The sequence below is a fragment of the Tasmannia lanceolata genome, unplaced genomic scaffold, assembly GCF_043159265.1.
Source record: "Tasmannia lanceolata isolate RefF3 unplaced genomic scaffold, GAP_Taslan_0.1 ptg000024l, whole genome shotgun sequence".
Lineage (NCBI taxonomy): Eukaryota > Viridiplantae > Streptophyta > Magnoliopsida > Canellales > Winteraceae > Tasmannia > Tasmannia lanceolata.
The window spans coordinates 4,189,439-4,418,809 of NW_027518701.1; the positions used below are offsets into that span (position 1 = coordinate 4,189,439).

At 38.9% G+C, this 229,371-nt stretch overlaps 7 protein-coding genes and 1 pseudogene across 9 annotated transcripts; 5 read left to right on the forward strand and 3 right to left on the reverse strand.

Annotated features, from left to right (window-relative positions):
* Positions 1–4,987: 4,987 nt before the first annotated feature.
* LOC143856895 (K(+) efflux antiporter 2, chloroplastic-like) lies at positions 4,988–99,382 on the forward strand. The gene is made up of 20 exons (XM_077367152.1): positions 4,988–7,444; positions 28,538–28,709; positions 28,874–28,964; positions 30,699–30,835; positions 31,151–31,210; positions 31,324–31,443; positions 43,509–43,577; positions 44,327–44,392; positions 56,479–56,568; positions 57,244–57,348; positions 57,426–57,554; positions 68,306–68,515; positions 77,469–77,618; positions 79,281–79,334; positions 79,450–79,508; positions 91,902–91,968; positions 92,054–92,230; positions 92,716–92,772; positions 98,308–98,382; positions 99,112–99,382. Exons 1-20 carry the CDS (start codon positions 5,739–5,741, stop codon positions 99,229–99,231), a joined length of 3,714 nt encoding a protein of 1,237 aa, XP_077223267.1. The 5' UTR covers positions 4,988–5,738; the 3' UTR covers positions 99,232–99,382.
* A 21,741-nt stretch (positions 99,383–121,123) lies between these two features.
* Positions 121,124–170,446, reverse strand: LOC143857155 (eIF-2-alpha kinase GCN2-like). Its single transcript, XM_077367481.1, has 7 exons — positions 170,291–170,446; positions 170,161–170,212; positions 167,095–167,209; positions 156,834–156,888; positions 137,167–137,315; positions 124,593–124,780; positions 121,124–121,843 (listed from the first exon to the last, which is right to left on the reverse strand). Exons 1-7 carry the CDS (start codon positions 170,291–170,293, stop codon positions 121,476–121,478), a joined length of 930 nt encoding a protein of 309 aa, XP_077223596.1. The 5' UTR covers positions 170,294–170,446; the 3' UTR covers positions 121,124–121,475.
* A 3,235-nt stretch (positions 170,447–173,681) lies between these two features.
* LOC143856935 (uncharacterized) lies at positions 173,682–179,996 on the forward strand. Its single transcript, XM_077367217.1, has 2 exons — positions 173,682–174,086; positions 179,892–179,996. The coding sequence occupies exons 1-2, from the start codon at positions 173,682–173,684 to the stop codon at positions 179,994–179,996; spliced, it is 510 nt and encodes a 169-aa protein (XP_077223332.1).
* Positions 179,997–185,081: 5,085 nt separating this feature from the next.
* On the reverse strand, positions 185,082–185,817 carry LOC143856936 (pentatricopeptide repeat-containing protein At2g34400 pseudogene; annotated as a pseudogene).
* Positions 185,818–187,381: 1,564 nt separating this feature from the next.
* On the reverse strand, positions 187,382–189,406 carry LOC143856937 (protein FAR1-RELATED SEQUENCE 5-like). The gene has a single exon (XM_077367219.1). The coding sequence runs from the start codon at positions 189,404–189,406 to the stop codon at positions 187,382–187,384; it is 2,025 nt and encodes a 674-aa protein (XP_077223334.1).
* A 2,964-nt stretch (positions 189,407–192,370) lies between these two features.
* On the forward strand, positions 192,371–194,185 carry LOC143857315 (F-box protein At2g26160-like). Of its 2 annotated transcripts, XM_077367737.1 has the most exons (2): positions 192,371–192,569; positions 192,802–194,185. In XM_077367737.1, the coding sequence occupies exon 2, from the start codon at positions 192,842–192,844 to the stop codon at positions 193,973–193,975; it is 1,134 nt and encodes a 377-aa protein (XP_077223852.1). In that variant the 5' UTR covers positions 192,371–192,569; positions 192,802–192,841; the 3' UTR covers positions 193,976–194,185. The 2 variants fall into 2 exon arrangements, with proteins under 2 accessions (XP_077223852.1, XP_077223851.1); XM_077367736.1 differs by having other exon boundaries at positions 192,371–194,133.
* Positions 194,186–201,817: 7,632 nt separating this feature from the next.
* Positions 201,818–203,633, forward strand: LOC143857153 (putative F-box protein At4g17565). Its single transcript, XM_077367479.1, has 2 exons — positions 201,818–202,016; positions 202,250–203,633. Exon 2 carries the CDS (start codon positions 202,290–202,292, stop codon positions 203,421–203,423), a length of 1,134 nt encoding a protein of 377 aa, XP_077223594.1. The 5' UTR covers positions 201,818–202,016; positions 202,250–202,289; the 3' UTR covers positions 203,424–203,633.
* A 7,581-nt stretch (positions 203,634–211,214) lies between these two features.
* Positions 211,215–216,573, forward strand: LOC143857154 (putative F-box protein At4g17565). Of its 2 annotated transcripts, none has more exons than XR_013238479.1 (2): positions 211,215–211,455; positions 215,807–216,573. XR_013238479.1 is itself a non-coding variant. In XM_077367480.1 (2 exons), exon 2 carries the CDS (start codon positions 211,729–211,731, stop codon positions 212,860–212,862), a length of 1,134 nt encoding a protein of 377 aa, XP_077223595.1. In that variant the 5' UTR covers positions 211,238–211,455; positions 211,689–211,728; the 3' UTR covers positions 212,863–213,072. The 2 variants fall into 2 exon arrangements, 1 of the variants encoding a protein (XP_077223595.1); XM_077367480.1 differs by lacking the exon at positions 215,807–216,573 and adding an exon at positions 211,689–213,072 and having other exon boundaries at positions 211,238–211,455.
* The last annotated feature ends 12,798 nt before the right edge of the window (positions 216,574–229,371 follow it).

Below are 229,371 nucleotides of genomic sequence, written 5' to 3' on the forward strand. Positions count from 1 at the left end.
TTCGAAAGAATCTGGTGTCCGGGTCACTTCTGATCAAGAAAGGGTTTAAACTTGTATTTGAGGTAGATAAGTTTGCAATCACTAAAGTTGATGACTTTGTGGGAAAAGGTTACTCGAGTGAGGGACTCTTCAAACTGAATGTAACTGAAAATATCATGAATAAAGCTTCATCTTCTTTTGCTTATATTACTGATTCTACATGTTTATGGCATGGTAGACTAGGTCATGTTAACTATACCTCTTTAAAGAAAATGATGGTCATAGGCCTAATTCCTAATAGTAATCAATTAACAGATAAATGTGAAAGATGTGTGCAATCAAAGTATTCAAAGAAACATTTTCACAAAATAGAAGAAAGGAAAACTGAACTCTTATGTTTAATTCACAGTGATGTGTGTGATTTAAACAATGTGATTACTAGAGGTGGAAAAAGGTACTTCATCACATTTATAGATGATTTTTCTAGGTATTGTACTGCATATCTTATTAGAAATAAAGATGAGTCACTTGATAAATTTATCACCTATAAATCTGAAGTAGAAAACTAACTAGAAAAGAGAATTAAAATCTTGAGATCTAATAGAGGAGGTGAATACACCTTTAATGAATTCAGTAATTTTTGTGAAAATCATGGAATTATTCATTAAGTAACTGCACCTTACTCTCCTCAACAAAATGGAGTTGCTGAACGTAAAAATCAAACTTTAGTAAACATTGTAAACTATATGTTAGGAAGTTCAGGCTTACCTCAGAACTTATGGGGAGAAGCTCTTCTCTCAGCTTAATATATCTTAAATAAAATACCCTTTGAGGATTCTGACAAAACTCCTTATGAGTTATGGAAGAATAGGAAACCACACTTTAAATATTTTAAAGTGTGAGGGTGCTTAGCAAAGGTTAGGATTCTAGATTCTAAGAGTTCTAAGTTAGGTCCTAAGACTGTAGATTGTGCATTCATTGGAAATGCACAAAACGGTAGTGCATATAGGTTCTTGATACATAGATCTGAACATACAGATATGCAACCTAATACTATAATTGAATCTAGAGATGTTGAATTCTTTGAAACTATTTTTTCTTATAAGACTAGTCTAAATGAGAACACACTTAAAAAAACCATTGAATTTATAAATAAAGACAATCAAGTGACTGATGATTTAATAGAGCCTAGAAGAAGTAAAAGGACAAGAATAGAGAAAAACTTTGGTTCAGAGTTCATTGCATATCTTATAGAAGGAGATGCAAAGATATATAAAGAGGCAATGTCTTTTCCAGATACTTCATTCTAGAAAGAAGCCGTCAAGAGTGAAATAGAGTCAATCTTGAGTACTGGGACATGGATCTTGACAGATCTGCCTCCTGGTTGCAAACCTATTGATTGCAAGCAGATCTTTAGGAAGAAACTAAAAACTGGTGGAACTATAGATAAGTATAAAGCTATACTAGTAGCTAAATGCTTTAAACAAAAGGAATGAATGGATTTCTTTGATACATATTAACCTGTAACCAGAATAATTACTATAAGAATCTAAATTGCCATAGCAGCAATCTATAACCTGGAAATCCATCAAATGGATGTGAAAACAATATTTTTAAATAGTGAATTAGATGGGGAGATCTATATGGATCAGCCTGAGGTCTTTGTAATCCAAAGCCAAGAACATAAAGTATGTAAATTAATAAAGTCTTTATATGGTCTTAAACAAGCACCAAAACAATGGCATGAGAAGTTTGATAGTGTGATGCTATCAAATGGATTCATAATTAATGAATAAGATAAGTGTGTATACAGTAGATTTAATGGGGATACTGGGGTTATTGTTTGTCTATATGTAGATGATATGCTGATCATCGTAACAGACATAAATGTAATCAAAGAGACTAAGAAATTTCTTTCAAATAACTTTGATATGAAAGACTTAGGAAAGGCAATTTTGGCACATATAAGCTAGTTCTAAGGCATCCGGCCTACGTGAGTGCACACCCCTGGAGAGAGAGTGTTGTTGTATTATGGAAGTATACGCCGAGACGCCCATCTGCACCGTTGATTCGTCATAGTGGGGGCGAGATTTGCCTTAAGGACAACGAAGATTCTTCGTGTCTCAACTTGATAAGTCATCTCTTTCTCTGTTATGTATACAGATTTATTCTTGCCGGTCTCTTGCATCTGTTGATATCTGTTCATCCTCTGTGGAGCTCTAATTCGCAGTATATTTCGGATCCCAAAATTACAGATTATCGTACCAATTTTTCTAATAAAAGGTTGGGGCCGACATGACCAAAGTTTTCTCGACTCCTCCCAGACTTTTTTCAAACACGACCTAAAGTTTTCTTAAAACGACCTAAACTTTACTAGCATGACCCAAAGTTTTCCCGATATGACCCGAACTTTTCCTACTTGACCCTAACTTTTTCTAGTTGACCTGAACTTTTTCTACTTGATCCAAACTTTTCCTTGTCGACCCAACTTGTGTTCCTCGACTGAACCTTTCCTACCTAACCCAATTTTTTCCTAACATGAACCACACTTTTCTTGACACAACCCCAACTTTCCTCTCTTCTTCACCATTTTTTTTTCATTTTTTCCGGCACCTTCTATTTTTCCGGCGTCGATTTTTCTTCTTACCTACCTCTTCTTCTTCTTTTTCCAAGTTTCCATTTTTATGATGACTTCCATTTTTCCGGTGTTGAAGAGGAGCCAAGTGTGACGGGCTGTGAGAGACGGTGGTAGTCATGACAGTAATAGTCTCTGCTAAGGATGGTGTAGAATAGCTATGGGCAATGCTGCAGATGAACTTGGCACCAACAAAGGAGGAAGAGACATTCAAAGAAGAAGAAGAAGAAGAAGATGTATAAACCCTATTTTTTTGGTTGGTAAGCTGGGGTTTGGCAGCACCCCTACCGGTGCCTGGGGGTTTAGGACTAGGACCCCGTGCCCACGCCTCATAGCATATCCTTTTTCTGAGGTTACGAATCCATTGTTAACTTATCTTGCTTATATTGCTCCATCAACTATAAGTTGTTCACCTTAGAGACTTGATACAGTTACGAGTATGACTGAACGTGAAAGGCATTTAGTCCTTTGGATTTTCAAGGGCCTCCGGGATGCATTGGACACCACACGAAGTGCGATGCTCGAGTTGGTATAGACAAGGGGAATCTGACTGTTTAATTAAAACATAGCATTATCGCTAGTCCGTACGTATACAGCCTATTTGTATGCTTTATTATAGAGAAAAGTACGAAATGCGGGCTGATGTTTGGGGAAATTACGGATTACGGGCACATTTTAAAACAAAGAACGAAACACAGGCTAATCTTCAAAATATGGTGGTCAAAAGACCCTGATACCCTTCTGACATCGACAGAGTCCTCCTTTTTAATTACTGCCTATTAAATTGGCACGCTTCACAAGGATTCTTTTGGTTCGTTTGAATGAGTATTTGAACTGAAAGAACCTTGGTTCGTTTCTATCTTGGCCAAGATGGATGGATGCTTGACATGTGTTTGAAAACTTAAACTTTTTGGAACGCTAATGTTATTGAATACTTTAGTGAGCAGCATTATCTTTTCTCACTTCTCTTTTGGCTTAGAACGGTAACGTTATTGAATACATCTCTTTTGGCTTAGAATCTTTTTCCGTCTCTGTTGGTCTCCATTATTTACGCCGGCGTACCCATTATTTCTCTTTTGGCTTAGAATATTTTCCGTTCTCTGTTGGTCTCTATTATTTCCGCCTGCGTACCCCATTATTTAAACCGGCGTACCTATTATTTCTCTTTTGGCTTAGAATCTTTTCCCTTCTCTTTTGGTCCTCATTATTTATGCCGGCTTACCCCATTATTTACGCTTTCCGCTTGCGTACCCCTTTATTTCCTCTGGCGTACACCCTATTTCCGCTTACACCATATTTCCGTCGGCGTCCCCCTCAATATTCCTGCATCGTACTCCTGAATCCGACGGCGTTCTCAGCCAAAAGAGACGTGAGAAATAATAAAATATTCAATAACGTCGCCGTTCTAATCCAAAAGAGGCGTATTCAATAACGTTACCGTTATAAACCAAAACAGAAGTGAGGACCAAAAGAGAAGTGAAAAGATAGAAACGAACCCATAGCCAAAAGAGACGTATTTAATAACGTTACCGTTCTAAGCCAAAAGAGAAGTGAGAAAAGATAGTGATTGACTTTGGGTTGTCTGTGTTCCAAAAAGTTTTTCAACACGTGTCAAGCATCCATCTCTCTCTAGTTATTTCCGACGGCCGAGATAGAAACGAACCCAATGTTCTTTCGGTTCAAATACACATTCAAACGAACCAAAAGAGCCTCGTGAAGCGCGCCAATTTAATAGGCAGTAATAAAAAAGGAAGTTGAATGACGTTTCTGTTGATGTCAGAAGGGTATCAGGGTCTTTTTCCAACCCGATTTTGAAGATTAGCCTGTTTTTTGTTCTTATATTAAAAGGTGCCCGCAATCTTTAATTACTCCAAACATCAGCCCGCATTCCGTACTTTTCTCTTTATTATATCTATTTCAAGGCAAAAACGTCTTTTGGACCATACCCTGATAATTTCAAAACTTAAAGCACAATTTTCGAGAAAATTTCGCCATAAATTATTCGAGGAATGATAGATACAAGGGAGCCCTTGCATAAAGAGACAAAAAAATGGCTCTTCATTGGATCCACGTTATCAAATGTAACTGATTTTACTTTTTCAACCGATTTTAAACTTTAACTGAAAATTACGTGGATCCAATGAAGAGCCCTTCTGCGGCTCTTTATGCAAGGGCTCCCTTGTATCTATTATTGCTCAAATTATTCATAGATCCGGCCCGAAAAGGTATAATAAATAGTCACGTTTCTCCCGGGCAAAAGCCCATTCGCCGGATGGCCCACGTTACGCCACATAGCCCTACTGCGCACGTTAGCAGCACCGTCTCGAAACAATACCTCTTTTTTTCTCGTCATCAAAACTAAAAATTACTTCAACAGCATCTTCCCTCACACTCATTCGAATCTTCTCTTAAAAAAAATAAAAAATCTCTGTATTTCTTCTTTTGGCCCTTTTCCAAAGTCCAAACACAGGCAAAAAAAACCGTGCTCTTTTTTTTTTTAGGGCTTTTCATTTCCCCCTACATTTTCTTGATCTAATTTGTATTTCTACAACTGGAGCTTCAAATACGCTCTTCTCAATCTGTCAGTATAGCTCTTTTGTTTACTACAGCTTAAAATTTCGCTGTTCTTTCTTCCTCTTTCGTAATTTCTAGGGTTTTGTACTTGACAGCTTGAGTAGCCATAAATCGATAACTCTCAATACGATCTTTAAAAAATAGGTTGAGATTCTTTGATTGGAGAGGACTGTAATTTCTGAAGTATCATAAATCGGACGATTTGTTCGGTGATTATTGACAGAACTTAGGGTTTCTGATTTCAATTCCTTCATATAGTAATTTCTGCATCCTTAATTTGTTTGAAATATGAGTGTAGAAATGCAGAGAATCAGTGGTTTCATTTGGTATTTTTGATGGAAATTAGGGTTTTGGGTTACAATTTGTCTAGGTAGGTAGTGGCACGTACGTAATTTCTTTGAAAGAGTGAAGAGAGATGGATTTTGTGTGTAGAAATGCTGAGAATCAGTTACTTCATTTGGTAGTTTTTGATGGAAATTAGGGGTTTGGCTTACAATCTGTACGGGTAGCTAGTGGCGCTTTTGTAATTTGTTTGAAAGATTGCAGAGAGATGGATTTTGCGTGTAGTTTTCGACCGATGGATGCATTTAATTATGCTGCAGCTTCGAATTCTAGGGTATCGGTTTCTCTGGGCGCGAATTTAGGGTTTAGACAGAGACGGTATGGCGGTAATCTTCTTGGGGAATCCAGGGTTTTTTATAAAGCATGTTTGTCAAAGAAGGTAAAGAGGGAGATATCTGTTGGGGTTTGTATTGGTTTGGGTAAACATCGTGTAGGGGAATCGAGTAGTTTTTTATGTTCAATGTTTTCATCGAAAAGATCTTTGAATCTTTACCATACTTCAAAGGATTTGTTGCGGGTTCAGTCTCAAACTAATGACTCTTTACCATACTTAAATGGCAATGGCCGGGATTTTGAATTTGTAGAAAGCCCACCTTTAGAGGAAATGGGAAGTTCTTCAACCGAGGGCTCAACGTTGGAGCTGGTTTCGGGCACTGGGTTAAATGGTTCTAGAGAGGAAGAAGCTGATGCCCCTAAGTTGGAGGACTTAAGAGAATTGCTCCAAAAGGCTCTCAAGGAATTGGAAGTTGCACGGCTTAACAGTACCATGTTTGAAGAAAAAGCTCAGAAGATATCCGAATCGGCAATTGCAATAAATGATGAATCAGCAAATGCTTGGAACGATGTGACTTCTGCAGTTGCTGCCATTCAAAATATTATCAGTGAAGAGTTTGTTGCCAAAGAAGCCGTTCAGAAAGCCACAATGGCTCTTTCTATGGCTGAAGCGAGGCTGCAATTGGCGGAGAAAGCTTTAGATACTGCCAAGGAAACAGTGGGTTCTTCGAAAGCGTCTGTGGAAAATGACATGGATAATGGAACAGTGGTGGAAGAATCCAATGTCATAGGGGAGGAGGAAGAGGCAATTTTATCTGCTCAGGAGGAGATTAGGGATTGTAGAGCTACATTGGCAAATTATGAGGCAGAGTTGAGACGGGTTCAGAGCAGAAAAGTGGAGCTGCAGAATGAAGTAGATAGATTAAACGAGGTTGCGGACAAAGGGCAGTTGAATGCTTTGAAAGCCGAGGAGGATGTGGCGAATATAATGCTTCTCGCAGAGCAGGCCGTTGCTTTTGAACTCGAAGCCGCTCAACGTGTGAATGATGCAGAGATTGCCTTGCACAGAGCGGAGAAATTTGTTGTCTCCAATGTTGATATGTTGGATGCTGTAGCATACCCGTTGATACCATCTACCCAGGTGGATATTTTGAGTGATGAGTCCTTTTCTGATGAGGAGAAGGTGGGTGAAGGAGATACTACTGATATCATTATTGGAAGAGATGAAGATCAGTTGGTTGGAGATGTTTTGTTGGGTGGTGGACTTTTATCAGATAGGCTCTCTAATGTAATTGAGCCAAATATTGAAGAGTTGAAGCTCTCTGATGACTCCCAAGATCATGAGAATGGAAAGTTAACTGTAGAATCTCATAAAGAAGCTGAAGTTGAAGCTGAGAAGTCAAAGACCACGTTTCAAACAAAGAAGCAGGAAATGCAGAAGGAGCTGACCAAAGAAAGTTTACCTCTCAACACCCCAAAAGCATTGTTGAAGAAATCTTCCCGTTTCTTTTCTGCATCATTCTTTTCCTTCAAGGTAGAGGGGGCGCAGTTTACACCGGGCTCACTTTTCCATGGGTTCATTTACACTGCAAGGAAGCAAGTGCCCAAGCTGGTTCTTGGGATATTACTACTTGGGATGGGGTGAGTTTGTGTCACTACCAGCTTCTACCTTTGCTTTATTATGCATTGTTTTATGTTACTTTTCCTCTCATTGTCATGATCATGTATGTGGAATTGTTTTCTGTTGCTTATTCTTGACTATTTGTATATTTTTTGAATGATACTTGTCTGTTTTTTTCACACATGATGCAGTTATAACAAAAAATGTAATACTATGTTTTACTCGTAGCAGGGAGAATTAGGCATATGTTGCCCAGAAAACAACAGGACAACAACTTTCTGTTGGATTTTTTTTCACCATTTCGGGAAAAAAAAACTGTATCATGTGTCAAATATGCAGTTGAAAGTTGTAACTGTTAGAAATATTGTAGCAGCATCAAGAAAGTAGGTGAAGGAGGAGATAGGAGAGAAAACATGCGAAGCTAAAGCCTGATGAAATTTTGACGAACTTGAAAATATGTCAAATGTCCTATTTAAAGGAGAATACAACTCAACATGGGTAAAATGTTTAAACTTTAGACCACTTCTGTATTTACAATCTCCCTCCCCCCAACCAATGTTTTATTGAAGCATAGATAGCTTGTCTACTAAAAAGCTGATGTAGATTTACCGCAGCTGCTTTTATGAAAATGCTAGCCACTCGATCACGAGCATGGTTTTAAATTTCCATTGAATTGGTTCGAAACGATCGAAACGTTTATGCTTCCATCCTACCGAAACGCATATCGAAACCAAAACCACAATTATATTAGTGGTATACTATACTAGTATGTGTTACATAATTATATTTATATGAATTCTAAGTGAAATGTGGTGTATGTATATGTATTTTATATAAATGAGATGTGAAATGTGATATGTAATGAGAGAGATGTTTTGTGTTAATTGTTGCAAAACAACTTCTCCTTTGTTTTCTTATGTATTAGCAGTACCACTATGGGGTAAATACACCTTATAACACTTCTCCTTAAGCTACAGCATACGCATCATAGAAACCCAACTTGTTCGAAATAAGGTCAATCTTGACCTTTTCAAGGACTTAGTGAAGCCATCATCTAACTGATTCTCTGAGCATACGAATATATTACAATTATCTTTACTTTCAATCTTCTCTATGACAGTACGGCAGTTAATCTCGACGTGCTTGGTCCTTATGAAAGAATAAATTCATGGCAATTGAATGACAACTTTATTATCATAAAATAACTTCATTGGTAACCCAGCCTTGAACCCAATCTCTGATAACACATGTTTTATCCAATTAGGCTCACATCTAGTGTGTTCCATTGCTCCGTCTGTACTCAACCTCAACACTAGATCAAGCAATAACACTTTGTTCTTATATTTCCATGATACCAAGTTACCCCCAATGAATAAGCAATATTCCGCAGTAGACCTATGATGGAGAACCTGCCCAATCTGCATCACTATTTCCTACCACATTCAAACAGTCATACATCACACGACTTTGTGTTCCCTTCAAATACCTCACTATCTAAACAATTGCTTCCAACGAGGGTACCTCGGTGAGTTCATGCACTGACTCTCTCTACTCGCAGCATAGGAGATATTAGGTCTAGTCACCATTAAGTAATTCAGTTTTCCAGCAAGTCTTCTGTACCTTCATGGTTCTTCCAATAGATCACCTTGATCCAAACACAACTTTGTCTTACGAATTACGATCCATAGGAATTTCAATAGGCCAGGATCCCAACATACTTGTCTCTTTATGCAAATCAAGTATGCTTGATTTGAGAGGGAGGGAGGGAGGGAGGGTCATGCTACTTCAGTTCCCAGAAAGTACCTCAATTTACCTACTTCCCTGGTTTTAAATTTCTAGAAACGATCGAAATGTTTCCGTTTCCATCCCCACCGAAACAAAATCTCAATGAATTCCTTCCACATCATTATTTCCAACTGAAATTCATGAAATTTGACTGAAATTCCTGAATTTCGATCCAAAATCCCTAAATTCGACCGAAATGGTCAGAACGACAAAAAAATAAATAAATGGAAATATTTTATGATTTGCATTTCATTTTATTTCATTAATGCTGAGAATGATATTTGGTAGACAACATCATTGAACTACACATCAAAGTGACCGTATCTTATTCATGAGATGTCAGATCGGCATGGGAACAATAATACCTCATAACATAGACTTGGGGTCTTTGGGGGGGAGTCTGATCACTATACTTTCTTATACTTCATTACATTGTACTTTACTAACTTTTCTCTTCCAGACATGTGCGAAAACGCATATCACTAGGTGTTCAATGTGATTAAGCCATTATGGATGGCTTTCTTGCTTATGTGATGGTTTCTAAGTATGTCAACTCAACTCAACTCAACTCAACTAAGCCTTTGTCCCAAACTAGTTGGGTCGGCATGGTTTCTAAGTATATATTTGTTCTTATTCTAGCATTTCCTAAAGTTTCATATTAAAATTTCATCATTTGCATATGTTTCCTTACGTTGTCGTGATTTTACAAGATTTCCACCGAAATCAAAATGTTTCTGTTTCCGTGTGGATCAAAACCGATACCGAAACCAAAATTTAAAACCGTGCCTAGATCCTTGGTCCGAAATCGTTGTTGCAAGAGCTCCTTTAATTGCTGAATGCCATAGCAATCATCACCTATGACAACTACATCGTCAACATTGACTACCAGCACAATAAATCATGTCTTCGATTGACGGACGAACACTTAGTGATCAACTGCGCATCTTTTATTTTTATTTTTTGAAATGGAATGATCATCGGCACATCTTTTCAACCCAAATTGCACTACTGCTGCACTGCATTTTTTGAACCATGCATGAGGAGATTGTTTCAGTCCATAGAGTGACTTCTTTAAACGAAATACCTTTCGATAATCTTCTTCAGCAACATATTTCAGTCCATAAAGTGACTTTTTTAAGCGACATTCCTTTTGATAATCTCCTTGAGCAACAAACTCAGGTGGTTGCTCCATATAGACGTCTTCTTGCAAGTCTCCGTACGAAAAGGCATTTTTTGTGTCTAATTGACATAGTGGCCAGTTGAGATTGACAACGAGAGATAATAAGGCAAACATAGGAGATCTTTGTCATGGAAGAAAATGTCTCTGAATAATTGACACCATAAATCTAAGTAAGTGTATTCCAGAAGAGATCTTTTTCACGGAGAGTTCTTTTATCAACTGTATTTTATATTTTTCTTATCTTCTTTGTGTTTGACTATCTCGGTCTTTGATTAATGCTATTTTGCAAATAAAAAAGAGAGTCAAGTGTATCCCTCCGCAACCAAACGTGTCTTGAATCTTTCAACTAATCCATCAGGCACATATTTGATGGTAAAGAACCATTGGCAACCTACTACCATTTTATTTGACAGAAGAGATACCGGTTCCCAAGTACCAGGACTGAAGTGTAGCCATCTCTTCTTCCAATGCAATCCTCCATCATGGATGAGATAGTGTTTCTGTAACAGATTTAGAAATAGACAATGTTGACAAAAGGCAAGAAAGCAATGACATGGTTTGGAAAATTGAGAATAGGGTGATGAGTGCAAGCACGTTTACCCTTACGAAGTGCAACTGGAAGATTTAAATCAGAAGGATGGTTAGCAGGAATGGACCCTGAAGGTGGGGTTGAATCTTTAGACGTTGAACATGATGTTCGAGGAGCAGGTGATGGATTTGTATGCTTGGATGCACCAGATGGCAATGCAGTGAGAACATTAGTTGGCACCTGAGATGAAATAAGAGTGCAATAAAAAGTTTCAAGATGCGAGCCAACATTAGAGATATAAGGCGTTAACTCAAAGAATGTAACATTAGCAGAGACAAAAAATTACGAAGTGTAGGATCCTAACACTTAAAACCCTTTTGCATATGAGAGTAACCAAGGAAAACACATTTAATATCATGAAGTTCTAGCTTGTCATGACCAGGCGACAACTTGTGAACAAACCAATATACGAGTTTTTTTGAGCTCTAAAATGGTGAAGAACGGGAAAAACTTCGCATCAGGTGCGAATCTGGTACCGCTCGGTGTTGGAGGTGATGCAAATCGGGAAAGGATAAAATTTTTTTGGGGATTTCGTGGCAGTACCAACAGGTGGGGAAGGAACTATGAGAACCGATGGATCTATGTGAAGAGCAAGAAGGAAAAAAGGATTGAAAGAGTATCCCAGAGGCGAAAGGAAGGTGATTTTGGGGATTGGAGGTGTTGCCGGTGCGGCTTCAAAATTTTCCGGAGAAGATCGGAGTGCTGGAAGTGTAACAAGATATGGTCGCGCCAGGACTTCAATTTCCCGTCTTCTCTTGAAGTGGGTTCGAGGAGTAGGAAGGGTAATGTAACCTCGGAAACGGAGGTATCAGATCTGTGTGAAATCATTGCATATCAGACAATATCGGAAGGAATAGCCTACAACATTGAATCGGTACCCCTTAAATCAATAAGCAACGCTGATATTGGCATTTGGGGGAGAATCAAACCAGGATGGACTGGTGATATCATGGCTTTTGAGCGATGGCTTAATCGAAGAAGTGGATTCAATTGTTATGTTGCGGTATTCAAAATTTCTGCATTGGACGTGTTAATTTCCCCTCGAATGGGTATTGACAGCACTCAGCTTATATCAAACTGGTTGAAGGCCAGAAACTCTCCGTTTGTTGAGCTCCTTCTATGGGCTAACAGATTTCCTAAGGAAGGTAAGAACCAGTGTTGGTGTATTTTTGGTGTACCTCCTGAGGCATGGTGTGAGGATAACTTTAGAAGGATTGGTGAGAAAATTGGGAAAGTGGTAGAGTCTGATCCATCTTGCCAAGCTGGTGGGGGGTATTCTTGTGCTAGACTCTTAATTTCTACAGCTGGGGAAATTAGCAAAGAGATAACCATCCAAGTGTCGATAGATGGCTCTGTTAGATGGATCCTAGTGAAAATGGAGTTCATAGAGGTCTCAGACTCAGACTGGGAATCAGAGCAGATCTCTGAAAATGAAGAGGGTGGCGTCGGTGGAGATGAGGGCACATCGTTATATGAGAGCTCTTTCTCGATGGATCCGTTTTTGGGGGAGAAGAGGATGCTTACAGCGGAGGAGAATGATGTTGTTGATCTTGGGTTGCAGATAGCAGAGACGGTGGGTTCGGCTCACGATAGCCTCCATGGCTATCGAACGCTGAATGGAGCGCAAGAAAGCCCGGGTCCACATGGAGCGGTGTTTGAAATTCAAAGAGATGTGTCGCCAGCTGGGTACAGATGGAGGAGCTTGTGTGGTGCCGAAATTTGTGCCGAGACTATGGTGGACCCTCCTGCTGCAATTAATAGTTATGATGACATTCTAAAAGCTCTCTCTACATTACATCATTTTTATTTTTTTGAAGATTCTGATGTGGGCCAGCCTTATCGCTCTCCTGTTAATAAAGAAGGAGAAAGGTGGACCCATATTTCGTCTCCTCAAGGAGAAGTAGTGCTGGACCTTGGTCCACTCACTTTCGGAGCTTGGACCGGGCCTTCTCGGGCTCAAAAGAGGACTCGGATGAAGGCGTCTATCTGGAACTGCAATCTACACCTGATAAGAATATTTTCTATACCCCTCAAAGTGGAGGATTGGGAGACAGGGAATTGAGTTTGGAAATTCACTGGGAGATCTCAGTGGAGCGAAGCCAATTTGGAGGTCGGATGAGTGTCAGACACTCGTCCACGTGCAAGAAAATTTCTCGGATTCTTAGGGGCGTAAATTTAAAGGAAGTTGTAACTACCCTGAATTTCGATTCATCGGAGTTTGTGGATGCATCATTTGGACATCGAAAAGTAATGTGTGGTCTGCGGAACAAATCCAAAGAGTCCTATCTTGGGTCGTCACCTGGGTTTAATTCCTTTAAGCTGCCAGATTGGGGGAATCCAGAAGTGTTCTGGGGAGGAGACGGTTTAAAGATCTTCTTGAGAAGGTCTCAAAACCTCCATTTTTACGGGATCTCAGATCTTTGGCTCCAGACGCTGTTCGGTGGGGAGATATGTTATCATATAGGGTGAACCATAATTTCCCATCTTTTGCAGTGGAGAATCATCCTAACATGGTCTACAGCAGATTGCCACAACTGGAGTTGGGGGTTAGCGGCCTCTGCGTCAAGCCCAGAGAAGGTACTTCAATTTTAAATTCTGTTTTGGGTAATGTTTATTCCTATTCTGATGTTGATGTGTGTAACGACCCGATTCTGTCAAGTCGCTACGAGCAAAAGAACAACGCAAAAATCATGAAATTTTTTTTATTTTTTTTATTTTTTATAATCAACAATCACGACAAAAATCTTATTTCAAATTAAATAAGTCTACCATAACAAGAGGTCCTTTCAATACTCATACTCCAAATGAAAGGTAAAGTTTTAATTACTAAAGTTCAAACTAAAGAAAGTCTCGACAAAAATAAAAATAGAAAATGACGCAAGACGTCATAGCGCAAGAATCCATGAAGCGAACTCTCCGATCACACGATCCCTTATCCCATGGTTTCTTCGTTTGCAAATGCTCCGCCATCTAACGCCTCAACCCCTGTGGTGGAGGAAACAACGTTAGGGCAGGGTCCTCCAGAGACCGAGCGGAGTAAGAGAGACAATATAAAAAGTGCATACAATTTAATCCAAATCCTTAGCAATATCTAGAAACAATAATAACGACTGAAAATGAATTACACTATCCATGGCAATATAATAAAAATGAGTGACCATGATTCAAGTTTATACTACGTATGTAACGATTATGTAAATTGAGACAGCACATTCCCCAGGTACATCCAGCTTTTCCCTGGTTTACTTTGCTGTCAGTTCTTTTCTGACTTTCTCCTTTTTGCCGGTGTCCTTGCCGCACGACTACCCACTACCCCTGTCCAAAGGTAGTGGCGTTATGGACTCGGATTTCGGTCTCGCATTTAATGCCGAGCCGTTTCGGGGATACTATCCCTTTGGATGGTTTGCCAACGAAAGGCTGTACACGCTTCTCGCGTTGGCCTTTGGACCTTAGGTTCTAGGATGATACCACTACACCCTTAGTTTCTCCTTCACTCTCCCCCATGTATGACATGCAATTAGGGATTTTAAGGTACATTACCTTTGTCTTCTTTCCTGCATTCTTTCGCATAAGGTTTAGAACAATTTATTTTTCATTTCATTTCATTCCAGGTAAGCAAGTATAATTAAGCTAAGCAGGTATCAATAAGACAAAATTTTATAAATAGAACTACATTGCATATGACAGTTATATTGGAAACCATTACAAAGCAAGGTCTAGCTGTCACCTGCCTTAACTTACGAATGGGGAAGAATGGACGGTTGCTGATAGGTAGTGGAGTGTGATAGTCCTGGAGTCAAGTGATAGAACATAACAATGTCAATTTTTTTTTTATGTTTAAGTTTTCAAAAATACGTACAGGTACTACGTTGAGGCCCTATCTTAGGTGAAACTCATGCACATAGACATACCATTGCTGTCTTCTCTTTGGACAGGAAGGAGATATACCCGGAGAAGACTCTTGCTGCCCTGTTTGAGGGCATAAAACACGCACACAAAAACACATGACTGCTGCCCTGTTTTGAGGGCATAAAACTCACACACAGAAAAACATCATTGCTGCCCTGTTTGAGGGCATAAAACACGCACACAAAAATAGAACACTGCTGTCCCGTTTTTAGAATATAAACTACGCATATGAATGTCGTAGAACCTGTCCAGTTTTAACACATGAAAACATGCATATATCTGACTCTAAATCTTTTCAGTTTTGATACATAGAAACACACATATAACGGTCTTTAAATCTGTCCAATTTTAATATATAATAAAAATGCATATAACTGATCTTAAATCTGTCTAGTTTTGATACGTAAAAATACCTATCAACCGTACACAAATCTGGTCCGTTTTGGGACCAAGGAAACACGTGTCAACAGGGTACAAATCTGGACCGTTTTGGGACCTATAGAACATACATTAACAGGGTATAAATCTGGACCGTTTTGGGACCTATAGAACATACATTAACAGGGTATAAATCTGGACTGTTTTGGGACCTATAGAACATACATTAACAGGGTATAAATCTGGTCCGTTTTTGGACCAAGGAAACACTATAAGACAAGGAAAGTAATAAGGGTACTTACTTGGATGGATCTAGGGTATAAGGAGAATCAAGTGTAAAGCTCTTCTTCTTCTTTCTTTTCTTTCTTTCTTCCTCTCTCTCTCACTTGGGCGTCCAGAAATTTGGATGTGGGAGAGAGTCCAAGTTTCTTATATTCTTCTCTTCTTTGTTGTAGTTTTGGTTGCTTTCCTAAATTTGAATTGCAGGATCCCTTGAATCTTTCTACTAATCTATTCAATATAGTTACTTAGCCTTTAAGTAACTCAATCACATCCTTGATTTCTCAATGGACCACAAAATATAGACAATATATAAAAGATAATGAAGGAGATATGACAGTTGCTCACAATCAAATCCCTTGATTTCCCAATGAGTTGGGCGTCCCATTATTGTTGGGATTTGATTGCTCATATTCCAAAATCACAAGATCTTATCTTTTAAGAAATCTGATATAATTTAGAGATTTTGAATTTCACATAAGTAAATCTACCATACCAAAAGAGGCGTATAAGATTCCTTTCAAAGTGGATATCAAATCTCCAAAAAGAAAAAGAATCTTTCCTTTCCCAACATTCCTAACTTATTTATCATACAATCATTGTTACTTACCCTATTTATAATTAGTAGTTTTGCAATGCTATTACTTATTAAAAGCAAATTATACAAATTCAATGGATTATTGAGAAGATTTTAGGTGGACCCACACCATATGCACGTTTTCCCATACAAGGGAAAACGTGGGTTTCTTCCCATCACTTTTAATACAAAATTTTTTTTGACGTTTTAAATGATATTTTTCCACGGAAATTATTTTTACAACAAGACTTATTTTCTTCTCTCAATTAGAGAATTTAGATATAACTTTCAATAGCCATAGATTCTAAGATCTATGGATCAAAACAAATTAAAGGGAAAAGAGTGATTATAACTAAGATCTAGGGTTGATCATTGATGGATCGTTGATCCCCACCCTTGAAAATAGATTCACTGATCCAATGGTCTAAATCTTAGAGTTTTGAAAGAAGAAGAATCGCAGTCATTACATAATTTTTTTACTAACCCTCTTACTTGTGCCCCCTTTTTTCCATAGTACCCAACCCATTTACATTCCCAAGATAAAATCTTCATAGGGAAACAAGTTTAAAAGACTTCCTCCCCTTCCTTGCACTCTTTTTTCTTCCAGACGTAGAGCTGATTGGTTCTATGCCGACATCAACCTCACCATAATTCACCTCGGATTTCAACCTGGCCAATTCCCTCATCTTTTTCTTACATGACATATTAGGATGACTCTTTATATTACTTGATACCTCTGCATCCCTAATTTCCGCTGCTCTAATCATATCCCTATACTCATCCATAGGACCAGCATAAATCAATCCAAGTTTGTGGCTAATTTCAACCGTATGCTCCACCGACACATCTAGGACCTCCTTTCTAGAATTATCCCCCACTAAATTTGAAGTCGCAGCCTCAGCATTTTGAACCTCTTGAAAAGTGGAATAAGAAATCGAATCCAACGGCATACGATTTAGTTTGTTTACTATATCAGGAAGCCACGATGCATGATCATGAGAATAAGGACTGGGATCTATATTGCTTTCAGTGCCAACCAAACTATCAGAGACAATATTGCACAAGGGTGTACGCTGCATATTGTAATGACTGCGATTCTTCTTCTTTCAAAACTCTAAGATTTAGACCATTGGATCAGTGAATGTATTTTCAAGGGTGGGGATCAACGATCCATCAATGATCAACCCTAGATCTTAGTTATAATCACTCTTTTCCCTTTAATTTGTTTTGATCCATAGATCTTAGAATCTATGGCTATTGAAAGTTATATCTAAATTCTCTAATTGAGAAAAGAAAATAAGTCTTGTTGTAAAAATAATTTCTGTGAAAAATATCACTTAAAACGTGGAAATTTTTTTTGTATTAAAAGTGATGGGAAGAAACCCACGTTTTCCCTTGTATAAGAAAACGTGCATATGGTGTGGGTCCACCTAAAATCTTTTCAATATTCCATTGAATTTGTATACTTTGCTTTTAATTAGTAATAGCATTGCAAAACTACTAATTATATATATATATATATATATATATATATATATATATAATTAGGGTAAGTAACAATGATTGTATGATAAATAAGTTAGGAATGTTGGGAAGGGAAAGATTCTTTTTCTTTTTGGAGATTTGATATCCACTTTGAAAGGAATCTTATACGCCTCTTTTGGTATGGTAGATTTACTTATGTGAAATTCAAAATCTCTAAATTATAGCAGATTTCTTAAAAGATAAGATCTTGTGATTTTGGAATATGAGCAATCAAATCCCAATAATAGTGGGACGCCCAACTCATTGGGAAATCAAGGGATTTGATTGTGAGCAACTGCCATATCTCCTTCATTCTCTTTTATATATTGTCTATATTTTGTGGTCCATTGGGAAATCAAGGATGTGATTGAGTTACTTAAAGGCTAAGTAACTATATTGAATAGATTAGTAGAAAGATTCAAGAGATCCTGCAATTCAAATTTAGAAAGGCAACCAAAACTACAACAAAGAAGAGAAGAATATAAGAAACTTGGACTCTCTCCCACGTCCAAATTTCTGGACGCCCAAGTGAGGGAGAGAGGAAGAAACAAAGAAAAGAAAGAAGAAGAAGAAGAAGAAGAAGAAGAAGAAGAAGAGCTTTACACTTGATTCTCCTTATACCCTAGATCCATCCAAGTACGTACCCTTATTACTTTCCTTATCTTATAGTGTTTCCTTGGTCCAAAAATGGACCAGATTTATACCCTGTTAATGTATGTTCTATAGGTCCCAAAACGATCCAGATTTATACCCTGTTAATGTATGTTCTATAGGTCCCAAAACGGTCCAGATTTATACCCTGTTAATGTATGTTCTATAGGTCCCAAAACGGGCCAGATTTGTACCCTGTTGACACGTGTTTCCTTGGTCCCAAAACGGACCAGATTTGTGTACAGTTGATAGGTGTTTTTACGTATCAAAACTAGACAGATTTAAGATCAGTTATATGCATTTTTATTATATATTAAAATTGGATAGATTTAAAGACCGTTATATGTGTGTTTCTATGTATCAAAACTGAAAAGATTTAGAGTCAGATATATGCATGTTTTCGTGTGTTAAAACTGGACAGGTTCTACGTCATTCATATGCGTAGTTTATATTCTAAAAACGGGACAACAATGTTCTATTTTTGTGTGCGTGTTTTATGCCCTCAAACAGGGCAGCGATGATGTTTTTCTGTGTGTGAGTTTTATGCCCTCAAAACAGGGCAGCAGTCATGTGTTTTTGTGTGCGTGTTTTATGCCCTCAAACAGGGCAGCAAGAGTCTTCTCCGGGTCTATCTCCTTCCTGTCCAAAGATAAGACAGCAATGGTATGTCTATGTGCATGAGTTTCACCTAAGATAGGGCCTCAACGTAGTACCTGTACGTATTTTTGAAAACTTAAACATAAAAAAAAAATTGACACTGTTATGTTCTATCACTTGACTCCAGGACTATCACACTCCACTACCTATCAGCAACCGTCCATTCTTCCCCATTCGTAAGTTAAGGCAGGTGACAGCTAGACCTTGCTTTGTAATGGTTTCCAATATAACTGTCATATGCAATGTAGTTCTATTTATAAAATTTTGTCTTATTGATACCTGCTTAGCTTAATTATACTTGCTTACCTGGAATGAAATGAAATGAAAAATAAATTGTTCTAAACCTTATGCGAAAGAATGCAGGAAAGAAGACAAAGGTAATGTACCTTAAAATTTCTAATTGCATGTCATACATGGGGGAGAGTGAAGGGGAAACTAAGGGTGTGGTGGTATCATCCTGAGACCTAAGGTCCAAAGGCCAACGCGAGAAGCGTGTACAGCCTTTCGTTGGCAAACCATCCAAAATGGATAGTATCCCCGAAACGGCTCGGCATTAAATGCGAGACCGAAATCCGAGTCCATAACGCCACTACCTTTGGACAGGGGTAGTGGGTAGTCGTGCGGCAAGGACACCGGCAAAAAGGAGAAAGTCAGAAAAGAACTGACAGCAAAGTAAACTGGGGAAATGCCGGATGTACCTGGGGAATGTGCTGTCTCAATTTACATAATCGTTGCATACGTAGTATAAACTTGAATCATTGTCACTCATTTTTATTATATTGCCATGGATAGTGTAATTCATTTTCAGTCGTTATTATTGTTTCTAGATATTGCTAAGGATTTGGATTAAATTGTATGCACTTTTTATATTGTTTCTCTTACTCCGCTCAGTCTCTGGAGGAAGCTGTTCTAACGTTGTTTCCTCCACCACAGGGGTTGAGGCTTTAGATGACGGAGCATTTGCAAACGAAGAAACCATGGGATAAGGGATCGTGTGATCGGAGATTTCGCTTCATGGATTATTGCGCTATGACGTCTTGCGTTATTTTCTATTTTTATTTTTGTTGGGACTTTCTTTAGTTTGAACTTTAGTGATTAAAACTTTATCTTTCATTTGAAGTATGAGTATTGAAAGGACCTCTTGTTATGGTAGACTAATTTAATTTGAAATAAGATTTTTGTCGTGATTGTTGATTATAAAAAAAAAAAGAAGAAAAATTTCCATGATTTTTGCGTTGTTCTTTTGCTCGTAGCGACTTGACGGAATCGGGTCGTTACAAATTAAAACAAGATCTTATTTGTATTCAAGAAACAAAGATGGAGGTTATTGACAAGAATATTATTAGAAGCCTAGGTGTGAGGTTGGAGTGGGGTTTCTCATTTGTTGGAGCCATTGGGGTGTCGGGGGGAATCTTAATAGCTTGGGATGAATCTATTTGGGTTTTGTCTGACGATTGGAATGGAAGGTTCTCATTATCTATTGCTCTTCGTAGGGTGGAAGTTGAGACTTTGTGTTTGTTTTTGGGGTGTATGGTCCTACATTATGGGCGGACAAGGGTTTGTTGTGGGAGGAACTTAACTATGTGAGAGCTAGGTGGCCCCTCCCATGGTGTATTGGGGGCGACTTTAATGAAATTAGGCAGGTGTGTGAGAGGTTAGGATGTCGGAGAGTTAATCAGAATATGGCTGCCTTTGCAGAATTCGTTTCAAACCATGGTTTAATTGATTTACCATTATCAAGAGCTATTTATACTTGGAGTAGAGCAGGCAGCCATAGTAGGATTGATAGGTTCCTTATATGCCCTGATTGGATGAATTTGGTTCCGGAGGTATACCAAAAGGCTCTTGTTCATTCGGTATCTGACCATTGTCCCCTTTTATTGGACCCCAGATTGGAGTCTTGGGGTCCTCCTCCTTTCAGGTTTGAGATAGCGTGGCTACAATCCCTCAATATGAAGGAAATATTGGGTGGTTGGTGGGAATCATATAAGTGTGAGGGCCCAGCTGATGTGGTTATTGGTAGGAAGCTTAGACATGTAAAGAAAAAGCTAAAGGAATGGGTGGCGGAAAGGAGACTAGCTGACTCGAGTGGAAAAGTTTGGTTGGAAAACAGAATTGGGGAATTATCGTTGTTGGAAGAATCTGGTTTAGGAAGTGTTTTTTCAAGGGAGGGATTGGGAAGATTGAAGGAAGAGCACAAAGGAATTATGCTTCATGAGGAAATTACCTGGAGGCAAAAGTCGAGAGTGAGGTGGTTAAAGGAAGGGGATAAAAATACGGCTTATTTTCATGCTATGGCCAGTGCTCGGAGAAGGCGAAACAGGATTGAGTCTTTGGTTGATAATGGAAATTCAGTATCGGCGAAGGATGAGGTTACTGAAGTGATCTTGGATTTTTACTCTTCATTGTATTCGTCTGATGGTATCATTAGACCCTCTCTGGAGGGTTTGGAGTTTGACCAGTTGAGTTAGGCCCAGAGAGCCTTGTTGGAGAAGCCATTCGAAGAGGAGGAGATTGAAAAAGGAGTGTTCTCTATCAGTAAGGATAAGGCCCCTGGTCCTGATGGTTTTTGTTTAGCATTCTTCCAATCATGTTGGTCGTTTGTGAAAGGGGATATCCTGAAATTCTTTGATGAATTCTATTATGGATTGGTATTGGATAGATGCACTAGGGCCAGATGCTGTAGATGACATACGATAACAAGGATACCATTATTAGCAGAACAAGATTGGAATGGCGAAAAGATACCTGAAGTGCCTGTCATGTGGTTGGAAACTCTCGAGTCAATGACTCAAGGTCTAGATATAGAAGGAAGACACACCGAAGCATTACCTGTATGGACTCGCAATGGACTAATGTTGCAAGGTGTCATGAAGACGAGTTAACTTAGTGTAAATTCTACCTTAACCAAAGTAGTAGTGCCCTGAGTAGTAGCCTGTCCAGAACCAGAAGTGGATACGTGTGATCCATCACCACCATCACCAAATGAAGCATGATTGGCAAATCTGGGAGGTTTCTTGTATAGATCCCAACAATATTCAACCGTGCGGCTCTCAACGCCACAATGTGAGCACTCCCTTTGACTACGGCCAGCACTTCTACCACCTCGGCCAATGCACTTATACCTCCTCCTATCTCATGGCTTGCACCACAGCCAAACCGATCACCACCTCCATGGCCATGACCAGCCCTCCCTTGCATCGCTAGTGCAGATCTATCACCAATCGATCCACCATTGGGATCAGAAGATGTAGAGCATTGAATCCGAGAAAAGGCTTCCGGTTAGGAAGTGCACTACCTCCAAGAATCTGTCAATGAACAGGTCCATATTTTGGTCAAAGACCCATAAGAAATTTAACAACACTCATATCTTTGCGGTGTTTTCTCATAGCTTTAATATCTGTGGACGAGGGTTGATAGATATCCAACTCCTTGTTCCCAAAAACACCCTCAGTCAGTGATGGACTTAATTGGACCACCACCTTTTAAATGAGGGACTGAGCCTCTAGCTCAATGGTTAAGGCTTTGTTCGTCAACCTGGAGGTTGATGGTTCAATCGCAGCTTTACTTATAAAAATATAGATATCCAGCTCCTCACACAGGTTCATTAAGGATCCGTTCACTTGTTTTTTATGCGAAAGAAAAGAAAAGAAAAGAAAATAATCTGATGTGGAAAATGGAAAAGAAAGGAAAAGAAACTGTGATGGGAAACCTGTCATGTGGCCGTTCAGTTGCCTATAATCCCAGAGAAACAGAAAACTGGAAAATCAAAATCCTAACCCTAAAAAACAGAAATTAAAACCCAAACCCTAAAAAATCTGACGAAGATGCAGACCCATTTCAAAATGTAGAAGCGAGGTTCACATTTCAGATGGAGTTCCCTTTCATAAATCAAAAACCTAACCCTAGCACTAAAAATCCCAAAATCAAAACCCTAACCCTAACCCTAAAAAAGCGAAGAAGATGAAGATGGAGAAGATGGAGTACCATTTCCGATAGAAACCCCATGAAAAAACCAAAACCCCATAACAGGAAATCAAAAAGGAAACAAAATGAAAAAATAGATGAGAGAGAGAGAGAGAGAGAGAGAGAGAGAGAGAGAGAGAGAGAGAGAGAGAGGATTGGCATACCTGATAGGGTTTCACGCGAAGACCTACTGTCTTCGAGCGAGGAAGAGTCGAGGCGGAGCCCGATAGGGTTTTTTGCATAAGAAAGAAACCGATTTCCTCTCGTTTTTGGAGGAATCGTGTTTCTCACTTATGAAAGAAAAGGCATTTTCCACGTCATTAGTTTTGATTTCCACGTCTGAAAAAACCATTTCTCAAGAAAGCGACAGAACACCACTAAATTAGGTTTCCTGGGAAAAAAAGTGGCAATTTCTTTTCTTTTCCACCCAAACGAAAGCAAGTAAACAGAGCCTAATGGATGTCATTTGAATGACCAAATCATTTGTTTACTTTAGTTCCTGTTAACGTATAAAATATTTAATAACACCATCTCCTACACCTTAAGCTTTGGGAGTAACTGGTTGTTTCACATGGTATCAGAGCAAAGGTTCTGAGTTCAAACCTCCGTGATAGAGAAAATCCACATTCAATGGCCAAACCCAAAAGAGGGGCCACTTGTAGACCAACCTTAAAAAGGAGGGGCCACACGTGAAGGGGAGTGTTAAAGTATAAAAGATTTAATAACACCATCTCCAACAGATTAAGCTTTTGGAGTAACTTGTTGTTTCACAGTTCCCATAGCAAAGAAAAGTATAGATTTCACTAACCACTTCAACTAGGGAAAATAGAGGTAGCACTAAAACACGAAAGTTAGAGTGGCTAGGGATTGAGCCCTCTAGCTCAATGGTAAAGGCTTAGTTCTTTTACCTAGAGGTCGGAGGTTCAATCCCAGCTTACCAATCAAATATATATATATATATATATATATATATATATATATATATATAGAGAGAGAGAGAGAGAGAGAGAGAGAGAGAGAGAGAGAGAGAGAGAGGAAATAGTTTGTGTGCAGCTGCACAGATAGCTTATCTGTGCATGGCTGCCACAAACCATGGGGGGGGCACATTTTTGGAGGGATCCAAAGCATTCATTTGGAAGGCCCTTCCATGGATAGGGTGTGTACCAAAAATCAGCCCTATAGGATCATCCTAACCCAATCGAAGTTGGAGGGGAAAATGCACAGACACTGTCTCTACCCATTTTTTCCCTCCACAAATGGCAGGGTTAGGATGATCCTATAGGGCTGATTTTTGGTACACACCCTATCCATGGAAGGGCCTTCCAAATGATTGCTTTGGATCCCTCCAAAAATTTGGCCCCCCCATGGTTTGTGGCAGCCATGCACAGATAAGCTATCTGTGCAGCTGCACACAAACCATTTCCTCATATATATATATATATATATATATATATATATATATATATATATATATATAGCAGAAGAGAAAATGAGAGAATTTTGTCCATTTAACACGTCAATGTGGATGATTTTTACCGTTTTTTGCCCTCCCCACATATTTGTACATACTATCTATGTGAGGGTAAAAAAGGTATGAATGTTCAGAATTATTTGCAAAATCTGTGGCATTAACACCTCGCTGGTAATTTCGAATCTTTATTTGCTAGCCACCTTCTCCAAACGCTATGTCTCGCCCATCCTTTGCAATTGTATGTATTCAGAGATTTGTCTTATTAGATGTGATGAAAAACTGCACGAAAATACTATTTCTTGAAAGGTTGCCAGCAGTAATACGTAAAGAAAGAAGCTAGCAATAATAATCATTACGTAGTAAAGTTTGGAGGGAAATTACGGACAACGGGTACCTGGATATGACAATTACGGAAAAAACTACAAAGAAGAGGTACAAAATATGATAATTACGAAAAAATTACTTTTCCTTATTAATTTTTTGAGGATATTACGAATTCCGCACACCTGTTAAAATATTTACAAATTCCGGGCTCCTTCAGATGAACAACAGATTATGGAAACCTCTATAGATTGGAGGGCTAGGATCAGCCTATGGAAATGATTTTACGGGCACAACCTATTGATGTTGTGTTCCATCACATGGACGGTTTGGATCAACCTATGATGTGGTCCGTACTGTTCTTTGTCGGTCCGTGCATCACACGGGTTTTTTTTACTAGTACTACAATATAGCGGGAGGAAAAAGAAATTTCTTTTCTTTTTATTTGGGATTTACACGTCAGCATTACTCTTTTACCATTAACCCCTTTGCTGATATTTAACATCTATCTCTATGAGAAATTATTTGAGGGTAAAATCGTAATCTACATACTAAAAGTACCGACACAAGGTACCTATCTATGACAATTACGGAAAAAAACTACCAAGAAGTGGTAAAGACTTATGACAATGACGAAAGAACTACTTTATATTCCTCATGCAGGACACTTGCAAAATATTTGACGGATTTGAGGCACCTGAAGAGGAACAACAATTATGGAAACCTCTATCGATTGGAGGGCTAGGATCAGCCTATATCGATTGGAGGGCTAGGATCAACCTATGGAAATGATTTTACGAGCACAACCGATTGATGTTGTGTTCCATCACATGGACGGCTTGGATCAACCTATAACCCTCTATAGATCGGAGGGTTCAGATCAACCTATGAAGGCAGTGGGGCATAACCTATGTAGGCAGTGGCCCATCTAATGGACGGTTTGGATCATCCTATGGTACGGGCCATACCATGCATTTTAATAAAGTGAGGAGCGCGATCATCAAAATACGGTGAGTAGTGCCATTATAAAATATGGTAGTGAGGACATTAGCACTATATATAATTTGAAACCATCGTTGTTACTTGGATGTTCCCACGCGGGTCGGGTTCAACCCAAACCCGACGGGTTCAACCCGAATTTGGGCTGGGTCGGGTTAAGCTTTTCACAAATCGGGTTGGGTTGGGTTGGGAAAAATCAACCCGAATTGGAAATCGGGTCGGGTCGGGTCGGGTTGGGCTGTCGGGCAACCCGACTCGACCCGAAACCCGAATTTGGGTTCCATCTGAAGAAGTTATGTATATGTGTTTTTCTTTTTCAACATTGAAATAGTCTCCATAGTCCACAATGGACGGTTTGGATAATCCTATGGTGCGGGCCATACCGTACTTTAATAAAGTGAGGAGTGTGATCATCAAAATATAGTAGTGCGGATAACATTTCCCTTGTTAATTGTTAGTCCTTGTTTGGTTTGGATTTTATGAACCGATTGTGAGTTAAAAACTGATTATTGGTGACTCACTATTGGTTCTCAAAATCCAAAACAACCCCGGCTTGAGTTGAGGTGGTCAACAATTGGTACCATATCAAATTGGGTCAACCCGACCCAACCCAACCCGAATTGGAAATCGGGTTGGGTCGGGTTGGGTTGGAAAATATGGGTTCCTCGGGTTGGGTCGGGTTGAGACCCAAGTTGCACCCCTAACGATGATGAAAAAACTACTTTTCCTTATTCACTATGTTCGGGTCAAATTACGGAAAGTTTGATATTGCGAATGCAGGACACCTGTAAAAATATTGACAAATTCTGGGCACCTTAAGAGGAACAACAATTATGGAAACCTCTATAGATTGGAGGGCTAGGATCAGCCGATGAAAATTATTTTACGGGCACAACCTATTTATGTTGTGTTCCATCACATGGACGGTTTAGATCAACCTATGATGTGGTCTGTACAATTCTTTGTCGGCCCGTGCATCGCACGGGGCTTTTTTACTAGTATTGTATATAGCAGAAGAGAAAAGGAGAATTATTTGAATTTCTCCCAAAATTCTATGAGAATTACACATCACTTTTTTTGACTTTTTTTAACAAAGGCACCCATTCAACCCACATATTTTCAATCCTACCCCCTCCTTTATGCTTTTTAACAATGGCACCCATTAAAGCCACATAATTCCAATCCTGCCCCCCTCCTTTATGCTTTTTTAATTATGGAAACCTCTATAGATTGGAGGGCTAGGATCAGCCTATGGAAATGATTTTACGGGCACAACCTATTGATGTTGTGTTCCATCACATGGACGATTTGGATCTGATGGGTGGCTCTGATGCCATGTAAATATTTACATGAGAGAGAGAGAGAGAGAGAGAGAGAGAGAGAGAGAGAGAGAGAGAGGTTTTGAGTTAATTTTCACAAAACATGAAACATCTTCTCCCCTCTTTTCCTTCTTGATTATTTTGGGTAATGACCAAGATATCCCTATGGGGTAAATACACCTTGGTTCTTCAACCTTGAGGTCGGAGGTTCAATCTCAGCTTACCTATTAAAAAATGGTGTAACTGTTCTGGAAGCTTCATTTTCATGCATTAGCTGATAAATTCATGTCAATAGACAGTAGTGGAATCCATTAAGTCGTATTCATCATCTTTACAAGACCTTGCTGGTGTTCTTTGTTTGTTAAATGCTTCTTAGAGACTGAAGATAAGTAGATTAGATTTATGAATGTCGTATTTAGTTTGTTGGTCTCTTAAACCCAACACAAACAATAAATTCTAATATTATATTCATTGTATCATATTGGTCTCTCTTTGTTGATGTATATTAGAGATGGAAGGTAAGTAGATTAGATTTATGAAGGCTCTGTTATTTGATTATCCCATGTTTCTTTATGACTTATAAGTGCTTAACCCTAAGATTGATTAGTTTGTTAAATGAATACCATATTTAGTTTGTTGCAAATTATGATTAGTAATCAGTAATTTTATATGCAACTACGCGTATGGGCGTGTCTCTGTTTGTAGATTTTTAGTGGTTGGTTAGACACCTCGTATCTGTGTCGAGACTTGACACACAAATTCGTGTCCACAGATCATATAGCTAAATTAAAAAAAATAAAATTAATTGAAAATCAAAGTGTAAACTGGACCACTAGAAATTGACTAATGTAGATTAGGTTCTTTTAGGTAGCTCAAGAAAATAAAGAGCATTTTGAAATGCTAAAGATAGAAAGCATGCCATCATGGTGTCCATTCTCTGTCTCTCTTTCTCCTGTGAGGGTTGTGAGCTAGCAGACGTTTTAGGTAGGAAAGGGGTTGGCCCATTATTTCTCAAGAAAAAAACAGGAAGAAAGGGAAAAAAGGTGTTGGTTGCTTGGTTTTATGCAATGTTTGAAACTTATTCTTGGGAAAGAGCTTGCTCAAGGTATCATACAACTTTACTACGGCAAGTTAAAAGACTTTTTATTACTCGCTAGGGCTATAACCAAGTCGACTTGGCGTAGTGATTGATTTGTGGACTTCTTTCTCAGTGTTTATATGCATGTTCAATATCTAGTATTATTTTAATTGTCCTCCTATGATTTTTATCCATGGAAAGGAAACAAGTTGTTCTATGTAGGCAGGTCTACCTATCCAGTTGGTAAAACATCTTCTTTCAAAACTGATTGGTATTCAATTATTCATGCATCATTCTTAACACGTGCTTCATTTGCTGAATTATTTTTTCTTCCTCTCTCTCTGTCCCTTTGTTATAATTTTTTTTTCACTTATGACTTTTGGCCATAAAAGAACTGTCTTCTAATCATAAGGATAACAATTTATAACAGTGCCATCTTTCTTAATAACCGGCTGGAGAGGAGTTCTCAGTTGCTTCAACAGCCAGATATCATTACGACTGGTATCGAGGAAGTAACTTCAACTGCGAAGCCTCTGGTCAGAGAGATACGGAGATTTCCTAGGAAAGTGAAGAAACTGATTGAGATGTTACCCCATCAAGAGGTACATGCTTATTTCACATCTGAAATTTTGATGTCGCTTAGGACTGACATCTCTTTTATGAGTCCTTCACCCTTAGCTGGTTGTTTCTTTTTCTTCCTGGTTCCAAGTTGATTATCTTTGGATGTTTCATGAGACCAATGAGTAATGCTCTCATTTCTTCCCAGATAAATGAAGAGGAAGCTTCCCTATTTGACATGCTATGGTTATTGCTAGCGAGTGTTATATTTGTACCTATATTTCAGAAAATTCCCGGAGGTAAGTTAGTTTCTGTACTGATTATTTCTCTTTAAACAAAATACTCTGTAAGTTATTTTTTAATAAGTATATATGTTTGAATAATTTTATCAAATAATATTATATTTACATCTTTCATGATGGACGCTAGTTTTCCTCTCTTTTACTTCCCCTATAATTTGTTGTGACTTCTTAAAACAAGATGAATGCTTTATGTCTCATCTCTCAAAGTTTCAGATTTTCTTTTAGAAAATTCTGAATTTTGCTGTTAGTTTGTCGTTTGGCATTAGAAGACATTGTTTAGAGGTTTAAAATTGGAGCCTTTGACTCAGACTTTGATCAAGTTATCAGTCAAGTCAATAGTTTTTCCTAAAAGGAATGTTAAATCTAAAAAAAAAAAACGAAAGTACTAAAAGAGGGAGGGGTGGGGGGGATATTTTAAATCCCCACTTTCAAGGCTTCTTGAAAAAAAATCAACTGACTCAGTGACTCATTTTTACTTATTTTCTGAAAAAGATAAAATGAAGTGGCCAAAACACAAGGGATTCTTGTTCTAAAATGACAATATTACTCTAGCCACAACTAGGAATCACTCTTTGGATTTATGAAATATAGACGGCTGTTTGTGTATTTAAGTAAAATGACAATATTACCCCAGCCTTTTTTATACAAATTACAACTGCAAATCACTATTTGAATTTCTTTTTTCAATGATAGTTAGCAGGGTAGTGTTTCAGGGAAGAGGCTTAGGGCATCACATGATCTCTGTGTTCTGTTTGGGGAGCTGTAACCTGTACAACTGCAAAATTCCCTTATCTTTATTTAACATTAGTAGATACACTCAACTCAACTCAAATATGCCTTTTTTTTTTTGAAGGATAACTCAACTAAGCCTTTGTCCCAAACTAGTTGGGGTCGGCATTTAACATTGGTAGATAACCAATGTTAATTTGAAAGGGTTCTTTCATATGCATAAAAATAAGCTAATGGAAATTTTGTGGATGAGATGAACAAGGAACTACATTAGATTTGATAACTTTGTGTAATATTAGAATGCCAAATGCACTGGCTTGTTCAATGAGTCTTTCCATTCGTCCTAGGGAAATTTTCTTTTTTTCTTTTTCTCCATCTCTTTTAATTGTAGTGAACTTGCAGAACCCATGAGTTTCTTCAAATTGGTTTTTCTACCAACTTAGAACTGCTTTTTGTCGTATAGTGGCTGAGATTCATGTTCAGTTCTTTGATACTGAGACATTGATACAGAGATGGATACGGATGCAGAAATGCTGTTAAGATCCACAATCTAAGAAAAAAAAAATCAAAGACCTGGATATGGCCAATATAATATTAATACTAATAAGTTTGTTTGATGGAAAGATATTTTACAAAATATAAATGCTTCAATTTTTATCATGTTATGGTTTTTAATTGCCTTGGAATAGTAGATAAATGATGGTGACATAGAGTTGTCTAGTTTGATGAATTGACTAGTCAAATACAAGCTTCTTTCTCATGGTCATAAAAGCTTCTAAGCATGTAATCTGCTCTGCTGGTTGGATTCCTTAAACATACTCCATGCCTATTTTTTGATTTCTGCTATCCTCCTGCTTCTCTTTAGCTCTATACATTTTGCTTATAAAAATGTTCTCTGCTGTTTCTAGCATTTGCCTTAACTGTCTGAAATGGATATCTTGTTTGTCCAAATTTTGTTTCATTTTATGAATGGCTTGCTTTATATTTCCCGGTATGTTTTAGGTAGTCCTGTTCTTGGGTATTTGGCTGCTGGTATCTTGATTGGACCCTATGGTCTCTCTATCATTCGTCATGTTCATGGGACAAAGGCTATTGCTGAATTTGGAGTAGTTTTCTTGCTATTCAATATTGGGCTAGAGGTGAAGTCCTGAAATTATTAGACATTGTAACTTCCCAACTTCCAAGCATTGAAGTTCGCTATTTCTGTTTTGATGCAAGGAATTTTTTCTTGGAATAATATTTCCCTGAAAAATGATTTTTCCAGCACGTGGTCAATTAATTTTTCTTGTTTTCTAGGAAAATTTCAACCCTACTTGACCTTGAATTTCTTTTGCATGTGAAAAATTTTTTCATAATTTTTTTTTTGCTAGATTCAACTCAACTGGCCCCTTTTAGCTTGTGTATATGTTCCAGTTGTAGAAAGAATTAAATAAACTGAGATCTACATCTTGCAGCTCTCTGTGGAAAGACTAAGCTCCATGAAGAAATATGTATTTGGATTAGGTTCAGCTCAGGTAATCGATGGTTTATGTTGCTTCTCTATATCCACTACTACCTTTGATTCCTTTTTCTTGGCATGTGTCTAATTCTTAGTTTATTTTGCTGAAGTTTTCGTAATCCAATGCAGGTTCTAGCGACTGCAGTGGCAATTGGCTTGGTTGCTCATTTTGTTTCTGGGCAGCCTGGTCCTGCAGCTATTGTTATTGGGAATGGCCTTGCATTATCTTCAACTGCTGTTGTTTTACAGGTAACAATCAACAACGCTTCTTTATGATATGTTTTGGAGAATAATAATTGTAATAAGACACTGCCAAATATTTGTTATTTCGAAAAGCTGAGGTACTCTTATAAGGTTGTGATGTAGATCTTTCGCAGATCTACTTTGAAATGTGAAAATTAATGAAAGAAGCATTCAAGTACTCCTTTGAACAGTCATTTGAATGAAGGATTTGCTTGAAAACAAGTCACAAAACGGTCCAAAAACAGTAATTTGCTGTAATTAATAGTATAAACAGAAATGTGCAGGGATTATTCATGAAATGAAGACAAAAATGTGTGAAGATGAACTAGAATAGAAAAGAATGGATAGAAGCTTGGGCGAGATTAGGAGCTTGCTCTCCCATATATAATGGTGAAAAATTAATTTTGGGAACATAATTACAATACCTCAATTGAATTTGGAAGTGATTAGAAGTTTCCGTGTAGTAATTCTGGCCAACAACTGATGGAGAAAAACCGAAGAAACCAGCCGTGGAGAATGCAGCAGTCGTCGGAATCGTAGGGTTAATCTCATGATGGAGAAACGAAGAAATGCAAACTATGGGGATTGGAGGTGTTGCCTTTGTGGTTTCCATAATTTCCGTAGATGGGTCGAGTGTTGGGGTTGTGGAAAAATCTGGTCTTCTATGGATACTAATCTGTTGAACGATGTGGCAGTATCAACCCTACCCCACGAGAGATTGATATCTCAAGAGAAGGCTCAATCAGTGACTGCAAATAGACCCCAGAATATTGTTTTTGCCAATCCAGATTGCAGTGATATTGTGCCATTAGCCTCAATCAACAGGGCTCAACAAAGTCTTTGGGGCAAAATCAAATCAGGTTGGTCGGGCAATGTTCCTGCTTTAGAAGAATGGCTGAGCAGAAGAAGTGGATCGAAGGAGAGACTGAAGGTGTACAAAATTGATTTACTTGAGGTTATGATCATCCCTCCGCTGGAGTTAAGTTTGCATGACCTTCAACATTCCTGGACAATTGCCACAAATTCGCCTTTCTGGAACTTCACCCATGGTCTGAAAAATTCTCAGATTTGGAATCGGTGGATTGGTGGCTTATCTCCGGCATTCCAGCCCAAGCATGGTGTCCGGAGAGCTTTGTTAAAATCGGGAGTAAGATCCGGAGAGTGGTTACAACAGATGCTTCTTGTAAATCAGGAAGGGGGTACAAATCTGCTAAAATCCAGTTAGCAACGAGCAGTAGCTGTCCCATGGTGGTCTCGATTCCGGTCTGTGTTGACGGAATAACAATGTGGGCCAAAATGGAGAGGTTCCATCTAGCAACATTGGAGTTATCTGATGGAGGCCAGATAAGGCTCCCCGGCAATGTCTGGGGGGTCTCTGATGAGCTTTCAAACCAAGATCGAGCTACATCCAAGGAGCTTTGTAATGAAGACTCTGCGTCGGAGGAGGATTATCTGAGTACGGAGGATACAGAGCTTGCAGAGGAGTTCCCAGCGAGTGTGCCGGAGAAGACGCATGCGCACGATAGCAATCTCGCGCATGCGTATGATAGTAATCTGGGGGATGCGCAAGATAACAGTCAATTCAATTTTCAAATTTGTAATGCACGTGTCACTTCCGCAATGGCTATCTCTGGGAATGCTTATCCGCCTCTACCACAAGTGGGAAACATGATGTCATGCATTCGAACACGTGTATCAGAAACTGAAGTAGAAAATGGTTTACCGGATACTCCCCGTGTATCGTATTTAGTTGGACACAGCTGTCGCCAACTCCCTATTGAGGGCCTTGTTAATGGACTATCCTTTCCTACTGGTGGGCCCTGGTCTTTAGAGGATTGTGGATTAAGAGGTTTGTGCTACTGGATGAGCCATATTTTGAACTTGTTTGCGGGCCTTATTGATGAAGCCCAGACTTCCCAAAATGGGCCTGCTATTCAAAAGCAAATTGATAGTATCCACCCAGGTCCACTCGTTCACTGACCCATCCATTTCTTTCCCCCAGCCTTGTAACATGGCTTGCCAATATGTGGAAAACAGTAATACCATGGAGAATCGTTGTTCTGGTATCCTAACTCTCCCTAACAATTCTGCTCCTGGAGCAAGAGAGTTGGAGTCGCCGCGGGTTACACCTGGAAATCCTGTGCCTACGGATGTTTTGAACCTCTCTCAGTTGGTGGAGATTAGTCCTAGGTCATCCCCGGAAATTCCTGTCGAGCTCATCTTTCGCAGAATTGAGGCAGCAATAAATCCGGAAGATAATAATTGATAGCCCCGCTCGGAGGCTCCGGAGGAGATGATGGTTGGGCAAGGAGATTTTGCGAAGGACCGTGTTTTTCATTGTGATGCTCAAAGCGACAAACCATCCATGCAACAAGTTTTAAGGAACAGTGTTCCTTCAGGTACCCATAAGCCTTCCTCTGATTCTTTTTCTTTTGGGTTGTGTCCACTCTGCAGGATGCAGCACCCTTGACACTAGGTGAAATCACTCCCCCTTGTCCCATTTCTGCCGTGCCCCCAGTAATCCCACAAGTTGAAGATTCAGAACTAGTACAGGCTGAATTACAAATGATTGTGCATCAACCTGTAAGTGAACAGCATGCAGGGAGAGTTGAATCAGAGAGTGATATAATAGAATCTTTTGTCAGTCATGTTATGGAAACCAGTATTGAATTAGGCCTATCATATGTGGGATTAGTGAGTAAGTTAAAGAAAATGTATTGGGAGGTTGACCAGAGAGAAATGTCATTGCGCTGTGAATCAGATTCGGCAGCTAAAGAAACATCCAAGAAAATGATGAGAGAATTGGCCAGGTTGAAATCTGATGTAAACTACGAGGGGATGGGGTCAAGTTTGAGCTCATTGATTCATGGTGTGGTAATTTTTCAGCATCTATGGTAGTTAGAGATGTCAATAGTGGTTTTGTTGGGCTTTTCTCTGGCATTTATGGACCGGTCTTGAGGGCGGAAAAAATATATTCTGGGGGGAGTTGGATGAGATTAGAGGTAAATGCTCTCACCCTTGGTGCCTCGGTGGGGACTTTAATGAGATTAGGTTGGTGGAGGAACGTGTAGGAAATACAAGATCTAACCAAAATATGAGAATTTTTTCTGATTTCATAGCAAGGCATGAACTTATCGATTTACCCTTGATGGGCGCTCAATTCACTTGGTGCAGAAATAGTAGCAAAAGCAAAATCGACAGGATCCTATTGTCCCCTTGTTGGCTTGATAGTTTCCTAGAAACCTGTCAGATAGCACTCCAGCATTCTGTTTCTGATCATTGCCCGATTCTGCTGGATCCGAGGCTTGAGTCATGGGCCCCCTCTCCGTTCAGATTTGATTTGGCTTGCTTGGAAAATACTAAGATGGAGGAAAGATTGGGTGGTTGGCCAGAATGGAGTTGAAGTGTCGCATCTTCAATTTGCGGATGATACTCTATTATTTAGTTCCCCCCAGATATCGAAAATTTTGAATCTTAAAGCGGTGCTGAGGTGCTATGAAATCGTCACTGGTCAAAGATCGAATTTTTCAAAGTCTCGAATGTATACTGTGAATGTGGGAGAGGAGGAAGCAAAGAATTTGGCTAATCTAATGGGGTGCCTTTTGGATAGTTTTCCTTCTTCTTATCTTGGGCTCCCTTTGGGAGGTGGTAGACCAAAAATAGGTTCGTGGGCGCCCATTGTGGAAAGAATCGAAAGGAGACTAGATACCTGGAAAAGAAATTTGGTATCAAAAGGGGGAAGATTGACTTTGATTAAGGCTGTGTTGTCTAATATTCCTATTTACCAATTATCATTCATGTGCCCTATTAGCATTGCAAAGCGTATCGAATTGATTCAGAGGAGGTTTTTGTGGGGAGGATCGAAGGAAAAGAGGAGCCTCTCTTTGGTCTCTTGGGAAGATGTATGCAAGCCTGTACTTGGCGGAGGTTTGGGGATCAGAAAGATCAAACAGGTAAATGCTGCTCTCTTGGGGAAATGGTTATGGAGGTTTGGCGAAGAACAGTCACAGTTGTGGGCGAAAGTTATTTGCGGTAAATATGGCGCAGATGTGGGAAATTGGAGATCCTTAAATCATTTCAACAAAACAGGGGTGACTTTGTGTAGGGATATTTTGCATTTGAGTTCAAGGTTCGACCGCGGCATAAGATATAGAGTTTACTCAGGGGATAGAATTTCTTTTTGGAATATGGTATGGTGTTCCGTCATTCCTTTAAAAGATTTGTTCCCTGATCTATATGTTGTGGCCGTAGTCAAGCAAGCTTTAGTTAAAGATTGCTTCGAGTTTCGAGACAATAAGGTGATCTGGAAGCCGCTGTTTCGCAGAAATTTCTTTGACAGGGAATTGCTCTCGATGGTCTCGTTACTTCAGGTCTTGGAAGGTAACTACATTAGTTCTTCAGGGGTGGATAAAAGGATATGGGTTTGGGATTCTACGGGTTATTTTTCGGTAAAATCTTTCTACAAAGGACTGAATCCTTTTGAGGAAAATCTTTCTGTTGCAAAATTGTGGAAGTTAAGGTTCCCCCAAGAATTTGTTTCTTTGGATGGTCGGCGATTCAAGGCCGTATTCAAACGGTAGACTTTTTGAGGGCAAGGAATATGATCATAGTCAATCATTGCGCTTTGTATATAGAGCGGGGGAGTCTGTGGAGCATTTATTTATTCATTGCAAAGTAGCTCGAGAGGTTTGGGGAGGGGTACTGTCGAGATTCGGTATCGCGTGGGTATTCCCTTCTAATGTGAAGGATCTTTTTGAAGGGTGGTCTTTTATTCCATGGAGGAAAAAAGGGAAAGTTTTGTGGTCGATTTCGTTATTGGCCACGATGTGGGTTCTGTGGTCGGAAAGAAACAATAGGATTTTCGTTGGGCGTGCTAATTCTTTTTATTATCTATATATCAAGGTAGTTGCGTTATCGATTTCCTGGGCGAGGGCGCTGCCAATGTTCAAATTTGTCTCGGCTTTCGACCTGTGGGCGGGATGGAAAGTGGTTTGCAACAGTCAAGTCCCCGTTCCTAGAATTTCTCAGAAATGGGTCAATCATCCTGTTAGATTTTCCAAGTTGAACTTTGACGGATCAAGCTTGGGCAACCCCGGTCTAGCCGGGAACGGGGGTGTCTTAAGGAATTCAGATGGGGAAGTTGTACAGGCTTATTCCGGGCCTATCGGTGTTGCAGATTCAAACGAAGCTTAAGTTAGAGCCGCATATCAAGGCATTCTGTTGTTAGGGAGCGAGAGGGTAGCGAACACTTCGTGGAAGGAGACTCGTTAAATGTCATTAGGTGGCTTAAGGGTTCGGTGGTTCCTCCTTGGAGATTTCTTCGTTTTTTCGATGAAATAAAGGATATAACAGTTGGGTGCTCTGTCGCGTTCCAAAATGTTAGGAGATCAGCTAATGCAGTCGCTGACAAGTTGGCTAACGCGGGTGCGGTCAAGCTGTCTCTGGAGCTATACGACTTTCTGCCCCCTTAATGTCTTTTTGTATTGTTTTCCTTTTTCCTTTCCTCCTTTTGTAATACTGTCATAGTGGGGTGTGTGGGGGGACTTTTACGGTCTCTCCCTTTTTAATATATTCAGTTACCATTCAAAAAAAAAAGGGATAAATACATTTACCTCCCCTCTAGTTTCTGACACATCAACTTCAACCCCTATGGTTTAAAAATTGACAAAGACATCCCCTCTAGTTTCGTTGGGTTTTTTTCACTGACGGTGCAAACAGCGCGCTTGAAATGACCCATTTGCCCTCTGTTTTAAGTTGACTGGAAATGAAGAAAATAACAGTTGGGTTTTTTATCTTTGGGTTTTATTCGACGGAACTGGATTTGGTGCGGGTGGTGGAGTCGGTGGTGGTGCTGGCGGTGGTTTGGGAGGTGGTGGTGGTGGTGGAGTTGGTGGTGGGTCAGGACACGGTGGTGGATTCGGTGCGGGTGGTGGTGTAGGAGGTGGCGTCGGGGGTGGTGTGGGTGGTGGTGGAGGAGGTGGTGTTGGTGGTGGCGGATTCGGTGCGGGTGGTGGTGTAGGAGGTGGTGCCGGGGGTGGTGGTGGTGGTGGTGGAGGATTTGGAGGGGGTGGTGTTTCAGAGAACACAGATACAGGGGTATTTTGGTCCATAAAATATTAACCCTGGTTACTTTCTACGGTTCCGTCGGGTTAACGTAACGGCCAGTTGACGGAAGGGGTATACTTATAACAAAACGAAACTAAAGGGGATGTCTTTGTCAATTTTTAAACCACAGGGGTTGAAGTGGATGTGTCAGAAACTAGAGGGGAGGTAAATGTATTTATCCCAAAAAAAAAACATATGGTCTTTGGAAAGGCAGATATGGTAATCGGTTCAAAACTCAGATATGTGAAACAAAAGTTGAAAGAAGAGTGGAACAAGGAAAGCAAGAGAGAAAAATGAAAGGAAGTTATGGTTATCTCTTCGCATCAAGGAAATTTCTGATAAGGATGAAACGGGTCAGGCCGGTGCAGATGAAATGAAGGAAGTAAGAAAGTTAAAGGAAGAACATAACCGAATCATTTTGCAAGAGGAAATATCATGGTGCCAAAAATCAAGAGTCATTTGGCTTAAAGAAGGTGATAAAAATACGGCTTATTTCCATGTTATGGCTAGTGTGTGTAGAAGGGGTATTCGGATAGAAGTTTTGAAGGTGAACGGTCTATTAGTGGAGGACAGGGAAACCATTATCAAAGAAGTTGTGGAATTTTACCAAAATCTATATACAGCGGAAGAAGTATTACATCTGCTCCCGGATGGGGTGGAGTTTGGGTGTCTTGAGCAAGAGGATAGTGAAGCTTTGGAAGTCCCTTTCTCCGAGGAGGAAATCAAGATGGGAGTTTTTTTGTGTGGAAAGGATAAGGCGCTGGGACCTGATGGCTTTTGTTTGGCTTTCTTTGAACATTGTTGGACTGGGAGTATGTCAAGGGGGATATCATTAATTTTTTCAGCCAGTTCCATTCGGGGATGGAGTTAGACAAAGGGACGTGAGCCACCTTCATAGCCCCCATTCCTAAAATTAGGGGAGGTATAAGGGTGCAAGATTTCCGGCCTATCAGCTTGGTCGGATGCCTTTATAAAGTCCTTGCAAAAGTTTTAGCCGATCGTATCAAAAGGGTACTACATAAGATCATCTCTCCTAACCAGTGTGCTTTTGTTCAGGAGAGACAGTTCCTTGATTGTTCCCTTATTGCGAATGAAATGATTGACTATTACACAAAGATGGGGAAACAGGGTATAGTTTGCAAGTTGGATATGGAGAAAGCGTATGATAGGGTGGAATGGAATTGTCTTGACTATTTGCTTTGGGATGGGGTTTGGCATTAAGTGGAGATCCTGGATTAGTAAATGTGTTTCATTGGCATGGTTCTCTATTCTCATTAATGGATCCCCCCCAGGGTTTTTTCAAATCATCCAAAGGTCTTAGGCAGGGAGACCCTTTATCCCCATTTCTCTTTGTTGTAGTGGCGGAGACACTTAGTAGGTTATTGAATAAAGGAGGAGAGAAAGGATTGCTCAAAGGTTTCTTTGTGGGTGACAGGAATGTGGAAATTCACATCTTCAGTTTGCCGATGACACACTTTTATTTAGCTCTCCTGAAATCTTGAAGATTGCAAATCTCAAAGCCACTCGTCAATGTTATGAAGCAATTACGGGTCAGAGATCAAATTTTTACAAATCAAAGGTATTCGGGATTAATATGCACCAAGAAGAAGTTTTGGGATTGGCAGGCATTTTGGGTTGCTCGGTTGATTCTTTTCCTGCTTCTTACCTTGGCCTCCCCCTTGGAGCGGGAAAACCTAAAAAGGAATGCTGGGATCATATCGTTGAAAGAGTAGAGAGGAGATTGGACACTTGGAAGAGAAACCTTGTATCCAAAGGTGGCAGAATTACCCTTATAAAAGCGGTCTTAGCTAATATTCCCATCTACCATCTTTCATTGGCCAAATGTCCTGTCAGTGTGGCGCTAAGGTTGGAAAAAATCCAAAGGAGGGGGGGGGGGGGCGGCGCTCAAAGGAAAAGAAAGCGATTCTGTTGCTTAGTTGGAAGAAGGTATGTAAATCCATTAAGGCGGGTGGTTTGGCTATTCGCAGAATCAGGGAGACTAATCAAGCTTTATTGGGAAAGTGGTTATGGAGATTTGGGGAAGAAGGCTCGCAGCTTTGCGTAAAAGTGATTGAAAGTGAGTATGGTTCCTCGGCAGGTAGATGGGAATCAATTGATATTTATAAAAAGAAAAGTGCTACTATATGGCGAGATGTGATGAAATTGAAATTGAAATTTGGTAAAGGCATAAGATTCAGGGTATACAAAGGGAATCGGGTCAGATTCTGGCTAGATGCATGGTGTGACTTTAGACCGTTATCAGATATATTTCCGGATTTGTTTCTGGTTGCAGCATATAAAGATGATATGGTCAGGGACTATTTTTTCCGCAGTGAGAATGGAGTGGTTTGGGTACCATTGTTTAGAAGGGACTTTTTTGACAGAGAGCTTGAGTTAGTGGACAGGTTGCTGGTTATTTTGGAAAAGATCTACATCAGGCGTTCTGGCACGGATAAAAGAATCTGAATTTGGGACTTGGGGGGGGACTTCTCGGTTAAATCTTTCTATCATCACCTAGCGCCTCTTGCTTCATCTTCCAAAGTAGCCAAGGTATGGAGCATCCAAGTACCACCCAGGGTTCAAACTTTTGCATGGACGGCTATTATGGAGAGAATTTAGACAGTGAATTTCCTTCGAAGGAGGAATATCATTATTGTTGATCACTGTGCTCTCTGTATAGAAGAGGGGGAATCGGTAGACCATCTGCTCCTTCATTGCAAGGTAGCTACAGAGTTATGGAACATGTTGTTATCTAGATTTGGTGTTACATGGGTTCTCCCAGCAGAGTTATCATACCTGTTTGATCATTGGGAATGGTGTCCATGGAATGGTAAAGGAAAAATTCTGTGGAGAGTCTCCTTTCTAGCTATAATATGGGTGATATGGAGGAAAGAAATGCTAGATTCTTCAAAGGATTTTCCAGGCGCCCCTCTTTCCTCTTCAATAAAGTGGTAGCGCTTATCATATACTGGGTGAGACTCATACCCAGCTTTGCTTTTGTATCGGCCTTTGACCTCTGGCATGGTTGGAGGGTGATATGCAATGGAGTTATGGGAAATCCTAAGGTGGATCAAGTATGGGAACCACCTGTAAAAGGCTTTTTGAAATTAATTTTGATGGGTCTAGCATGGGAAATCCGGGTCCATCTGGTATTGGAGGGGTGTTAAGAGATGATCAAGGGAGGGTTGTTTGGGCTTTTTCAGGTCCAATTGGGATCTCGGATTCGAATGAGGCGGAGGTTTGAGCAGTACACCATGGTATCAAAATTCTTAACAATGACTTAAATAGGGTGGAGATTGAAGGTGATTCAAAAAATGTCATACGTTGGATTAATGGATCACACTCACCTCCTTGGAGATTTGCGGATTTCTTTGATGAGATTCAAGGCATGATTGGAGGGTTTCATCTTCAAGCATATCATGTGAAAAGATCAGCAAACGGGACTGCAGATAAATTAGCCAAAGATAGTCTTTAGGGTGGTTTTAGAACAGTTTGACTATCTCCCCCCTCAAGATTCCGGTTTCTTGATATATGTACAGTTTATGTTTATGTTTATTTTTGTTGCTTTCTTGTAATCCCTTCGGGACTTCCTCGGTCTCGTTTATTAATATATTATTTATTTGCCCTTTCAAAAAAAAAGAAGCTTGAATTTTTATTCTAATGATAATGGAAAATTGCAAAGAGGTACTTAGCTCTGCTGAAACCTCAAACTGAGTGGATAAGGAGATGGAAGGCCTTCAATCTACATGAATTCCTCTCCAACATCACACAAAGTTCCCTTTATTCAAATGAGATCTTGGGTGCATATTGATGGGGATTGAATTAGGGTTTTGGGATTGGACCCAAGATCCAATCATCCAAGGCAGTAACTCTACCGGCTGTTGAAGAAGAGAACAATAGGGAATGGATAACTGGGGTTTTGGTACCTCTTGAATCTTGTTCAAGATCAACCTGGCTTTGCTACCATAGTGAACTTTTAATAACCCATCCAAAAGCACTTTGTATCGAAGAAGAGGAAGGAAGAAACAGAGAGAACATGATGAAAAGTAAGAATGAGAGTGTAGAATTATTGGGAGGTGTGGAGATTCTAACTTCAACCCCACAGAATAATAATTGTAATAAGACACTGCCAAATATTTGTTATTTCGAAAAGCTGAGGTACTCTTATAAGGTTGTGATGTAGATCTTTCGCAGATCTACTTTGAAATGTGAAAATTACAGAAAGAAGCATTCAAGTACTGCTTTGAACAGTCATTTGAACTAAGGATTTGCTTGAAAACAGTCACAAAACGGTCCAAAAACAGTAATTTGCTGTAATTAATAGTAAATAAGCAGAAATGTGCAGGGATTATTCAAGAAATGAAGACAAAAATGTGTGAAGATGAACTAGAATAGAAAAAAATGGATAGAACGATGAATTTCTATTCTAATGATAATGGAAAATTGCGAAGAGGTACATAGCTCAGCTGAAACCTCAAGCCGAGTGGATAAGGAGATGGAAGGCTTTCAATCTACAGGAATTCCTCTCCAACATCACACAAAGTTCCCTTTATTCAAATGAGAACTTGGGTGCATATTGATGAGGATTGAATTAGGGTTTTGGGATTGGGTCTTGGACACAAGATCCAATCATCCAAGGCAGTAACTCTACCGGCTGTTGAAGAAGAGAACAATAGGGAATGGATAACCGGGGCTCTTGAATCTTCTTCAAGATCAACCTGGCTTTGCTACCATGGTAAACTATTAATAACCCATCCAAAAGCACTTTGTATCGAAGTAGAGGAAGGAAGAAACAGAGAGAACATGATGAAAAGTAGGAATGAGAGGAGAGAATTATTGGGAGGTGTGGAGATTCTAACTCCAATCCCACAAGCGCTTGTATATATGGATGCAAATTCACTAATTATATAAAATGCCATTAAGGAGCCAATTAGTGATGGGCCCCATTCTACTAATGTAAATAAACATAAAATTAAGGGATAGAATTACACTAAATTATAAATATAGATCAGCCTAAACTAACTTTTCTCTTAACACTACATTTTTCTTGCGTACTTTAGAAAAGTTAATATAGATAAGCCCCATTCTACTCGTATTTGTCTTTATCATCTAAATAATGTTTTGGCAACATCATTGCTCCCAAGGTTTCCAGGTGTTGGATTTATGAACAATGTTAGTTTAATTTCATGCTATTTATTCTTAGTCAGGGTTGTGAAGGTACAATTCAACTATGTGATATTCTATTAAAAACGGTTGACGAATTATGTGGTAATAAAATAGTCATGAACTTGGGCACCATAAAATTCCTGAAAAGAGTACAGTGAATCAACAATCAACAGTTAATCATTTATTGGAACTTGTATTTTTTTTTTTTTTTTTGCATTCTCTACGTGCAATTGATGAATATTTTGTGATTACCTGATTTAGAGAACGAGCATAGTCTTACCTGCATGAAACTGGCTGTTCTGCTTTCTCGTGCTCTCAAGATTTGTTTTCACTCTCTTCAGTCATCTCATGTTTATTTTATTTCCTTAAATCTTTGCACATATATTTTTCAGCTCCAGTCATCTGTTTTTGAGTACTACTTAAGTCCTCTACGGGATGACAATCCCACCTCGTCATATCACATTCTCATTAGTAGTTTCGATTGGAGCAACAACAAATACAAGGTTTGGGGGCTGTATTTGATGTGAAGTTGATCTTCTCATTCCACCAATGGAAAGGGTGAAGAACTTGGCTTCTTTCTTTTTTCCTTCTTAAATGCTGGTTGTTTCTTTTCTGTATTCATCCATATTGTGTCAAATGTGCTGGTTTTTTCTTTGATATATTCATCTATATTGCTAGGCTGCACTCCACCTTGTTAACAGCTCTGTTATGACTTGATATGTTACTTAGTTATTCAGTGGTCAAGAATTTCAAGTTTTCAACTGATGGTTAATTGATATCCATCCAATTTTTTTCTGCAGGTGCTGCAGGAACGAGGGGAGAGCACATCACGCCATGGCCGTGCTACTTTTTCGGTTTTGCTTTTTCAGGTTCATCTCCTTTGTTGAAATGAAAGTTAAACTGGTAACTTTGACTTCATATCAGATTATCATGAAGTGAAAGATGGGACCAAATTAAGGCTTTATGGTTAATTATGTAGTCATCTGGTTTGAAAGAAAAACGCGTGACATTTGCACCTTTTGCTGTAAGAAAAGGCATAGCCATCCACCAGCTGTACTAGCTGACTTTTACATTTCTGTTTATATCTTTGCACACACACAGACACACTCCACACATATATTTAACATGATTTTATGCATATGTATGTATGCGTCTATGCACGTACAATCTACAATATATTTGGTTCAGTGTTGTCTTTCATGTATATCTGCTTTTCCTTCTCTTGATTCTCTAATGAAGTCTTCATTTGGCAGAAACCATAAGTCGCTTTTGTTAATCGTCGGTATACCTTTCTATTCTTTGGGCATGCTGTTATGCACCTTGACAATGTTACCTGTAAATAGGTTGTAATTACATTGCTGTTGAAGTGGGTAGCTTTGGTAGTTGAGGGTTTATTGAGGGTTCTTCTTAATAAACATTGTATACCTTTTACAATTTCACATTTTTCTTCCATTTCAAAAAAAAAGAAAAAAAAATATTTTCCATTTTTCTTTAGTTGAGGGTATATTATGTTTCTTTTTTTTTTTCTTTCTGAAATGTCTGTTTTGTCTTCTTAATGAACATTGTTATATGTTTTCACATTGTTATATGTTTTCACATTTTTCTTTTTACTTTCCAGGACTTGGCTGTGGTGGTTCTACTAATATTGATACCTCTTATTTCACCTAATTCTTCTAAAGGAGGGGTAATGTTTTGATCTGATTCCTTATGGGCTTACTCAGCCACATATATGATAACTCTTTTGATGTTCTGCTTTCAATATTATGCTCATGTTTGCTAGCTTTCGACTTTACTATATTCACAGTTACATACACAATAATGCTGATGCAAGAGCTTAAAGCAGGTTGAGAACATGCTGCTCAAACCGTCACTCGCTTTTAAGTTTTAATGTGCTGATATTAGAATCTGTTTTTATTTGTTTATTTTATGTTTTAGTGATTATTTTTATGGGTTATGACGTGGGCTATAATATGGGTAATGATAGAGCACAAATTCATTAATGGCATTATTGTAATTTTGTAGGTAAGTTTAATCACACCCTAATAAATTCTTCCTTCTCTTTTTTCCCTTATTTTCTTCTTCGCTGCCTTTTGACTTTTAAGATGGTATTAGATCAATTCTGAGCTTTATTTCATGTTTTGGGGATTATTTATATGGGTTATGACGTGGGCTATATAATATGGGTTATAAACTTATAATGGAGTGCAATTTCATTAATGGCATTATTGCAATCCCCTTAAAGTTGTGAATTTCGTGGGTAAGTTTAACCAAACCATAACTAATTCTTTCATCTCTCTTATCCCTTATTTCTTGTTATTCTTTGCTTCCTTTCAACTTGTAAGATTGTGTTAGAGCAATTCTAATCATGTTCTAAGCTTCTTCCCTTTCTCCTTACTCCTCCTATTTCCCCCTTTTTTGAATTTGTGAAACCAGAGGCAAGAGTTTTCTAATTTTACAACCCTAATCTAGGGTTTCCATTGATGAATCAAAATGTAAGAGTTGGAGTTCGATGAATCAAAATATAAGATTCAGAAGTTGTGTCTATCATCGAATCTCTTTCATTCGGCGTTTTGTTTTGATTACCGGGGACAAGACGTAACAATCTTTCGTCTATTTTGGTGTGTCACGTTCTATGTCACAAATGTCATTCTCGCGAAGGGAAAATCTCGGGATATATTAATTTTTATTAATTTTTTCGGGTTTATATCGGGAAATAAACGTTAAAATTAAAATTATTTAAAAAATATATAAAAATATTAAATTTAAGAAAAACTATAAAATAAAAATATCGTAAAAAAATCGGGATAATATCGGGATATTTTATGATAAAAACGAAAATATCGCTATGTTTTTTAAATCTCAGGATTAGTTCGGGATTTTGTCGTTTTATCAAAATCTCGCAATAAAAACGCTATATTTTGAAAATATCGGAGATATTTGTGACATAGGTCCCGTTTTGAAATAGGCACTACCACTAGAGATTTTTTTTTTAAATTGTTGAATTTTTTTTTAAAATTAAGAATAAAATTTGTTAGAACAATATAGGAAACCAATATGTCAACCAAATTTAACCAAAAGACACTTTTGTCTACTTGAATCTGATACATTATTGCAAAACATCATTGAAACTAAGAACCCTTCATCTTACTAAGTACAATTATTACAAATAATAATGAAGTCTGCCTTGTTCAGGTCTCTCATTTCTCATTTCATCTCTTGTAAGTCATCTCTTAACCTAGGGGCTTCCATAAGTCCGGTCATCATAATCAATTGAATGATACATCAAAGTTGAATTGGGAAAAACCCTTCTCTTGAAACTTTTGAAAGGATACGAGGAAGATAAATTTTTTGAAGAAGTGATGAAAACATAGGGCATTTGATCAGTATTTTACAGCCCCCATTTTTTTTTCTTTTTGCTCTGTTGGGGGGGGGGGGGGGTGTTTGTTTAAAAGACATAAGATTCTCTTCAAACTGCTAGAAAGACGGGGAAAAAGGCCAAAAATGTAAAGAATAAAAATAGCTATCCGGGGAGGGGTGGGGGACAACTTTCAAAAGCAAAAGCTTTTTTGACCAAAATAGGGCCCATTATGAATGAAACTTTGACGAAACTGTACAAAATGGACTGGATGATAACCTAATTTCGACCTGAATATTTTGGCCTCCTGTTTTGTATTGCTACGAGATGTTTGGTCCATTATAACTAAGGGGTATAAGTTGAACAAGAAAATCACTGCAGAGGGTGATTCTACAATTCTTGTTAAGTTGGACGCCTTGATGCAAGCACACACTGAGAATCACAGAAAGCTTCAAGAAGATTTGACAGATGGGATGGTTTGTGTAACGACCCAATTCCGACATCGGGTCGCTGTGGAAAAGAACCTGCTTAAAACCACAGATTTTTTTTTATAGATGACAATCAAACCTGTACCTGTTTAACCTGTTCATTCACAATCTTGTTCCAAAAATAAAGTTAAACCCAATCACAAATATTTAAACCTCAAGTCTGAATTAAAGTGCATAAAACACAAGTCCAAACTATCTAAATGTCTTCTTTAACTAGAAATACAATCGAAGAGATCGGCGAGGTTTGTCATCTCCATCATTTTATTCACTATCCGACCCATCCTACGAACTTAAATATCTTCATTTGTGAAAGCTCCTTCGTTCACGTCCTCTAAACCTGGTGGGGAAAAAATAGGTTAACAACAGACTTTATAGAGACTATGAAAAGTATTGAAAGCCAATAAAAACAACAGATCTAGATAAATAGCTATAGATTGATCAGTAAAACAAGAGATAGATTATAGAAAGTGAAATAAGAAATATATGGTGTGCAATAAAATCCATGGAATGTTAAAACAAACCTATCAGAAGTCAATCGCTTAAATCCTTACTTATCATGATTATAACAGTTTTTTTAGCCCAAGACACTCTGGCTCCCTTTAGCTTGTTGTCTTTGCCCACACGGTCCGTTCCGTGGAGACGTTTTCCGATAGATCATACCGCCTAGAGACTTATAGTCTTCATAGGATTCCAACATCAACAAGGGGCTGCAAGTTAGTCCCAAGTTATATATTTATTATTATCTTTTCTTATTATCCGGGGATAGCTCTATGGCCTCTCATCACCCTTCCCCATTTTAGACTTCATTCCTTTTTTTCTTGTATTTCTTCCTCTCTTTTCTTAGTGTTTCAATATACTTAAATAGTGATGAGTATTCTGTCTATTTCTGAGCAGAAATACAAATCTCTATCTTGAAATATGCTTGCAACAATTAAAACAAGATTAATAGAAATTTAAATAAAATAGATTTGAGGAAACAAAACTTGCATTTGACAAAAGATAGCACATTTTCTATCGCGATCACTTTCATTGAATATCGATACAAGTCAAGTCTAGCTATCATCTGCCTTATCAAACCTGAGGTGCGAGAACTTTAAGCGGCCTCTAAGTGAGAGTGGGGAGCAATAGTCCTGGAATCAAGGAATCATACGCACTCTAAGTGATTAATTTATTTCACAACTTTAAGTCCACTTGTAAGGGGGTTTTACACGCCATCTGTTCATAGTCATCTTATCTCATCCCCCCTCTTATACCTCTCAATTATATATATATGAGGAAAGTGAAGCTACACCGCCGGTGTAGCTAACTTAGCTACACCGCCGGCTTAAAATACAATGGGCCCACATTGTTTTGGTGATCCAAAGAATTCATTTGATTGGCCCTCACATAGATAGGGTGTCCACCAAAAATCAGCTCCATAGGATCATCCCAACCCTACGATTTGTGGAGGCAAAAAGAAACGTGTAAAAACCTTCACAAATTTGTCTATTTTTGCCTCCACAGTTTGAAGGGTTGGGGTGATCGTATGGAGCTGATTTTTGGTGGACACCCTATCTATGTGAGGGCCAATCAAATGAATGGCTCCACAAATCGTAGGGTTGGGATGATCCTATGGAGCTGATTTTTGGTGGACACCCTATCTATGTGAGGGCCAATCAAATGAATGGTTTGGATCACCAAAACAATGTGGGCCCATTGTATTTTAAGCCGGCGGTGTAGCTAAGTTAGCTACACCGGCGGTGTAGCTTCACTTTCCTCTTCACTTTCCTCTCTCTCTCTCTCTCTCTCTCTATATATATATATATATATATATATATATATATATATATATAGAGAGAGAGAGAGAGAGAGAGAGAGAGAGAGAGAGAGAGAGAGAGAGAGAGAATAGTGTTCCTGCGCAGCTGCTCATGAGCAGCTGCTTCAAAAACTCATGTGGCCCACATTTTTGGGAAGATCCAAAGCATTCATTTGAAAGGCCCTTCCATGGATAGGGTGTATACCAAAAATCAGCCCAATAGGATCATCCTAACCCAATCAAAGGTGGAGGGGAAAATGGACAGACACTGTTTCTGACCATTTTTTCCCTCCACAAATGGCAGGATTAGGATGATTCTAAAGGGCTCATTTTTGGTACACACCCTATCCATGGAAGGGCCCTCCAAATGAATGCTTTGGATCACCCCAAAAATGTGGGGCCACATGAGTTTTTGAGCGCAGGAACACTTTTCTCATATATATATATATAACATCCACGTAAGCCGCATTGATCAAATTCCATATATATATATATATATATAAATTTTCAGATTTACATACTTATATGCATATATACATGTACTGATTAAAATTTCTGGTTTATATACTTATGTACATATGTATACAGGTACTCATTTGTTTTAGGTTTTCCAATTACGCATTTTGTCCCAAATCTTAGCATATTTTATAGTTTTAAAAACACACACGAAATGTCTCGAAATCTGAACTGTTTCGCGCCCCAAAGTCGGGCACTCAAACCCTTAGGTCTGGATTATTCAGTGTCCGAAAATGAGGCACACAAGCAGCCTTAGATATGGACTGTTTAGTGCCCCAAAATGAAGCACCAAACCCCAATGAATCATTTAACAAAAATGGCTTTGTACATGCACTGACGATGTAAGATTACATACAAACAAATCATTTTTCTCTTCTTGTTATATGGTATTGATGTATCATATATTTTTAAGGGAAAAATCATTATTTCCTATGTACTAAGGGTACAGAATTTCATCCGGAAGTCAGTTTTTTCTCCCTTTATTACAAGGTACTGATGTACCTTATGTTTATAAGTGGAAAGCATGTTACTTCACACATACTGATACTGTAGAATGGCCTACAAGAGAATTATTTTTCTCTCTTTACTACAAGGTGCTGATGTATTATATTTTTACAAGTGAAATTACTTTCTTTCCCATATACTGATGGTACGAGATTTACATACAAAACCAGTTTCCTTTCCTCCTTATCACATAGTACTGATGCACCATATTTTACAAGTGAAAATGATTTTCTTCCTACGTACTGATGGTATATGATTTCTATACCATAATCATTTTCTTCTTTATTTTACGTTTTTTAGTTTTACACAACCATGAGCAGAAACCCGAATGAGATCTAACTGGAAGGGTTGGTGCATTTACTGGCTTACTTGCTTTACGACGAAGGTTGAAGAAGACCAACTTGACTTTGTCCCCCCTTCACACACACACACACACACACACACTCTCTCTCTCTCTCTCTCTCTCTCTCTAAATCTCTCCCTCTCCCTCTCTCTCACTCGCACTCTCTAAATCTCTGTTTTTCTATTTCTTTATCTCTCTCTATCACTATCATTCATCATGGAATCCTTGGGAGCTTTAATACCAAGATGTTTGCTAATGTGTTTCAGAATAACTCTCATCCCGGCCAACAAGTTTGAGTGTTTATCCATTGTAGACTGAGTGTGTCGTTCCCCGGCTCCTCGAGGTTCGACTCGGCTCTGCCCATGATGTGAATCATTGGCCCTATAAGCCATGAGAAAACGCAACGGAAGTGCAGGAACTAGGTGAATCTGAACTGATACGAAATGAAATTCTAGACACTGGATGATTATGAAACTGACGTAGATTGACGCTATGATCTAATGATGCCCTATAAGACAAGACTGACTAATCTAGACTCTATCAGGAATTTAACCGAACACTTCATGTGCACTAGATAAACTAACTATGACTCACAATGAAGGAAGGTTTCTTTCAGGACTTTTAATGAGCACTTGGTGTGCTAAAGATGACAGACTTGAGCCCTGTGCTCTAATACCACTTTGGTGCAAGCCCGGAGGCTCACGACTTCTACAGGAACTTTTAGGAGCTCAATGGAACCAACTTTTCACAATTCGCAGTCATATCCACACCAAAAAAAAGAAGAGAACAAGTAATAAGTGATTTAATAACAGCATAAAGAATCATAAAACTAACTGTAAAAGGAAACCTTCAATGATAAATGTTCTATACTAAGCATGAGTGCATTTAACAACTTAAATAATATAAAAAAATGGAGATGCAAGGCTCAAATAATGAACTTTATTCACTGATTTATTGCTGTCCATGGCATAAAATAAAGATTTAGGGCTCCTAAGATTACTAAAAGGTGGTAAAAGGCTTAAAAAAGGCTAGGGTAATCTACTAGTGAGGTTTGTAAGGGTTTCAAAGTAGCAAAAAGGCAAAAAAAAGGGCTGAAAAATATGGAAGAATCTCACCGATAAACGCAGCAGTCCCTTCACTTTAAATCTTGCTAGCAAAGCGGCGAAGAGAATGGGGGAGAAGCCCGTTGAAGCGTTCCAAAACTTTGGACAGCAGTGCTGCCACAAATAAATTTCGAAATAGGGTTGAAGAAGGAAAATAAGAGAAGGAAATCAAAAAGAGAGGAAGATAACGAGATTAGAGTCAAGAAAGTGTGTGAAATAGAGGGAGCAATAGAAATAGAGATATTAAGAGGGAAGAGACAGAGAGAGTGCAGGAGGGAGAGAGAAGGGGGATTGCAAGAGAGAGAGAGAGAGAGAGAGAGAGTTAACAGCGGGAGAGAGAGATTGAGAGGGAGTTAGGGGTGAGAAAAGAGAAACGAGAGAGGTAGAAGAGAGGGTATGAGAAAGATAGAGAAAGAGGGAGAACTCACCTTGTAGAGGGGAGGAAGGAGAGAGATAGTGATGCCCTAGGGCGTGTAGGAGAAGGGAGGTCATCGGCTCCTTTTTTCTTCTTTTCTTTCACAATGTTTCAAAACTAGGGCTTTTTGTCCCCATAACTCTTATTTATATGCTTTTAGTACCCTCTTTGCTAGCTCTTATCTCCAAGTGAAAAGACTGCCTTGCCCCTAAAACAAAGAAAGACAAATAAACTCATAAGGGCATAATAGGAAAAATTAGCTAAACAAATTAAATAAGGGTAAAGTGGGGTGCGCAATGGTGGGCCCTAGATGATGTGGACTTCCTCCACATCTAGGATAATCCAATAATGTCAAATAAGTCCAAATAAACCAAAATAAATAAGTACGAATATAATAAAATGGTGATCCAACGGTCGGATCACATCAAGAATTAAGAATTGGGAATGTTGAGTTTACATGTCGAGATTAGGGTTTGGGGAGAGTAGGATTTGATGGAATTAGGTTTTGTCCCCATTACTCTTATTTATATGCTTTTGGTACCCTCTTTGCTAGCTCTTATCTCCAAGTGAAAAGATTGCCTTGCCCCTAAAACAAAGAAAGACAAATAAACTCATCAGGCCATAATAGGAAAAATTAGCTAAACAAATTAAATAAGGGTAAAGTGGGGTGCGCAATGGTGGGCCCTAGATGATGTGGACTTCCTCCACATCTAGGATAATCCAATAATGTCAAATAAGTCCAAATAAACCAAAAAAATAAGTACGAACATAATAAAATGGTGATCCAACGGTCGGATCACATCAAGAATTAAGAATTGGGAATGTTGAGTTTACATGTCGAGATTAGGGTTTGGGGAGAGTAGGATTTGATGGAATTAGGTTTTAGAAATTGGTGAGGTGCAAGTTAGGGTGTCAAATTGGAATGGTAGTTGGATTCGGGAGTTACTATTTCCAAGAGGTGGGATTAGGGATCTAGGGTCGAGATATAAAGTAGGAAAGTGGTGTAGATCTAGGTTACAAGGTTGAAAGGATTTGTAGGGTTTGAAGTTATAGATCTCGGGCTCCACGGTGTAGACCTAGGGGTAGGAAAATTTGACGACCTTCTGTTTTGGGTCACAAATGAAAGGGATTGGGCTTTAGAATTTCAAACAGGGAAGATAAGAGGATTAGGGTATCAAATAGGATGATGAAATCCTGACAATGGAGGAGGTAGAAAAAGGAAGTAAACAATCCCCAATAGCGGAGAAGGCAAGGGAAAAAGAAATATGCAATCGTTCGATACTGGAATGAGGCAAAAGAAAAAAGAAAAGAAAAGAAAAATTAGATCTTAGTCTTCATCTTTGACTCCATGATTGCCATGCTTTGATACCATATCAATGTATATTGCGAACTTAAATCTTACATTTTGTGAAGATGTAAAGGAAGAAGAAGAAAGAAATGGGAGAAGAGAGAAGGGAAAATATGCACGTGGGTTAGTCTTTCACCCCGCGAATCTATCATATACATAAACCTTCACTTAACAATATTCCAAGTGTGCCATTTAGGTTGCAACTCGGGCCGGGTTGGGTCGGATTGAGGCCAACCCGACCCCAACCCGACCCCAACCCGAGGGTCCATTTCTCCAACCCTAACCCGACCCAACCCGAATTTCAACCCAGAGAAGGCGAACCTGACCCAATCCGCCTCGAATTTTACTCAACCCGAACCCAACACGACTCGACCCGAGTTGAAGAAAACAAAAAGAATTCAGTAAAAAAATAGAAAAAAGGAGGAAGAAGAAAGGAAAGATCCATGGTTGTTGCTTCTATTATGGGCTTACTACTCCCACGAAAAGCCAAGGTCGCCGTCGTCTTCAGGAACTAGCCATTGTCGCTCCTCTTCCGCCATGAAGCTTGCCTCTACTGATAAGGATTAGGTACCGTACTGGGGAAAATCCTGAAAGCTTGCATCTCAAGATGAAGAAGAAATGCAATAGGAAGGAGGAAATGGAATTGGAAGGGAGAAAAGGACTAGGGTTGTATAGAGTAGAGCCTATGAGATATAATCGTACAGAGAAGTAATGAAAGGTTATTATTACACTGGTTGCTTCTTCCTCAAGAAAACTAATAATAAATACAAAAGACTGACACAACAGTTATTTCTTCAAGAAAAAATAGATGTCATTAATGCTAGGAATATAAAATATTAGATGGGAATCTGGCATTAAGCATTCATCTGCTCACATGGAAAAAAAAGTAATAGAGCGTCGGGTTTTTGGTCGGGTCGGATTGCTGATGCATCAACCCTAACCTGCCCCGAAAATCCGTCGGGTTGCATTTTTCCAACCCAAACCCAACCCTACCCGCGGAAATGCCAACCCAACCCAGAAAAAAATTGGGTTGAACCCGACCCAAGTTGCACCCCTAGTGCCATTAGGGCCATCTAAATGATGGGTACTATCAAGTAAACACAAATTACTTGATAGTCCTCTTATAGTGAAAGGGGACTCCTCAAATGTAGTGGCCTGGGCTTCAGAATCATCAAAGGGTCCTTGGAGATTGCAGGATATTGTAGCAGAAATATTGGATCTCATGCGAGTACTCAATTCGAGGTTTGAACATCGAAGGCGATTGGCAAATGAGATGGCTGATACTCTGGCCAAAGCGGGAGCAGAACGGGAGGAGTTTGAAATAGTTTCATATTTGTAACGAGCGTACTTCATTACGCAAGGATAGCACTATCCTTTCCTTTGGAAGGATGCTATCTATCTTTTATGAGACACTGGATATGTCCGGTGTACTACTAATATTTGTACTAGCAGGCTGTGACCACCGGTCCCGATTGCGTTTCAAATATTAATGAAGTTTGTCAACTTTCAAAAGAAAAAGTAAACACAAATTACTTTAATGAATATAAAAGCGTGCAATATGTGTAGTGGGCCCTATCTAACTTAATATGTTTCATATTATGGAACCTCCCATTCATGCTTGTACTATTGAAATGATGATGCCATGCTTAATAATTGGATAAACGGGCACCATGGAAGTACATACTACTCAGCCAAAGAAAGATGATGGAGAGTTGACCGAAATGAGTTTACAACCATCTATTTAACCTTCCTAGAGTCCACATGAGCTATATATATAGCAGAAGAGAAATTGGAGAATTATTGTCCATTTAACACGTTAGTGTGGATGATTTTTACCCTTTTTTGCCCTCTCCACATATCTGTACATACTATCTATGAGGGTAAAATAGACATTTTATTTCACCCAAAATATAGCACGTAAGCATTACTCTTTTACCATTAACCCCTTTTGCTGATATCTAACATCTAACTCTATGAGAAATTATTTTAGGGTAAAATCGCAATCTACACACGAAAAGTACCGACACAGGGTAACTGTCTATGACAATTACGAGGAAAAACTACCAAGAAGAGGTAAAGACATATGACAATGACGGAAGAACTACTTTCTATTACTCATGCAGGACACTTGCAAAATATTAACGGATTCCGGGCACCTGAAGAGGAGCAAAAATTATGGAAACCTCTATCGATTGGAGGGCTAGGATCAGCCTATATCGATTGGAGGGCTACTATCAACCTATGGAAATGATTTTACAGGCACAGCCGATTGATGTTGTGTTCCATCACATGGACGGTTTGGATCAACCTATATTTTTTGACTTTTTTTAACAAAGGCACCCATTCAACCCACATATTTTCAATCCTAACCCCTCTTTTATGCTTTTTAACAAAGGCACCCATTAAAGCCACATAATTTCAATCCTACCCCCCTCCTTTATGCTTTTTTAATTATGGAAACTTCTATAGATTGAAGGGCTAGGATCAGCCTATGAAAATGATTTTATTGGCACAACCTATTGATGTTGTCTTCCATCACATGGACGGTTTGGATCAACCTATGATGTGGTCCGTACAGTTCTTTGTCCGCCCGTGCATCGCACGGGGTTTTTTACTAGTGTGTGTGTGTGTGTGTGTGTGTGTGTGTGTGTGTGTGTGTGTGTATTGTGGACAATCCCCAAGCATGATTTTTTTTTTGAAAATGCCCAAGCATGATTTCTTGGAAGACTAAAGATCCATGATAGTTTCTGGTGTTCAGCTAGTCTGGATCGAATTATATTTGCATGGAAAGCTGGCCTTCTATCTGTGCAACTTTTTTTTTGAAAGATAAGTTTCATTAATATTCAAATAGCAATCGGGACCAGGGGTCCCATCCCGCAATTACAAAATATTAAGGTGAATTAACACGGGCATACCCGAAGCCTATTCAAAAGCAATCATAAGATATTACAAAACTCAACTATTCCTTTCATCTATTATAATGTCCGTATCCCTGTACCTATACATGATTCTATGGTATACGTAATCCTTTCCTTTATACGTTGTTCATTCCTTTCCTTAATTCTTTCACCTGTACCCTTTTGGACTGCATAAAATTCTAGTTTTCCTAAGTACTTCTGCACAGAATTCAATCTGTGCAACTTTTCTGAAGGCCATTGTGCTGGGGGCGGGGGGGTGGGGGGGGGGGTGGGGGGGGGGGGGTGGGTGGTGGGGGTGGGGTTAGCAAGCAAGTTTGACAGAAGAGCTTTATTCTCTGTGATGATATTGAACGGGAGGCATTTGATCTCATTGCTGTATAGGCATGGGGGAGATCCCTGCTACTCTGCTATGGGACAATCTTTTTTCAAAGAGAGAAGAGGGTTCCTCTAAGGGCTCATCTGGGTTACAAACTATGCAGAGAAAGGAATATTACAGTTTGCAGTTAGTGCCCTTAACCTGGGATGATTAGCTTGTTTCTGTCATTTAATCATGGGCCACACACTAATTTTCGGTTGTGATATAATAGATCGTAACTATTGAGCACATTTTACAATTTTAATACTTCAAGGCTGCATTTTGGAAATCTCTTTTTTTCTTGTGTGTTTACTTGCATTAAGATGTAAATCCAGATTTTAATCGTCTGATAGGCTTTGTATGTTGGAGTCTTGGCTTAAGTTATAGCCTTTTGTTTTTCATTTTTCCATGGATGCTGTCTTCCAAAATATAGGTGAATCATGGGCCTATTGAATTCCACCTGTTTTTTTTATACATTCTTATTCCCGTGATGCACAATTGCAAACCAGGCTAAACTCTGTTTGGGACCAATATTTGGCATTATCTAAAGCCTCTTTAGATGGTTATTTCTTTGTTATTTTGAACTTGTTGTCATAGTTTTAAGTGGCTAACCTTCTCTGCTGTATTCAGGTTGGCTTTCAAGCCATAGCAGAAGCTCTTGGACTGGCTGCCGTAAAAGCCATAGTTGCAATCACTGCCATAATTGCTGGAGGGCGCTTGGTAACATTTAAATTTCAAGATGTTCATTTTTTTGACATTTGCACTGGTAGAACCAGATATCCATGTGATAGTTGTTAACAAATTCTTTCACTTTACCATTCAAAAAAATAATAATAAAAAAAATAAAAACAAATTCTTTCACTTTATGATTTGCATCTAATATCACTTCGACATGAATTCCAAACACACTAACATCTTTATTATGCTCATATATACTTGTATGTAAAGAAGACAAAATTATTACGTGCGATCTTAACACTTATTCGACTTTTTGAGTTGTCAAAAAATGAGAAAGAATCTCCTTTTGTTTTTGCAAGAGAAGAATAGCGTATACATGCTCCTGTTTCAAGGAGTTTTAAGTTCATTGTTTTGAAAAAGAAGAACCATGCCTTTTTTTTTTTCGTTCATCACATGTTTGCTACTGCCTTTCTGAGTTTTTTCCCTAGGCTCTTGTTCATTTTCCGTACTTGTTTCCTTGAAATTCATTTTTTCCTGTTGAACTGGTTCAACTGCCGGTCTAACTTGAAAATACCAAACCACACTTCTCATATTCAACATCCACTGTGTTTTTTAAAGCATTGCACAGGCTACCTTATTCCTTATTGTTTTAGCTATCATCAATTGAATCTACATTTTGTACTACAGTAATTGTTTTCTTATGTTTCAATCTGGCAGTTGCTTCGGCCAATTTATAAGCAAATTGCGGAGAACCAAAATGCCGAGATATTTTCGGCAAATACCCTCCTCGTTATTTTGGGCACTAGTCTCCTTACCGCTAGGGTATGTGGACCCATGATGTAAACTCTTCCTATATTCTTTTTTTTTTCTAAATGCTTGAAGTCGTTTTGCCTGAACAGGCAGGGCTTTCTATGGCATTGGGGGCATTTTTGGCTGGTTTGCTCCTAGCAGAAACTGAGTTTTCCCTACAAGTTGAATCAGATATTGCTCCATATCGTGGCCTCTTGTTGGGTCTCTTTTTCATGACGGTATGTGCTTTATATCGGCAATCTCTGTTTGATCTGTTCATTGATAGTATGTGTAATCTACTGGCCTTGTACATGGCAAGCTGTTAAAAATTCAAAGTATGGTAACCAAAATTCCTTTGACTGTCAATATCAACATCTCCACGTTATTTATATGCTACTGGTTATTTTGTTTTATGTACAAAGCACATGTTAAGAATTCAAACGGAAGCATTATTTTTTAAGCTTTCTAACCGATTTTTGCAAAAAAAAATTTATTGCTGTTGTCCAAGGGTTTTTAATAATGAAAAAAGTCACCAATGCTGGGTTAAAATTAACCCAGCTTTCTATGATTGCGATGCAGCTTCTCTAAAAGTGACAAAATGAGACGTTATATTTTTTAAGGATCTCAATCGTTATACACAGCGCTGCCAGAATTCCCTATATGGTCAAATATGGGTCCTCATTAAGACAAACTTTCTGAGAGTCTTATTGACACTGCATTCACATAGAGCACAATTTGATTGTGAATCATGGATTTGGTGAGAAGAGAGCTAATGTCTTCCATGAGCCTGTTATGAACAAAAATTTAGTTCTAATATCAGTAAACTTTGAATGGTGTTGTTGATAACTCCAAAGTTCAATCGTCTGATGAGAGTGATGTTTGACTGGTACCCAGGTTGGGAAATAGGCCTAAAGCCAGAGTCTCACGGTGGATAGCAAACATAGCACAATAATTTTTCTTAGTGATACGTATTAGGACTATTGAATGTAAATTTTATGACATGAAATACGAGTGATCCCTTTGAAAATCAAGTAGTAGGGCACATATCATCAGAAGCCCTTACATGGACATAATAGTTATTATCATTCAGGTTTATCTTGTCATGGCTATGCCTATAGAAGACATTACATGTTGATTAGCTACAAGAGGATTTTTTTTTCCAAATAAAGGATTACACTTCTGTAGATAACTATAAAAGTTAGCTGATGTTGGCTCTTGTGGTGTATGCTTTATTCTTGCTATAGTGTTTGAGCCAGCAAGCAATTTGAGTATTTTTGCATGATACAGCTGTGTGTTGGATTCCTTCTCAGAAAGATATTTCCTTTTAGTGGTTGTGCACACAATTATTATGTTTCTATGGTGGAGTTTGGATTTCTGCACGGCAAAATTCCTTGCCTCCTGGCAAAGTAAGCAATTGAACATTTATTTGTACCTAGTTTTCTCATTTCAGCATCTGCCCACTCATGCTTATTGTGATTTTTCTCGTAAATGTGTTGGGAGAATATTGACAGACTTTCAATGAAAGTATAGGGTCATTAGGATGCATGCAATTTGATTGCAGGCTTATATCAATTTCACCTGAAATAGATTTCAGCTAACATATATTTACTGTTAAATAGTTTTACGCTATTAACACCATCATTTTTGCAAAAATAGAAATACACTTTTTGGATGACATCCTTTTAATTTCCCTGAAAATTGAATAAGTTGTGTTTGCCATTAATTTCATTAACAGTATTTGTTATCTAAGTGATTTGGCTAATCCAATGGATATTCTATATTAAATTTAACTTTTTAGAAATTATGTACGATCTAATAGGCCCAGGTATTATCATATATTATAGAGGACTCGAGAAAGATGCAATCCCATTTTCATTATCATCATGCTCTATAGACATTCGTGACATGTATAGGAGAAGAGGAAAGTAAGCGGCCTAAGTGCCTAACCATTGATAAAAAAACCATTTTAATTATGTGACGAAAATAACTTTCACAAGGTTATTTTGAAAAGAGTGGAGTCTTATTTGGCATTCAGACAACACCAATGTCGAGCATCTCACCCAGCTAATACAATGCCTGAGGAAAATTCTGATGGAGAAAGGATGGCCACCTCCTTAGTTGTAAATTCCGTTTCGGTCGCCATTTCGTTTTGGCCACCGAAACGGAATATCGGTCATTTCGGTGCATTTCGGTCGAAATTTTTCGTTCACACAAAAATATATTAAAAAATATGAGAAAAAGCCAAAAAAATAAAAAATCAATAGAATAAGATGAAAAACTAATAAATAGTCCAAAATATGTGTCCCAAAAGGCATATTCATTACTTAAACACATAAAGTCTTGCACAAGTGCAACTGATAGTCTGATGCATAAAAAAACATAAAAAAAAAAGATACATGAAAGTGAAACATAGACAATAGCTAGTAGCAACAACTCTTAGTCATCATAACCCGGATGATCATACTCAATGTCTTCTTCGTCGTCGTCGTCGCCGCCGCCGTCGTCATCACCACCTGGACCACCAGTAGGGACATCTTCTTCAAGAGGCATGAGAAAGTCGTCGTCGTCGTCCCCGGCCCCAACCACAACAGTAGGTGCTTCAAGATTTTCCCACCCAATGTCTTCCGGCGTGAATATGACATCTTCTTCTTCTGCAACCCAATCCATCATGACATCCAGATGGTCTATGCTCAAAGGGTCATTAGTGGTAGATGATTTCCTCAACAAGTCCCTGAAAAGGAAAACATTAAGTTTAATCAATGTCAAAGGTTAAACTCAAAAGCTTAAAGTGATGAGGTGAGAGTTGAAAACATTATATTACGTTGTATACCTTTCTTGAAACTTAAGATTGTAATGGACAAACACCAAGTCATCTAATCTCTGTTGCTCCAACCTATTTCTCTTTGCAAAGTGAATGTGTTCGAAGGTGCTCCAATTCCTTTCACACCCAGTCGCACTGCAGGTCTGAATGAGGATTCTGATCGCAAAGGTCTGTAATTCTTCCATGTCACCTCCGAATTGATTCCACCATGCAACTGTAAAGTAACAAATAGTAAAGCATTATTTGTTGAGAAATTAAAAGTTAAAATGAATTATACTTAATTAAACAAAAAACTCAAATATACCTGGTCCCAACTTCGTTCGGTTGCGGATTGCAAGCTTCATTCCAAACATACCCTTAGCCTCTCGATAATCCTCAATCTGATTGGTGATGAGGTCTTGTGTACCTTCATTAGGTACCAGTCGAGTGATGCATGCCAACAAGCCTCTGGTTACTTCACTGTGCCTAGAGAAGGTAAGAGTGAAAAAGAGAGCAGGGTTAAGAAAATATCCTGCTGCATGGAGGGGACTGTAGAGTTGCCTATCCCATCTTTGGTCGATGATCCTCCAGATGGGATTGTAATCTGATTTTCTCTTCAACCTCTCCTTGATGTTCTCTTTGGCCTTATCCATAGCCTCATATAGGTAACCAATCGCCGGTTTGTCCTGCCGATCTACCAAGCACAGCACTCTCACTAAAGGCTCGCTGATGTTTAGAATGTACTTGCATTGGTCCCAAAAAGATTTATCCAACACAGTACTAACTACCCCTTCACTCAGTGGGTGTTGGACAAACCTACTAGTACTATACTCATCAGACACAAACATCTGCTGAAGTGCTTTCCGATTCAACACCAGACTTTGTATGCTAATGAAACTTGTAGCAAATCTGGTTGCAGCAGGGCGGCACCACTCCTTCCCACCTGTGAACTTCTTCCTCATCAAATTCAAGAGGCTTCCATGGTTGTAGATGAACTTTGTAATCGTTCGAGCCCTCTCAATTGTGGTTGCTATGTGAGGAAATACAGTCGGTTTGCACAGATGCTCCAAGATGAGATCTAAGCAATGAGCTGCGCACGGAGTCCAGAAGAATGTACCAAACGCGGCTTCTAGTCTTTTCCCAGCAGCTTTGTAACTTGGCTCACTGTCAGTTACAAATTGCACCACATATTCCGGATTCACCTCTCCGACAATCTTTGCAAAGATATTGTATAATTCATCGGCATTCTTCACTATGCCAGATGCGTCAACGGATTTGAGGAATATGACTCCTTTAGGGCAGTACACCAAAAAGTTGATTAGGGAACGTTGTTTGGTGTCTGTCCATCCATTTGCCATAATGCTACAGCCAGTGTATCTCCACGACATCTTAATTTCCTCCAAGTAGTTGTTTACCTCATCCACTGTATTCTTCAAAATGGGACCCCTTAAAGCATGATAAGTAGGTGCCTTATAACCCGAACCCACGGCATTCACAGCGTCAAACATAGGTTGCCAGAAAGGTGAATTGGCAACGTTGAAAGGGAGATTGGCATCGTAGCAAAGCATGCTAACCGCCATGTCTGCTTTATCCATTGTTTCTTTAGTAGCCAAAGCACTTTTAATGCTTGGCTGGGCTCCAGGGGTTGTTCGTGGTGCAAAGAAATTCCTGATCCCTCCTGTGATTCCCTTCTTCTTCCTTTTTGTACCACTCGGTTCTACAAGAACTTCCTTACCTCTTCGTTGAGGGACTTGAGGCAATTGTGTCAATGTCTTCTTCATCCTGCTCTTCTTCTTCGTCTGGTGTGCCATAAAAACCTCCAACCTCTGCTTTGGATATGCTCATCCTAGCCATTTCTTTTCTCTTTGCATCTAAAAGTTGCTTCATTCGATATTTTACATCTTCAGTCACTTTTTTGCATGATGCTACTTCACCAGGAACAGCCGCTAAATGTTCTTTCAAGTGGGTTATACCTCCACCCGATATGACTTTGCCACAGAATATGCAAGTTATTTTATTTCTTTGACCCGGAACCAATGTACCGTAAGACCATGCCGGGTCATCCGATCTAGCGGGTGCCGAACCAATAGAGGATGCTCCTGCAGAAGGTCCCGAACCCGACCCACTCATTCTGAAATGAAGTAGAAGAAGGGGAAAAATGAATTAGAAGAAAGAAAATTGAAACAAATTACAAAAAAATGAAGTAGAAGGGGACAAATGAAGTAAGAAATAAAGAGAACCTTGGGGTTGAACTTGAGTTGAAGAGAAGAAGAAAAAATTAGCCTTCACTCACTTGAAATAAGCCTTTGGAAATAGTTCTTGACTTCTTGTAGTGGTAAGTTGAATGTATGCCTTCCCTTTGCTCCAAAATAGACTTGGATTGAGTTGAAGAAGAGGGTAGACTTGTAGGAAATTTAGTAGAATAGATAGTGTAAGTGAAAGTAGAGAAGAGAAGGAGAATGACTTATGTGAAGGTGGAGGAGAAGAAGGTAGGGAAAATGCTATTTATAGAGTTTTTTATTGATTGTGCATTTAAAAATGACTAAAATACCCTTCCCAACAGCTATAAACGGTCACATTTTGAGGTTAAAATGGTCAAAAACCAAAAAGAGCCGTTGCAGGGGCATTGTCGTAAATTCTGCAAAATCCAATCAAACTAGCCGTTATGGACGATTTCGGCCGGAATGGAGAATTTCGTCCATTCCGGACGAAATTCCGGATTTCAGAAAATTTCGTCCGGAATGGACGAAATGGAACGAAATTTCGGACAAAACGAAATTTTGTCAATTTCATTCCGGAATTTGAACGAAACCGGTTCGTTTCGTCCATTCCGGACGAAACGAAACGGTATTTACAACTATGGCCACCTCCCATCGAAGAATCAATCTAAAATCTACTTTTGAATTTTAAATTGATTTTCTGATAGTTGATGGCAAGCCTCTTTGGACATGACTCTCCTCCAATGTCGTATTAGTCGTGCATGAGATTCCGATCAGCATTGGAGTTGTCCGACCATTGAAGATGGCTACAAAGACGGTGGTATTGTTTTGAATTTTTTTTGCGTGGCCAACAATTTTATTAAGGGAGCAAAGCTGAGGAACCCGCGACCGAGAAGGTCAATACAAATACAAAAAGGAGACAAATAAGCTATGAGGTACTGGAAAAAGGACCCGAAAAATCCTAAAGCTGCATCAGAGTCAAGGGGGGATATAATCAAACAATTCTAGGCTCTCCTTAGAGACCCCTACCCTGGCAAGCCTATCAACATCACTATTTGCCGATATCCTAGCATGATTAAAAGAAATATAAGAACCTGCAACCTGGTCCTGAATCTCATCCAAGTAAGAGGCAAATCTCCAAGGGGAGGCTTGAGACCCCTTGAGCCACCTGCTGACACGTTGAGAGAGTAGCCCTCAACCAACAAGTGGTCCATAAGGCTCCTCTCCAACAGTCCAATGCCATGCACTGCTCTAACCTCTGCCTCATTGGAGTCGGAGATCCCGATGGGCCCCGAGAACACGCATGATACCGCAGCATTCTCATCTCTAAGAACACCCCAACTCCAACTGGCCCGTGTTCCCCAAGCTAGATCCATCAAAGTCGAGCTTAAGGTGACCTCGATTTGGAGGAACCCATTCCTGAGAGATCGTGGTCCCCTGCTTTGCACTATTACATATCTCCTTCAATCGATTCCATAGATCATATACATATACAAAGGTGAAGCTTGGGTGGATCCTTACGCATGAAATGGTTCACTTCCAAGAAAATGAAATGGTAACTTTTTATCCTGCCTCTGAAAATCCTTGCGTTCCTCTCCTTCCATAAGATTCACAGTGTGGCTATCAGAATCACATTCAAGAGAATCTTCCCTTTCTTACGCCATGGGACCAAAGACCAACATTCCAATAGGTCACCAAGCTTACATTCAAGAGAATCTTCCCTTATGACATGGGACCAAGGACCAACATTCCAATAGGTCACCAAGATTGGAGGGAAATGCCCAAGCTAATGCAAATCTGGCCAAGATTATACTCCACACTTCCCTGTCTAAGCTGCAATGGATAGACATGTGTTCCACTATTTCCCTTGCCCCTACGTAGAGCGCACAATGGTCTATGTCATCATATGAAAATCTCGCAAGTGATCCACTGTCTAAATTCTGTCAAGGATCGCAGTCTACCCTAAACCCCAAACCCTGGGCGGTGTTAGGATTTTTCACACTTTGGCTAGACACGAGGGCCTAGGAGCTGGTGCAAGCTGATGGTAGAACAATTTGACAGTAAATTCCCCTGAGGAGTTCCAGATTCAAATGCTTTTGTCTTGTCCCATCTTCTTGATGTAGCAAGAAGCCAAGCCACCCTAGAGATCTCTCTATCAATGGAGTTTCTTCCGAATGGTATCTTCTAGGATATCGATTCCTCAACCCACTTAAAAAAAATAAAAATCATATACATATGCTTCCTTATTAGATGTCACAGAGAACAAATCCGGAAAAGCTCCCTTTAGAGGACTGTCTTCGCACCATTTATCATACCAAAACCTAATTCTTTCCATGCATATACCATGAATCTGATCCCTTTTAAGAATTTTTGTCTTTGCTTCATAATATCCCTCCAAACTGTCACGCCAATATGACTATACCAGTTGGCTGATAATCACTAACTCAGCAACAATCTATACTTCTTGTCATCATTTTGACCCAAAATTGGTCCAAACTGTCATGCCAATATGAGTATACCGGTTGGCTGATAACCACTAACTTGGCAACAATCTATACTTCTTGTCTATCACTTTGACCCATAGTTGGTCGGTCTCTTCTCCAAATATCCAAAGCCACTTACCCAGAAGGGCGGTGTTCACCTCTCTTGACCTTATGATACCCAGGCCTCCTGATTTTGTAGGCCTGCAAATCTCCTCCCAGTTGACCAGGTGCAATCTCCGCCTCTCTCTCTCTCTCTCTCTCTCTCTCTCTCTCAACCACACAACCCCCCACCCACCCACCCACACACACACACACAAATATTCTCTGTTTTGTTTTGAAAACCAAGCAACCCCCGTCTTTCTTAAAACACAATATTGAAAAGTCTTTAATAGTAGGAATCTTAGGTATTGTGTTGAAAATCAACCCCTAAGATTCCTACTATTAAAGACTTTTCAATATTGTGTTTTATGAAAGAAGGGGTGATTGGTTAGAGAGGGAGGGAGGAGGCAGCTTACTGATTTGATTTCTGCTGAAATCAAATTCAGGCTCTGGAACCAAATTCAGGCTGCCACGAGTAGAATCTATTTCACCCGAGAAGACTTCTACATGCGTCCAACCACTTCCTAAGGGGGGAAAAAATACTTCCATCATGTTATGCATCCAGTGAGAATACTATTTTGTGTCTCCCCAGAGTACTTCATAGTTTGGGCTTACTATTGTGTGTTTATGGGACACCCTATAGTACATAACTTCATCTGTGATTTGTGTGCTTTACTCTTAGAGAAGGTTATATTTCGTTATTTTTTTTATAATATTCACATGGTGGAAAAATACATTGGATGGTATTTTAAAAAACCATGGGTGAAGTCTCTCATTATCAAGGGTTCTTTGCCTAAGATGTTTCTATTTTATGCAAGCGGAACATTTAGCATCTCTGTGAAAAATATTTCGGTTTATTGGTTAATTACTCCTATTTCAAGGGGAAATTCAGTCATTTGGTTGTTATCTTTTTGTCCATCTTTTTATTTCTTCAGTACGAAAATGGCTCCTGGATTCTAGGTAATCATGTTAGATGCCTCGCATCCATCTTTAGCACCACTTTTTGTGCTTTCTCATGATAGTGCATGGCTTTTTACCTTCTGGTATTTTTTAATAAGCAGGTCTTAAAATGCCTTGTATCGTATAGAGGACTACCTAAAACAGATATGGTTCGTATTTAACTTTGGCCTTAACACCCAAAGTAACATTTCTAAAGACAGATTCTCCTGCAATTCTTTCTTGAAAGAAAAAACATAATATGTATACTTACGTGAGCGTGAGCTGCATGACAACTTTCCGATACCAAGTAAATTTTTTTTTTTTTGAAAAGTGACTAAAATATATATTGATATTTCATATTAAGGTTACATGAAGCAGGGACCAGGAGTCCCCCATGGAATACATTGTATGATGGCCGGGGAGAGATCTCCAGAGCCCTAAATGATAAAAAAATATCGAGAACTACCCCCCTTTACATTCCCCTTCCAAAACAAGAATGCATACAACTTCATAACAAATTTTATGATCTTCCTCGAAGATCTTGATTAGGAGGTGTGGGGGCATTAAATGTGCCTTGCTTGATAGCCTCAAAACTCGTCATCCTTGGTCTTAGAGCACCGGCCAGGGAAGTCTCAAGTACCGTCAGACTAGTGGGAAATTTGAATTTGGGTCCCAAAGGCTCTTGCTGGCCCTCCAGTAATTGCCATTTTCACCTTTTTTGGCCTCCTTCTCCACCATTCTCTCTTCCGGCGCCGGTGGGAAAAAACCCATGATGTTTTTTCTAGTCTGGGTAGCCAACTGGGATGAACCTTCCTCATTTTCAGCTTCATGCATATATCTAACTTGAACTAAATAAACTTTACTATCCACTTTTAAATTAATGAATGGTGTCACCGATTTCCAATGTTGAGTTAAGACCTTTTACTGAGGCAAAGGCCACACAATAGTCATGAGTCCTTGATAGTTGGATCTGTAGCACTTGTCCAAAGAGCTTTCCCAAGGCTTCTATTGTTGATAATGACCATGCATGGAGAGGAATATCATAAAATCTTATACACACGTCTTTGCCCCAGTATGTATGGCCGGATCCCAGGAATGCAGGGAGGCAATATACTTACCCAGAACATCTCCCCCTTTTCGAAGAATCCATAGGGCTTGCTGCTCCGAATTGAACCTGAATAGAACTTCCAATCTATTAATTACGAGGGGCTTTGGTAGCAATGGTATATTCCAAGCTTTAATGGCCCACTGCCATATCTCCTCCAGGTCCCATGAAGGATTTTTCATGCACCCCACCAAGCATTTTTTCAGTTCCTTACGATCTTCCACCTCTTTTCCTGCTACGGAGATTTTAGGGAATCTCGCATTAGCATGTAGAGAGTGACCCCCGTCTTCTCCATTTGGCCCTCCTTCTCTAGCACGCACACACTTTCTACATTTGTTCCGAGTGCCGAAGTTGTAGTATCCGCAAGCTACACACTTCCAATCATCGATTTGATTCGAGGTCGATGGTAGTCCCAGATCCTCTGCTCATCTTCCTGAGTTTATTCTGCGACTAGAGAGATTTCCTCTAGAATCAAATGTTCTCTCTCCCCCATTTCCAGAGATTGGATCATACTCTCGGGGCCTCCCCGGCAATGATCGAGGTGATGGATTTAAGCTCCGTCCATTTCCTAAGAGAATCAGGTTTTTCCTGCAACAGTTCTTGTCAATCTCCAACCATTGAGCTACAAGCCCAACCTCTATCATGTCAAGATACATGTCTTTGAGGCTTTCTATTCTGTTTCCACAACTGCAAGTACCGTTGGCTTTGTTTCTTCCTAGGTAAAGAATCCCCTGGGAGTTCTCCCGACGCTGACCAAAGAACTCCTGAACTCCCATCACAACCTCACCCCTCAGATTTTTTTTTCCCCCGATGAAAATATATATGGTATTATTTTTTCCAATACTAAGTAAACAATCTAAGGGCCCATATTAATTGTATTAAGATCAACAGCGTGAAAAGCTCCTGTTTATTCTGGGTGCTAAGGGCCCCCCACCCCGCCAAACCCATGGCATGGAACTATAAATATTCCTTAACCAATTAATGGGAAAGTTATTTTTAGATTGGCAACTTTTATAAAGGCACTCCTTGTGCCAACTTCTTTAAGTGTTTCTTGTATTTACATTAGGTGTAGTTTGATGAATCCAATCTTTTTTACTGTTATTCCATTTCATTTGCTTAATGTTGTTTTTGCTGAATGTATCTACATTCTCGTGTTTCTTGTATTTACATTAGATGTAATTTTACTGTTATTCCATTTCATTTGCTTAATGTAGTTTTTGCTGAATGTATCTACATTCTCATGACCTTTACCAGAATGACATTACCGTTGTACTATTTATTAAGGGAGTCACATCATGTATGCCAGTGAAATATTTTATTTCCTTTTTTTGCCATGTATTTTCAGGTTGGAATGTCCATTGATCCTAAACTCCTCATTTCAAACTTTCCGGTTATTCTTGGGACTTTAAGCCTCTTGATTGGTGGAAAAACTATATTGGTTGCTTTAGTTGGTAGGCTTTTCGGTATTTCAATCATAGCAGCAATAAGAGTTGGCCTTCTTCTTGCACCTGGTGGAGAATTTGCATTTGTAGCTTTTGGGGACGCTGTAAATCAGGTTTGCCTTCCTATTAACTAAATATATTATTTGCAAGCATTAGTGCTTCTCATGCTTTTGAAAATCCATATCACATCATACTGGTTTTGATACTTAGATTAAAGCTTGATACTCTGTACTGTAAAAATTCCTATCATCCCATATTATCTGCCTCTTTTTCTAAATTGGAGAACTAACATAATTTCCATCTTTTCAAATTATGGATTCAGTTTTTATGCGGTTCTTGTTTCTTGTATGAACAATGCGCCTTGCGACTAATACATCAATGCATCTGTACCAAAATATTATGATATAGGTATGAACAAAGTGAAATTGTATTAGCTACAAAGCATACATACCTGTAAGTGTATGCCAATGTATACATACTATATATAAGCAGCCACTGTATGCCACTGTATACATAGCTGTAAGTGTATGCCACCTGTAAGTGAGGTAATATTAATTGAAATTTGTTTTGTGTTTCGTACTCTTAATAAGTAGCCCTTCTTGTGAAATGGTGGTGGTGGTTGTTCCACTACACGAGCTTATGTACATGCACTGAAATATGCGATCAAGGATGAGCACACATATGCTAGTTAGATTCAAGAGGACTACACTATGTAAATCTTAGTTTTCTTGCTTTGTGTGTTTGTGTTTCTTGCATCTCATCTTGTCGTTGGTTGCACTTTGTGTTTGATCATGTTTTAACAGATTAGTGATCTCTAGATTTTCAACAATATTGTTCCAAACATGGGTGATGACACATGCCGCTTGATGTTCAATATTGTTAAACTATTATGGATAGTTGTCTTTCTTTTGTGATGGTTTCTAAGTGTGTATTTGTACTTATTCTATACAGAAATCGACAATTGAATTTATGTGTATAATTGAGAATCGCTGATACGCTGGTTTGTTACTCCCACAACAAGAGGAACCCGTATGAGCGAGATGTGGCTAATCAAACATATGTGGTAAGCCGCCTTGATTTCCCAAAAGATTAGGATGTATATGCAGTCTTCTTATATATCAGGATAAGATGCCTGATATGAGATAAATGACTCTAGTCAATAAGGACTTTTCCTGTGTGGTGTAATTTGGCAAAGGTAAACCTGATTTGAGTAAATGACTCAACTTCCTAATAAGAACACATTTAAGCCTTCTAGAGTTCCGCGTGTTGGAGACTATTACCTTTAGGACATGATTGAACCCTATATTTGTTAGTTTGTTATAGGCCGGTCTCATAGGTGACCCTTGTGTATGCCCTCAACAATCCTTCACCTTGTTTTTGGTAGGTAAGCTGGGATCGAACTTGCGACCTCAAGGTTGAGAAACAAAGCCTCAACCATTGAGCTACAAGCCCAACCTCAACAATCCTGCACTTTGTTAGGAAGTTGATGCTTAGTGATTGCTACTTCAACATAGTTACCTATGGCCATCATTGATGAGTGTTGGAATATGTAACTTGCCTAAGGACATTTAGGACTTTGTATATTCCTTTATGTTTTAGTATAAAGATATGATTCAGGGGGAGATTACCCTAACTCATTCAATTCTCTCTCTAAACTCTCGGTTAACATGGTATCAGAGCCTTAGGCTTTTCTGATCCCTAGGGTTCTCTATCAGCCTCCACCTTCTCCGCCACCCTCACATAGTCGAACCCCCCCTCCCTCTCGTCGCGAAACCCTATCCCAAACTCCGGCCAAACTGTCATCAGAGGCACAACGGTACGCTGCCTTTTTCCTGTTGAGACGGAGTCGTCTCCATCGACCCGACGGTATCAGCCCTCCCTCGCCACTATCTTTTCCTTCCCCGCGCATACCCCCCTGGTTCTCCCTTTACTCGCCCTGTTGTAGTCACCCGCACCTCCTTGTCCGGAAAAGTTTTTCCAGGAATGAGGATTTGCACCCCCCCAAAAGTTTTTCCAAGAACGAGGATTTGTACCCCCCAAATTCTGACGTGTGCTCTTGTCTCTTGCTGTTAATCATAGCTGGCCCCTTCATCAGCTGGATGTGAAGAATGCCTTCCTCCATGGCGACCTGACTGAGGAGGTGTATATGGAGCAACTACCAGGGTTTGTTGCTCAGGGGGAGACTTCCTCCTACGTGTGTCGCCTACGCAAGTCACTCTATGGCCTCAAACAATCTCCGCGTGCGTGGTTTGGGAGATTCAGTGAGGCAGTCATGCGCTTTGGCATGAAACAATGCGCAATGGATCACTCAGTCTTCAGTTATCACTCTTCAGCTGGGTGTATTTTGTTGATAGTTTACGTGGATGACATAATCATCACAGGGAGCAATTCACAAGGTATACAGCGTTTGAAAACCTTCTTGCAAAAGGAATTCTCTACTAAGGATTTGGGTTAGCTCAGGTATTTCTTGGGGATAGAGGTTGCTCGTTCTTCTAGAGGCTTGCTCCTATCACAGAGAAAGTATGTCTTGGACTTGCTAAAAGAAACAGGCAATCTTGGAGCTAAACCAGCTTCTGCACCCATGGATCCTAATGTGAAACTCGTTCCAGAAGAAGGAGAGTTATTGGAGGATCCTGGTAGGTATCGCAGGCTTGTCGGTAAACTTATATATCTCACGGTTACTCGGCCAGATATTTCATATGCTGTTGGAGTTGTCAGTCAGTATATGAGCTCTCCACGTACTTCTCACTGGGCTGCGGTGATACAGCTTCTCAAGTATTTGAAAGGGGCTCCAGGGAAGGGATTGATGTTCAAAAGACATGGCCATATGAAAGTTGAAGGCTTCTCTAATGCAGATTGGGCTGGATCCCCAGCAGATAGACGGTCCACCACTGGGTATTGTACATTTGTAGGTGTCAATCTTCTTTCATGGAAGGGTAAGAAGCAGGATGTTATAGCTAAGTCCAGTGCAGAGGCTGAATACAGGACAATGGCACAGACAAGCACGGAACTTATTTGACTACGTTCACTTCTCTCTGAAATTGGCTTCATTTCATCTTCTCCTTCGCAGCTTTATTGTGACAACAAAGCTGCAATATACATTGCCAACAATCCAGTCTTCCATGAGCGCACCAAACATATTGAAGTGGATTGTCATTTTATCCGTCAAAGAATCCAGAAAAGAGAGATTTGTACTGTGTTTACTCGGTCAGGGGACTAATTAGCTGATATGTTTACAAAGTCTTTAAATAAGTCAAAATTGAGTGATATATGTAACAAGCTAGGAATGTATGATATCTACATTCCAGCTTGAGGGGGAGTGTTGGAATATGTAACTTTCCTAAGGACATTTAGGACTTTGTACATTCCCTTATGTTTTAGTATAAAGATCATGTCAGGGGGAGATTACCCTAACTCATTCAATTCTCTTTCTAAACTCTCGGTTAATAATGAGGACAATTGAGACATTAAAAGGAAACCCACTAGGCTGACACCGAATAAGATGCATGCAGAAGAAAGATCTCGTGATAATTGAAATTTGATCCTTATTGATCTAATTGTTGATTAAATTCTTGATTATGATGAAATGGTCATGGCACAAACTTAGATTGATTATCCATCAACGATTTGTTATCTAGTATTTGATCGGAAGATTTACAAACCGTTTTCTACATGTATTTAAATAGTTAATATACTTCATAAAAGAGATTGGAATATCTGTACTCTACAAGTTGATAAGTCATAAGTGTGTTAGAATGAAAAAAGCTCTGACCTATAAGTTTGCCTCGGATTTGAGCTAATTCACTTTAACGCATGTCATTTGGGTCTAGGGCACGCTAGACGGAGTTAAGTTGTTGACGTGGATGGAGATTTGGTACAATGCTGTTGAAAAGGTGATTCAATATCGAAGTTCTGACCTATTAGTATTAGTATTAGAGATCATAATTAGACACTTTATTGGAAAAAATTCAACATTAGTTCAGTGTTGTTTGATTAACCACTATTCTTATAAATACATGGAATATTATATCCATTAATAACATAAATGTAACTATGTGAATAAGATGAATTCTTCAATAATTTTCCTGCTGTATATAATTTAGGGGTAGATTTGGGATTATCCCCAATTATAATTAAGTTAGATTGGATAGAGCTTACGCTATCAAATCTCATTCTTACTAGAATTTGGAAACGTAGATGGAATATATGAAAACTCATCCAGGTTTTACTTATTGTTAGGAACCAAAAACCATAATTCTCTTTTTCATCTCCTCTTTCCATGAAATCACTTGTATCTCTCTCTCTCTCTCTCTCTCTCTCTCTGATCTCGGCCATTCATTTTCATTTGGCCTATGATTTAACTATTGTAAAGCTACAAACCAAGGAAGCAGGATTCTTCCCTGGGAGCGGGGAACCTCGATTCCCGGGTTCTCGAATTCAAAACGAGAATCTTCTCGAATCCCAAAAAACTGGGAATCCCGGTTCGGATTCGCCGGAAACCCGATTCCCACTTTTGGGAATCGCGGTTTATGATTCCTCGGAAACCTGATTCCTACTTTTGGGAACTGCGGTTTAATGTTATGTGAAACGTGATTTCCTGGCGATTCCCTAGCGACGCCCAACTCCCCAGTGATTCCCCGACAATTCTCCGGCGACTCTCGCTTCCGACCATCCCGGGAGCCATCGATTCCCGCCCTAGCAACCTTGCTACAAACACTATAGAGGTGGCTTCCTCAAATTCAATTTTAATGGTTACTCCTGGGCAAATGGTCCGACGATAATTGTAGGTTGTAACACATCATAATGGAAAAATTAGGTTGGTTTTATTAGGCTACATTGTTGTTAAGGATTAGAATGAGGTCAATGCCCTTCCCCTTCTTCAGGGTGTGGAAGCGCTCTCCAAATTTTATGGACCTATGGAGATTGTAGATGTTCTCTTAATGGCTTTACGTAGGTGAGCAAATGTGGGGAAGTAAATATGGAGATTAGTGGACCCATTTTACAAATGTACATAATAATATATCGATATATGCATGGTCTGCTTGTGCTTGTTGCTGACATTAGATTATACTTAGCTAAGCGCTGTGGAACCATTTGCTTAGTCAACAACATTATTTTTAGAAATGATTGGGGGTTTGGAAACGCGTTTCGGAAATGGAAACGAAATGTGAAAAAAATTGGGAAAACATTTCGAAAACGCATGAAAACATGTGAAACGTGTGTGAAATGTGTGCGAAATATATTGGAGGCACATGGAAATGTATGTGGAACACAGGAATGTATACGAAACATGTGGGAAACGTTTTGCAGAAATCACAACAAAAAAGTTGTGGAATATTAACAGAGGCCAATTCACGTACATCGCGACGCGGCGCAAAATGCTTTGTCGCCAGGGTTCAGCCGTCGGATCAAGTGAACGGTCCAGATTAAAAATTCTACCATCCAGATTAAAAATTCTACCAAACTCATACAAAAGGTAGCCGGTAACCCTCCTCTTCCTCTTTTTCCTATTTTTCACGCCGAAAAACCTGTCAATTCCTCATCCTTGTTTCAACAAAAAAAGAGGCTAAAAAACAAGTAAAATCGACCATATTTCGGGCTGAGTTTTTTGTTTCTTCAATCGTTTTTTTATCATCTCCTCACTCAGTCTCTCTTGTGTCTAACCCTCTCCCACCCTCATAAGCTAATATTCCAGAAAAAAACCAAGGCCGCCAAGTATGCCCTAAATGTAATTTTGAGTGCAAAAATCAGTTTTGACTTGCAATTAGTTCTCATGATTTGAAACAAATAGTGCCTAATTCTTTGGAGAAGAAAATGATAGAAACCGTTGTATTTGATGGTTTTTGGGGAAGAAAACGGTGGAAGATTAATCTCAACCTCTTTTATTCTCTGAGAAAATTGTTGGTCTAATTGCGGGCTATCATGAGTTGAGCAGAAAATCAACACAGGAAAATTTCTTGTGAAGTGGACTAAGAGGAATGAGAAACCGGTGGCTTCTTTTCATTGGATTTTCGTCCCCCCCCCCCCCCCCCAAAAAAAAAAAAGAGGGATGGTAGATGGACCTGGTTTTTTGTTGAAACGAGGAAGAATCAGGAAATGATGGGATTTTCGGCGTGAAAAATCGGAAAAAAGGAAGAAGAGATGGACCTGGTTTTTTGTTGAAACGAGGAAGAATCAGGAAATGATGGGATTTTCGGCGTGAAAAATCGGAAAAAAGGAGGAAGAGAGTTACTGGCTACCTTTTTTGAGAGTTTTTTGAAAATTTTAATCTGAAACGTTCCTTGATTTGATGACTGAAACCCTGGCGATGAAGCTTTTTGTGCTGCGCCTCGATGTAAGTGAATCGGCCTCATACTAACAAGGAAACAAGATTATATATAGCAATGAAAACTAAACATAAGGAAAAACTTCTAGAAAAAAATATGTAAAGAACATACATAAATCTTCTATGCATGCCTCTAATTTAAATAGAAATTATGAAAAATATAAATACATGTATTTATGAGTAAAAACATGTAGAAATTTGAATCAAACAAATTTCAAATCTACAAACATACAAAAATACTCAAAAACTTGTAGAAATACAAATTAAGAGAAAAAGGTTGGATAATAAGTTAAAACAACTAAAATAAAAATAAAAATATATAAGGTGTGTTTCTCGTGTTTTGGAGGCACATTTTATACCCATTATAAGCCTTTCCCATATGTTTCAAATTCAGTTCTTGTTTTTCCCTTGCATTTGATGTGTTGTCCTTGACATTTCTAGCGTGTCTTCTGCTTTTCTCATACATTGTTTTATCTTGTCCACGTTACTTGTTTCAAGTCTTTTTTTCCCTTGTTTTCCATTTCCGTTTCACATTTTACTTCCCCAATTCGTTTACCAACCTCGTAACTATGGTCAACAAGGTAAAAGTGTACGGGTTATGTTTCTCAGTTGCAGACGTTAATGTGTATCTTCCTATTCTGCCAAGCACTTTTATTTGCTTATTAAGATGATGCTCACAACTTCAATACTTCACGAGTTTTATTAACTTCCCATGCAACAGCTTTGTGATGCTTTGCCCTTAGGTGGAAATAAGTTTTTAAATGGGGCTGTGAACATGGTTTAAAATTTCATCCGAAATCCGAAATTTCGGATACCGGTGGGAACCGAAACCGGAATTTTCCGAAATTCCATTTTTCGCCCTTTACCAAATTTAGGACCAAAATTTCGGTTTAATGACATTATTTATTAAAAAAAAAAGTGATACAAATTTGGGTCCGGAATTTGGAACCAAATTACCAAATTTCGAACCGAAATTTCGGCGAAATCCGAAATTTTGGTTTTTGGTGGGGTCCGAAACGGTTACCGAAACCGAAATTTTAAACCTTGGCTGTGAAAGCTGTTTCCATCCTAAATTGGATCGCGGCAGTTTGAATCTATCTTTCAATAATTTGAGGACAGAGAAAACTATTATGTTATTTTATCTTTCAAAAAAAAAATTATCATGTTATTTTAGATATTCAATCTAATTGAAATAGGGTTCATGAGATTCTAGAATAAGTTTATGTTGTATGTCTTCTTTTGCTTTCCTTAGCACGATTGTTAAAGGGAAAAATCAGCTTTCTTATTTTCTTTGCTTCAGTTCCTTGTCAGTTTGGGATCTTTTGTGAGCTGTAGCTGTTATTCTCTCTACAATTTTAGAAACCGACATGAGAAGACCAAAATGCTTATGTTTTCTCCCCCACCGGAATGATACTGGAATTGAAACGTATATTGAATTGCATATTTCTATTAGTATATGTTACATATGAAATGTAGTGTATGTATTATGTATAAATATTTATACGAATTAAATGTGAAACGTAGTATGTACTGAATTATCCGACGTACAAAAACGTATGTCACTAGGTGCTCGATCTTATTAAACCACTATGGATGACTCTCTTACTTATGTGATGGTTTCTATGTGTGTATTTGTGCTTATTCTACCATTTCCTGAAGTTTCACCTTAAAATTCTATCATTTACATATATTTCTATCCACTTCCTTAATTTTACCTGATTTTTATCAAAATTTGCAACCAAAACCGAAAGGTTTTTGTTTTCGTGACGACCAGTACCGAAATTTAAAACCTTGTTTATATGCTTAGGAAAATGGTTTTACTGCACAACCTTTGAAACTGCCATGAACAACATGCGTTAACAGCAGGAAGGTTGATTTCTAGCCTGTAACATGAAGACTCGTCACTTCATGAAGTCTTTTTACATTGCTAAAAAGATAATAACATGACTACCTTCAACCTGTTTTGCATCTTGAAAATTCTGTCTACAAATTGCTCAATAAAAATCTAGTAGTCCGCATCACAACTCTTTTACTGTCATAGGAAACTCCTTGCATAAGGAGTTTTATGCATCCAAGGTACTTGTATAAAGTCGCTTGGGAGCATGGTTTAGGTTGATGAAGATTGAAGATGGGGTTCAACATTCAGTGTGCTTTGAGAATCTCTTGTTCAAGACCCATCCTTCTGTTGGGTCAGGTAAACATATTTAGTTTGGTTGATGCTCCGTTATCTATTTCAAAGCAAGTTTTCAGGAAACAATTAGTTGTCCTGTTGTAGAGTTCTGCAGGTTGGTATAGAAAAATAATGCCATAATTAATGTTAATGCACTATTTGACCTTGTAAACTAAAACACATGCCGTTGGTTCTATATACTAACCTTTATATTTAAGGATGATCATTAATGATGCCTTAATGTCTGAAATTTGCTTTGATTCTGAGGTCAAGCCCCATAAATCATTTGGAAGGTGCTGTTTATGCCAATGTTGGGTTTGTAGGTTTAATCCCATCTCACCTATCGGGGCAAGAGGACTTTTTTTTTTTTTTTGCAATAATCATCACATGCCATCAGGGGAAAAGGACTTCATCGCTCCTTGATGCCAATATTAGCTAAATAAGAATTAATACTTATTATCTAAATAAGAATTTGATACCTTGCATCTAGAGAATTCTGTGTATTTCCAAGAAATTTGGCAAGTTACTTATCTTGATGTGATTTAAGCTGATTACTTTTGATGTATGGCAGGGTATATTGTCTCCTCAACTTTCATCTTTACTTTTTTTGGTGGTCGGGATTTCAATGGCACTCACGCCCTGGCTAGCAGCTGGAGGCCAGTTACTTGCATCTCGGTTTGAGCAGCATGATGTTCGAAGTTTGTTACCGGTGGAGAGTGAGGTAAATCAGCTTACTCTAGAGGTTTAGTTCTCTCCTGGATTTAATTTTTAATTTTGAGCAGGTAAATAAAACTACACCCCCATTGGCCATTTCACTTCTATTGTTTGATGGCATATTCCTGTTTGACCAAACTTCAGTTTCTGTTGTGATATTACTATAGTTTACAATCATACAGTATATTTGTTGAGTTGTAAATTAGGACTTCGTTATGATGTGAACTGAATGATTATCTTTTTTATTAGACAGTGATATTTTTGGAAATGATGCCATTAGACGAGATGTTGCAGTGCCTTGTTAAGATGGGAAATTATTACGGCATGTAGTTATGTCAACTATATTATTAGGGAAATCAACAGTATGGAGGATAAGCTTACTAACCTAATGTTGCATGATGTGAATCTGAATAATTTCCATGTAGTGTTGGTGCATATCCCAGTTTCCTTTTTTGGAGTTCTATTTTATTTCTTTGCTATTCATTCTATATTTTTAGGATAGTAGTTTTGGTATCTGTGTGTATTCCTCCAAAGGAAAATATTGAAAACTAAAAAGTAAAATGTACACCTTATTTAATGATCCAAACCGTCAATTCATCACCCCATCACGGATGGGTGATACCCCACACGATCCTACGCCTCTGATTAGTGGCCGCAAATGGATAGTTCAAAATAAAAGCAAACAGGACTATCACTGAAGAGGTATCTCTCTACATATGGGGGGTTAAGAATTTTGAAATATTTAATGTCGGCTAAAATATTTTTTTTTGAATCTTATGTGGTTCACCTAATAACATATTATATTATTAATTATCGCAGGCTTAGATTCTCTTTGCTTGTTCCTAATGCTTGGCCTACAATTTGGGAACACTCTTTAGAGATTATGTGCCATATATAATCATATCTTTCTGCTATTCTACAAAGAATGAAGGGTGGATTTAACTGCTTCCTGTCTTCTTCATCTGAAATATTGGCAAGTTGTGTTATGATGCATTTACCGTTCATCATGATGCATTTACTTGGAGTATACCTTGTTTCTTGATATTTCACTTGAATTTCCAGTACCTTCTCTGTGCATATTTCTTATTATGAAATGGTACCTATCAGAAATCCATACTTTTTTTTCTCTTGAATGAGTAATTAAATTAAATGAGGGAAGAAAGATGCAACTCAGCTAGAAGGCTATCCAAAAAGAAAAAGAAAGAATTAGAATTCAGGCATCTCGCCGCAGACCCTTAATACATCTGGGAAGAGCAGACCCTTGATATTCTCACGGTCCTGAAATAGAGCTGCTCTTGCAAACCTATTTGTTCTTGCACCTAGTAACAGTATGTAATGGGGAACATGGAATTTGCTTTTGCTTTGCTCAATTGTCGTACTTAAAAATATTTTCATAATTTTTTGCTCAATGATTTTATTGCGGCTTTATTTACCATGTAATGTTTGGCATATTGCATGAAGACGGTAACTTTACTAATTGACAATTAATTTTCTGCCCTTGGATTGGTGATATTTTTATTGCTATTGTCTCTCCAATATTTCGAATAGATATTTCTACTGATTGGAAGATTGTTTTTCCCATGGTAAATTACATGTTCTCAAGAGAATTTTAAGATAAATTTTACTGATTATCATTTTTTGATTTCCTTGAATGTGATTGTATCTTCAGACGGATGATTTGCAAGATCACATAATTATCTGTGGATTTGGGCGTGTTGGCCAGGTCTTCTCTTGGTTTTTACTAACTTGAAACAATTTCTAAACCAAATATGTTCTTAATGTTGTTTGAAGATAGTTGCTTACATTAAAACATAACAACCACCTTTTGTTTTACTCAGATCATTGCGCAGCTTCTTTCTGAGCGGTTAATTCCATTTGTTGCTCTTGATGTGAGAAGGTAAAGTTTTCTTCTATAGTTAAATAATGTTATTGAATCAATTTGGATATTCTTAACCTGCCTCCATTGCATTTGGAAGAGAGCTGTCCTCTACTCTTCTTGTCTTTCCAAGTGCCCTCTCTCTCTCTCTGTCTCTCTCTCTCTCTCTCTCTCTCTCTCTCACACACACACACACACACACAGCGAACACACACACACACACACAAGGATAACCTTTTCAATTTTGCTCTTATTGGCTTCCAAATAGGATAAAACTATGATGTGAAAAATTTCAAGTCCCATTTACCTGAGTTGTCTTTAGAATCTACTACATTTATGCTCTCTGTTCATTATCACTGTTTCTAAACTCATATAGGACAAGAATTCGTTCAATGTAAGTCCGATTTGACTCGGGCCAGTCATGGTTCAGAAAAATCAAGAGTTTTGTCTATTGACTCGGTGGGGCCAAAATAAATTCGAAATTGGATGAGTCAATTGATTTACTCAACGACTTATGAGTCAATTTGATTTGTCCATGTTTGAGCCAATACGGATATTTTGGGCATCACCTTTTTGTTTGCTAACAGAACTACATTACGCCAGTTTTATTATGTTTTTTTTTTTTTGGTGAATTTTACATTTTTCGTTGGTGTCCAAAACATAGCATATGGTTTTCCTACGGTTTTTTTGGTGGGTGTGTGTGTGTCCTAGTTTGAGAGTAAGTTGGTTTATGAATAGGGTTCAGAGAAAAGTGCGGGAATGACTGTATAAGTCATTGCAAAGCTTCTTTTCAGTTGTAATGAAGAATTTTACCACTGCTCTTGAGATCTCTCAAACCAATCGAAGGAATTAAGCTTCTCCTAGGCGTGAAGGTTAGAACCGTAGCATGAAACTAGTTTTCTCTCTTCTCTAATATTTTTTATTTCATCTTTTCATTATTTCTTGCTTTTTTGTATTAAATATATCTGCCATTTGATCAGAAAATACCTAAACTTGATTTCCTAAACCTTAAACCCCATTTTCCCACCAAACCTTAGCTATTTCCTATAATGTAACCCTCTTTTCTTCACCTCCTATGACTTGTTCATCATAGTTTAGAAAAATCTTTGCTAAAAAAAACCCAGCAAGCTCCACCTAAGCCTATCAACCCGTTCAACCCCCTTTCTCTGGTTTTATTCCTTAAAAGCTAACATCCCATCCTTTAATCCATTGAAACCCTAATTCCTTTTAGCCTGATTCTTCAAAACCCTAACTCTAACCCCCCCCCCCCCCCCCCCCCCCCCCCCACCCCTTTTTTAATACCCTTAAGGTCCTACATTAGATTGGTATCAAAGTTTAGGTTTGCCATTGCGTCTACTCGTAGTGGGGGGCAAGCCTTTAGAAGAAGGTTTCTAGACAATCAAAGAGATGAACTCTTTATAAAGATTATGGAGAAATTGGATGGCTTGGCAGCTCATATGGGTTTAATGGCAGGTCGTCTGCATCCACATACCGAAAATCCAACAGTGGAATTGAAACTCAAGAAGCCGTCACAAATGGCACTGATGTGGAAGAAATAGCTCATAATCATCATCCTTTGGGGAGTCAACTCCTTCACGTTTTAATTTTAAAAAAAAAAAAACGAAGAAAAAACCTCCTCCACGTTTTAGAGTTAATTCTAAGGGAGAAAATAGGGAGAAAATAGAGAGAAAGGGAAAACATGATTAATTGCTCTCACGTCCGTTATTTGACTTATTAGGGCAATACAATATTCATCTGTGTAAGAGAGAGAAAAATACAAGTACTTACAATTTGTGAAGGAACCATCCACATGTCATTGTCCTTTGTGGTTTACTTAGAAATGGAAGTAAACAACTTAAATTGCATTCCTCATTGCCTTAGTATTGTTTGTAGAATACTAATAATTTGCAATTGCCTTTTTTTTTTTAATGATAACAGATTCATTAATAAAAGAGAAAAACAATACAAAGAAAAGCCAACCGAGGAAGCCGACCGATAAAAAACAAACAGATACAATTCAACAACAGTTCTAACGCAATCCTTAAGGGGGCAAAAAGTCGAAGAGCTCTAGCTCTTGAAGCCCCACTCCAGCTCTAGCGAGTCTATCTACCTCAGAATTAGCGGATCTTTTGACATGCTGAAATAATACATATAATTCTACCAACCGATCCCTTAGCTCATCAATCCACCTAGCAAACCTCCAGGGGAGGGCTTATTTCCCTTCAGCCACCTAATAACATTTAGCGAATCACTCTCCATGATCACCTTCGCCAAATCAAGAGATTCAGCATATCTGATACCCTGTAAGGCCGCTTTGATCTCCACCTCATTAGAGTCCGCCACTCCTCTCAGACATGAAAAGGCCCAGATCGTGGTCCCCACCTCGTCTCTAAGGAGACCGCCAATCCCTGAAGGACTAGGGTTTCCCAAACTCGATCCATCAAAATTTATTTAAGGTACCCATGAGGCGGAGGACTCCATTGAGGACCACCTGATTCTTCTCTTTCACTGCTAGCACACACCACCCTCAAACCGTACCAAAGATCATAAGCCGAGATGAATCTAAATTCGGGGAGAGATCTGGCCCACGAAATGACTAAAGCGAAAACTGAGGTGGAATCGAACTGAGGACTCTTTTTCACACCTTTGAAAACTCTGGAGTTTCTTTCCTTCCGAAGCGACCAAATCACAGCTAGCAGAGAAGGTTTCCATAATAATATGCCTTTTTGATGTCACGGGGAGGCATCCCAACATTCGACCAATTCCACCAACTTAGAAGGAAAAACCCAATGCATACCAAACCTCTGAAGAACCTTGCTCCACACGAAACTAGCAAAACTGTAGTGCCAGAGAAGGTGGTCCACTGACTCCCCTACCTTTATACACAAAGAACAATGATCCACAATCAACATTTTCCGACATCTAAGATGGTCAATCGTCAGAATCTTATCAAGAATTGTCGTCCAACCAAACGCACAAACCCTGGGAGGAGCAGGGATGCTCCAAACTTTGGCCGCCTGCAAAGATCCCGTGCAAGGAGTGAGCTGAATATAGAAGGACTTGACGTTGAATTCCCTTGAAGTGCACCAAATCCAAACCCTCTTGTCCGCCCCTGAGCGACTAAAGTACTGCGATTCTAATATTTTTAGAAAACAAGCTACCCTCTTTAGCTCCCAATCAAAGAAGTTACTGCGAAAATTAAAATTCCAGGCAATACCATTCTCTCCCTGGAAGAAAAAATGATGACCCGAGGGGGAAAGCCTGGAAGCCAAACAGTTGACGGTAGCAGTCGGAACCAAAGGGGGAATTCTTGGAAGGATTGGAGTTGTTGCATTTGTGGATATTTAAACTTCAGTTGGAGGAGAAAATGTCGGTGGTGCTCATTCTCCCAACAGAAGCCCACCCCAGTGAAGTTTGTTAAAAAGGATGGGGGGGATCGTGAAGAAGGTGGATGGCCGGACTCGGTCACAATTTCTACTAGGATGGAAGACGGAACCCCTTTCCTATCAATTTCTGGAAAAGAGATTGAAGTCAGATGACAATTTCTAAAATCTTGTCTGATAGGTCGAGTGAGGGAGAAAGGAAAATGCATTGATGATCTCTGGTTCTGGGCCAGAAAGCTTTGGGGTATCCCGTCCCTTCCGAGACCTAGTATCCTGGATGGGAACGATGTCCTTTTCATGTTTGATTGTGAAGATCTAGCGTTAAAAGTCCTCAAAATGGAGGGAGAAGCATGTGCTGATCATCTTGTCTTCTTGCAAAAGTGGGACCCTAAGTATCACCAAGGTGCGGAAGAGTTTTGGGTCAATTTCTATGGTATCCCCCTCCATGGTTGGGCTACGTCCACGGTCGAAGCCCTAGGTAATTGCCTTGGTTCAATGCTAGAAGTAAGAATAGAACAAAATAGTGGTCAGTCTATGGGTTATGCATCGACAAGAATCCTCATCGCCAAATGGAGGCTAACATACCCGTTTTTACGTTTAGAAATTCAAAACTCAATTTTTATGGTTGGTGTGGAGGTTCAGGAACAAGCAACATGTCCCCAATCCAGGATAGAATCATTGGTAGGGCGAACATCATTCCCGTCGACGAACGGGAGGATCTCTAGGAATTTTCAAAAAAGGGACGAACAGTCACTTTTGCCCAAGAAGCTGTCAGAAAGGAACCCTGTGATGGGACGAGTGACAGTGTGAAGCCACACGATGTCAGGAGCATTGGGCCTTCAGTGGGTCATGCAGAGGAGCTGTCCAAATTCAGATTCAAAACTCAAAATGTCTTTCCAGTAAAAAAAGCAGAGAAAATGACTTTTGGTGAAAGAAAAAGGTGGTGTCAGGAAATGAGGATAAGATCAATCTAAATTCAGGGAGGTTAGAAGCCGAAGTCAAGCGAGCCTTGGGTATTCTTCGTAGGAGTGCGGGTGGGGCCAGTTTTAAAACAAGGGTATTGCAGAAAAGAAATAACTTCACACGCGAGTGGAGGAGAAAAGGTGAGGCCCCTACAGTTGGTTCACAAAAGGAAAAGCAAGAAAAATCGGGCATTAAAAACCAAAGATGTGGTAGCATTCAGTCTCTGTTTCCAATGGAAGATTTCCCGGTTACGCCCTTGGGAAGGGTTCTTCCGAACCTTCTATCATGGGTGGTGGTTCCTATAAAAATATAAGTCTCTCTTATTGGGGGTTCAATCCTCGCTCCCAATGAAGATGGGATTTTGGAACATAGGAGGATTGGGAGCAGATTAAAGAGTTCGTTTTTAGTATCAATTAGACCTGGTGGTGATCTGGGAATTAAAAATAATGGGGGTGAACAATCAAATCATTAAAAGACTATGGGGAAGGAGCCCGTGGGAATGGATTGCCGAGGCGGTTGAACCACGTCTCATATATGGATATATTTTAGATCCAAAAAGATCTAAAGGAATGGAAGGCTTTATTTGTTTCCTTGGATTCTATGCTTAGGATGACATGTGTTTTTAATGCAAGCATAGGGCGGTGATAGCACCTGTATCTATGATGTTACCATGATTAGCTTTATGGGAAAAGAAGTTTTAGCTATCTATATCTGCTTCATTCGAGGTATACAGGTTGTGGGGCCCAAGTATAAGTTTTGGGCGGTTAAACCACTACATACAAAATAGGGAGTAGCAAGACTTCGAATTTTAGAATCCGGGAGTGTCAGCTTAACACCTTTTTGTGAAGTTTTTAGAAGGATACAAAATTCTTTGTGCGCAGCTCAAGAATGCAATGGATAATGTTATGGCATTTAAAGAGAAAAGGAGCAGTTTAGGTTTTATGTCATTTTTGTATGGTTTATTTTGAATTGGTTTTGGGTATGCCCGTGCCAATATATTCTATGCTCTTGTATAGCAGGCTGGGACTTCTGGTCCTGAATGCTTTTTGAGTAATTAATCAAATATGTCTACTTTCAAAAAAAAAAAATACCATTCTCTCCCTTCGCCTTATAATCTGAAACCCAAGCCTCCCTATCAACTGCAATTAAGAAAAGATCATGAGACAACTCTTTAAAAGTGACCTCACCAAACCAGTACTGCTTTAAAAGAGACAGCTGATAAATCAGAATATTTGCCAGTACTGCTTTATTGAGAGTAATTCTCCCTCCCAAAGATACCAAGTTTCGCTTCCAAGTATCTAACCTTATTTCTACTCTGTCAACAATTGGGTCCCATTGGTTCTTTTTAGAGCGCACCCCCCCACCCCCCCCCACGCCACCACCACCACCACACACACACACACACCAACCAAGAGGCCCAAATAAGTTGAAGGAAAGACGTCAACACTACAATTCAAAAGTCTAGCCAGCTCTTCCAATTCTGATTGAGCCACATGGATCCCATGAATCTTGGATTTGGAGAAGTTAGATCTCTGACTTGAGGAAATCTCATTGCACCTTAGTATTGCTTTCAGCTTCATAACCTTTTCTACAGAAGGAACACTTAACACATAGCTAATTTGCAATTACCTATGTTCCTTAAATCATATACGTGTTACATGTCCCCCGCACCACACACGCACACACACCACAATTCTTCACTTTTCACACTATATTGGATAGTTGATGGAAATTTATCAAGGACTTCCTTATTACAACAAAATATTCTTTCAAACATTTAGATTGATATTTTTGCTATATATATTTTTTCAATGGTAAAAAGGTTTAATAAAAATGAAAGAAAGGAGAAACCCTGCAACTGAGATGGTCAGAACAATAAGAAGGAAAAAACTAAAAATGAACAAGAAGAAAAGAAGTAACAGGTACCCTCAAGGGGTAAGGAAATAAGAAATCTCCAGAGCCACGATACTAACACCCGTCCATGTTAGTCTATCCACATCACTATTTGTCGATCTCCTATGGTTTAGCCGACGCTTTGAATTTTTTGGTGACAAACGTGTCGTGCCGTGTCTGACACGACAGTCGACACGCTTGCCCACACTCCTTTGGACACTTTTAAATGTACTGTTAGAAGTGTTAGAATTAACGTGGGTGTGTGGCCACGTTTTTATACCGTGTCAAGTGTGACATTCTATTTTATTATATAATATTGTGTTTACCTCTTTTATTATTAACTCTTCTTTTATTATAAACTCTTGTTTTAGCTCTTCTTTAACTAATATTTGTTTTTATATCCCCTAAACCTAAACCCTAAACAAACTCTTATTCTAATACCTAAATTGTAAAATCCGTTTCGTTCGCCGTTTCGTTTTGGCGACTGAAACAGTACGCTTTGGTATTTCAGCCGTTTCGTTCCGTGTTTCTGTCGAAACTTTTGAGTCCTCTTTGCGGAGGGAATTTTTTTTCTAAATAGTTAAAAATATGGAATAGATCAAAAAAAAAAAATAGAAATTGTCAGCAAATTATAAGAAACAATTAAGTGAACCAAATATGTAAAAAGACATCAATTTTACTCCTTAAAAAAGTTCAAGCACACTAAGACAAGTTCAATACATAAAAAACAAGAAAATACAACACAAAAAAAAGAAAATACATCTCTAAATCACATCTCACATCATGTCTCTAATACATAGCTCACTACATCATGGTGAATAGGGTGGTTGAGGATCATCATACTTATTAACTTACCAACTTCTCCAATAGCTTAAGCTGTCAGAGAAAGGCATTATTTATCTTTTATACTTTAACGCTCCCCCACACGTGTGGCCCACTTGGCAAACACGTGGCACATGTGGTCCCACTTTGGGCCGACCATCGCATGTGAATTTTTGCTATTCCGGAGGTTTGAACTCGAGACCTTTGGCTATGATACCATGTTAACTAACCAACTTCTCCAATAGCTTAAGCTGTTGGAGAAAGGCAGTATTTATCTTTTATACTTTAACACTCCCCCGCACGTGTGGCCCACTTGGCAAACACGTGGCACATGTGGTCCCACTTTGGGCCTAGATGGCATGTGGATTTTTGCTATCCGGGAGGTTTGAACTCGAGACCTTTGGCTTTGATACCATGTTAACTTACCAACTTCTCCAGAAGCTTAAGCTGTTGGAGAAAGGCGTTATTTATCTTTTATACTTTAACACTCCCCCGCACGTGTGGCCCACTTGACAAACACGTGGCACATGTGGTCCCACTTTGGGCCGACCATCGCATGTGGATTTTTGCTTTTTGCTATCCGGGAGGTTTGAACTCAAGACCTTTGGCTTTGATACCATGTTAACTTACCAACTTTTCCAGAAGCTTAAGCTATTGGAAAAGTTGGTAAGTTAACAATACTCAACCGACTGGTAGCTCTCATCATCATCACCACAAACTCCAGAAGGAGGATCTTCAAGGATTGTGTTGTCGTCGGCCCGAGCAGTTGGCGCTTCAATGTTTTCCTAACCAATATCTCCTGGGGTAAAAATAACATCTTCATCTTCTACAACCCAATCCATCATAACATCTAGGTGATCTATACACAGTGGGTCGCTAGTGATAGAAGATTCTCTTTTAAGTCCCTGAAAATAATGTCCAACACAAATGACTTTAAAACTTAAAGCTTCAAGACAAGTGATGAGATCTGAGAACATTAACTTCAATTAAGTACCATACCTTTCTCGAAACTTAAGGTTGTAATGCACAAACACTAGGTCATTCAATCGGCCATGCTCCAACCTGTTTCTCTTTGCCGAGTGTATGTGTTCAAAGGTGCTCCAGTTACTTTCACATCCAGTTGCACTACAGGTTTGGCTAAGAATTCTGACGGCGAAACTCTGTAATTCCGGGACATCATTTCCAAACTGGTTCCACCATGCAACTGTACAAAACCAATGAATAGTTAATCATTTACCTATAGAGAGTTTAAATGAAATAAACTTAATTAAATCAATAAATCAATAAGTATACCTGGTCCCAATTTTCCTTGGTTGCGGATTGCCAACTTAGTTCCAAACATACCAGAAGACTCCCGATAGCACTCAATTTGACTTGTGATGGTGTCCTGCGTTCCTTCATCAGCTACTAATCGGCTAACACACTCCATCAAGCCTCTGGTGACTTCATTATGCTTGAAGAAAGTTGGACTGAAAAAGAGAGCAGGGTTTAGAAAATATCCCTCTGTGTGGAGGAGACTATGAAGTTGTTTATCCCATTGTTGGTAATAATCCTCCAAATGGGCATGTAATATGATTTTTTGTTCCTTAACCTGCCTTGATGTTTTCTTTGGTCCTATCCATGGCCTCATACAAGTAACCCATAGCTGGTTTGTCTTGCCGATCTACCAAGAGTAGCACTCTCACTAAAGGCTCGCTGATGTTTAAAATGTACTTACACTAGTCCCAAAATTCTTTGTCCAACACGGTACTAGCTATCTCTTCACTCAATTGGTGTCGGACATACCTACTAGCACTATACTCGTCAGACACAGACATGTGTTGAAGGGCTTTCTTATGAAGCACCAGACTTTGTATGCTAATGAAATTTGTAGCAAGTCTAGTCCACGCAGGACGACACAAGTCCCTCCCACCTGTGAAATTCTTTCTCATCAAGTTCAGTAGGGCTGCGTGGTTGTAGATAAACCTCGTAATCTTTCTAGCCTTCTCAATTGTGCTTCCTGTGAGAGGAAACACATCAGTTTTGCCCTAGTGCTCTAAGATTAGATCTAAGTAATGAGCTGCACATGGGGTCCAGAAGAAGGTGCCATATTTGATTTCTAATCTCTTCCCTGCAGCTTTATAACTCGGCTCACTATCGGTTATAAATTGGACTACATTGTCCGGACCCACTTCTAAAACAATATCATCAAAAATCTTAAACAATGCATCAACATTCTTCACTATGCCCGATGCATTAATAGATCGTAGGAAAACTACTAATTTCTGGCAATAAACCAAAAAGTTAATTAAGGCACATTGTTTGGTGTCTGTCCAACCATCGGCCATAATGCTGCAACCACTGAATTTCCATGAAAATTTAACTTCTGCTAAGTAGTTGTTTACTTCCTCAACAGTTCTTTTTAATATGTCCCCCTCAAATCATGAGAACTGGGTGCCTTGTAACCTGACCCTACTGTATTTACAGCATCAAACATCGGTTGCCAATATGGTGAATTGGCAAAATTGAAAGGCAAGTTTCCATCGTAGCAAAGCATGCCAACCGCCATATTTGCCCGATTAATGGTTTCTTTCGTTGCCAAAGCACTCTTAATGCTTGGCTGGGATCCAGGGGTTGTTCGTGGTGCAAAAAAAATCTCTTAACCCCGCTATAATACCCTTCTTCCTCTTTGCCCCACTCGGTTCTACAACAGTTTCCTTCGCCTTACGCCTAGGCGGAGGTGGTCTCCTACTGTCAATGTCTTCTTCTTCCACCTCCTCCCCCTCCTCCTCCTCCTCATCCTCGTCTTCGGGTATGCCATAAAAGCCACCTACCTCTGCTCTAGTTACACTTTTCCTAGCCCTTTCTTTTTCGTTTGCTCTAACAGTTGTCTGATTCTCCATTTTACATCGGCATTGACTTTTTTACATGCCGCTACTTCGCCAAGAACACCTGCTAGATGTTGTTTAAGCCGTGTTATACCTCCACCCTTTATGATTTTATCACAAAAAGTGCACTGAACACAGTTTCGTTGACCCGGAAAGAATAGGCCATAAGCCCATGCCGGGTCATCTGATCTAGCGGGTGCGGAACCAATAGATGCGGCTACTCCAGAAGGTCCCGAACTCATTGTATTTTAATTTTAAATGAAAAAAAGAGAACAAGGAAATAAAAGAAAAGAAAGTTTCACTTCGCTGAAATTGAAGCCTTTTGTTGGATGAGAGAAAATATAGTAGAGAATGAAGAATCCTTCCAAGTTGGAGCCTTCAGAAGATGAAGAGATCGAAGAGATAAGCCCTTTGTCTTGCATGTTGAAGCCTTGTCTTGTATGCAGTTTTTAAGCTTTGCTCCCCCCCTTAGAGAAATGATCTTGTTCTTGATCTTGATCTTAGATGATGGGAAAGAGTGTAAAAGTGAAATTAGAAGAAGATTAGAGAAGCTTGAAGAGCTTAGAAGAAGATTAGAGTAGATCTTAGTTGGTGGGAAAGTGTAAATGAAGTTTGTAAGAGAAGGGTGAAAGAGAAGAGTGTGGAAAAACAATGGTTAAAGGGGTATATATAGGCTTGTGGATGCGAAAAGGCTGAAATACCCTTCCAACGGCTATAAAACGATCATAAAATGAGGGTAGAATCGTCAAAAAAAACCCCCAACGGCTATAATGGCATACGGTGTAATTTTTTCAAACTTTTCCGTATTTTCAGACATTTTCGGGCGAAACAGGGTGTTTCGCCTGTTTCGGACAGAAACGCGGACGAAATGGTCCGATATCCAAAATGAAACAAAATATTGGTGCGTTTCGTTCCGGATTCCAGACCGAAACCGAAATTTCAGTGCGTTTCGTCCGAAACAAAATGATATTTACAACTTAGTCTAATTTCATTGTATCATATTAGTCTCCATTTCTCCTTGTATATTGGAGATGATAGAGTTCTAAATTAAATTGATGAATGCGTTGTTATTTGATTATCTCATGTTTGTTTTAGGTTGTAGTTGATCAATTCTAAGATTTATTAGTTCGTTAAATGAATAACATATTTATATTGTTACAAATTATGATAGTAATAGTAATTTTATACATATGTCCGTGCCACCATTTGTAGATTTTTAGTTGTTTCCATGTTAGACAACTGGTATCTGTGTCGAAACGCAACACACAAATCTATATCCACAAATAATGATTACTGTTAGAAATGAGATTAGGGTTAGATGGAGAGTCTCGACTAGGGAGCTCCTCATGTAAATGATGCATATATAAGCCCAAAGAGGGTAACCATGGTATATAGACTATAATACCCTCTATACTGCAAGTAATGCCTAATCTACCCTTTACATTATTCAACACTCCCCCTCAAGGTGGAGTGTATATACTATGGAATTCCAGCTTGCTACAAAGAAACTACAACAAACAACTAAAAATAACCTTACAACAAAAAACTACAATAATCTCATACACACAGCGACGAGATAGAGATAGAGACACGTGGGATAGAGAGAGGATGGCATGACTCTTCTTCTTTTCTTCTCTTCGAATCTTTGCTCTGATACCATGTTAGAAATGAGATTAGGGTTAGGAGAGAGGAAGAAGAAGAGGAGTAGAGAGATGGAGTCTCCACTAGGGAGCTCCTCATGTAAATGATGTATATATAGGCTCAAATAGGGCAACCATGGTACAAAGACTATAATACCCTCTACACTACAATACATTATTCAACAATTGTATATACTTTCTATTTTAGCCGTGCCCCTATTTCTAAATTCGGGGGGTTTGCCGTGTCTGACACTCCATGTCCGTGTCGACACGCGACACTCGTGTTCGTGTCTATCAATCATAGCCGATCTCTTTACATGCTGAAACCAAACATGGAAACTTTTCACTCACTCCTAAATCTCATCAACTATCAGCAAATCTCCACGGGGGATGATTACCATCCATTCACTTGATTAAAAGCGAGGCTCCCTCTACAATCAGCCTCGTTATGGCCCTCGCCTCTGTAATTCTATTACCTTGCAATGCTGCTCCCAATTCCGCTTCATTCGAATCCGTGATCCCCATGGGGCCTAAGAAAGCCCACTTGGTAAGCCCCTAATTATCCCTTAGAATTCCTACATCGGCTGGCTCTGGATTACCCAATCATCCTTGAGAACAACTACTAGTCAGCCCCCAGCCTTTGCATTCTTATAATTTTCTTGTATTTCATGTATTTCAACAGACCTTTTGAAAGTTTCTACTTAGTTTATTTGTATTTCATATTTTTGTCCCCTAGATGGTTAAGCAGCACTGCAGAATATGTTCCGATTATGACTTGGAATATATTTGTTTTCTTTTAAACTAGCATGCAGATTAGGTGCACTAATTTTTTGTTTTTACTTCCAGTGAACGAGTGGCAGTTGGGCGTGCACTTGACCTTCCTGTATATTTTGGAGATGCGGGGAGTCGAGAGGTAAGCAACCTGTCACTAACTTAAAGCATACATTTCTTCTTTCAGATTCTTTTTTGATATTTTCCTCCATTTACCTTGTAAGTAGGTCCTCCACAAAGTTGGTGCTGAGAGAGCATGTGCTGCCGCAATAACTTTAGATACTCCGGGTGCAAATTATAGAACAGTATGGGCTTTAAGCAAATATTTTCCCAATGTAAAGACATTCGTTCGTGCCCATGATGTTGATCATGGCGTCAATTTAGAGAAGGCGGGTGCAACAGCGGTATTTCCCCTAATTAATTTGACATTTGTTTCTGTTCTTCATATTTTGAAAACAACCATGGTTTTAAATTTCGGCCGAAATCCGATGAAATTTCGGATTTCGGTTGGGACCAAACCGAAATTTCGCGAAATCTGAAATTTCGGATTTCCCAAATTTTGAAAAATTGAATTTTTTTAAAAAAAATATAGTATTATTCCGAAATTTCGGCCTAAATAACTGTTTCTGCTGAAATTTGGGAATTAATAAAATAAATTTTTTTTCTTACCGGATTTCGGCCAAGGCAGAAACCGAAACCGAAATTTGATATAAGAAAACAACACGGCCATATGATTCTGATTTGTTGTTCCCACGCTCCAGTTTTCTTGTTTTGATCATATAGAGTTATTATTTGTTGAAATAAATTAGTGTAAGTAATGAATTGAAACCAATCCAAGCATTATTTTCTAGTTTATGTGATTTCTAACAAGTCCTGATTTTAATAATAGGTTGTACCAGAGACCCTGGAGCCAAGTCTACAATTAGCAGCTGCTGTTCTTGCACAGGTAAATATAGAATACGTTTGATTGAGTTGTTATAACTGTACCCTTTCCTAGTTATATTATATGAATAGAAATACTGGTTTTTTGCCCCTTTATTCCAAGCTGTATTCATAGGGATATATATCTGCAATTTCTTTGCAAACTGGTTCTTGGAATTAGGATACTTGTCTCTTTCACTTTTCTGTCCGCTAAACCATGTTGCAAGCAAGGAATGTAATTAAATTTACAGCCACAAACTCACTATTAAACCAGAGTAACTGCTATTAATTTTTTCGAAGTTTCTGTTAAATATCTCAGATTAATGATCCTCCTAAGAGTTCATAAAGTGATCAGAAAATTAGTTGCTTCAGATTTACTAAAACTTTCAGGACGTGCAATTTCCTTACCTGCTCTCAATCCAGATGTGTAGCATCTGCAAAGTATTTTTCTGAAATTACGGGTTCACATGAAATTTCAGATCCCTGAAAATTTTAGAATGAGCAGAACTTTGTCTATGGCAAAAGAATGCAAAGGGAGGCAACAATCCTATAATCAGGGGATTTCAGAGAAGGGTTCTGAACAGTGTAATCAGTTAAAGATGTGAAACAACCAATTACTCCAAAAGCTTAAGCTGTTAGAGTTGGCGTTATTTAATCTTTTATACTTTAACACTCCCCCTCACGTGTAGCCCCTCTTTTTTAGGGTTTGCCTACACGTGACGCATGTGACCCCTTTTTTGGGGGGTTGGCCATTACATATGGATTTTTTAATATGAAGGAGTTTTGAACCCAGGGTAATTGTTATGATATCATTTGAAACCACCAATTACTCCAAAAGCTTGAGCTGTTGGAGACAGAGTTTTTTAATCTTTTATACTTTAACAAAAGGAAACTAAATCACGAAAGTTCAGAACAGTGTAATCAGTGAATCATTTTCAAGAATTAGATCACAGATCTGGTTTGAAAATCCCAAGACAAAAGGCATAGAAAAAAAGGATAGTTCGCTAAAATCTCTAGTTCAAAATTTCAGGCCTCAGCAACAAACTTTTATCCTGCAAGAACTATGATCCATAGGTCTTCTCCAGATCTAATATCAAGCGAAGAAGAAATGTATGGCAGCCATACTCTACTGAAGAGATAATGCGCTGAAAAAAGCAGCCTATGGAAACTTCAATAACAATAAAACTTCTCTAGAATCCCTACTAGACTTGTAATCCTTAGGAAATAAAATCACCAGACAAATAAACTAATTATGTTGTGAATAGAAGTAAAAAAATCTAATCAATCTCTCTAAGAATCTGGTGCAAGATTCTTCCTAAATTTGATTTTCTAAATCTTGGGTGTGCTGGTTGTAAATGTTTCCGTACTGCTGTTGTCAGCTATGTGGATTCCTTTAGGCATTACTTTTTCTCCCGTGCTCATATTTCTTCTAAAATATGTTCTAATATCCTGCTTGTGATTTTCTGCATGTAGTGATTTCGAGATATGTAAAAATAGTTACAAAGCATTGGGTATCTAGTTGGTCCTCAGAAATTGTTAAAACCATGGGATTCACTGTAGGGAGGCCCAAATGACTTTGAGATCTTTTATTGCATCATTATATATAGGCTTGTAAGTGGGCCCTGTGCATGGAAGCTCACAAGTAATTCGTTTTCTTTGATGTTTGAATTTAGTGTAAGGTTATTTAGATTTCTTCTGCTATTACTCTAGTGTTTTGTACCTTTATTTTGGTAACTAAGCTGGGATTGAGTTAAGCCGGGTAGATTCCTTTCACCTTCTTTATGAAATTTTTCTAAAGGATTCATTTAGCCGACCCCAACTAGTTTGGGACAAAGGCTTTGTTGAGTTGAGTTGAGTTGAGTAAGCTGGGATTGAATCTGCGATCTTACGGTTGAGGTACAAAAATTCGACCAATTGATCTAGAGGCCCAATCCTATTACCTTATTGTATCTATGAACTGCATAACCTATATGTGTATCCATGTTTGTATGACGTTTACCGGCAAATATGAATGGTGTTTAATATCAACTTTGTGTTGAAGTGCTACTAATGTGTAAATACCTATGTGTCTTTTAGGATTTGATAATTTCATCTTTGTAACATTACTTAAAATGATATTTCCATCTATAATTTGATTCTTTCCATGAACTTTTAGCCTCAGATTTAAAGATATGTTATATTTATGAGACTAAAACTTTTGCTGAGAAGAAAATTTCTTCCCCATTGATTGTTATGTGATGCTCAATTGACCTACGGTGTGATGCCCTAGGGTTATAAGGTGCGAGGCCTTGGATCATGTATCTTCCTTCCCTAGCTATTGTCAATTAACCTACGGCGCGATGCCCTTTGGGGGGCGGGGGGCTTGGTATAATTATTTAGCATCAGATTTAAAGATATGTTATGTTTATGCGACTAAAAGCGTTTGCTATTAAGAAAATTTCTTCCCCGTAGATTGTGGTGCGATGCTCAATTGGCCTATGGTGCCATGCCCTAGGATTCTAAGGTGTGAGGCCTTGGATCATGTATCTTCCTTCCCTAACTATTTTCTCTAGGGTATTTGAATTGGTTGTCTTTATAAAATTTTATCCTTTTTGAAACTATTCCAATTTCACCTTAGTTCTATCTTTGCTCAATTAAGTTGAATTAGATGAGCTAAGCAAATGTTAATAATTATATCCTCAAGTCTCTAGTTGATCAACAAACTTGATTAAGTAAGTTCATGGCCCAATTAGCACAATGTGAATTTCCAAGTTAGTGCAAATGCTAATTACTCAATCAAAAGAAGATATAAACATGAAAGCACACATCCAAGAGAGAATGAGAGAGATATGTACCAAGAGACAAATGCACACAAGGATTTTAAGTGGTCCGGTCTTTAAAATAAGACCTACTCTGCTCTTCTCAAGTTTGGGTCCTTGAGGGATTACACTATATGAAGTTTGGTACACTGAGGATGGCTCCATGTCCTCCACACTCACCCACGAAGAAGGCTCTTCGTCTCCGAGCACTAGGCAACAATCTCTCCTTAGTGGCCAACATTAGAGCCCTTACAATATCCAAGGGGTTTAAGCATGGTGCCCTTTCCACCGTACAACAATCTTTAAGGTTAAATGTGTGAGTACCTTTTTCTAAGGCTAATACACCTTCCGATACAAAGCTTCTTCTCCAATAGGTATACAAGTAAGCTTTATGAGTTCTTCAATATAGATTGCAAGTAAGCTTGGTGAGAGTGAGCTTGATGGGAACCTCTCCAATAATCATCACAAGTCAGCTTGGGGAGATCTTCTTCAAGAAGATTGCAAGTATAAAAGCAAAGGAAGAAGATAAATCTTGAAAACTCTTGAAAGACTTGAAAATCTTTTGATATCAAGGTATGTTTGATTTTCAAATGTTCAAAAGTCCTTTAATGTTTCATTTAAGGTGGTATTTATAGCCTAAGTGAAGCCAAGACATTTCAGGGGTAAAATGGTCTTTTTACAATCTCAAAAGGTCAAAAATTGAACTAGCCGTTATAACCACAACGACTATTTTCTCGTTGCGTAGATGATAACGTAGACGTCTACAAAATTCCAGAAGCTGAAAATCAATTATGGTCGCCGGTAGATGTTGCGGTAGACGTATACAACTCCATCTACGTTTCATCAGATTTTGTTTTTTTATCCCAATTTTCTTCAAATTTTGATATGCTTCAAAATGAGTTTTTGGGGGAAGATTTAAATAAAATTTGGCATGTTTTGAAGACGTTTTGGACCCTTTAAAAATATTTTAACTTGACGAGACTAAATGGGCTTTAAGGTGAATTTGAAAAACTTTAATAAATCACCTTTGAAAAATATTTTGAAAATCACTTGCAAAATACATTTGAATTTGATCTCCATTCAACTTAAGCTTGGGTGACGCCTTTGAGTACAATGGTTGAATAATTTTGCTTGGCCTTCCATGTTCATGCTTGTCTTTTGTTTTCAACTTGGCTTGGCTAGCATAGATACTTTGCTTGTCCATCGTCCATCTTGAGTATGACTTGTCTTCAAACTTGTCTTCAACCTTGGTTCATCCTTCTTGGTTCATGTTCCATGGGCAATGAGACTTGGCTTGTCTTTCTTGCCTTGGTCCATCTTGCTTGGTCTTTTGAATGGAATTGTCCTTTGTAGTGCCATTTTTTTATCTAGACAATCTTAACAAGCTTGAACCATTAGTACCAACTTAGTTTGATCAATTTGGGTTTATTCTCATCAAAATCATGATTAGGGTCACACTAGAAAACCCTTGGGCTAACAGTATTATCTAATCCTTTTTTGTCTTTATTAAAACTTCAAGATCACCCCATCGACTATTTACTTCAAGTTCTTTATTTGATTTTATTTAAGGGTTTTAGAAGAGTATTATTACGATTAATATGAACGGACCAGATCTCCTATCTAACTCTCGGATTAGATTGATCTCATTCCTTAATTTTTAAAAAAATAAGAGTAGATCTTGAGATCAAATGGTTTGGATTTATCCAATCTTGGTTGGGATTGCTATGACCAGCCTTAGAGATTTTGAGACATTTGAGAGAATTGGATTGAGAATTAGGGGCCGTTTGGATACACGGATTTTAGAATCCGGGATTTCTTCAAAATTGTAGCTAAGAGACAAGAGAAGAAGCGGACCAGCCGTCGTTTGTGACTCGTTTTTTACTTCTCACCTTCTTTACGACAGCAAGAGAGTAGCAGATCCTCCCATTTTTCCAGGTTTTAGAAATCTCAGGATGCAGGAGAGATTTCTAAAACCTGGTTTTCTTACTTAAAATCCAAGAAACGCTGCCAGGACAGCGGCAGCAGCTTGATCATGAATCCTCTTTTACACTGCTTTCAAACTAAAAACCTGGATTCTAAAATCCACGTATCCAAACGGCCCCTTAGTTTTAGAATGTCCAGGAAAATCATAAATCTATTAATTTTGTGGATTTTATCACTTGAAGATTGTGATTTAAGTGAACTTCCCCTATACATCACTTGAGTGAATTTGGTTTGGCCCTTCCAAGAACATCGCCGAGTCAAATAAAAATTCACCGTTTCAATCATTGAGTCACCTGGCTTGGTTTTACCTTGGAGTTCTTGTCCAGATACGAGTTTTTAGACACTGCTCCAATTTATGAGGAAAACTAAGAAGTTTATGAATCATTTAACGCCCTTTAACTTGGTCCAGTCAAATAAAAATTCGTCACTTCAATAATTGAGTCACCCGACTAGGTTTTACCTTGGAGATCTTGTCCAGGTGCGAGTTTTAGACACTGCTCCAATTTATATGAGAAACTAAGAAATTATGAATCATTCAATCCAGTCCAATTGCATGCTGGCATGAATTTCTGTTTCAGTGATCTGAAGTACGTGGGAGTTCTTCCGTGTCTTCTCTTGTAGTTAGCTTTCTTTCATTCTACAACTTTGATGGTTTCTGGGATCATTGGCATCTAGTGGCTTGTCCTTAAGAGCCTTATTTTAATTATACAATGATGGACTCTTATGCATCAATCTTTCTTATTTTTTATTTTGAACTGTGACTTGTGTTATGGTTGCAGGCTAAGTTGCCAATGTCAGAAATTGCAGCAACAATTAATGAGTTCAGGAGCCGCCATCTCTCTGAGCTAACTGAGGTATGCACATTGCCATATTAAGCCGATGACTATTTGAACAATGGTTCCTCATTTTCTTTTTTTGTTTTCCTGACTTTATAGTATGATAGCTTGAATTGCTGAATTATCCTTTTATTCATTCACATTTACCCTATGTAGGGAAGTTTATGCACTTGATTCACAATTGTCTTTTTTTTAAGTGGACACAATTATGTCTTATTACATGCATGATGTGTGGTTGAGGCGAAAATTCTGAAAAAAATAATAATTTTGTGACGAGAACAGAAATATATTGTTTGTGTGATTCGTTCAGTATAGGGGGCAGACATAATCCATCAACGTTTATTGCAGAAACAGAAACTAGCCTTCCTATCAGGCTTCTCATATTCAAGGGTGAATTGTTTGAAAATATTTTCAAAAATCAAAACTTCCTTTTTTTAATATTTTGAAAATATCTTCCAACACCACTTAGATATCACACCATCTGTTTTTACTTTTAATAACAGCTATTGATTCCTGATTTCCTGTGACCAAAGTCTTTAGTTCCATAGCATTTATTTTGAAGCTTAAAAATGTGATGTCACATCGTTACCATAAGCAAGCAAAAATCTGATTTTTATAGCGAAGAAAGGAAAGGCTAATACAATCAAGTTGTGAGGATTTGAATGCTAGAAAATAGCCATAATTTTTTTTTATTGAATTCTACTCTCTTTCTTTGATTTTACAGATTTTTAATTTTTTTTTTGGCAGTTGTGTGAAGCAAGTGGAAGTTCCCTTGGTTACGGCTTTTCGAGGGTCATGACCAAGCCCAAACCCCAGGTCTCAGATTCTGATGAAAACCAAGTTGTTGAAGGAACTCTAGCAATATAGTCACTTATACAAACAGGTTATAAATGAAATTTATGTGAATTGTACAGCTGGTTATTCCTCCCATTGATATAAATTGTACAGAGAAGAAATGGGTAAAGCGGTTAGTTGGCCAGCTTTCATCAATGAAATCTCCATTCAATTTTGGTTTCTCCTTTTCTTTTGTTGTGGGTTCCCTCCCGTTGCTTTGTTTTGTCCTGTAATCCTAATCCATTATCACAATTTCCTCTAGTCCTCTTGCTAAGACCCAGCCGCCAAAGCACTAGAGTACTTCAAAACATATTAAGGTAGGTATGATAAATACTTAAAAACATATTAAGGTAGATATGATAATTGTGGGCAGAAGTGGCAAAAAATCCCTTGTTTTGATAATGCGTAAAGATGTAATTTGGATAGCCTTCATCAGTGAAATCTCCTTCCAATTTTGATGGGCCCTTTTCTTTTGTTTTGGGTTACCATCATTTTACTTGGGTTCTGTCCTGTAATCATAATCCATTACCACAAATTCCTCAAGTTCTCTTGCTAAGACTTAGCCACCAAAGCAATGTAGTTCTGCAAACCTATTTAGTCAAATATGATAATTGCAGGCGATAGTGGCAAAATCCCTTGTTTTGATAATGGTTCTCCTCTCTTTATTGAACAGTGCCCATAGCTTTTTAAGTTGTTTTTAAGTGCTAACCAGAAATATGTGAAATGAAAAGAGTAACATGCCTGGGAGTGAGGCCTCCAGCTCAAGCCCTGCCAATGTCTCTCAAACGTTTCATATTCTTCCTCTCAGGCCTTGTTTGGCAACCGTAAAAAATTTTCTTCATGATAACTTAGTTTCTCAATTGGTGAGATAGCGTAGGGCGGGTGGGAAGAGAGACTTGTGAGGGCACAAATGAGTGGAGGATGAAAAGTGGGTAAAAAACAAAACAAAAAATCAATCATATTTTGAGTGGAGTTTTTTGTTCCCTTGAAAATGTTTTTCAGGCTTTTCTTAAACTCTCCTCATCCTGTCCCTCTCTTGTCTATCCCTCTCCACCCTCCCTCACCATTGGGTTTGCTAATATTTCGGGAATTATATTAACCAAATTGTTTAAAATAACTCTAGCAGTGAGCACGTTTATGAATTTAAAAGAATATTTTTATAATTGTGTTATTTGCCTTACATGAATGAAAAAGCAAAATATCCTGGACTGAAATTCACTTGCACAACCAAAATAAGATGAAAAATTTAGATAATCATTTCCTCCTAACAAGGGGAGGGAATTAAATAGCCCTAACCCATCTCGAAATTAAATCAGGTTTCCTTTTCCCAACCCTAACCCAACCCAAAGAAAAGCCACCCCAACCCGAGCCAAAATCGGGTTGAACTCGTTGGGTTAAGGTTGAGCCCGACCCAAGTTGCACCCCTATTAAAATGTAGCGAAGGCCATAGTCCCCACCACAATTAGATCAATACAGTTTAATAAAGAAATGATCATCTAATCATACCGTATTTGCAATTGGACCATGTGCAAGACATGGTTTTTAATAAATGATGGAACCTATAAGAAACCTGGGCATCCATTTTTTGTATTATTTGCAGCAGAAGAACTAAGAATATGCACAAAAACATCTTAAGGGATTAACTAAGCTCTGAACGAAAAAGAGAGAACAACAAGGGATATGAAAGCAAAAAAATGTTGATGTAAAAATTGTAACAGGGTGGTAGCTCAACAGATGTTTACCAGCTACAAATATGATTTTTGAGCAGATGAACATACATGGAGCAGTATTGGTAGTTTCTACTGGAGAGAAAAAAGTGCCGAGCAGACAACTTCAGTTGATGTAAGATAAAAAACAATTAAGTTGGAACCATGGATACTGCTCCATGCCCAAGGTGTTAGATTGCTCAGAAAAAGAAGAAATCAATAAAAAAAAACACTAAATAATGGAAGGCCTGATATCTCATAAAGAACTAGAGCTGGATTTCAAACCGTCTCTAAGTATTGAATTTGGGCAAGCCAGTAATAATTGAAAAGTCGTTCTCAAATCTCAGTAGCCAACTCTTTCATTTATAGGAGAAACCCAAATGTTCTTCCTCCAATTTCAATGAAACCAGGAAACATGGAAAGTACCAAAACATCATATCATAAACTTTAACTGAGATGACAATGGAAAAAAGTAAGACATTTTTGTGGTTTGGAAACACCACCTAGTAATACAAAACATATTCAATTTTATGAGCAGATCACTAACAATATTGGAGCAAGCAAAAGTTGAACTTCATCTGATGAATGGAATTGTTAGAGTATATTTCTTTGTTACCATTTTGGGGATAACAAATTATTTTGTTGTGTTTACCCGTATTACAAATCACTTTGGCCTTCAAAACATGCAAATCTTTGATCAAACTACAATAAGAAATAGTTTTGATTAATACTCTACAAGCTTAATAAAAAAACCTATTAAAAGAAACAACTATAATAACCATCTTTCATCCTAAATAATATTATTTAAAAATACATATTAAGAGACACATTAGAAAAAACAACACTAATTACCATCTTTCGTCATAAAATTAGCAAGCCCGTCAATGATATTTGTTTCTTTTGCAAAAAAATATAACGATTCTGATTCTTTCTAAAATTGTGGAAGCAAACCAAGAAGATAATGCTTCAACAATCGCAAGTAGTTGTCGAGTTCCAACCTAATCAGAAATCAGGAATCCAGAAATCTTACGTGAAAAAGTCAAATTCCTTTGAGCACAGAAAAATAACAAGACAATCACAATTTAAATTGTAAATCTTACCCAAAAAAATTATTAAAGACAAGCTCTAAGTGTTTGACCAGAAATATAGAAAGCAGAATAAGAAGACAAGCTCAATTTAAATCCTAAATTTCACTAAAAGATAAAATTATTAAAGATAAGCTCAAAGTATTTAATCTTAAATACATAAATAGAAGCTCTAAGTGTTTGACCAGAAATATAGAACGCGACAAGCTCAATTTAAATCCTAAATTTCACTAAAAGATAAAATTAAATGCATAAATAGATAGTGTTGTCGCTGCGAATGTGATATAATCAAATATATATATTTGTATATTGTTGCCGCTATGAATGTAGTGTAACCCAAATATTTGAACACTTCAATGAGTTGTAAAGCTTGTACCAGGATCGCTCGAAATATGTCGCTTGTTCTCCTAAATCAACACCCCAACATGCACCATCCTTGTAAGTGAAAGAAATGTAGTTTCCTCTGAAGCCCAACAAGCCAGAAGCTTTAACCGATATGGAGCAACTCTCCCCCAAGAATAGTATGGAGTCACCGATGTTACATCCCACCGAAACCCACTTGGGAACACTCTTATCAAGCTTGAAAACATGGAAGGTTCCGCGACCACTAAAATTGGTGAAAGGAGGGCACTCAGTCCAATCTCTTAGTCAATGACGGCATCTTAAAACCACCAACAACTCTCCGCATGATTCCATCAAATAGGTAGAAAGGTGGTTGGTGAGGCTCAAACCAACATGTATTCCAACAAGGTTTGGGTGGTAACTGTGAAAGAACATTGCGCCAATTTTGACTCCCAAATTGGAAGCCTCAAGTTCTCCACTTATAGTGATGGCATAAAAATTACTAAAGACAAGCTCAAGTCATTAGTCAAAAATACAGAACTAGATGTTTTGGGGGAAGTGATATATTCACCCTCTTTTTATACTTGGGACAGTCCCCTCCGGTGTATTTATGACTATTCTTCTACGCTGGGGATTGTCCCAAGTAAAAAAGGGGATGAATGTCATTTCCCTATTTTTGTCGCTATGAATGTGGTGAATCCCAAATGTTGGTACACTCCAATGAAATGCAACACATGTATGGATTCAAAATCTAGGGGAATCAAGAACTAAATTTGAACTCTTTGGCGTTCTTTCAATTCATTGGTCATATGAAATCCCAGTTGGGCAGCCAAGAGGGGGTGAATTGGTTGTTTTATAAAAAATTTATTATTTTAAAAACTTTTGCAAGATTAGTTAGTTTTCAAAAGCTTAAATGAACATCCTCTATTAGACCTTTTGACAAACACTTGCTAGGTGACTTTTGAAAATCTTAATTGATTATTTTCTTTTAATCTTTTTATCAAAAGACTTGGTGGGTGATTAAAGATTACAAATAAAATGCAAATCCCACAACAAAATAAAGGGATGAGATGAATGGTTTCTTTTAGGCATTTTATGAAAAACTTTGTAGAACCCTAGTTAATTTACTCACTTTAGTTCTTTTGATAAATACTTTGTGGATGATTCAAGTAAGTAAAACAAAATAAAGAGCAAACACCACAACAAGATAAAGTAAAGTGAGTGAGAGATAGAACATACACACAAGAATCTTAGAGTGGTTCAAGAAGGAGAAGATTGCCGCAAGATTTATAGTGGTTCGACCTTCAAACCCAAGGCCTACGTCCACTCTTCTTGAGGTCACACTCAAGGGTATCCACTATTCAAAGACCACACAACGCCTGGCCTCAAGGCTCCTTACAAGTCAACTTTGATACAAGATGATGGCTCCGCGTCCTCCACACTCGCCAACAATCTTTCCTTAATCACCAAGATTAAAGCCTTCTCTTCGAGTCTTTAAACTCCCCAAGGGTCGCAACCCTTCTTTACAAGAGGATGGCTCCGCGTCCTCCACACTCGCCAACAATCTCTCCTTAACGGCCGAGATTAAAAGCCTTCTCTTCGAGGTTTTAAACTCCCAAAGTGTCACAACCCTTCTTTACAATGGTAGAAAGAAAGATGAAGTACTCTTTTGCCTCTTTTGTAGGCTATTACAAAAATGATGGCTTACAAACTCTCTAAAAGATTAATACAATGAAGCCCTAAAGAGATCCTCTTCAAATAGATGTTCAAGTGTAAATCTCTTTGAGTAATTCCAAGAAAAACTTGTAGATTTGAAAGTTAAGGCTCAACAATGGTGGCTCAAACTTGCACGAGTTGAAGAGTTGTAGTTTTAGGGATTTTTAGAGATGTATATATAGTTGTAGTTTGAGAAAGGCCCTAACTTTTGGTCTTCATGAGCGTCGCGGACGAAGTTCGAACGTCTGGCAAATATGACCGTTTGAATTTCAAAATCGCGCCTCGGTCCGCCACAGACGTCCGCCGATTTCCTGGACGTCCGACGTTGGCTCGGCTATTTTTATTTTTGAAATCAGGTACAGACGGACGAAGTCCGGACGTCCGCGGTTGTTAAAACTGGTTTTTCAGCCTGTTTTGTAAAATTCATAACTTGCTCATTTCTCGTTGAATTTTAAAGTTCTTGTACTCTACGGACATGAGAAAAATGAGAGCTATCTGTTAAAATCATTTTTAAAAATATTTGAAAATATTTTGGACCAGTTAAGTCGGGTTTTAGTTGTTGGATTCATAATTCAAGTGCCAATGTTATGTTTTTCCATTTGTAAAGTTTGGTTAGCATTTGGGCTTTGGTTCTTGGGCTATGGACTTTTGTTTTTGTAATATTTAGGACCTTTGAAAATGATATTCCATGTAATACAAATAGGTTTCAAGGTGGTTTTGAGAATGGTTTGAAAAACACTTTTAAATGCAAAACCACTTTGAAAAAGATCTCCAATACAATCTAGAAAGTTAAACTACTTAGCACATTGATCGTATTGGCTTCAAAGGTCTTCTTTGTGCACTTGGCTTGTAAGTGAACACTTGGGAATGCTTGGTCCATGTGACTCTCTCTCTTGAATGAATTCATCACTTTGAATGCTTGAGATAGTCACCAACACTTGTTCAACTTCAAGCTCCTCTTGGCATATGCTAGGCTTGCTTGTGGGATCCTCAATTTGAGCTCTATGCTTGGACATCTTCCAAGGATGATGCCTCCAATATGTGTAAGCTCACTTGGTTCCTTCGTGCATGCTGATCGTCAAGCAATGTGCTATGTTGTATTGTATAATGGCGATATGACATGTAAAGTTCATGTCTAAGGCACAATACTACAAAACAACACATTAGTCCATAAAGACTAATCAATTTGGGTTTGCTAGCATCAAAACAACAAGGAAAAGATGATTACATGAACCCATAGGAAACCTTGGGCTAACAATCTCCCCTTTTTTATGATGGCAAACAATATTGATTAGGAGGAAGGAGATACTAAAATAGATAGACAAATATTATTGAAATGAAGTTTAATTGAAATCCAAGTAGTGACTTGGTTTGGCAACCTAGAGGGGGGGTGAATAAGATGTTTATAAATCTTTTACTAATTTCACCCTAGTTTTATCCCTTGTTTAATTAAGTTTGAAATGGTTGAACTTAAAACAATATTGCAAATTAATATAAGTTCAAAACCCTTGTTGATTAGTAAACTTAATTAGGTGATTTAATAGCCTAGTTAGCCAGGTTAAGATTATTTAATCAAAACCAAAATGCTAACTACTCACTCAATTTCAAATATGTAAAAATACAAGCATAAATAAATAAGAGAGTGAGAGATAGAGAAATACCTACACAAGTGATATAAAGATTTATAGTGGTTCGGCCAAAGGCCTACTCCACTCTACTCAAGGTCGCACTTGAGGATTTTCACTATTGAGACCTCCACGACGCCCGGCTCTGAGGCGCTTACAATCCAAGGGAATTAGATAAGGATGCCATTCCACCTTTACATTGACTCTCCTTGACCGCCGAGTTCTAAGCGCTTCACCCAAGGGAATTAAACACGAATACCCTTTCCACCGATCGAATGAAGAAGAAGACGAAAGCTTTGCCTCTAAGTAGGCTACAATGCACAATGAAGCTCCTAATATACTCTCAAAGATAAACAAGTTTAAGCCTAAGCCAATCTCAAATGATTTTCTCAAATCAAGGCATAATGAGTTTGGTTGGTGAGAGAAATTAACCCAAGAATAATTCACAAATAATTTTCTAGGGTTTGTTGAAGTTGGACAATGTTCATCAAGTGTTTTAGACCCATTAGATGGGTATATATGGTGTCCCAACTCAATATGACTGTTTTAGGGGCAAAACGGTTATTTTCGGGTCAAACAGTCAACTAGCCGTTGGGCCTCCAACGACTATATTTTTTTTAGTTCTTTTTTGAGTTCGTAGTGTTCTCGGAGTTCCGAAAACTTTTCAGAGTTCCGAGAAAAGCTCTCGGAGTTCTAAGAAAACGGCCAGAATATAAATTTTACTACCTGGACCATTTCTCGGAGTTCCGAGAAAATTTCAAATTTCTCGGAGTTCCGAGAAAATTTCAAATTTCTCGGAGTTCTGAGAAAATGTCCAGAGTATAATTTATACTCCCTAGAACATTTCTCGGAGTTCCGAGCTCGGAGCTCCGAGAAGCCTAAATTCAACAGATTTTCTATTTTTCAGTGCTGATTTTTCTTTGGTTTTTGGAACTCAATTTTATCATGTTTAAATGGAATGTCATGAGGGTTCCACAATAATGGAACACCACATGGTCATTCACTAATCCAATTAGGCTCTAAGGGTGTGTTGTAGTCTCTTTAAAAAATATTATTTTTCACTAGTTTTAGGGGTTTAAACAATGTGCCTTGACAAGAGAAAATGCAAGAGAGATAGGAATAAATTCTACCATTTCTGTCACTCTCTTGAACTCTTCTCTTGAGCTAGGATCTTCTATGGTTGAGCTTCCATGCTTGACATCTTCAAGTTGTGGTACAAGCTCCTTGACCTTTGCATTGGTTCTTGATCCTCCAGCTTTGGCCTTTATGATCTTCTCTGTATGTTCAATGCTTTGAGATGATTGTTGTTGAGCTTCTCCTTGGTAGATTCTCCAAGGTGTGGTTTGTCCAAGAATGCTCTAGCTCCGTTGTCCAATGGTTGGTTCATCTTCAAGCATAGGCCAACAAGGTGTGTGCTAGTATGATTTGACTTGTGTAGGACATGTCCACTCAAGGCAAATGATCAGTCCATAAACGACTAATCAATTTGCGTTTGTTAATCATCAAAACAAGGTGATTGATGAACCCATGGGGAACCCTTGGACTTACAATCTCCCCCTTTTTGTCCATCTTGAATGTGTCTAGCTATTTATTTCTGTGCTATGTATTTCTTTAGCATATCTATTTTCATGTTTCCAGGGCATATCTTTCACTATGATATTCTTATATAAAGAATCTGTCATTTTTTTAGTTTGGTTTTGTAGGTTTAAAACCAATTAGCTTGATAGTATTCATTTTTATTCTAGTTTATGTAGGGAATTACCCAAGGATTTTCTTTTAGTTTATACAGTTCGACTTGATTTTCTTTTTTCATTATGACTGTTGAGTTAATGAGGTTTTGTTTAACACTTTGTGTTTTTATTAACTTGTTGTCCTCATGTTAAAGAAGCCCATTAGAGTCTCCTTTTATTTCTTTAGAAAATAAAAATGATTTTATCAATAACCTTGATAAGCAGGTATTCTTAACATAGTGAGGGAAGTTGGAGTTTACCTTATTTGTTCCTTTCTTTTTCTATAGGAAACTTGTTTAATCCCTACAAATATTTTCGTTACCTGGCCCTTCCTTCATTGCAAGGGCAATGAAAGAATCATCTAGAGCCCCACTAGGAGATATACTTTGTCTAGTAAGGCGGTTCTCCTTTGGAGACAAGTCTTGTTGTTTAGAGTCTACCCCTTTAGGAAGTCTACCTTAGTTCTAGTAGAGAATTAACCTATAGAGGGTCACCTTGCCTCATTTATAGAACCCTTCATTGAGTTATACCCCCATTTAAGTTAGAGGATAACTTAGTTTAGTTGTCTTATCCTTATTTATCATTGCAAGGGCAATGACAGGGATACTTAGAGCCTACCTATGTGTCTAATAGGCTTGACTAGTCTCACTAGCACCCTTTAGTCTCCTCTTCTTCTAGGAGATCTTATTTGACTTATTTGCACCATCTTATAGAGTGTTAGACAATCTTTGACAGTCTTTTCTTTCATTTTGATAACGTTATTAGAGTCTTTGATTTATTTGCCCCTATTTTGGTAGCGTTATTAGAGTCTTTGACTTATTTGCCCCCATTTTGGCAGCGTTATTAGAGAGTCTTTGACTTATTTGCCCCCCCCCCCCCCCCCAAAAAAAAAAAAAAATTTTGGTAACGTTATTAGAGTCTTTAACTTATTTGCCCCCATTTTGGTAGCGTTATTAGAGAGTCCTTGACTTATTCGCCTCCCTTTAGAGAGTTGTTAGACAAGTTGTGTTTTATTTGTACCCACTCTTTAGTGTTGCTTGTTTAGGAGTTTGTCTTTTAATTAGGGTTTAGCCCTATAGTTCTAGAGTATGCCTTTAGTTAGGACTCTATCTTTTAGCATAGTCTTGTTTCCTTTTTAGAGACTATCTTAATCTTATTAGGTCGTTACCTACTTGGGATTTTACTATGTTCTTTTCTTTCATAGATGGGACACTAGTTTACTTGTTTAGGGTTTCCCTTTTAACCCTAGGGATTTTGCCCTAGTGTGTTGTTTTGTTTGTTCCTTTTGGCTAAAAATGTGAAAGCATTTTGAAAATTCAAAAACAACAGAAATTAAAAAACTAAAAAACATCTGAAATGTCAAACGATTTTAGGAGCGTACTAGGAAATTTTATTTCCGAACTACGTTGGCTTAATCCCCTCCCACGGGGTACGTAGGCAGCTTGGGATCTTTATCCCAAGTTGAGTAAAACCTTAAAAAATAAACCATTTAAATCTTTTGAAAAACACAAATCTTTCAAGCAAAGTTTTATAAATGTTTTCGAAAAGATCTTCCTTTTGAGTTAGGAGTTTATCCTAGATGTGTTGAGTGTTTTGTTATGTGTTTGCTTTAGAGTTTAGGAGTTTGTCCTAGAGTTTAGGAGAGTCCTATAGAGTTAGGAGCCTCTGTGTAGTCAGTTTTGATTATGCAGTTTCGCATAGTCGGCTGATAGCTAGATTTAGGATGCACTTAGTCCGCCAATTATTTTCTTTAGGATACAGCCTAGTTGCATATAGGATGTAGGGCCCACCTGCACTAGTTTATGATTAAGAACTTGCATTTTAATTAGGGCATATAGGGTGTCCTAAAAGCCACAATCCACTTGAACTTAAAGAATCGCTCAAGTAGCTTTAAAAACAAGTCGAGTCAAGTTTAGTGGTCTAGACACAATAGGCATTGTAGCTTAGAATAGGCCACCGAACTACGATGACCTTGATTCCAAAAAGAGTCTTACATACGTAGGCAACTTGGATGGCTGATCATTCATACCCAGGTCGTTGTGGTCTTAGAGTTTTAGGGCCTGTGGTTTGTGGATTATTATGATATTTTGCATAGGGACATGTTAGTGTGTTTTCTTCCCTATGTGGAGTGTTTGTATAGGGACATGTTAGTGTGTTTTCTTCCCTATGTGAAGTGTTTGTATAGGGACATGTTAGTGTTTTCTTCCCTATGTAGAGTGTTTGCACAGGGACATGTTAGTGTGTTTTCTTCCCTATGTGGAGTGTTTGTGAACATGGACATGTTAGTGTATTTTCTTTCCCGATGTGGAGTGTTTGTTTATAGGGATATGTTAGTGTGTTTTCTTTCTTTGATTTGACTGTTTATAATTTATTATTCACATGCTTAGTTGTAGTTTCCACCTGTTTATCATAGACCTGTTTAGCTGTAGCTTCACATGTTTAACTGTAGCTCTTTACTGTTCTTTAGCACTTATTTATTTACATGCCTAGCTATAGCTCTTTACCGCTTTCTAGTTTATTATTTCTTGATTATCATGCTTAGCTGTAACTCTTTTATTGCTTTCCTGCTACTCTAGCTTGTCATATCTGCTCATTATACGTGCTTAGCTGTAGCTATGCATGTGATTGTTTACTGCTTTCTAGATGAGTTGAGTTAGGGTTAGATGTGATATGTTAAGATTAGAAGATAACAGGTAGCAGGGTTGTCTGATATTGGATTTGCATTAGACTCCTCTGCCTCCTCTTGAGTGATGTGAGATTTATTCATATGATGTACATGCTTCATGCTTGTATATATATTTCTCTTCTTGAGTGGAGGAGACGGCAGATTCTTGTGTTTTATTCTGATGTCTGATGACACTGACACCAACCCTCCATAGGACTTGGATGTTTTATTTTCTTTTGCCCATCCTCGGGTCATGCATGCTTAGGTAGATGTTTTCTCGAGGATGCCCGTTCCCATTTCACAAGAATTTTGCCCAAAATGCTTGAAAAATAATAATAAATGGCATAAGAGACAGAGTGCGCTCGGGCGAATGGGTTACCTAACACCTTCCCCATTCGTAATCAGGCACGAACCCTGTAAATCTCTGGATTTATCCATTTCACAGAGTAGATTTATGGTTTCGTGGCCAATCCATGGATGGCGACTCTTCATTATTATAGGTACGCCTTGATTTCGATGCTTTTGTCTTCGGATCAAGAGGTATCTCATTTATATCGCCACTCATGCTCTGCTTTTAGGGTGGCATCATTTCTCGAGTTTCTTGGTAGGGCTCTCCTTCACATGTGGAGATCTTAGAGGATGACGGGGATCTCGTGTCCTCGCCGCCGTCCTTGAGATCACGGGTCAACAGACCTGAGTGTGACTCCAAACAAGACACTGGTTGGACAAGGGCTATATTCCCAGAGGAAGATGAAGACAATTTGGGCAGAGTTCTGCCGCTGTCTGGACCATAATGGGTGGTCGGGATGAGTCCAACCTTTCGGAAAGACTGACTTGAATTGAGCAGAGCTCGGGTACTATGACCATAATAATGGTCATGACGAGATTATCATCGTACAAGAAGACGGGTCTATTTGGGCAGAGCTCCGCCGCTTTTGACCATAACAGAGGTCAGGGAAGGTCTATCTCTGTGTGAGAAGACAACTCCAAACAAGGATTTTGATCAGGGAGGGCGAGACAAAGCCTAAGAATAGATAGACTTTACTCGACCAGCGCTTCACCGTCTTAACTATAACGATAGTCAAGACGGATCGAGACATAAAAAGCAGTAGAGCCTAACACGACTGAGACCAAGACGGTCTGGACAAGAAGATGATTTGAGGGATTACAATAACCTTTGAAAGATGGGACCAGGGTGGGGGTCTTTTGGTTAAGCGTATTAACCGTAGGATGAACATCCCTCCATGGTACAATGATTGCTTATCCAAGGAATGTGATGATATAGGTTTACAAACATGACTCTAGACAAACCTAAAGGTTAGACTATAACCTATAGTTTTGGGTAAAATAAGCTGCGACCGTTTGCGCATCGGGCTAGGGTAATAACATCCATAGCAAGAAATGGCAACCCGGTGTAGACACCCCATTTTGTTTTGTTTTAATCAACAAAGAAGTTAGTGTTCTTGTTATCAGTCTCCTTCAATGTTTTCCATCCCGTGTCCGCTCCTCTTGTTTTCTCGATCTTTTTGGTTATTTTCGTCATGTTTTGTGTCGTCCTGATAATTGTTGAGAAAGGTTATTCCCAAGAATCCGAGCAAGAGAGAATTTGGATCCGATTGATGGGCCCGTCTTGAGCATTTGTTTAGATTTGGATCAAACAGGGTGGCCCGCGCATTGTTTTAGTGAAAAATGAGTTTTGAACCTACTTCGATCCAACACCTAAAGATGATCATCAAGAGAACGGTCAAGATCTCAGAGAAGTCGTTTTAACAACCAATTTTGTTACGATCATCAGGTTGAGTTACTCGGGTCAGCCCGTTGAAATGATTTAGGAGGACACAACCTACTTAGGTAGGGGACCCATCAATTGGATGGTCTGGATCGTCATAGAGGAATGATTTAAGGGGGCACAACCAATTTACATTGCGACCCACCATTTGAACGGTCAAGATCATCAATTGTCGCCCATCAAATGGACGGTTCGGATCATCAAATGGGAGTGATTTAAAAATGGGGTAACATATTCACATTTTGATCTATTGGATGGTTTGGATCAGCCCATAGGATTGATTAGTGGAGCACAAATTAAATCACATCGCAGCCCACTATTTGAACGGTCAAGATCATCAATTGTCGCCCATCAAATGGACGGTTCGGATCATCAAATGGGAGTGATTTAAAAATGGGGTAACATATTCACATTTTGATCTATTGGATGGCTTGGATCAGCCCATAGGATTGATTAGCGGAGCACAAATTAAATCACATTGTCGCCCATCAAATGAACGGTTCCGATCATACTTTGGAGTGGGGCATATGATTTTATGCACAATTGGGAATTTGGTCACATATGGGACCCACTTGGGTTATCTTTTACCTACTCAAAAGGACTTTAAAAAACATGCATGGGGCCACACACATGTCAAAATTCAATGTCCACAATGGTGGCCACCTACCATGGAATATGTCCACAATGGTGGCCACCTACCATGGAATAAGTCCACAATGGTGGCCACCACCCTCCCATTCCTTTGCTATAAATGGTTCAATGAGGGGGAGTAAGAAAGAACACAACTCATTTCTCTTCTATCATGTGTTCTAACAAAGTTGCTATGTGGGGTTGAAAAGAAAAAAAGAAGAAGAAAAAGAAACAAGAAAAGAAGAAAAAGAAACAAAAAAAGAAGGAAAAAGAGAAAGAAAGCGGAAGCGATCGCACGGAGGCGGGATTTTCGAGTTTTTCGGCTCTCGGATTCAGCGAGGATTTCGATCACAGGTAGGTACACCGTTCTCGGAATTTTTTTAGAATTATTTGGTATATTTTCGGATTTTTGCATGATTTTTAACAAAGAAAACTAAACGTTATACTAAACAGATTCCAAAAATAATGAAATTTCATGGGAAAATAATATGATAATGATACATTCTACCATGAATTTGTGAGAATTTTTGGATTTTGTTTGGTATATAATTTTATGCTTTCTTTGAAAATCAGCAGATTTTGGGGGAATTTTTACTGACATCAGATCACAAAGAAAATTCTTAAAATTTTTACAGTAGTCTTATATTTCATATTTCTTGCTTCTATAAAAGTTTCAATTACTTTGGATCTTGTTACATGGGATGTAGTGTTAATTCATAATCTGGTCTAACAATTGAAAAATCCGAAACTGATAGTAAATAGTTTTCTAAATTCATGAAAATCTCACAGCATGCTACTTTCACTTATATCTTACTAATGTAGAAATTTCATGGAATTTAGATTTCTATTTCTAGTAGTTTCTGTGTTATTTTTGCAATCTGGTCAATTAATTGTTAAATCAAAATTAAATATGAGCTTAATGTAAAAATCTGTAAAAATCTTCCAGCAAGCTACATCTCATCATATCTTGCTGCTGTATAAGTTTCAACTCATTTCGAATTCGTTTGCAACAATTTCACTTGTAAAATCACTCATATGCTTAAAATTGATAAAATCCATTGAAAATCCGAAATTAATTGAAAATCACCTGAAAATCTCTAAAGAACCTTAAATCTCTTTCATATATTAAACCTTAATCCATTGAAACAGAAATCTTAGGATCTTTAGATTTCCCTGGAAAAATGGCCAATGCATCCATAATCGTATCCCAATTACAACCGATCTTTGACAATTTGAATACTTAAGCTATAGCACGTTGTTGGCTCCGAGGTTCACTGTCCACGGAAATCCTGAGATATGCCAGGCAATAAGATGCTATAACCTAAGTATTAAATTGCGCAAGGAAAGAGCGCACGATTCCCTTCCTTGGATGCTATCCTGGGCCGAAACTGGTGAACCCTAGAACCATTGGTAATCCTTGAATGCCCATAAACTGAAAATCCTTGAAATCTGAAATTCATTAACCTCGAGAATTTAAATCGATTTGTCTTGTGTTTTTCGGAACCGTTGGATTATGGTTTCCGTCGTAAGAACCATTAGAGCCCAATTTAGGAACACTGGTGTTGTGTCGTGTCCTAAGTTTTAGGGAGTCCTAGAGTTAGGAGTCCAGCCTCATCACGGACGTTTGCTATGTATAGCAACCGTGCCATAGGTCTAGTTACACTAGTCACCCGATCTTTCCCTAGGACAAGCCTAGTAAACTAGGATGTAGGCTAACCTGCATTAGTCTAAGGGACAACTTGCATTTAGATAAGAATCATATAGCATCTTCGATGAAATCCTAAGATAATAAAATCCTCAACTTGAATTAAATAACTTCTCCTAAAACTGTTGAAACAGTCAATCCCGTCTAGGTCGGTGTCTTAGTTGAGTTAGGCATATGTAACTTAGCTTAGGTGCACCGAACTACGTCGACTCTGATCCCAGTGAGGCTTGGGTACGTAGGCAGCTTGGATGTCTGACGGCATACCACCCGCGAGTCGGCACCACAACAAATTGTGGTGTTTTGTATATTAATTTTCTTGTAAATGCTTAATCAAATCACTTAGGACTTTCCATGAAATTAGAATTTTAGGAGAACTTTCACTTAGATTGATTCCAGACAAATTAATAAATCAAGATACACATTTAGGATTCACATTGAAATTAGATGTTAGGATGCATGTCACTTAGTTCGCACTTTAACATAGAGTTGAATGAGCCATTTAAAATAAATTTAAAAGAGTTAGCTTTTGGAATCGAAGACCGATTATCGGGCAGGAATGGTGCATGTGGTGGATAACTCCCCATACCTTCCATTCTCGTAACCAGATAGCGAGTCTAGATTTCTGGTTAATTATGGGTCCTAGATCCCACATCTAGGTGGCGACTCTGTCAGTCTCTTTCGTGTAGAATTCGGATTGCCTTAATGATCCCAAGTTCACATAAAAGACGAATTACAATCAACAATTAAAAACACACGCCAATCTCGTGGATACGAGAGACCAAGAGAGAGCGCGCGGCGGCTCGCGCCCCACCCCCCTCTCGCGGAATCAAGGTACCACACCCGGGGACACCTTTCTAGACTCGCTCGACATGCCCGAGGTGGGCCAAAGGTTTAGTGTATTCCTAGTTTGGAAGACGCTCACATCTCTCAAGAGTAACTGGTGGGCTTGCCTAACTCTAAGCTCAACATACTCTACGCGGGCATGGTAACATCTACGTGCATATGCTGGGCTTAGGCACTGTGTCGAAGGCTTGAAGGTTCCTCTCGCCGAAGTGATTAAACAACCCTTGCCAGGTGTTCCCCAGCGTGACGGGAAGTTAATACAGCATCGTTTTAACGCCACCACAAGGGTGACGTGCAAAGAGGTGGTGCTTCCACATCAAATGGAGGCGAGACCAGTGGCACTCAGGTGGTAAAATTCCAAATGTTACCGAATCCGTTCCAAGTGCTAGTCACTCCCGAGGGTAAATAGGTATGCAAGCGAGTGATGAAATCCTAAATGGTGTCTGCGTGTTTGCATAAGCTTAGGTGCCTCCCGGGGCATTTTCGCGCAATTGGCCGCAATTTTGACCATTGGCTCTTGAAAATCCTCGCATAACAAGCATAACAAGTATATAGTACTGGAAAATAAGTCTAACACTTGTTTTATTTTACACATTAGGGGTGTTCGTAACTTGCGAAGTATTCGCAACTTGTGGATACCCCTAAAGGCTACATCGGGTTAAGGATAACCCTAATAAAAGAGAAAAAGCCAAATTATTTAGTTGAATTCTTCAAGAATGCCAACGCAAGTTATATAGAGTTATAGCATTTTTTATTTTGATAATAAGTCTGCTAAAAGGAAATCAAGTTTTCCCTAACAGAGCGGCCAGCCTGTGGGAGTTGGTTTTTTCCCTCGCGCGTAGGACGGCAGGGGATCACCACATTGGGTTCTCAAGGAAGTATATATTTGATCTGAGTTACTTACGAACTCAGGACCGAAATCCTAACTTCCCAAGAATGAGAAACTCAGAGCCACCACATAGGTTAGGGCCTAGGACCTGTGCCTGTTCTTCCAATGAAATGAGTAACGGTACTCGAATTTTGTTGGAAGAACAGTAACCAAAGGGGTTTTGTTGCTCTGGGCCTAGAACCTTATATTTTGCTCTGTTTGCTTAAGGCATGGTCCTTACAGATATCTGGGTAAGGGTTATGGTGACAATTGGGGAAGGTGTTAGGCACCCCTCTTGCCTGAACGAATCCGGTATTCTAACTTAAATTGGCATTTTTTGAAGAATTTAAACAAGGATAATTTATCTTTTTATCTTTTATTTAGGTTATGCTTAATTCCAGGATGAAAATAAAGATGAATTTACAAAAAAGATCGAAAATAAGCGGTAGTTATCCTATGGATCACTGAAGTTCTCGCAACTAACTCACGATCAGGATAATTTAAAACAAACGAAAAAAGACAATACAGAAAGAAACACAGAAAGTAAAAGAAAGGTAGAGGGATTTATATCATAAGATCTAGGGCAAGCCATGAGCCAGAGATCTTATGTCACCACCTCGTACCTTACTTTGTAAAGAAAAATGCAGAAAAGTAAAAGAAATGTAGAGGGGTTTATATCATAAGATCTGGGGGCAAGCCATAAGCCGGAGATCTTATGTCACGACCTTGGACCTTACTTTGTAAAGAAAATTGCAGAAAGATAAAAGAAAGGTAGAGGGTTTTATATCATAAAATCTGGGGGCAAGGCATGAGCCGTAGATCTTATGTCACCACCTCGTACCTTAATTTGTAAATGACATTACATAAAGTTGTTTAAACAAATGTAATTTTACCAATAGGAGAAATCGGCACCATAACGGCACTAGTTGGGATGCGGGGGCCCTGATGTTGCAGAGAAATCGGCGGCGTAACGGCGCAATTCAGAAAGAAGTTTCCAAAATTGCCAAAAATTCGACGGTGTAATGGCGCCGTTTTGAAGAAGGGCTCGGGAGTTACCGAGATTTCGGCAGAACAACGAGGCTATTATCGAGAAATAGCTCGTGTTTCTGCAAAATTCGGCAGAACAATAGCGCTAGTTGAAGGATGTTGCTCTGAACCCTCAAAATTTCGGCGGAGTGTCGATGCCCGGTGTGAGCTACTAGGGTTTCTCTACTTTCTCTCTTCTAGAAAACAAAGAAACCAGGGTTTTTTCTGAAATTCAGCAGGGGTTCGGGATAACCGAAAAAAGGAAGGTGAAAATATCACAAAAGGGGGAGTGGGAAAACTAAAACAAGGGGGAAGGGAGAGAGAAGGTGTAAAAACAACTTACCCTCCTATTTATAGGGTTTGGGGGGGTAACTTTTGGTAATTTCGGCCAAATTTCGCCCTGGGCAAAATTCAATTTCTCCCAGGGAGAAATCTGATGTCATCTTGATGACATCATCCAGATGACATCATCTCCGGTTAGCGCGAGGTTTCGTCTCTTCTCCAGTTCTCTAAAATGTGATTTTTTATCTTTTATCGGTTAGTTTCGAATGTTCGTAACTCTTCTGATTGAACTCCGATTTGCACGTGGTTAGGTCCGTTGGATTTCTCATTCCGGGAACTTTCCAATGAACCTAATATTATACGATTTCAGGAAAGAAAGTGTCCTTTGGATGAAAACAGAAGTTTTCGACCCAAAGTTAACTTACAAATTAAAATGTCGTGTGCAAACGGGCTTACCGGTTTATGCCGTAAAAGGCGGGTGTTGTGTAAAACAAGCTTTCAATTTGCCCAAAAAGGCGGGTGTTGTAATAAAATAGGCTTTCCGGTTGTTAAAACGGCTTTTGGAAATCATTTTCTTCTGAAAACACCCTAAAGAGAGATTTAGAGAAACCGAACTAGTGCTCTGGGACTCTTCATAAGGTTCTTCCTTGCGAAATCTATCATTAGTACCGCCTTGAATAAATTGGGTGTCTACACGTTCTTGTATGATTTTTGCGTCCATTTCATCCTCTCTTTAAACCTATCATTAGTACCACCTTGAATAAATTGGGTGTCTACACGTTCTTGTATGATTTTTGTCTCCATTTCATCCTCTCTTTATGACCAGCATAGGTTGGCAACACTCCAAACCAAACATGGTCGGTTACAAATTTAAGATCCCTATTGCCATATGTACAATCAAGACAACATGGCTAATCGGGAAAGTTGCTAGTTATGTAAATAGAGCAATGATAGAATGAAGGGCGCCCTTGCATAAACCAGCTTCAAGGAGCCCCCCATCGGTCAATTTCAACAAACGTCAAAGCCGTTCCACTTTGTATGGCGCCATCTACTTTTTTCGGTGCCATCGTAAACACACTTTTGTTGAAATTGACCAATGAGGGCACCCTTCAGTCTATCATTCCTCTATCTTTAAATGACTTATCTTCTGTTTAGCATGTTGAAGACAATACATTCTTTATAAATATATTGGTCGGTGAAGACGAAGAAGTGGGAGAAGTTTTAGGGCGATGATATTGTCACCCCCCCTAAATTACGCATTCGCTCCCCTTTTGGCTTGATTTGACGTCAAAAAGCATTAATAAGGGGGGCGAATGCGTACGCAGGGGGGGTGACAATATCATCGCCCAAGTTTTATTGGAGTGAGAAAACCAATAAATTAAAAATGCCACCCTTTTCTCATGAAAAATAACCAAAGTTATCTGTCTCATAAAATGACTAAAATGCCCCTACCTCAAAACTGACCAAAATACTCAATAGAAAACGACCCAAATACCTCTACCCTGTGTAAAGTAGCCAAAATACCTCTCACCTCTGCCCCATGGAAAATGCTCGAAGTACACCTATCTGATGGAAAAAATCACCAACTTACCCTTCTTCGTAGAAAAATTACTAAAGTACCCTTGTCTCATAGATAAAGTACCCTTTTCTCATAGATTATGAGCAAAGTACACCTATCTCACAGGAAAATGACTAAAAAGACCCACCTCATAGAAAATGATAAAAATACCTCTATTTCATTAAAATAATGAAAATATTCATATCTTCCATAAGAAATTTCAAAGGCAGCCCTAACCCATGAAAATGACCAAAATACCCTACCTCATAAAAACGGACCAAAGTACATCGATCTAATGGGAAAAGCAAGGAAAAAAGGAAAAAAGAAAAAAAAGAAGAGATCATCTCATGAAGAATAATACATATATCTCATAGAAAATGACAAAAAATACCCTATCTCATAGAAAGTGACGAAAATACCATTAGTGGAAAATACCCAAGGTTTCCTTATTTCATGAAAAATGATCAACCTACTATCCCATGGAAAACTAAAGGCTTCCCCATCAAATAAAATGCTAAAAGTAACCGTATTATTATAGAAAATGACCAAATTACCGCTATCTCGTGAGATAGAGATAGTTTGAACATTTCCAATGAGGTTGGGGTGCTTTAGTTATTTCATATGACTAGGGGTATTTTAGTTTTTTTCTATAACATAGGGGTACTTTGGTTATTTCTCATGAGATATGTTGGTTCATTTTCTATGAGAGAAGGCTATTTTGGTCATTTTCAATGAGATCGTCCTGTGGTAATTTTTCGCAGGATAGCTGCATTTTGGTCATTTTCTATGAGATCGGGGTAAATTATATGGATATTTTTGTCATTCCCCATTTCTGTGTGATAAGAGTGATTTCATCATTTTTAAAAGAGATAGGGGAACTTCGTGGGTTTTTATGAGAGATATTTTGGTCATTTTTATAATGATATAGAGATATCTTTATGATTTTGATGAGAATGAGGTATTTTAGTTATTCTTATGAGATAGTAGGTTTACAAATCGGGTCGGGTTTACCCAAACTGCATCGACTCGACTCGAAAATAACTCGGGTGGGGTTTAGAAATCATGGGTCTTGGGTTGGGTAGGGTTTTAGTTTAAAAAATCCCGACCTAAGATTGGGTCGGGTGGGGTTTAAAGGGGAAAAAAACTGAAACCCGACCCAACTCTTATAGGTGTACTATCACTTTCTTAAATATCTCTTGAATAATATGAAAATTTATTTTCTAATATATTAATAGAATTGTTTTCATCGGGCTAATCATGTTTGGGATGTGAAAAAATAGTTTCCTTCTTAAATTTATGCACTTGATGATATAAATTTAGAGATTTTTGGTGCTAAAATTTATCGTTTTCTACAATTTTTGAAATTATCATATGCTAGATAATACAAACCCGACCCGACCGGAAACAACCCGAGAAACTATTTTGGGTGGGGTCAGGTTTATGAATCTATGATTTTCCAAAAGAAAACTAATCTCGCCCCGCCCTGCCCGAGTTGCACCCCAATGAGATAGGGATATTTTAATAATTTCCCATGTGGCGTGTATATTGTCACTAATTTCCACGAATCAGGCGTATTTTTTCATTTTTATAAGATAGGGAGTACTATGATTATATTTTATAAGATAGGAGTACTTTTTGTTATTTTTCATGCAATAAGAATGCTTTGGTTGTTTTTCTATGATAGAGGTACTTTGGTTGTTTTTCTATGAGATAGCACATTGGCTAGCTATTTTTCATGAGATATGGCACTTTAGTCATTTTCGACGAGATAAGGGTATTTTGCTCTTTTTCCATGATATATATGGGTAGCTTGGTAATTTCACATAAGATGGATAATTTTGTTAGTTTTAAAGAGATAGGGGTATTTTGATCAGTTTCTATGAGAAAAGGATATCTTGGTCATTTTATTCCAAAGATAGGGGTACTTTGGTGATTTTATAAGATAGGGTCATTTTATATGAGCCACAGGCATTTTTAGCATTTTTTTTGAAATATTGGTATTTTGGTCATTTTTCTCTATGATAAGTATACTTGTTGCGGATCATCTAACAATACTAAGTCAATTAATACATTCATGAGGTGTACTCTTATATTGAAACTCAGATAAATCCACTTTAAGTCACCATTATCCAGCCTCCCAAACTGGGACAATGAGCTCCATGATCACTTCTGCCCCTTCCCCCCTCCCTTGTTTTTTGAAAGACGACAAAATATATTGCTAGATCATACGAGGGTTACATAAGAGAGGGACCAGGAGTCCCTCGTGAAATTACATCGTATGAGGACCTAGGAGATGACTCCCGGTCCCTAACAGAAAAATCCAAAGTCATTTCCCCCATTACCATCCACCCTAAATCATCATACAAAACAGAAATAAAAGTGTAATTTCTGCTATCTTCTCAGAAGATGTTCCTTTAACTACTACAGAACTTGTCTTTTCAATTCATCAACTTCAACATCTTTTACAAGACTTTAAATAACATCTTTTACCTGACTTTAAATAAGGGATCTGCACGAACACCTCCTGGCCAACATCTATGTCAAATAGTGTGAGTGCCATAGCGAAGGAAAGCAAACACAAAATTGCAAGAGAGAGGGAGGAGAGGAAGTCAGCCCTAGGTTGCACAGTGGAGAAATCCTAAATTCCTGTAGTTACCAATTTGTCACAACAAGAAATAGAAAATAGAAACAACTTGTTGCAAAATCTTCAGTGTAAATTGAACTTCTGCCTCTTCCGACGAACAAGTAATTCATCTTGAACCTCAATAGCAGAGGGGCGATCGGAAGCATTTTCTGACATCATCCGACTTATCAAGGCTGCCGCTTCAGGATGTTTTTTAGCAAAAGTAAGAGGCACTCCACGACGCAGGTTGGTAAGAGAATTACATCTTTCCATGTCCAATGTGTAAGCATGGAAGAGCTCAAAAAACATTACCCCTAAACTGTACATATCAACCTTTTCATCGATGCCATTCGCTTTTCTCTTCAATTCAGGTGATAAGTAAATAGTAGGATTTAAGGAAAGCGAAGCAGAACGATTTCTCACATCCTGCTGCAATAACGTCAGGGGCATTGCTGAAAAATAATCAACAAAGAAAAAATTAATAAAGTGTATGGCAAACCAATATCGAACAAGTATTATGTTTACTGGGAAAAAAACAGATATCAGGAACAAACTAAGCCAAAAAAACGGGTTACATGAAGAAAGTCTCATTCTCCAAAATACAGTCCATATGCCGCACTTCTGCAATTTGAATGTTTATGGCTTCATTGGAATCATAAACACCTTTTAACAGATGATTAGCCATGAATAGTGTTGGGACAAGGAGATGAATTATACATAGACCTTGTCCTGTGATCGGGAGATCAATAAGAGAGGTTATGGAATAGAAGCCTTATTATTAAGTTAAGCTCTGGATGGGTCTCACACTTTTATGCCCATTAAGTTAAAATTCGACTAAGCTAACCACATGGCTAAGTATGCGGGTTGCATAACATGGCTAGAATTCAGCAAGTGTATTTGCAGGTTTCGTCAGATCTAACTAAGGTTGTAACCAATCTAGTTTATGGTCTACATGTTTGAAGCAACTTTTTTTTTTATCATGAATGTCTTACAACAAAGAAAGTGAGTGATGTGATTGATTTTCTTTTTTCTGAATTATTTCAAATTTGACAAGAAATTTGGATTACTCGTGATAAAATCTGTAACCAGAAGGTCGTGATTTATTGAGATGTACATGCATATTGTATAATCATAAATCAAAGATTTAAATATACTATTTATCACTAAGGTTCTATATTCTTGGTCCTATTTTTATGTGTGAATGATAAGAGTATTTAGTTGTCATCAACCAAAATTCGAATGAAGTGTAACTCTATTATCAAATATGATTAATATACAAAAAATGAAGCACTTATTAGTAGAGTAGAAGGGGCAGTCTGAGCTTCATTGCTCCAAAACTACCACAACTCTGAGTAATGATTTAGATTGAATGCAGATTGTGTAATGTTATTGAGTTCAACATTTTGGTGTGCCTTTTACAATTATGGTGATATCCATGGAGGTTCTGTTCTTTTCTCATATGAGAAATTTCACTCCAACAAATAACTTGCACTAAACCAAAATCGAACTAAAATTATTCAGGTTAATCCGTGATGGCCTTGGTTGATGAACCTACACATCTATCTTTTCATTCCAAGTTCTGCTTAGTAAATATTCAGCACATCCATAACACAATATGCCTTACAAAATCTATATCACAAAGCGTTTTAAAAGGGCTCTAGCATGAGCTTTTGGAAACTGTGAGAAGAATTTTTGTATTTTGTGTGCGTCAAATGTGGACCCGGAGACAATGAGAAGTCCAATGTTATGATCATATTGACATTCCTTTTAAAAATTACATTTTCCTTACTAGCATAGTTTATCTTGTAAATATTCAGCACATCCATAACATTGGACTTCTCATTAAAAAAAAAGTTTATCTTGTATGCAAGGGCAAGATGCTAGTAACAATTGAGCAGTGTTCTAAAAAGCGTTGGGCGGAACTAGGCGGCTGACTGACCTCCCAACGCCCAGGCGTTTTGAGGCGTTTTTCATTTTTTCTAGATAATAATATATTTTTATAATATCTTGCATTTTTTTATATAAAATATAAATATTTGAATACATAACAATCCAAACCATTTTATGCATAAGCACTAAACATTAAATAATAACAAAAAGTCAAAAACATAATAAGAAATTAAGCATAAAGTACTTAATAATTTAAGTACTCAGCGCCCAGGCGCCGCCTCATCGCCTAGGCGGCCGCCTAATAACGCCCAGGCGGTGAGACCGCTTTTTTAAACGCAAAAAAAGCACACATGGCCTTGGCGGTGCGTTTTTTCTGCGCCCAGCGCCCAGGCCGCCTTTTAGAACAGAGCAATTGAGAAGGCATAATGATTTCTCATAATCTTTGCACCGTATAAATACCAGATTCCTGACAATCTTCTCCCCATAATTCCACCCAATATCTACTTCAGTGGGTTGGTCCCATCAATGGTGCCAAAGGGAACACTTGACCATGGTTGATTAGCCTGGTCGAGTTATTAGATCTATCAATAATTGGAGAAACCAAATCACACATTCTCAACATCCCTAGTTGAATAATGAAATAATTCACACGCATTTTAGGGTTTATATCCGAGTTGATTCACATATAATGAGTGATGATATACTGGAAAAGCCTTGATGTTCAATGGTTAGAAACTGAATATAATTAATAGTTTGAAGCCATGCTTTGTCCAACACATTACATTCATATAAAAGAGCCAAACACATAGTTTTCTTGTATTTTCAATATGCATGCTACCAGTATGATGTAGAGTTTCAGCATAACTTCATATTAAGCTACTTCTCAAGAATTTGGAGTCTTTTCACATGTTCAAGTTTTCCGACCATTGTTGACCCAATCCTATATGACAATCACTTCTGCATTTGATATCATATTCATTCATCTTGTTCAGAAAAATAAAAAACCCACTAGAAAAAGGAAGCAAGAAAATTAGGTATCGATCACAGTATTAATAGTGTTACACCTAAAAGCAACATTGTTAATAATGATGAATATGTACACACACACACATATATATGACATGGATTCAAACAGGTTACCCACATAAAAAGGGAAGATGATAAAGAATCAAGACTGTCAACACGGTGGAAACAGCTACTAATCTCATTGAACAGGTAGATGATGCAACAAAACACGAGAATACATCACTTTTGAACAATTGAAAACGAAGAAATAGCAAGATTTTAAATTCAACAGTTTGCGAATCTTACAGCAACCAAAATCTGCAATTTTAATGTCATCGTGTGCATCCAGAAGGATGTTGTCAGGTTTCAAATCAATGTGGACAATGCCGCACCCATGAATATAAGATAGACCATCGATGATTTGCCCAAAAAAATGCCACGCCAATTTTGCGCGACCAGGGAAATCAGACGCCCCAAGGAATTGTTTCAGAGTTCTTCATTCCATCATGAAAATAATGAGCAATAAATCAATAAATAATGAGCAATAAATCAACTTAAAAACTAAGTTCTAGATAGAAAAATTACTTTAACAGAGAAAATAATAGAAGCATTAATAATATGATTACACGTCTAAAAAGTAAATGCAGTTCAATTGTGTTCCCCAAACATCAGTTCAGATAGTCACAATACCAGCAACATAAACTTTATCAGAAAGAAGAGGTCATCAAAAAAGCCCACGAAAAAGTTCTGACCTGATTATATTCTAATTAGTGGATCAAAGTTTATTTGACAAATCTATACCAAATTTTCTCAAAAAGGATAGAAACTTACAAACAATTTAATATTCTGAAATTACCCTATAAAAATGAATTGGGCATATTTTATGTAACTAATAAGAGAAACCATGATATCTACAAATAATTAAGGCATGGCTCAAATTAGCTTCAATATAATTCTTGTAGAAGAATTATTGATGGGCTGTTTTTTTTTTATCAACCTTCCTCTCCAACATCCCGTAGTTGTGATCTCATGGCCTGCTTTCTTCTTACATATGGAACCTTAATTTGTAGTTGTGGGTTCTATGACTCTTAGCTTTTCATGGTTTGGCAGGGATGATTATGAAGGGAGAAATTAAGAACTCAAAGCCACCACATCCCCTCTCCATCCCCTACACGAATAAAACAAGAGGTACCATTCAGAAAAAAAAAAAACAAAACAAAACAAAAACAAATAAAACAAGAGGTGGATGTGGCAATTGATCTTTGGTTCCATCGCTCAACTTCCTATTTTATGGAGGCAATCAGGGGATCGTGATCCTTGCTCTGGGACAATTGCAAAAAATGGAACAGAGAGTCTGTTTCTCATGAGGAAGCTGTGACCTAATGGTACAAAATCTAAAGAAATGCTTGGGTTGTTGTGGGGGAGTTGGTGCAAAGAGAATGATTATCTGCAAATTCTACCCATAAAAATGTGAGGTATTACTCAATTCATGTCCCCTACACTGTTCACATGAATGTATTCTTCAAGTGTTGCTTCAAAGTTCATGTGTAGAAGGTTGCTGATTGTGATGCTGCCCTTGTTGTTTGGTGTGAAGGTCCTTAAGAAGTGTGCTGAATTGTTGTCTTGCTGTCTTTTCATGGGTTAATTACTGTAAAAAGTGTATACTTTTCTATGCAGTTAATAACTGTCCAACTCGCTACCCAGACTGAGTAAATAGTTACTGCCCCATTTGTAATCTGCTTGATTTCTTTCCTATTTGTTAATCCCCATTATGGGTGAAACTAAACGTAATATTTCAAGCATCATGGAGATACCCAGGATGCAACTTACATCTTTTCAGTTGAATGGACGCACTTATCTCCTCCTGGCTAAATTTGTTGAGGTAGCCATGGGTTGTGATCTAAGTTGTAAAATCCGTTTCGTTCGTCATTTCGTTTTGGCGACTGGAATGGAACGCTTCGGTGTTTCGGCCGTTTCATTCCATGTTTCGGTTGAAACTTTTCGTTCCGCTTCTCAGGGGGAACTTTTTAAAAAAAATAGTTAAAAATATGAAAAAAAATCCAAAAAGTGCCCCATTGTAGCCCTGTCTTTTCTCGTCTGGTCTAACAGTTGCTCCATTCTCCATTTTACATCGACATTGACTTTTTTACATGCCGCTACTTCGCCAGGAACACCCGGTAGATGTTGTTTAAGTCGTGTTATACCTCCACCCTTTTATGATTTTATCACAAAAAGTGCATTGAACACAGTTCCGCTGACCTGGAAACACTAGGCCATAAGCCCATGCCGGGTCATCCGATCTGGCGGGTGCGAAACCAATAGATGAGGCTCCTCCAGAAGGTCCCGAACTCATTGTATTTTAATTTTAAATGGAAAAAAAAAGAGAACAAGGAAATAAAAGAACTGAAAGTTCACTTCCCTGAAATTGAAGCCTTTTGTTGGATGAGAGAAAATATAGTAGGGAATAAAGAATCCTTCCAAGTTGGAGCCTTCGGAAGAGGAAGAGATCGAAGAGATAAGCCTTTTGTCTTGTATGTTGAAGCCTTGTCTAGTATGTACTTTTCAAGCTTTGCTCCGCTTAGAGAAATGATCTTGATCTTGATCTTAGTTGGCAGGAAAGTGTGTAAAAGTGAAGTTAGAAGAAGATTAGAGAAGCCTGAAGAGCAAAGAAGATTAGAGTAGATCTTAGTTCGTAGAAAAGTGTGTAAATGAAGTTTGTAAGAGAAGAGTGTGGAAAAACAATGGTTAAAGGGGTATATAACGGCTTGTGGATGCGAAAAGACGAAAAATACCCTTCCAACGGCTATAAAATGGTCATAAACGATCATAAAATGAGGGTAGAATGGTCAAAAAACACTCCTAATGGCTATAATGGCACTCTCGGAAATTTTTTCGAATTATTTCCGCTTTCTCAGGCTTTTTCGAACGAAACAAGTTTTTTCGCCCGTTTCGTCCGAAACGGAACGAAATCCGGACCGGGATTTCGTTTCAGATTCCGTACCAAAACCGAAATTTCGGTCCGTTTCGGCCGAAACGAAATGAAATTTGCAACTTAGGTTGTGATTATTTAGTGAAGGTGTGTGTCTGTGGCAGGGGGAGGGGGTGTTGTAATGTGAGTGGACATTCATTTGATGGAGACAATCCAAAGCTTGTCAGATCAATTAAAATTCCGAACCATGGCCATCCACAATTTGCCCCAACGATATAAATGAAGTAATGAACAGTACTAAACAGCACAAAATGGGCAACTTGCTTAGAAATTGGGATGGGGCCCACCTTTTTTATGCCAAAAGAATTGAAAGAGGTACAAACTGTGGAAAAGTCTCGCATTGCAATATATTGTACTTTATATAAGATAATAAACCCCAAAACCGGAGAGGCATGGAAGGAGGGTTAGAGTTGTTTTTTTCTTTCCCGTTCTTCCTCTAGTCGGAATAAGAAAGGGTTAATTTTCTTGCACTGAAGAAGAATATAACGAGGGTCTGGTCCAATCCAATCCAACTCATCTGGCCACATTGACGAGCAGATTTCACAGCTCATGCATTTAGGCCTCTCCCCAAGAAAGAGTTTCTCACCACTGTCTTAAAATGCGGGTGTGGGTCAAAACACAGCCAAAACAAATCCTAGTTGACTCGGCACAATGCGGGATGTATTTGGTTGATGCAGTTGAGCACTCGATCGACGTGGTCATAACTTCGGAGAGTCAAAGGAGTTTTGATTGATTTTATAGGGCAAAACACAGCGTCGGACAAGAACGTGGCCAAGGTAAAAGGGAGTCGACTAGGGGGAGTCCACAATAACGCGGGGGAGTTTCGAAACTATGGTTCTCACTTTCCTTTTGATTTCTTGTTTTCCTCTAAGGTACCTAAAATGCATGGATGTAGTCAATCCAACTACCACGGCCACATCGATGGGCAGATTTCCTAGGTTAGGCATTGAAGCCTATATGCGAGTAAGAGGTTTTCTCTTCTTTCTTGATGCGTATTGTAGGCCTATCCCATTAGAACTTTTAGGATTTTTATTTCCATGTTTTAGTCTTTAGGGGGCCTGACGATATTCCTATTGAGGAGAAGATGAGAGAGCACCGCTTAAGATGGTTTGGATATATCCAACTTAGGCCTTTGGATACTCCGGTGAGAAGAGGTGACTCGTGCCAAGTTGATGGAGTAAAAAGAGGCAGGGCAGACAGAAAACAAATTGGGTAGAAACAGTGAGGAAAGACTTGATAGCTAGGAACATAACAGAAAACATGACCTTGGATAAGATAGAATGGAAGCAAATGAGCCACGTAGACGAACCCAACTAGAGCCAGGATTAGAGCCGTGTAGATTCCTTTCACCTTCATGAAATTTTTCTAAACAATTCATTTAGCCGACACCCCAACAAGTTTGGGACAAAGGCTTTGTTGAGTTGAGTTGAGTTTTAGTCTTTAGGGATCTTATTTTCAATGTTATTTTATTTCCGTGTTATTTTAATTGCCGATATATAGGCCTCATGTATTAGGGTTTTTAGATTTTGATGATGAATTATTAAAGAATTGAGAGCAGAGATTATCCCCTATCCCTCTTCTTCTTCCCTTCTCTTCTTCTCTCCTTCCTCTTCTCTTATTCTTCTATTTCTCCCCTCTAATTTCTTGTCTTCCCTCTTCATTCTTCTAATCTCTTCCCATTCTCTTCTATTCTTCTTCTCTTGCCCTTATTCTTCTCTTTTCCCCTCTTTCTTCTAATTCCCCTCCCTTGGGCCACATCATTTCTGATTTCTTATTTTCATTCAAGATACCTAAAAAAGGAGGATCTGGTTCAATCAAAATCCAAAGTGCACATTGAGAAGCAGATTCCGCAGCTCATGCAGTCCAAGCCTCCATCTGAGCAAGAGGTTATCCCTTCTTTCCTTTTGGTATCTTGTTTTCTTGCCAAAAATCTAAAAGTACACCTTTCATTGGATATGTATGCTTTAAGTGAAATGCATACGACTTTTTTTTTAATTGCCTGCACCAATCCTCGACCTAAACCTATAAGGTTTAAGAAACATTCCAAGCCATCGCAGCAAAGGGGGCATACGACTTTGGAAGCATTCAATGGCGTTAACCCAAAAACTCTATGCCTTTATGGATTTCCGCCTTGACGCAATTTGAATGCGTCTCGCTTCAGGGCGCACCTTGTGGCATATGTCTCCAATACCTTTGCAAACATTATGACTTGAGGTGTTCAACCATCTTAGCCGCACATTGTATCTTCTAATGATGCTTGGATGGCCCCTGAGCTTTGGTTTTCATCAGAGTCTTCGCCCTCCTTGAGCATGGCCCCTTCCTTCTCAAGGCCCCCTCGCCAACTGAAAAAACCTCAGGCGTCTGACGATGAACTCTTCGCCTTCCTACCTAGGAAAAGGAAAGACTAGATATCTAAGAAAACAGTGTTGGAAGCCTAGGACTCAACTGTTTCACCATCGTCGATCAGATGCCTCGGATTCGGCTACCCACCCTTGATGACTACAGGTGCAACTCGGGTCGGGTTGGGTCGGGTTGAGGCCAACCCGACCCAACCCAACCCGATTTGTAATTTTTTCAACCCAACCCAACCCAACCCGATTTGTAATTTTCTCAACCCGACCCAACCCGATTTACCATTTGTTTGATTTCTCCATTTTATTTTTGTATTTCCATCTCATCCTAGTCATTAGATGTTCCCCAACAAGAGGGTTAATTAGGACAACTTTCACCAAGTTTTTTATTTCTTTCTAGATTTGAGTTATATAATGACAGAACAAACATAGAAGTAAAAATTTTATACATATTGGAATTGGAAATCAGGTTTCGGGTCGGGTCGGGTTGCCCGACACCCCAACCCGACTTCCAATTCGGGTTGATTTTTCCCAACCCAACCCTACCCTATTTTTAAAAAAACCCAACCCAACCCAAATTCGGGTTCAACCCGTCAAGTTCGGGTTCAACCCGACCCAAGTTGCACCCCTATTGATGACACGTAGCTTCGCTACCACGAAGTTGTCACTAACTAGATATTTATTGTCAAACGCATGCATCATTGTGCAAATGCATCAATAAAACTATGTATCATTGCATCTTGCACAATGATTTGTTGGAGGATTTGAATGATTTGGCTAAAATATTTGAGGGATTTGAAATCACATTTTCCCCCAAAAAAAAAAAAAAAAAAAAAACTATGATGCATGCATATTTTACTCTAAAGATTTCATTAATCCAATGCAAATGCCTAATTTATGGATTGACAAACGCGGATTATCTTTCCCCTTTTAATTTATTTTATTTTATTTATTTTCATCACAGAATGCCTTAAAAAGGGAAAATAATTACATATTTTGAAATATTACGAATTTTTGATAAAAATCCAAAAATTCATTTTTTGGAAATAAAATATTATCAATTTTATGAAATATTAAGCATTTATTTTTGATAAAAATCCAAAAATACATGTTAAGCTGTAAATATTTGTCATGTGAAGAGTGGTTGCCCGGTCCATAGATTGGTATGATTTCACATTTTCTTTCAAAAAAATTATATTGTTATATATTTTTCAAAACTAAATGTATTTCATAATAATAAATAATTGTTAAAATAATGCAAAAACACATAATGGACAAGGAAATTATAAAGGAAAATGAAGAACACAATGCATTTTGTATATCTTTAAATATCAAAATTTTATATAATTATAATTTTTCTTGTATTTTGATTGAAAATGAAAAATGATAAATTTTGAAAAACTAAACAAATCAAGGCATAAAAGATTCAGCCAGGCCTTGTTATATATAAAAAAATGTGTTGTATTTTCTCACCCTTTCATGTTTTTTCTTTTTAATAAATGTTACAAAGCATTTAAAATGAAAATTGTGGAAAAAATAATAGAAGTTTGAACATAAAAAATGTGGAGCAGAGGGCTACAAAGTTCTATTGCGCATTGGTTGTTTTTATTCTAACTTTTTAATAAAATGTGAAAACTAATCTAAAAATGCAAATTTTGTGGCAAAGAAATAATAGAACTTCATAGTTGTGTAAAGTGGCATACTAGTAATAAGATATTTTTGGTGAGCTAGCAGGGTTTTGGCTGGACCCCAACCAAAAATTAAAAAAGAAAAAGGATTAAGAATTACAATCTTGGCAAAACCACCACACTACAATCATCAAAAAGAATTCTCAAAAGGTTGAGGGGAGAGATCAGAAAGGAATAGAAGAGCTGTCATATAGGAACGAGCGCCTTGATTATATATCTAATGCTTTATTTTCCTTTCTCCAAGTGTGTGTAAACTTCCAACAGATAAATGTCTCTATGGTTCTTGATGTCAGCTACCAGACGTTGAGCACTCCAAGGGAAAGCAAACTTCTCATTAATAACATTAAAAGCCAACAACGAGCCTGATTCAATCACAATGTTGTGAATGGCAAACCGAAAAGCATAGAGAAGACCAATATGAATGGCTTTGCACCAGAGAAGGTTGATGTCCGCAACAAGAACAACATGCAAGAAAGACGAGATGTAATCCCCTCTTGCAATTCTTAGAATGCATCTGACGTGCCCGTGCCCGTCTACTAAAGATGCATCAAAGTTCAGTTTTATATTGTCGCCCTGAGGTTTATTCCAACTACAGAAATTGGCTTCTTTATTGATAGAATTGAAGGTACAGCCCAGATTCTTAAGAAATTCTGATGACTTTGGAGATGAAATCTCTTAAAGGTTTAGTTAAATGCGGTTTTTGGTATTAGAAAGGATGCCATGTAGAAAACTTCTTTTATGAGATTTATTCTTTGGTAATACTGACTCTCATCCCAAACGTGAAAGATGGAAAAAGCAAAGGCAATCCTTTGAAGTTGGAAAGGACCCATTTTCCTTCTACGTCGATATTTTTGAAAGGTTTTCTGCTGAACTTAATATCTCCATAAAATGGAGCACCATATCCATGAATGAAAATCCACATCTAAAGAAGAGATGATCCATTGATGTAGAATGGAAGGAGCAGAGGGTGTAGAGAACATCAATGGAATGGTTCCCATTGGATATCCTAAACCATGAATAGCATATATACCGCGGCTATTTGAGTTGCTGTATTCCATTATGGTCTGTTAGGTCTCTTTCCTTAAGCTTCATTTCTTGATTTTAAGGCTCATCAACTAAACCCGCCTAGAAAGAAGATGTTGAGCCGGATTGAAGCAGGTCTGATGGTATAGTTATCAGTCTTAAAAATGAAGCAAGTTTGATTAGCCTTTCCTTGAGCTAAAGACCCAGAAGGCAGGGTAAGTGGGTAACACATCGGTTGATTCCATTTAGGGATCAGAGGAACTAGCGATTGCAATGAAGGTGAAAGCTTTTGAGAAACGGATATGACTTTCGCAAGTCATTCATTAATAACAGCGTTGTTGGTGTCCCCTTCTTTCTTTTATGGGTCTTTGACCTCCTTAATTGAACTCTAAACCAAATTAAGGGATGCCATACAGAATCATGTATTCAAGTTTCCACTAAAACATGTCGGTTTCCACATGCATCAACACGAAACTCTAATGAAATTGTTTGATTAATGTATGTCGGTCGAAGTGTTGACAAAATCGAAAAAAGATGTTGTGTAAGTCATTTCTGCGGAAACAGTCGAAACCATAGCTATCAGGTTCGGACACGAATTCGGGAAGCAAAACATTAAAAGGGGGCGTGAAACAGGAGCAGGAAATACAAGGAAACAATTAGAGGGGAAACGAGAAATGAGGAAGCGATAAAAATCATATGAGAAACACATTAAGAAAAGTCTTAGAAACGCATTGAGAACGTTTCAAAAATGGTAGAGAAACGTTAAGGGAAACACATATATAGGGGTTTCACGAGAGGAATATGGAAGAGAAAAGCACCTAATATGTTTTTAATTTTATTTTAGCGATCCTTCTATCTTATTACCCCAATTTTTTATTTTTTAAATGGTCCCTAATTTTTTCTTTTAATTTATATTTACACAATGTTTTGTGTATTTTGTGTGTATTTGTAGATTTGGAATTTGTTAATGTCAAATTTCTATGGGCTTTTGCTCATCATGCATTTAAATTTTTTTAATCCTTTCTATTTAAATTAGAGGGCATAGATAGAGGATTTATATATGTTCTTTACATATATTGGTTTTATGGTTACCAGTTTGGGAAACGGAAACGGGAAACGGTACGTGAAACGGAAACGTGAAACGCATGAAAAAAATCAAGGGGGAAACGAGAAACGGGAAACGATAGAGAAACGCATGTGAAACGCATTGGGAAACGTCTTGGGAAACGTTTGGGAAACGCAAGGGAAACGTTTGGGAAACGCAAGGGAAACGTTTGGGAAACCTAAAGGAAACGCTAGTGAAACCTAAAGGAAACGCTAGTGAAACACATAAATGTGATGGTAACACACATTAATAGGAAAATGCTTGTACTAGAATCTTGAATATAATATATATAATTCTAACTTCTAAGTTCCAAGTCTCACATAAGCAAATACAATTCAAAATTAAAAGTTCAAAGTGATAAATCATAAATATGCATTTCAATTTCATATCATAATATCATATCAATTATAAAACAAAATTATAGAAGTATAAAAGTCAAACATAAGCAAATTAAAGTATTAAACTATTAAAGTACCTTTTTCTTGAAGCAATAACTGGCACTTCATTTAAGCCCTGTTCATTTGAAATTGTGACTTTTAAACTCCCATTTTTCAAAGTCTCAAACCGATTATTGGACAAATTAGAAATTACATTAATTTTTTAGTCCAACAATCGGTTTGGGCCTTTGGGGACTACAATCAGTCGCCACAATCTCAAACGAACAGCAGTGATATCCCCCCCTTAACAGAAATCGTTAACTTCTTTTGCTTTGAATGGTTGCAGGGGGGAAATATCCAGGAAGAAGAAGAAAAAAAAGAAAAAGAAGAAGAAGAAGAAGAAGAAGAAGAAGAAAAAGAAAAATAAAGAGAGAGAGGCGCAGAAGAAGAAGAAAAAAAAAAAAAGAAGCAGGGAGAGAGAGAGAGAGAGAGAGAGAGAGGACATACCTGGAGAGTGGAGACCGGCGGCGTCCGGGAGATGGAGAGGCGTCCGGGACTCCGGGTTTCTCCTTTGCAGCGTAGAGAGACTCGAGAGAGAGGGAGGAATCGATTAGGGTTTATTTTCTTTTTATTTGGGTGTGAATGTGATATAAATTTCAAAACAATTTTTACTATGAGCAACCCCCATATAGTGTATTTATGACTCCACTTGTTCACTAAATGGGTCTGTCACAGTAAACAATAGGGGTAGTAAATTTTTACAAACAAAATAGGTTTTATTTTTCAGGAAACGCGTTTCCATGGAAAAAATTAGTTTCACAATTCTTGGAAACGCGTTTACTCTATCCAGAAAACGCGTTTCTCGTAAATGAGAAACGCGTTTCCCGTATTTGGGAAACGCGTTTCCCAATAGTTTCCGAAACGTTTCAACGGCGTTTCCCGTGCGTTTCCATAACGTTTCACCCGCGTTTCACATGTTTTAAAAATACGTATCGTACCCGTTTCCGAAACGCGTTTCCGTGGAAACGCGTTTCACACTTCCCCCAGGCGTTTCCGGTAACCATGGGTTTTAGTAGAAACTATGACTTATATTTATTTTTATTAATATATACTATTATTTTCCTTTTTCATTTCAAAAATGTACTATTATTATGATTCAATATATATAGCTCTAGCTCACGAACCGCACCTCTACATAGGACATATACTATTATTTTCCTTTTTCATTTGTATGTCACTTTTTGGTTTGATTTCTTCAAAATGATTTCCATACATTTCCCACACACTTTATATGTATTTCACAAATATTTCCCATACGTTTTTGATACGTTTTTCACAAGTTTTACATATGTTTACCATATGTTTGCCATGTGTTTTGGAAACGTATTCCCCAAAAAAATTCATGATGGGTCTATTCCGGTGAGGGTAAATATGAGGGTATTTGTTTGATTTCTTCAAAATGCTTTCCGTATATTTTCCACACGTTTTATATATATTTCACATACATTTTCCATGCGTTTTCATCATTTTTGGAAAAGAGCTTAGGCGCATTCACTTCATGTTTTATCGTCATTGAAAAAATCCCAATCCAAATGATATTCTCACTATTTCCGTCGGTGTGGATTTGTTAACTCCACCCACTAAAATAATAATGTCCAGAAGTGGGCTCTCCATCTTGTAGTTATGAAAAACCAAATTGAGGGAAGAGATTATGTATAGAGGAGAGAGAAAAAATCCCTCTGCTCAAATCAGATCAATCTCTTCTTTCTTCCGGTACATAGCTATAAAACGAGCGAGAGGAGGAGACGATGGAGAGAACCGAAGAAGTCGAGTAGAAGAGAAAAATAGAAGTCAAAGTGAAGAAAAGATAACTGGGTTTTGACGACTGTCTGTTTTTTTCTTAACGGTGTTAACTTTCTTTGTCTGTAACCCCTTCTTCCTTCACTTCTTTTTCTTCTTCTTCATGTCCTCTAATTCCTTCCAAGAATCCCACACACTAGGGAATGACGAAGTCCATCTCTCCCCATGTATGTCATGCCTTCGTTCCATTACTTTTTCCTTTTCTTTTGTTTTATAGCCTGCAATGTCAAGGCTGTTGTTTGGGATAGCATGATGTGCACACAAGTAAAAAAACAGTGAAACAGATGACAGTTCTGGTGCTGTATGGGATAACCTGACTTGAAAAGATACAAAAAACAAAGAAAGAGGTGGCGCAACTCTGCTGCACCCACAGAACATCCAATAGAAAATTAACAGCAGAATGCTGCTGCACCCACAGAACATCCAATAGAAAATTAACAGCAGCATGCTCCTGCACTAACAGAGCATTCAATAGAAAATTAAATCATACTATTTTGCATGCGTATGGACTACAGTGAATAGCATCTGAAAGCAACAAAAATATTCTAAGAAACCGTGATAAATACTAGGCAATGTGGCCGTGTCTAAAGCCGTGTTGACACACGTCCACATCAGTGTTCCTGTTGGAATGTGACAACAGGGGTTTATACTCAATACCAGAAGTGTCAACAAGTCATAGGAACTGTGTAATGCATATAATATCATGTCGCCGTCGCCATTATTATTATTATTATTTTTAATGACAAAGCAAAGTCTCATAATTCATGATTATTAAATATTATTTTTTATTTTCTAACATTTCTAGTACAAGAAATTAATTGTTTTACCTCTTTTTAAATATTCTAGCAATGCCTGAAGTTTCATCTTAAAATTTCATCATCTGCATGAGTTTTCAAATGCTTTAGTGATTTCATAGGATTTTAACTAAAATTTCTAACTGAATCTGACAATGTTCCCAAGTTTCAATCGAAATAATGTTATATATGCACTCATGATTTTGGATTCGGTCTGTGTTTCGGTTTCAGTATGCATCCATGAAAATACTAGGGTCATTTTGTTCTAGTTTGAAAGGAATTTAAAACCATGAATATGATTTCTTTTAAAACCAAAATTCCAAGGCAGATTCTCGCCTCACTTTTCTTCCTCTTCTTTCTTCCTTTATCTTTATATTTCTTCTCAGACCACTTCCAAGGAATGCTAATCTTAAGAAAATCCAGTAAATTGCAATATATTTTGTACAAGCCAAAGAACTATAGCCAAATCTGGGAAGCCAAATGCAACTGATAAAATATTCTATGGAGTTTACTCTGAACTACCACAAAAGATGCAATTACTCATTTCAGTATTTCTTGTTTTTCAAAACTGACATAGTGATGAGGAATTGGAATATTGGTACTTGGTTATAAGTTAAAGGGGAAGAAGTTTTACCCGACTTGATGATATACAAATATGCTAACCAAGAACATATATTAGGAAAAAATATTTACCTGGGGCAGTACTCCATCTGTATGTACAAACAAGCTTTTGGTTCAAATTCATGCTCAAAAGATGAAGATTTATCTTTAGCAATTGGCACTTTCTCTTTAGAAATTGGCGCCTTTTCATTATATCCAACAAGATTATCTTCAATCCATGCCTGTATTTTTTTAATGGAACTACAATAATGAGATCAGTCGAAACAATTATGAACAAATGAGACATTATCATGTATTTTCATGGTCAGCGATTAAAGAAGGGATGTTTCTACAAAAGTAATCTTTAGTTAGCATGCGTATAGGAGTAAATTATTATCATAAGAAAATTATAAAACGATGGAGTACGTACAGAGGAATGTCAAAATATGCAATGCTTCTAATGTAAGCAAGGACCATATTATTCGAGCCTCAAGAATCAGTTTGCTCAAAAGAGAAGAAATGTTTCTACCAAAAGTAATCTTTAGTCAGCATGCATACGGGAGTAAATTATTATCATAAGAAAATTATAAAACGATGGACTACGTGAAATGTAATGTCAAAATCTGCAATGCTTCTATTGTAAGCAAGGACCATATTATTCGAGCCTCAAGAATCAGCTTGCTCAAAAGAGAAGAAAAAAAAACTAAATGGCCAAAGAAAAAGGGCCCAAAAGGTAACAGTCTTGTTGGCATCACTATGTCCTTTCAGTTGAAATAATTAATAACAAATAAGACATTATCATGTATTTTCAATTTTTCATGGACAACAATTAAAGAAGAGATGTTTCTACCAAAAGAACACAAACATCAAATTCCCCTTTTAGCTTCATTCAAATGTCATCAAACATGAGCTCACGTCCAATGCATTCATATTTCTAACAAAAAAGTGAAGTAAACAAAGTTAATTGACAAAACTTTATGTGAAATGACCAGTTACTCCAAAAGCTTAAGCTGTTGGAGAAGGTGTTATTTGATCTTTTATACTTTAACTCCCCTCCCCCCCCCCCCCCCCCCCCCCCCCCAACCCCCGCCCCTCTCCTCCTCTCACGTGTGGCCCCTCTTTTTTAGGGTGGCTTTTTTGGGTTAACCATTGCATGTGGATTTTTGCTATCAAGGAGGTTTGAACTCAGGACCTTTTGCGCTGACGACCAGTTACTCCAAAAGCTTAAGCTGTAGGAGAAGGCATTATTTAATCTTTTATACTTTAACACTTTAGTTGCATGCATACATGAGTAAATTATTATCATAAGAAAATTATAAAACAATGGAGTAATTGCATAGCAGTATCAAAATACGCAATACTTCTGATGTGAGCAATGGCCATATTATTCGGGCCACAAGAATCAGCTTGCTCAGAAGAGACAAAAGAAAAACAAAATGGCCAAAGAAAAAGGGGCCAAAAGGTAACAGTGTTGTTGGAGAAGGAGGTTTGAACTCAGGACCTTTTGCGCTGACGACCAGTTACTCCAAAAGCTTAAGCTGTCGGAGAAGGCATTATTTAATCTTTTATACTTTAACACTTCAGTTGCATGCATACATGAGTAAATTATTATCATAAGAAAATTATAAAACAATGGAGTAATTGCATAACAGTATCAAAATATGCAATACTTCTGATGTGAGCAATGGCCATATTATTCGGGCCACAAGAATCAGCTTGCTCAAAAGAGAGAGAAAAAAAAAACAAAATGGCCAAAGAAAAAGGGGCCAAAAGGTAACAGTGTTGTTGGCATCACTATGTCCTTATGGCATCATATCATGTTAAAGTCAGCAATTGGCACAAGATTGTTTGGGTTCAATTACTCTGTATGGATTGAGTCACACTGATTTAGCATGAATTTCCATGGTTTTCATTTAATTTTTAGGTAACCCTAAGTAGGTTTTGATAGGCCCTATCAAGAAATATCTTGAATAGTAGTTAGGGCTTCATCAACCAATAAAGGATTTTAACTCTTCCTCTTCTTAATTCCTATGGTTGCCAACACAAAGGTCACTTAAAATATTAAGGCTTATCAACCTTTTAGGAGATGATATGAGCAGGCTCCATATCAAAAGTGACTTCATTATTAAGGAGAGGAGGGGGGAGATCCTTGTCAGCATTATAATCACCAATGAACTTACTGATTTAGTGAGAAGATTGAGTCCTAACTACAAGATCCTGAAGTTGGATTTGGAAAAGGCCTATGACAAGCTTGATAGGTTTCCTCTTTTGTCGACCATCGAGAATATGAGCTAGGATTCTTTCTTTTTTTTTACATCTTATTTGTTTCTTATATAATTCATTAAAAGAAGAAAAAGAGAATACAAAAGACTAACTAAATATTCCACAATTGTATTTTTAATTGGCAAGACTAAGTTTTCACATTTACCATTGAAAACAAGTCACTCCTCTCTTTCCAAATAAGCCACAAGGCCAATGGACAAAACAAAACATTTTCCACAAAAAAAAAATCTCATATACCCGGCTTGCACCATCATATGTCCATAAGCCACTATAATGCAGGCGATGCAAGAGCATCCCTTGTGGACTAACTGCATTAGCTCGTATTTGCTTATAAGTGTAGGCTTTTCTTTTGTTTAGTGGTAGTTTGGTCATTTTAGTGGTTTTACATGTGCTTTTATGTCATTTTACACAAGTAGGGGTAGTTTGGATGTTTTGTGTTCTAATTGTCCATTTAGGTCATTTTAGCTTTAGGGGCATAGTTTTTTTGAATGGTAATTGGTAGCTTTAGGGGCATAGTTGTCTTTTACATTGTATGGGTAGCCTATAAAAGGCATTTGCCTCTCATTTTGTAATAGTTTTGAGTTTCGAATTTGAATTGAAATTTGAAAAAGGAATTTCAGATTTGAGAAATTAAGGTGGGGGGACTTGGGATTCGAAGGATAAAGGAAACCTACCAAGCGTTGCTAGGCAAGTGGTTATGGAGATTTGGAGAGGAGGGGTCACAACTGTGGACCAAAGTGATTAAAAGTATGTATGATGCAGAGGCAGGTGAATGGGAACCAAAGGATAGAGTCAAAAAGTTGGGATCCACGATGTGGCGAGATGTGATGAAGCTCAAAACTAAGTTTGTAGAAGGAATTCGATTCAGAGCATATGAATCACATCAGATTTTGGTGTGAGACTCGGCCTTTGAAGGATTTGTTCCCAGATGTTTATGCAGTTGCGGTAGTGAAGGATGTGTTAGTCAAGGATTGCTCTACTTGCATGGAAAACAGTGTGGTCTGGGCCCCACTGTTTAGAAGGGATTTTTTTTACAGAGAGCTTCAGTCAGTGGACAGATTGCTAGCAACATTGGAAAGGTGTAACATCAAACGCTCTGGCTCGGATAAAAGAATTTGGATCTGGAATTCGGGGGGGGGGGACTTCACAGTGAAATCCTTTTACCATCTAATGTAGGACCGGGAAGGGTATAGAAGAAAGATGAGAAAGAAAGAAAGAAGAAGAACAGAAGATTAGAATTAGAAGAGACGAATTTAGGGAAAGGTACTAGAAGAATAGGAGAAGAAGTGAAGAATTAGAAGTAGAAGAGAAGAGATAGGAGAAGTAAAAGAAGAGAAGAATAGAAGAAATGAGGGAGAAGAAGAAACATGTAGAGGGGAGAAGCCAGTCAATTCAATTAATCGTCCAAACTCAAAATCCCTAATACATGTAGCCTATATATAGGCAATGGAAATAAAATTCCATGAAAAATAAAATCCCTAAAAATAACATGAAAAATAAAATCCTAGAAACTAAATAACATGGAAAACGAAACACATGTAAATAAATACTAATGGGCCCATTTCAAAAAAAAAAAAAAAAAAAATTAGCTATCTCAAAAAAAATACTAATGGGCAAATATGCCACTTAGTTGGCCTACTATCTGCATCATTCTCCCAACTCGACCTCGAGTTCTAGTCCGCCCGAATCAAATATGTAGACGACCCACGGAAGCACTAGGAGTCGTAATCCGTCGGCAGCACTCCTGATGTCTAATGCTTGTCACAACCGTGAAAGTGATCTGAAATGCAGGCGGAGTGATATGGAAGAAATCGCCCATGTAGAATCATATGAACACATGCCACTCTGAAGAAGTACATTGGCTGGGAAGATAGCAATGTACTCATCCTAGAATCGGGGGGATCGGCATGAGAGCTATGGGCAGGACCAATTCATGACGAGCCTCAATAAGGTCAGCATCTGCTAGAACTGTATCGGGCTCAGTGCCGTCAAGCATCATGTGCATGGAATTCCTCTGTCTCAACCTCCACAATCATCTCGATCAGAACATCTACCATAGAAACAATCCTATCACTGGGCTCATGTACTAATATGGAATCGGAATACTCAATGAACTGCTTGTGGGTTGCATGCTCTGGCAATGCCCCCATCAGTCACTAGGCTCTCTGGCTCTATTTCTTCCATCTCGGATTTTGTATCTGCCATAAGCATGGGCTCAACTTCGATAATGATCTCATCAACACTAGCATCTGGCTCATCAATAGTGTTCGCAACTTCCTTCTCATGCATATGGCACTCCAAATATCTATTTTCTGCTTCAATTTCGATGTCTCGTGCATGACAGGTTGCGGCTTCACGTCCACTACAAGCTGCGATTATTCATTTACTCTTCAATCTTAGTTCATACCGATGTGCCAATATTGCATAAAAACCCATAAACTCACAACGAATATCTTCCCATCGGCGAAATGGAGGCCCGCCTAAGACACGACACGCCTGCACCATGCGAATCCAGAACGACTGGTCTTGTCGTCTCGCAGTTTCTCTGGCTCGGTAGATAGTCGCTCGGTGATCATAGCCATAGCAGCCCATACAAATTGTTTTCCCCACATAGTCATAAATAAGCCCACAAATAAATAAAAAAAGAAAAGGAAAGGAAAAAGAAAAAGAAAAAGAAAAAGAAAAAGAAAAAACCATCTATCTAATCCAAACCCTAAGCATCTTCCTTGAAATCTCAGCTTTAAACCCTAAATACTTTAAACCCCATTAACAGACCCACCACCTTCCTTATCAAATCCATACTGCCCTTCTCATCTAACTTTTGAAACCCTAACCCTAACCCACTTACACCCAACAGACCCTTCAATTCCCAAACCAAAACCCTAATCTGACCCTCTTCAAAACCCAAAAAAAAAAAAATCAGAGAGAGGAAGAAGGGGACTACCTTAGCACACAGAGAAGAGACAATCGTTCTTTGAAAAAGAAACAAAAGAGGCCAGAAATCCGCCAGAGCTTCCCGGAAATCCACTACCCACCTCTTGCCGGAAATCTTCCGGAGCTTTCCAGGCGCTGTCTTCCTCCTGCAGGAAATCTTCTGGATCTTTCCAGGCGCCGTCTTCCTCCTGTCCCCGGAGCTTCTCCCGCAGCCGCCACCTCTCCTCTCTGTGAATTCCTCGTCAAAGTAATAGAAACCCTTTTGGGTTTCTGTTCGAGTGAGAAAACGAAAGGAAAATAAAATCCCTAAAAATAACATGGAAAATAAAATCCTAAAAACTACATAACATGGAAAACTAAAAACATGTAAATAAAATACTAATGGGCAAATATGCCACTTATTTGGCCTACTATCAGCATCACAATCACTTAGTCCCACGCGTTGTATCCTCTAAAGTCGCTAAGGTATGGGGCATCCAAGCACCTCCTAGGGTTTGTGCATTCGCACGGGCGGCAATTCTAGAGAGGATTCATACAGTTGACTTCTTGATAAGGCGGAAGGTACTAATCATAAACCAATGGGCTCTCTGTTTAGAAGCAGGGGAAACAGTGGATCACTTACTGCTACATTGTAGGGTAGCAAGAGAGGTGTGGAACATATTGTTATCCAGGTTTGGTGTGGCGTGGGTCTTCCCAGCAAAATTAGTGGAATTGCTAAAAAATTGGGAAATGGTTCCCTGGAAAGGAAAAGGGAAAATCCGATGGAAGGTATCCTTCCTCGCAACAATATGGTTTCTATGGAAGGAAAGAAATGCAAGGGTCAAAGGCCTTTCAAAGAGACCCTTGTTCCTATTAAATAAATAATAGCAAAGATCCCAAAGTGGACCAAGTTTGGGAACCACCTAATCAAGGTTTTTTGAAACTTAACTTTGACGGATCTAGCATGGGAAATTCAGGCCCTTCAGGAATGGGAGGCGTTTTAAGAGATGATCAAGGGAATGTCATTTGGGCCTTCTCGGGTCCTATAGGAGTTTCTGATGCAAACGAGGCGAAAATGCGGGCCATCCACAATGGTATTAAGCTTCTAACCAATGTTGGGTTGGAAAAAATGGAGATGGAGATTCAAAGAATGTGATAAGCTGGCCTAATGGGACACACTCAATACCTAGGAGATTTGCGGCTTCTTTGATGAAATCCAAGATAGAGTAGGAGGGGCACATTTAAATGCTTATCATGTGAAACGGTTTGCTGGCGGATAAGCTAGCTAAAGATGGGGTATTCAGGGAAAGTCTGTAGCAGTTTGATTATCTTCCACTCTGCTATTTTTCCTTTTTGTTTTTCTAGTGGTCCTTCTTGTATATGTTCAGTCCTCCTCGGTCTTTGAAAGCTTATTTTAGTATTATTCATCATTCAAAAAAAAGATTTGGAAATTGGAAGGAAAATTCTCCTTGCAAGGAGAAGGTTTTCTTGTGTACTTTCATGGAAATTGAAGGTTTGAGGCTTGATTTTCCTCTTCTTCTTCTAATGCAACTCTTTCTTCCTTACGAAAAAAGAAATTTCAGTGTTCTTGAAGAGCTTTCATCCCCTTGCAAGATCCAATAGCAATTTGGAGAAGAAAACTAAAAAAAATGGCGATTCGGTCGGCACTTTCATCTCGAGTTACTAAAAGCTGAAAAACGTCGATGAATGCTTCCACAGCCACTTACATCTAGTGGTATCATAGTAGATTTGCAAGAATTTCTTAATTCTTGCTGATCCTGGAAGAAAAGACAGAATAGAGAATATCATATCGGCGTAAAGCTGTCCAGAATTGCTTACAATGCGGGGAAACACATACTTTCGTGAGTTTCTATCAAATTCTTAATGGATCATCACAGCTGTTAGTGAAGTTCACAGCTGTAAGTGAAGTCCCATCTACGATCTATTTTTATTACGAATTCATAGATAATTTATGTTGAAATCACATGATTTAAGGAAGCATAATCTCAAATTTGTGAAGGCTAGTGCTTCTATGACTATAGTTCTTGGAAAATTGTTTGAAACGGATGTTAGCTTGCCAATGGACGGTTCTGAAGCTGGACGGAATTCACTCTATCTGTGAGTTTTAGAAATTTTGAAACCAGAGAGGTTCATTACAAGAAGAGCAAATCCATCAACACTCAGACATAAAATGCCTCAATGGCTTATTGAATTTTGTGCAACTTGACTGATTGTTTCAGATCTGAATTTCTGGAAGATGCCGAGATAAGCCATCAACTCTTCCAGATAGATCTGGTTAGAAAGGCTGCAAGCACATATCCTTGACGAAAGTGTTTTTTTTCCTGAAAAGGAAGTGGAATTTGAGTCTCAAGTATAGAATCATGAAGCAGGCTATATGGAGTTGCATCTAAGAATCTTTTTACTCACAGTTTCTACTTCTCATCACAACCTGAGCACAAGCACAAGAATTCACAAGGTTCTGGTCTGAAATTACCTACAAAAAATCGTGTAGAACACTTGCTAACTGATTGTGATTCAAAGATCTTGTTATAGCTCTAATGTCAGTAATTTCTGACTTTAATAACAGCACATGCGTTTGGAAAAAGAAACATGCACTAACTGTTCGTGAGCTGTATCATTCAAAAAAAAAAAAAAAAACTGTTCGTGAGCTGTAATTGAAGTTGCTTGTATGTTGAAACCTTGAAGTTTTTTTTTTCACTCAGCCAATATTTCTACTGGAATTTGAATATTGAGTACATTGATTCCTCAAGCAAACTCAGATTACAATAAACCCACCCTGAGTGTGTGTGATTAATGTTGTGAGAAATAGACTGCCAAAAGTTCCCATCTAAAGATTGGCTTCAACTCAATTCTCCAGGTTCAATTCCATTGTACAATACAGTTGATTTTGGGTGCTAGGCTAAGCCATAGAATTGGCAAGCTGTTTCAAGACTCCATCTTGCCTTTGATCTACTGATTCATAGGTGCTGGATGGAAGATCGGAAGAAAAAGAAAAGAGAATAAAGAGAAAAGAGAAAGAGAAAAGTGAGTTCAGAAAGCCCTCTCACCACTATTATGATTATATGAGCAGCTGCTCACAAACCAGTTCCTCCTATACATATATATATATATATATATATATATATATATATATATATATATATATATATATATATATATATATATATATATATAGTGAGAGAGAGAGAGAGAGAGAACGGTTTCTACACACAAGTGTAGATAAGTTATCTACACACTAGGTTAAAATACAGTGGAGGGCATATTGTTTGGGTGATCCAAACCATTCATTTGATTGGCCCTCACATAGATAGGTTGTCCACAAAAAATCAGCTCCATAGGATCATCCCAACCCCACGATTTGTCGAGGTAAAATGGACATGTATAAACCTTCACAAATCTGTCCATTTTTTGCCTCCACAGTTTGAAGGGTTAGGATGATCCTATGAAGCTGAGTTTTTGGGCACAACCCTATCTATGTGAGGGCCCATCAAATGAATGCTTTGGATCACCCAAACAATGTGGGCCCCCACTGAATTTTAAGCTAGTGTGTAGATAACTTATCTACACTAGTGTGTAGAAACCGTTTTCTCAGACACACACACACACACTATATAGCAGAAGAGAAAAGGAAACATTTATTTGAATTTCTTCCAAAATTCTAATAGAATTACACATCACTTTTTTTTACTTTTGTTAACAAAGGCCCCCATTAAAGCCCCATATTTTCAATCATACCCCCTTTACAATACCTATTTTACCCTTCTTTATGAATTTTTTATTATACATTTTCTCCACAAAGTCAACATCGTGGTGTTTTTTCCGTGCAAAATTACGGATTGGGTGCATATGTTACATAATACTACGGATTTTTATGAACATATTACATAATACTACGGATTCAGGACACCTTTCAAAATATTGACGAACCCGATTATTTTTTAACACAGAACGAGTGCGTTTGGTACATAATACTACGGATTTCGGCCACCTTTCAAAATATTCTGGGTCCCACTCGAATACATGGGTTTGGCTATAGATGGTGCATGAGACCCACCTGTCAAAGCATGAGTGTGAAATACTCCACCGCATCAAATGGGAAAGTGATTAACCATTTATATTTTCCGCACCCACGGGTGTTTTTACTAGTGTGTGTGTATATATATATATATATATATATATATATATGAGGAAAGTGTTCCTGAGCTCTAGCTCAGATAAGCTTATCTGAGCTAGATCTCAAAAACACATGTGGCCCCACATTTTTTGGGTGATCTAAAGCATTCATTTGGAAGGCCCTTCCATGGATAGGGTGTGTACCAAAAATCAACCCTAGAGGATCATCCTAACCCTGCCATTTGTGGAGGGAAAAAATGGGTAGAAACATGGACACACAGTGTATGTCCATTTTGCCCTCCACCTTTGATTGGGTTAGGATGATCCTATCGATCTAGTTTTTGTTACACACCCTATCCATGGAAGGGCCTTCTAAATGAATGCTTTGGATGCCCCCAAAAATGTGGGGCCACATGTGTTCCTGAGCTATAGCTTAGATAAGCTTATCCGAGCTCTAGCTCAGGAACACTTTCATCTCTCCTTATCTGAGCTCTAGCTCAGGAACACTTTCCTCTCTCTCTCTCTCTCTCTCTCTCTCTCTCTCTCTCTCTCTATGTATATATATATATATATGATCCAATGGAGCTGATTTTTGGTACACACCCCATCCATGATGGGGCCTTCCAAATGAATGCTTAGGATCATCCCCAAAATGTGGCGCCCCTATGGTTTGTGAGCTCTGCTCAAATAAGCTTAACTGAGCAGCTGCTCACAAACCATTTCCTCATATATATATATATATATATATATATATATATATATAATCCTAAGGATTTCGGCAGCAAGAATCGTCAGTCAGTTTGACCTACGGTTTGGTAGGGTTATATAGTGAAATGACCAGTATACCCTCAGCCTAATATACAAATACATAACTCATCCAACAGGACCAACACTATTCCTCAAGCTGGAGTGCATATATCATGCATTCCCAACTTGTTACAAACTCTTCCTACTGGTTTGGTAAACATATCGGCCAACTGATCGAGGATATATTTCACCCTTCTGATCTTCTCACGCATGAAGTGTCATTCTACTTCAATGTACTTAGTCCGCTAATGAAACACTGGATTTGAGGCAATATGGACCGCTGCATTATTATCACAACACAACGATGTGGAGACGAGGAGAAAATACCCATCTTTAATAAGTGGGATTGTAATCACGTCAGCTCTCCACATGTGTGTGCCATGTCTCGATAATCCATCTGCACTTGATATGGCTACCACGTCTTGTTTCCTACTTCACCACAACACCATATTCCCCCCAACAAAGGTGTAATATCCCATAGTTGACCTCCTATCTGCTAGAGATCCTGCATAATCTGCATCAGTGAATTCCTCTAGCTTCACATGGCCATGTTTCCTAAAAAACAAGCCTTTCCTAGGAGCACTCTTCAAGTGCCTAATTATATGAATAACTATAGTGGGACAAGGAAAGTCCACTACGAGAATAAGCCACCTCAATCCCAAGAAAGTACTTGAGAAGACCTTAAGTCTTTGGTGCAAAATTGGTTCTGAAGGAAGATCTTGCTTCTGTATGCTTATGGTGTCATTTCCCGTAGTGAAAATATCATCCACATACACTATCAAGAAAATGTACCCGACATCAGGCTGTGAACTAAATACGGAGTGATCCACTGCATATTGCTTCATACTTTTTAGAATGTATTTTGGTCTTTGTACATGTAACCCTATTTACACGTGTGTATATATATATATCATATTGCATGGGAGCTCTCCTCAAGGAGACTCTTCTTCTCCCTCACTTCTTCTTCTTCGCTTGAATGCCATGTTAGGTCTAAAATGGAATCAGAGCTGACCCTCGACTGAATCAAAAGAAAGAGAGAGAAGAAACAAACACACACACACAAAAAAAGTTCCTCCAACATCTTGTTCCCTTAACACTACGCCTCTATCCTGATGTCCCACGCCGCCTCTCATCCCGCTGCCCCACCCCTCTTCCGCACCATTCGCGACCCCAACTCCTTTTTATCGTAACCCCCTCTCCTATCTCGTCATCCCATTCCGACACCCCATTTCCCGTAACACCCACCCCCACCCCCCCCCCCCCGCCACCCCAAAAAAAAAAAAAAAAATCCTTCGTATTCACCGCCCCCCATTCCCATCCCGCCACGCCTCCACCCACTCCCGTAAAAAAACCCTGCTATCCTCTGTATTCAACACCCCCTCCTCCACCTTGCCGTATCCACAAACCCCCCCCCCCCCCCCCCCCGCCCCACGCACCGGTCGTATCCACCGCACCCCTCCACCCGAGTTCTCTAATCCCCTCTCTAGTCCACCGCCGCTCCATTTCCTTCATCCCATCACCCCTTCCATTCCCCCATAACCACTGCCACTATCCTAAAAACCCTAATCCACCATCCCATAACCACTACCACTTTCTCAAAACCCTAATCTACTATCCCATAACCACTGCCACTCCCCTAAAACCCTAATCCACCATCCCATAACCACTGCCACTCCCCTAAAACCATAATCCACCACCCCATAACCGCTGCCACTCTCCTCCACCCCCACCTCCACCTAGGACCCTTGTCAAGTTCTCTCATCCAATTCCCATTCCTTTTCCCACTCCAACAAACCTTACACCTATCATGTTTCCCATTCGCATTCCCTCTTGAACCCTAAACCCATTCCCTTCATGGTTTGAGCCTCTTCATCCCTCTACTTTGTCTTGTCGACGGCTCCAGCTTATGTTGTTGCGTATTCCTTGCCGGTTCGTTGCTTCTCTGCCTGGTGTTTGCTGGTGCTCCGGAGCCAAGTGATGCGTGCAGTTGCTTTGCATTGACTTACACATTTGTTGTGGTCGTGGTGATTTGTGTTGATTTACGTAGTCATGGTGGTTGTGGTGATTTCTGTTTACTTCACGTATTCGTTGTTGTTGTTTGTGTGTTGCTATACTCTTCGTCATGGCTACATCTGCCTCATCTACTATAGCTACTTGTTCCTCTTCCATGTCACTCCCTATGGTCCAGATGACCTCCATCAAGCTTGATGGATTGAATTACCCCCGTGGCGTCGGGCGATCCAGACCTTCCTTCGTGCCCAGGGTAAATCCGATTATCTTACAAAGGATCCTCCTCTTCTTGATGACAAGTCGTATGACAAATGGAAGCAGTAGGACGTTGTCATTCAGACACTTCTCTGGAATAGCATGTAGTAGAAACTTGCTGGCCCCATGATGTATCTTGACAATTCCAGAAACGTCTGGCGGCGTGCTGAGACACTTTACTCTAGTGAGAATAATTTGACGAGGATCTGTGATGTCTACTCGGAGCTCCTACGCTTGCAGCGTGGCGATCGATCTGTGTCTGAGTATTCTTCCCATTTTGTCACCTTATGCGAGCAACTTGATATGTAACTACCCTTCAACACACGTCTGAATGTGTTTGCCAAACAATGGCAGGACTTACGCGTCGTTCAGTTTCTAGATGGCTTGGGGTCCGAGTTCCTTCCCGTTAGTCAGCAGATCATGGGCCTTGGTTCTTTACCGTCTCTTGACGAGGTTTTCTCTAGAGTTCAGCATTCCATGTGGACTGAGGCCCCCGGTGACTTCTTAGTTGAGCGCTCTACCCTCGCCGTCCAGTCTAGTTATGGTCGCGGCCGCCGTGGTCGTGGCACTAGCTAGGATTCAAGGGGAGCTTGTGGTGTCGGTGGCCGTTCAACCCGCTTCTGTACTCATTGCTCTCTTTAGGGCCACACTGTGGATTACTTTTATGATCTCCATCCTGAGTTTTGCCCCTCTCAGACAGTCGAGCAGGCTTCTGTTGCAACTTCTGACCTGTTACTCCCTCACCTGCCTTTACTGCTCCTGTTGGTTCCGTTGTACTTTTCCCAGTCAGATTATGATGAGCTTCTCCAATACCGGGACACAAGCAACCTACCGCCACCTTCACTCGGCAAGGTAGCCACTCTTGTTTTCTCTCTACGTCTTGCTCCTGGCTCATTGATTCTGAAGCTTCCCATCACATGACTCGTGACTCTGGTATCTTCTCCTCTTTCCAGCCTCCGTCTTCAACTCCTACCTCTGTTACTTTAGCTGATGGGACTTCAACTCCTGCCCCAGGAGATGGAGTCATCTCTCTCCCTTCTGGACTGACTTTAACTTCTTATGTGTGCCCAAATTTCCGATTAATTTGCTTTCTGTTAGCCAGCTCACTAAAGCTCTTCATTGTCCTGCCTCTTTTTCACCCTCTAGTGTTTTTCGGGATCTGGCCACTGGGAGGACGATTGGTTCGGGTCATGAGGTGAACAACCTATATTATCTGGATTAGCCATTGCACACGGCCGGTTGGGACATCCTTCCGTTGAAAAGTTGGGTAGATTCAGCCTTCTCTCAGGTCCAGTCCCTTCAATCCGTTATGAGTCATGTGACTTGGGTAAACACCATCGTGTGTCGTTCCTATCGCATCTAGTTACTAGGGTTTCATTTCCTTTTGAGTTGGTTCATTCAGATGTTTGGGGTCCTTGTAGAACCTCTTCATTATACAGTTTCAGATATTTTGTTATATTTATCGATGACTATCCGCGCATGACTTTTGTTTTATTAAAATATCGTTCTAAGATTTTTTCTGCCCTTGGCACATTTTATCCTGAGGTGTATAATCAATATCACTGTACTATTGGGTGCTTGAGGACTAACAATGTCAGGGAATATTTCTCTTCCGCATCGGGTTTTCGATCATTCATGGAGTCCCATGGTATTCTTCATCAATTCTCTTGTGCGCATACCCCCCAGCAGAATGGGGTTGCCGAGCAGAACATGAGGTCTTTGCTTGACATTGCTCGTACTTTACTCTTTCAAATGAAGGTCCCGAAGCCTTATTGGAGTGATGTCGTTCGTACGGCATGCTTCCTTGGGAACCGCCTTCCTTCTTCCATCTTAGCTGGTCGGTCTCCTTTTTCTGTCCTTCACCCTTCGGGCGATCCGTTTCCCTTTACCCCCACCCCCCCTCTGTGTTTTTCACTGTGTGTGCTTCGTTCATAGGTTGTCTCCTGGGTTGGATAAGGTTGACCCCCGTTCTGAGCGGTGCATCTTCATTGGTTATTCTCGCACTCAAAAAGGGTACAAGTGTTATAATCCTTCCCTACAGTGAACCTTTGTCTCGACTGAAGTTAACTTCTTTGAGGATACCGCCTATCTCCCACCACCTGCTCCTGATTTTGTTCCTGAGTCTAGGGTACCTCTTCCCCTACCTACCCCTGTCGTCCTTGAGTCTGGGGTACCTCTTTCCCTACCTGAGTCCGGGATACCTCTTTCCCTACTTATCTCTGTCGTCACTACTCCATCCGAAGAGGTGTGGGTTTACTCTCGTCGCTCTCGCCAGGTGATGTCCACTGATCCGACTACTCCTACATCCAAGCCACCTCACGTTGTTCCTCCTCAGTTTGGCGGATCCCCCTCAGGTATTCATCTTCCTCCTACTTTTCTTGAGTCCCCTATTGCTTCTCGGACTCGTTCGCGGTCTACTACTCACCCTAATTCGCATATTGTTTCCTATGATCGTCTTTCTCCCTCTTAAGGGTATTTCTGTCATTGTAATATATATATATATATATATATATATATATATATATATATATATCGTGGGAAAGAACAAAGCTCTCTCTCTCTCTCTCACACACACACACACATTTCTCCATCTTTTCTCTTCTCTCATCTTCTTTTCTCTTCTCTTCTCGTCTCTTCTCTACATTATCATCATTTAATAAGCTAACAGTGACAAAAACAAGCTAAGATGATCAAGAACAGAACTGAATTGAATGTAACTGTAATTTTATTGAATTTCAAGGAGAAGAACAATAAAGGAGGACTTAGCGCAGTTGAAACATCAAACTGAGAGGATGAAAAGATGGAAGGCCTTCAATGAGCAGGAATTCCTCTCCAACATCACGTAAAGTTCTCTTTACCAGCTTTAGCTTTTCTCTCCCCAAACAAGGGTAGTCATGAAAAAACCACTAAATGAGAGAGACAATCCGCTATTTATAGGTAATTTCCTCCCTTACATTCAAATCTCACTATAAGCCCCTCAAATACTCACTAATTACAAGTATACCTCCCTTACAATTAAACCTATAAACGCATGGAAATTACAAATAATACCACTTAGGCTTATTACAATTTTACCACCCACACTACTACTACTAGAGTTGGCCCTCCTGTACTTTGGCTGGGACCCGGTCCTCATCAGATTTCTTACCCTCCAATGAGTAAAGCACAAAGAATGATTGAACTTGGAATGGGTGAGTCCTTTTCTAGGGTGGCCGATTGGGTCCTTGATGGGGCTTTGACCGGTTGATCCATACCTTTATATTTTTTTCATTAACAATGTCATCATAGAGGCCAAGTCTGAGATCATCTGAGTGGGAAATGTAGCATTGCTTGGCTCGGCAGTGGTTAAAGATTGATCAGATTCAGTATCAGTAGCTAGATGTTGTTGACAATCGATCAGAGTAGTTGCTCCATCGATAGACCCTTTAGGGAGTTGCTCAATAGAATTAACAGCCAATCGGGCTATCTAACATATGATCAAGTTTGGTTTTTCGATGAGGTGGGATTCAATGGAGAGAGAGAATGGAATGGAGCATGCGCCTTGCTAGTCATATTCCTCTTCTTTTTGCGATTTGTAACCCAGAACACTGGACCACATCTTAATCGGGTCTTTAGGATTGCTACATGCAATCCTAAAGACCCGATTAACAAAATGTAAAACTTAGATGCATAGGAAATTAAAAGATACAAACTTTCATGCTAGTGTGTGCAAGCACCACAATGGGTGCTCCGGGCCTTTTGAGAATATGTGATTCATCCATTCATGCGCATGAACTTGGCAAATAGATAAGAAAATAATTAAAATAAGGATGCTCAAATTATCACATATGCTAAGAAAACACCATAGATGTTTATGGATCTAATTAAAAAAATATAGAGGTCCACAATCAAGTTCCGAGTTAAAAAATGGATTATTGATACATTCAAGTTTGAAGATCCCCAATACAGTCACCAATGTAGAAATGCTCACTTTTGGAGGGGTTCAAGGTTCAGGGATTAACCATCTCATTGAAAGAATTTTGGGCCTAGGACCCAAGATTGAACTGGACACCGTGGAATGATCCTAGACACGAGAAGGGTTAAAAATCAGATTACGAGGTTGGAAGGTGTTAAGCACCAACCCGCTTGACGGACATCATTCGTTACTAGCATCCATGAGCTTCATATGTGATCTACACATATTTGATTAATTGACGACAACTTAGATATAAAGCATGCATTGAAGAAAGTTCGAATTGTACTTTGAAAGATCATATCACACTAAAATGCAACTATGAACATGTAGACCATGGAAATAAGATTAAATGAGGAGGGTTGGATAAACAGGAATGCATGATTGCCAATTAGAATTTATGTGAAATAACAAGCTACCAATATGATGAACATGTATAATATCAAGCAAACAAACTATGGTACATCAACAGACTAACATGTGGATCAACTAGATGGCCAGTCAATTGGCTCATGGGAACACCAATCCTTGATTTGGGATCCGTATTTTGGAAAAAAAATAAGCTTTTGATTGAAAGCGAAGGATAGTTGGATTCAAATTACTATATGTATAGTTAGATGAAAGCTACAGAGAAAGGAAATTGGAGGAAGAAGAGGGTAAAAAAATTAAAGATGTACTCCAATCTAGTTTCTCAAAACAATATGATTTAAGAAAATAAATTAGCTCATGCCAAATAATTTTATCTAATTTAGACTACAACATGTTGTCCAGAATAAAATAGTTTGTGATATAAAGAGAATTATTATAAATAAACTGAATAACCCCCAAGCATACGAGGGAACTAGTAAAAAGAAGAGAATAAGATTAAAGCTGGCAAATACACACCATGGTTTTGAAATATTTCAGTTTCAGCACAAACCGAAACGAAATTCACATGAAGAAGATTTCGCCGAAATTTTACCGAAGAAATGTTGCTGAAATTTTGTTGAAATTTCATTTTTGGACTTTTTTACAAAATTTCCACCAAAATTTTAAAAATGTAAACCGAAATTGCCGAAATTGACACCGAAATTTTAGACATTTCAGTCGAAATTAAAAAATAAATGAAATCATAATCATATTTTTACATGATTTCGGCCGAAATTTCGGCCCGAAACCGACACTGAAACCGAAATTTAAAACTTTGATACACACTTGAAGGAAGGAGAAGGGGTGATGTCATGTGGTTGCCTTAGGATATAAAGAGAATTATTATAAATAAACTGAATAACCCCTAAGCATGCAAGGAAACTAGTAAAAAGAACAGAGTACGATTAAAAGTGGCAAATACATAATTTAAGGAAGGAGAAGGGGAGAGGTCATGTGGTTGCCTTAGTCATCTGGTTGGAGCAGCGGTAGGACTGGAAATTTCTACCAAGGGTCTTTCTTCACAATGAGAGAAAATTCATGTATCTCTTCTAAGTACTTGCCCACCCCAATCCACCCAACCCCTCCCCACTTTGAGTGGGATTCTCCATCCCTTCTTATAGAGTCTAGGTTTCAGGAATTGGAATTTAAGAAGCTACGCGGGACAAAAAGTCATGCATTGACTAGTTTTGATAGGTTTTAGCTAAATTTTTTATTAAAACAATATAGTTTTTAGCATTGTTTGAATAGAGATCAAAATTAGTGTTTTTTTTTTTTGAGTAATATCAAAATTATTGTTTTGCACTCCTAATCTTCATAGAGGTTGTAATTAGTAAGAAAAAAAATGTTTAGATTCAATTCGAAACAATGGATTTGTAGCAGGTTAGGGAATTTAACATTTTTTAATTTTAGGAGCCTGCTTGCTTTTGGGTTGATCAACTGCCCCATCTAGATTGACTCCAGTTTGCTTTGTTGACATATTTGGCTCTTGATCAATAGCGTGGCCTGTTAATTGTTTATGAAATATGGGCTCAATCTCGAGCATTATCTAAGATTTTCCAAACTGATTCCTGAGGGAGATATGCCCCATTTCAAAGGACTGTAATGGCATTTTGACAGGTCAACTAAATATCTTTGTGCACAATTTTCTATGGTTGTTTCTAAAAATAAGATGTTTCACAAAAATAGTTGACCCATTGGACCTTCGATTCTACTCAAGGGCTGCTTTGGCACATCCATTAGAAACAATGGATTATCATCCGCAATGACGAGCTCTGACTACTGTAAGGTCAGGCAAGAAAAAATGAGAAGCCTACATCAACTAATTGGATATCAAAATATTGTTGGTTTCATCATTCTAATTATTTTTAATGAGTGCAAATTTTCTTTTGATGTTTCTATTCTCTGCAATTTTTTATTCCTTTGAGGGGATTTCATGCAGTAGATTGTAGCAACTTGCATAACAGGAGACCATAATCAACTGTGAATTCAATTTAAAATTGAACACAAAATATCTTAATATGTACAATACTATAATTTTCATTTCACATGTACAATACGATAATATAGTAATACTTATCGAAATAATAGAAGTCATCATTACGAAAAAGGAATCTAAACAAAGGGTCCTTTAACTGTGAATTCAATTTAAAATTGAACACAAAATATCTTAATATGTACAATACTATAATTTTCATTTCACATGTACAATACGATAATATAGTAATACTTATCCAAATAATAGAAGTCATCATTACGAAAAAGGAATCTAAACAAAGGGACCTTTAACAACTAACATTTACATCTTCTTAATATTGTAAATGCCATGAAAACACCTGATCACTATTTCATTATATTTAGAAATACAAAAGCATGAAAAGATTGAGAATGAATAATACTTCTAATCAGCAAATATGAAGAAATTTCAAGTCCATCATTAGAATTTAGAAGTCTAAAGTCTAAACAATACTAAGCAAACTAGAGATCCTAACAACTAATATTCACATCTTCCTAGTAAGTTATAGGTCATGCATGTGGAAGGTAGTGTCCAACACTTGATCACTAGCTTATTTAGCGAAATGATAAATTCGCCCTTTTACTTTACACAGGACAGCCAAATGTAGTGTACGTGGCCATCAGGCTCGTTGAATCCTTTCCACATCAAGTAATAAACCCCTCCGAAGTCATAGATACACCAGAGATCGTTGTCTCAATTAAAAAAAAAGGGGTATATATATCACTTCCCGCTTATTTAACTTCAAAATAGGAAAAAAAAAGAGAAGTTGAGGAGATGATATCTATAGTCATCAAACTCTCAGTCATTGGGCAAATGAAGTATTAAAATGAACATATTATAGAGTAAACAAAAGGTGCCCATTTCTTTGAGACATGGGCATTTCTAATGCGGCATGGTTCCTACAAATGGAGAAACCACTAATTGAAGAACCACATTCTTCAAGAGGAGACATGTAGAAGAAACACAATTCTATCAAAGAGTGACCTGATAGTAGCGGACCACGTGTCGATGCTTCAAACTGGAAAATATTTCTATCTCCCTGTGAAATTGTGGCATACATATGAAAAGATTTAAAAGCTACTTTACAAATCCAATACACAATTAAATGTATTCTATTAGCATATGATATATCCCAAAAAGATTGAAATTATAAATAGTATGTGATCACTTCCCCAAAACGAATAAGCCCATTAACAAATTGCAACTAAAGAATGCATAAAATGAATTAATAAACAATAAATTGATGCGCTTTAAATGTCATTCAAATATGGTTTCAAGGCAAAGATGTAGACGTTGTGAAACAATCACTGGAAAAAAATAAAGGGCATTGTGGTAAACAAGAGAATCAATTCAATCGTCTAGTCAGAAGTGGTAATATGGGGGGAAAAAGGTCACCTTTGATGCTCTCATATAAATATGATCAGGAAAAAATCTACAATAGAGACAATTCTAATTCTTATGCTTCGATACCAAATAAGATGATGTTTTTCCTAGAAAGTAAGGTTCAAGAGTCGATGGGTAGCTCTTGATTTAAATTTTAAGGAAAATTACAGCAACCCACACATAATTGAAAACAGATCAAAAAGTATACTTTTGAAGAAGAAAATATATCTAAATAAACATGATTGATTAAAACTGCAGGATTGATTTATCCAAACTGGTGGGGTATAAAAACCCATGCCCAATCAGCAGTCGACACGTGTCCCTCTCAGGGACCACCCAAAAGTCGACATCTGTCCCTACTAGGTATGACACCAGGACCAATCAGGGACTTCCACCTGCCCTTACTAGGCTGAAACCTGGTCCAGTCAGGTACCACCACCTGTCCTGGTAGGTGGCTCAGGATCACTATAAATAGCCTTCACTTGTGCTAAGGTGAGGGATCTGAAATCCTAAATCCTAAGCCTTTTGCTCTGACATTGCTTTCCACTCCTGCTCATACTGACTTGAGTGTCGAAGCACCTGTCCGGAGCACCGCTCCGGGTTGGTCTTCTGACCCCTTTGTGTCCTTGTTTGTGCCCTTGTGCAGCACAGGACGTCTCCAGCCCTTCAGCCATGGCCCGCCAGATCAGCCCTTCCGGCCCTACCATAACCTGTTACCGATTTTAGACCTAACACAAACCATGAAGAAAAATTTATGCAGAGGAATTGGAATGGGAAGTCTTCTCCTAAGACAGCCATAAGAAAAAAAATCAGCAACAAAAACCTGCCCAGAACTTCCTCTCCATCTTTCTTACTCAAAAAACTTGTATAAGTGTCCTCTACAAACTCCAAAGTTACATATACATATATATATATATATATATATATATATATATATATATATATATATATATATATATATATGCCCCCTTGTTGCAGTGTGTGCGCATGCACAGGATTAGGAACTACTTGTTACTGTTCATGTAATGTTCATGGGAACAGTAACAGATGGAATCCATCAAAATAAAACATAAAACCTAAACTAAGTTGCAACACTGGTAGTTTCCACTAAAATAAAGAAAGATAAATAAATATACATGACTTTTAAAATAGAAATGAATTTCTAACTTTTAGACACATTGAGGTGGACCCATCGTTGTCCAACAGTCCACTAGGGAAGCAGGGCTCAATTACGTCCAAATTGGAGTCATGTATAGCGTCAAACAATCCTACATCTTCCTCTCCGTTTTTTCTTACTCAAAAATGCATAAAATTGTATTCAAAAAATTAGCCAAGGAAATGACGGTTAGTAACAGAGTCCACTACTGAGGCACCAGATGCTCAGGTCGGTTGAGTAGCCTGAGTGAGTAGTCAGTCAGACAGAGCTCGACTTGGAGCTTACTTTGACAGAGGACCAGGATGTGAAGTAAAACACCAAGAAAAGATGCAAAGAAACACAATCACACAAGAAACAAAAGATTTACATGATCCCGCAGTGGGCCTACATCCACGGGAGAAGAGTTCCCACTATTTCAGTTCTAGGGTTACAAACTCTTCTTCGCCGAGAAAACACAAAAGAAATTTCACAACCCATTAACCTAACAAGTGGTTTATACCCCACCTCCTATGTGTCACAGACATTGGCCCGTCAGGGTTTCGTATAGAGCCAAAATATAAGACATCTGAACAACAGAGAGCGACACGGAAGAGATGAGTAGAGCAGATCCGATCGAGTTGACATTAAGTGATGGGCCTAGATAAAAGGACTTGATAAAGAAAGCTACGTATTTGGGATAAGACTATATGAAGGCAACCAAGTTGCAAAAGGAACAAATGGAATGAATGGGTTGCTGATATCAATATTGGGTCTATGCAGTTTATTTATATTGGGTCTATGCAGTTTATTTAAAGACAAGAGAATGTGCACATTAAACAAAGGTAGGGGTGGAATTTTTCACCATCTTTATTTTCTTCTTATCTCATCAATTTCACAACCTGACAATTGTCTTGTGTCACGGGCCAAATGTTTGAGCAGCGGAATAACCCGTGCGGCGCCCCAACATGCACAAATGCTAGGGCAAGCCTTCAATCGTGCAAGGCTTTAAAGGCCCTACACGCCAACACCCCTTGATGCTTCGAATGTGCACACAAGCTCTAAGTTGTTCAACAGGCAACTTGGCTCAAATCTTGACATGCGCTTCTAGATACCCACACTCATGATCAGCCTGCATCACGAGTACATCGAACATAAGGCCTTGGAGCCCAATGCAAAGTCCATTGAATACGAGGCATGACGATGCCACGCACCAATCCGCCAAGCACTGGGGCTTGGTCATCCAAGAAGCAAGATGCCCCATGGACTGATCCGCAAGGTGTACACCTCGCGAGGGCAACCGAAGTCGCCCCGGTACGAACACATGGAAGACCTAGAGATTGGCCTGCCCACAAGACGTACCGCGGTGCAGGAGGCAAACAGTATAGTTAGCCCCTTGCACCGGTCCTTACGTGCAATGCATGTGGGGAACCAACCCAACATGCACTGTCTTTGGCCCCCATCCTCGACCAAAGAAACTGGAGCATCCCTGTGGATAGCTCGCAGTCCGCACCCAAAGCTCCCTTACGAATTGAAGTATGATTTCCTGCTGTGTGCGTCAGATGCACATGCAAGTCCTCTTGCAACCCATGAGCAAACCGCCAAGGTTCCAGCCCACACCTGCTGGGCCTAAACGGGGGAGGAGTCAACAGGTCACAGGGCCAACTCTCCCTATAGAGTTTGGCCAACCAACCCCCTCAACCACCAGTGGCAACCAAAGATGCTGAAAATGACGACTTCACAAGACGCAACGAGACGAGGTAGGTTTGGATTGTAATACCGGTTGTGTCCTGAACTGTTTCCCCGTGACACTTGTCTTCTTCCCCTCTTTATTTGCTTCAGTTCATTTCCTTTGCACCCAAATATTGAAAAAGGAAATGGCTTTTCAACCGTCATTGTCACTTCCCCATAATTCCCTTTTTTATATATTTGCTTATCTCCTCCTTCCTTCAACCTGAGACTTGTCGATGGTACATGGACGAAATAGAAAGGTACGCACGGTGCTAGCACGCTGATTCAAGAGACAGAAACTTTTTTTGACAGGAAGGCGTCGCTGGGAGTTTTGTCGGATGAAGGCTCTAAAGATCATCAGCATGTCGGAGCATGGTGACAGAGGTGGGACAGGAGGAAAAACGCCAGTTTAAGGAGAAGGAAGCGAGGAGATTTTTCCGAAGGCGTGGAGACGGCGAAGGCGCTTGCCAGAGTGGTTAACAAAAAGAGCCAATGTTGGAATGTGAGAGGCTGTCTAGAAGATTTCGATTGGGAAGAAAACTACTGGTTTAAAGGGTAGGGTAGAGGAGTAAGGAGTTTGAGGTTTGCAGAGATGGTGGGAGCAGTGGTTTTCAGTCGGACGGCTAGATCGAACATCCGCTAGAGAGGGTGGCGACTATAGTTGTGATCAATGCGGGGTCGGTTGCATGATACCATAATAAAATTATGAGAATTTCTAGGGGAAACAGGTTTCCCACCTGCCCAAGGAGTTTCCGGCAACTATGCGACATATCGAGGTGGGCCTCATCTGCATAGGGAAGTGATGCGGTGCATCTATGCCGTTCGAAGACCTTCAGAGCCATGATTGGACCACAACGGACCTTCAGATCAAGCATGGGATGGTACGGATCGACGATCAAGATCGAGGGAATGCCAAATCATATTTCCTAAAGGGCAATCATCTAAATATCACCTAGAAATCGGGCAGCGTCCAAATCGATGGTCCTCGTACACCAAGGATCCAAACTTACTTTATTTTAGTTGTTACTTTATATGAAATTTTCTTATTGGCTGAAAAGTCATTGTTTTTGTAGGAGAGAGTTGTCTTTGAATTGGACGTCCAAGAGAGTAATTTTATTAGGATTTTGAGATTCTTAGGAGTTTTAATAAGTTGGACGAATTTAGAGGGTTGCAGGGTAGTTTAGTCATTTTATTTCTAGTTTCAGTTTGATTAGGAATCAACCAATCATAACTCTATAAATAGCGTTACATGTAAACAAAATTTCAATGCCTTCCGAATATGAAATAAAATTTGAACAAAATATTCGATTCGTTTTGACTTGTTCTACGCAAGATTTCTCAACGGAACAGCACCCACGTACCTACTGTTAAACCACAACCAAACCTCCTACAAGCAGTCCCAGAACCGCCAGCCTAACCTTAGATTTAGGCCCAAGAATCAAACATAACTTCCATGAAAAACACAGTCCCTGTAGTTCAATAAACAGCTACCACTAGATCCCAAGTTACACCTAAAGTTCAGCCGTTTTTCCCCTCTTCCTCAACCCAGAAAACTCAACCTGAAACCCTTATTTATTTTCTCTGTCCCATTTCACCCAGAAACCGACAGCACAAAAGCCCACTGTTCAGCCTATTTAAGCTTGATTTTCAGCTAACCAAACTCCTATTTTTCAGCCATCCTCAAGCTACCCACAACACCAACTTGTTATCGTCGTCCCGTGTTTACCCGAAAACACCCAAACTCCCATCTTCTTTAACCGATCACCATCCAACCTTTAATAACCCAGCTTTCAGCCTTCAAACCAGCCGAGTCTCACCTCAAAGAGCCACCCGAAATTCCATTGCCTCATCCCATCAATTCCAGTCCCTCTTCCTTTCCAAGACAGCCCATAAATCTCCTACAGTGCCTTCCCAACAATCAAAGCCTCCTCTTTACCTCCAACCTTGCACCAATTCTTGAATATTCCTTTAACGGCACAACTACCTTCCATCCATTCTTGAACCTCCAAATAACTACCTTCCATCTTGATTCTTCTTGAATCATTCCAAGAACTTCCAACCAACTAACATCCCTTCCACCTCAACCCAATATCCCTCTAATTCACCCGTATCCTCCCCGCATGACTACAATTCTGCCGCATATGGACCTTTTGCCATGAATACAAGTGCCGTTTCAACCATTCCACATGCCCTTTTAACCATTCCAACTGTCCTTTTTTTAACCCTCAGAACAACCCTTTTCCTTAGTTTTCATCCCATTTTCCTTCCATTTCCCTCCATTAACACCTTTGAGCCTCCTCTATGCCTACTCTGTTATGCAGCACCGTGAAGAGAAATTGAGGAAAGGGGAGAAAAATAGACGAAAGGAGATAGAATTAGAAGAATAGGGGAAGAAGAGACGAAAATAACCTGAAGAAGAGACGAATTTAGGGAGAAGTAGAAGAAAAAGAGAAGAATAGACGAATTTAGGGAGAGAAGAGAAGAAATCAGAGGAGGGAAGAAGAAAACTAGAATTAGAGGGAGAAGAATCTTTATTCAATAATCATTCAAAGTTGCAAAATAAGTTGTAAAGAGGCCTATATATAGGCAAATAAACAACCTAAAAGATAGAAACCTACTAAAATAAGAATTCCTAAAAATAACACGGAAAATAAAATCCTAGAAACTAATAACATGGAAATAAAAATACTAGAAACTAAATAATGCGAAAATAAATCCTAATATCTGCATCATTCTCCTCCGATTGGAAAGAACTCGCCCTCGAGTTCTAGTCCGCCTAGGTCAAATATGAAAATAATATAATGAAGCAGAAGGAGGCGCAATCCGTCTGAAGCAATCCTGATGGCTAATGCTCGAGACAGCAATGAAAGTGATCAGAAAGGCTGGCGGCGGAATATGGAAGAAAGCATCTATGCAAAATCATTAAAATACAAGCCTTTCGTGAAAATCAGGGAAGCTGGGAAGATGGCAACGTACTCGTCCTGGATCGGCGTGATCGGCGAAACAACTATGGGTGGTATCAATTGGGGAACATCCTCCACATAATCAACATCAACTGGTAGCTCAGTAGACGCAGGAGAATCAACATGAAATTCATCCGCTGGTATCTCATCAGGCTCAGTAGAATCAATGATAAAATCAGCTTCTAGGACTGAAGCTGGGGCAGTGATGTTAGGCTGATGGACCTCATGATCAATCTGCGGAACAAGATCATCTGTGTCGGCACAAGTCTCAGCAATCTGATCAATCGGCACAAGTCTCAGCAATCTGATCAATCGGCACAAATATAGGGCAATCCTCTGTAATATGCTCGCGATCATCTGTCTCAGGTAATGGCTCAACAGTCATGTCACTCGGCTCTGACTCAAGACGATGCTCGATCAACTCTGTCAAGGGAAAAGCCTCACGTGGATCTGCCACAATATCTGCCTCAGAAGTGTGAAGCTGTCTCTGCAAATCTGACTCACATATACGACGCACTGAATTTTCAGCTACAATTTTAGCTTCGCATATATAATGACGGTCTTCTTTTAGTCATTCAAGGAGGGCTTCAACTTTACTTTCAACACTACACAACACTCTGTATTCTCGCTCACGATTCAATCTCTGTTGATTTAAATAGTCGAGCGCATAAATATTCATAAACGCGTCACGAACATCCTCCCAACGACAGATTGACTGCTCACTTCTTCTACGACGGTTCATTTCAATGTAGCTTCATGAGCATCGGGTTTGTCGTCGCACAGTTTCTTTAGCCCGGTCGATAGTCTGGCGGTGATCATGGCCATTGTACTTATGATATGCATCTAGAGCATCAATCCAACATAAACATGCATCCTCATAATAGCAAAAGTGAGTGTGGCCATTCCAATAGCTTTCGTCGTACCCATCAAAATATGGAACATAGGGCGAAGCCATTGGGATCGGCGTCGAAAACTGAAATCAACCGTCTGATTTGTTTGTCGTGTCGAAAGGAACACAACGTCTGTCTCGGATCTCAAATCGGATGAGTGAAAGCTGATGATCGGAAGATGGCACGTAAGTGACGGCTGAGATTGCTCCTGAAACTGTATTGAAATTCACTGTCTGCTATTGAAACTGATACAGGGTGTGCTTTACTAATCAAGTACTTCAACTTTCGTGTTGAAGTCGCGGGCCAATTCCGAGCATAAATAGTCCGAATGAGGAGTGAGAGGAAAACTAACGGAGAGAGGAGAGAGAAAGTTGAGAAAAGAAAATTCTCTTTTTTTCTTTTTCTTTTTTTTTCTTTTTTTTTTGGGGGGGGGGGTTGCCTGCAGTAAAAGAGGGGGGTTAAATGGCCTTTCCTAATTGGGATGGGGTGTCCAAAGAGGAAAGAGGGGGTGGGGGAATAGGCCTTGTGAAAAGGAAAGTGGTCACGTGAACAACTTATAAAAGCAAGAGGGTTGTAGATAAAATAAGTAACTTACCAAATATAAGTTGTGTAACTTTTTCTTTTGAAAAGGCAACTTACTACACAACAACCTAACCTGCCAAGTTACTGTACCAAAAGCTGCAAACTGCCTCCTTTCCAAGTTACCTCCTATAGCAGGTCACTGGGTAAAGACAAACTAAGTGGAGAGATGGCTTACATATACTTGGCACTTTAGCCTTTCTTGCACCACAAGTAACCTTTTCTAAGCAAAACAAAACTTGCGCGTGATTTTTTTTTTTTTTTTTTACTTTACTTGTGACCACAGGTTGCAAGGTAAAGTTTTAATTTCGATAGTTACCTTTCACTACAGCTTACTATTAAAGACCCCCTTTTTGTTTCTAACTCGATGTCTCTTGATTTAGAAGGACACGGAACTTGCCTCTTTTGGTATTTTGTGATAACTCGTTGGGCAAGTTATCCTTCTTCCCTCGGAGTCCTTTCTGCGAAATTCACGGCAAGCAGATATCATTGAAGCCTGAATCTGAAATCATCAACACAAACTGCTGTGGAGGTTCGGTGATACTGGGTTTCACGTGGAAACCATCGGATTGGGGATGTTTTAAAGAAGCTTCAAGGATGGTGGGCTGGTTTGCAGAGACGATGGGACTGGGTTCAATGGAATGATCAACTCATCTCTCGGGTGATGGTTTCGGGACTGATTTAAGGGGCTGCAAAAAGGGAGTTGAAAGATCAAGAGGGGACTGGCTGAGGGTTTTCGGAACAGAGGTTAAGAGTCTGATTTTAGTGGGGCTTTAATAGAGGGTAGCAGAAAAGAAAAAATGGCTGAACTAAGAGAGGTTGGGACTGGTTTTAAGGGCTAATTGGTCTCCGATCTTCAGAGACTTGTTGGTGTTGATGCTGGAGATTATCGGTGTCGTTTTCAACTGCAAGGGGCGCTTGGATCTTTGGCTCTGAAACTCTCGGATCTTTTGGCTCTGATACCAAATTGATGCAACACCATGAAGAGAATCATTGACGTTTATGCCACATATGAAAGCGATCACTTTATTAATTTCCTGCCTTGTAGTATCATCTATAAATGACAACAGAAGGATCATGCTCTTCGCATGGTTCACATTCTCAAAAGAGAAATTGGAGGTAGGCTCGTGGTGGAAGGCAATTCCTCCAATATCATTTTGCGAGCCAGGAGTGATAACATTCATCCTTGGAGGTTGGTGACGTATATTGGTTAAATATTATATGTTTATAGGGCTAGAGAGTTTTTTTCTATCAGGTTACTATAAGTGAGTATGAGTGGACGGATAAAAGGTGTACCAGCTCAAGGATTCAAAGACCTCAATTAGAAGCCTTTGGGGACTCAAAGACCTCAAGAAGCTTACATTAGTTGTAAGAGGGATTTGAAGGCAGTGAAGATGGAAACCCTACATATGTACTACTTTAACGAATGTGAAGAATATATTGGAAATGTTGCAGGTACAGTATCTTAGTTGCGTGTTACCAGTCATAGCTCACCCTGCACACACATAGCTGAACCACTAATTTCTTGACCCATTGAGTTAGTTATCATATATGGTCAATGAAGCCCTGAAGAAAATTACGCATAATCTCCAGAGGCATCTACGTATCTCTAATCTTTCCAAATCATACCACTTGTAACCATTGTTAAAGAACTCATCCTTGGAAAACAACATGGTGAAGCCGAAACCGAGTCAACACAGGCAAGTCAATGATTCGTGGAGCAAGGTTTTTATTAATTCGGAAAGTAAAAGGTTATTTTTTATTTCGGTAGAACTAAAACCATGAAATTCCTCGACATGAAATGACGTATAGAGGCAAAAAGATTGCGACAAGACACTAGGAGATGGTGATCCATTGGCAATTACAAGAAATTATCAATCATATGTGGTTGCCTTAAACAAAAAAGTAAACAAAAACTGCTTATAAGAAACAAAGGAGCAAACATACCAAGCTTATCTGAGCACCGAAAAAACACAAATACAGTTGAGATATGGAATAGACCAAACAGTGACACCTACCAAACAAAAATTTGCCAATGTCAAGACGGCACCCTATCATAATTGATTCTTTTATTTAAGTACAAACAAGATCGCTGGACAAGGTGGATACAACTAAAGCCTAGATATCCTATTCATGCACAGAATTTTTTAGGAAGGTCGCATTCAAATAACTGTATCAAAACACATGTCAGTCAAAAGATTTAGAGTTATCTGAAAACACTTATCTTGATTTATCTAAAATAAAGGTATCAAACTTTTTAAAGATGTATTCATTAAAAGCGCACACACAAATAAAAATGGTGATAAACATTAAGAAATGGGGAAAAAATAGTTAGAGGTCATTAAAATTTGAAGTTTCCTAAATCCACAAGAAGAAATGATTTCTCCAAAGGAAAATATCACAAAAGGAAATGCAACAATATATAGAGGTGATGATATAACACGAAGTAAACCATGCAACATTAGACATTATATTAATACAAGACAAATCAGCTATGTATTAATCCAAGAAGTTCAAAAATCTAGTAACATAGAAGTTTCAGTCACATTTTAATAAAAATATTTTACCTCATAACTTTGGGCTTCAAGTTAATATCTTCCATAAGTGGAACTTTTTTTATGGCATATTTCTTTCCATCAAGAATATGCAAACATAAAACAACAACGCCCCACGCTCCGTGACCTGCCAACATGGAAATAGTGGTTGAAAGAATACTACAAAACCAAATATGCCTAGCTAAGTATGTTAAATATAATATAACTTTTACAAAACAAAGTTCTAAGATATTAAACAAATGGCCGGGAAGTTTCACAGTTCTATGAATGAAGATTGATGACTCTCAAACAGTAAAACAATCATTTAAACTATAAATATACTCTGGAGTGATTGTGAAGTTGCCAGGGGCATTGTGGTTCTTATCTCATTTTTTCCTCTCTAGCTTGCTCTTAGCTTTCTACTTTATGCCTCACGTAATATTACACTTCGTATTTCATTTTCAAAAAATAAAAAACATTACGCTTCTTATTTAAGCAAGATGACTGTTGTAAATATGAATTTTTATAAATAATGCAGATTGATGACTCTCAAACAGTAAAACAATCATTTAAACTATAAATATACTCTGGAGTGATTGTGAAGTTGCCAGGGGCATTGTGGTTCTTATCTCATTTTTTCCTCTCTAGCTTGCTCTTAGCTTTCTACTTTATGCCTCACGTAATATTACACTTCGTATTTCATTTTCAAAAAATAAAAAATATTACGCTTCTTATTTAAGCAAGATGACTGTTGTAAATATGAATTTTTATAAATAATGCAGCTAAAGAGGAACAAGGCGCATGCTTCACTCTAATATTCAATTAATCATTATAGCATTGCTCAATTAATCATTAAACCATTGCTCTTTATTTCCATCTAACATGGCATTGGACTCTTCAACCTAAAACTCCTTTTATTCATCCCTCTCTTCCCTCCATTCTAAACTCATCTTAAAGGCTATAGTCCTTTGTGATCAAAGGTAAGAACTCTGAACAGCCATACAGCTAGCATCATGGAAACAACTTGTGAGCACATTTTTTTTTTTTTTAAATCTTGTCGTTGTTTGCTCCTTTGAAAATTCAAAGAAATGCCCTCGTTTTTTCTGCCTATATCTCTACCCCTCTCCTTTTAAATATGAAAATAGCACAGAAACCCATCTAATTTACAAAATCATGCCATTAGCACTAAAAAAATGAGATCATACCCTCTCTCATACCCTTTTTTTCTTCAAAAATCAGCCTGAATCCAATCAAGATCCATCTTGATTAATTTGGTTGTTCCCCTGCCATCTCCTATAAAAACCCACCTAGAAGCCTTCTCTAGGCATGAAAAATCTCACAATAGAAATATACAAAAAGAAGCTCTCTTCCACTCACATTATTTTATTCTCTTTCCCCTTTCTTCTACTTTTTTTTTACCAACAGCGGAGAAACAACATATAAGGAAAACTTTTTTTTTTATGGCATAAGTCTTTTTGTCAAGAATATACAAACATTTGACATGACACCCCACCTACCGTGACCTGCCAGCAGGGAAATAGTGGTTGAAAGAATACTAGAAAACCAAATATGCCTAACTAAGTATGTCACATATAATGCAACTTTTACAAAACAAAGATAGCAAATTCAAAACAATGTTCTAAGATGTTAAACAAATGGCCGGGAGGTTTCACAGGATTAGGTAATGATAGTTTCGTGAATAAAGATTGATGAATCACTTACAGTAACGCAGTTACTTAAAACTATAAATATGCCATGGAGTGATTGCTGAAGTTGCCAAGGACATTTTGGTTCTTATCTCATTTTTTCCCTCTCTTGCTTGTTCTTAGCTTTCTCCTTTATAGTTCATGTAATACTACACTTCTTACCTAAGCAAGGTCATTGTTGTAAATATGAATTGTTATAATTAATATAGCTAAAAGAAGAACAAGGTGCATGATTCAGTCTTATATTCAATTCATCTTTATAGCATTGCCCTTTATTTCCATCTAACATGGGACCGGACTCTTCAACCCTAAAAAAATCTCACAGTTTTTTGGTCTTTTGAAAATTCTGAGGAATGCCCTTGCTTTTTCTCGCCTAGTAATAGCCTCTACCCCTCTCCTTTCCAATATCAAAACAGCCCAAAAACCTATCTAATGTACAAGAGTAGGCCATCAGACCCCAAAAAAATGAGATTCAACCCCCACCCCCCCCCCCCCCTCATACAGTTTTGTTTCTCAAGAATCAACCCGAATCCAATCAAGATCTATCTCGATTTATTTGGTTGTTCCCCTGCCATCTCCCATAAAAACCAACCTAGAAGCCTTCTCTGGGCATGAAAAATCTCACAAGAGAAATATACAACAAGTCCCATTATTTTCTTCTCTTTCCCCTTTCTTCCACTCTTTTTTTTTACCAACGCCGGATCAACAACTCGGCTCGGCATCTTCGTGGGCCTTCAAACAGGGTCACCTTACGCACCCCACAACCTTCTCTTCTTCTCCAACCATCCAGACATCAAACAGCAAAAAAAATCTGCCAATAACTCATCTATTTCTCATGTTTCTGGTTATTACTACTTGTATGATGCAAAATTCAGGAGTAAGAGAATCCTTTATTGGAATTTAATTAGTCTCTTGTGAATAATCAACATAAATACTTACTTGCATATCCCAGTTGCCTACAAAATAAAATAAATAAAATCATACATGCATTTTACTTTGGATTTATTTAACTCAATACAAATATTTTCTTCCCTTTAATCACTTAGCCAGTATCAAGTTGCTATAATATTAGCCTCTGACCACTTGTTCGACTTGCTAAATTTTCATTTATTTATATCCAGTGGAGATTATACATTGAAAATTACATCACCGATTTTGTTGTTTAAAAACAAACCCTAGTACTTGAAATCGTTCATTCCTAAAAACCCATTTTCATTATTGATTCCTTTCTAAATATTTACGAATTACATTCTCAAACATCTACTACAACATCCATCATGTAAAAAGCACTCAATGAATTACTTTCAAAAAACAATGAATTAACAGGCATTTTTCCAGAATCATCCCAGCTTTTAGAAATTATGGAAAGGAAAAGTATATTAAAAAGAATTACCAATTTCTTCAATCTGCTGAAAATCTTGTAAAAAGCGAGATTCCAGTGGTTCCTACGACCAAATAACGAATGAATTTAATATAATATGAAAAAAAAAAACGAGAATAATTCCAAAGACAAAGAAAATTACCATTTTTTACAGTGGTTTCTTGGGATTTCTGTCGGTAGCGTATTCGGAGCTGTAAAAAGACAAAGTTCCACTCGGGAGCAAAACCCTAATTAGAGTTCTGGGCTAGAGTGATATATTCGCCAACCACTTTTATCCGTTAGGTCACCCTTTTTTTGCTATTTCCTCTAGTGCATTTACGCTACACCTTTTACTAACCTAATGGGCAAGTGATATGTTCGCCCCATTTTCTTCCCCGGGTCACCCCACTATTGTATTATTATTTTTTTTGGTAATTGCACCCGCAGCCCCACTTCTCTATTGTATCTTTGTTTTACCCCCCTCTATTGTATTTTGGGAAAATTGTTACAATAATGCAAAGTTTTCATGATATTGTGAAGTAAGGGTAGTCTTTTCAAAATTATAGAAAAGGGGCTGTCAGGGTACGAAATTAGGCCTTTAGGACAAATATACCCCTTGGTTTTTCCCACCCTTTTTAGAAGCTCGTTTCCCTATGCTATCTCACCTACCACCTTCTCTTTTTCTTTCTTCTTCCCCAACCAACATCCAACGTGAAAAACCACCATTGTTGGATATCTTGGTAGCTCATCCAACGTGAATAACAGCCATAGTCGTTTGGGAAGAAAACATCATTTCTTGTTTCTTCTTGGTTGATAAACATAGTTCCAAGTATGGCCATTCTCCTCTACTTGAAAAGGGTTTACATATTCTTTTCATGTTTTCATGTTTTCATGATTTCTTGGGTTTTCATATTTTTCATGTTATTTGTGCGTTGTTTTCATGTTTTCATGGTCTACCATCTTATTTGTTTGGATATTACCATGTTTATCTTGACCTCTCTCTCTGTAACTCTCTCTCTCTCTCTCTCTAACTCTCTCTCTCTCTCTGTGTGTGTATAGAGAGAAGCCTGATTGGATTCGTATGTATACTTGGACTCTTCGAACCAATAGTTAGGCTTCGGAATCACAATTTAGTGGTTCCTCGGAGGTTAAATAGTGGTTTCATTACTGTAAATTATGGTTCCCAAGTGGTTGGTATATTGTAAGACTACTTTATTGGTTGTGAAAGGGATCATGACTGTATCATTAGTGCTTGGAACATATTGGAACCATTACGTAGGCCTTGGAACCACAATTTAGTGGTTTCGAGAGGTTACATAGTGGTTCCAAGACTCAAAATTGTAGTTCCAAGAGTCAAACTAGTGTTTGGTATATTATTACAGTATTTTAGTGGTTTTAAAAGTCATCATAGACGTATCATTGGTGTTTAAAACCTATTGGAACCATTACTTAGGCCTTGGAAACACAATTTAGTGGTTCGAAGACATTTTTTACCGCTGAAGATGTGATTCCATAGTGGTTCCGAGGTATAAAATGTGGTTCCGTAGTGGTTATGAGGTATAAAATGTGGTTCCGGGGTATAAAATGTGGTTCCCTAGTGGTTCCGGGGTGAAAAATGTGGTTCCCTAATGGTTCCGAGATAAAAAAATGTGGTTCCCTAATGGTTCCTTGGTAGAAAATGTGGTTCCGTAGTGGTTCCGGGGTGAAAAATGTGGTTCCCTAATGGTTTCGAGCTATAAAATGTGGTTCCGTAATGGTTCCGCGGTAGAAAATGTGGTACCGTAGTGGTTTCGGCTTATAAAATGTGGTTCCCTGGTGGTTCCGGGGTGAAAAATGTGGTTCCCTAATGGTTTAGAGATAAAAAATGTGGTTCCCTAATGGTTCCTTGGTAGAAAATGTGGTTCCGTAGTGGTTCCGGGGTGAAAATGGTTTCGAGCTATAAAATGTGGTTCCGTAATGGTTCCGCCGTAGAAAATGTGGTTCCGTAGTGGTTTCAGCTTATAAAATGTGGTTCCCTAGTGGTTCTGGGGTGAAAAATTGTGTTCCCTAATGGTTCCGAGATAAAAAATGTGGTTCCCTAATGGTTCCTTGGTAGAAAATGTGGTTCCGTAGTGGTTCCGGGGTGAAAATGTGGTTCCCTAATGGTTTTGAGCTATAAAATGTGGTTCCGTAATGGTTCCACGGTAGAAAATGTGGTTCCGTAGTGGTTTCGGCTTATAAAATGTGGTTCCCTAGTGGTTCCCTAGTGGATGTGGTTCCGTAGTGGTTTTGGCTTATAAAATGTGGTTCCCTAGTGGTTCCGGGGTGAAAAATGTGGTTCCCTAATGGTTCCGAGATAAAAAATGTGGTTCCCTAATGGTTCCTTGGTAGAAAATGTGGTTCCGTAGTGGTTCCGGGGTGAAAAATGTGGTTCCCTAATGATTTCGAGCTATAAAATGTGGTTCCGTAATGGTTCCGCCGTAGAAAATGTGGTTCCGTAGTGGTTTCGGCTTATAAAATGTGGTTCTCTAGTGGTTCGGGGGTCAAAAATTGTGTTCTCTAATGGTTCCGAGATAAAAAAATGTGGTTCCCTAATGGTTCCTTGGTAGAAAATGTGGTTCTGTAGTGGTTATGGGGTGAAAAATGTGGTTCCCTAATGGTTTCGAGCTATAAAATGTGGTTCCGTAATGGTTCCGCCGTAGAAAATGTGGTTCCGTAGTAGTTTCGGCTTATAAAATGTGGTTCCCTAGTGGTTCCCTAGTGGATGTGGTTCCGTAGTGGTTTTGGCTTATAAAATGTGGTTCCCTAGTGGTTCCGGGGTGAAAAATGTGGTTCCCTAATGGTTCCGAGATAAAAAATGTGGTTCCCTAATGGTTCCTTGGTAGAAAATGTGGTTCCGTAGTGGTTCCGGGGTGAAAAATGTGGTTCCCTAATGATTTCGAGCTATAAAATGTGGTTCCGTAATGGTTCCGCCGTAGAAAATGTGGTTCCGTAGTGGTTTCGGCTTATAAAATGTGGTTCCCTAGTGGTTCGGGGGTCAAAAATTGTGTTCTCTAATGGTTCCGAGATAAAAAAAATGTGGTTCCCTAATGGTTCCTTGGTAGAAAATGTGGTTCCGTAGTGGTTCCGGGGTGAAAAATGTGGTTCCCTAATTGGTTCGAGCTATAAAATGTGGTTCCGTAATTGTTCCGCCGTAGAAAATGTGGTTCCATAGTGGTTTCGGCTTATAAAATATGGTTCCCTAGTGGTTCCGGGGTGAAATATTGTGTTCCCTAATGGTTCCGAGATAAAAAATGTGGTTCCCTAATGGTTCCTTGGTAGAAAATGTGGTTCCGTAGTGGTTCCGGGGTGAAAAATGTGGTTCCCTAATGGTTTCGAGCTATAAAATGTGGTTCCGTAATTGTTCCGCGGTAGAAAATGTGGTTCCGTAGTGGTTTCGGCTTATAAAATGTGGTTCCCTAGTGGTTCCGGGGTGAAAAATGTGGTTCCCTAATGGTTCCGAGATAAAAAAAAATGTGGTTCCCTAATGGTTCCTTGGTAGAAAATGTGGTTCCGTAGTGGTTCCGGGGTGAAAAATGTGGTTCAACAACGTATTGAAGGGCGCAAGGGAGTTGCCGATTGCTGCCCTAGTCGATCACACTAGATGGAAAGTACAAGACTTCTTCCAGTTTCGCCGGAAAGCTGCGGCTACATGGAAAACGCATTTAACTCATAGAGCAGAAAAGTGGTTGGACAGATCATGTTCGTTTGGCAGTAAGTTTCTACCCCGCACGTGTAGTTGGAATGAATATGAAGTGCTCTCATCCACTCATATGGATAGTGTGGATTTAGAGAAGAAAACATGTGCGTGTGGTCTTTTCCAAACGATGGGATTGCCGTGTGGGCATGCCATAGCAGCTATGGGATTAAATAAGCTTGACAGATATAAGTACTGCCAGGATTGGTTTTTGGCTTCAACATATCGGAGTACGTATGAGGAGGTGATTCATCCAACTTTAGATCGAACACAATGGCCCGAGCCATCCTATGATTTAGTAGTACTATTGCCACCGCGAGTAAGACGACAGCCTGGACGACCCAAAAAAGTACGAATAGAGAGAGGGCTGCAATTTGGACAACATCACAACTGCAAATCATGTGGGGAACCTGGACATAACAAAAGAACGTGTAAAAATCCTCCCCTAGTAAATCGTCAGTTAAATATGACTCCCATCGGTCCATCCGCACCTACACAGAACAGGTATGTTTCATTATTACGCACTCGATATGATTTTCATATTAAACCCATAATTTTTATTGATTGTACCAACTTTCTCTTGTAGGTCCGGAGTGTCCTTCGCACCTCCTTTCTTTACTTAGGGATGGAGTTGTTGGTTTTTCTGTACAAAGTGGCAATGATTTTGGGAACCTTGTTACTACACATGATACTTACTCACACAAAAATTGTAAAAAGTGGCAATGATTTTGGGAACCTTGTTACTACACATGATACTTACTCAGACGAAAATTGTAAAATTTAAACGTTGTTGTACCTACTAGTTGCCCGGAACTGTACATTTTTTGGAACCACAATTTTGGAACAGCTGCTTGAACAATTTTGTTTCGAACCACAATTTTAATTGCTATTGGATACACCCTGTTCATATTCGAACAACTGCTTCAACACTTTTGTTTCGTAATCGGAACCATTATGTAGACCTCAGAACCACAATTTAGTGGTTCCAAGAGTGTATATAGTGGTTCCAAGAGTGTAAATTATGGTTCCAAGAGTGTAAATTGGAGTTCATGCATTGTAAAAGTGATCATGAGTGTATTGATAGTGGTTAAAGTACTCATAATCAAAATGTATACAATCAGAACCATTATGTAGACCTCGGAATCACAATTTAGTGGTTCCAAGAGTGTAAATAGTGGTTCCAAGAGTGCAAATTATGGTTCCAAGAGTGTAAATTATGGTTCCAAAAGTGTAATTTCTGCATGATCCTTTCATTCCCATATCTTCTCTGACTTTCCTGGTATGTTCCCTCACCTTCCATCAATTTTTATTCCTTCCATGGAAAATTCAAGTTCCAAAAAAGGATTTTCGGTCAAATTAGAGTGGAGCTCACCATATTTTACCAAAATTCTTAATTAAATTTATTGGATTTCGGTCAATATTGTGATGGCGTCCCCTAATGTAAAATTTCTATCTGGCCAACATTGGTGCGGGCACTAAGAGAATCTATTTTACTCAAATTCGTTTAGCTTGGAGTAGGTCCCATACTTAGATGTTCTAAATTTATTTCAAAGGGATTCGGATTCCTTCCCTTTGAGTTTATCCAATGCTTGAAAAAGATGATCGAGTGGCTGAATTCCAATGGAATTCCATTATGAGTGGGATCTACTTTTAGCCACATAAATCAAGTTTTTTTAAAAAGAGAAAATGAGGCACAACCCGTTCAAGTTTTGGCCCATCAAACAAACAGTTCGGACATCCTAAGGAGGTAATTTTGGGAGCACGCCCAATTTATGCCATGACCCATCAAATGGACAATCCAGATCATCCTATGGCAGTGGGTTGCTTGGTCTAAAATTCCTGAAAAATTAGCTTTTTATGATTACATCGGTAATAATCCGGCGAAGGAGGGATTATTCAGAGTAGGCTCAATGGACAATGGGGATGGAATAGCTGTTGGATGGTTAGGACACCCCATCTTTAGAGATAAAGAGGGGCATGAGCTTTTTGTACGTCGTATGCCTACTTTTTTTGAAACATTTTCGGTGGTTTTGGACACGACCAATTCACATTGAAGCCCACCAAACGGATAGTTTGGATCATGCTATGGAGATGATTTGCGGGGCACGACCAATTCAAGTGGTGGCCCAACAATTGGACGGTTAGGATCATCCCATGGAGTTGATTTAGGGAGGACGACCAATTTACATTGTATTGGACCGTTTGGATCATCCTAGGGGAATGATTTAGGAGGCGCAACCAATTCACGTCGTGCCCGCCAAATGGACAGTTCTGATCATCCCATGGAATGATTAAAAGGGGTGCAACCAATTCACATTAAGGCTCATCAATTCGACGGTTCACATCGTGACATAGAAATAATTTGGGGCACGGCCCATTTATGTTGCGGCCCAATCAATTGGGTGGCTCGGATCAGCCTAGGGAAATGATTTGGAGGGTGCGCCTGATTTAGGTTGCAGCCCGTCAATTGGACGATTTGGGTCAGCCTATGGGAATGATTTAAGGGGTGTAACCAATTTACATTGTAGCCCATTCAATGGACTGTTCTAATCATCTCTGATCATCCCATGTAGATGATTCAGGGGAACAAATATATCACTTCCAAAAGGGAGAAAAATCCCACGAGTTGCACATAGTGGGCCCCATCAGATCTCTCTCTCTCTCTCTCTCTCTCTCTCTCTCTCTCTCTCCCACCAAATGTGCATGGGGAATAGAGTTAAACGGTGGAGGGAAAAGGAAGGAAGGAGGGTATTCTTGTCCTAAGCACTTTCTAAAAGCACTGACAACCCCTCTTTCACAATAAAACGAAAGGCACCCTTGATTGACAATATCACCAAATGTATGCATTTTTTTAACAATTTTCCCTTGTATTTTTCCTTGCGTTTGGCTACACGATTTTTAGGGGTGATACTCGGTCGGGTTCAACCTATAAAAAAGTAGGGCCAGGTTGGGTTGAGTTCGGGTTCGGGTTCCCAACCCGGGTTGGTTTCGGGTCGGATTTGGGCAACCTGACCCGAGTGAAACCCAGCATTTTTTATGATTTTTTTTATTTTAAAAGCTTAAAAACTTGGGCTGGGTCGGATTGGAAAATGGGTTCCTCTGGTCGAGTTGAACCTCGTTGGGTAGGACATCGGGTCGGGTTCGGGTTGGGAAAATGGAAGCTTCGGGTCGAGTCAGGTTGCCCTCAACCCTACGCAACCCGACCCGAGTTGCACCCTTGCATTACAAGGGGTGTCACAAGGTAGAAAAGGGAGTGAATATTTCGTTCCCAAATACACTGTGTAAAATAGCGGGTCCCACTATATGCTTCGATTTGGGAGGGCATCGTGTGGCCTTTTATGGGTGTAAAACAGAGGACCCCACCATATATGTATAGCCCTATCTAAGTTGGAACCCAATAAATGTAAGTTTTGGATCGCCCAATAATGGACCATGTTGTAATTTATTTGTTAGACCAACATATAAAAACTCAGTTTAGGCATAAGACAGGTTTCAATAGACACCTCATTTTGTACTTGAATAGCTACAAACTCATCACCCCATAGCATATGCCAATGATAAATGTGTTGAAAATGTACATAGAGTTGGAAATTTGAAACTTTTAAAGTCTATAAGAGAAAATGGTACTTACAAAAATATGTGTTTCAAAGTTCCTTAGATCTTCAAAATTCACACTCAAAAACCACTTTCCAAAATACCCAAGCCTTCTAGGACCCAACATTTTAGAAATCCATAGACTATGAAATCAAAAGGTCGGTCCCGCCCAGCTAATTGATGCCTTGGTCGATTGATCGGACATCCAATGATTGATCACCCAAAGGGTTTCTTTGATTAGCCTTTGGATTTGCTTTATAATTAAGGGATTTTTTCCTATTAGTTCATACATTGCCAAATAAATGCTTATTAATCTTGGAAAATCTCGTAACATCCAAAGGGAAATGATTTCTGCGCTCCAGTGTTTTCATAAACATGTGGTCCACTTGTTTGTCGTGTAGTATTTAAAGGGGTGTCAGAGGATATTTTGGTTCTCAGAAAGCTCTTAAAACCCTTTAAATGCTATACGACAAACAAGTGAGCGCATGTTTATCAAAACATTGGAGCCCTGAAATCATTTCTGTTGGGAAAGTTGCCTCATTTCCCACCCATCGTAGGTGGCTTGGGTGGGAAGGCAAGAGGCATAGAATAGAAACTTTGTCTTTTTAGGTTTTTTTTAGAAAACCTATGTATTAAAGTAGACCCGTGAAAGTTTCTTTGTAGGGCTGAAAAAAAGAGCTACCTCTTGGGGAGAGAGAGAGAGAGAGAGAGAGAGAGAGAGAGAGAGAGAGAGAGGGAGAGGGAGAGGGAGAGGGAGAGAGAGACAGAGAGAGAAGGACAAAATGGGTTTATCCTTTGGGTTTCTTCTTAGTTTCACTTGGGGTTTCTTCTTTGGGTTTTCTCTTGGGTGTTTTCTCTCAGGTTATACTCTTGTATACGGTCTTGGGTTGAGAAGCAAGGAAAGGGTAGCGGGTTTTGGGTTTTGTGATTAATCTGTTGGTGGGATTTCCTAAAATATAGAAATTTGTAGAGTTGCTTCAAGGCACGTAATCGCTTTCCTTAAGACAAATTTCGCCCCCACCAGTTGTGTGCAAAGGGGATCCGCGAATTGCCTCCAAGATACAATGAAGCCTTGTAGGAATGTCCTATAGATGTTTGATGATACTTTGCACAAGTGGAATCAAACCCAAAACGCCTTTCAAGAACTTCAAGCCTTAGAGAAAATCACTAAAACTGTTTCTGCAGAAAACAGTCTTTTGTGTACTGTTTTATGTGTAATTTAACTTGAAAAATAAAGGAGTAGGAGATTGTTTTAGAGAGAGAAAAAGTCCAGCAATAACTGAATTTCAATAGTTGAAAAAGATAGATTTCTGCTCTTTTTATAGAGCATTAGATGTCTATTCATTTAGGGAAACATCCCTTCAAAACATCCCTTGGATTGGTTTGAATTATGACCATTTGATCACATCCCTTTGTAATTTAAGTAGTTTGGATCATGCACAAAGTGTCCCTTGTGTTTGAAAATCATCCATGACTGTTGGGAAGCAAAAGACATGAAGTAAGGTTAAAAAACGGAAGTGAAAAGTCATGTACATTTCGTCCCAATGGATAGATTTACGAACAGTCGCGGTCACTCGTCGGCATGCTTCTGTCCATTTTATTTTTTTCGATCCAAAGAAGCGTGGTCGCTCGCCCACACCTTTCTGAAAATTGTTCATACTTCCAGGTACCAATCCGCAGTTGTCCGGGATACCCCAGTCGACCGGCCCTTTCTGAAAATTGTTTTTTTAATTTAAATAAAACTTATGAAAATTCTTTTAATTTTCTCAACATCATTTTGCAAAATCTCTAACATAATCCTTGTATTTTATTTTTCTCATAGTGGAAGATCGTGTTTCACGCCCGTGGAGTAGGCTTTGCCGAACCACGTAAAATCTTGGTGTTCATCTTGCGGCTTGTTTGTTTATTTTTATTTCCGTTTAATTTGTGTACGATCGGATTGACTTGCCCTGCAGATTTTCTCAACAAGTGGTATCAGAGCTCAGGTGGAGCGATCATCGAGGCCGGGCGGAGTGATCGTGGGTGTTGTGGTTGGATCATGGTTAGAGTGATCTTTAGGAGTAGAAAGATTGTCTAAGAAAGATTCTCGTTCGAGGTGGAGCGCTACACCGTGAAGTATAGAGTAATCTGAGATGTCGGTAAAATCAAGTTCTAATCAAATCAACATTGATAGATTTGATGAAAATGGCAGTTTCACCCTATGGCAAATGAGGGTGAAGGACATCCTAGTTCAACAGGGCTTGGCTAAGGCGTTGAAAGGAAAGGATGGGAAGCTATAGAAGATGACGGATGTCGGTGGTAAGACACTGAGTCGAAGGTGGTGAGCACGATTCGATTATGTCTGGCAGATAGCGTTATGTTTAACGTTATGGGAGAAGAAGATGCGCCTAAATTATGGGAGAAGTTGGAAAAGCTTTACATGTCAAAAATCTTGGCCAACTGGTTGTATCTCAAGTGGCAATTGTACGGGCTGAAGATGCAGGAAGGCGGAGATCTTCTGGAACACATCACGGTGTTTAACAGGCTTGTGGATCAGCTCCACAAGGTTGACGAAAAGTGAAGAATGCCCTTTTGCTTCTTACTTCTCTTCCTGATTCATATGACAACCTGGTGATGACTTTGTTGTATGGTAAGGATACAATAAAGTTAGAGGAAGTCACGGGAAGTCACAGCATCACTTTTATCAAATGAGATGCGAAAGAAACCTGTTCTTGGTGGAAGTGAAAAGCATGGGTTGGTTGTTCATGGGGGGAATCAAAGAGGAAGGTCATCTGACAGGGGATCAGAAAAAGACAGGTCAAGATCCAGGGTCAGCGGAAAGGCCGTGCAATGTTACCGCTGTAAGGAATATGGCCACATCAAGCGGAATTATCCAAAGTGGGCTAACCAGGTGGACAATGGTGCTTCGAATACTGTGGTGGCGGTAATGGACGAACAGAGCGAAGGGGTTGGAGACGTTCTCAAAGTCTCCACAAGTAATCACACTTCTCCTCATGATGAGTGGATTCTAGATTCAGGGTGCTCTCTTCATGTATTCTCCAGGAGGGAATATTTTGATACGTTCCATGAGACAAGGGCGGGTGTAGTGTCCTTAGGTGAAGGGTCTACCTGTGACGTCACTGGAGTTAGGACGGTGAAGATCAAGATGTTTGATAGAGTGGTTCATACTTTGGGTGGTGTGGCATATGTCCAAAAGATGTGAAGGAATCTAGTATCTCTTGGCCGGTTGGACTCCAGAGGTTGCAGGATTTCAGCTGCAGGTGGAGCCATGAAAATCACACATGGTTCTATGGTTCTAATGAAAGGAGAGAAGTGTGGCGGATTATATCATCTGGTCGGGGACATGGTGAATAGTGTTCCTAAGATCTCGATGGCTAATTGGAAACGGAGTGTTAGCGCGTGCACGCGTAGGGTCTCTTTCGCAGTTAGTGCAAAGACAGGTTTCCAGGTTGTAGACGATGGTGAGAGGATGACAGTACCTATGTAGGGGCAGATGGATCGAGATCTCTTTCCAGGGTTGAATAAGTGAGTCAATGGGTTGGAAGCTACACATGTGCCTTGGCCGTGTTGGTCGAATCAGGAGGAGTCAGAACCAAGGTGATTCGAGGGTGTAAAGCTGGTACTTCAAAAGGCCAATGGTGGGTTTCGCGGTGACAGCGGACCGCTGCTGACATCAACGAAAAATCTTTAGGTGGTTGGGAAATAAGCCAAGGTGGAGATTGTTGGGAAAGTTGCCTTATTTCCCACCCACCGTAGGTGCCTTGGGTGGGAAGGCAAGAGGCATAGAATAGAAACTATCTTTCCAATTTTTTTTTTAGAAAACCTAGGTATTAAAGAAGACCCGTGAGATTTTCTTTGTAGGGCTGAAAAAATGAGAGCGGCTACAAGAGGTGTGACGGCTACCTCTTGGGGAGAGAGAGAAAGAAGGAGAGAGAGAGGGGGGCGGGAGAAAGTGGGTTTATCCTTTGGGTTTTTTCTTAGTTTCTCTAGGGGTTTCTTCTTTGGGTTTTCTCTCGCGTTACACTCTTGTGTACGGTCTTGGGTCGAGAAGCAAGGAAAGGGTTTTGGGTTTTGGGTTTTGTCATTAATCCATTGTAATCATTGTATTTTGTTTTTCTCATAGCGGAAGAGTGTGTTTCTCGCCCGTGGAGTAGGCTTTGCCGAACCACATAAAATCTTGGTGTTCATCTTGCGGCTTGTTTGTTTGTTTTTCTTTTTGTTTAATTTGTGTACGATTAGATTGATTTGCCTGGTGGATTTTCTCAACAACTTTCCTATCCAAATAGTCTTGTTTTTTTAAAATAGTTGCTAAAAGGTCTCAAAAACAAAAAGAATGATAGAATGAAGGGCGCCCTTGCAAAAATCAGCTTCAAGGGCGCTCCTATTGGTTCATTTCTGCAAAGTAAAGTTATGGTGGCCAGCGCCTATAAAAGTGGAAATCGCCTAAAAAGGTGGAAAGTGTGTTGACTTTACTGAAATCAACCAATAAGGGCGCACTTGAAGCTGATCTTTTGCATGGGCGCCTATCATTCTATCATTCCTCCATAAACAAACGTGAATAAATTCACAGTTAAACTTTTTAAAATAACAAATTTACCCTCCAACCTTTAAGCTGTTTTTAAACTTTCCCTCCCAATATTTTCAACAAAATTTATGTAGATATCTCTCCTAATATTTTTGGCAAAATTCTCTAAAAGGTTCTAAGTTGTTAACATTATTGTGCCTTATAACTTCAGGCTCTATTTTGATTGGAAGAAAAAAACGACCAAATTTTGTTTTCTTTAGTCAACTTGTGATAGAAATAACTTTCTTGGAAATAACTTTGATAGAAATAATATTCTTGGAAATTTTTTCTTTCCACAATTTAGAGGGAAATTATATGTAATATCCGGCCCCACCATATGTCGGTGATGTAGGTGCATCCTAGCCTCCTAGGCAACCAAGGGTTAGATGTTCCAATAGTAATATGAGGGGTTGAATCGTCCAGCCCAATGGCCCAGATTTGATTTCTTCCAAATTTTGATCAACGAGGTTTGTAGAAGCAATTTCTAAAACTATGGTTTATATTGTTAGTAATTTCCTAATTACTAGTAGTTTATGTTGGAAAAAGTTTGGGGTCAATTAGATTAGTTTAACAAAACTAGTGATATATGTAATTGAAATGAAAAAAAGAAAGAAATTACCTTTGATGATCCCTTAATGTAAACCTCAAATCCGTAAGCAAAGATGAAAGGAAATATGTAAGAAAATGGAATGAGTTGAGTGGTAGAGGCACGTTACTGATTAACGCTGCCCTGAAGATAGATTATCGCCCCACAAAAAATCAGTATGCAACCGGGTTTCTTTCGACCTATCTCCAGGATACAATTTCCTTTGTCGTTGACGTTGTGCACGCGCCAGCTCGGATCTTGCAAACACAATTGATGCCAAATAATTTGCCAACTTGAAAAGAAACTTGAAAAATCTTGGAAAGCTTAAAGCTTGTAAACACAACTCAAGAAGGAAAAAGCCAAAGTGATGGATGGAGATGATTGTCTGTGTATCGGTGTCAAAGTGAAGCGTCTCTATTGCACATTTTATAATACACTTGCTCATTCCACATTTCTGCCGTTGTACAACGGTCACAAGGCATTGCAAACGACTAATATATATATATATATATATATATATATATATATATATATATACATATATATATATATAGAGCAAAACGACAACGCTCGACCGTTCGAAAAAAATGGTACGCTCGAATTGGTAAAAGCTCTCCCATTGGCTGTTTTACCGGGCCCCACTGAATGAAAAAAATCGAGATTCGGTTTTGGGTTTTCATTTGGAAAAAACCCAAAACGAAGTCTTCTTCAAACTCTCGCTGCTGGTTTTGGGTTTTCGCAGGAAGAAAACCCAAAACAAAAATACCCAAAAAAAGACGTCGATTCTCCCTCGGTTTTGGGTTTTCGTTTGGAAAAAACCCAAAATGAAGTCTTCTGCAAACTCTCGCTGCTGGTTTTGGGTTTTCGCAGGAAGAAAACCCAAAACAAAAAAACCCAAAAAAAGACGTCGATTCTCCCTCCCTCCGACCTTCTCCGGGCGCCACCTCCGTCGCGACGGGCGCCAACTCCTTCTCCGACGCACAGGTATGTCTTTTCTTTTCTTTTTTCTTCGTATAAACTGCTATGTGATTTGTTTTTTTTTTTTTTTTGGGATATAAACTGCTATGTTTTTTTTTTTTTGGGAAAAAACCTATCTAGGGTTTCGGTTTTTTTTTATTTGGTTTATGGATTAAAGGCGTTTGGATTCAAGACATGGAGTTAGGGTTTGTATTTTTGTGTAGATTCAAGACGTGGACTTAGGGTTTTAATTTTTTTTGGATTGAAGACATGGAGTTAGGGTTTATTTTTCTTAAAATATAGGGTTTCTTTTTCTTAAACTAATATTCCATGGGGAAAAAATGTCACGGTTGCTAAATTGTTCTTGACATGATTTAATTATGTTATGTTAGAGGGTGGCATTTTCATTTGAGGGTGGCATTTTTATTTTCACTATGTTAGAGGGTGGCATTTTTATTTTCACTATGTTAGAGGGTGGCCTATGGAAAAAAACCATTGTTTCTGTAAAACCCTTCGTTACCATTTTCTGATTTAGGGCTTTAGCATGCTTGGAGGTGCTTTCATTTTTTTTTAACCAAACCCACAATGGTATGTCATGATGATGCTCTTGATAATTAATGAATTAATTGATCCAATGGTTTTGAATGACGTAGTTATTTGGCTGACATTCTCTTATTTTGCATGTAAGAGAAACTATCGCGATGGCTTCCTCAAACAGCAACAATGGTAGTTCATCTGGAGCAACGTCCAACAACTGCCTATGTACGCAGCCAACGGTGTTGAAAATTACCAAAAGTAACGCAAACGGAAATAGAGGCCGCCCATACTACAGTTGCAATATGCCCTGGGTCGGTAAACATTCAATTTTTTTAATGTACTCTTCTTTTATGCAACCTGTGAGAATTCTAATGTGTAACCAATGTTCAGGGCCACAAGTGTGGATATTTCCGTTGGGCTGACATTGATTCATACGGGATCGAGGTTGGCAGGGTTAAAAGGCCGTACAATGGAAGAGAAGGAAATGCTGAGAATAGGACGATCGAAGACCGCGTGAAAGCATTGGAGAATGAAAATACCATGATAAAGAATGAAAATACCATTTTGAAGAATGAAAATACCATGTTGCATTTAGTATTAGGAATTGTAGGTTTTATTTCTTTATTTTTCAGGAAATCAAAGTCTTAAATTGGGTTGAAACATTATGGGGATGTTGGCAATGTAATTATTCTCATGGACGGAGAAACATGATGGTGGTGTTGGCAATGTACTTATTTTCATGCTTTGAATGTGAATTACTGATATTTTGGCCAACCTGCCTCATTTAATTGCTCATGCTAACCTTAGAGAGGTGATGCAACATTAACCTATTAAAAATCCTTCTTTGCTTGTTTTAAACAATCCATGAAAAATCGATTTCTTTTTATGCATTAGAATGATATAATCTTCTCAAAAGGATGGTATTTGAAGTAGCAAAGACACCCATATTTGTACTCTTGTTTCTTTTCTAGAATGATATAATCTTCTCAAAAGGCTTATTTCTACACTGCCAGGGGCTGCTGCCTTAACACCTGAGCTAATGCAGCTACTGGGCAGCTAAGGTAAGGAAAAGCATTAATGGTACAAGAAATAACAACTTCCTCTAACAATCGAGCATGCTTCATCAATGTTGCCACACCTGGAATACATGGTGACGAGAGAATTGCAGACCGAGATGGTTGAGTTAAAACCTTGCCGTATGGCGATAGCATGGAGACACCGACCACTATCTAGTGATGGAAGTGATGAACACGCATTGAGCATTCCGGAGATAACAAGCTCATCTGGCTGCACTTGCTCTCTCTGCATCTGGGTAAAGAGTTTGCTAGAGTTTTCCGGTTGCCCATTTTGTGCATAGCTAGCGATCATTGTGGCCCACGAGGCAACGCTATGTTCGGGCATTTGGTGGAATGTTTGGGCTGCTAAATTGACGAGCCCGCATTCCCCATACAGGGAGATCAAAGCATTTCCAACTAAAACATCAGAACTTGCCAGTCTTTTGATTGCATAAGCTTGGATGGTTCTACCTTGTCTCAAGTCTCTGAGCCTCGCACATGAAGAAAGCACACTGGAGAGCGTATAGGCATCAGGAATGGTTCCAGAACTAACCATCTGCTGGAAAAGCTCCAGGGCCGATCCTCCGTCCCCACTCTCATTGTAAGCAGAAATAAGGGCTGTCCAAAGAACTGTATCGGGTTTTGCGATATGGTTGAAGATTTTTCGTGCTGCCTCAACCATTCCATGTCTGGAGTAAAAGGTCACAAGTGCACTGGCAATTGTAATGTCTGATTGGAACCCAAGTTTGAGTAAATAGCCATGGAACTAGCATCCGAATTGAACTTCAGAAAGATTGGTACAGACCTGAATTATGGTTACTACAGTTAGCTTTTCTGTATCTTGCCCTTCATTTATCATTTGAAGGAAAAATTCCAAGGCCTTTTTATCAGAATGTTGTTCCAGGCAGAGAAGAATTATCTGGGACCAAGAGTGAGGATCCCTGTTCTCCATCTGATCAAACACCCTGAAACCATCTATTGCTCTGTTGCATTTGCCATAGAATTTAATAAGCTGATTACCCATTAAAGGGTCTGAGTTGAATCCAGTTCTTACCATGTGGCCATGGATTTCCTTCCCTTACCTTTTCAAAAAGGCATTAATGGTACAAGAAATAACAACTTCCTCTAACAACAAAGTACAAGTTTCCTGAAAGAAATCTAGAAATAGAGCAGATTAAGTGGACATGAAATCTTCAAGGACTCCATCACACAAATAAAGTTTTAAAAGGGAAAAGTTTCCAATTCAACTACATTGCTCTCTCCATAGCTCACCTGTCCATTGTGAACTGGAAAGACAATTTTTTGCTAATTTTTTGCCACCTGCTTCAACTACCAACAAAATCCACCTGCTTCAACTACCATCAAATACAAAGATATAAGTACTTCACATTTTGCCCAAGACAAAGATATAAATGCTTCATATAATGCCAATAGTTGTCATCAAATACAAACATATGAGCACTTCACACAATGCTAACGAAAAGAAGTGTCCCAATAAAACAAAAGCAATTGAAGCAGCAGGTTCCTCTTCATTAGTAATGCAGCATCAGCCATCAACACCCAAAAAATGCACCTGCAGCAGGTTCTGATAAGTCTTCTCTAAGCGAAAATGCCTGCAAGGATGGAACATCCATGTATTTATGATACTGATAACATTAGAACTCGAAAAATAAAAAACACAGACTAACCTGCTCGGTGTCTACTCTTCCACCTGCTCATCTTCCTCCTCCTCTTCCTCTCCCTCTTCTTTCCCTGTCCGCTTTCTTTTTTGTTTCTATTACAAAAAATAATAACAAATTGTTATAAAGGAATAGTTTAAGAAACTTATAACTTTAAAAAGCACCATGTACAGACCTTCGACTTCTTTTTACAAGTCAACGCATAATGCCCTTGTTCCCCACAAGATTTGCACGTCCTCTTCTTTGGTTGGGATGCACAAGTCGCTATGTTAGATTTCAAACGTGTAGCATTCTTCGGTCGGCCCTTTGTCTTCGCAACTGGGGGGTCTCGAATTGTTATTTCAGGTATTTGACTGACACAAATGTTAGACTGGACTTGGCTACCAATGACTTGGCTACCAATGGCTGGTAACTCACTTTGCACCAACTCATCTTTCTTCCTTTCTTCTTCTTCAGCCCAAAGTGCACTGCAAAAACCTTCCATCCTTTTCATTACATCTTCCCTCTTACCTGGTCCATCTATAAGTCGTTGCCATGTTGAGATTAGGCACCACCTCTTAAACGGATTCATGCCATTACTCTCTTCTGTGCTTGTAGGTAATATACCCCCCCTCGATATCTTGCCTCAATAGCCCACCTCCTTAACATGTAACGCTCAGGGATCTTTCTCAATTGTTTCAGGTCAAAAATACGAAGGATATGTTGACATAATATCCCTTTCATCTCAAACATAGCGCACTCACATGTCGCGTTCACTCCGTCAAAATCGTCATACTGTACCCTGCACCATCTACTCTTCTGATCATTTCTGAGACCTACAGAATACTCTTCCACTGTCCCTTCACTGCTCAAATAATCATGCCAAGAGTTGGTACTACCCTTCAACTCATCTTGGAATTTGTTAAAGATAATACTCGTATAGAATTTACCTGCCTCTTCTTCTAATGGGCTATTCGTTTGCATCTTAGGAATCAAATATTTTGACTTGAAATCTTCTTCGGCTTCAGTTTTACGGCGTTGAACAAGTGCCCTTTCATAGGCACTCAAGAACTCGTGTAGGCCAGTGTTGTTGTTCACATATCCGTCGAAGAAGGAATTCATGCTTTCGCTGCGCTGACTTGATTTCATGCCTGCAGTGAAAGTGGTTCTCCAATATGCCCGAATCCAATGCTCTCGCTGCTCCCACATCCTACACAACCATTCATTACCACCAATATCATAATTGACCACCAATTGTTGCCATTTGTCCTCACACTCCTCTATTTTTTTCGAATGAAAACACCGATTATAATCACGGTAAAAATCACTATCGGTATCCCGCATTTCTACAACTTTCTCAAGTAGATGCTTCCATATGTGCCACTCGCAAAACCTATGGCGTGTATCTGGAAATACTCTTTTAATTGCATTTTTTATAGCCAAGTCCATATCGGTTATTATTGCACCCGGAGCTTTGCCATGCATGCACGTCAACCACTGCTCAAATACCCAACAAAATGTCTCATCTGTCTCGTCGGCTAGCAGTGCAGATCCGAAAAGGGTCGACTGTCTGTGGTGGTTCACTCCTGTAAACGGTGCAAATGGCAGAGATAGTCTATTTGTTTTGTAGGTAACATAAAAAACAATGACATCATTGAATGTCATGTACGCATCCCTCGCCCTAGCCTCAGCCCAGAACATGGATCGGAAGGTCCCATCTGTGTCTAACTGCATCGAGAAAAAGAAATTTAGGTCTTCCAATCGTTTCTTTTGCAGATGGTTGGCCACTAAGACTGATTCTTGCCCCAAATTGTTCTTCCGTTTTGCTCTCAAATGGGCAATAACTTGATTTGTTGAGAGCCCACCCGTTACTCCATCGTGGGTAGAATTAATGGCCTTTGCGATCCTAGACTTTGGCATTTGTGTCTCATTGAGACAATCTATCAAAACCTTAACACCTTCACTCTTATGAAATCGGTTGTGGGAACGAAGCATTTTGGTTTTCAGTGGGGAGGTCAGCTCGTGAGAATGAATGTCTTCAAAAGTGCTCACAACCCACTTCTCATTTCTAAGTTTCATGATCATCTTAGCTTTACAATTTACTCTGACAGCGCGACGATCCCTCATTTCCTTGACATTATCTATCTTGCGCTTATCCCTTTTCACCCCCTCTCTGTCACATACAAACGTCCTCGATATAACCATATTTGTCTTCATTGAAGAGGATGTACTCCACTTCCGTACCCCAAACCCAGTGGCCAGCCCATAAGCATTGTAAAACTCATAGCCAGATTCCCATCTATCAAACGCTTGTCCCACAAAAGGCATATTTACAACACCCTTCTCACCATCAACCCTCTTGGGTGTACTAAATGTACCACTGCCAACCTCATCTCTGTCATTCACATCTGTCTCGGCCCATTCTCCAATATCTTCATCCAGATTAACACCATCACCACCTATTAGTAAACCATGAGCATCAACTTCTTCAATAGCTAAGCCGCATGCTTGCGAGAAAGCGTCGTGCGAGAAAGCGTCGTCAACCAAACCACAGGGTCTACAATCAACTCCTTCAATAAGTACCCCACATGGTTGTGAAGAATTTGGATCCATTATGGTTACCTACAAAAATGAAAATTTGAGAAATATATCCACCAAACAACATGGAAAACAAAAATGGTACGCTCGAACTGTGAGGGTTGGTTTAGTTTGGTTAGAGAATCCAAACGCCTTTAATCCATAAACCAAATAAAAAATGGAAAATGAATCCATTATTGAATTTTGTTTTTTTGTCAATTCCTGTGTCTGTCATCTGAAATTCGTAGGAGTGAGAACTTCAGAGCATTACTCATTAATCAATATTAGGAATGCAAATTGGTATTATGACAGTTGCAAGAGAACCTAGAGCCAAAAGAAATAAAAAAGAATAAAAAGGTACTTCCTTTAAATTAACACTGTTGATGCAACTACAATTAAGAACACATATTTTCAGGTTCTACTCTAGTCACCTGAATAAATTTGTTGTGAAAGGGAATTTTGCTCATGTACCAATGTTAAAAGACATTTTGGATGTCCAGGAGGTTGCTCAAAATGAAATAACCATTTAGATTAACAATTGCAAAAGAATTCAATAAGGATAAAGAGAACAGTTTCTTAACCAACAGTCCAGTTATAGGTAGGTTTGGATTCATTAAGGATAAAGAAAAAACCAACCCTCACAGTTTATGGAAAATGAACCCAACATGGAAAATGAATCCAAACGCCTTTAATCCATAAACCAAATAAAAAAAAAACCGAAACCCTAGATAGGTTTTTTCCCAAAAAAAAAAAAAACATAGCAGTTTATATCCCAAAAAAAAAAAAAAACAAATCACATAGCAGTTTATACGAATAAAAAAAAAATAGAAAAGACATACCTGTGCGTCGGAGAAGGAGTTGGCGCCCGTCGCGACGGAGGTGGCGCCCGGAGAAGGTCAGAGGGAGGGAGAAGAGACGGTTTGTTAAGAAAACAAAACCCTCACTCAGAAATCAGAAACCCATTGGCTTAGAAACCCCTAAAATGGTCAAAAAAAAGCCTTGAATCAAAACCCCTAAAAAACGGAAAAAAAACGACAAAAAAACCCTAGAATATCAGTTTATTCGAAGAAAAAAAAATAGAAAAGACATACCTGTGCGTCAGAATGAGGTGGTGCCCGTCGCGACGGAGGTGGCGCCCCGAGAAGGTCGGAGGGAGGGAGAATCAACGTCTTTTTTTGGGTTTTTTTGTTTTGGGTTTTCTTCCTGCGAAAACCCAAAACCAGCAGCGAGAGTTTGCAGAAGACTTCGTTTTGGGTTTTTTCCAAACGAAAACCCAAAACCGAGGGAGAATCGACGTCTTTTTTTGGGTTTTTTGTTTTGGGTTTTCTTCCTGCGAAAACCCAAAACCAGCAGCGAGAGTTTGAAGAAGACTTCGTTTTGGGTTTTTTCCAAACGAAAACCCAAAACCGAATCTCGATTTTTTTCATACAGTGGGGCCCGGTAAAACAGCCAATGGGAGAGCTTTTACCAATTCGAGCGTACCATTTTTTCGAACGGTCGAGCGTATAGTCTTTTTGCTCATATATATATAAAGCTGAATGTGGTAAACTGGGGTGTCGCCACGTGGCACCCCAACTGCATTCCGAAATTTAAAAACGCTTGATAAGAGAGAGAGAGAGAGAGAGAGAGAGAGAGAGATAAGTATTGATTGAGGAAGTATAGGCGTTTGGAATTCTGACTTTTCGTGACTTTTGGAATTCCAAAATACGTAAATACTAAATTCTTAGGATTTAACTACTAAATTTTGGGATTTAACTACTAAATTAATGGGCTATTAAAAGTTGTTATGTGTGCCACGTGGCTCCTCCTCTACAAACGCATTTCGCTTTTTTAGCTGTAAACGTTTGCTATTTCTCTTGAGGGCAAAAAAGTAGCCAAAATCGTTTAGTATTCCTATATTTTTGGTTTATTCCTGGCGTCTTTACTTTTCCCGTTTCCAATAAATATTGATATATCATGATTTATTGCATTCTAAGGAGATCCTTGAATCGTCTCAACTTCGTAAATAGGCAACTAATTCCTCACGTTTTCATTAAATCCTAGCGTTTAAATGATATCTATTAAGATAAAGATAGAAACTGCTTTTTTAATTCCACCACTCCACGTCTCCTACTATCTCTGTCCTTTTGCATTCCCTCTCTCTCTGCACAAATGTTAAAGGTTGGGGACTCTCTTCTCCCTCTCTTTTAAACTGAGAAATTTGTTTTTTAGTTTTTTTCTTTTGTGTACGACGGGTCGAGGCCATCTCCAACAAACGACACCCTATTCTCTATTTGGGAAGAAGCAAAACCCTTTGGCAACCGTTTCATCGCTTTACAGATCCTCCCTTCCCTTCCTCTCCCACCACTTCACTTTCTTCCTACGATTTTTCCCTGATAACAATATCGAGTCAAAAAATTTGGTGCGAGAGAGAGAGAGAGAGAGAGAGAGAGTACTTCGATGGGGCGAGACTTTATTCAAACAAGAAGAGAGTTTCTCAACCATGCCATGAAGTAACTGAAATAGATTGGAAATTGGATTTCTTAAATGACATGCCAGTAAGAAATGTCTTTCTCTAAAAAATTATTTGGTTTTGAGTTTTCATGTTTTTCGTATGTGATTATTGATTGGGCCTTATATGAGAGGAGGAAAATACTGGACTGGAACTTTAATTAATTTTTTTTAGTTAAGATTTTTTATTTTTATTTTTCTCATTCCATAGGGAGGATGTCGATGTGTTTGTGTTTGGATTGAGAGAATCAGAAATCGAAATCGTAATCCGTACTCCAATTCCTACAACCTCTTGGGGGGGGCTAACAAATGAACGGTTTGGATCATCCTATGAAGATGATATATGTGTACAACTTATTTACATTGTAGATCATCCTAAGAAGTGGGTCCCACTCTCATTTTGAAAAAATAACGGACTCATATAAAAAGTCACCAAGTCTCCTAAAGCAAAGAGAGTGCGAATATCATTTTTGACCCGTATGTGTTTGTTCTATAGAAACATATGGTAGCCATCGGGAAACTTTTGTTGGCACTTTCCCCTTTCTTCTAACCTTTTAAATTTAGATTTGAGTTTCTAGGGTTTGTGAAGAAGAAAACCCTCCTTCTCTCTTTTTGACTTCGTGTAAAAAAAGAAAGGTTGAAGGCTTTTGCAGTTGGGAGAAGAAACGAAGAGAAGAACACGGTTTATTGGGGGAAAAATCTCGTTTTGGTAACCTTCTCTATTACCCTTTTCTCCTTTCTTCTCCCCTTTTTATTTGATTTGAGCATCTAGTGTTGTCTTACCGCCTTTTTCTCCTTTCTTCTTCCCTTTACCTGATCTGGGTTCCTCGTGCTGTGGGTATTCTAGACAAAAATTAGATTTTTTTTTCTAAATCAATGGATGCTGTAGAGCGTAGGTGGTCTGAACTTCCCATGGATATCATAGTTTTTATTCTAAATAGGCTATCCCTCGAGGATCATATCCGCTTTGGTGCTGTCTGTATGTGGTGGAGAAGTGTCGCGAAAAAGAAACCTAACACATCATCTCCATTACCATGGCTTCTGCTCTCTGAGAATCAAAACAGTGTGACTCGGAGTTTTTTCAGCCCATACGAGAGCAGAGTTTACAATCTAAAGTTGCCAGAGGCACGTGGATTCGAATGCCGTGGATCTTCTGGCCAGTGGATGATAATGACAGATGGGTTTGCACGGTGTTTTCTCTTGAACCCATTTTCAAGATCCAGAGTCCAGCTTCCATATAATGTGTCTTTTTTGCGTGGACTGAAATTCGACCCCTGGAGGTTGAAGAAGGCAGTGATATTTCCACCACCCACCTTTGAGGATCAGAAAACCATAGCTGATAACCGTGTAGTTGTGGCCCTTACTGTTTATGGAGGATTATTCTCCTGTCAAATTGGAGGTGAAACATGGACTCCCATTGGGAAAAAAGGCAGTGAGTATGAGGATTTCATATTCTTTAAGGGATTTTTTTATGCCATGACTGGAAGTGGAGAACTTCAGGCTTTCAATTTGGGAGACAAACCTAGACGACGTTGGAGGAAAGTTCTGTCACGGTTACCATCCAAGCCTAATGGATATTTGAGGGTCGCCCACCACTTTTCTTACCATTTGATGGAATCATGTGGAGAGTTGTTGATGGTTGTAGGATATTGTCTTGAACCAAGAGATTTTTGTTCTCATTATGAAGGATCCCTTTTCGGAAATATTTGTGCTACTGGAACCTTCCGTGTTTTCAAGCTAGATCAGAGTGCTCCAAAGTGGGTTTTGGTGGAAAGCATTGGTGACTACATACTGTTCTTGGGTACGAGTGGCTCTGTTTCTCTTAAATCATCTGGCTTGTTGGGGTTCAAAGGAAACTCCATTTGTTTCGCTCACAGGGATAATGAACACCCCAGTACGAGTGGCTCTGTTTCTCTTAAATCATCTGGCTTGTTGGGGTTCAAAGGAAACTCCATTTCGTCCGCTCACAGGAATAGTGAATGTCGGTGTGTTAATTTATGGATGTTTTGCTTAGAGAATGGCGAGGTCAACCGACACATTCCAATCTATCCACATCTGTCTCAGCTTTACAATTCATTAAAGTGGACAAACATTTCGTTTACACCGCAGTCATAGCAACAACAACGATATTTATTTATGTATTTCTGAGTACAGACTTTGAGCTTATCTTTAGTAATTTTTTCTTTCAGTGAAATTTAGGATTTTAATTGAGCTTGTATTCTTGTTTTGCTTTCTATGTTTCTAATTAAAGAATTTGAGCTCGTCTTTACTAATTTTATCTTTAGGGTAGGATTTACAATTTAAATTGAGCTTTTCTTCTTGTTCTGTTGTGCTCAAAGGGATTTGACTCTAATTTTACTACAATTATTTCCGATTTTAGTAGCTTCATCTTATTGGTATGGTTCCATAGTTTTAGAAAGAACCAAAATCGTTCTACATTCTACATTGTTGTATATTTTTTTGCAAAAGAAACAAATATCATTGGCAGGTTTTCTTGCTTTATGATAATAGATGGCTATTAGTGTTGTTATTTTGGGACCCAATGATTCTCCACCCACCCCGTTTAACATGGCCTTGGAAGTGGATCATCGGCTGAGCTGAGTAATTCGTAACCAAGGGTGGACTTGAAAATTTCACATCCAGTGTTTATTATTATTTTTAAACCTTTTGCTTTTAAAGATACAAGAACACCCCCGCCCCCTCTTTCTCATTTTCCTGTTAAAGAAACAATGAGGTTTTAACATCCAGTGTTATTCGTAACCAGAAACTTATTGCCTGTGTGTGTTATGTTGAGCTTGTAGTGCACACAGGGTTCTCGAAGGTGTTGTATGAGTAGCTTTCACTTGGTCTTTTTGAACTGAGAATCAAGGAGGTTATGCTTTTTTTTTTTTTTTTTTTTTTTTTGTATTTTCAATACTTTAAATTGTGGAGCTATTCAATTTTTCAGGTTTCCTGTTGTAGTGGAATTTTCAGGTTGCCTGTTGTACTTGGAATAGACTGAAGGTATTAGGTATGTGCCTTTAAAAGCTGACATGTCTGTTCTTGATTCATCAATGCGAAGTTTATTGCATTTATTTTGTTATTCTACTTGTTGATTAAGCATTCATTGTCACACAATTCATGTATTCAATTGATAGTACTTTTCACGAACTGGAAACACTTCTATGTGATGGGTATTCCATAATTGTGGCCATCAAATGGGGCAATTTTCAGATTGTCGAGTAACCTTGGAGGCTTGGAGAATGTGATACCAATAGAACTCCAAAATTTGCCGGGTTACCCGCGGGTATACCCGTACCAGCTCGGGTGGAGTCTGGGTATATGAAATGGCTACCCACAGAATTGTGGGTATTTTTTACCCGTACCCACCGCGTCCGCGTACCCGCACGGGTCGTACCATACCCACGCGGGTTACCCGTTTGCCAGGTCAAGGTAGAATAGCTCGCATCGATGGTCAGACTGTCAATCGAGTTAGGGCATAATACGATACAATTTACGTACATGTTGGAAATTGAAAATACCACTTTATTTTTGATTGACTGGCCGGATGACCATTGATCTTGTGAGCCCTATTGCATCTAGGGATGGTTTTACCACAAGATAGATGATGATCTTTAGACAAATTTTGAGACATGATCAACGGCTAACATCTATTAATGGAATGTTTCCGGATGGTTGGGATCATTCGATCTATTTGAATTTGGAACTTTGAACTCCCAAAGGCCAAACATCCCTTCATAAGGTAAGGGCCTCTGTACATGCCTCTGGTCATCATTTGCAAATGAGAGTAGTTTAGTTTATTCTAACTTGAAAATTAGACATTAAGGCCTCTTTGGGAGCCATTGACTATATCATTACAAAGAGAGAAGAGAGGAAGAGAGAATACGGGTTGTGAGAATAAATATAGGTGGGGCCTACCTTGTTCAAAGATGTAAACAATTAAGTTGTTGGGCCCCATTAAGGGGAGAGAGAGTTGGTGATGAAGCCACAAACCGTAAAGGGGTTGAATTTATCAGTGCCATTTTTTTTAATTTTTGTGTCCTATAAGGGGATATGTATGTGAGGTGAAGACCATTGATCTCGAAGAAAATCATGGGGTAAAACATGCGGTCTTGATGGATCAAAGTCCAAAGATCATCCGATCAAGGTATTCTCAAGGGAATTTGGGTAGGGTTATGATTGCCGTTCGGATCAACGGATCTGATCGCAGAAACTAGGCAAGTAAGAGCTGATGAGTACCTTGCAGGAGAGAAAAAGTAACTCCGCTTTTCACTCTAACATTTTGCTTTACTAAGAATTTTCTTATATATGGAATGAGGGTCTATGACGATTTTCATTTCCAAATTGATCCTTTAGCAGCAGTTCATATGGGTAGGTAGGATGAGAGGACGCGCACTAGATCGATCCAAGGTGTTAAATTTTGGGTTCATTTGGGTAGGTAGGATGAGAGGACCCGCACTAGATTTGGAGGGTGCCACGTTAGCCGACAAGAGCCCGACAAAGGTGGTGGTCAAAGTTCCCTAATTTGCTAAAAAGGCAACCAAACAAGCTTCGACAATTCAAGAGAAGATCATCCCCCGCTATTCTCCTCAAAAATAGGTAACCAAACAGAGCATTAACGTTTTTCAGTCAAATATTATCCTCTCTACTTCTCTATGCTCGTGTCTCTCTGTTTGCTTTACTTCACACTCAGTTCTCTCTCTGCTATATAACGTTACTGAACATTTTCTCTTCACTAATTTGGACTTCGGTTATCTCTCTTTAATAGCGTAAACACCAACACAATCCTAATAGGACTAGCTTCTAACCACAAACAGACCTATTATAATTGGACTCTACTCAACTAACTCTTTAACTCCTAAACAAACTAGGATTCCTAGTTAGGATAGGAGTCACCCATGTGGGCCCGCAATGGGGCATGCCGTGCCGGCCCGTCCCCTCCGGCACTGTGTAGATGAGTTAGTGGTGACTCTCAACACTCCCCCTCAGCGCTGACTCTCTATTGGTCACGCCAAGTTCCTTTCGAAACTTCACAAACTTCTTGTAGTTCAGACCTTTGTCAAATATGTCGGCAACTTTAATCATCTGAACGAACTGACATGAGAGAAATTGCTCCACGAAGCACCTTCTCTCTGACGAAGTGATGATGTACTTCCACGTGCTTCGTTCTAGCATAAAACACTGGATTTTCCGCAAGCTTGATCGCACTCTTATTGTCACAATACAATCCCACCGTATAATCAGTATCTTGGTGTAGGTCTTCCATCAACATCATTAACCACACACTCTCCTGTGACGCCATTGCCGCAGCACGATACTCCGCTTCAGTTATGGATAAAGAAACGGCCGGTTGTCGTTTGTACTATGAAATGACTCCCGATCGTAAGCTAAAAACATACCCTGTAGTAGATCTCTGTGTGGAAAGATCTCAAGCATAATCCCATAACTTCACAATTACCACCTTTTTCATGGAAAATACCAAAATCCATCGTGCCTTTACATACCTCAGTATTCGACGAACTGCATCAAGGTGTGGTTTTTTAGGCTTTTGCATGAATCGACTTACAATACTGACCGATTGTGCTATATTTGGACTAGTGAGGGTTAGATAAAGAAAACTACCCACTAGCTGACGATACATATTCGGATTTTTGAATTCTCCTTCCTCTAGTCAAAGCTTTGCATTAATCTCCATTGTAGTAGCAATTAGATTGCTCTCGGCCTTCCCGAACCGCTTGAGTAGATCTCCGACCTATTTCCGCTGACTTATAAATATCTCTTTCTCAGTTCGATCCATCTCAAGACCAAGAAAAAGACTAAGCTCTCCTAGCTCCTTCATCTGAAAACATGTTCCAAGATTAATTCGGATTCTTATGATTTCTTCAAAATCGTCTCTAGTAACGATTAGATCATCAACACACACAAGCACCACTGAAATTTTATTATTTGTGAACTTCTCAAACAAACTAGAATCCGACAACGCCAATGAATAACCACTAGCAATGAGAAACTCCGCTATCTTACCATACCACGCTCTCGGAGCCTGTTTCAAGCCATATAAAGCCTTCCGCAACTTACACACGTATTGCGGATTTTTGGCAGCAAATTAAACAAGCGTATAGAAAACTGTTCAGTTCCATGAAAGTAAAAGGACTGAATCCAAATTTTCGGATCTCTTAATTTAAATTACATTCTTTTATATTTTCTTCTCGAGCAATTAACATATGATATTGACACACATTGTCAGCCAAGAGGGGAGGTGCATTCACCAACAACACTGTTTATTATACTAATCTTTTCAGTTGCGTCCTGCCAAACTTTTCCATAACCATATCATGGCTGGATTTTTTTTCCTCCAAGTTGAATTTCTTGTAGCAGAACTTTTCATAGTTGAATACTTTCTGCTCTACTGTTGATTTTAGTAAATTCGGATGAAGCTTTTACCTATTAATTGGATTTGCTTTTGGTTGAATCAAATTCATTTTATTTCTTGCAAAAGCTCAGCCCAAAACTGAAGACATGATTATCCTTGGATTTTTTTTTTGGGAGTTGTGATGTGCAGTGATGTTCTCGCCACCATGAGTGACACTTGTTTCTTCTATGGAGCAAGTATGTTGTTGGTGCAAGTATGTTTTTACCAAGTGAGATAAAAACAGGAAGGCCATGTTTGTTTTGGATTTTGAGACTCGATTGTGAGTGGACAACTCGTAATGTGTTCTCATTACTTTTTCTATATTTGAATAGAAATGGCCCACCACCATGTCCAATGAATGAGCATAATCATAATGTTAGGAAGAAAAAAAGGGAGAATAACTTACATTTTTGGAATTGATTTGGTCAATGGCCCTCCTTACTGAAGCAATAGAAGGGGTGTAAAATGATCCCCTGTTTCATACTGTGTAAAGAAGATGTGTCACTTGCATTTCTATGATGGTATAAGAAGGTAGACTATGAAGGTGCAGACGTTGCCTTGTCTGTATATTTTAGAATAACTTGATCATTGATGTTAGACATACCTCTTTAGTCAGTCTAGCCTCTTGTTCCCGAAGCATTAGCTGTCACTACAAGAAAGTTTGGTTTAACCAACAGGAAGTTCAGAAAAAAAAAAAAAAAAAAACACACCCCGTGAACTACGAGCCTTAATCAATCTGCCCGTAGATGGCGTGGATAATTTATCATATCCGCCGGTATAGGACCACCGGTTATTTTTTCCAAAGTTTTGACCTCCGGTGAAAATGTAAATATTTTCAGCGCAGTTTTTAAACTAATGTAGCGGAAGTAAAATTTGAAAATATATTTCTAAAAGTATAAAGGAGGTTATGCAATTTTAAAATCAGAAAAAGCAAAAAAGAAGAAGAAAAGGTGTGTTGGGGTGGGGAATGATAGACCTACAAGGCTACAACCTGTCATACAGCAATTGGGTACTATCAGAAGCATCACAGACAAGAATCTAAGTTCAAATTTTGAGTACATGACGGGTACAGACCCGGGATCCAACCATTCATCCAGCCGAACCAATCATTATTTGAGAAAAAATGTCATCAAATCATTCAAGAATAGACAGGTTCTCGTATCTCAAGTGCAAGAAGTCGGTTGAAATATATCATCCATGCTCCAAAAAAAGCCACCTATTTTGAGGCATAATCCGTGAGTATGTTAAAAAAATAATGGTGTTAACCCAAGTAGCCTAAGAAACAATATACAATAAGAATGTTTCAATATGTGGCCAGGGCAAGTCCTAGCCAATCGCACAAAGCGATTGGGTTCTCGGTTGACGCGATCATAACTTGAGTCAAAGGAGTTTTGATCAATATTACCTGGAATGCAGTTCGTTCCAGTACATGGTATGGGAACAGGAACTGGGTACGATGGTAGCCCGGTACGCGGTACGATGAGGGTATGCTATGTCGGTTCGCTATTCGGAGTTGCGGTCAGTTTGGAGAGCTAATTCAGCCTTAGACTCTCTCTCTCTACACACACACACACACACACACACATATATATATATATATATATATATAATTTCATATATTTTTACAAGAATATCATTCATAGTACACACTATGTACATTTAATACACAAATATAAAAACCTCATTTATGTCATACATATTTTTTCAAAAAGAAAGTTCCCGTTGGAATATATGAATATCCTTCCATAGTCCACACTACATCCATTTACTAAACAAAATAGAAAAAACCTCATGTATGCCTTACATATTTTTTTCAAAAAGAAAGCTCTAGTTCCAATCCAACCCAAAACATATAAAATTTGTGGCTCTCTCCATCCATCTCTCCCTTAGTCTATATGCATTTCTACCATTCTCTCCCGCAGGTCGCCACGGGTCGTCATTTTTGGCGATCCGGGTCCCTAGCGAACCACGTTTGGGATCGTGCGACCCCAGATCGCGGGTCGGAGGGTGGATGGCGACTTTGGTAACTATGGTTTTGATTGACTCGTAGGGGAAAATGCGGACTTGGACAAGAACGCAACTGAGGTAAATGAGAGTCGACTCGGGGGAGTCCACAATGATGTGGGGGAGTTTTGAAACTATGTAACAGAATATCCAAAGGTATGATTGTTATAGCGGAGCTACTTATGACGACATATTTCATTCCAAAAAATGAATGATCAAGCGTACAACAATGTAATAAACTACATACATTTCAAACCAAGTTGCTAAAATGTAGGGGTGAAACTCGGGTCGGGTTGGATATGGTTGAGACCAACCCCGGCAACCCGAGATAGCATTCCCCCGACCCTAACCCCGAGCCTCAGGTCGAGGATGGTCAGCAGTAACCCAGCCCGCCTCTAAATCTCTCAGCCCCAACCCAGCCCATCTAACCCCAAATCGGGTTAGGTTGAGTCGGGTTCACCTAGGACCAAAAAGAAAAATACAAGAAGAAACATAACCCAAAGAAAATCATGATAAAATTACAGGACGGAGGTCGGGTTCGGGTTCGGGTTGGGTTGAGTTGCCAAGGCCTCAATCCTAACCCAACCCGAAATTAAATCGGGTTTCCTTTTCCCAACCTAACCCAAAGAAAAGCCACCACAACCCGAGCCAAAATCGGGTTGAACCCGTAGCGTTCAGGTTGAGCCCAGCCCAAGTTGCACCCATACTAAAATGTAGTGAAGGCAATAGTCCCCTCTAAAATTAGATCAATACAGTTTAATAAAAAAATGATAATCTAATCATACCTTCTTTGCAATTAAACAATGTGCAAGACATGGTTTTTCATCACATAAATGGTGGAAGCTATAAGCAACCTGGGCATCCATTCCTGTATTATTTACAGCAGAAGAACTAAGAAAATGCACAAAAACATCAGGGACTAACTAAGCGCTGCACGAAAAAGAGAGAACAGCATGGGATATAAAAGCAAAAAAAATGTTGATGTAAAAATTGTAGCAATAAGGTGGTAGCTCAACAGATGTTTACCAGCTACAAATATGATTTTTGAGCAGATGAACATACATGGAGCAGCATTTGTAGTTTCCACTGGAGAGAAAAAAGTTTCGAGCATATAACTTCAGTCGATGTAAGATAAAAACAAGGTGAAACCTTGGATACTGCTCGAAGCCCTTGAGTGTTGGATTGCTCAGAAAAGTAGAAATCAATAAAAAAAACACTAAATAATGGTGGGCCTGATATCTCATAAAAAACTAGAGCTGAATTTGGATTGAGAGAATCAGAAATCGAAATCGTAATCCGTACTCCAATTCCTACAACCTCTTGGGGGGGGCTAACAAATGAACGGTTTGGATCATCCTATGAAGATGATATATGTGTACAACTTATTTACATTGTAGATCATCCTAAGAAGTGGGTCCCACTCTCATTTTGAAAAAATAACGGACTTATATAAAAAGTCACCAAGTCTCCTAAAACAAAGAGAGTGCGAATATCATTTTTGACTCATATGTGTTTGTTCTATAGAAACATACGGTAGCCATCGGGAAACTTTAGTTGGCACTTTCCCCTTTCTTCTAACCTTTTAAATTTATTGGATTTGAGTTTCTAGGGTTTGTGAAGAAGAAAACCCTCCTTCTCTCTTTTTGACTTCGTGTAAAAAAAAAAAGGTTGAAGGCTTTTGCAGTTGGGAGAAGAAACGAAGAGAAGAACACGGTTTATTGGGGGAAAAATCTCGTTTTGGTAACATTCTCTATTACCCTTTTCTCCTTTCTTCTCCCCTTTTTATTTGATTTGAGCATCTAGTGTTGTCTTACCGCCTTTTTCTCCTTTCTTCTTCCCTTTACTTGATCTGGGTTCCTCGTGTTGTGGGTATTCTAGACAAAAATTAGATTTTTTTTTTCTAAATCAATGGATGCTGTAGAGCGTAGGTGGTCTGAACTTCCCATGGATATCATAGTTTTTATTCTAAATAGGCTATCCCTCGAGGATCATATCCGCTTTGGTGCTGTCTGTATGTGGTGGACAAGTGTCGCGAAAAAGAAACCTAACACATCATCTCCATTACCATGGCTTCTGCTCTCTGAGAATCAAAACAGTGTGACTCGGAGTTTTTTCAGCCCATACGAGAGCAGAGTTTACAATCTAAAGTTGCCAGAGGCACGTGGATTCGAATGCCGTGGATCTTCTGGCCAGTGGATGATAATGACAGATGGGTTTGCACGGTGTTTTCTCTTGAACCCATTTTCAAGATCCAGAATCCAGCTTCCATATAATGTGTCTTTTTTGCGTGGACTTAAATTCGACCCCTGGAGGTTGAAGAAGGCAGTGATATTTCCACCACCCACCTTTGAGGATCAGAAAACCATAGCTGATAACCGTGTAGTTGTGGCCCTTACTGTTTATGGAGGATTATTCTCCTGTCAAATTGGAGGTGAAACATGGACTCCCATTGGGAAAAAAGGCAGTGAGTATGAGGATTTCATATTCTTTAAGGGATTTTTTTATGCCATGACTGGAAGTGGAGAACTTCAGGCTTTCAATTTGGGAGACAAACCTAGACGACGTTGGAGCAAAGTTCTGTCACGGTTACCATCCAAGCCTAATGGATATTTGAGGGTCGCCCACCACTTTTCTTACCATTTGATGGAATCATGTGGAGAGTTGTTGATGGTTGTAGGATATTGTCTTGAACCAAGAGATTTTTGTTCTCATTATGAAGGATCCCTTTTCAGAAATATTTGTGCTACTGGAACCTTCCGTGTTTTCAAGCTAGATCAGAGTGCTCCAAAGTGGGTTTTGGTGGAAAGCATTGGTGACTACATACTGTTCTTGGATACGAGTGGCTCTGTTTCTCTTAAATCATCTGGCTTGTTGGGGTTCAAAGGAAACTCCATTTGTTTTGCTCACAGGGATAATGAACACCCCAGTACGAGTGGCTCTGTTTCTCTTAAATCATCTGGCTTGTTGGGGTTCAAAGGAAACTCCATTTCGTCCGCTCACAGGAATAGTAAATGTCGGGGTGTTAATTTATGGATGTTTTGCTTAGAGAATGGCGAGATCAACCGACACATTCCAATCTATCCACATCTGTCTCAGCTTTACAATTCATTAAAGTGGACAAACATTTCGTTTACACCGCAGTCATAGCAACAACAACTATATTTATTTCTTTATTTCTGAGTGGAGACTTTGAGCTTATCTTTAGTAATTTTTTCTTTCAGTGAAATTTAGGATTTTAATTGAGCTTGTATTCTTGTTTTGCTTTCTATGTTTCTAATTAAAGAATTTGAGCTCGTCTTTACTAATTTTATCTTTAGGGTAGGATTTACAATTTAAATTGAGCTTTTCTTCTTGTTCTGTTGTGCTCAAAGGGATTTGACTCTAATTTTACTACAATTATTTCCGATTTTAGTAGCTTCATCTTATTGGTATGGTTCCATAGTTTTAGAAAGAACCAAAATCGTTCTACATTGTTGTATATTTTTTTGCAAAAGAAACAAATATCATTGGCAGGTTTTCTTGCTTTATGATAATAGATGGCTATTAGTGTTGTTATTTTGGGACCCAATGATTCTCCACCCACCCCGTTTAACATGGCCTTGGAAGTGGATCATCGGCTGAGCTGAGTAATTCGTAACCAAGGGTGGACTTGAAAATTTCACATCCAGTGTTTATTATTATTTTTAAACCTTTTGCTTTTAAAGATACAAGAACACCCCCGCCCCCTCTTTCTCATTTTCCTGTTAAAGAAACAATGAGGTTTTAACATCCAGTGTTATTCGTAACCAGAAACTTATTGCCTGTGTGTGTTATGTTGAGCTTGTAGTGCACACAGGGTTCTCGAAGGTGTTGTATGAGTAGCTTTCACTTGGTCTTTTTGAACTGAGGATCAAGGAGGTTATGATTTTTTTTTTTTTTTTTTTTTTTGTATTTTCAATACTTTAAATTGTGGAGCTATTCAATTTTTCAGGTTTCCTGTTGTAGTGGAATTTTCAGGTTGCCTGTTGTACTTGGAATAGACTGAAGGTATTAGGTATGTGCCTTTAAAAGCTGACATGTCTGTTCTTGATTCATCAATGCGAAGTTTATTGCATTTATTTTGTTATTCTACTTGTTGATTAAGCATTCATTGTCACACAATTCATGTATTCAATTGATAGTACTTTTCACGAACTGGAAACACTTCTATGTGATGGGTATTCCATAATTGTGGCCATCAAATGGGGCAATTTTCAGATTGTCGAGTAACCTTGGAGGCTTGGAGAATGTGATACCAATAGAACTCCAAAATTTGCCGGGTTACCCGCGGGTATACCCGTACCAGCTCGGGTGGAGTCTGGGTATATGAAATGGCTACCCACAGAATTGTGGGTATTTTTTACCCGTACCCACCGCGTCCGCGTACCCGCACGGGTCGTACCATACCCACGCGGGTTACCCGTTTGCCAGGTCAAGGTAGAATAGCTCGCATCGATGGTCAGACTGTCAATCGAGTTAGGGCATAATACGATACAATTTACGTACATGTTGGAAATTGAAAATACCACTTTATTTTTGATTGACTGGCCGGATGACCATTGATCTTGTGAGCCCTATTGCATCTAGGGATGGTTTTACCACAAGATAGATGATGATCTTTAGACAAATTTTGAGACATGATCAACGGCTAACATCTATTAATGGAATGTTTCCGGATGGTTGGGATCATTCGATCTATTTGAATTTGGAACTTTGAACTCCCAAAGGCCAAACATCCCTTCATAAGGTAAGGGCCTCTGTACATGCCTCTGGTCATCATTTGCAAATGAGAGTAGTTTAGTTTATTCTAACTTGAAAATTAGACATTAAGGCCTCTTTGGGAGCCATTGACTATATCATTACAAAGAGAGAAGAGAGGAAGAGAGAATACGGGTTGTGAGAATAAATATAGGTGGGGCCTACCTTGTTCAAAGATGTAAACAATTAAGTTGTTGGGCCCCATTAAGGGGAGAGAGAGTTGGTGATGAAGCCACAAACCGTAAAGGGGTTGAATTTATCAGTGCCATTTTTTTTAATTTTTGTGTCCTATAAGGGGATATGTATGTGAGGTGAAGACCATTGATCTCGAAGAAAATCATGGGGTAAAACATGCGGTCTTGATGGATCAAAGTCCAAAGATCATCCGATCAAGGTATTCTCAAGGGAATTTGGGTAGGGTTATGATTGCCGTTCGGATCAACGGATCTGATCGCAGAAACTAGGCAAGTAAGAGCTGATGAGTACCTTGCAGGAGAGAAAAAGTAACTCCGCTTTTCACTCTAACATTTTGCTTTACTAAGAATTTTCTTATATATGGAATGAGGGTCTATGACGATTTTCATTTCCAAATTGATCCTTTAGCAGCAGTTCATATGGGTAGGTAGGATGAGAGGACGCGCACTAGATCGATCCAAGGTGTTAAATTTTGGGTTCATTTGGGTAGGTAGGATGAGAGGACCCGCACTAGATTTGGAGGGTGCCACGTTAGCCGACAAGAGCCCGACAAAGGTGGTGGTCAAAGTTCCCTAATTTGCTAAAAAGGCAACCAAACAAGCTTCGACAATTCAAGAGAAGATCATCCCCCGCTATTCTCCTCAAAAATAGGTAACCAAACAGAGCATTAACGTTTTTCAGTCAAATATTATCCTCTCTACTTCTCTATGCTCGTGTCTCTCTGTTTGCTTTACTTCACACTCAGTTCTCTCTCTGCTATATAACGTTACTGAACATTTTCTCTTCACTAATTTGGACTTCGGTTATCTCTCTTTAATAGCGTAAACACCAACACAATCCTAATAGGACTAGCTTCTAACCACAAACAGACCTATTATAATTGGACTCTACTCAACTAACTCTTTAACTCCTAAACAAACTAGGATTCCTAGTTAGGATAGGAGTCACCCATGTGGGCCCGCAATGGGGCATGCCGTGCCGGCCCGTCCCCTCCGGCACTGTGTAGATGAGTTAGTGGTGACTCTCAACACTCCCCCTCAGCGCTGACTCTCTATTGGTCACGCCAAGTTCCTTTCGAAACTTCACAAACTTCTTGTAGTTCAGACCTTTGTCAAATATGTCGGCAACTTTAATCATCTGAACGAACTGACATGAGAGAAATTGCTCCACGAAGCACCTTCTCTCTGACGAAGTGATGATGTACTTCCACGTGCTTCGTTCTAGCATAAAACACTGGATTTTCCGCAAGCTTGATCGCACTCTTATTGTCACAATACAATCCCACCGTATAATCAGTATCTTGGTGTAGGTCTTCCATCAACATCATTAACCACACACTCTCCTGTGACGCCATTGCCGCAGCACGATACTCCGCTTCAGTTATGGATAAAGAAACGGCCGGTTGTCGTTTGTACTATGAAATGACTCCCGATCGTAAGCTAAAAACATACCCTGTAGTAGATCTCTGTGTGGAAAGATCTCAAGCATAATCCCATAACTTCACAATTACCACCTTTTTCATGGAAAATACCAAAATCCATCGTGCCTTTACATACCTCAGTATTCGACGAACTGCATCAAGGTGTGGTTTTTTAGGCTTTTGCATGAATCGACTTACAATACTGACCGATTGTGCTATATTTGGACTAGTGAGGGTTAGATAAAGAAAACTACCCACTAGCTGACGATACATATTCGGATTTTTGAATTCTCCTTCCTCTAGTCAAAGCTTTGCATTAATCTCCATTGTAGTAGCAATTAGATTGCTCTCGGCCTTCCCGAACCGCTTGAGTAGATCTCCGACCTATTTCCGCTGACTTATAAATATCTCTTTCTCAGTTCGATCCATCTCAAGACCAAGAAAAAGACTAAGCTCTCCTAGCTCCTTCATCTGAAAACATGTTCCAAGATTAATTCGGATTCTTATGATTTCTTCAAAATCGTCTCTAGTAACGATTAGATCATCAACACACACAAGCACCACTGAAATTTTATTATTTGTGAACTTCTCAAACAAACTAGAATCCGACAACGCCAATGAATAACCACTAGCAATGAGAAACTCCGCTATCTTACCATACCACGCTCTCGGAGCCTGTTTCAAGCCATATAAAGCCTTCCGCAACTTACACACGTATTGCGGATTTTTGGCAGCAAATTAAACAAGCGTATAGAAAACTGTTCAGTTCCATGAAAGTAAAAGGACTGAATCCAAATTTTCGGATCTCTTAATTTAAATTACATTCTTTTATATTTTCTTCTCGAGCAATTAACATATGATATTGACACACATTGTCAGCCAAGAGGGGAGGTGCATTCACCAACAACACTGTTTATTATACTAATCTTTTCAGTTGCGTCCTGCCAAACTTTTCCATAACCATATCATGGCTGGATTTTTTTTCCTCCAAGTTGAATTTCTTGTAGCAGAACTTTTCATAGTTGAATACTTTCTGCTCTACTGTTGATTTTAGTAAATTCGGATGAAGCTTTTACCTATTAATTGGATTTGCTTTTGGTTGAATCAAATTCATTTTATTTCTTGCAAAAGCTCAGCCCAAAACTGAAGACATGATTATCCTTGGATTTTTTTTTTGGGAGTTGTGATGTGCAGTGATGTTCTCGCCACCATGAGTGACACTTGTTTCTTCTATGGAGCAAGTATGTTGTTGGTGCAAGTATGTTTTTACCAAGTGAGATAAAAACAGGAAGGCCATGTTTGTTTTGGATTTTGAGACTCGATTGTGAGTGGACAACTCGTAATGTGTTCTCATTACTTTTTCTATATTTGAATAGAAATGGCCCACCACCATGTCCAATGAATGAGCATAATCATAATGTTAGGAAGAAAAAAAGGGAGAATAACTTACATTTTTGGAATTGATTTGGTCAATGGCCCTCCTTACTGAAGCAATAGAAGGGGTGTAAAATGATCCCCTGTTTCATACTGTGTAAAGAAGATGTGTCACTTGCATTTCTATGATGGTATAAGAAGGTAGACTATGAAGGTGCAGACGTTGCCTTGTCTGTATATTTTAGAATAACTTGATCATTGATGTTAGACATACCTCTTTAGTCAGTCTAGCCTCTTGTTCCCGAAGCATTAGCTGTCACTACAAGAAAGTTTGGTTTAACCAACAGGAAGTTCAGAAAAAAAAAAAAAAAAAAACACACCCCGTGAACTACGAGCCTTAATCAATCTGCCCGTAGATGGCGTGGATAATTTATCATATCCGCCGGTATAGGACCACCGGTTATTTTTTCCAAAGTTTTGACCTCCGGTGAAAATGTAAATATTTTCAGCGCAGTTTTTAAACTAATGTAGCGGAAGTAAAATTTGAAAATATATTTCTAAAAGTATAAAGGAGGTTATGCAATTTTAAAATCAGAAAAAGCAAAAAAGAAGAAGAAAAGGTGTGTTGGGGTGGGGAATGATAGACCTACAAGGCTACAACCTGTCATACAGCAATTGGGTACTATCAGAAGCATCACAGACAAGAATCTAAGTTCAAATTTTGAGTACATGACGGGTACAGACCCGGGATCCAACCATTCATCCAGCCGAACCAATCATTATTTGAGAAAAAATGTCATCAAATCATTCAAGAATAGACAGGTTCTCGTATCTCAAGTGCAAGAAGTCGGTTGAAATATATCATCCATGCTCCAAAAAAAGCCACCTATTTTGAGGCATAATCCGTGAGTATGTTAAAAAAATAATGGTGTTAACCCAAGTAGCCTAAGAAACAATATACAATAAGAATGTTTCAATATGTGGCCAGGGCAAGTCCTAGCCAATCGCACAAAGCGATTGGGTTCTCGGTTGACGCGATCATAACTTGAGTCAAAGGAGTTTTGATCAATATTACCTGGAATGCAGTTCGTTCCAGTACATGGTATGGGAACAGGAACTGGGTACGATGGTAGCCCGGTACGCGGTACGATGAGGGTATGCTATGTCGGTTCGCTATTCGGAGTTGCGGTCAGTTTGGAGAGCTAATTCAGCCTTAGACTCTCTCTCTCTACACACACACACACACACACACACATATATATATATATATATATATATAATTTCATATATTTTTACAAGAATATCATTCATAGTACACACTATGTACATTTAATACACAAATATAAAAACCTCATTTATGTCATACATATTTTTTCAAAAAGAAAGTTCCCGTTGGAATATATGAATATCCTTCCATAGTCCACACTACATCCATTTACTAAACAAAATAGAAAAAACCTCATGTATGCCTTACATATTTTTTTCAAAAAGAAAGCTCTAGTTCCAATCCAACTCAAAACATATAAAATTTGTGGCTCTCTCCATCCATCTCTCCCTTAGTCTATATGCATTTCTACCATTCTCTCCCGCAGGTCGCCACGGGTCGTCATTTTTGGCGATCCGGGTCCCTAGCGAACCACGTTTGGGATCGTGCGACCCCAGATCGCGGGTCGGAGGGTGGATGGCGACTTTGGTAACTATGGTTTTGATTGACTCGTAGGGGAAAATGCGGACTTGGACAAGAACGCAACTGAGGTAAATGAGAGTCGACTCGGGGGAGTCCACAATGATGTGGGGGAGTTTTGAAACTATGTAACAGAATATCCAAAGGTATGATTGTTATAGCGGAGCTACTTATGACGACATATTTCATTCCAAAAAATGAATGATCAAGCGTACAACAATGTAATAAACTACATACATTTCAAACCAAGTTGCTAAAATGTAGGGGTGAAACTCGGGTCGGGTTGGATATGGTTGAGACCAACCCCGGCAACCCGAGATAGCATTCCCCCGACCCTAACCCCGAGCCTCAGGTCGAGGATGGTCAGCAGTAACCCAGCCCGCCTCTAAATCTCTCAGCCCCAACCCAGCCCATCTAACCCCAAATCGGGTTAGGTTGAGTCGGGTTCACCTAGGACCAAAAAGAAAAATACAAGAAGAAACATAACCCAAAGAAAATCATGATAAAATTACAGGACGGAGGTCGGGTTCGGGTTCGGGTTGGGTTGAGTTGCCAAGGCCTCAATCCTAACCCAACCCGAAATTAAATCGGGTTTCCTTTTCCCAACCTAACCCAAAGAAAAGCCACCACAACCCGAGCCAAAATCGGGTTGAACCCGTAGCGTTCAGGTTGAGCCCAGCCCAAGTTGCACCCATACTAAAATGTAGTGAAGGCAATAGTCCCCTCTAAAATTAGATCAATACAGTTTAATAAAAAAATGATAATCTAATCATACCTTCTTTGCAATTAAACAATGTGCAAGACATGGTTTTTCATCACATAAATGGTGGAAGCTATAAGCAACCTGGGCATCCATTCCTGTATTATTTACAGCAGAAGAACTAAGAAAATGCACAAAAACATCAGGGACTAACTAAGCGCTGCACGAAAAAGAGAGAACAGCATGGGATATAAAAGCAAAAAAAATGTTGATGTAAAAATTGTAGCAATAAGGTGGTAGCTCAACAGATGTTTACCAGCTACAAATATGATTTTTGAGCAGATGAACATACATGGAGCAGCATTTGTAGTTTCCACTGGAGAGAAAAAAGTTTCGAGCATATAACTTCAGTCGATGTAAGATAAAAACAAGGTGAAACCTTGGATACTGCTCGAAGCCCCTGAGTGTTGGATTGCTCAGAAAAGTAGAAATCAATAAAAAAAACACTAAATAATGGTGGGCCTGATATCTCATAAAAAACTAGAGCTGAATTTGGATTGAGAGAATCAGAAATCGAAATCGTAATCCGTACTCCAATTCCTACAACCTCTTGGGGGGGGCTAACAAATGAACGGTTTGGATCATCCTATGAAGATGATATATGTGTACAACTTATTTACATTGTAGATCATCCTAAGAAGTGGGTCCCACTCTCATTTTGAAAAAATAACGGACTTATATAAAAAGTCACCAAGTCTCCTAAAACAAAGAGAGTGCGAATATCATTTTTGACTCATATGTGTTTGTTCTATAGAAACATAGGGTAGCCATCGGGAAACTTTAGTTGGCACTTTCCCCTTTCTTCTAACCTTTTAAATTTATTGGATTTGAGTTTCTAGGGTTTGTGAAGAAGAAAACCCTCCTTCTCTCTTTTTGACTTCGTGTAAAAAAAAAAAGGTTGAAGGCTTTTGCAGTTGGGAGAAGAAACGAAGAGAAGAACACGGTTTATTGGGGGAAAAATCTCGTTTTGGTAACATTCTCTATTACCCTTTTCTCCTTTCTTCTCCCCTTTTTATTTGATTTGAGCATCTAGTGTTGTCTTACCGCCTTTTTCTCCTTTCTTCTTCCCTTTACTTGATCTGGGTTCCTCGTGTTGTGGGTATTCTAGACAAAAATTAGATTTTTTTTTTCTAAATCAATGGATGCTGTAGAGCGTAGGTGGTCTGAACTTCCCATGGATATCATAGTTTTTATTCTAAATAGGCTATCCCTCGAGGATCATATCCGCTTTGGTGCTGTCTGTATGTGGTGGACAAGTGTCGCGAAAAAGAAACCTAACACATCATCTCCATTACCATGGCTTCTGCTCTCTGAGAATCAAAACAGTGTGACTCGGAGTTTTTTCAGCCCATACGAGAGCAGAGTTTACAATCTAAAGTTGCCAGAGGCACGTGGATTCGAATGCCGTGGATCTTCTGGCCAGTGGATGATAATGACAGATGGGTTTGCACGGTGTTTTCTCTTGAACCCATTTTCAAGATCCAGAGTCCAGCTTCCATATAATGTGTCTTTTTTGCGTGGACTGAAATTCGACCCCTGGAGGTTGAAGAAGGCAGTGATATTTCCACCACCCACCTGTGAGGATCAGAAAACCATAGCTGCTAACCGTGTAGTTGTGGCCCTTACTGTTTATGGAGGATTATTCTCCTGTCAAATTGGAGGTGAAACATGGACTCCCATTGGGAAAAAAGACGGTGACTATGATGATTTCATATTCTTTAAGGGATTTATTTATGCCATGACTGGAAGTGGAGAACTTCAGGCTTTCAATTTGGGAGACAAACCTAGACGACGTTGGAGGAAAGTTCTGTCACGGTTACCATCCAAGCCTAATGGATATTTGAGGGTCGCCCACCACTTTTCTTACCATTTGATGGAATCATGTGGAGAGTTGTTGATGGTTGTAGGATATTGTCTTGAACCAAGAGATTTTTGTTCTCATTATGAAGGATCCCTTTTCGGAAATATTTGTGCTACTGGAACCTTCCGTGTTTTCAAGCTAGATCAGAGTGCTCCAAAGTGGGTTTTGGTGGAAAGCATTGGTGACTACATACTGTTCTTGGATACGAGTGGCTCTGTTTCTCTTAAATCATCTGGCTTGTTGGGGTTCAAAGGAAACTCCATTTGTTTTGCTCACAGGGATAATGAACACCCCAGTACGAGTGGCTCTGTTTCTCTTAAATCATCTGGCTTGTTGGGGTTCAAAGGAAACTCCATTTCGTCCGCTCACAGGAATAGTAAATGTCGGGGTGTTAATTTATGGATGTTTTGCTTAGAGAATGGCGAGATCAACCGACACATTCCAATCTATCCACATCTGTCTCAGCTTTACAATTCATTAAAGTGGACAAACATTTCGTTTACACCGCAGTCATAGCAACAACAACTATATTTATTTCTTTATTTCTGAGTGGAGACTTTGAGCTTATCTTTAGTAATTTTTTCTTTCAGTGAAATTTAGGATTTTAATTGAGCTTGTATTCTTGTTTTGCTTTCTATGTTTCTAATTAAAGAATTTGAGCTCGTCTTTACTAATTTTATCTTTAGGGTAGGATTTACAATTTAAATTGAGCTTTTCTTCTTGTTCTGTTGTGCTCAAAGGGATTTGACTCTAATTTTACTACAATTATTTCCGATTTTAGTAGCTTCATCTTATTGGTATGGTTCCATAGTTTTAGAAAGAACCAAAATCGTTCTACATTGTTGTATATTTTTTTGCAAAAGAAACAAATATCATTGGCAGGTTTTCTTGCTTTATGATAATAGATGGCTATTAGTGTTGTTATTTTGGGACCCAATGATTCTCCACCCACCCCGTTTAACATGGCCTTGGAAGTGGATCATCGGCTGAGCTGAGTAATTCGTAACCAAGGGTGGACTTGAAAATTTCACATCCAGTGTTTATTATTATTTTTAAACCTTTTGCTTTTAAAGATACAAGAACACCCCCGCCCCCTCTTTCTCATTTTCCTGTTAAAGAAACAATGAGGTTTTAACATCCAGTGTTATTCGTAACCAGAAACTTATTGCCTGTGTGTGTTATGTTGAGCTTGTAGTGCACACAGGGTTCTCGAAGGTGTTGTATGAGTAGCTTTCACTTGGTCTTTTTGAACTGAGAATCAAGGAGGTTATGATTTTTTTTTTTTTTTTTTTTTTGTATTTTCAATACTTTAAATTGTGGTGTTAAATTGTGGAGCTATTCAATTTTTCGTTCTTATGATGTCAATGAAATGGAAGAATGCCAAAGAGTTCAAATTCAATTCTTGATTCCACTAGATTTTGAATCATGTAATGTATGGCATTTCATTGAAGTGTACTAACATATGGGTTGCACCACATTTTTAACGATAAAAATATTTATTTTGTATTTCTGATTGATGTGATCCAGCCAGGGTGACTAGACAATTTCCGTTATTTTAGATTAATTTTATTTCAGCACCTTGGATAGTTTCTATTTTTCAACCCTTTTTTTAGATTTAGATTGCCAGGGCTCACACCATCTCACTATTATCTCTCAATTTTGCCTTCAATTTTGCCTTGAGTGTTTTTCTTTACTTGACCATTAAGTATGAGCTTTGAGTCATTAACTAATGAATTAAGCGATTATATCCTATTGACTAATAGGGAGAGCCTATCAATACTTCACTTAAAACATTATAAAAGGATGCTGGCTGAGTGAGTCCTCAACGTTATAACATGATGCCTTGAGTGATTATATCCTTTTTTCTCCATCTAAACTCATGGTTTAAAATTTCGATTTCGGTACCGGTTTCGGACTTTCAAAAAACCGAAATTTCGACTGAAATTCTGAAATTGAGGTCGAAATTTGGTAATAATTAAAATAGAATATTTAATTAATTTCGGACTGAAATTCCGAAATTTTGTAACATATTTTTTTTGTTGAAAAAAAAAATTACTATTTCTCAAAATTTCGGACCGAAATTGTGGACCTCCTTACATGCTCGAATCTCATCAAAGAATAATTGTCAGGCTTAGCCAATTTGTCAGGCTTTCTATTAGCTGACCCCCTTAGCCAATTTGTCAGGCTTTCTATTAGCTGACCTCCTTACATGCTCGAATCTCATCAAAGAATAATTGGCACCAAACAGAAATAAAAATTCATGAAAAATTTACAATATTCTTACATGGTTCTTATCATGCTTCTGTAAAAGTTTCAACTGATTTGGATTTGATTTGGTCAATCACCGAGGGAAAAAAATCTCATTTTGGTAACTCTCTTGCTATTTGATTTGATCTTCTATTGTTGTCTTACCCCTTTTGTTCCTTGTGCTGTTGATGTTCTTAACCAATGTTCTTAACCAAAATTAGATTTTTTTTTTGAGTGGTTACCACTTGCCAAACTAGATCTCGGGCTATTTGAAAACTGCATAGTTAGGAAAACACGGGGATTTTTTTTTTCTGTAGGAAATATGGAGAACTATGATGTTGATTTGAGGAAGAAGTAAATAAAAAAAACAAACACAAATATCTGCCTGTCAGCCAGAAGGGGTAATCCGTCCTATTTATTGATGTTGCTGTATTTTATCACAAAGATATTAGAATCTGTTTCCACTTTCAAAATTTTTAAAACTAATGCAAAAAGGATTAGTGGGTGCTCTTTGAAATTGCTATCTTTTTTTTTTGAATGGTCTCTTTGAAAGTGCTGTAAGAAGTTTAAGGTGTGCATATCACAAGGAATTTAATATTTGTGAAGGAATTGAATTTGTATGTGATTAATGGTTTAGTGGGAAATAACAGAAGCATTATTGAAATTGGTAAAGTGTGCATACTATGAGGAATTTAATATGTGTCAAGATATTGAGATTTGTTTGTGATGGATTGTTTAGTGGAAAAAAACAGAAACATTTTTTATATTGGAAAGGGTAAAGGGGTACAAAATGAGTTTTCAAAAGTGGTATGAAGACTAATTTCTTTAGTAATGTATGAAGACCTAGGGAGAAAACCCAAAATCTAGTCTACCATCCTGTAGTTGCAATGTCATAACAAGAAATTGAAAATCATCAATGTAAATTGCACTTCTGCCTCTTCTGTCGGGCAAGCACTTGATCTTGTAATTCTGTTATTGAAGGTCGATTGTAAACCTTTCCCGATACCATCCGATTTATTAACGCTGATTCTTCTGGATACTTTTTTAAAGGCAGACCATAGGACTTGAATAAATAAAACAACTGTTAGATCTGACAGATCAAACTGTATTTTACTCTCTTGTGTGATTTATGTTTTCCATTTTGTTGATCCTTTCAGACAAAAATCTGCTAATTTCTTCTTAGTAGAGACTAATTCTGTATTTAATTATGAAGGTGGCTGTGGAAAGTAGCGAGGAGAAGATTCTTTTTGAGGCGAATTATAGGTGCCTGTATTCATAAAAAATATGATCTGATCGTGGCCTTTTATCTCTCTTCATATGAAGGTTGGAGCCACACTTTTGGACATTTTCCTTTTCGAGAGAGCTGATTCTCATGTCTGTTTTCCTCCATGGGGTAGTTCAAGCTCTGAATGGGAATCCCAAATAGATGTTTGAATCCTCTGAAGTTGCAGTGAGATTATTTTTAACTGGATTGTTTAAATGGATTGTTTTCCTCCATGGGGTAGTTCAAGCTCTGAATGGGAATCCCAAATAGATGTTTGAATCCTCTGAAGTTGCAGTGAGATTATTTTTAACTGGATTGTTGAAATGGAGGCGGCTATGTCAAGAATTCATCGTCTTAGCAATAATGGAGTAGGAAAGAAAAGAAGAAACATAATTTATGCTCTGTTCAAGCAATGAATGTGGTAATCCACTCTGAACACAAAGGTGAACAAATTCACTATGATATCATCTTGAGTCGCTTGTTGAGTTGTACTCACAATTTAGCATTCCCCTTATTCATGATATTTCTACAGTAGCACCGTCATGTATTGATAGAGACTGTAATAGGAAATGACAGTCTAAAATAATGAGTGCTACTATCAAGAGAGATGATAAATGCTTATCACAATGTAATATGATGTGCAGTACTGTAATATTACCTATCTCCTTATTTGTTTGCTTTTGATTGATATGCAGTTTGCTTACAGTTTTGATTTATTACCTTCAAAGCTCCCTTTTTTACTATTGAACTTGTATTGATGTACATTTGATCTATTATTATTCCTAGCCAATATAACACTATGCCCTGTTACACTGTGCACTGCGTAGATTGATCCAGGCCTTCCATTTCATGGGACTTTGGGTCTCGTTTGGCATTGCTTTTCATTCTGTCTCTCTGAGCTGATGAAGTATGTGGAAATGGGTGAATAAGAACTGCCCGAATTGACTGTCCTTTGGCTTCAAAGGCAGGTTTTGAATAACGGGCGGTTGGCCCCAAAAGTTCCCAAAAGTAAAGATTGGACTGGATGTCGATTTCTTATTCGAATTGCAAGCAAATTTTTGGACAATCTGGGCCATCAAATAGATTGGTTTTGCTGTGGCCCATTGACTATGGGTCCCACTGAAAATTTGGTGTGATTTATGGATCGTGGACAATCCAAGGTGGGCCTGGCTCGGAAGACTGAACTTAAGAGTGACATTGTGATGCTTCTTTGAAGAAGAATCTGTTTGATAATGCAATCTGCACTTCTGCAATTAGAAAGAATCGAGAAAAAAGAAAGGAAATCCTAGAGAAGAAACAGAGGTAGAGTAGAAAGAGAAAGAAGTTCTGAGTAATTTCTTCCTTTTCCATTCACAATGAGCTCATTTATAGCCTTAGTACATTCAGTTATTTCTGTTACAACCATCAACTAACTATTGACTGAAGTTACATCATTTTAACCACCTAACTAACTCTAGTTCTACCCAATCTCAACTGACTTACCCTCTCCTGCTTAAGCCTTGTTTATCCACAACCCCTCACATAATCTGCCATCCATTTGGGCTGTCCTCTGATCCTCTGGTTAATAACCTGTGATGTTGGAGTTGTTGCTTGAATATCAGAACCTAACTGAACTAAAGATGTATCATTGCCACCCTCATTGAGAACCACCTTGTCCTCAAGGTGAAGAGCAGGAAACAAAATTTGTAATTCAGTAGCATCTTCCCAAGAAGTGTCTTCGAGTGGTAAGTGCTTCCATTGCACCAGCCATTGCTTAATCCATTTATCCTGTCGAAAAACTTGTTGCTCACTGATAATAGCCAAAGGTTCAATCACTGGATGGTTGTCAATGCTGACCAAAGGTAACTCAAGTGGCACTACAACTGAACTTGGATCCCCATAATAAGGTTTCAGTACGGAAATGTGAAATACTGGATGGATTTGTGATCCTTCTGGAAGCTGAAGTTTATACGAGACTAACCCAATCTCTTTGATGATTTGAAAAGGACCAAAAAACTTTTTACCCAATTTATGATCAGGCTTATGTCCTACTGTCACTTGACGATATGGTTGTAATTTCAATAAGACCCAGTCACCTACTTGAAGGTGTAGTTCAGTTCTGTGGGTGTTTGCCTTAGCTTTCATACGAGATTGGGCAGACTGAAGGTGTGCTTTAAGACAGTGTAGATGTTCATCCCTGGTACCCAAATCCTGATCCAATGCTTCTAATTTGGAAGTGCCCTTGCAATATGCCGGTGTGTTAGGAGGAGGTAATCGACCAAAAACAGCTTCGAATGGAGATCTACCCAAGGATGAATGAAAAGCTGTATTATAGTGATACTCTGCCCATCCCAAAAAGAAGGACCACTTAGTAGGATAATCAGATGTGAAAGCCCTCAAGAATTGTTCCAAACAACGCTTGACGATTTCAGTTTGCCCATCAGTTTGAGGGTGATACGCAGAACTCATCCTCAACTCAGTTCCTTGTAAATGAAGTAAAGTTTTCCAAAACTGACTCAAGAAAACTGAATCCCTATCACTGACCATTGATCTTGGAATCCCATGATGTTTGCACACAATATCCATAAATAAGGTTGCAACTTTACTAGCATTATAATGCTTGGGTAAAGGTCTAAAATGAGCACTCTTAGAGAACCTATCCACTACCACCAATATCACAGAAAATCCATTAGAAATAGGCAGATGGGTAATGAAATCTAAGCTTAAATCCTCCCAAACCTGCTATGGAATAGGTAACGGTTGTAAAAGACCATAAGAAGGAACATGGGGCTTTTGATCTGTAGGCAAGTTAAACACTTTAGAACAAATTTGTGAACATCTGACCTCATGGATTTAAAAAAAAATTGGTTGCTAATCGAAAATAAGTCTTGTGAACACCCGCTTGCCCTCCAATGGGTGTAGAATGGAATTCACTAATCATACGGTCTTTAAGTTCAGAATTAGCTGGCAAGAAAAGTTTTCCTTTATAGAAAAGCAGATTATCCTTAACTGACCAATTCAATGAATCGCGGGACTGTTGTTGTAAATTCTGCATTAGAGCTTGCGAATGACTATCGAGTGCCAACTCTGATCTGAGTGTCTTCAAAAAATCGAATTGAGGAACAGAAACAGCCATCATATTCAGTGAAGAAGGGACTGATGTTTCAGCTGGTAGTCTGGATAAAGCATCAGCAGCAGAATTCTCTTTTCCCGGTTTGTAACTGATTTCATATTGATAACCCAATAATTTGGTGAGGTAATGCTGTTGCTCAGGGGTTTGAATCACTTGATCCATAAGCCCCCTTAAGCTCTTTTGATCTGTATGAATAAAAAATTTATTCCCTAACAGATATTGTCGCCACTTAGCCACAGCAGATGTAATGGCATACAATTCCCATACATAAGTCGAAGCCTTTTGCAGTCTAGGACACAATTTCTTGCTAAAATAAGCAATTGAATGACCTTGTTGCATCAAAACAGCTCCAATTCCTACACCAGAAGCATCGGTTTCCACACAAAAAGGCAATGAAAAATCCGGTAATGTAAGGACAGGTGCTCTTGTCATTGCATATTTTAAATTCTGAAAAGCTTCTTGTGTCAAAGAGGTCCATGAAAATCAATTTAGTTTAAGCAATTCTGTCAAGGGAGCGAGGTCCATGAAAATCAATTTAGTTTAAGCAATTCTGTCAAGGGAGCGGCGATGGTGGCATATCCTTTTATAAATTTTCTATAGTACCCTGTTAAACCCGGAAATCCTCTCAACTGTTTCTGATTGGAAGGAACTGGCCATTGCAACATGGCCTCTATCTTTCGTTGCTCAGGTTGAACTCCCTTCTTAGAATTGAAATGTCCTAAATATTCAATAGAATTTTGTCCAAAGGAACATTTACTGAGCTTAACATAGAATGAATTGTCTTTGAGAGTTTGAAGGACTTGGGTAAGGTGGATAATATGTTCAGCCATCGATTTGCTAAACACAAGGATGTCATCAAAAAATATAATGACAAACTTCCTTAAGAAAGGTTGAAAAACCTGATTCATGGTTGCTTGGAAGGTAGAAGGAGCATTTGTCAGGCCAAAAGGCATGACTAGAAATTCTTAGTGTCCATCGTGTGTTCTAAAAGTAGTTTTTGGAACATCCGACGAATCCATTCTGATTTGATGATATCCAGCCCGTAAATACAACTTAGAAAACACCTCTGCTCCATGCAATTCATCGAGTAATTCGTCCACAGTGGGTATAGGAAACCGATCTCTAATAGTAATAGAATTTAAGCCCCTATAATCTACACAAAACCTCCAACTGCCTTCTCTTTTCTTTCCCAATAAAACAGGGGAGCTAAAAGGGCTTGTACTAGGCTGAATGACACCCGAATCCAACATTTCCTTAACTAATTTTTCAATCTCTGATTTTTGAAAGTATGGATATCTATATGGTTTTATATTAATAGGTTTGGAATTGTTTTCTAACATAATCTTGTGATCAGTAGAACGTGAAGGAGGTAAAAAAGAGGGTTCAGCAAATACCTCTGTAAATTGGTTTAAAATTGGTTGTAGAGCAGGAACCACCTCTTCATATGAATCAATGGTGAATTGTCCAGAAGAATTAGCTGTTGATGTAGACAGCAGCATGAAACACGCGATAAACCCCCATCATCAGCCATTTGTGTAACTGTGTAGGTGAAATAAAATCTGACTGGTGCTCTTGAATGCCATGCAATTGAATTGTTTTTCCTTGCCACATAAAGTTCATGGCTAACGAAGTATAATCAGTGGTAACTGGACCCAAGGTTTGTAACCATTGAACTCCCAAGATTACATCAGCACCCTGAAGAGAAATGACGAACAAGTCTGTGACGAAGGAATGATTTTGGAGCTCAATTCTGATGTTGGAACACAGGCCCTGACACATCATAAACTCCCCATTCCCCACATGAACTTTGAAATGAGGGGACTGAGTAATAGGAAGCCCCAAGAACTTTGCTACTCTTTCTTGGATGAAATTGTGTGTACTTCCTCCATCAACTAATACCTGAATCTTATGATTTATAATAAATCCTTCGAGCCTTAGTGTTCTTGAAACAGTGAGACCCATCAAAGCATGAAAACTAATGGTGGGTTTGTCCATCATATTGGTGGGTTTGTCCATCATATCAAGATGCTTTGTTTCTGATAAATCTGGTTCGTCAGAATAAAAAATGTCATCACCTTCTTCCAAAAGTAGTATAGAGACTTGATTTTTACACTTATGGCCTAGATGAAATTGTTCTTCACAATTAAAACAAAGACCCTTTTCTCGTTTTTGCTGCATTTCAGGAAAGGAAAGTCTCTTGATTGGAATTCTTTGGTTTGTTGGATTAGAATTTGAAGTCGAAGGTTTAAAGGTTGATACATTGGTTGGAAAATTTTGGGAAGTTTTTTTAGCAGAAAAAATTGGGCTAGGACCTAGAATAGAAGGTTGAGTACCAAATTTTGAATTCCATTGACGATTCATAAGACAACATTCTGCAATTTTATCTTCTTGTAAGCGGGCAAGACCGATAGCTTGATGTAACCCATATGGCTGATGAGCTATCACCTCTCGTTTGATCTCTGGTTTGAGTCCAGATACAAAACAACTCTTCAAGAAATGGTCAGACATACCATAAACTTTGGTTGATAATTCCTCAAATTCAGTTTGGTAATCAAGAACAGAACCAGACTGAGTTAATTTTGACAGCGCACCTTGGGAATCTGCATAAGCTGAAGGGCCAAAACGAGTTTTTAGTGCAGCTTCAAATTCAGGCCAAGATCGTAGCTGATTGCTGTTGGACATCCATTGAAACCAGCTTGATGCAGGACCTTCCATGTGGAAAGAAACCATCTGAAGTTTCTGATTTTCTGGGGTTTGATGAAAAGTAAAAAACTGGGTACCTTTGAAGAGCCATGACGTCGGATCTCCTCCACAAAATTTGGGAAAATCAAGTTTAACATGTTTATGGAAAGGCATAGAAAGAACAGAAGAAGGCATATCTCCTTGTTGGGAAGAGGAATTGGAAGAATTTTGGCTGTGTTGGGAAGAAGTGGATGGGTTATGGTTTTGCTGATTTTTATTGGATTCGAAATCGGATGACAATTTATCCAATTGCTGCTGCATTGGGCGGAGAAGAGCCAAGAAATCCTCTCTCATTTGTTTCTGCATAGCAGGCATTTGAGCGGAAATTTTATCAATGTTAACATCTGGTTGAGAATTTTGTCTAGCTCGAGTTCCATCCGCCATGATCAGAAATCAATGAAAGCACCAATGATGCTTCTTTGAAGAAGAATCTGTTTGATAATGCAATCTGCACTTCTGAAATTAGAAAGAATCAAGAAAAAAGAAAGGAAATCCTAGAGAAGAAACAGAGGAAGAGTAGAAAGAGAGAGAAGAAGTTCTGAGTAATTTCTTCCTTTTCCATTCACAATGAGCTCATTTATATGCTTAGTACATTCAGTTATTTCTGTTACAACCATCAACTAACTATTGACTGAAGTTACATCATTTTAACCACCTAACAAACTCTAGTTCCACCCAATCTCAGCTGACTTACCCTCTCCTGCTTAAGCCTTGTTTATCCTCAACCCCTCACATAATCTGCCATCCATTTTGGCTGTCCTCTGATCCTCTGCTTAATAACCTGTGATGTTGGAGTTGTTGCTTGAATATCAGAACCTGACTGAACTAAAGATGTATCACATCGGCAGTTGATTAAGACACGTAAATTTGGGACCATTGATCTGGCCGCACATCAACGACTCTCATAGTGCTAATCCCACGCCAGATACATTTCATCCCTGGATCTAAGGCCTAGGAAAAAAAAATCATTTGCATTCTTCACAATGTTAGGAAAAAAGCCTTATAAAAAAATGATCCTTTAGGCCTTGTTTGGTTTGCTGGTAATTTTTGAAAATGTTTGGAAAAGAATTTTTTTTCCTGATTTTCAATTGTTCGACCACACGTGAAAAAAGTAACTTGAACTAGCGCAGTTCAAGTTTTATTTAAAGGGACCTTCAATTTATAATGTTATCCCTTTACATAAACTATATTCATATCATTTTACTCTTTATAATATATGGTGTAAGCCGCATAGTCCAGTATTACGGTGTATGATGATGATCCGAACTGTCCATAGGTTGTTGCCAAAAAATCATTTCCTTAGGATGCCCTACAGTCTATAGAGGAATTGCAAAACTCTAAATCGGAGGTTTGGGATCATCATGTGGAAATGATTTTGGGACACAACCTATTTCTGTTGTGGCTAATCAAATGGATGGACAGTTTGGATCATCCTATAATGTAAGACACAATACTTTTTGAAAAATACTGGAATATAAGGGCTTACACCATATAAAAACTCTGACAATCAGATCAAGGTGGGGCCAATGGCAATTGGACAGACTTGTGTGTATTAAAAAAATATCAACAAACCAGATCACATCCATGTGGTGACATGAGATCCAATGAAACTGATCAATTACCAGAATAACTAGAAATCCACCGTTTGGGAACGTTTAATCAGAGATGTAGGTCTTGGGGTAGAATTAGACCTAGCAAAAAGTGACCCGCACCCGCGGCTCCACCCGGCCTGCCCGCAAATTTGCACGTGTGGGTCTCTGATTAGTGACCCGTTTGAAGTGGACCCGCGGGTCCACCTGGCCAGTCAAAACTGGGCTGGGCCGGGTAAATCAGCAGGTGCCCGCAGGCATAGCATCACAAAAAGCAAAAAATGAAAAATGAAAAAATCAGGCTCCGAAAGACTTTTAGAGACCAAAATGCCCTCATGTACATGAAGAAACTCCGCCATATATATATATATATTCTCCCTCAGTGAATTTTCAGGTTTCCTGTTGTAGTGGAATTTTCAGGTTGCCTGTTGTACTTGGAATAGACTGAAGGTATTAGGTATGTGCCTTTAAAAGCTGACATGTCTGTTCTTGATTCATCAATGCGAAGTTTATTGCATTTATTTTGTTATTCTACTTGTTGATTAAGCATTCATTGTCACACAATTCATGTATTCAATTGATTACTTTTCACGAACTGGAAACACTTCTATGTGATGGGTATTCCATAATTGTGGCCATCAAATGGGGCAATTTTCAGATTGTCGGTAACCTTGGAGGCTTGGAGAATGTGATACCAATAGAACTCCAAAATTTGCCCGGTTACCCACGGGTTTACCCGTACCCGCTCGGGTGGAGTCTGGGTACATGAAATGGCTACCCGCAGAATCGCGGGTATTTTTTACCCGTACCTGCATGGGTCGTACCGTACCCACGCGGGTTACCCGTTTGCCAGGTCTAGGTAGAATAGCTCGCATCGATGTTCAGACTGTCAATCGAGTTAGGGCATAATACGATACAATTTACGTACATGTTGAAAATTGAAAATACCACTTTATTTTTGATTGACTGGCCGGATGACCATTGATCTTGTGAGCCCTATTGCATCTAGGGACGATTTTACCACAAGATAGATGATGATCTTTACACAAATTTTGAGACATGATCAACAGCTAACATCTATTAATGGAATGTTTCCGGATGGCTGGGATCATTCGATCTATTTGAATTTGGAGCTTTGAACTCCCAAAGGCCAAACATACCTTCATAAGGTAAGGGCCTCTGTACATGCCTCTGGTCATCATTTGCAAATGAGAATAGTTTAGTTTATTCTAACTTGAAAATTAGACATTAAGGCCTCTTTGGGAGCCATTGACTATATCATTACAAAGACAGGAGAGGAAGAGAGAATACGGGTTGTGATAATAAATATAGGTGGGGCCTACCTTGTTCAAAGATGTAAACAATTAAGTTGTTGGCCCCACTAAGGGGAGAGAGAGTTGGTGATGAAGCCACAAACCGTAAAGGGGGTGAATTTATCAGTGCCATTTTCTTTAATTTTTGTGTCCTGTAAGGGGGATATGTATGTGAGGTGAAGACCATTGATCTCGTAGAAAATCATGGGGTAAAACATGCGGTCTTGATGGATCAAAGTCCAAAGATCATCCGATCAAGGTATTCTCAAGGGAATTTGGGTAGGGTTATGATTGCCGTTCGGATCAACGGATCTGATCGCAGAAACTAGGCAAGTAAGAGCTGATGAGTACCTTGCAGGAGAGAAAAAGTAACTCCGCTTTTCACTCTAACATTTTGCTTTACTAAGAATTTTCTTATATATGGAATGAGGGTCTATGACGATTTTCATTTCCAAATTGATCCTTTAGCAGCAGTTCATATGGGTAGGTAGGGTGAGAGGACGCGCACTAGATCGATCCAAGGTGTTAAATTTTGGGTTCATTTGGGTAGGTAGGATGAGAGGACCCGCACTAGATTTGGAGGGTGCCACGTTAGCCGACAAGAGCCCGACAAAGGTGGTGGTCAAAGTTCCCTAATTTGCTAAAAAGGCAACCAAACAAGCTTCGACAATTCAAGAGAAGATCATCCCCCGCTATTCTCCTCAAAAATAGGTAACCAAACAGAGCATTAACGTTTTTCAGTCAAATATTATCCTCTCTACTTCTCTATGCTCGTGTCTCTCTGTTTGCTTTACTTCACACTCAGTTCTCTCTCTGCTATATAACGTTACTGAACATTTTCTCTTCACTAATTTGGACTTCGGTTATCTCTCTTTAATAGCGTAAACACCAACACAATCCTAATAGGACTAGCTTCTAACCACAAACAGACCTATTATAATTGGACTCTACTCAACTAACTCTTTAACTCCTAAACAAACTAGGATTCCTAGTTAGGATAGGAGTCACCCATGTGGGCCCGCAATGGGGCATGCCGTGCCGGCCCGTCCCCTCCGGCACTGTGTAGATGAGTTAGTGGTGACTCTCAACACTCCCCCTCAGCGCTGACTCTCTATTGGTCACGCCAAGTTCCTTTCGAAACTTCACAAACTTCTTGTAGTTCAGACCTTTGTCAAATATGTCGGCAACTTTAATCATCTGAACGAACTGACATGAGAGAAATTGCTCCACGAAGCACCTTCTCTCTGACGAAGTGATGATGTACTTCCACGTGCTTCGTTCTAGCATAAAACACTGGATTTTCCGCAAGCTTGATCGCACTCTTATTGTCACAATACAATCCCACCGTATAATCAGTATCTTGGTGTAGGTCTTCCATCAACATCATTAACCACACACTCTCCTGTGACGCCATTGCCGCAGCACGATACTCCGCTTCAGTTATGGATAAAGAAACGGCCGGTTGTCGTTTGTACTATGAAATGACTCCCGATCGTAAGCTAAAAACATACCCTGTAGTAGATCTCTGTGTGGAAAGATCTCAAGCATAATCCCATAACTTCACAATTACCACCTTTTTCATGGAAAATACCAAAATCCATCGTGCCTTTACATACCTCAGTATTCGACGAACTGCATCAAGGTGTGGTTTTTTAGGCTTTTGCATGAATCGACTTACAATACTGACCGATTGTGCTATATTTGGACTAGTGAGGGTTAGATAAAGAAAACTACCCACTAGCTGACGATACATATTCGGATTTTTGAATTCTCCTTCCTCTAGTCAAAGCTTTGCATTAATCTCCATTGTAGTAGCAATTAGATTGCTCTCGGCCTTCCCGAACCGCTTGAGTAGATCTCCGACCTATTTCCGCTGACTTATAAATATCTCTTTCTCAGTTCGATCCATCTCAAGACCAAGAAAAAGACTAAGCTCTCCTAGCTCCTTCATCTGAAAACATGTTCCAAGATTAATTCGGATTCTTATGATTTCTTCAAAATCGTCTCTAGTAACGATTAGATCATCAACACACACAAGCACCACTGAAATTTTATTATTTGTGAACTTCTCAAACAAACTAGAATCCGACAACGCCAATGAATAACCACTAGCAATGAGAAACTCCGCTATCTTACCATACCACGCTCTCGGAGCCTGTTTCAAGCCATATAAAGCCTTCCGCAACTTACACACGTATTGCGGATTTTTGGCAGCAAATTAAACAAGCGTATAGAAAACTGTTCAGTTCCATGAAAGTAAAAGGACTGAATCCAAATTTTCGGATCTCTTAATTTAAATTACATTCTTTTATATTTTCTTCTCGAGCAATTAACATATGATATTGACACACATTGTCAGCCAAGAGGGGAGGTGCATTCACCAACAACACTGTTTATTATACTAATCTTTTCAGTTGCGTCCTGCCAAACTTTTCCATAACCATATCATGGCTGGATTTTTTTTCCTCCAAGTTGAATTTCTTGTAGCAGAACTTTTCATAGTTGAATACTTTCTGCTCTACTGTTGATTTTAGTAAATTCGGATGAAGCTTTTACCTATTAATTGGATTTGCTTTTGGTTGAATCAAATTCATTTTATTTCTTGCAAAAGCTCAGCCCAAAACTGAAGACATGATTATCCTTGGATTTTTTTTTTGGGAGTTGTGATGTGCAGTGATGTTCTCGCCACCATGAGTGACACTTGTTTCTTCTATGGAGCAAGTATGTTGTTGGTGCAAGTATGTTTTTACCAAGTGAGATAAAAACAGGAAGGCCATGTTTGTTTTGGATTTTGAGACTCGATTGTGAGTGGACAACTCGTAATGTGTTCTCATTACTTTTTCTATATTTGAATAGAAATGGCCCACCACCATGTCCAATGAATGAGCATAATCATAATGTTAGGAAGAAAAAAAGGGAGAATAACTTACATTTTTGGAATTGATTTGGTCAATGGCCCTCCTTACTGAAGCAATAGAAGGGGTGTAAAATGATCCCCTGTTTCATACTGTGTAAAGAAGATGTGTCACTTGCATTTCTATGATGGTATAAGAAGGTAGACTATGAAGGTGCAGACGTTGCCTTGTCTGTATATTTTAGAATAACTTGATCATTGATGTTAGACATACCTCTTTAGTCAGTCTAGCCTCTTGTTCCCGAAGCATTAGCTGTCACTACAAGAAAGTTTGGTTTAACCAACAGGAAGTTCAGAAAAAAAAAAAAAAAAAAACACACCCCGTGAACTACGAGCCTTAATCAATCTGCCCGTAGATGGCGTGGATAATTTATCATATCCGCCGGTATAGGACCACCGGTTATTTTTTCCAAAGTTTTGACCTCCGGTGAAAATGTAAATATTTTCAGCGCAGTTTTTAAACTAATGTAGCGGAAGTAAAATTTGAAAATATATTTCTAAAAGTATAAAGGAGGTTATGCAATTTTAAAATCAGAAAAAGCAAAAAAGAAGAAGAAAAGGTGTGTTGGGGTGGGGAATGATAGACCTACAAGGCTACAACCTGTCATACAGCAATTGGGTACTATCAGAAGCATCACAGACAAGAATCTAAGTTCAAATTTTGAGTACATGACGGGTACAGACCCGGGATCCAACCATTCATCCAGCCGAACCAATCATTATTTGAGAAAAAATGTCATCAAATCATTCAAGAATAGACAGGTTCTCGTATCTCAAGTGCAAGAAGTCGGTTGAAATATATCATCCATGCTCCAAAAAAAGCCACCTATTTTGAGGCATAATCCGTGAGTATGTTAAAAAAATAATGGTGTTAACCCAAGTAGCCTAAGAAACAATATACAATAAGAATGTTTCAATATGTGGCCAGGGCAAGTCCTAGCCAATCGCACAAAGCGATTGGGTTCTCGGTTGACGCGATCATAACTTGAGTCAAAGGAGTTTTGATCAATATTACCTGGAATGCAGTTCGTTCCAGTACATGGTATGGGAACAGGAACTGGGTACGATGGTAGCCCGGTACGCGGTACGATGAGGGTATGCTATGTCGGTTCGCTATTCGGAGTTGCGGTCAGTTTGGAGAGCTAATTCAGCCTTAGACTCTCTCTCTCTACACACACACACACACACACACATATATATATATATATATATATATATATATATATATATATATATATATATATAATTTCATATATTTTTACAAGAATATCATTCATAGTACACACTATGTACATTTAATACACAAATATAAAAACCTCATTTATGTCATACATATTTTTTCAAAAAGAAAGTTCCCGTTGGAATATATGAATATCCTTCCATAGTCCACACTACATCCATTTACTAAACAAAATAGAAAAAACCTCATGTATGCCTTACATATTTTTTTCAAAAAGAAAGCTCTAGTTCCAATCCAACCCAAAACATATAAAATTTGTGGCTCTCTCCATCCATCTCTCCCTTAGTCTATATGCATTTCTACCATTCTCTCCCGCAGGTCGCCACGGGTCGTCATTTTTGGCGATCCGGGTCCCTAGCGAACCACGTTTGGGATCGTGCGACCCCAGATCGCGGGTCGGAGGGTGGATGGCGACTTTGGTAACTATGGTTTTGATTGACTCGTAGGGGAAAATGCGGACTTGGACAAGAACGCAACTGAGGTAAATGAGAGTCGACTCGGGGGAGTCCACAATGATGTGGGGGAGTTTTGAAACTATGTAACAGAATATCCAAAGGTATGATTGTTATAGCGGAGCTACTTATGACGACATATTTCATTCCAA

Coding starts and splice junctions, on each gene's coding strand:
- LOC143856895 (XM_077367152.1), top strand. CDS start 5,739: ATGGATTTTGCGTGTAGTTTTCGACCGATGGATGCATTTAATTATGCT. Junction 31,211..31,323: donor TTGGATTAGGTTCAGCTCAG/GTAATCGATGGT, acceptor AATCCAATGCAG/GTTCTAGCGACTGCAGTGGC. Junction 77,619..79,280: donor TGTTACCGGTGGAGAGTGAG/GTAAATCAGCTT, acceptor TTGTATCTTCAG/ACGGATGATTTGCAAGATCA.
- LOC143857155 (XM_077367481.1), bottom strand. Junction 156,889..167,094: donor TTGAAGCCCAAAGTTATGAG/GTAAAATATTTT, acceptor ACAATTTCACAG/GGAGATAGAAATATTTTCCA. Junction 137,316..156,833: donor ACGTGGTCCGCTACTATCAG/GTCACTCTTTGA, acceptor AAAAAAATACAG/GCATGGATTGAAGATAATCT.
- LOC143856935 (XM_077367217.1), top strand. CDS start 173,682: ATGTGGTTCAACAACGTATTGAAGGGCGCAAGGGAGTTGCCGATTGCT. Junction 174,087..179,891: donor ATCGGAGTACGTATGAGGAG/GTGATTCATCCA, acceptor TTGTATCTCAAG/TGGCAATTGTACGGGCTGAA.
- LOC143856937 (XM_077367219.1), bottom strand. CDS start 189,406: ATGGATCCAAATTCTTCACAACCATGTGGGGTACTTATTGAAGGAGTT.
- LOC143857315 (XM_077367736.1), top strand. CDS start 192,737: ATGGATGCTGTAGAGCGTAGGTGGTCTGAACTTCCCATGGATATCATA.
- LOC143857153 (XM_077367479.1), top strand. CDS start 202,290: ATGTGGTGGACAAGTGTCGCGAAAAAGAAACCTAACACATCATCTCCA.
- LOC143857154 (XM_077367480.1), top strand. CDS start 211,729: ATGTGGTGGACAAGTGTCGCGAAAAAGAAACCTAACACATCATCTCCA.